Source organism: Pseudorasbora parva, chromosome 4, assembly GCF_024679245.1.
Source record: "Pseudorasbora parva isolate DD20220531a chromosome 4, ASM2467924v1, whole genome shotgun sequence".
NCBI lineage: Eukaryota > Metazoa > Chordata > Actinopteri > Cypriniformes > Gobionidae > Pseudorasbora > Pseudorasbora parva.
Window position 1 is genome coordinate 43,806,910 of NC_090175.1, and position 288,358 is coordinate 44,095,267.

The following is a 288,358-nucleotide window of genomic DNA, read 5'->3' on the forward strand; positions in this document are numbered from 1 at the left end:
CAACCAAATTGTCATAGCGTGGGCACACTCTTTTTCTATTGCCTGTGTATTAAATAAAGTATTTTTTTATCCTTTATGCCCCACTTCTCCATGACCATAGTGTGGGCAATAGCCAAGATGTCTGCCGTATGGATGCTTGGGAAATGTTGCACCCCAAGCTGCCCAATGTTGCAGCCCAAGATTGTCCCAAGCTGGTCATTGGCATCAATAAAATGACAAGTCACAGACAGGTAAGCCTCAATGTTGATAGACGTCCACATGTCAGACGTAAGGCTAACAGCAGAAACATTGTCCAATTTGTCTTTGGCCTTCTCCTTAGCCTCCTCATGCCTGGTGTCAACCATGGACTTTAAAGCCTGAGAATGAAAATGTGAATTGTTACTATTCATTCTGACTTTCTGGCCACTGGTATAAGGAAGATAGTTATGGACTTGCTAATACATTTATTTTGGATCATTTTCAACCAAAAAAAAATTATGGACTGCATATTTAAATGTAACTGTAATGCCATATTTCAGTTAAATAATATTGTATTGCCATGCATTATGTCTGTTAAAATACTAGGCTATCTCTGTTCAGAAATTAGTGCACTTGGTGAAATTTATTAATAGCCTAGTTTGTTTAGATTTTTACTTCTGGCGAAATATATTTAGGCTTCAGAATTCATAAAAGTTGTGTTTATTGTAACAAATAACAATGTCACCTCAACCAGTATTTTGATGTGTATTTTTGTAGGCCAATTCGAAAGTTAGCCTACAAAAATACGTCATCACGGCAGTGCATTCTCCGACCGATGGGTGTCTCACTTTACTCCAGCCGCGTCTGTAGTGCGGTCCTCTCGGCCACCGTATACACGCAGATCTGTTTCAAAACTCTTTGCTGGCAAACGTTTTGATTCAACTGCCTTTAACCTTCTGTGATCATGGCAGAGTACTCACACGTCAAGTCCACCAAGCTAGTGCTAAAAGGGTTAAACGATAAGAAGTAAGTCGTTCGTTCTTTGTTGCGTTCATAAAAATATCGATTGATTCTGAATGTTCTATACCGTCTTTTCTCTAATTGATGCAACTTATAGCTTTGGTGTGTAATTATCCTGTAAATATCACAATTATTTCCGCTGATATAAATGACCTGCGACTTCCGTATTGTGCAGAAAGAAGAAAAAGAAGGACAAGAACAGAAAAAGAGAAGATGAAGAAAGCAAGCTGGATGTTGTTGGTATGTACTGTCACTTAAGGATAGATACAACTTGACTAGTGCAGCTTATATCTTTTTATAAATGCTGTATGATCTGCATTTATCTTTGTATGATGCGTCATTAGGCGGATGGTGGTCAGTGAAGAGTTTCGGTGAGATCACCGGCACAGTGGCCATAGAGATGCACAGCAACTCCTACATTCATGCACTGGACACTGGACTCTTCACTGTAGGAGCTCCACATAAAGGTGCTGATTCTATTTGGCCTCATTCTACTCCTGAAAAGTTGCAATTGCAAGGCAGCTCAGTTTTTCTTAGGTTACAAAGAAATGTCCACAGTCAAAAAAAAAAAAAAAAAAAAAGCCTGTATCTGTAGTAGAACTTTTATAGCATCAGGAGCAGTTTTGTTGCATGTGTATTTGTATTTCTTGTTCTACAAAAAGTACCTACATCACTTCAATTAAATTAATTGCTGTTTACTGGCAAGACTATTTTGCAAGCATATTTTGTGCAAAGAACTTTGACTAGTATAAGTGAAACTCAAGGAATATATTAAAATAATACAAAACATATCATGACCCCTTAAAGGTAGGGTAGGCAGTGTTTTTCATACACTTTTTGCTATACTGGTTGAAAATGTACATAATCTTTTGGAAGTCTCAAGACCTATTTACACTATTTACCTATTTACACTCCAATTGGAGTGGACGAACATTATTTTGGTCCTGAGACGAGATGTTAGATGTACTTCCTGCCTGTCAACATATGTATTTCCATACATCTGCGTTCAGTGAATTTTTAATAACTGAGTGTCTATTCACATTAAGTGCAAATAGCGTGCCTTTTTTGCAAGTGTTATTCGCACTAGCTCTGCCTAACAATGCCTGGCTGTGCCAGACAACATTTTTTTTAAAAAAACGGCCATAATTCAACGTCCTAATTGGCGCAATCAGTAAAGCATATGCATGGCAAATGGATCACTGTTTTGTCACGGTCAGCGCAGCTTCGAATCCACCTTTTGCAAAGCTTGCTCTTCTCTTTTCTCATCACAAATTACATCGGAAAGGCATTTATTTTCAATAGAAAAATAAGAATATTTTCTAAATGTGAAAATAGTGCCAAAAAAAATCTTTAATAATAATAAAAGCATTTATTGGTTAGGTATAGGTGTGAGGAGGGCTTTTATTGTCGCTTTAAGGTGGCATTCCATTTAATAATTTAAATAAAAATAATAATTTACACTGTTATTATTGCATCCTGTTAATGTACAACAATACTGAGGTAAAAACAGTGTGTATCTGTCAAAATAAATGATAAATTACATGTAACTACTATTTATATGGCAAAGAACAGCTACTTTTATATGGTGGAAATAGAATATATCACTATAGCAGTGTAAATATCATCTATCGCTAAGAAAATGTTATTTTCACTGCTTGTAAATAGAATCGAGTTGCTATTAACACTTGGTTTAAATAGCTTCTATAAGTATTTGCACTTAAAGTAAATAGCAACTAAATTCTTATAAATTGAATTTAAATAAATCTGAAACTGCTGCTATCTTACAGCTTATGATGCACAAGTGCATTATTGTAGTGGTGAGACATAAAATGTTAGTTTACATGAACTAGTTGACTGGGGTATGTACCATGGTATGTAGTAGGGCAAGACCGAGAGTCTGGGACATTTTACGTTGTGGTTTTCGTTATGCTTATATGCCGCAGTCATCTGCTGTCGCTCCTTTGTTGTTCCTCGCTTTGTTGTTTAAGAATATTTTATGATTAAAGCTACGATTACATTTGTTTAACGTCCGCCTCCTTCATCCCTGAATTTGTACTTTGTTAGTTATGTTTGAGCACTTAAATTTACATTATTTTATTTTAATTAAATAGCCACATATACTGAATTAATACTCATACAGTTTGCTTTATTTGAAGTTTGTTAATTGTAACGCAGTGCTGTTTTACTTGGTCAAAACAATCACAATAAAATAGTTTGAGTCTGTTGAAATTTCTAAACATTATATGTTATACTCACTCAATGGCTGGTATGAGACTTAGAGTATTAATTAATTAATTTTTAATGTTACTAAAAATAAAAAGCTGTTTCTGATTATGCTATGTTAGCTACTTAACAAAATAGCATTGTCTCTGAGGCAGAGTACAAACATGGTACTCACGGTAAATTAAGAAAACAGTAGATTCAAAAAATAAGACTAACCGTATTGAACTATATAACAATGATCCGTTTCCTGTAGTTGAATGTATCTAAAGAGTTGCTCACTTGTCTAATAAAATGCAAAACATATATAAGCGTCTTTATTGTTTCAATGGTTTCTTTGGAAATCGAGGGTAACGTGGACATGACATCATTGACCGATGACATTACACTGGTTAAAAAGCGGATTTCTCTTGATTTAAACATAGTTGGAAACATTTGGGATAAATGTAAGTAAGTACACAAAGTCAACAAAATGTATAACATAGTTAACATATTATGCCTTTAAGGCTGTTTTAAAATAGACTTTGTGAGATATATTTGCAGTATTTTCAAGCAGCGAGCAATTCTTTCTGTGCAATTATACGGCACTGTATTTTTTTGCCATGCGGCTTTTATATTGCCTTTTAAATTGAAAAGGTCCCTCTAATAGCGCGGAACAAATAAGTCTCAAAAGGAGAGATGGCTAGGTGCTGCTGTTTCTCTGTTGCTCTCAGTACGAAGGGATTTAAAAACCTGAATAATGTTAGGGATCGTCAGTTGCTATTACCGAAGCCATTCATGCAAAGCACAGACCAATTTCATAGTTCAGTCACCAGAAGGAGTTGTTTACGATTGTTTTCTTTCCAGCTTCATTTTCTGCTTTTTGCTGACCATTGGCTGTAAGGATCAGTCTTTACATCAGTCTGGAAACACCATTGAATCTGTGCACGCTCCCTAAAATCAATTTAATTTAGTGGTTGAGACCTGAAATTAGGAAATGAATGACCGTTCCTGTTATTGACACCCACTTCATGACCAATGCATCTGTATGATTACCACACCTCTCCAGAAAAGACATGTGGTAGATGCGCAAACAAACACACTCACACATAAACTCTATCATATAACTTTGTGAGCATATCACTGGAACACTCTTGCAGGATTCAATAGCTTAGATAATTCATGAGTTCACCATATCCACACAGGGTATCCGCGGGGTCTTGAAAAGTCTTAAAAGGTGATAAATCAATTTTGGGAAAATTAAGACCCTTATAAAGTATTAAAAAGTCTTATCACGGCTTTATAAAGTCTTAAATTTTGAAAGTATTTTGTTCAAGCTTTGTCAAAAGAGTTTGACTCCATAAAGTATTTATGAATATATTTCTTTTCATCCCCATAAATATTAAAAAACAACGGGGCGCTCAGTCTGAGATCGGCTCGGAGCGCGCGCGCCACGGATGGAAATTAGCACTGCCACCAGCCAAATGCGGCTGATTTAGAGTTGTGGCGGGTAAACCCGCTTCACCTACCGAGCTGTTTCACCTCTTTGTAAACTTTGTTCAATGCATGCGAGTGCTGCCGTATGTGCGCATATAACCAGTCGTTTTCTCCGTCATCACTCGCGTGAAGACGCGCTGTGAGACTCGCGCGCGCTGAGAGAAGATCTGACGCTGTGCATCATCCGAGAGCGCGCGCGAGTCTCACAGCGCGCAAATATTGAGTTTTCTTTCAAATCTTGCGCTTAAACGGACAAACTCACACAAGAAGTATGTCAACATGTCCATCTTGATGAGTATCCTAGCAGACATAGTCTGAATATGCCTTAAGTGAACTGTATAGTATGCACAGTCGAGAAAGACGAGCATATCCCTGCCTCAGGTCTTAAAGGCGCAGTAGCCTTTACTGCTGCCTGAGTGATGTCCTTATATTTAGTTTGACATTAAACAATGCTCTTGATTGAATAGCTTTTGTAAGTTTAATAAGGATTAATCTTTCATTTAAACAGTTAAATATGCAGTTATTTTACATTTGATTACTTTATTAAATTTCTGTACCTTTCTGCAGGCCAGTAGGCCTGTACATTATTATTTAATGTACACATGAGTGAGGTCGAGTTAAACATTTTAGTTTGAATTTTATTTTTCGGTTTTCGGCTTTTGTTTGTTCTTTTTTTGTTTCGGCCAATAATTTTAATTTCGGTGCTTCCCAATCCCTACTGACAATGCTCAGTATGTTGTCAACACGCTTCAAAGATGCCAGAACGAATAGTTTCATTCTTGGGACTAAAAACCATAAAACTGGAAGCCATAAAAGACCACAAATCTTTGTTAAAATGTCAGTATTTCATTGAGACTTGAGATTAAATAAACTGCCCAAGTATTGTAGAGCTTGTAGTATTAATTTGTTAAAAACAAAAAAGTGGCTGGTAAAAACATTGAGTTGATACATTTCGAAAAAAGTTAATTTCCATCCCTGGCGAGCGCTGTCTACGGGTGACGTCATGTATTTTGCGAAATGCGCAGTTAGGTGATGTGTCGCCCTCCATACGTTGTAAAACAGATATGCAATATAAACAATACAAAATTGGCCTACGATAGAGATTTTAAGTTTACATTCGACTACAACTGTTTATTAAAGGTTTGTTGCCGATTAGAACTTGAAGTGCGATGAGGTCTTAAAATATTTTGAGAAGGTCTTTAAAAAGTCTTAAAAAGGTATTGAAATTAACTTCAGGATTCCTGCATATACCCTGCCACAGCAGGTTGAATAGAATATCAGCTTTTGGGTTTACTCTTTTTTCAGACATTCATGGTTGGAGAAAAACTTACTATTAAAATACTACAAGACTCAATAAAATAAAGTATTTTCAAGTAGTAGATAGGCATTTTTTGTTCTTTGTATTTTATATTTTTATATCAAATATTTTGAGTTTCGTTATTCTAAATTATTAGCCATGAAAAATGTATTTCCATGAATATTCAGTTATAATTAAGACATTTAGGGTCAGTAATATTATTAAAGGAAATTAGTTTTATTCAGCAAGGATCCATTACATTGATCAACATTAAAGACATTTATAATGTTTCAAAAGGAACACTAGTTCTAACTTTCTATTCATAAAGAATCCTGGGGAAAAAAAGTTTTCACACAAATATTAAGCAGCACAACTGTGTTCAAAATTTTCACTATTGATAATAAGTGTTTCTTGTGCAGCAAATCCACACACACACACTTTATTGCCAAAAGTTTTGGGACGTCTGTCTTTACATGCATTTTAATGGCATCCCATTTTTAATCTGTAAGGTCTAATATGGAGTTGGCCCACCCTTTACAATAGTACATGAGTTTATGGGAATTTTTGACCATTCTTTTAGAAGCGCATTTGTGAGGTTGGACGAGAAGGCCTGGCTCGCAGTCTCTGCTCTAATTCATCCCAAAGGTGTTCTATCGATTTGAGGTCAGGACTCTGTGTAGGCCAGTCAAGTTCCTCCACACCAAACTCGCACATCCATGTCTTTATGGACCTTGCTTTGCGGACTGGTGTGCAGTCATGTTTGAACAGGAAAGGGCCGAGCCCAAACCCTAAAAAACAACCACACACCATAATCCCACCCATTGCACTTGCTGGTAATGTAAGGCTTGGATGCAACTTCTCGTCCTTGGAAACCCATTCCATGAAGCTCTCCGCACTGTTCTTGAACTAATCTGAACGCCACATGAAGTTTGGATGTCTGTAGCTATTGACTCTGCCGAATGTTGCACTTTGTTTTTCTGCGCACTTTAACACCTAACACTTTGTGGCTGAATTGCTGTTTTTCCCAATTGCTTTGTTATAATACCACTAACAGTTGACCGTGGAATATTTAGTAGTGACATTTTACAAATGGACTTATTGCACAGGTGGCACTGGCAACCTATCACGGTGCCAAGCTGGAATTAAATTTTTAAAATATATATGTCTTATGTTTACAGAGGATGAAGGTCCAGATCCTCCTGAACAGTTCACTGCCATCAGACTCTCAGAATCCAGGTAAAAATACTGCAATTACTAACCGTACCTTTAAAAGGACCTTGAGGACAAAAGTGTCCTAAATCATTTTTTAATTTATTTTTAAAAATACTTCCCTTAATCTGAGTGGTACAAGACTTGGCTACTGTTTCTAAGTTTGCCACCTGAACACAAAAAAAATACATTGACCTTATTTTACAATGTTAAGTGGTTGGGGAAAAAAATCCTTAATTTGGCCTTCGTGGACAAAAATTCCACCCATAGGAATCAATGGGAATTTAATAATTTCAGAGCTTTTTTTATTTGTCCAAAAAAAAATTAAAATCCAACACAATGATGATCATTCATACACATAAATAAAGGGGTGAGTCCGTACAACATTCTGAATGTGGCAAACACTCACGCGCACACACACACACACACACTTATTGCATGGTCAGATTTGTCTAAGCATGTTTTGGCATTTTTGTAAAGTCTAAATCAACAAAGATGTTTTTGTTTTTCATATATACAATTTTAACTTTTTTATGTAAAACTTAAGAGGTTAAATTTGTTAAAACATAGGTTTATAGAGTTCAGTCTTTTTGCAGCTATGTATCCATTGGGTACTTTTACTGACATATAGTGGCTACTGATATTTTTTATTTATTTCAATTTTGTACCAACATAGGTCCACCAGATGTCACCAAAGGTATCACATTTTTTAGGTTTTGGCTCTCTGACAATTATTATTGAAGCTAAATCAATATTAAATATAAATAAAGTATATATATATATATATATATATATATATATATAAAATTATGGTACTTTTAATGGTAAATACATTAAATAAATAAATAAAAAACTGCATAAATTGATAGTTTTTATATTATTAAACATATTGATTTTTTTTTTTAAAAAGCCAAAAGTGTCCACGAAGGACCAAATGTTATATGAAGGTCTTTTGAGCGCTAAGCATGTTTTGGCATGTTTCTATAGTCTAAAAAAACAAAGATGTTTTTTTAATTTTTATTTACAATTTTAACTTGTGATAAAATGTAAAACTTGAGAGGTTAAATTCGTTAAAACATTGGTTTATAGAGTTAAGCCTTAATGCTTGTTGAAGCCATTGGGTACTATTATTGTCATCTAGTGGCTACTGAAAATTATTAATTTTATACCCACATAAGTCACCAGATGTCACCAAAGTCATCACATTTTCAGGTTTTGGCTCTATGAACATACTGGAATTGTTTGATTTACTAAAATGAAAGGTGGGGTAAGTGCTATCTGGTAACCGTTGTTGATATTTCAAATCACCAAAACAAACACGCCCCTACCCCCAAAAAGGGTCTCGCCCCTATTTTAATAGCTCCGCTCAACACATACGTATCTCAGGGGCATCAACGGCTATGGCAGAATCTGTGTGTATCTAATCCAGGTCGAATATTCAATGAAAAAGTCATCCCTTCTATCACAAAAACACAAACCGTTCTTGTGAACAACTCGATAGTACACAAGCACACAGTCCAGCTAACGACATATTACAATTATGACAAGATTAGAGTCATAGCGATCACAAAATCACACACTGTTCTCATGAACAACTCTATAGCACGAGCCGACAGTCCAACTAACTACATATTACAATTATGACAAGATTAGAGATAGCGATCAAACTGTTCTCATGAACAACTCTATAGAACACAAGCACGACAGTCCAGCTAATGACATATTACAATTATGACTGGATAAGGGTTATATAGATCATGAAAAGAGTAAGCAAACATATATTAGGAGTATAGTATCTTACTTGTCGGAGACATTGTGTGAGCTGATGCTTGAAGCACACAGTGAGGAGATTTAGATGCTCCATACGGTGTGGAAATGAACGGGTCTTTATCATCGCTGAAGTGAGCCACAATACGATCGCAAATGGACTAACAAGTAAACATGACACACGAGCATATTCAAGCAGCATATATTAGGCTAGTTCTCGGCTAATGTCCGTCATGTGTGACTCGTGTTTTTAATAATGACGTGCACAGAGCGAGAGCGAGCGTTCTTCTCACCATCAATAGTAGACACGCCCCTTACCTGCTGATTGGCTACAAGTTTGTTATTCCACTCGGCCCGTGTCCTTTTTCTAAAACGGTTTTGAAAAAACACTTACCCCACCTTTAAATTACTAATAAATATATAAAAAATAAATAATATAAAATAGATTTATTTTACATAAAAATATGGTACTTTTAAAGGTAAATAAATTAAAACATTCAACAAAAATAAAAACTGCATAAATGGATAGTTTTTATATTATTGAAGATATTGATAAAACATTTATTTAAAAAAAAGTTCTGAGGTCACACCTAAGGACAAAAGTGTCCTCTAAAGACCAAGTAAGTAAAGTATTTTTGAATTGATCATGTGACTAACTTTTATCTGTTTTGCTGGTTTCTAGGATAGCACTGAAGTCAGGGTATGGAAAGTATTTAGGTATAAGCTCAGACGGTGTTGTGATTGGACGATCAGATGCCATCGGCTCGAGAGAACAGTGGGAACCAGTGTTTCAGGATGTGTGTAAATCTGGCAGTCAAATAAATTCACCATTTGCAATGAAAAATGTTAGTTACAATTGGCTTTTTTTCTTTCTTTTTTTCTTATTGTTTTAATTAGGGTAAATTGGCATTGCTTGCTGCAAACAGTTCTTTCATCTCATACAGTGAGAGTGGAGACATAGTGGCCAAAAACAAGACAGCTGGGGACGAGGAGATGATCAAGGTGAATCTCTCCTGAACTCAGTCAACATCAAGATGAATTGTTTTAGGGATTTTTGTTGTTGTCTGAAGGACAAAATGATTCACAGACAATGTATTTTATCTCAGCACACGCCTATTGCTATTAAATTACACTACACTTTTTCCTAGAATAAAGATTAGCATTATTTTACATGCTTATCTGTCCTCCGCAGATCCGTTCATCCACAGAAAGAGAGGTGAAGAGAAAAGATGATATTGCAGAGGAAGACCGGGGTAATGTCAAGAACTGTGAGGTCAACTATGTGTGAGTGCTTGCATTTATTATTAGGCCTGTCATGATTATTTATTAATTGTCTAATAGTGCTTATTCTATCTGATCACAATCATTTGAGGTAACTGCTGTAATTGTGCAGATTAAATGTAATTTTCCATTGAATATAAGCAAACACTGTTGTAAACTAAAGTACATAGTCTTCCTTCATGCAAAATGAAGGTTTGTGGGTTTATTCATACTGCATTGTATTTATTATATTGTAATATACACCAATCAGTTATATCATTATGAAGTGAATTGAATTACACTCTCTGATGATGATCTCTTCATCACAGCACCTGTTAGTGAGTGGGATATATTAGGCAGCAAGTAAACATTTTGTTCTTAAAATTGATGGGTTAAAGGCAGAAAAAATAAGCATACTTTGAGCGACAGGGGCCAAACTATGGCTAGACGACTGGGTCAGAGCATCTCTATAACTGCATCTCTTGTGGGGTGTTCCCGGTCTGCAGTGGTCAGTATCTATCAAAAGTGGACCAAGGAAGGTACAGTGGTTAATCGGCGACATCGCTTGAAGGCTTAATGATGCACGTGAGGAGCGAAGGCTGGCCCATGTGGTGCGATCAAACAGATGAGTCTCTGTAGCTCAAGTTAGTTCACAGTGCATCGCAGTTTATTGCGTATAGGGCTGTAAAGCTGCAGACCATTCAGAGTGCCTATGCTGACCACTGTCCACAACTGAAAGCCACCAACAGTGGGGCATGGACCACGGAGCAATGGAAGAAATTCACCCTGCAACTTAAAGGATCTGCCGCTAACATCTTAGTGCCAGATACCACAGCACACCCTCAGGGGTCTAGTGGAGTCCATGCCTCGATGGGTCAGGGCTGTTTTGACAGCAAAATGGGGGGCCTACAAAATATTAGGTCATAATGTTATGCCTGATTGGTGTATTTGATATATATATTATGTTTATAATTAATATAATTATAACATCACTTACGCTATAAGTGACAAACAAACCAGAATTAAATCATTAATCACAATTATTTGTATGACAGTCAAACGTCAGCACAAAATGTATGACCGTGACAGGCCTGTTTATAACCTTTGTAGAGCCCTTCCAAAATTAAGGATTTATTTTTATATTTATTTTTATGGAGGTTTATTTCTTTGTTGAAAAGAAGAGTTTTATAAAAAGGAAAAAAAGAGTCATTAGCTCATGTGAATGAGTATTTGAATGTTGGAATGGGGATTCATATTGTTGGAAATAAGAAACTATCTCTCTAAGTAATTTTCAATGTGATTCATATTTGTTGAATGTTTAAAGAAAATTCTTGCAGTTGAAATGTAGGAGAACATCACACAAAGTGTTTTTTTTATTTTAGTGGAAATATGTTTATCCAATGAAGTGTTCTGATGGTGACCCCTGAAGTTCAAGGGGGCGGGATGAGGAAGAAAAAATAGAGAGCTCGTGGGGACTCGAGAGCTTGTGGGGAAAATAGAGAGCTCGTGGAAAAAAAAAAAGATAGTAAAAAGTTGAATGAGAATTAGAAAACAAGGTATTGCAAGAGGAAAAAAAACCCTTTCTTTGCATATAGTGTGTTGAAAACGTAGAAGAAGTTTGTTTGTTGACAGAGTTTAACGAATTACAACAGTTAAAGAGCCATTGGCATTGAGTATTCGCAAGATTATGTTCGGGAAGGAAGTTAATGGTACTTTGAAAAGTGGAGCGAACTGGAAAGAGATCTAAAGTGAGTGAGCAACGTGCATCGAAGATTGACTGATTGCAGCGCGAGAGCACAGCTGTTGTGTGTGTGTTGTGTTAAGTGCTGCACATCGGGATTCACTCGCGGATGGAGTTCGTTGGGACATCTTTATCATCATCGCTGGATGGCTCCAGGTTACTGCTGTTCTTTTCTATGTGTTTCCTTATTCTGGACCCGGATCGATTTCCTCGAGTTGTCATTTCTCTGGATTTGTGAGTATTCAATGTGGTGTCAAATTACAAAGAGCTCCAACGTAGCGCGCCAACGATTGAACTAAAATCCCAGCTGGGTTAATGTGATTTTCTGGACTTGATGTGAATTGTGATTTCATTGTTTAGATTTCCATTTGAAAGGATTATTTTCCATTTGAGGAAAAAAAAAACAGAATCAAAAGAGTTCCGGTTTAATAAACAAATTTTTACTGTTCATTAAACATTTTTTTTGTGGTTTCCTGGGGAGGAAAGGAAAAGTGGTAAGGTAATTTTTTTTTTTTACAGATCATAGATTTACGTTGTGAACTGTTGAACACCAGTTTGTAATTACTTCCAATTTAAATTGTTAAAACACTAAACTGACACTTATAGTGGTATCTGAAGATCTGGGTTTTGTGTTTAACTGAAATTAAATAATTTAGAAATGTGCCTCTCCCCAAGTTAGTGTCTTTTGGAAGGTCCCCTAGACATAATAGGCCATATTTACTGGTGAGAGGGCTACACCTTCAATGAGATTCAGAAGCTCTGCTGTTTTTTGAGCATTCAGTACAGTAAATGTTTATGTGAATGTTTGCCTACAGGAAGAAGTTCCAGAGTTTTCAGGATCGGAAGCTGAGGGTGAATGAGGAAGACGGCAGTTCTCTGAAAAAAGCCAGAACAGATGGAAAATTCCATGAGGCGCTGCTGGACAGGTAAGACGACTGATTTGTACTGAATAATAGATGAATGTAGCCTGTTAATTTAGATAATCCTTAGATTGAAGAGAAGGTGGCATGTTGATGCACCCCATTGGAGGATTTATTATAGATGCTGGTATATGAAACATTGTGAGTATGCTAACATTTCTACATTATTAATGTTTTTTGTTTTTGTTTTTGTTTTTAAGGAGAGCAAAGATGAAGGCTGACAGATACTGCAAGTGAAACCAGGAGCATTTTTTGTTTGTTTGTATGTTTGTTTATTTTAATTTGACATTGTCATGAAATCTGCCATTTTTATAATAAACTATTCACTGTTCAAAAGAATATAACCCTCCGCCTCCTTTTGTTTTATTAGACTAAAATTAGTCTTATGAGAGTTTGTAGTAATTTGTCTAATATTGAACTAAATGTAAATCATTTTTCAAATTAAATGGATTGTAAACAAAACATCTGTTGTTTTATGACATTCATACAGTATATTATATAAATAAAATATTCACAGAATGAAGAAAAAAAATTGTAGAACACATGGTAATTCTTAGAATGTTTCCGACTGAAGTCATCAGTGTTTATGTGGTGTGACTTTTGATATGTGACATATGAAAATATTATATTTTAATGAATGTAGGGCTGGTTACACAGATAGGGCTTAGATTAACATTTGAGTAGCTTTTATGCAATTTTTTAAAATATGCAATTTAGTCTGGGACTAGCCTTTTGTGTGAAACCAGGCGATAGCAGTTACATTTGAAATATGATTATATACAGGTCCTTCTCAAAAAATTTGCATATGTAATAAAAGTTCATTATTTTTCATAATGTAATGATAAAAATTAAACTTGCATATATTTTAGATTCATTGCACACCAACTGAAATATTTCAGGTCTTTTATTGTTTTAATACTGATGATTTTGGTATACAGCTCATGAAAACCCAAAATTCCTATCTCAAAAAATTAGCATATCATGTAAAGGTTCTCTAAACGAGCTATTAACCTAATCATCTGAATCAACGAATTAACTAAACACCTGCAAAAGATTCACTCCCAGCCTGGTTCATTACTCAAAACCACAATCATGGGTAAGACTGCCGACCTGACTGCTGTCCAGAAGGCCATCATTGACACCCTCAAGCGAGAGGGTAAGACAGAAAGAAATTTCTGAACGAATAGGCTGTTCCCAGAGTGCTGTATCAAGGCACCTCAGTGGGAAGTCTGTGGGAAGGAAAAAGTGTGGCAAAAAACGCTGCACAACAAGAAGAGGTGACCGGACCCTGAGGAAGATTAGATACAACCCCATACCATGACAGACCCTAGCTTTTGGACTTGTTGCTGGTAACAGTCTGGATGATCCTTTTCTTCTTTGGTCCGAAGCACATGTCGTCTATTCCTCCTAAAAAATACCTGAAATACTGATTCATCTGACCACAGTACACATTTCCACTGTGTGATGGTCCATCCCAGATGCCGCAGAGCCCAGAGAAGTCGACAGCGCTTCTGGACACTTAACATTGGGCTTCCTTTTGGCACAGTACAGTTTTAACTGGCATTTGTGGATGTAACTACATATTGCGGTACTTGACAAAGGTTTACTAAAGTAGTCCCGAGCCCATGTGGAGATATCGCTTCTAGATGAATGACGATTCTTTATGCAGTGGCGCCTGAGGGATCGGAGATCACGGTTGTTCAGCTTAGGCTTGCGGCCTTGTCCTTTACGCACTGAAATTCCTCCAGATTCCTTTAATCTTGTATTTATGTTATGCACTGTTGAATGTGAAATATCCAAATCTCTTCCTATCTTTCTTAGAGGAACATTGTTTTTAAACATTTCAATAATTTTCTCACGTATTGGCAAACTGGCGATCCTCTGCCCATCTTTGCTCATAAAGAATTAGACCTTGCTTGGATGCTGCTTTTGTACCAAATCATAATTTCAATCACCTGTTGACATCACCTGTTTTAAATCACATCATTTAACCCTTTTACCTCATTACTAGCCCTAAATTGCTCCTGTCTCAACTTTTTTTGAAATGTGTTGCAGGTCTAAATGACAGGAAAGGATGCATATTTACAAATGACATGTTGACCAGACAAAACATTAAATATTTTGTGTTCATATTGTCTGCAATGAAATACAAGTCAAAGTAAATTTAGAAATCACTAGGCTACTTTCTTTTTTTATTTGCTTTTTCCAAACTGTCCCAACTTTTTCTGATTTGGGGTTGTACACACACACACACACGTAGTGTTTCCATGTTTTATGGGGACTTTCCATTGGCTTAATGGAGTTCATACTGTACAAACCGTATTTTCTATCCCCCTACACTGCCCCTGCCCCTAAACCTACGCATCACAGGAAACATACTTTCTCAAAAAAAAAACTCCTTCTGTATGATTTATAAGATGTTTTCCTCATGGGGACCTAAAAATGTCAAGGACAAGGATTTCGGATATTGCCATCTTTGTAGGGACATTTTGTCGCCATAACATAGGGATTTCCAGCCCCTCCCCCCCACCCACACAGCTCTGGGAAAAATTAAAAAACCACTTAACATTGAGAAATCCATGTTAAGTGGTCTTTTAATTTTTGTAATTGCTATGTAAAGTAAAATGTAATGTATCTATCTCTCTCTCTCACACACACACACACACACACACACACACACACACACACACACACACACACACACACACACACACACACACACACACACACACACTGTTTGTTGTTGCACTTCCCTCTCCAACCGTTAGATGACGCAGTACATTCGCTTATTTGTTTATGAGTCGATTTTACCTGTTTGTTTCGGGAGAGGTAAAATTATTGTTTCTCATTACAAGCCTAATTCAAAATAAATAAATAATGCAGGACAGACTTGTGCTACGGATTGGTAATGTAAATTAGAGATAACCCCAAAGACAGAAAGTGTTAAGTCATCTTTTATTGTGTAACTCATTGTTATGGTAACTCCCCCGGTGTCTTCTGGGTTTGTCACGAGAATCATCTCATCAGCACTTCCGTGTTCACAGACGCTCAGAAGTCTGAGGAGTGCGCGCGTCTCATCATGATCGTCAAAGTAAACGTCTGCTGTTTTATTCTCTCTTTTGTTTTTATGCGCTTGTATGCGCAATATGTACCACCGGTAAGTCACCATCTAAGGTCATATGACAATACTATCTATCGTTTTGGTTTTTGACATTGGTTTTTACATTTTTAACATTGTAAGTTACAATAATAGCAGGACTGCAGTCGTGTGTTTACACGCCATTGGACTGTTTTATAACTTAAATGACCTAGTTAGTGCTGTTGGAAACCACCGGTTTACAGTAAATGTGTGTTAAAAAAACGACTGGTGTTTGTGTTTCAGTACACAGAAGAATGCAGAAGTGACATGTATCCTCCAAACGGACCAACGTGAGTATGACAAATGAAAAAATATGGATTATACAATCTCCAAACACTTCTGTCAGAGTATAACAATGCTATTCCCAAACTTAAATAATTTCAAGCATACATTTGCATGTAACAAAGTTATTCAACTAAAGGAGAGCAACGAACCGAGTCACACAAGAAACATAATAAAAGTGATTTCTTTCAAAAGTGAAAAATTAATTTGTACAGTAATTTATTCGAAAAGTATATTTTAGATATTTTAGTATTAAATAAGTGAAAACAAGTCAGGTATTTTGTAACACCTTTTATTATGCAAATGTTATGCAATTAATTATGCACTTACTACATATGTAATATATGGTCACATTACTTAATATTATACATAACTTAAAATGTAATATTGCATTTTTTCATATGTAGTTTTTTTTAGTGCAAATACAATTTTTGCAGCTTTAAACAAAACAAAAGCTTACAAAGCACATTCTTTAGTCAGTTTTAAAACACATCTTAAAACTTTTTTTCAGGATTGCTTTTAATTGCTTTTTATTTGTTGTTTATTTACTGTTATTTACTTTTATTTTACTTTTTTCATATATATATATATATATATATATATATATATATATATATATATATATATATATATATATATATATATATATATATATATAATATTGTTTTTTTGTGATGTGAAGCAACTTTTAAAGGCGCTATACAAAATAAATTTATTATTATTATTATTATTTTTACTACTAGAAACTTTTTTTTATAGTACATCTATAAATCAAAGATTTCTTATTATGAATGTTCTCAAATGTAATTTTAAAATGTGTTGTAGGGAGAGAATAAGAAAATCTGTTTTTTAATCTCTGTATTTTATAGATTTAAAGGTGACGTGTCCTGGTATACTGTTGATCTGGACTCACCACCAAGCAAAAGATGGACAGACATTATTACAGACAAAAAGAAGGATGTGAGTTCATACCATCACTCTTTCAGTGATCTATAGTTAAATCTACTTACAGCAACAAAGGAATTGCTTAACCAAATGTTTTGCATGACAGATAAATTCATTTGATTGATAGTGGCCTTGTTAGATTTCAGATGTCCGATCATCTCTTCTGATTTTTTTATTGTGATCTGTGAATAGGCCTGTCACTATCATGAATTTTGTGCATTCGATTAATTATCATACAAATTATTGTGATTAAATAATTGTGTTTTGTCCGTGTCACTTAGAGTCTAAGTCTAATGTGACATTTTTATTGTATATAATATAATACAAAATATATTAAAATTGGCCCATATTATTAACTTTAATGTTGTGAAAATGTATAATATTTATAATATAATACAGTCTGATTAAATCCACAAACCTTCATTTCAAATGAAGATTATTGTGTACTTTATAACAGTGTTTTTTATATTCTTTATTATTTACTCTCCTCCAGATTATGACTCCCTGCTTCTCCCAAAAACAATATCACACATTTAACAACATTTCTATACGTGCTTAAATTGACCTTATTTGGTTAGCTAAATGTGAAATTTATTGCATAATTATTGCAGTTATCTCAAATAATTGCAATCAGGTCAAATAACAAGAGTCAGATGATTATTCAATAAATGTGACAGGCCTAACTGTGAACTAAAAGTGAAGTGAAACCCAAAAGTAAACTAAAAAGAGATGATCTGCTGATCAGGACTGATGTGTTCTTGAGCAACTCTCAGTGACCATTACTCAGATGTTTTCAAGAGCTCATGTGACTTTCTTTTAGATGGCGAGCATGATTCAGGCTATCAGAGATCTAGCAGATGCCTTTGTTCCCAGTGGGAAGCTCATCGACCTAGTAGACAAAGAGTTGGTGAGTTAAAAAAGATTCTCGTAGTCTAGCATATCACTTTGTTTTTATGATGCTAAACCATCATTTACTGAAGTATACAAGACTCTCAAATCTCATATCTGGCTGTCATACTGACCTACATACCTGTCACACATCACCTGCATAATGACATAAGCTGTAATAGCTATAAGGACTGATGTGTTTGTCCACAGCCCTTGATGGTGGACACACTGCCTTACCCGTTCAATGAGGAGATCAGAGGAATAGCATCAGTGTCTGGTGTTCCTTTGGGTATGAAATGCATCCAAACCATTGTGTTTCACGCTGTAAAATAATACATAAACCTCCAACTCACACCATCAACTGTTCTCTGTAACACAGGTGAGGTGGTGCTCTTCAACATATTTTATGAGGTGTTCACCGTATGCACTTCTCTGGTTGCAGAGGACATCAATGGTGAGGATATCATCAGTATACAGTATGCAAGTTACCAGCCATTGTTTTAATCTACTCGCATCAAGTTCAAAATACACTTTTATGGACCTAGCTTACTGGATATTATTCGGCGCGTTGATAAAAATCGCAATGTGAACAGTACAATATCTGTGTACATCCGCTCACATGCGCACTATATTCATAATGGTAATAATGCGATTAATGCGTTTACATGACTGTTTATTGTGATTTTGTGAAAAACACAATAAACAGGAGTAGGCCACCTAGTTTAATGTGACTGTGGTTACACGATTATGAGCTTAATCACATTTGATTGATCGAAGTATTGCATTTACATGAGGTAAAATTACATTTCACAATATTGTCAAAATCCTATTATATTCGCATTATGAGGGTGCATCATGTAAACATAGTCATTGATAAAAATAGAAATTGCTTCTTGAACAGCAAATCAGCATATTGGAATGATTTCTGAAGGATCATGTGACACTGAAGACTGGAGTAATGATGCTAAAAAGTACGCTTTGCGCCTCAGGAATAAATCTGTCCAATCGATTATTCGTGATTAATCGTGTCCAAAATAAAAGTTTGTGTTAATATTATGTGTGTGGGTTCTGTGTATTATTATATATACATAATAATTATACACAGTACACACACATATTGTGTAAACACAAACTTTTATTTTGTACATGATTAATTGATTTGAAAGCACTAATATAAACAGAAAAGACTCCTAAATTGTAATAATATGTCTCAATAATATTGGTTTACATTATTTTTGATCAAATGAATGCACTCTTGGTAAGAATTAAACTTCTTTCAAAAAATGTATCTTACCAATAATATTAATCTTACTGACCCCAAACGTTTAACAGTAATGTATAATATCCAAGTATTTAATATGAAGTTGTGCCATTTGTGAAAGATTATATTGTTTTAACTCTAGGCAATCTCATCCATGCAAGGAACCTGGACTTTGGACTTTTCATGGGGTGAGTTTAGTGTCATTGTTTTGGCTTTTGTTGTTGACATACTTCCTCTATATATATAATTTATATATAATGTCTAAAACATAAAAATTCCAGACTGTTATATGGACTTATCTGTTAACAGATGGGATTTGAAGAACAGGTCATGGATCATTACAGAGAAGCTGAAGCCACTTATTGTCAACATCGACTTCCAACGGAACAAGCAGACGGTCTTTAAATCCACCAATTTTGCAGGATACGTGGGCATGCTGACTGGTATTCATGCGGTAAGGGCGGATGAGTTGATTAGAATTCAAATCCAGGATCCTTTTGTCTCTGGCTGTTTGTAGTTTCACTTCTGCAGTGTAACAGAACTGTGAAAGCATGGATTGTTGGTCAATAATCACATTGCTCCTGTCACTTGTCTCTCTGTCTTTTGTTCTGTTTGTAGCGCTCTTTCACACTCACTATGAATGAACGATTCAGTCTGGATGGAGGATACATTGGTGAGCCTTTGCTCTTTTATTCACCCGCCTGATATTTGCTGAGCAAGATCTGTTGAAGCTTTTTTTTTTCACAGGTTTTTGTTTTCTTCATAAAAGATTACTTATTTCATTTGATCGGATCGTTGGTGTATAGTTGTGTTGTGACCAAGTGTTTGATGTGAATTACAGGGATTCTGGAGTGGATCTTGGGGAAGAGAGACGGCATGTGGATGAGTTTTCTGACTCGTTCTGTGTTGGAGAATGCAACTAGGTTGGCTAAAGATAGTTATTTAAATATATAGATATAAATATACAGTAAAATGGTCATACTTTAGATATGGGTCCAAACCTCACTGACTAAAGTTATCTGACTTTTGCTAAACTCCTAATTGCTGTTTTTTAATAGATAGTAAGGTAGTTAAGTTTAGGTATTGGGTATTAATATGTGCTTTATCATAGTAATATTGATGCTAAAAAAGCAACTAGTTAAGAGTGAGAATTGGACCCTAAAGTGTTACCATATATTTATTTTTTTGAAAGGAGTCTCTTATGCTTACCAAGACTGTGTATTTGATGAGAAATCCAGTAATATTATGAAATGTCTATTTAAATATGTTTTATTCTTGTCATAACAAAGCTGAATTTTAGCATAATTATTCCAGTCTTCAGTGTCACATGATCTTTCTGGAATCATTTTAATATGCAAATTTGATGTTCAAAAAACATCATCATCAATGTTGAAAACAGTTTTTGCTCAATATTTTTGTGAAAACTGTGATACACTACTATTTACACTTTGGGGTAATATATAATAATATATAATATATAAAGTAATATTTAATAAAGAAATAAGTAAATTAATAATTTTATTCAACATTATAATGATACATTCAAATTATTCTTTTTCAAGTTATTGTTCATCAAAGAATACTGAAAAAAATGATTAAAAAAATATTAAGCAGGAAAACCTTTTTCAACAATGATAATAAAATTATTAACAACTGAGCACCTGTAATGATTATATTTGAACTCCAAATCAGCAAATTAAAATGATTTTGGAAGGATCATGTGACACTGAAGACTGGAGTAATGGCTGCTGAAAAATCAGCTTTGCTATCAGGAATGAATTAGATTTTAAAATGTATTGAATAATATTCAATACATGAAAAATATTTATAATAAAAATAAAAATGCAGTCTTAGTGAGCATAAGAGACTTATCTTTACCTGAACTGAAATAAGATGTTGCTTTTTTTGCACAACACTGAAGTAATAATCAAAAGAAAATACAGATAGATATATCTTTGGTTTATGATGATGATTTGGATGTCGTGGTCTTCTTTTTTAGCTATGAAAGTGCCAAGGCTCTGTTGTCTGACACTAAGCTGCTGGCTCCAGCCTACTTCATCCTCGGAGGAAACCAGACGGGTCAAGCCTGCATTATCACCAGATCCAGAACACACAGCATCAATCCGCTGGAGTAAGCATTGAATTTATACTCTACAGGGTAAAGTAGGTGTGTGAGTTTTTTTGGTTAGAAACTGTAATAATAAACTTTGCACTATGCATTTCAGGCTTGATGTGAAGAATGGCAGGTGGTATGTGTTGGAGACCAACTATGACCACTGGAAAGAGCCTCTGTTTTTGGATGACAGGAGAACTCCTGCTATGAAATGCATGAACCAGACCACGCAGAATGTGAGTTTTGCTCTTGTAAACAACTAAATCATGTTTATCCAGGTTGCCAAATAACAGTGATTCATGACCGCATTCTTTCAGCATATCTCCACAAAGACAGTCTATGATGTCCTGTCCACCAAGCCAGTCTTAAATAAAGTAGGTTTATCATCCATTACTGTTAGCATTTTATGTATCAATTTGAAGCACATTTTATGGATTGTTCAGTAACGCTTCCCTTTATGGTGCTGTGCAGTTGACCACATACACTACTTTAATGGAGGTGTCTAAGGGAACATTGGAGTCTTATATCCGTGACTGTCCTAACCCCTGCATGCCGTGGTGATGGACGGCGTCTGGCCAAGCAGCATTACTGGGACAATCTCATGTATGTTAAGGAATAGCATGGCCACGCAAATCAAATTAACAATTAAAAATCAGTCTTAGATTTTAAAAAGGTTTGCAACATCTGCATTTGAAATATCAAACAGCAAGAGCAGCCTACTTACCAGTTGTCTAAAAATGTGTTGCACTGAAAATGTGTCATGCAAATATTACAGTATTTCTGAATTGCTAAAACACTTTTTTTTTAATGTTTCTCTCGCTTTCTCAAAACCTTAACACAAATCACCAAACTTAAGCTGCACTGTCAAAATCTTTGACTTGTCTTAATATATCAAACAATTGCTTCAGAACTGTTATCTTTACCCAAAACCAAACACTGTTTTGAAATAACACACACATCCAGCTAATGTATAAATACTACACAGCAGTCATTACACACTACAGAGATAAATGCAAAACACTGAACTCAGGGCAGAGCAGGGAAAAATGATTTTTATCATCAAGTACTTGCAAACATAAAATGTAGTCACAAACCAAATATGCAACAGATCTATTGTAAGCAATGTCTTGAAATCATTCTGCCTCAGCATCATGCCTCTGGGCATGGTCAGGCCACAGGACCTCATCAACGTCACAGGCAATCCTGTCCCTGGCTAAACAACGGGGAAAGAATCCTTTAGCATGCCGAATCCAACCTTGAATTGCTTCCAGTCCTTGTCACATGCTGCATCCATTGACTGAAGGAGATTTCCCTGTGCATAAGGATTTCTGTCATAGACCTTCCACCTCCAGTCCATGCAAGAAAAAATTCTTCAATGGGATTAAGGATGGGCGAGTATGGTGGGAGGCACATTTATAAAACGTGGGTTATTTTCAAACCACTCATTGACCACTGTGAAAGTTCACATTATCCCAGATTACCACATACATGGGATGCTCTGCCTGCTCATCACCTTTCTGTTCACATCTCAGTAGTGCTTCCTGTAGAGAGCATCCAGAAATGTTAGAAGATGGGCGGTGTTGTAAGGCATGTGGCAGTCTTTCAGTTCTATCAAATAAAACCTCTTTTTAGAATTGTACACAGGCCTAATGCATTGAAATGTCACCAAATATGTACAATACTATTATATAAGTATATCACTGCGAGAATTTTTAATCCAATTTTTAGAGATGTTACAGTAATTTACTGAGACATTCCACAACTGTACATACTGTACTGTAAGTTTGAGGGACCACAAATGATAGACTTACCTGTTCTCTTCTCTGAATGTCCTGACAATGGAGGTCACAGAGAACCTGCTTATATTTGGTTGAACACGCAGTCCTGCTTCCCTCATACTCATTCCATGAGCCAGAACATGGTGTATAATTGTTGCTCTAATTTCATTTGAAATGATGGCTCTTGTTCTTCCTACTCCTCCTCGGTCTCTTCCTCTTCTTCCCTCCTGCCCCCATTGTGAAAATCGCACATGCCATTTGGATTTGACATGGCTTTATATCCTGATTACTGGTTAGGTGCAACACATTACTAATTTGAAACAGGGGTGTTCAATTTTGAGTGCTTGTGTGTTAACGATGACAACAGTGTGTTGCTCGTGTTTCACTTTTGGGGGCCGTGTTGTGCCATTCTGAGTTAAGTGCACCACAATGCTACATGTGCTTTGTGAATGACAATGGGTTTACAGTTTTTGACAAAAAGTGATTCCGATTTGCTTGTTGTGTCTAACCATGTGATAAGTGTTTAAAGTTCTGCAAACTGTGTGATTCAATCAATAAAGTGGTTTGTACACTTGCAACTTTGCAAATTTTGAAAATGTATTTTAGTGTTTTAGCAATTGTGAAATGCTGTAATTGCATGGGTTTTTGTTTTTCAAATGAAATTTGTGGGTGACAGGATAAATCAACACTACTGTTGTCTTGTAACTTTATTTAACCTCATCAGAGCCAGCCATTACATTGTATGAGAGGGGAAATGATCAACCAAAAATGATTTGCACAACTAATGTCAATAAAGCATGGAAATTCAGTATTTGTTGTGGAGAAAACATTGCATTGAGCAACCAAACCAGGTTTGATGCAAATGGGGCTGAGGACAATTACTTCAGGAAATGATAAAAATCAAGGTTTTATTTATTTTAAATCTCAATCTAAACATTGGAGAATCACATGAGGTGAAATGGGATGAGAACCCAAGCAATGGCCAACATGCCTTAAAAAGAGTAAAAATTAAAAGCAAGAGAAAACATTTAAAAGAGTGCAATAAGAGAGGACAGGACAATGTATCAGTGCTAATGTGATTCTGCTCTACCCATTACAAATTTCATAGTGCAGTCAAATACATTTAAATAGGGATTTCTTTTTCCTAATGTGCTTGAAGTTTTATCCTGAATTAGAGGAACATCTATTGTCCTCTATATATTGCATTCGCGAAAAATGCTGAAGGAATCCCAAACAGAAATACAAAAGCCTAACCGTGCCAAACATAGAAACACAAAAATGTATTGCATCCCTTAAACTGTAGCCTTTGAAGGAGCTTTTACAGAGTTCTGGCTTACAGAGAAAATGTACTTACAGACTACAGAACAACTTAAAAGACAAAGACCCTTTCAAAATATCCTCTCCTACATTCTCCATAAAACAGTCAGAATAAAACTACTTACAAGTGTAGAGAGACTTATTTAACATCTCTTGAACTGTTAGATTACACATGCTGACAGGCTAATTCACCAAGACATAGCTTAGCTGTTGATTCCAAAGAATTTTAAGGTATTAAGCTCATTATACAGTAATGTTGAATGAATGATGGTTTGTAGTGTAAGACAAATTCAAAAGATCATTCTCATGCACTCTGGGCTCCAATGGTTTCTGGAAAAGAAAAGAAAAGGAGATTTAAAACAATACGAGTAGAACATTTCTTCACCTTTCACAAGGATCTGCTGATATGCAGATCATAGTTTTGTAATGCAATAAATATTGACATTCAATTACTTAATTACTAATACAAAATCATTCTTAAATGAAAAACATTCAAATGAAAATACTTAAGTTTTGAACAAAAGTTTTCACCCTACTCTAATACTACATTTTGAAAGTCTGTCTAAACAAACAGCCTTCTGTTTAAGTGGTCTTAATTGATAGTTACCAGGCTCTTTGAGCACTTGAGCATTTCCCACCAGTCCAGTAAAATCTTCAGTATTTCCATTCAGAATTTCAGCTGCTAAGTTATTAGTTTGCTGCTCTTCTGAGATCCTCTTACAAAGTTCTTCCTGTACAAATTATAAGCAAATAAAATGTTTTAAAACAGCACACAGTTTAAAGATGCCTTGTACACTTTAGAGACATGAAAAACTACATGACAGGTGAATGAAGTTCAAAAATAAATAGTTGATATTAGAAAATATAAATACACATATACATAACTTGCCACATTTTTTTTGTAAACTTCACTATCCTGTCCATCCCTATTCGAGGAAGACCCCTTAAGCGCTTACCTCACATAGAACAGACATTTGAAGAGGGAGATCCTCCACCTTCACAAAATCTTCCTCATCTGATCTCTGGCTATTGTTTCCAGACCCAGCCTCCTTTATATTAGAAACAAAGGAACTTAATAAAATGTTTTCCTTCATAATCTGGTCATGTAAAAAAAAAAAAAATGAAACAAAAAAACGAGAAATGCTGATCTGATGTTTGCTGTGAGACATACATCCGTGTTGATCATGACTGGGGAGTCTGTGTCAGGGCTGGCTGTATCTGAGCTCTGAGGAGTTTCCTGTTCTGGGGAAACTGTATGGTCCTCTTCTCTTTCATCTCCTGAACCAGTTATTGCCTCCTCTCTGCTCTCTTCTGGAGGATGCGGAACTGTGTCTTTGGACTCAGAATTTATGCTTTTCACTGTTTGAAAATGGGAGACAAAGTGAAAGAAAAAAATAGTAATGAAGTACATTTTAAAATAAACCTCAATAAATGTTAATGATACAATATTACAGTAGAAAGGTGTACATTGGCTGCTTTCGGAGCTTTCTAGGCCTGATTTGGTTTCCTGCGGAGCTTCATTTTGTAAGGCAGAGCACTGGAACAACACAAAAGGGCATTATTAATATCTTTGTCATTTGTCTGAGCAGTTTATTTGCCCCCTTGTGCGCATGCCAACACACCGGTCTGTGTTCACTAGTGTTGTCCATGCTGGCTTGTAGTGACGTTTGCACCTCAACAGGTCCAGCCTCAAACTCCTCCATCTCTTCCATTTCATTTTCATCCTCTCCACTGCCATAGTTGCATAGAGCCTGTGTCTCTGCTTTAGACAGGCCTTGAGAAAAGACCATACACACAAGTCAAACAGATTCTTATCAAAGTCAAACACATTACAGAAAAGTCTCAAACTGTAGGCGATAAGATGGTCAAACTCCAGAAAATACTAACGAGTATTGTTGAATATTCAAATTGGTAAGCATAAAATGAAGTCTAGATGGTGTTTCAGTGTCCAATTAATAGGAAATACATGGTGTAAAAAATAAAAAATAAATCTATCATTCAAAAATGTACTTTTATTTTAGGAAGGAAACATAAAATTGATCAAAAGGAAGCAGTACTTTTTACACAGTTACATAGTTTTCTACAAAATGATTAAGCAACACAGTTTTTTAAATTGATATAAATAAAAACATTTTTATTGAGCACTAAATCAGCATATTAGAATATTTTCTGAATCATGTGACACTGATTGCTGGGGTAATTGTTGTTCAAAATTCTGTTGTCATCACAGGGGAAAAATTCCATTTAAAATATATTAAAATAGAAATAATAGAGTTCATTTTAATTATAATAATATTTCACAACATTGTGTTTTTTTATATTTGATCAAATAAATGCCTTATGAACATAAAAGACTTTTAAAAAGTCTATATATATATATATATATATATATATAGTAGTATTAATAGTAAAGTCGTCTTATTTCATTTTCAATACAATAAAAAACAGAGACACAAAGACGCAGGGTTGCATTTGAATGAAACGAGAGTGCATCTGTTGTGATATGTGGATGTGCGCTGTTAAAATGCATTGCTATTGACAACGGTCATTATAATGGAAGGAAATCCCACAGAGTAGAATCTTGCTTAAAAAAGTGCATAGAGCAGCTTGTTTTATTTGTTGCATGTTGATTTTAAAATATAAAACTTTTTTTTAATGTTTTTAGTGTGCATCAGTCTTTTTGACCACTAATTTTAACAAAACCGTGATAATAATCATGATATGAAATGTTTATACCGTCCCATCCCTAACAGGAACTAAGATTAATAAATGCTGTTGAAGTATTATTCATTCTTAGTTCATGTTAACTAAAGTAGTTAACTAATGAAACCTTATTGTAAAGTGTTACCTTTATTTCAATCAAAAGCTTCTTTGTTCAGTTTTTGGCTGATAAACTCACTTATAGAAAGAGGCAGCCCTTCCCCCTCCTCTTCTTCCACCTCAGATGCTTCACTGCTTTGCGCATCTTTCTCCTTTTCCTCTTCCCTCTCATGAGGCTTCCCTCGTTGCTCGGCCTCATCCTGATCCTGATTAAAAAATATTGCAAGTGTATTTTCAACATTTAAAAGATTCAGGTTTGCAATAAAATAAAATAAAAACATACGCCAAGAGCTGAACAGTGCTGGTTTCATGCAGCAAACTTACAGCACAAGTTGCAAAGGAAATCAATAGAAAGTTGTGTTGTCTTTTTTTACTCAAAGAGAAAAGTGGAGTAAAAAAAATAATAATAATATCAATAATAAATTATATTCAAAAGTTTTATTAATTATAAAACTTACTCTGTCTTCATCAAAATATGACGGTGAGAATGTATTTTCTCTCTCTGGCGTTTTCGTCTCCTAAATAAACAATGCAATGATTATTCTTCTTAAAACTTTGCTATAGACATGCACATTAATCACTCAAGCTTACCTCAGAGTGATGCGAGTGTTTTGGAGATGTGTGTGCAGAGCGTCTCTTGGTCCTGCATTTGTTTTTGGAGGTATTCTGATCTAAATCCTGCATCAGTCTGAAGAAGGCAAGTTCATTAAAAAGGATCTCAGAGATCTCTACCAGCAGGTCCTCACCACAGTCCTGCAGTGTCCGTCCAACAAACTTACTCAGGGAGTCCTGTGCACACACAAAACCAAGAACATCATAAAACTGCTGTGATCCAGGGTTTGTACACATTTTTAGGCTTTTTTTAACAATACAATTATCTCAACTAAATGTTTGTTCTCTACATATTTATGTTTTAACAATGGGGTAATGTTTTAGCAAAATAAGCCACGAACATAATTTGCAAACTGTTTGCATGGCAGCTTTATAGGTGCATGCTTAGAATATGACAGAGCACAGACAGTTTAAGTTAGAATATTTAAATTTACCATATAAAATTTGGTTATTACAATTTTTAAAGATCTTACTGTTTATGTTAATGCTACTATCAACGTAATCTATTCTCAAATGTGCATTTCTAAACAAAACATGTAATATCAATACTGCAGCCTGCACTGAAAACTGCTGAGCTGAAGATAGCAAAATACAAATAAATACATTATAAGCAGCAAAATACAAATACATTATAATTCTTCTAACCTGCAGGATGCCGCCCAGCTGTCTGTGGAAAAAACGAACAAACTCTTTGCTTTCATCATTTTGCTGAATGAGCTTGAGCACCATGCGCCTCACAGATGTGAGCAGCTGGTGTGAACACACCTCCCCAACGTGTTCCTGACCAAAAGACAAATGCGAGACGTGTCTACGAATTGCAGCTTAGTCAATTGATTTATTTGTAAATTTAAAGAGAATAGTAGAGCAAGCTTACCTTTAGGAATGGAATAACTTCTGTCATGATGGCTTTGATCTGTCTGTCAAGCTGTTGAGTGTCAATCTGAGGACAATGTGCATCTGCAGATGAATGTCCTGCACCTAAATACAGACAAGACATATTTATAAATGCATTAAAACACCCAAGTAGAGCTACTAAAAGGCCTAAGCAATTATTATATGCATATTAAATAGCAAGCAGAGCTTTAGCCAGTGCTAATTTCTCAAACACCCAATCCATAAACATTAAAAGGTTAGTTCACCCAAAAATGAAATTGATGTCATTAATGACTCACTCTAATGTTGTTCCACACACGTAAGTCCTCTGTTCATCTTCAGAACACAGTTTAAGATATTTTATATTTAGTCCGAGAGCGTACCAATGTGTATGCACACTATACTGTCCATGTGACATCAGTTAGTTCATTAGAATCTCTTGAAGCATCGAAAATACTTTTTGGTCCAAAAATAACAAAAAATACAACTTTGTTCAACATTGTCTTCTCTTCCGTGTTTGTTTTCAAACCTCAAAGATTCAAACGGTCATGAATCAGCTTATTGATTCATGATTTGGATCGCATGTTAAACTGCTAAAATCACGTGACATTGGCGATCCCTATGTAAATGAAAATGTATTTTCGATGCTTCAAGAGATTCTAATTAACTAACTGATGTCACATATGGACTACTTTGATGATGTTTTTATTCCCTTTCTGGACATGGACAGTATAGTGTGCATACATAAGTTCTCGGAGTAAATATTAAATATCTTAAACTGTGTTCTGAAGCTGAACGGAGGTCTTACGGGTGTGGAACAACATTAGGGTGAGTCATTAATAGGGATGGGTATCTTAAGGTTTTAATGGGTATCTTTAGGTATTACTACTCTTACCGATACTGCTTATCGGTTCGGTACTTTACAGTATTCCTATCGGTACTATCGGTACACACAATTAACAAAAATACACAGCTTATACAGTGCTTTCATTTCAGGAAGAATTCTAGTTACTAATCAAATGCAAAATAACACTGCATAGTTTATCATAAATAAACTAAATGAATGCTTATTAAAGCTAAAGTTATTTATTCAAGAGCTGTGAGTGATTTTCTCATTGCATTTGGTTGTTGAATTCGCAGTAATTTGTTCGCATGTTTATTTACACTGCTGCCTCTAAGACAGATGTGCAGATCTATAGGCGACTGATAATAGGCAGAGGCACTACATTTTCTCCCAACTATATCCATAATAACTACGTCCATTTTAGACACAAACTGTGTTGTGTTTAAGAGACTCTCCAAGCCGGTCATTTTGACATAGATGTTTGTATACATTTGACTGTTTAGATTTAGACGCGAATGTGAAACCGAAAGTGTAATTTGCTCGTCCCGTTGCCGGCTGTTTCAGAGCGCGCGCCGACTTGAGAACAAATCTCTTGTGCACATTTTTGTGCTTTTAATCGCACAATCAGGCTTAAAGTGATAAAAGTAACCGGCCATTTGCTAGTTGTTTGGTTTGGTCAGAAAAAAATAATAAAATGTTTAACTGGCAATACTTTAAAATGTTTGCACAAATAATAAACTTCACAACGTTCCGCAAGGTACAGTAGGGTTACACTCACATCGTCACATGAGCGTAACCCTACTGTACCTCTACATTTGAGTGATGTGAAAGTACAGAGTTGTACAGTATATTGGGAGAAAGGCAGCAGAACTTCAACTGATAGAACATGCACTGCAGCATGATATGACAAAAAATGTGGTATCGCACACCTCTAGCTAGAAACTTGTAGTATTGCATCTGGCCCACATGCCATTAGAAGCACTTGCAAATTAATGTTGGGTCTTTTCTGCAGTCTGAAAGTGATCGCAGGAATACCTTGCGTGAGTGCTGAGGTGGCAGCAGCAGCAGCAGCTCCAGGGCTGTGCTCAGGGTTATCTGTGTTACATTCAGCCCTCAGCTTCATACGCTCATATTCCCTCATCCTGGCCAATGCCTTATCTAAATGAATCACTGTGTTGCCTGGAGGAGCGGAAAGGAAACAGAGGGAGAGGGAGAGGGAGAGGGAGAGGGAGAGGGAGAGGGAGAGGGAGAGGGAGAGGGAGAGGGAGAGGGAGAGGGAGAGGGAGAGGGAGAGGGAGAGGGAGAGGGAGAGGGAGAGGGAGAGGGAGAGGGAGAGGGAGAGGGAGAGGGAGAGGGAGAGGGAGAATGGAAGTATTCAAGGGGAAAACAAGGATTCAGTTCAGCCCCAGCCCAGCGAAGCATGATCATGATAAGCAAGTTTTTAGCATGATTGTGTTTGTATGTCAGCATACAGCTCAGTTGTCTTACCCAGGTCATCGCTAGCAAAGGGTTCAAGGTTGGAAGAGGTGGACAGTAGGCTCTCATTGTCCATCGAGTCTCTATCTGCTACCCTCTTCAATACAGATTTGGATTTAACAGTTACAATCTTCTCAGATGCATCCTGGAAAAATCAAAAAAGAAAAAAATCAGCTTGTATGATGCTTAAAGAGAGAAAATCAGATGGGGAAGTAAATGTCTTACATTGTCGCTGGTAGCAAAGCTTTCACTAGGTGTGAGCTCTGACTGTGAGCCTGTGGCCCACACAGCTGGACCCAAAGAAGACGCCTGCTCATCTGCCACACTCTTCTCTGTCAGGTGCCTTGTTACAATGTCCTGGTGGGCAGAGCCAACAATGAGATTTGATATGCCGAATCAGCTCTATGGATATTACTATTAAAACTGAATCATTCATCCCAAAAGAAAAATTGAACAACTAAGAAAATGGATCTATTGTTTATTTATACCGTAATTAAAGTAATCCTTTGGTATTAAAACCAGGGCCGTGTGTGTGTATACAATAGGGGTGTCCCCGTGTAAGGATTTACATATCCGAATCCGAATTGTCGAATCTTTCTAGTCGACTGATAGTCGAATCATCTCTGTGTTTGTGAATGGGTTGGGAGGGGCACGACACTGGTCAGAAAGAGGGTAAAACTATTTTTATTTTCCTTTACACACTGCACAGTGATTAAACAACTTTTAATAAAGCGGCCAAAATATAAGAAATAAGAAAGACAATGGCTTTCTTTCTTATTCAGGTTTAAATAAAAGGTATGTGGTGGTTAAACATTCGTAAAATGTTTTCTCTTAACATTTTAAAACTGTGATTGAAATACAGAACATCAGACAAAGGTATAAAAGAACATTTTGATAAATAAACCTTAAAAAAAATACCTGCCTAGAGAGGAAAAGAACAGTGCATTTACATGCTTGTTCTTAAGCCAATTATGCCTAAAGGTGGTCGCACACCGGACGCAAAGCTCAGCGCCACGTCTCATGTAACTCACACCGGACACGCACATTATCACAAGCTCAATTTCGAATCGACTTCTGACAGAAGAGCTGTGCGATGGGTGTATCTTAGCATAGGGTGAAATCAACATTGACGATTTGAGGTAAATATAATATAAATGTAATATAAAACCATGAAATGTTGCTCTGTGGCGCGGCAAGGTTTTAAACAAGTTCATGAGTTGCCGCCGCCGGTGTGTACATTCCAGGGATGGAAATTAACTTTTTTGTCCACCGGCCACTTTGGCTGGTGGATTTCAAAATCTACCAGCCACTCAATGTTTTAATCGACAATGTGTGACTGCATGTGAAAAATTAATACTACAAGCGCTACAATACTTAAACAGTTTATTTAATCTCAAGTCTCAATAAAATACTGACATTTTCTCTTTCTCTCTTATACACACACAAACCATGAACTGATTCGTGGTCTTTTATGGCTTCCAGTTTTAGGTTTTTAGTACCAACAATGAAACTACTAGTTTTGGCATCTTCTGAAGCGTGTTGACGACATACCGAGCAGAACATTGTCAGTAGGGATGCACCAAAATAAAAATAATTGGCTGAAACCGAAACACTAAAGGAAACTATGCCAATTATCCATTGCATTTATGGCTATTGCTATGACTGTGTAACTTTACTAAAAATCAAGGCATTGCGATTGCATAAATTAATATTAAAGTTTCAAATAGTAACTCAATGCATCAAATCTTCGAATATTCAGAGTCTCCCCTAGCATACACACACACAAACACACTAGGGCTGAACGATATGGACAAAATTTCATATCTCGATTTTCATGCCAGATATCTCGATATCGATACAATACAATATGAGTACATTTTCGGTGAAAACCAAGCATTTCTCAGAAGAATAAAGATTTAAGCCTACATTTCAAAAAATGTGTCAAAATGTTTTATTGTTTTTAAGCCTTTCGCACATAGGATCACAGGTGTAATCAGTCTAGGCTGGTCCCTGGAGCGTATGATCAAGTGCATCACGATCAACTGCTAAATTCAACGAATTTCCGTCACCATGGAAATGTCTCTGTGTGGGCCTGTCATGTATGTAGAAGTATGCACAGGTTTGACAAGTGTACTGTACCTGTAGTGAGTAGAGTGCCCTCTGCCGCAGGTAGTCAGTATTGAGCAGCTGAAGCTCATGAAAGAGCTCGATGAGGAAGTGAGGGCGAGACTCATTCTGAGAGATCAGTGTTGCCACCTCGGAATAAATAGTCTCTCTCAGGGCCTCAAAAAGAGAGAAATCACTGCTCACATCTAGAGAACAGAAATATACAGAGTCAGAACACAAACTCTTCAAGCATGTCAAGAGTAGATCAAACAACTGCATTCTGCGCAAACAAATTAAACAACAAACAAAAAAAAACTGTGGGAAACATGCTTAACACAAATTTAAGTACAGCATTAGCAAGACCTTGAGTACTGGACTTCACACAATATTAAAAAACACTGTTCTCTTAACATTTAAGAACATGTAAGATATGTTAACTTAAAACCATTCTCAAATCCACACTTTCGGTCTTTAACTCAAAAGCAAAGGTATAAAACATCCATAACAGAGCCACTGGATTTGAATTAGAGATCAACCAATATATTGTTTTCCCGATATTTACGCATTCTCATAATTGGTACCGGTTATGTAATATTGGTTTCACTGATAAATGGCACCATCTTTTGACCATTTTGATGAATTGCATGCAAGTCTGCCATTAAAGGTCCTGTTCTTCGTTATCCCATCTTTTAAACTTTAGTTAGTGTGTAATGTTGCTGTTAGAGCATAAATAATACCTGTAAAATTATAAAGCTCAAAGTTCAATGCCAAGAGAGATATTTTATTTAACCGAAATTCCCTTTCAAACCCAACAGTGAACGGCCGGTTTGGACTACACCCCTGCACTTCCTGCTGTAATGACGTCACTAGAACAGTTTGTTGACTAACCCTCTGCCCACAAGAATACACAAAAAAAGGGGGCGTGGTCTTGTTGCTCTCCCACGTGGAGAAGAGCGCACATTGAGCACATTCATCTCCCCGTTATGGTAAGAGGCGGGACCTTTCCGGGCAAACTGCACTAAGCTGCTATCGAATCACAACACGGGAACCGCTGGCACAATCAGAACTCGTTACGTGTTTCTAAAGGAGGGACTTCATAGAACAAGGAAATCATCAGGCCGTTTTTAGGACAGAGAAAACATCAGTATACAAATAAGTTAAAAAATGTTTTTTTTTTACACGCAAAGCATTACCTCATGTTATATTGCACACTCTAAACACAATCAAAGCTTCAAAAACACATGAAAAACGGAACCTTTAAAGCACTGCATGTGAGGGGGAACGAGTCAACAACAGTGTTCAAAGGTAAAATAATTTGCCTCCCAATTAATAAACTTTCTTTAACATAACAGCCATTAATGCAGAAGTGAGATATGCACAAACAAGATGCGTTACATAAATGCTTGGGTAGTTTAAACTTGCTAAAAAATAAGAGCAAAACAGAACTCTAGACACACTTTTCTAACTGGTTAGGTATAAAACTAGATGTTTTATACATAACTTTCTCAGTTGGTCGCACCAACTCAGAGTTTGGTTCTCAAATTTTCAAATACATACAAGTAAACATGTTTTGTTGTTGAAAAAATATGATCATGTAACATCATGTTACATGCATTATCACGTGTTATAATGTTAGTTTGCACCGCAGTTCAGATCTGTCAGATTTACAACACGTCAATTCATCCACTTCTGAAATACAAGAAAGTAAGTGACCAGTAAAGTGGAAGAAGAATATAGTCAACTTTACAGTTACTAAAGAATGTTTATCTGATGTGAATATATCACGTTGGATTAATGTATTGTTGCCGCTTCCATAGACATCACTGTGTATTTTACAAACAATAAATGTATTGTTTTGCTAGTACTTTAAGCAAAATGTAAGTTTAAATGCATCTCTTGCTAACCACAAGGCAAAGCATGAAAGCATTGTGCACTCGCACAAGGGATGAGGCGGTGAGGAAATTTTCCCACTGGTTAATCGACAAATGACAACACCGTTTATACTGGTATCACCGGTGGTGGGGATTTATAAATCACTAATTCTTAAGCGAAAGTAAAATGCGCATGGCCACTCAGGCATTCAAAGCAGAGTGGAACAGAGCAACACAAAGTTGAGCCGTCATATGAATGAACTGAAAACGGCCCAGTGGACATGCACCGTGACCAAAATGACGTGACTTTCGGTTTAGAATTAGCACCAGTTTGGGGATGGGTTGCTTGAACATTTGGGTGCATTAGTCTATTATTCTTAAATGAAAAACAACAACAAAACAGTACAACGACAAACTCAAATAGCCGTTTTTATATTTCGCTTTGAAAACCAAATATTCCGTGATCATCTTAAAATAAGTGAATTAAATCTGACTCCTGCTGCTGGTCTGTGCGCCGACTCTCATTCAGCTTACGCTTTAAGGGGACACATTTAGTTTTTAATTGTAGGGTCTGTTCTCTAACTGAACTAAATTGTACTACATTTTATTATACATTTATATATTTATTATTATGAAAAATAAATAAACAAATCAAATCAAAACAATGGTGGGGGAGGTGTCGCGCTGGGCAAGTGATGTAACCGGCAATATCAATTATCGCAGAAAGCCTCACACCAATGCGGCCATGTGAAAATTTTACTCCCACATTATTAAAAAAGGATATGCAGCCATTTTGGTCACTGTCTAGAGCCCTGAAGAGACAATCTCGCAGTGATGTAATCTGCCAAGTCATGTGCCAATAAAGAAATAACTTTTTCATTAATTAAACAAAACAGCCATGAATGAGAGCAAATTGTAAATAAGTTATCTATCATTAGTCTCTAAAATTTGCATTCATAATTAATAAATTAATTATATCCACGAGAGATGTCCTAACATAAAGATAAAATACAATGTAATGTAGATGCACAAATAAAAAAGCACTCCATCAGCAGGCATTTCATAATTTAGAGACAGACAAAAACGTTATTAATAATTCTGATTAATGTTACATGCCAGAAGAGATGGACTCTGTAACTGCGCTGATGTATTTGCAGTTGTTTATTTTTCTGACAATGTTTGCGTATTCCAGCATTTTCCATTCTCTTTAGCCTATCAAACAACACAGAAACCATAAACTGTTGTTTAAAATGAATGCTTATATTTAAGCTTATATTTATGGGGAGTTGGTAGAGTCCCCTGTTATTTATGTTCTCCATTTGAAAACATTTACATTTATGCAATTGGCAGACGCTTTTATTCAAAGTGACTTACATTGCATTTTAAGGTACACATTTTACATTTTTGACAGTTCTTTTGTCAAAACATTTGACAACTTGCCTGTTGTTAATATGCTGTTGCTATAAATAAAAAGATACAACAGCAGTAAAAAAAAAGAAGAGTATTATTCAGGCAGTTTAGAATGTTCAATGCTTTTCTAATTTGTTAGAATAATTTTTATATGCTATATTAATTACCTTTTTGATTACCTTACTTAAAATATTTTATTTAAACAAGATACTTTAGTGACAGTGCACTGTATTGTTTTGCACTCTTTCAGACTATTTATTGGTTTTTATGTTTTGTTTTGTATGCATGGAGGGAGTGTAATGGGAAAAATTACAGTATTTAACCCTTAAAGGCATACCTCGGGTTAGCGACCCGAGACATCATTCACTACTACCCTCCTCCTCATTAATTTTTTAAAGGTAGACATCAACCTTCTTAGTATTCCTCAATCAATCCATTTTAAACAATATAACAAGAAAAAATAATAAAATTATAATAAATTTTCCACTAGTTTTTTGTCAAAATTGTATAGGGTCGCTAACGACCCGAGATGTGTAGGATTGTACGTATATTTTTTTTGTAGGATTGTGCACATTTATTCCACAAGGTGGCAATGTCTGATATGCAATGATGAAGTGACGTTTCACTCAATTACCTCAGACAGAAAACGAAACAATAATAATTATAATCTGCAAAACTTGAAATGGCTTAGTGATTTACTGCAGAGAGCAAGTACTAAACAAAATCAAATGTTAGTGTCAATTTCCCTTGATGATGGATGATCAGTGATCAAAATATTGATTTTGAAGACGTTGAAAATGAGTTTGGAGATGATGCTCGAGATCGCGAATATGAGGCAGATGCTGAATATACTGGTAAACAAACTCTGACAAGGACATATGATGATGGTATAAAACATCTGCTCAAACTGAACCCTTCCAAGCTCCGAAAGGTAACAAATGTTTTATCCAAAGGTAATGTTTTATTTTATTCTTCTGTAACTGTTACTCTAACATCAGGAGTTTTATATATTATCGCGACAGGTAGAGGTCTGTCCATGTTAAATATAGATCCGGGTCGCTAACGACCCGAATATGTAAGAATGTTTGGCGAAACAGTCATGCATTTAAGGGTTAAAAAGCTGTTAATAAAACTTTTTTTTTTCAGTTCAGTGCTGTTGTTATAATTGTCAAAAACTCTAATAAATAAATGTTGGTTCTATATATCGGTTATCGGGCACATGAACATGCAAATAATTGGTATCAGCATCAGTTATGAAAATCTATTGGTCGATCTCTAATTTAAATGGTGTTAAACATAGATTATTTCCCTTTCCTCCCCAATTTCCCTATGTTCTGAAATTACATTAGAAGACAACAGAAATAAACTTTATACAGTTCAATGTAACTGTTTCGAAATACATATTTGTGTGAGATTTTGTGCCCTGAAAATGAAAACACCTAGCTTATAATAAGTACTTTTGATGCATGTGAATGTAGTTAAGAAAAAAAGAAGTGAGAGAAAGAAAACATGCAGATTAAAAAAAAAAAGTTAATGAGTAGTTAGCAACTGATTAACTTGTAGTTACCTGGGACTTCAGTGCATGCAATTCTGTTAGAGAGAAAAGGTGTTCTCCAAGCATATGCTGTGAAGAACAAAACCCAAAATGAAATGGGAACAAAAATGGAAATGAAAATTAAATAAGTGACACTATAAAGCAATATAAGGACACAAGGGACATAAGATGTTCAAACAATGATCAAATTAAATAAGAATGGAAAAAGTTTGCTATACTGTTCTGGCAGATGCTTCTCTGATTAAAGAATATAGTGCACACTGTAAAACAAGACTGTTCCCATTGTTCTATGTGTTATGTTTAGTGTTATGATGTTTTATTTATTCAGTCAGTGTATTCATATCTGTAGCTGGATGAACGAAAAGTCATACCAGATGAGAGGTCATTTGGCTTGCTGCTCTTAGTCTTGCTGTCCAGTTTCTCCTGTGTGAGTTTGTCTAGCAGACCCTGGTTGAGATCTTTGTATTTGACCTGAGAGGAGCGCTCTCTCTCCTGATCAAAGTGAGAGTCACTTGAAACACTGTCACTGTCCACAGATGCTGAAAATGAGACCAACACATTTTAACCCCATTTAAACGAATTGGGGGATTAATTCCAAATCTTCTTTTACACACACACACACACACATATATATATATATATATATATATATATATATATATATATATATATATATATATATATATATATATATATATATATATATATATAAAAATTTCAAACCCATAAACAATTAATGATGTCAATAGGACAAACTTTGCTTTTCGATGTGCTTTTAAAGATTGAGTATGTCAACTTTAAATATAGACACACCTATGTTCTTCTGCCCCCTGCCTCTCTTGCGGCGGCTCTTCGTGTTGGGGGTCTTGTCTCTAGAGGCCAGACTGGCCTGTGCCGCAGCCTTGCGTCCTGCTCTGAAGGTCTTGGTGACGGTGGTGGGGTCTGCCCTGTCTGGCAGGCTGCTCATAGACTCCTGGGAGTCAGGAATGTAGGAGCGATCCCGGGAAGTAGAAGGGTGAGGAACAGGAGAGGAGGAAGGGGAGTTCTGCAGTATCTGACACATATGGTCTGAGGTGAGGGTGGGTCTCTGACCAGAGCGATTCAGGGAGGAGTTTAACCAACTTGAGTTATTAGAATCGGCCACAGTATCAGGTTGAGACTGAAACCTATAAGGGGGGAGGGGTGTTTAGGTATATCTTTCTTTTTGTAGAAAGAATATTCTTAAATATTCACCTGACTGTAATTGAAGATTATATCATTTTAATATAAAATACAGGAATACATTTGTACCTTTTCTCTGTGTTGTTGAGTGGAGATCTCTGTAGTGGAGGGGGGAAACTCATGTACTCCGTTTTGACAGATATGTTTGGATCATGCTGTTGATCTGAACTGGCCTGGTTCTGTTGGAAATCTCCTACTGAAGAGGGAAACATGGGGCTAAAATTAAAACCTAAAGGTAGAAAATAAGAGAGAATGAAAGGAAAAAAGTTTAAGTTAATATAAAAAATGTGTTGTTGTTTTTAAATAATTTTGGAATTTACCTATTTTAAAGAATTGCAGATGAATTATGGACTTACCAGTTGGGAAAGGGGAGAAGTTTGGGAGTCCAGGCATATTGAGTGTATTGACAGGTGGGTAATTTAGGAACAGAGAAGGAGATACAGAGTCCCGTGCAACATTTTGATGCTGCTGTTGCCCTGACAATGACTGACTCTGCTGCTGCTGCAACAGATCATTCAGAACCTGTTTCAGCCTGCCATGAAGAAGAAGAAAAAAAACACCACACATTTGAAAAGTTGTGACAAATCAAACCAAAGCTTGTTTCAAATTCAAGCAGTTTAGACCTTAACTACTATTCAAATGTTTTTTTGTTTTTTTTTAAAGAAATGAATACTTGTTCAGCAAGGACACATTTAATTGTTAATAAGTGACAGAAACAACACAATGTTGCAAAATATATCTGTTTTCAACTGATAATAATAAATATTTTTAACAGTTATTTTAAATTCATATTTCACACAAAAAATGTATCAAATAAATGCAGCCTTAGTGACCATAAGAGAGTTATTTCAAAAGCATTAAAACATCAGATTCCAAAATCCTGAAGCGTAGTGCATCAACAGTAAACGGCTCATTCTTCATGCTTAAAATCTGACTTAAATTTTTGTTGATATTTTTCTAAAGAAATCTAAAGGACAGACCGATTGACATTGTTCTGTTGCCAAGCCAGCTGTGTGTAACACTGGTTTAGTTGGTGCATGATGAGAGGGACCTGAGGAGAGGTCACATTATTGGGCACAACACCATAGGGACCTGTGAGCAGAGCTTGCAGCATGTATGAAAGAGTCTAAAGATGAGAGAAGGGGGAAAAAAGTTGTTAGTGAGGAAAAAAGTGAACAAATGAGGGGGAAAAAAAATGTTATACACTTTCTGACCTGTTGGTCCTGTAGTAAAGTTTGGCACATGGCAGTGCTGAAGTTGAGTTGTTTCTGGAGGTGTGTGATCTGTTCCTGCCAGTGTGCTGGTGCAGCACCCTCAGAGAGAGACAGATCAGCCGCCCAGCGGAGGTTCTCCTGTCGCTTAGCTCTACTAGAATTAACGCTCTCAGTCTTCGGCTGCTGACAACGGTGACCCCTTGATCCACGAGGGGAAGGAGCACCATTAACTTCCCTGCAAACTTTCAGACTACACAAAAAGAAAAGACATTAAACAATGTTAATATGGATTTTATGTCGGGTTTAATGTCTATACAAACACAGTGTGTGCATGCGACTGTGTTTACCCATCTCTGTTATTCCTGATGTATTTGCGTTGTTTTTGGGTGGAGCAAGCATGCAGCTCATCTGTGGAACTGGACTCCTCTCCCTCATCATGTTCATCATCATCATCATCTTCCTCAGCCCCCACCTCAGAGGAGTAATGATTATCATCATCATCACCAAGGGGACACTGTGTCGAACCACCCCAGGTGGCCACAGTTCTAACAGAGAAATGACGATTAGTACCTGACAACAAATTCAATCTTCACATCTCATATATAAAACACCTTGTGAAATGAGCCATGAGCGATCAAATAGGTTACCTTTCATCGCGACTGTAGGACTGGGTCTCATGTATGTCGCTCCTGAATGGAGAGTCAGTGAGTGTGCTTCTCCTCTGCTGCTCTGCCATCAGACTCTCCAAATGTTTCCGCCTCTGTCTCAACTCCTCACGCAAGATCTGATGCCTTCGCATCTCTGACCACAGCTAATATAAAAATACACAAAAGACAAAAAAATATTAAACTTTACAACACAAAAATGCTATAATAAAAAGACCTGGAACTTATTGCCCCTGTTCGTAAACACCCTAATCTCAAATCACTGGTTTAGCAAATGTCATTACACCTGTCTTATCAAAGAAATGCTTTAGCAGTGCCAGAGACAAAGCGGTTACTCTTGTCAAGAAAAAAACCTACAATGATTTACTACAGTTTTCTTTCATTAAAAACAGTTTTAAAACTTAAAAACTTAATTAAATAAATCTTAGGTATAATTCAAATGGATTAATTTGACAGTTTCATTATACACTTTTTGAAGTATATAAGTTCGAAAGGAGGGACAGAAATCTTTCAAGTTTAATTAAAGAGAAATAAAAGTATCATGGGTTTGGAATGACAGGGTGAATAAATTATGACAATTTAAATATTTGAGAGATTCATCCCATTAAAAACCTAGCTTATATATAAAGGAAGCAAAAGTGCTATTTGCATTCCACACTAACCTCATTGTCTGTGACAGTGACTGGAGGAGGTTCAGTGGTGGGTTTGAGGCCGCTAGTGTTGGCTTTAGCTGAGGAAGAAGAGTGTAATGGTGCAGGAGCAGGAGTAGATGCTGCTGCAGGAATCTTCCTCCTCATCTGACCGCTGGCATTACTGCTCACAGACGACTGACAGGACATGTCATAATTTTAGAACTTTTAATCATAAAAATCAGTTTGCAGTTTTGCAGCTGCTTTGTGTGAGTTCAAAATAAAAACAACCTATTGTACATCATAAGTGTACATATGTGAAGTACCTGAAGGTCAGGGCAGGCCCACTGTATGTCTTGTATCCTGCCCTGAATCTCCATCAGTCTCTGTCTTTCTTCATGGAGCTGCTTTAGTTCCTGCTGCTGCTGCTTGAGTTTCTCCTCATATAATTTCTCTCTGAAAAACAAACATTATACAAGTTGTTTCACACAGGTAACTTTGCAAAATCTTGCTTTGTTTAATATGCTGCACCATGTTCTCACACAACACAATATGAAATTAAAATACAAGCGCACATCCCATTTCCATACGAGCAGAGCCGGCCCAGCCACTAAGCGACCCTTGCAATTGCAAAGGGCCCCGTGGCCTGCAGAGGGCCCCCTAGAGAACGCACGCACCTCGCCTCATCTGTTTGGGGAGGTGTTTATTATACTCGAAGCGCAGACTGGGTGCAGGCGTGATGAGACGTCATGCTCGGCCAGATTCGCCTCGAGCTTCTTCGGTTGCGGAGCCGCGCGCAAAGTTACAAAATTTGACGTGCACACCGCCAAGCGAAATTGGGTCTCGCGCACTCCTCGTTGAAGCAATTTTTGCCGCGCTCGTGCGGACGCGTCAAGTATAAACAAGGCTTAAAGCTACACTGAAGTTGGCCGTTTGATAAATGCAAGTTAATTCTTCAGTTCAATATTTGTGTCTAAAAAAGGCACATAAGTTCCTGTAGAGATAGCAATACACATTCTCCTCTTTTTGCCAAATAAATGAAAGCATGTCATCAATGTCTTTCTCTTGCTGTATCAAAATCTCACCTAGCTTTCCTCAGAGATGGTCAAGTTCAGTTTGTGCATGATTACATGATATAACAATTGTGTTAATACTGTATCCTGAATTGTGGATAAGTAAGCTATATATCATATTATGCTGAAGTAAATTTCTGGAGTGTTAACAAGTAAAAGCAAAAACAACAACAACAACCGTACAGAACTTAAAAACCGTGACCCTAAAGCCGTGATACGAACCGAACCGTGGCTTTTGTGAACCGTGCCACCCCTAATGTGTACCTAAAGCAGTTTTCATCAATTTTATTTATTGCTTTTTTTATTTATTCAAGTGTATTTTTGTTAACAGACTGAGAGTCCATTGCTTTTCTTGTTTTTTGGTTGTTTTGTTAATTTATTGTGGATATTTAAAATGTTTTCCATATCAGAGTCTTTAGAGATAAAAGTTTATTGATCTTTAAAAAAGGTGTACCTGCATTATTATGCCATTATCATTATTTTAGATGAAAATGGGTTTAGAACGAAAAATCTTATCATTTATCGCAATAATTTCTTGACCAATTTATTGTCCAGCAAAATTTGTTATCGTGTGCTGTTTTTGCCTTTTAAACTCTGGTGTCAATTAAAAATGTTTCTTTGATGGTCAGTGAAAATCACTTTATCAGTCTTTTTATTCAGCAAGTTCATCCGTGTGTGTTCATTGCACTGCACTGCCATTCAGCTCAGTGGTATCATAATATTCCTGTTAGACATCAAACATGGAACTCAACTCAAGAACTCAAGGTCTTTTATTGACGTTCTGTACATGCTACCACATAAGAACGAAATACGTACTCAGGACCAGCAGCGTAAAAAAAAGATAATTATCATACAGTAGGCTACATAGAATAATTAAAACATAATTTAATAGACTACAAAATTTTAAAGTAACATAGTAGATATATGAACAGTATAGTTATAAGGTAGTCATTGCTTTTCTTTAGGCCTTACTTAAAACGGTCAAGGGCCTCCAACCAAATTTTGCTTAGGGCCCCCAAAGGTCTAGGGCCGGCTCTGCATACGAGGGACACAAACACTAACCTGGTTTTATCAGAGAGGGTGATATCTCTCTGGGCTTTAGGAGTTGTTGCTCGGGTGTTGTTGGGTTGTTGTTGCTTCAAACCCTCATCCTCATTAGCTGTAGTACCATCTGTATCATCACTCTACAGTAACATTAACAGACCCAGAAAAAATGTCTTCAACATGTTGACAAAAAAAGCACAATAAAGAAAAGGCAGGCAGAAGAATGAGTTCCAAAAAAGAGCTCACTTATACAAGCTCCACTTAAACTATATTAGCATTATGAATGACAGGAATCTTGCATCACCCTCATGGCGCCAGACCCTCACCTGCACCATGGCCACCAGTTCTTGGAGTTGTTTGAGTTTCTGTTTGGCTGTTTGAAGACGATGAACTTTCTGAGCATAATCTGCATCACCACCGAGACTGCTTTTACGACTGGACCCTGAACAGTCACTGTCTCTGCCGCCTCCTCTTGCTCCGTCATCATCATCATCCTCCTCCAGTGCCTCATCATCATCCTCATCTTTAACTCCGACATAAGGCCTTTCCCAGTTGAACTGGCATTCTAAATTGATTACAATGCAAATAAAAAAAAATATATAATATAGAACAGCAATATTCTGGATAAATTGATATTATTACTAGAACAGACTGAAAACTAAACAACAATTTATTAGAGGTTCTGACAAAATGTTAATTGCTGCATTATATTTAAAATACTTGTGTGAATCAGCGTGAATCACTCATTAAGATTTACAAACACTTAACAGAAATCGAAAGAGTATAAGGTCTGACCTATGACTGATTGGACGTTGAGATGGAGGTTAGCTGCTGAGCGGTTATTGATTTCACATTCTGTGTTCAGACGGCCATCTCTATTATTGGAGGCACTGTGAGCCTTTGTTAAACTGTTCATGTCCATCCAGTTACTTGGAGTCTGTGGTTGGGCTGGATTTCTACAAAAACAAACAAAATATAAATAAATATATTTCTAATTTGCCCTCAATTAACAGCTGAAAAGCAGCCAGTTCTCTTCAAGTCCCTTCAATATGACAATTCTCACAGAAGCATCCTGTGCAGCCTCTAAGTCACACAGATCACAGATGTTGTGAATAATTTCTACCCAGATTCACAAGCTCTCAAGTTGATATTCTTTATTTAATATAGTTAAATAATAATAATAATAATATAATATATATATATATATATATATATATATATATATATATATATATATATATATATATATATATATATATATAAATATCTTTTTCCTGAATGAAAACCACCTCCCACCTAATGATGTAAACTGTACAGATAATCCTGTCAGTTGATATTTTCATTCTATAAGTCATTCTATATCTTTCAACATACCTTCTGAAGTTCATTTATGCTTATTTAGTGCTATAACTAGTAGTAAAGAAAGAAAAATATAGGTTCATGTGCCCTTGATTCATCCTATCGCTTGAACTGATACAGTGATCAGCCACACCACATTAATGTTGGGCACACACTTAATGACTAGCTGAAACATTCTAAGACTGAACTCAACAGACATAAAGACTGTTTCCATAAAGACATATTCTAGTATTTCACAATCAATGATTGTCTTGAATCATGACAACCTAATGATCAAGTCAGTCCAGTACACAACACACTTGAAGATTGGTCATGACGGGACATTCTGCCGAACTCAACCGTGCAAGATCTTGTACCAAAAAAAAAGTATGGATTACAAATAGCTGCCACTACTTATTAATTAATTATTAATTAAGTGCAATTTGTGCAGAAAAATCTAAGGAAAAACCCTGACAACAACACTAATGGTTTTATTTATAAAACGCTAAACATAACATCCTGTAATAATTTCCACTGTTTTCTTATCAAATTTGTTTGAAATATATATAAACTTGAAATAAAACCTAAATGTAATCGAATGTGAATGGAATTGGAATGGTGAAGATAGACATTCTTATGGTGACCGATTGCAAGAATGATAAATGCATGTTGATGCCACAGCAACGTGTCTTGAATAAATTATATTTTTTAATAAAGCAGGCTCTAGGCTCTAGACTCACTCTCCCAACTGCTTGCTCTGGTGCAACAAACCTTCTCATCTATTCGCACCAACTTACAATTTGGTCACACCCTTTTTTATATTAATCATAATGACCTTGCATGTTGATTAATCGTTCTCTTTCTCTCAATCGTTCATAATGCGCACTGTTACAAATCCCTGTGCGGCTGTGCACATTATACTTTCACTTTAAAATTAGAGGCAATTTGGAAGTGAATTGCTTTAAAATGTGTGTTCAGTATTCTAAATGAAAAACAAAAACAGAACAGTAGGCCTAGCCAATGGCCAATGACAAGTTTGCTTAAAGGGAGGGTGAAACACTCAGTTTCAGTCAATCTCATGTCAATCTTGAGTACCTATATAGTAGTATTGCATCCTTCATATCTCCGAAAAGTCTTTAGATTTATTATATTTATAAAAGAAATATGGGCTGTACCGAGTCTTTCCGGAAAAAAACGAGCGCCTGGAGGCGTATCGTGTGGGCGGAGCTAAAGAATGACGATCGCGAACAAAGCGGTGACGTCCTCAAGCGTGGAGAAACCCTTGCTATCGATCTCAGCTAATAGATATGATTCGGAGGCTGAAATAGAAACAGCAGGACGTCCGTCTCTTTGGTATGTACTGTATTTAGTTGCCTGTCAACATTTGTCTTTACTCTCAGTTTATGAGGACATGATTCGGTTTATGGACTATTGTATGCGACCAAACCTTAGTAGCAAGAAAAACGGTTTTGCACGTCAGACTAGTGTAACGTTATAACGTTACATAGAACAGCAATGAAGTCCGTTAGCGCATTTGAATGACGAAGCACGCGATCGTGTCGTTTACTGATGTTTACATACGCGACGATAAGCAACAGCACAGACATTTGAAACAGTTTTACTTACAAATGCAGCGCTGCCTTTCTGGAATGCTGTGCTGAAGCGTTGAAGTCGCTTAATGTCAAAGTGGAGGAATGAAGTGGAGCGCGGCGCGGACTATAACCGACATTAGTGTTCACGGACGACTGGATCTGCAGCTGAGAGCAGTGTTTACGGCAGTGCATTTCCTCTCTCGCCTCTAGTTACGCGCGCGCGCACCCTACCGGGAGAAGAGCCCGTACGGCCCATACAAGGACTTTCCGTTCTATTAACGTCAAGTAGACCCATACTCGAAAAAAACTCTCCGAAACTTGTGAGAAACCGGAAGGAGTATTTTTAACACAGAAATACTCCATCAAACGTCCAACATTAGTTTTAAAAACTTTGTCTATGTTTAGGATGGGAATCCAAGTCTTTAACAGTGTAAAAAGCTCAGTATGCATGAAACAGCATTTCACCCCCCCCTTTAAAGGGGTGCTTTTAGCTTTGAAACCTTCTGCAGTCATATTGTCAGCTTCTAACTCTTGTGATAAATTAAATCTGATTCCTGCTGCTGGTCTGTGCTCAGTTCAGTTTTTAATTGCAACGTCTATTCTCTAACTGAACTAAATTATTTTTATTAGGCTACTATTAAAAAAAAATCTATATTAATATTCAGATGCACAACTCACTTTTGCTCCACAATTCTCTGTGTATTTGGTGCAAAAGTGAGAGCTCGCAGAACTTGTCATTTGAAGGAAGAAAAACTGCGTGTGAGACTCGTATCAGCAGATTGGAGCAGTTGTAGTGATTGGACTTGTGATTGTGTTAGAAAAATATCCAAGAAAAGTAATGCATTTGTGACCAAATATTCTACAAGTGTTCAACTCTCATTGCATGGATTCACATGTTAATTCGCGGATGCGAAAAATTTGTCCGTGACTTCACATTTTTGATACGGGTGTGTGACTATTTGCACTACAGCAACTGTAGCAAAACTATGAGCGTATGAGTTTCTTCATGTGTGATTCATAGAATACATTTATACTGGTGTCTTGCCTATCAAACTTTTATTACTGCACACACAATTTTTATATTGAACCCTGGACATCAATTAAATCAAGAAAGATTTGAGATTCACAACACAAAAATAAACGACATTAGGAATTAAATTACTATAATCTGTACCTGATGTTGGTGACCGGTTCATGGTTCTCCTGTTCTGAATCAAACATGGCCTCAAAAAGTGAACCATTCTCGGTTCCCTCATCGTCATCCTTTACATTCTCATTTACAGTATCCACCACCATATCCGATGTCTGTTCATAATACTGAACAAGCTCTCTTAGTTCATTCAAACGCTTGTGTACCTCCTTTAGTTTCCTGCATTGAGTGACAAACCAGACATTAAATACAGTGAACCACTGAAAATTTAAAAAAGTAATAACATCACATTGGTACAAGCTTCAATGTGAGATTAAATGAAACAAATAGAGAGAGACCTGAGTTTGTCAGCAGGGTGGCTGTTATCAACTATCTGTGTGAAAGAGGAGGGGGGGTCCTGCCTCACTGGACGTGGGCCATTTCCCTCTCTGCCCAATACTGAGGGACGTTCTGACATGCCCATGCGTGCACCACGTTGACTGACACTCTGACCTGAAGAAACACAAAATAATTATTTAATCAATGACAGTAAATTTCTGAACAAATGCATCAGAAGCATCTAATGCAATACCAACTATTTTGCATAAATGTACAATTGAGATCTTCTAAATCTTTTGTGAGGGGAGGGCTTACAGGAACTGTTGTTGAGGGTCTGGTCTCTAAGGGAGTGGAGTTCCTGGAGAATCTTGTCCATGGTCTGCTTCTTGTCCTGTAGCTCCTGTAGTTTGGTAAGTTTAGCACTTGTGGAGGTTGATGCAGTAGTTAGTGGGGCAGAGGAGGGCAACTGACCACGGGTGTTATGGGTAGTGCGTGATCGACACACCTCTCTTGAAAGAGAGAGACATTCTGCCTGACGTCGATTGTCAGGGACAGTCTGAGACTGAAAGAGAGAAGTAGAAATTCAGTAGTTGGATTTTCTTTTATTCATGAACACTGACAATTTTTTATTTATTTTTAAAGGGGTCATATAATGCCATTTTATACAAGTTAATATGATTCTTTAGTGTCTAAATGAAAACGTTGTAATATACTTTAATTAAAAATTATCATTCAAAACACTCATTTTACCTGGTCAAAAACAGCTCGGTTTTCACCAAGCCATTTCGGTGCATATGGCTTTAAATTATAAATTACCCGCCCCCCTGTTCTTTGGGACGGCACAGAGTCGTTGACAACAGAGGCTTAAGAATGGTGAAGTGAGTTTCTTCTGAGGAGATCTGTGCAACTGTGTCAATCTGAACCGAAGTCAGACCGGGACAGCTCCAAGAAGACGACAGCTCCAACGAAATTCGACATTTAAGGCTAAATATGACGTTTCTAAATGGTTGGTTAATGTAATGTCACTTTGATCTGTTTTTATGTACTGGCAGGGTAATGTTAGCGTGAATGCTATGTGTTTACTGATGTATATGTTAGTTCATTGACAGATTGATGTTACACCTAATGGCAATAAAAACTTTTTTTCTGGTAATGTCGGTTTGTCAGTGATGCGTAACGTTGTCTATGCATTGTAATAACTGTTACAACACTTTTTTTTGACACCGTTATAAACCATCTACATAATTAAGCTTGTTACCACATCAATTTTAAAACCAGCGTACACAGTTTGTAATAACACAATAACCATAATGTGTTGTTCATTATAAACATGGGATTATTATATTGAGAATGTCATACATAGAAAGCATGCCGTAATTTAACTTACGCTGTAAACTTTAGCTGCAGTTCATCGTGAAGCGTTACAAACTACACTCACTTTTTCTGGAAGAGCTAGTACAGACCTTTATTCAGGAGCAGCTTCTTAGCAAAACCTGCTTCATACTAACCCTTGGTTATAAAGCAGTCTGGTGAGAAATGCAGACATAAAAGCATTGACGAAAACAAATCTCAGCCACTGCATCTTCGGATTTAGGAACATCAGAATGACTACTGTGTTCATTATTACACCCAAGAACAGAACACTACAATCGCTTAGACGCCATTCTGCTCCAGCATATCCACAATGGCGGATATGACGACGAGAGCTTGAGCTCACTCAGGGCGGGTCTGAGATGAAACGCTGCTGTCAATCAACAGTCGTGGGAGGAGCATCCGACTGTGTGACGTCACAAGGTCAAACGGCTCGATTTGAGACAGGTGAAAACATACGGAAAAAAAAACACTTGATGGATTTTTATCATTATAGGATGGTTGTGTACAGACACTGCCAACACACATTTCCATACAATCAACGTGTAAAACTGCATGTACCATTATATGACCCCTTTAAACATCACAGACATTTTCAAATACTACATGTCATGCAATTATAGTTTTTGTATATGACAATAGAACTTTTGTCTGTACAAAGAAGGAACCAACCTACATGCGCATCATTCAACAATAGTTATCACTTCTAGGTGAAAAAAACCTGTGTACCTGAGAATCATGCAACTGGTTATGGAAGCGCTGGATTAGATCATTGAGTTCATCATTGAGCTCTGAGGTTATGCTCCTGCCAGACACACTTCCAGTGGTCTCTGTAACAACTGTAATACATATATGGTCAATAAAAACGGAAATGATTCTAACTTGCAGAAACATGAAGTAAACACGTTACCCTCACCAGTGTCGTCCATCACTGCTATGGCTTGTTCAGCACTTTGCTGCATGGCCAGTAGTGCAGCCTGCCGGCCTTGCAGTGCGCGGAGTTGCTCCTGCTGGTCCAGCATTTTTTTTAATAGGTCATGCTGCTTCCGCATGTTCTCTAGCTCTTCTTTCTGCTCTTCACACACCCCACGGCCCTGAGAAGGAGAGACCAAGCTTTCAAGATAAATGACTAGCAACAACCTGTGGAACTATGCAATCGCTACTTGTTGCAGGTTGCATAGAGACATGTCAGCTAAGGTCCAGGCTCAATAAAGGATTACTGCTGGCAAAGGGCCAATGTGAAAGAGTTTGACACAACTGTCACTTTCCCTATCTTACATTAGAGCTCAGTGATTGTCAAACCACTTTTGGTCACACCCACTGTTCTATATAAATTACTGATTTGCTCATCATGACATCATAAAAAGTGAAGCCACTGTGCCACCATATTGTTATTTTCTAGCATTTCCTCACATTCTATTGAAATAATAGGAAATCATCTGATTTTATTGAGAAAAATTACCTAACGGGTCAGTGTTTTTATATCTATTAGTAGTCCTATTCATTTTTACAACACAATCATCCTTAACATTTAAATGGTTATTTGTTTAAAATTGGAAATTTCCCCTGCTTATTAAATTACAGTAGCGAATACCAGATCAACTGACAGACCAGACCAACTCAGCATTTCAGGCATATTACAAATGTCACAAAAGATTCTTCTGAAATCTGAATACAGATTTATGCTTTTAAAAAGTGTGGATACAACCTGATTCGCCATGTACAAGCAATAGGGCTGTAACGATATGCGATATGAAATCGAAATCGCAATACGCAGGTCCACGAACCTGTATCGCGATGTGAGGAGGCAGAATCGCGACACACCTCTTCCAACTCCCAGAATTATCCTTCCTGTCCAGGTCCAACTTTTAAGTCAGCAGTATGGCAACATTTCAGCTACCCAGTGGAGAACAAGGATGGCAATCGTGTAGTTGACAAGACCCACACAATTTGCCGTAAGTGTTTCAAGAAACTTCCCCAACCGGCTGGCAACGTGGTGTGAGCGTGGCGTTTCTGTTGCATGTCATCCGCGGGGCGGCTGCGTGGCGTTTTCTCTTTCTTTGCACACCAAAAGCGTGTCTGACGCGCCGCTTCTGTTGGTATTGATGTACAGGAGGCCCTATACTTTATGTTAAATATATATTGCCTATTGGTACCGCAAAGAAAACATCGGCAGTAGCCTATTGACCATACAGATATATGGTATTGACGGCAAAATAGGCTACAGAATACTGTACAGAATAAAACTGTTTTGTCCCCCCCATATCGAGGTTTGTATCGTACCGTGGGTCAAAAATCGTGATACAAACCGAATCGTGGGTTTGGTGTATCGTTACAGCCCTAACAAGCAATGTAAGTGCTGTGTTATATAACGTTTTATTCATACAGTAACTGTAAATGACTTAACAGTGTTTTCGTGAACAGCATGCATTTCAAAGCAGTTGAAATATAATGACTTAAAGGTGGGGTAAGTGTTTTTTCAAAACCGCTTTAGAAAAAGGACTTGGGCCGAGTGGAATAAACTTGTAGCCAATCAGCAGGTAAGGGGCGTGTCTATGGTGAAAAGAGAGGCTCAGTGAAAAGAGAGGTGAAAAGAGAGGCTCAGCACGTCATTATTCAAAACACACAAGTCACACAGGACAGACATTAGCCAAGAAAGAACTAATATGCTGGCTTTTGCTTGAATATGCTTGCGTGTCATGTTTGCTTGTTTGTCCATTTGCAATTGTATTATGGCTCACTTCAGCGATGATAAAGACCCGTTCATTTCCACACCGTATGGAGCATCTAAATCCCCGCACCGTTTCAAGGTTTCAAGCGTCAGTTCACAAAATTTGTCAGACAGGTAAAATACTATTCTCCTAATATATGTTTGTTTCCTCTTTTCATCTATATAACCCATCCGCTCATAATTGTAATATGCTTTTAGCTGGACTCAGGTTATCTGCAGGTTTCACCAAGTCATATTTAAGACTTTTTAAGACCTTTTTAAGACCATTCATTATGAATAAAATTTAAGACCTATATCAAGCAATAGAAAAAACATGCATAGGAAATGCAGAATCACTCAATTACTTAAACTTATATTATTTAATTTATTTAAATAGAACAAAGTACATTTATATATATATATATATATATATATATATATATATATATATATATATATATATATATATATATATATATATATATATATATATATATATATATATATATATATATATATATATATATATTAGGGCTGGACGATATGGCCAAAATTCATATCACGATATTTTTCTTAATTTCGGTCGATACGATATAATTCCGATATCGATATGAATTATATAAAAGCTTTAGAAAAAACTACTAAGAACTGCCACACAGGATGTCTGTACCTTCAAACTTCTGAAAAATGTATTTGCCAAGTCTATGAATAGTCCTCCTATAAAACTATATAATTTTTTAGAAATTAAACCAGAACAAATAAATTAATGTTCACCTTTTATTTGTATTTAGCCTTTATATGAAAAAGAAATGTGAAATCAACAGCAAATATACATAAGACTCTCACTTTATTAATATTAATATCTTTAAGTTTAAACTATAATATAGGCTGATTATATTATTCTTAATATAGATTAAACAAAAGTGCTTTTAGAACTCTTAGACTCAGAATATTCAGCGGATGGATCTGCTTCAGATGGTGGATCTGCTTCACAGCGTACAGTGCTCCTATGCCGCAGACGCAGTTTATTGAGCATTTTCTTTTAAGTTTTAAATTTCAGTGAAGAACAATTCATAGCGCTCTATTTTCCATTTATGCAAAACTATAGCATATATTTAATGCTGCAGTTATTTAATTAAAAATGCAGTAAACAACATAATACAGTGAAATATTATTCTGATCTACATCATCTGTTCACTACGTGAATATATAGTAAAGTGTCATTTATTTCTGTGATCAAAGCTGAATTTATCATCATTACTCCAGTCTTCAGTGTCACTCATCATTCTCATATTAGGATTTGATGCTCAACAAACATTTATGATTATTATCAGTGTTGAAAACAGTTTTGTTGCTCATGATGCTCCTTCATTGCTTTCATATATTGTCGCAATCGTCTGACTGTCGTCGTCACCTTTCAGCTCATAACGATTGTTTTCCTTCAGCTGCAGCTCCAGCGCGACAGTAAGTTTCTACGAATCCGCTTTTGGATTTCTGTGAGAGCGCCCTCCTCATATTTAGATAAGAATAAAATGACAGGTCATGCATAGATTATTTTTTGTCTCTGAAATTAAATCTTGATGTATTCACGTTGGTTTCTATGTATAGGCTACACTTGCCCGTGACCTCAAGAAGCACGCAATCAACCGAGGTTAGAGAAAGCGGTCTATAGCGTCCCTGTTAACTTGCCCGCTCTCGCTCCAGGTAATGCCGTTTCGAATCCCGCTCGGAGCGGGTCGACTAGGACCGGTGAGACCCAGTAAATGTGCGGGGGATGAAAATACACTTTATTAAAAGTGCGGGGGACACGCCGAACCACTTCCACCCCACTGAATTAACGTTAGTCTTTCTTCTCTTATCAACTATTTCTTTCTCCTTACTTGTGGAAGTTCGTTCAGTCACATTTGTGTTGCGGCCGGTCAGGGAAACTTTGTAGCTAAAACTTGCCGCGTTGGATCTATCAGCCTACTACTGCTGAGCACTGTGGTGTACGTAATCGCGCAAGTAGCCAATCATGTTCTGCTCTCTCTGACGGCTGCGCCCTGAACATCAGTCCGTGAGGAATGCTGTAATGTATATATCGAAATATCGGAAATGTGTTTAAAAATCATATCACCGTTATTGAAAAAAATTATATCGCGATATATATTGATATTGAATTATTGTCCAGCCCTAATATATATATATATATATATATATATATATATATATATACAGTCCCTGACAAAAGTCTTGTCGCTTGTGTACAAATTGACCTAAAGTGCCGCTGAAATATATTTCTAATCAAGATTTTTTTTTACAAGAAATGGCTCATTTTAATCCCACCAGCTTTTGTGATAATGTTTCAGTGAAAAACTAAACTTTCAAAAAGTATTCTAATATTCACAGCTTGGTAAAGCTCATTGAGTCAATTTTTGCAAAGACATAAGTGTTGTCACCTTGTCATATGAGCTTCACTTGTGACTAATAATGGATCAATTAGGTCTTAAGTGTGTATAAAAAGAACCCCAGTACGCTAGACCTTCACATCAACTGCAAATAGACCTCTGCAAACATGCCTAAGATTCACCCTGAGACTAAAGTTTTGATTATCAAGAGGCTGAAGACCAGAGCCACTGCTGATGTGGCAGACACCTTCAATGTGTCTCAGCGTCAAGTACAGAGGATAAAAAAAAGATTTGAAGAGACTGGAGACGTTTTTGACAAGCTCAGGTCAGGCAGACCCCGCAAGACAACTGCTCGAGAGGACCGTTTGTTGGCTCGAAAATCCAAGGCCAGCCCATTTTCCACTGCAGCAGAGCTCCACGAGACCTGGTCACCTGAAGTCCCTGTGTCAACCAGAACAGTTTGTTGGATTGTTGAACAGTCAGTCAGATTGTTGAATGGCCTCCATGGTCGAATCAGATAAAAGAGGCCAAATTCTGCAGCAAATTCTGCAGGACGGTGCTCCATCGCATACTTCCATCTCCACATCAAAGTTCCTCAAGGCGAAGAAGATCAAGATGCTCCATGATTGGCCAGCTCAGTCACCAGACATGAACATCATTGAGCATATGTGGGGTAGGATGAAAGAGGATGCATGGAAGACAAAACCAAAGAATATTGATGAACTCTGGGAGGCATGCAAGACTGCTTTCTTAGCTATTCCTGATGACTTCATCAATAAATTGTATTAATCCTTGCCAAACCGCATGGATGCAGTCCTTCAAGCTCATGGAAGTCATACAAGATATTAAATTTGGATCTCACAGCACCACAACTTAATTTGCTGACATATTTTTGTATTTGCAGTAAATTTGTTCAATTTCTGTATAAGCGAAAAAACTTTTGTCTTGCCAAAATTTGACCTTTCTGTCTTGATTAAATGATAAAATATTTTTTCTATGAAAATTATTTATTTCAGTGCATTAAACATCATTTGGGAGGGTTTTAGCTTTTCATATGAGCTATTTCAAACACCAATGAATTAATTAAAAGTCAGGTTAATATCAGGTATTTCTAGAAAATAGATAAGCGACAAGATTTTTGTCAGGGACTGTATATATAAAAAATGTTTGACCAAAATTAGTTTTTATTTTGTGGTGGTCACTTCCATAAATTTGCAAACATTTTTATTTATTTTTTATAATTAGGATGCAACATTAACCATATTATTATGTTAGATGCACAATAGTCACACATGGCAATAAAACTGACAAAATGCATGAATCTTGTTTGGTATTACAAAAACAAAAAAGGCTGGTTCAGTGGTGTGCTATCTATCTTTAATAACACGATCGCTTGGGGTGGGAAATATGACCAACATCTTAAAAGTAAACCACAGCAATAATTGCTTAATATAAGTAAAAAGTATTCAAGTAATTATGTAATCAAGTAATCGGTCAGTAATAAAATATATACTTATAAACAAATGACAATAGGACAAATAAATACAACAAAGATGCATATCTACAAAGAGGAACACAGTTTTTAGAAATAGGGGTTATTTAACTTCTTTAGACATTTAGATATGTGGGCAAATCCATTTGTCTCAGTGCATGCATTGTTTTAGTTTGGCAGGGTAGCTAGCTTAGCTTAAAATGCATTTCCCCACATATCTAAATGTAGCAAAGTGGCCCTATGTCTAAAAAAGTGTTCCTTTAAGTTCCTAAGCTATATTAGTATATATTTTATATATTAGCATATGTTTAGTATATATTATAGTATATATTAGTATATTATAGTTTATATAGTATATTTTAGTATATGTTTATAAGTATATATTTTATTACTGACCGATTACTTGATTGCGTAATTACTTGAAAACTTTTTGCGCTAGCAACGCAACGGTCATGGGTTCGATTCCCAGGGAGAGCAAGATGTAAAAATGTGTACCTTGAATGCAATGTAAGTCGCTTTGGATAAAAGCATTTGCCAAATGCATAAATGTATAAATGTAAATGTAAATATTAGTTTGATAGAACTTACTGATGCGCAGATCCAGAACTTACTGACACGTCCCAAACTTTTTAACTCAAATCAGGATATAGACATATGCATAATGTGTATATTTGATCATTCAAGAGTAACGTTAGGCTAATGAGCCTAGAAATAACACATTCAATACACTCGCGCAAGCTGCAAAGACAGCAAACACACGGAGCCTGACATCGGAGTTTGGAGTTTACGTCACCGTTAATAAATCTATTTAGTGCAATCGGGTATATTATACGGTCATTAAGCAAGATGGTGAGAAAGATTCGCGTTCACGATCGCGGAACTGCAACAACCGTCAGACTCAGCTGAAGAATAAAATCCGTTTTATGCGTCTGTGGGGTACAATCAGAAAGAGGCTCATGCCAATAACACGAAAGCTGATTGGCTGCAATATAAGTGGCATGCTTGTCTAATTTGAAGTTGTAATAGAGAGAACAATAGTTGGTCTAGCGAAAGAAAGAACTACAAACACCACGGAACTAACACACACACACACACACGTGCGTGCGTGCTGAGGGAGGCGAGAGCATTTCAATGAGGTAGCGTTACATGGACGTAGGAAAATTAAGACCTGTTTAACATTATTTAAGACTTTTTAAGGCCTTATATTTTGATTTTGAAATTTTACACTTTTTAAGACTCTGCGGGGACCCTGTGGACTATCGAGCTTGTATACTTATCAAGTTGTTCATGGGAACGGTTTGTGTTTTGTGATTGCTATAATAACTATAATCTTGTCATAATTGTAATATGTTCGTTAGTTGGACTGTTGGCTCGTGAACCATCTAGTTGTTCATGAGAGTGGTTTGTGTTTTTGTGATAGAAGGGATGACTTTGTCATTGAATATTCGACCTGGATTAGATACAGAGATTCTGCCGTAGTCGTTGCCTGGGTTACGTATGTGTGGGGCGGAGCTATCAAAATAGCACCGAGACCCTTTTTGGGGGTATGGGCATGTTTGTTTTGGTGATTTGAAATATCCACAACGGTTATCAGATAGCACTTACCCCACCTTTAAGGGATGCAAGTTATTTTACCTTTGAACACCACTGTTGACTCATCTCCCCTCAGATGTATGTATGCAATTATCAAAACGTCCACAAGATGGCGCCATTTATCGGGAAATCCGATATTACAGAACCGTTACTGGATTATTAGCAAGGAAGCCAGCCGAACTTAGCCCCACCCACAAAAATTTTAGGTCGGGCAATTCGGTCTGGCCTTGCTCCATAGAGGAGTAATTATCCCCGAACAGAAACTGTTCGGACCAATGAAATCATCAAGGGCGGGCTTTAGACGATGACGGACAGATGATAAACAGTAACGTAATCATGCACGTCATCAAAGGGGCTTGGATTATATTTGTTTGAATACTAAATGGAGAGCTTGTTTGTATCTGCATTCACCACCACAATTTCTCTCAGAAATGATGATCATGTTGGGTAAGTACTCTGTGTATCATTAAATTATTTTACAACACTGGCAAAGATCGTGTATTCCAGCCTGATTTCAGCGCGCGTGCAGACAGGGTTGCCAAGTCTTTACAACAAAACGTGGCAACTACTAGTGGGGTTCTCCGGTGAAAAAATGGCGTTTGGGGGGTAAAATGTGTGTTATTTTGGCAAGGTTGCGTGCTAAGATTCGCACTCCAGGGTCTATATATCACATAATAGTCACTTCAACCCGCAGACATAGAAAAGAACCCGTGGAAAAAACGCAGACTTGGCATCATAGTGCAGTTGAGCTCTGTTGACATTTGACAAGTAACGTTATGCGTCCCTTCGTTGCTCTGATTGGTTGTAGGTCTGTCCAATTGATGTCTTTCCTAGTTCGGTTGAAACACGCCTCATAATCACAGCCCAATGGAGCAGTTTCAGACTCATATTCTGATTAGAATTGAGTATGACCATGTCAGGCTACTGGATTATGGGAAAATGCTTAAATATCGGGAATCCGATATATCGGTCGATCACTATTCAAAGCGCTTACAAAAGGTAACATTTACTAACATATGATGATACATCAAATTTGAGATGACTTCTGATTTTTTATGCACAAGGATCATCGTTTTGCAACAAAAACGGGCCATCCAGTTATAGCGAATTTAGTTTCAAGCTTTTAAATTGAAAGATTTGCTTAAATAAAACATTTTATTTTATTAACTTGTGCCAAGAGAACCATCTGAACTACTGGCCTGACCATGTTAGCATGAAATATCCCTACTGTTGAGCCTGTAATGCACAATCACATCACACCATTTAAAGACAAATGTAGCTGTACATTTCGGTACAGACTCAGCGGTACAGACTTAGCTGTTCTCTAAAAGCCCTAAAATCCAAAATAGTTGGTCTCAGACAATTTAAGCTCCCTTTTCGTTGCTTTATCCTCAGGTTAACTCCATAGGTAGACTTATGTTCCTGAACACATTATTAGATTTTCCACTACCTTCTGATGACAAGCCAGTAGCCAATAAGCATTTAAGAATGGAATCAACTAACAGAAGAATAAAAAGTAAGGAGAAGGGCATCAACTAGAAGACAGAACCTGTTGAGTTGCATATGCTTCAAAAACCATTAAGCAGTTTCATGGAAATGAGTCAGCATCAAATGTCTTCCTGCTAGCTGCTATATCTCAACAAAATATATCCCCATCACTTATCTTGGTCATATGTACATTCAAGTCATGCTGTTACATAAATGTTACAATTAGCCATTAATTCAAACAACAACACAATCAATTCCAGCAAAAAGTTAATTCAATAAGACACTACACCAACTTGCTTAACATTCAAAGAAAAACGGGTAAACTAGAAGAACAGGTAAAACAAGCTAAATAAATAAAACACAGCTCATGTCTGTTCAGAGGAAGCAGTAATTCTAGCTACCTTTGCTTACAAAACATAAGCTCTAAATTCCACCTTGCATGCCCAGTACCATCCTTATCAATGTTCAGTTCAGGCATCAAGAGGAGAGAAAGGGTCTTTGTGAGTACTCACAGTGGCACTGGAGGCTTCAGAACGCGGCTCCAAGTTCAGAGACGTGCTCTCGGCTACCGAGCCTGAACCCACTGCAGAGTCCACCGTGGCACCTTCATCATCATCATCATCCTCATTTTCCCTCGCCTGTAGAGCGTAGGGAGGAGGGGCAGGGCTCAGAACAGACCCAATTTAGAAGTTGCAGACACTTGCTAATACTGCTACATTTGAGTATTTATACACAGATGTAACCTGAATCGGACAAAGGCAACTGCTCAATAGAAAGGATTAAGAAATAAGGCTTTTTTCATTGTGCTTTACACTAACATTAACATATGCAGCTACTGCAAGCGAGGTCACACTGAAGAGCAAAAACAAGCTGAGGGAAAGACAGACATCATGTTGCCCTAGATTTGGGCTCTACATTAAACAAGCCTGTGCCACTAAGAACAAAGCCTAAAGGCCCCGTATACTAGAAGCTAAATCAAAGAACAAACTGATTTGACATCAAACAAAGTTTGTTTGGAGTTTGTTTTGGTAGTTTGAAACAGCTTGCTAAAGCAAACTTTATGGAAAAGTTTGCTATGGCTGGTAAACACTACCACCATTAGTACACTACCATTGGCCCATGGAGATTACGTAATAGGTAGGTGTGCAGTTAGGGTCCACCTTTCTCATGGAAATCTTTTCCAGTTAATTTTGCTGACGTCAGATGTCCACAAGTGAAAATATGAACACAATGAAGAGCTGCTTTATAGTAGAAAATGAAGTTCTGCTTCTGATAAAAATTACACTGACATAAGTTTTCATGTTTAACAGTAAAGCTGTTTGATTTTAAGCTATCTATTGCATAAAGTGCTATACAATTTAACATGACTTAACTGCCGGATTGCAGATTTCCTGCAAACATATTTATGTTGCAATGATCAGTTACATTTCTTATGCTTTCTTTAAAAAATTCTTTGCTGTTTTTTCCATTTTATTGTGGTTATTTTGTTACTGAAAGCATAGCATGCAGCACATTTACACATTCATCTAAACCCTGCTCTTAGCAGTGTGGGTGGCATCAGATGTTCGCACTTAGTGTATTGTAATCACACATTTCAAACTTAGATTTACCACTAAGCAACAAAAGAAAAATAACTTTTTTGTGCGTATATCAGGGCCTTAACACTGCATATCTTTGGTATGATTCAGGTAATTGGCAGACTGCAGACCAGTTTTGTGCTGTTCACAGGCTGGCCAACCAGTTATAGAGCAAACAAACAAAAAATACATTTGCTTAAAAAAAACACAAAAAAACAAACAAACAAAAATCATCAACAACCGGTATCAGCAAAAAAAAAAAGAATTGTTTTAAAACAAATACTTTAAAAAAAAAAAACAGAATCTGCAATGAAAATTGATAATTGATGCATCAGTAATTTCCACCCAGCTTGAACATACTTGATATTTAAAAGAGTTATTAGAGTGCATTGCAAGCCTCAGGAAAAGAATTCAATGCAGTAATCGTGCTCACACAACAGAAGCACACGCACAGAAATACGCCTCTCATACAGCACGCAGCCTTAAATTCAGATCTGATGCTGTCTATATTGATAATGTTAATCAAACAACAAAGGAAAAAGAGAAAAATCTGCCAATGCAACATGTTTTAAATGTTGTTTGTCTCTTTTATAGCAGTGAACTGCAGTGAAACAAAGATGGTTTGAAAACACTTTTTTTCCTCACATCACAAACTACCTTGTAACCAATAATGTCAACAGTACTGGCAGGCTTTAGCATATCATTAACTATTCACTATTATTTTTCTGTTTATATAAAAAATTGGGTAGATTTAGCAATACAGCAGGGGAATTATGTATATGATGTATATTACAATGTTATGATGAAATATATGCATTTCTCTACTGATGTTCTATGGCTGTGTTTGCACTGCCATTTTTTTTTTTTTTTACTCTCATCTGACATCTTGGCATCAAAGCTACATCTAAAAAAACAAGCACAATATGGCTGCAGTCACATCATCCAGGTGAATGCTGAACATTGGTGGTGGTTGAGGAGATTCCCCTTCCACGTAAAGCGCTTTGAGTGCAGAGAAAATGTAGCAAGTTCTTATTATTATTATATTTCCCACCTTTAGCTCATGCTCTCAAATACAAGTCAAATAAGTGTGATTTATTATGACAAGTTAACGTTCATCGTCCAAGTTTAATGGCAATTTATGTAAATAATAATTGTTTTACTTGGCTTTATTCTCTAAAATTACTTACCAATGTTGCAAAGATGTAGGCTCAGCAGTATCATAGACTGGTAGTTGCTCACCATAGGCCTGTGCAGTGGCACTGGCATGTATTTTTTTAAGGGAAGGAAACGCTCAAAAACCAGGACAGACACATGCTGGTGAAGTGAAAGATTTCAATATTTTTTTTAAATTATTAAATAAAATAATGAATTATAAACTCCATGGGTCATCTCCCATTAAATACATTTCCCATGGCTTTAGGTGTTTGTCATGGTAAAGACTCTGTAGTAGTATTGATATATTTAAGTCATCATTTTGGTATTGTGACATTAATAATGTATATAAAGGCACAAGGCAAATTTTTTGCAACAGTGCTCTGTACTACTTTGAATTGCCCTGTACTCTTCCTCACAACAATCCAACATCCTTTCTCCTCTTATAAGATATCAAAGGACAGAAAACAATATTCAACTATGCATCCTTCTGCTTTTATTAGTCATTTGTCATAGTTAAGTCACTTCAGATAAAAGCATATACTAAATGAATAATGCAGCTTTAAAACATTAAAATGCCCAATTGTCAGAATGCCCAGGAAATGCAAACACTCAACTCAACTATGCAAATCTGCAATGTTCCCTATACTTTATGGGCTTAATCCTGATTTTGCTAATTTGCTGTTGCAGTGCTCTGGTGGCCTTAGTTATGCGCACATACATATGAAGCCGTTTCACTCATGGTTAATAGTTCATACTTGTTGAGCTTCAATAACCATTTTAAGTGATGTCTTTACATTTCTTTTGGAATACCACAAATTAAATGCCTCTATACCTGACAAATTACTCAAATAGGGTTGTTAAGAAATCACACCATTAAACAAAATCACAAGAGTTAACTTTGACAGCCCTATTTTGGATATTTAAGCAGTGGATGCAATTCCTTTAACAATATTTTAGTTTAGCAAATAATATACTTTTGATTCACTGTAAGGCCGCCCAAATCGTCCCAATGGAGGCTAACGATCGGCGGGTGAAGTTCGCTGCGCGTTCTTCTTTTCAGCGGGGAAAAGGGGATTATTCCAATTCCTCGTTATCTGACTCCATTTAATTATAATTTAGAATTTAGGTTAGAATGCCAATTGGTTATTTGGTCATTCATTTTTAATAGTTTAAGTACACATTTAATTATTCCGTTTAACCCTTTGTTGAAATTTTACCCAACCTGAATAATTCCAGAGCAAGTCAGAATCAATCAAAAGTATAACAATTTATTTAACAGTCAGGTAAATGTATAAAGCCAATTACATAGTCAATTCAAAGGTAATCCATATATAACATCAAATACTCTGAAGTAAAGAATGAAATGTATACCTGACTTCTGAAAACTACATAATGCTGGTTATCTTGAGACATCCAGCATTACGGGCTGACCGGTTTAAAGTGTCAAGCCTTGAGCTCTTTGCAACATTTCCTTAAATACCCAGAACCAGATACATACCCATCACAATAGGAATTTGCATTGATCAAGTTCTATAGACTTGATTAGAAGAGAGGTCAAATGGCTGAAAGCCACACCCACCATACACCAAGGAAAGATATCTTTAAACCCTTAAAACATTGATTATCTTTTGGTTAACTTCTGTGGAGTTGAGATATTTGTACCAGTCGCACTGAGACATTTCAAATGATATCAAACACATATAATACTGCATTGTGAGGATTGACATTGTAACAAAGAGATTTCTGGTGCATTTCAGGTGATCTCAAGTTTGTGGGAGCAGTAGTTTGGGGGAAGTTTCATGTGAAAGGAAAGGCATGTAAATTAGAGTCATTCATAGATGATTCACTCAGTGTGATGTCGTCTCGGACAGAGACTCTAACTCTATGAATAAGCTCAGATGCTAATTTCCTTTATTTTCTCAGAGAGTCCTTGTTCTTCATTCAGACATTTCGGCATATACTAGTTTTTTCAGTCTTACATTCACAAATAAAGTTTATACTTTAAAAAGCAATATTTTTTAATTGGCCAATTTTTCTTGCATTGAAATAAATTTGTCTCTTATTAAAGTGAATAAAACAATTACTACTTCCTAAAAACTGGAGAGGGAAATACTGACCAGCATCTTCTGAAGAAAACGTAGATAAGACTTCTCCTGTTCTTTCAAGTGGGTGATGAGGAGGGAAAGACGCTCCACGTTTGCAGGCACATCGTTCTTTTCCACCAGGTCGTCTCTCATGGATGTGGCCTTTCCAATGTATTCACGAATTTGAACCAGTTTACTGACCACCTTAATGGAGAGACAAGGTGTGTGAATGAACAGAGGTGCAAGCAAATATGCTGATACAAAATAAAATGAACAAATAGAAAGTAAGTAGACTGAGAAATAGACAGAAAAGACAAAAGGAAATGCACACAGAGACAGAGAAGAGCAGAGAAAGAGACCAAGGAAGAGCTCTCACACGGACAGTGGCATATTTTTAAACTGGCCTAAATTCTGAGCGCTCACTGACACATCTGTGTTCCAGTTTTTGCTCAGCAACAACAGAGGGGAATGTTCTAATGAACACAGGGAAGTTGTGCCATCTACTATTATTACTTTAAAATAGAAGATCATTCTAAAACCTTTTACAAAAAGTCTCCTTGTTATTCTGAATAGGTGGTATTATGAAGGTTACCATTAATGATACCTGGAGCTAGATGCTTTCAGACTAATGAAGAAAAGACATGTAGAGGTTAAATCAAAAAGTGTTAGTCTAGAATGTTAATGGAACGTCAAAAAAGCCGAAATAAAATTATTCTGAATAGAAAGAAATTATGAAACCACGGACAAATGCAAATGCACACAATATGTTCAGACTGCAGGCAATTCATATTTATTTTAAAATAAGATCTTTTCAGGCAGACAGATCAAATAAGAAATAAGATTTGTTTCCAGACAGAAAAAAACTGTCAGCATGGGTTGCTTTGATAAAGTAAAACTAATGTGAATTGGTTTCCAAAAAAATGAAGAAAAAAGGTATCTTTGGACATAGCATTTGAAAACATTATGTATACGTCTACCACTTCCATTACCAGTTTTGTCGTCGCATTAAGAGTGATAAAAACATAATAAATAAAAAACATTTGACATTTGATTTGAGCAGCCAGAGCATCTAGGCTGAAATGCATCTGTAAAATTCAGTTTGAAATCGCATTTAAAAAGACCTCATGTTACATATGTAGTTGAACTAGGGCTGTCCTCGAATAAGGATTTAGACATTCGAATCAGAATTGTCGAATCTCTCTATGGTCGACCAATAGTCGAATCATCTATGTATATGTGAATGGGTTGGGAGGGGCACGACACTTTTCAGCGGGAGGGTAAAACTATTTTTATTTTCCTTTACACACTGCACATAGCAACAACTTTTAATAAAGTGACCAAAACTGCCTGCCAACTGACAGACGAACAGACAATGGCTTTCTTATTTAGGTTTAAATAGCCTAATGTGGTGGATAAACATTAATAAACCGTTTTCTCATAACAAGTTAAAGCCGCGATCGAAATACAGAACATCACACAAATATATAAAAGAACATATTGATAAATAAACCTAAAAAAAAAAAAAAACCTGCCTAGAGAGGAAAAGAACACTTGAGTGCTTTTACATGCACGTTCTTAAGCCGATTGTGCCTAAAGGGGGTGAAGGACGCGAAGCTCAGCCTCGCACCTCTGGATCTCACAACGCCACCTGACGCGCACATTATATACATGTAAGCTCAATTTTGAATTGACTGCACGAAAGCGCTCTGTGGTGCGGCAAGATTTTAAACAACTTCCTGAGTGGCCACGGACCGTGTACACTCATTGAACGTGTTATAATTTTAAAGGCGCGGTGCGAAGCTCAGCGCCCTTAAAGGGGTCGCACACCGATGCTCAGCTCAGCGCCGCGACACGTCCTTAAAATATTGAGCACCCCCATATTGCCAAAATAGTATGATCCTCGTTTCATAACACCCGCGAAGATTCGACCGTGAGATTGGTGGTCGAATCAGGCTCCGCATATCGATGCATCGAATCTTCGACTATTCGGGGTCACCACCCAAGTTGAACTGGTTATTTCTGTCTTAATGCTTTGTCTGCCCTCTAGTGGGTGGAAATGTTATTTTTGTTGTGTTACGGACAGATTCCTTACACCTGTGGATCGGATGAGGCCATCCTTAAAAATAATCTTGTTTGCCGTAACCCGACCGACCCTGTCAATTTAGGACCGATTTTTCATTTTTTTTTTTATTTTAGTCCGACCGACTTGCCGGTTGTTAAGACCGACCAATTTCTTTTTTTACTCTTCAAACAACTAATACAAAAGTAATAAAATAATATGAATTATATTTTAGTAAGTATTATAAATATATGAATTACCTAGGCCTACATACAAACAAAGGCTACGTTCTTTCTTTTATAGAAAAACCTGTGACGTCATCTATGTTTACACTATGGTTAACGGATGTTACACTATGGCCTGTGCGTTTGTTTCGGCTCATACTCTCATTCACTGTAAGGTTAGACTATTAAAGCCCTGTCGGAGATTTCCCCGCATTGTGTGACAGGAGTCAGGACCATGGACACGTTACACACACCAGGCAAGTGCACTGCAGAGGGGAGGGCTTTGTGGGTTTGAGCCCCTGCCCTTTTTGAAAATTATTCAAAAGTGCCCCTCTCAACATTCATCATTAATATATTGTGGCCAATAAAACAGAATTTGAATTATAATTAATATAACAACGTGTACAAAACAGTAACAAATGGCAGAAAAAACGTTTATCTTGTATCTGTCAGTCTGAAATAAAATGTCGTTGTCATAACGCTTTGCTATGGGAAGTGTGTGTTTTGCTCCACTACGCGCAGCGCGTGATGCGCGTGGTGGGAGCGGCGGCACTGGTTGTTAATTTGAAAAAAAATGCTTTATGTATGGTTCTGTCGATGGATACACGTGCTGGCTCCTCAGAGACAGGCTACACTACAACAGCGATAAAAAAAGAAAAACGTGGGCAAACGGTCTCTCTTTGTAAACTGTGTTCAATGCATGCCGTATGACCAGTCATTCACCCGGGTATATTCGCCAGAAGACGCGAATGAGAACTCTCTGCAGTGTGAGAAGCTGTCGCTGCGCACGTCCAAAAGAGCGCACGTCTCACAACGCGCAAATATTGAGTTCTCTTTCAAGTCTTGCGCTTGAACGGACAAACTCCAGGGATGGAAATTAACTTTTTTGTCCACCGGCCACTGTGGCTGGTGGATTTCAAAATCTACCAGCCACTCAATGTTTTTACCAGCCACTTTCTTGTTTTTAACCGACAATGTGTAACTGCACGTGAAAATTAATACTACAAGCTCTACAATACTTAAGTTGTTCATTTAATCTCAAATCTCAATGAAATACTGACATTTTTTCACTCTTATACGCACACAAACCATGAACTGATATACATTTCATTAAATGAGTAGGGCTCTATGTTCTCTCTTTTTTTTTTTTTTACCTGGATGTGGCATTTGGATGATTCGTGGTCTTTTATGGCTTCCAGTTTTAGGTTTTTAGTACCAACAATGAAACTACTAGTTTTGGCATCTCCTGAAGCGTGTTGACGACATACGGAGCAGAACACTGTCAGTAGGGATGCACCGAAATAAAAATTATTGGCTGAAACCGAAGCACTAAAATAAATTATGCCAATTATCCGTTGCATTTATGGCTAATGCTATGACTGAGTAACTTTACTAAAAATCAAGGCATTGCAATTGCATTAATTAATATTAAAGTTTCAAATAATAAATCAATTACAAATTATGCAAATATTTATTTAGCACATTGCAACATCAAACAGTATAAAATAAAATTCAAAGTAAAATGTTTAACTTGACCTCACTCATGTGTACATTAAATAATAATGTACAGGTCTACAAGCCTACAGAAATGTAATAAAGTAATCAAATGTAAAATAACTGCATATTTAACTTTTTAAATTAAAGATTATTCCTTATTAAACTTACAAAAGCTATTCAATCAAGAGCAGTGAGTGATGTCCTTATCGTTTGTTTGACATTAAACATAGCAGTAAAAGCTACTGCCCCTTTAAGACCTAATAGAGGGATATGAGTCATCTTTCACGACTGTATAAAGTTCACTTAAGGCATATTCAGACTATGTCTGCTAGAATTCTCATCAAGATGAACATGTTGGCATACTTTTTGTGTGAGTTTGTCCGTTTAAGCACAAGACTTGAAAGAGAACTCAATATTTGCGCGCTGTGAGACGGGTGCGCGCTTCCGGATAACAGTGACAGATCTTCTCTCAGCGCGTGCGAGTTATTATTCGGGTCTTCTGGCACTACATCCGGGTAATGACGGCGAAAACGACTGGTCATATTCGGACATGCGGCCGCACTCGCATGCACTGAACACAGTTTATAAAGAGGGGAAACAGTATGCTATTTTTATTTACCCGCCACGGTGGCCGGTAGGTGAAGCGAGTTTACCCGCCACAACTCAAAATCACCCGCATTTGGCTGGTGGCGGGTGCTAATTTCCATCCCTGACAAACTCTCACAAAAAGTATGTCAACATGTCGATCTTGATGAGTATCCAAGCAGACATAGTCTGTATATGCCTTAAGTGAACTGAATACAGTCGAGAAAGACGACACATATCCCTGTATTAGGTCTTAAAGGGGCAGTAGCCTTTACTGCTGTCTGTTTAATGTCAAACAAAAGATAGACATCACTCACTGTTCTTGATTGAATAGCTTTTGTAAGCTTAATAAGGATACATTTTTGATTTAAACAGCTAAATGTGCAGTTATTTTACATTTGATTAATTTATTCAATTTCTCTACCTAAAAACTAATGTTAGACCTACCTGAAAAATCTGAAAAGCATTGTTTATTTTATTAGTATCTTTGCTCAATAGTATTTATTTGTGCTGCTGCTTGCATTTAAGTTTTTTGTTCTTATTTTCTTTATTTTTATTTGACAGTAGGCCTAGTTCTTTCTTTCTCTGAGCATGGCAAATACCAAACCGTACTGAAACCGTGAACCTAAAACCGTGATACAAACCGAACCGTGAGCAATCTGTACTATTACACCCCTAACGTAAAATATGTATGGGGGTGCCATGACTGAAAAAAGGTTGGGAAACACTGATTTAGTGAACGGCTGTGGTTCAAAGGCAGGAAAAACAATCCAAACAATTACAATTTTTAAACCTTTTTGATCATTAACGTTAATCAAAGCTATTATTCTAAATGTAGGCTTTCAAAAAGGAGGAAAGAGGGGCAGTGTCTCTTCAAAAAAACTGAGAGACAATACATAATATTACAAAAATAAAATAACATCTGAAAAAAATGGTCTGCCATTGTCTGTGATGTTTGTTTACTATAATATTTACCAGTAAAGAGTAGGTTATAGGTACTTAATTAATTGAATTCATAAAAACAACTTTTTGCTTTTTAATATTCAAATACAATAGTCTATATCACCAGATGCGTTGGTCTAGCAACAAGTGCAAGCCACTTCAGAGACACAGATAGTTGCTTGTTCTGAGTTAACACAATCGAGTGTAAAAATACGAAACATATCACAGGAAAAAAACCTAAAATGGCAAGACAGCGGGAAAAGAGCTAAAATACGTGAGAAACACGGAAAAAAAGGGAGGATTGATAGCTGAGTCAATGACAGCTAGCTGGTGATTGGAACCTTTTCTTAATGAATGCACCTAAAATTTATGCAAAAAACATGTTTTTGACAAATATTTCAATTTGTTTGTGGTCTATATAGCCTGCAATTAGCCTATGTGCCTGAAGGCACGGCTTGAAGACCCAGTCAGAGACGTCACAATATGCTAATTTGTTTAAATTCATACCTACGTAATCACCATCACCAAAAATGTACTTTTTTTTTTTAAATTAAAACGTATGTATACCTACCTACCGACCTATTTTGTTTTTTTTTTTTTACTGTTACTGCAAACTAAAATATTTTTAAGGATGGCCTGAGCCTGCATATATATGAAACCTTTCTGCTATGTCTAGGAGACTGGTACGGCGGCCTGGTTGCCCTCTGTTTCTCCCTGGTTATGGTTCTGATTCTGTGCCTTCGGAGTCCCCCACTTTGTGTTAAGATTACGTGTTTGAAAAAAAAAAAACTATTGCAAGCCTTTTGTGTTGTCCCTCTTTTATGTTGCGGTGGTGGCCGTAACACCTCAATACATGAAAAATCCAAATACATGTTTTTTTCTGTCCAGACTTTCAAAATCCCATTTGTATAAAAAAAAAATTCTGGCAGTTTGAATATGGCCCAAAAGACATTATAAAAACATTAAACGCATCTTAATTACCTGACTGCTGTCAATAGTAAGCTCCGCTCTCCCATCTTCCAATTCAAACTGCAGGGTGCTGTCCAGACTAAAAGGTTCTTTAACCACAGCTGGAACTGGTGCAAACAGCTCTTTTCCAGGACTCTGTTTCTTGGATTCCTTCCCCCCAGGTGTGGAAGAGGTGGATGCACTGGGCTCTCTGCTTTTGTTAGTGTTGAGGTGAATTGGCAGGAAGTTGAAAGGTTTCTTGGCCTCATTAGACAGTGGTCTCTGATTGTTGGCTGCAGTGACACGGCCTTGAGAATCACTGCCAATACTTCTCTGTTAGGATGAAAAGTAATATTTGGTTTTAATATAAGCAGGGCTTGCTTGACATTAAGCATGGTCATATGCTTTTCCTTCGGACAAGTAAATGGTTCATTCACTTGTCCAAGTAAAAAATTTGCCTGTCCGGAAAAAGTTTGCTATTTTTTTAATTGTGTGTGTGTGTGTGTGTGTGTGTGTGTGTGTGTGTGTGTGTGTGTGTGTGTGTGTGTGTTGTAACTATAATTTATTCTGAAGCAATATTCTCACCAGTGTTCAATCAGCTTTTACATATTTAAATCTGCATATTTGTGAATTTAAAAATTAAATTACATTTTTTATTGAATCATTTCAAATTTGTGATATTTTTACCTTTTATAAAGGGCATTTCCCCTTCTAATCTTAAATATAGGCTATGCTTCAGGTTTCATTTTATATTGTTAAATTTGATCAATGCATTCAATTAAATTAAACTATAAGACTATAAGGGCTGTTAACAATAACATTAAATAATTTACACTGAAAAATTACAACAGTATTAAATAATGTTTTGAGATTTGTAGTTTTGAATAGACACATTAGAAATGTTGGAAAAATGAGTTAATTCAAACGATTAATTTAAACACTGAATCATTCAGTAACACACTTGTTGCTGTGAGACGCGTTACGGTTCTGCTGTGAGTGAACGATTTTCGCTGCTGAAATGGAACAAAAGCACTCAATATTGCATCTAAAATGTAAGTGACTTTAAGTGAATGCTAATGTATAAGTGAATGTTAATTAATTGTTTATGAAACTGTCATATAAAAGCAGTGTCATTTTTAGTCGTGATGCTATTCAGGAAACAGCTTAAATGCTCTAATGTTGTTATTTCTCCTCGAGAGGCTGCACGAGAGTCAACAGCGCGACCTTGTTATCATCAGTTCATTATACATTATCCACCAGTATCGATCGCCACTTACACTGAATTAATGCACAATCATTCTTGCATTTTGGTGATTCGACGGTTAATTTTTTGTTTTAATCAGGCTCTTGTCCATCTGGCAAGTAAAATTATTTTTCACTTGTCCCTTCAAAAAATCCACTTGTCCCAGACACGCGTTAATGTCAAGTCCTGATAAGGATGTCCCTGAAATTTACATTTCCTTTTAAAGTCAGCCTGGATTTAATAATGACCTATGTGTTTAAAGTCCCAATGAACCAGAAGTAAAGAGTGAGAAAGAATATATAAAATAACTTTTCAGATTTTGATTAAAGATTACTATGGCTGATTTTTTAATTTTGATTTCATAAGGACTTTAAGGGCTTGCTTCTGAGGATTTGCTTAAGAAATAATTATAAATCCATGCGCTTCCGGTTTTGAAACAGTAGCAAGCTTAGAACCTCAGCCAAATTTTGTCAGTGAAGTTTGTCATAAATCTAATCCTGGTTATAAAGACTCACTCACCTCATCCAGATCTGTAAAGTTTATGACCTGCCGGAGTCTATCAAGCTCAGCCTGGTCGGGCACAGACATCTGAGTGCTGTACTTCACATGAGGGAAGGAATGGGGTGTACGTGCCCTCCTTCGCCCTGCTCCAGGAGTGGACTCTGGAGAAATGTCATTGGTTAGCCGGCTCTCTGACATAGCTGAGAACTTCTTCCTGTTCTTCTCAGAGGAGCGGTTGGCCTTCTTCTGCTGAACTCCCCAATCCTGAGAGAATCGTGAATAGACATTTAAAAACCATAAATGAGAGCACATTTTAATGAATAAACAAAGCATAAGCTGTTTTGGTTAAATGCCTGAAATAAGGTCTGTGCTTAACACAATCTCAAGATATAAAAATAATGCCTTTTTCTACAACACAAAATAATGAATACTCCACAGGGCTCTACACTAACATTTTTCATGAGGACCACTTTTGCTCCTAATGAAAAAAAATTAGGAGCACAGTCAAAAATTCAGGAGCACATTCTGATCAATAACATACATTCCAATTAGGGATGCACCGATCCGATACTCAGGATCAGTATCGGCTCCGATCCGCCATTATTTGCCGGATAGGGTATTGGACGGACAGGACCCATCCAAATTCGATACTGTGCGCATAATATTCTGTGTTATTGTTAAAGGGTTACTTCAGCGATTAGCATATGGCTTTGTATCAGTAGAAACCCTGGAGTATATTCAAATGATTGTGCCCCCCCCCCCCCCTTTTTGCAAATTTTTTTGCAAATTCCGTTTTTTCCGTTTTAATTTTTGCAGATTCCTTTTTTTCCATTAAAATGTTTGGCAATTCAGTTTTTTTACCCTTTACTGTTATTTTGGTGAAAAAAGAGTGTGCTTTTAATGTTAATATAATAGAACATAAAACAAAAAATAGGAATGACCTTACATTTTTTGAGGTAACAAACATCACATTTACTTTTTAGGACAAATATGATGCAACATAACACTGCACTTCAAGTACTTCAAATATTAATGGTTATTAGCTTTAAACTTTCTGGTAAAATACATTATAGTAGTTTATATAAGTTAAAATGAAAGTGCTCCATTAGCTTTTTCTTTCAAGTAAAAAAATAAAGAAAGAACTTCAAAAAAAATTCATAAGAATCATCTTATACATACAGTACTATTAAGTAAAACATTTAAAGCTGAAAATTAACATGAAAAAATAACAAATTTCACCATGAAATCATGTAGTGAATTGTTCTGTGTGTTTAACAATCACCATTATGATCCAGAGCTGTGAAAAATAAAAATACACGAAAACACAACACTGCCAGAAGTCCCCCAACTTCAAAGGCCCCTTTAAATGATTAAAACTAGATGCTTATCTTAACTTTAAGGTTACTTTTATCATGTAAACTACCCATATACAGCATGTTAAATGCATATGTTTGGAACAGAGGGGAATACGGTCGCATTTGCAGCAGATATGTATTGCTGCCTAATGTGCCCATTATAAATCAAAGCGCGAGATGACAGGGGTCGAGCAGAACACCGGAAAATCTGACAGAATTGACAATAGCGGTGTCTCATTTCAGAAGGCTGTGTCCTCCGGAGGTCGCATTCAAAGGGTGCATACGTCATAAGGCCGTCTCATTTTAAAAAAGTGAGTAGGACACTCCAAATGCGACCTTCGAATGCGTCCTTCTTTCACAGGAATTCGGAGTGTGCATGAGGTGTATCCTTCACGGCTGGAGATAACCCATAATTCTTTGCGTCTCCGTTAACAACCGTCATTTTTTTTATGTTATATGAAAAAACAGCGCCACTGCCAGATATACATGCGAGCGTAGGTGTGGTGTTTAAAATTAGTAGTTCAAGCTTTTTATTTTTGTTTTTTTTAAGCTCTATTACCTCAAACAGATAGTTTTGGTAAACAGGATTACAACTGTTTAGTGCATTTTAAACATTAAGAACAGTACATTGCTGTCAAGACAAGAAACATTTCAGTCATTTTCAAGTTATAAATAATTTTCATTCATATAACGGCTGTAGGAGCGCAACAAGGCTGAACGTGTTGGCATAGCAACGTGATACTTCCTGCCTGTGTGTCCTACACAAGCCTGCAGTCTCCCTCTCATTTACTGAAGCTTTCGCGCCTCGATCGCCCCCCGGTGACCGGTCCCAGTATAGCCGCCCCTCTGTGTTTTCTAATGGACGTGATGCAAACTAAATAATAAAATTACACTTCAAAAATGTTTCCCCAAAGTTAGTTTATGTCACTGAAGGCAGTTATCATCACGATGATTTCATTTCAGGTGTTCGTTTTAAAAATAAGTTTACTTTGAGTTAGTTATTTGATGCTATAAAAACGGGGGGTGTGACGTCATGATTGACAGCTGAGACTGACGTCTTCTCTGAGTGAAGTTGTCACTGAGGCACTAACGGACTTTTTTCGAAATTTTTGGGAGCAGATTAGAGCTTTAGCTTTAATTTCTACATTTCCATAACTGTTTATTTCACACCAACATAATTAATTGTTCTGCATCTGCGAGAGTGTGGGCGGGCTTTTGATATCGCGACTGTACTTCCTGCTCTACTTCCTGCGCTATACTGCGCAACTCCGGTCCCGAAATCGCTACTGCGCAGACTCGGTCCCAAGATGTCCGCGCCGTGCAAGGCCTCCTGAAAGCTTCAAATATGGCAAGCGGAAACGGATGATGTCGAGTCGTCCATATTTTTTTACGGTCTATGGTCCTACAAAGGACGTCTCGTTTAATTCTGATTGAGAACACTCCTTATACTGCATCCTACACAGGACGTGTCCTCCGGAGGACGCAGCCTTCGAAATTTAACGAAATGAGACACAGCTAATATTTGTCTGTCTGTGCAATACACGAGCCGCGGTTAAGCTCTACGCAAGCTCTAAGCTCTCCCACTCTCCATACGCAAAGCTTCTGCGCCGCCTGCGCGTCCAGTGTGAAACCGCCGTTAGTGTCGAGTTTCTTAACTTTTTCGCTGCCGAAAGCAGAGCCGTGGAGACCAACTTCGCCATACTTTCATAGTTTTGAAGGGCGAGCTGAAATGACGGGAGGGGTTGTGTCGCGAAGATTTGCTTCCCCCGGTCTGCACTTTCCTCAGACATAAGCTGTGTCTCATTTCAGAAGGCTGCGTCCTCCGGAGGTCGCATTTGAAGGGTGCATACGTCATAAGGCCGTCTCATTTCAAAAAAGTGAGTAGGACACTCCAAATGCGACCTTCGAATGCGTCCTTCTTTCACAGGAATTCAGAGTGTGCATGGCGTGTAGCCTTCGTGGCTGAAGATAACCCACAATTCTTTGCGTCGCCGTTAACAACCGTCAAAAATATTTTTTTATATTATATGAAAAAACCAAGCGGCAACCTCCCGCTATCTCTCTTGAAGCCAATACGGAAGTAATGTAAACTGCAATTCCTCAACTGGCCACTAGGGACAGGCTCCAGAAGGGAGCAGAATCTCATTGAGCCCCATGTTAAAATTCTCAACTTTAAAGCAGAAAAAAACATGTTTACAGCCTGGTACAAATTGTGGTTTTGGCTTATAAGGCTAATTTTGATCTTCATGACAACTCTGAGGGGGGTGAATTTTTTTAAAAACTCATTCGTTTACGTTATATAAAGCCTTAAGGTTCTGTATAATTAAAGGCGTGGTTACAAGTGGATAGCCATTTATCTCTAATTATTGCGTCACCTCAGCTCCGCGCACATCCCGCCTTTTTGCCCATTTTCTGTTAACCGGGAGTGACACGCGTTGACTCGCTCACAAGATGGCAACGCCCAGCTCGACCATACTTTAAGCTTCAGAACGGCTTATCGGAATCTTATGGGTGACATCACGGACACTACCACCATATTTTTTTACAGTCTATGGAAAAAACGGCAACACTGCCAGATATACATGCGAGCGTAGGTGTGGTGTTTAAAATCTAAGTTCAAGCTTGTTTTTATTTTTAAGCTTTATTACCTCAAACAGATGATTGTGGTTAACAGAATTACAACGCTTTAGTGCTTTTTAAACGTTTAGAACAGTACATTGCTGTCAAGACAAGAAACATTTCATAGTCATTTTCAAGTTATAAATAATTTTCATTCATATCAACTGGCGTGAGCGCAACGAGGCTGAACTTGTTGGCATAGCAACGTGATACTTCCTGCCTGTGTGTCCTACAAAGGACGTCTCGTTTAATTCTGATTGAGGACACTCCGTATACTGCATCCTACACAGGACGTGTCCTCCGGAGGACGCAGCCTTCGTAATTTAACGAAATGAGACACAGCTATAGGGTTCTCCTCCCACACGACACAGAATTTGTAAAATTCCGGGGAAATCTGCGTTAACACCTGATTCCGCGTTTATATGCAGATTCCGCGTTAATATGCCAATTCCGCGATTCCGTGACCGCGGAAATTATAGGGCACTAGATATGGAGATCTCACTCACAGCTCAGCTCGCAGCTGCAGGCATTCATGGAAACTGAACTATGCTGAGAGCAAAGTGTTATAAAATTTTAAATTAATTTCTATGAAAGTTAAGCTTCCAAAGACATGAACTGAAAACACACCAGACTGAACATGCGTTGTGAATGTATTAGGGATGTACCGGTATTGAATTTTCACATCACGGTTATAGTGACCTAAATTATCGCGGTTATCATTATTATCACGGTTTTGTTCAAATTAGATAAAGTGTTCAAAAAGAACCAATGCACACACTGAAAACATGTCAACAAGTTTTATATTTGAAAATCAACAAACAACAAATAAATCAAGCAGTTCTATGCGCTTTTTAAAAGCAACATTGTATTCTGTGGGATTTCCTTCCTTATATTGGCCGCCATCAGTAGCACCACATGCATAAATAATAATTTGGTGTAAATAGAATCTCTAACATTATCTCTATAAATATGTTCAAGCAATATTCTCATCAGTGTCCTATCAGCTATGACACATTTAGATCTAGCATATTTTGAGCCCAAACAGTATCCCAGGAAAATAAATCACATCCATATTTTAATATGATTTGACAGTTTATTTTATTAAATATCAAAAATCAAAAAGGTGTGCATTATAGCCGACACCTATGAACACTTTAGTCAGTTTTATACAAACGCGCATAACCAATGTATGTAACTTAGAGACGGCCCCTAAATTATCTCGAACTTCAAGCCAACTTTATGCCAGTCATATCAGATGCGCTATGGTTCTGCAGTGTTTGTTTTAAACTATTTTCGCTGCTGAAATAGAACAAAAACATTCAACCATATGCTGAATGAATCTCCTGCACGCTCATCTCTGCTTCGAGTGCAGATTTCAGTGAGAGCGTGCTATGAACAAAACTCTGCTAATCTGAACGCATCTGATTATTAGACATTGCATTCATAAACTCAAAAGAAACACATGTGATAGGTTATAATGCGCAACGCGATTATAATAGATGGCTTTGGAGAAGCCTATAATAAGTAGGTGACTATAACAGTGCAAAAGTGACTAGTGTGAGTGACTGCATTACACGCCACAGCCGAAATACACAAACAAACAGGGGTTGTTATGTCAAGCCCTGATTATTATTCCTTAAATTCATAGTAGTGTCTGAACGTGTTCGTTCGTCTTTGGCTCAAGCTTCACATTATTATTTCCCAGACGTACGTTGGTATTGAGGTCAAAGTCCACTTGCCTTGCGTGTTTCCCCTATTACCGCGACTTTCTTCTGGCATGTTCTGCTGCAGACAGGGTGACCAGAGCCTCTTTGATTCATTTTCCCCTTTAGGACTTTTGTAAAAGCCAAAATATGGCCACACCTCAGATTTTTTACTTTTAGAAGGCTGGAAAATCTCCCGGTACTGTCACTGCCTTCTGTCATTTCTCCTCATTCAGAAAACAGCGTTGCGTCACGTGCTGCGCGCGCCTGCACCAGACTGGACAGGATTTACGGCGAGTTTTCAAAATCGTGATAATCACTGACGGTTTTAATGATAATTAAATTTTAAACGATATTACTAACCGTCAGTAAATTTTATCGTGGTTTCTCGTGGAACCGATAATCATTAAATCCCTAGAATGTATGCCGCAAGTGCGATCAAGGTTAGGGATGCACCGATCCGATATTTGGGATCGGTATCGGCTCCGATCTGCCATTATTTGCCAGATCGGGTATCGGACAGACAGGACCGATCCAAATTCGATACTGTGCGCATAATATTCTGTGTTATTGTTAAGCCCCAGCGCCCCACAAAAGGCACAATAACCTTATAAAGCATCAACGATTCGTGCACTATATTATAAGTGTTCTGAAGCCATTCCATCGTTTAATGCGAGTACAGATTAGTTCACGTCAATGCTTCCCTCCACTGCGGCTGTCAGTCACTCTCCATTCAGCTTTAAACTGTTGCGTTTGGTTACGACACTCAACACGATGAAACTTTCCAAGATTATTTATTGTTTCTGTTATTATGCTTGATCTGTAGATAACGCTCTAACGTTATGGTTTCTCAAAAAATGGCTATCTGCTGGCGTTTATTGCTGTAAACCGTGTTACTTTCTACCGGGTGTCAGTTAGATCACAACACTGGACTAGTTATTATATTGTTTTTCACACACAGTAACTGAAATGTTAAACTGTTAAAATAAACGGCTTATAAGAATACTGCATAGATATACTACGCGTCTATACACAAATCCGCCGCGAACTTTATGGGCGCCGCCATCTTGCCTGCCGCCATTACTGCGTGCCTGCGAAGTGCGTGGCGGTGTGACACTTGCCGGTGTCCTCTAATGACATTTCAATGAAAGCGGATCCTCCACATTAAATAAAATGTCTGGTGAAAGGGAACATTGGGTAGATGATGTCAGGCATTGGCCAAAACTTACAGAAAGGTAATTTATTGACAACAGGATGTATTAATGTATAAATGCGTCTGCCAAATATAATGTAATTAAGACTGAACTGCAAGACTGCAATCAAACTGAACACTGTCATTGTGAGCTGTGTTGCTAATATTAGGGCCCTGCTTTCCGTTATCACGGAATTGTTTTACACAAACACGTTTTAAGAACATGAAATAACGAACAGTTATAACTGAGGACTTATGCTGCACTTAGAGCAGCGCGCGGCAGTAATGCACGACGCGCTGTAAATGATAACAGAAAATAAATAAAACATACGTGCCTGTTACAAAGGGACTTTAAGTCACAATTACACAAATGTAACTTCGTAGTTTTCTCTATTGTTACTGACATATTATGGTACGAGTCCATTGCCTGAAAACCTCACGACACTGTGATTCATACGCAGCGGCTGATCTGTGATGTAGGATGCAGTATCTGGCCAATCCATCCCGAACTCATGCCCTGTAGTTTAGGTTCTGACGCTTATCGCATGCCAGATGATTAATAAAATAATCTTATACCTGTAGGAAGATGTATATTGCTACAACTGGTCGTGGCTATTTATTGCAGCTTGTGAACATATGCATGAGCACATCGGTAGGTCACGCAAGTTTACGTGCTGATTTAATAAGGCCATATTTTTTGTAACTGATCATTTCATATATGTCTAACGTTAATTGTGACTAGGTCCGTTTGTAATGGACACGTATGCTTTAATTATTCTCTGTCTTTAAGTGGTTTTCTTTACGTTCATCACAGCGCGCCGTGCATTACTGCCGCGCGCTGCTATTTATTTATATATTAATCAATTAATTGTATTATTATTGAAAGTATCAAGATTTACAAACAAATATCTCTGCATAAAATCAACTTCTTCGAATTCGAAATAGGATACAGAAAAGATATAGCCTGAGGGAGCAGCTCTTAATATCCTGAATACAAACAGGGGGAAAAATAATAATAGTATGCATTCGTAACAAAAATAAAATTAATTTATAAGGGAAAAAAAGGTAGGCTATTATAACATGACATGAGGGGAGAATCAGTCATTGTTAAGCTATTAACCTCATTTGAGAAGTGTTTTCGTGTACGCACTGCTCTAAGTCCTTAGCAGCAAGGCACGCAGTAATGGCGGCGATGCTTTACTTCCGTGTTTCGCCGGATTTGTGTATATCTTGCTTTAAACTTCTCGATGCGGACGGAGCGCGGCGCGCTGTGAGCGTCTATGACTGTGGCTGTGAGCATGTGACTCCGTGTTGCTTCAAGCACATCATCCTGCGCACGGGATGCGCATAAGCGATTTGTGCCGCTCTGTATTATGCTACTGTTGCGCTATGAAAGCCTTATTAATAGCCTTTCTTGTTCTGCTCTATCTATATGTTGCTGCCTCATTAAAAATATGCACTATACATTTAAAATAAATGCAATTTCTTAGTATATAGGCCCTATTTCTATAAATATATTTACTTGTTTTTCATGAATATATTTTGTGTAACATATTTTACCAGATTTACAGCTACAGTTATTCACTTTTGTGGTTTCCTTTATTTTTTCCCAACTATGTTGGCGTAATATGTAATGTTTAGATTTTATACAATTATTGTGCACTCGTGATTTTATAACTTTTGCTGCTGTATTATTCACTAATCTAATTTATTCAATTCTACACACTAAGGCTTAGAAATTCTACATAGACAAAACTGCATTGGTATCGGATCGGTTTAGTATCAGTATCGACCGATACTCAACATTTTTAATATCGGATCGGTTCTGGAAAAATGGTATCGGTGCATCCCTAATCACGGTTACCTCAACTCTCATCACAAGAGCTCATTCAGCTCATTTATGACATTAAATTTAATCTGACTCCTGCAGTGTTGTGCTGTGAGACTCACGCAGCAACTCGATCGTTATATTGAACAGACACGTTCAGTATTTAATTGTAGTGTCTGTTCTCAAACTCAGTTACAGTAATTCAGCAGCGGTGGCTTTGAGAATGGCCTCACAGGGCAGCAAAGCATTCTGGGAATTGTAGTCTTTCATCCCCATGAGACAAAAATACATTTTCTGTCTTTTCTCAGTCTAGAAGGCACCAAATTCAAAAAATATTTCACATTTGTACTACATTAAGAAGTTTATCCGATACCAATGCAGTTTTGTCTATGTAGAATTTCTAAGCCTTAGTGTGTAGAATTGAATAAATTAGATTAGTGAATAATACAGCAGCAAAAGTTATAAAATCACGAGTGCACAATAATTGTATAAAATCTCTGTTGCCAAGCAACAGATTCATCTTTTCAGCGCTGAAGTACCCCTTTAAACCCCAGTGCCCCACAAAAGGCACAAAAACATTATAAAGCATCATCAATGATTCGTGCACTATATTATAAGTGTTCTGATGCCATTCCATAATTTAATGTGAGTACAGATTAATATTTAAGTCATTAAATTCCAATTCACGTCAATGCATGCTTCCCTCTGCTGCTGCTCAGTCACTCTCCATTCAGCTTTCAAACTGTGTGTCGCGTTCGATTACGACACTCAACACGATGAAACCCTCTCCAAGATTATTTATTGTTTCTATTCATGTGACTGTGTCTATAGTATTATACACAAATTTTACACAACATTAAAATATTATTTTCAAATAAACTTTTATATTTATTATTATTTTAAATTATTATTGCCCCTGGTTCAGTAATGAAGTCTTGTAATAAAGTAGCAGTGGCTGGGACAGATTTTAAGTATCACCTCAAGATGCGATCTAATCCTGTTTACATGAAATAAGCCTGCTCCCGAGCAGGTTTAAGCTGACGGACCTGTTGCTATGAAAGCAAGTCCAGGATGAGCTTTGAACAATCCGAGATCAAGCCAAATCGTCAACAATCAAATCCAGCTAACTGAGTAAGCGATGTACGAAGAACAGGCCCCTGGTGTCTATAAAAGCTTTTCTTTGACTAACAAGGACATTTTCAGCTCTGAAACTTACAGGATAATCTTACATTACCGTTACCTTTTTTTATATCAAAAGCTCAAGGGAAAGTTGATTTCTCAATTCATCACCCCTTTAACTTATATAGTGGAAAAGGTGACGTTTGCTAGAAGGATCGAGTGAACGATCTGTAAGCAAAGTATCTACGGTTGTATTTTGTAATACAACATAATATTAACCTGTCATTAGACACACTATTTAGTTTTGTATGGTACTTACTGTTTCCTATTGTTACTGTAAGCATCTTGCGTTATTCTAGATAATGCTGTCTCTCTAAGAAACTTTCAATTTAATCAGAAATTATTTAAACAGTCAATAAGTGTATAAACCAAATTAAACAATCCCCCATCGTAAGTACACACTGATGGCCTAAGACACGAAACGAGCGGTTTGTGTGAGAAAACGAACAGTATTTATAACGTTTTTACCTCTTGTACACCACTACGTCCGACTGATCCGAGGGCACGCGTGCGTGTTTCCTGTGGTGTACAAGAGGTAAAAACGATATTGTTCGTTTTCTCACACAAACCGCTCGTTTCGTGTCTTAAGCCATCAGTGTGTACTTACAATGGGGGATTGTTTAATTTGGATTTCTCTGTGTATGCTCTTTGAGGTGGTGACCATAGACCTGCATTATGTGAGGCACAGACAAGAACGGTTTGACCTAAAACGATCAAAATTGAAACTACTGGGAAAAAAAATACTCCTACATCTCGGATGCCCATGAGGTAAGCTAAAAGATATCAAAATTTAATTTCAAAGTGAACTATCCCTTTAAAGTCAAGCTATGCTGACAGACCCTGCTGTAGTTTGTTTATCGCCTAACTTTAGTTTTCTACTTCTGCTGATTATACAAGGGTTGAGGCTCTAGGAACAAGGGATCTGTTATGTTGGAGTATCAGCACAATTGATTCATACCATATTGTTGAGTCTGTCATCTAAGCTTCCATTGGAGATGGTCCAGTTGTGCAGCTCTTGCTCATCTGTGCCGTCTTCAAATGGAGTGCCGCCCGTCGCCATGATGAACAATCAGAACCTGCAGAAAACAACCATGAACACTGACTTAACCTAAAGAAATGCATAACCCTAATCCACCTTCTCAGAAATCTCTTGTAACGTTTCTCTGTGCAGCCACACAGGTTCTTGATGTGACAGTTTCATTTGAGGGACGGAGGTTTGTTTGACCAACTGCCAAGCAACATTTAACACACCACACAGACCATAACAACATTAACCAAAATAAACTTTACATAATGACAGACCTTCATCACAGGCAGCGCATAAATTCTTACAATACCCTTAAAAAGTTCTGTGGTAGTAACGTTAATGGCAAAACAACGGTATTCTGATATACAGCACGTCGATAGTTAATGACTAAGTTAATATTTCGTTACTGTAATCTAAATGTAACTTACTTTGAAAGCTGAAGTCTGTGAGCTTTATTCCTCGAGAAATGGGAACTGAGGTCTGGTATTGTCTTATCATCTGCTGTCGTCTGTGAAAATCGTGTCCGTTAAAACGGATAAACGTAACGTTAAACCTGGTCAAGTTTCCCGGCCAACTGTCAACACTCGCTTTTCTCCTACATCATGTGCAGGTGAAACTGTGCTGAATACCTGACGAGTAGTTTATTAGAAATTATATTATAGATATTATAACCTGACGGTTACATTGTTATAAAAGCAGATGTAAAATCCTCGAGCGTAACAGTGACTTTATGGAGCGCACGGAGGTTTTTTTGGTCTGTCACCTAGGTAACCTATGGCACGAGCCATGCAACTCCAGATACCCGCGAAAACTCCCGGCTAAAAGAAATTTCAGTCACAACAACACAGTCAAATGGCTCACGTCTGATTAACGGTTATAATGAGTGTGAGTGACATTTAGTAGCTAAATATCACTCTGCCACTATTTGTTATACTGTTTGTGTACGGGCTTGCCTTAGTGGCGTTAAACTTGTCCACCTGACACAAAGGCATCTGACCGGTGCATCACTCTCTATTAATACAAACCACTTCGTCCACCTTCAAGCGCTCGAGATCAATGTGTCCCATTTAGAAGGTTGTGAATTTTAATAAAATGACAGCAACACTTTCACATTTGAGTAATAATATCTAGTATTTGCTGAAATAACTTTGAATTTCTTTAGTGGGGGAGCTAGCAAGCTAACAGAAGTTGAGAGTGAGAGAAACAACTGCACGAGCACAGCTTAGCAGGGTGTTTTAATGAATACTTAGGAAACGTACCTTGAACGTTGTGGCGACCTATTACTGGGAAATGAAAATAATTCCCATATGAAGTTAATTAAAATCCCAGATAAAGTGTCAATGCGTAGTGTGTCTTCCACAAGGAGCAACCGCCTGTCCAGTAGCGGCCATTTTTACCCCATATCCAAACAAACAGGCGGAAGGATACCGTTCTCATTTTCATTAAAACATAATTTATTGCGAATTCCTATTTGTTCGCTATATATTTAGACATTAAAAGTTGTATATTTGTATTTCAAGATAATATTATCAAAAGGTCTTGCTAACTAACAAACTAAGGTCACGAAAAAATGGTACTATTTTTCCTCGGAAGCATCTGAAACAGTTGCAGAAGTTGTGCGCGGTGTCTTAAAAGTACAGATGCAGAGAAATGTGACTGATGGAATGGTGGTGATGAATGAAACATTGTAGAATGTTTGGCACAGGCAATATTAATAAAATAATAATAATTGAAAAGCTGGTGGGGGATTCTGGTTTCACAGATAAATTTAAGATATTAGATCAACTGAAATAAATTATATTGTGTAATGCAACACGCACATAGGCCCTACTCAAATTACTCTGGAAATAATACTGTTTCAAGGGAAAAACCTGTATAAAAAAAACCCTAATGACAATGAAAAAGTTCACATCCTACCTTTTTTATATTGATTTTTAAGACATATGAGTTCTTTCTCCTCATGTCATGTAAATTCATGGCGCCTGGGACATTATTATGCGTGATTACCTTGGTTTTAAAAGCACTTTTTGTTACACACATGCATATATATTAGAGATTATATAAGATACACTAAATTAAAACTGAATTCATGAAAGAGGCAAAACAGTAGCCTACATAAAGTGCATCCAGAAAATATTCATCTTTATGTAGGCTAAATTTCCAAGAACCGCAAATATTTGAGAACAAATGTGGGTAACCAAACATTTTCTGGCCTCCATTGACTTCCATAGCAGAAAAAAATAAAAGTCACTGGACTAGCAACTGTTTGGTAACCCACATTCTTCAAAATAATTTATTTTCAACAGAAGAAAGAAACTCATTCGGGTTTAAAACAACATGAGAGAGTAAATGATGACAGAATTTTCAATTTTTGGGGAACTATCCCTTTAATGTAAATAAAACAGCAAAACACAAAGAGAAAGTTATTAACTGCTCTTGACTGAGAACTACTTAGCTTAAATAAGAATCAATACAGTGAAGCAGTGTTTTATTTTTATAATTGTTAATTTCTCTTGAATGCTGTCAAATAAATACACGTACTGTAGCTGAAAAAATAATGAACTGTTTATTTCATTTGTATATTATGCTGTATATGTAGCTTAATGTGTATGGTACTTGCAAAATAAAACCAACCTGAAAAAAAAAAAAAAGTTAAAAATTGTGATTCGTGATTTTCCTGGAAAAAAATCAGGGTATTTTGCCATATCGCCCACCTCTCAAATTTTAGTGGCACAGCTGCATGGACATGCAAGTCAGTTCTCATTATCATAATGCAGTTTTTTGTTGTTTTTTCAGCTGAACGCTTTTGAGCTAGACAAGATATTAACAAGATATTATTGAAGAAATTAGGTAAATGAAAATTGGCAATTGGAGGTTTGATAAAGTGAGTTGGGATATTTCCATGGTGGAATGAACAATGTGCAAGTGCTAGGAAAAGGAAAGCATTTAGGACAGTTAGGTAACATAGATAAAATACACAAAATAACAAAATTTAGAAAAAATCAAGATATACAATAGAATATAAACAAGCACACGCTGATGTAAGCAGGGCATAAGGAAGTGAAATAAGGAAGAATAAGCTAGTAGAGGAGATATGGGGCATGAATAAGAAAATTAAAGTGATTAAAAAGAAAAAGTGGTAGCAAGTTTTACGTAGGGAGAAACAGCTGTGGTGGATGGAGAAAAAGATAAAACAAAATTTAAGGGATTTATTAAAGTAAATATAAGCTCAGAAAATTTGACTGAGCAGAGTGATAACTTTGCAAATTAGAAGACAACAATTAATGGCATTTTATTGGCCAAATGTAAGAGTGAGAATCACCCTACAAAAAGGTACCGAGTCCTAGTTGGGAATATGAGAAGAAAGAGTGTAACAGTTTTGTATGGAGTGACCTCCGAAACAAGATTGTATAGAGGCACCGATCTGGGGAAGGGTACAGAAAAATTTCTGCAGCATTGAAGGTCCTAATAAGCACAGTGCCTCCATCATCCGCAAATGGAAGAAGTTGGGAACCACCAGAACTCTTCCTAGAGCTGGCCACCTGGCTAAACTGAGCATTTGGGGGAGAAGGGCCATAGTCAAGGAGGTTACCAAGAACCTGATGGTAACTCTGACAGAGCTCCAGCATGAGAAATCTCCAAAAGAACAACCATCTCTGAAGCACTCCACCAGGTCTGTATTGTAGAGTGGCGAGATAGAAGGCTCATGACAGCCCAGCTGGAGTTGGCCAAAAGGCACCCGAAGGACTCTCAGACCATGGGAAACAAAATTCTCTGATAAAACAAAGATTTTAGGTCTGAATGGCAAGCGTGATGTCTGGAGGAAACGTCTCAGGTTACGTATGTAACCATGGTTCCCTGAGAGGGAACGAGACGCTGCGTCGAAACGCTAGGGGAACGCCTCTGCGTGATGCGTCATGAAGCACTCGTGAAATCAGTCCAATAGCGGGAAGATACGTCATAGGCGGGTGACGTCATCGACCCGGAAGCTATAAAGCACACCCGGACCAAACAGTCATTAGCTTCTGAAAAAGCCAAACAAATCGATCACAGGCATGCCGGGAGTATGGCATAGCGACGCAGCGTCTCGTTCCCTCTCAGGGAACCATGGTTACATACGTAACCTGAGACGTTCCCTATCTCGAGGGAACATTCAAACTGCATCGAAACGCTAGGGGAACTCAAAACCCACGCCGCCAGAGTCCCAAATGTCTGTATGTGTGAATTTAACCCAGAAACATGGGGTAGAGGCCACATCTAGATTATAGAACCTCACAAATGTATGTGGAGAGGACCACCCAGCTGCATCACATACCTCTGACAATGAAACTCCCGAAATAAGAGCCATAGAGGCAGCCATACTCCTGGTGGAGTGGGCGTGGACCATCATTGGTGAAGGCTGTCGGGCCGACTCGTAAGCGAGCGAAATAGCCTTGACTATCCACTTGCTAAGCGTCTGCTTTGAAGCCGGTTTTCCCTTACTCGGGGACCCAAAACACACAAACAACTGTTCTGACTTTCGCCACAGGGCAGTGGACATATGCATCTAGGGCCCTGACCGGACACAGCAGATTTAGCTTCTCTTGGACTTGGTTTGTGTAAGGAGGCGGACAGAAAGCCTGCACTATTACTGGTCCCGGCACATTAGTTGGGACCTTGGGAACATATCCTTCCCTCGGGAAGAGAAATGCTTTTACCATTCCTGGTGCAAACTCAAGGCAAGAGGGTGCCACTGACAGAGCCTGTTGGTCTCCTACTCTTTTCAGCGATGAAATTGCTAGAAGGAATACCGTCTACCGTGTGAGGAACTTTTCTGACACTTCCTCTAATGGCTCGAAAGGGGCCAACATAAGGCCTTCTAAAACTATGGCCAGGTCCCAGGTAGGCACCGTTGAGCGTGCCGCAGGTCTGAGCCTCAAAGTACCACGAAGGAAACGCGTGACCCAGGGGTGTTTCCCTAATGATGCATTATCTAATGGAATATGATAAGCAGATATCGCCGACACATACACTTTCAGTGTCGGGGGGATTCAGGGGATAACCCTGCAGAGAATTTTTCTTGTCGGAACTCAAGTACTGAACCGACCGGGCAGTTAACAGCCATACTCGGCCCGGCCAGAGCGGGGCTATCAATAAAAGCTGAGCCCCGTCCTGGCGGACTCTCTCCAGCACTCCTGGGAGAAACGCCAGAGGGGGAAAAGCGTACAGACGCAGCCTCGGCCACGTCTGTACCATGTGTGAGGGAGAAAAATGCTGGACAGTGTGTTGTCTCTCGAGACGCAAACAGATCCACCTGGGCTCGCCCAAAGCGGATCCACAGCTCCTCTACCACCTCGGGGTGGAGTCTCCATTCTCCCGACACCACTCCCTGCCTCGAGAGGGAGTCTGCCGCTACATTCAGGACCCCCGGGATGTACATCGCCCTGAGCGAGAGCATCTTGCCTTGGGCCCATGTTAGCATGTGATGCGTCAGCTTCCACACCCGACGCGATCTCAACCCCCCCTGGTGATTTATATACGAGACCACCGAAGTGTTGTCTGACCAAAGTAACACATGGCGGCCCCGCAGGTCTGAGAGGAAGTGTTTGATTTTATGTGATTGAAACACAGCCATCAGCTCCAGCTGGTTTATGTGCTAGGAGAGCTGACGGCCGCTCCACAGACCTTGGGCCGAGCGGCCACTCAAGACCGCTCCCCAGCCAGTTAGGGAGGCATCCGTCATTAGCGCTACGCGACGACAAGGAGCCCCCAGAACTGGACCTTGGGACAGGAACCAAGGATCTTTCCACTTCACTAAGGCACTTATGCAGCGCCGCGTGGCCTTGATCAAGCGAAAAGGGTTTCCCCTCGGGGAGAACCCCTTGGTCCTGAGCCACCACTGTAAGGGTCTCATGTACAGCAGGCCAAAAGGTATCACGTTGGACGCATGTTGCACAATGTACATGGATGTAGAAACTCACAACTGCCTGATAATAAATACAAAATATAGATAAGTAGTAGCCTATTATGGTTACACCTATGGTCTATTATGATCTTTCGGATCTCCTCTCCACCTATCGCTGGTGTGTGGTGAGCGCACTGACGCCATTGTACTGTGGCTGCCATCCCATTATCCAAGTGGATGCTGCACATTGGTGGTGGTGGTTGAGGAGAGACCCCTGTTATAAGTGTAAAGCGCTTTGGGTGTACAGTAGTGCATATGAAAACGCTATATAAATGCCTCATTCATTCATTCATTCATTCCTCAGTGTAATTGAGCAAGATGGTTTGTACCCAGAGCCCAAAATTTGGTGCTACGCCGCCGAGTGGTTCCAAAAAAGTTAAATATTTAAACAATTCTGAGACAAACGATTACCATGTGCATTATACATGACTTGCATAACCATATTTGATACAGTCACATCAAAAGACAATTTTGAGATTTGGCTAAAAAAAAAAAAAAAATCCAAAGACAAAAGTTTTAAATCACCAGGTCCATGTAAGACAAAGAAATGTTTAATAATTTACTGCATTTTAAATGATGACGATACTAATTATATTCATTTTTACCTGTGACAGTGAAAATGCCATGTCACGTCAACAACCCATGTGCTCTAACATGCACACCACACACAAGACTTTTAAAATAATTCCTGGCCTCTCAGGCTCCTTAACACACACACACACACACACACACACACACACACACACACACACACACACACACACACACACACACACACACACACACACACACACACACACACACACACACACACACACACACACACACACACACACACACACACACACACACACACACACACACACACACAATTGGAAACAAATGTGGACATATTACATAAATGTAAAAATAGCTCATTATACTATAAATTCAAAGAAAAAAAGTGCGTATAATCCTATTTTGTAGTAGTACATTTACAGAACACAACAATCTTCATTTCCTTTTATGTCCACTAGAGGTCACTTTCTTTCATGAAATGACATGATTTGTCATTCTACATAGTTACATTGTGAATTATTTTATCTTTAACCACAAGGTGGCAGAGTAGGAATATATATTGACATTTTGTCCTATAACTCTCAGGATTTGTGCAGATTTGACCTTTGTATGACTTAAAACTTTTGATCAGCTGATGAACAGCCTGTTTGAGTTTAAATGCAATTTTCAATAAATTGTCTAATCTCTATTTTGTATCTCTTGCTGCTGTTTCTTCTTTTGGCATTTTGAAGCAACTTGCACACGGTTATGATCCACTAGTGCGAAATGTGTAAAACTAGCAATGTATTCCCTGGTCTTAATATTTTGTTCACGAGTGTATGTATATATACAATTTCATGTTATTTATTTCTATTTATTGTATGTTAAATTTGTGAACTACTTTTTCTTTTTTGTAGTATCTTGTTTAAAAATATACTTTATTGCTCTACCTCGAGTTTCTTACCCTGTTTTTGTTGTTGTTGTGTATATATATATATATATATATATATATATATATATATATATATATATATATATATATATTTCCCCTGTATTCTTTGTTCCAATAATAATAATAAAAAGGGATTGGTTAAAGGGATAATTTACCCCAAAAAATTAATTCTGTCAGTAGTTGCTCACGCTCATGTCACGCATATGACATTCTTTGTGAAATAAAAATATATACAATGGAAGTCAATAAAAACCAAAACTGGTTATCAACATTCTTTCAAGTTAATGTTCAGCAGAAGGGAAAAAAAGGAAAGTAAATGATGACAGCTAGCTTGTGCGAAAGTGTGAGCTAAAACTGAGTGAAAGGTTTTTCAAAATATAGTTTAAAATCAATCTGTCATATTTTAACTTCCTGGTATTTTCTCTGTGGCTCTCTAATCCATGTCTTTAGTACACATTTAAATAAATTCAATAAGTAATTAAGCGTCATTTGCTGTACAATAAACAATACACAATATAAGGATAAACATTTAGAAATTTAATGCATTAATTAAAAAAATTATAATAAAATAAAGCAAAAAAGGGCACTGCGGTTGAAACAGGGGCACATTCACACCTAAAGCGTTCTGGATGTGGGGGCCACTGGACACAGTTTGGGAGAGAAGTAAATACATTCCACAATATTAGGAACAGAGATCTGGATCTATATGCAATCCAGTCTAAGGTGAGGTTGAGATTTAAGCTTCTTTCTTGAAAAGTCATTTTTCCTCTTTCTGATCAAAACCTGTATACATGCTCTAAAAAAATAATCAAACCAAGCAACTTTGCGTCCTGTTTTCCATACTTTTGCAAATATCATATAGTGTTCTTGTGAGCATACAAAGAAAGGGACAGCTTTACATTTTTCACTTACTATGTACAAAACATTTTTAATAATATATAAAAAAAAAATAATTGGAAAAAAAGAGCACAAGTAGAACAGAAAATGACAGTCTGAGGAAGAGGTACTCTATGTACAAGCCCTGAGGTATGTTCCCTCCTCAGAGAATGTTTTGTGCATGTATGTGAAAGAGATAGCAATAAGTGAGGGAGAGTCAGACGGACAGAAAAGAACAAAACAAGCATTTAACAGAACAAGGCAATTCCTTGATCAAGAAGTGCAACTGTGCATCATTGTCTTTAACCGGAAAAGGGAACATTTATAAACCTTACAAGTCTTTGCAAACTGTACAAGTCCTATTATAGGAATAATATGGCCAAAAGGTCCATAGGTGCCTCTGAGTGAGGGTGGTCTGAGTTCAGAGGTTATCTGGGTGATATCGGGGTTGTAGAGAAGGAGGCGGAGTTTCGGGGCGAGGGGAAGGGAGAGGAGGGTGACAGGCGTCGAGGGCTGCAGAGGTCTCCGTTGTGTAGTTTCCACAGTAACTCCTCGTTCTCCATAGATAGCCGTTTGTTGACCTTTGACTCTTTCTGTAGGGTCTGTTGAAGCATGGCTTGCTCTGACGAGAGCTGCCTACAGCCAAACAAAAAAAACGGAATATTAGAAATTGTCTGCTTTTAGAAAATAATACACCAATAATATTACAAATTATAGAGGAGAAGATGACAAACGAAACGCTTACTTTGAAAGTGCAGCATGTTTGTCCATCCTGGCCTTGTAGTCCTCGTTCTCCTGCTGGACTTTCTTTAAACACTCTTCCAGTTTCAAATTATCGTCAATCTGCGAGCAGTTATAAAAACATTAACATATTTCATCATCGAACAGACACAATACCAATGGTAAACCCACAATTAAATGAAATTAATCTAGTTGCATTGAGTTTTATGCTTCCTTGATTATATATATATATATATATATATATATATATATATATATATATATATATATATATATATATATATATATATATATGTATATACACACATACATACATTGATCTATAATAATGATTATCAGAATATTTACTATTAGTCCAATACACCACTTTTTGGACCAAATGACAAAAAAAATAAAAAATAAAAAAATAAAATATTATTAAAAAAAAAAAAAAAAATGGTGTGTGTGTTCCACAGAAAAATGGTCAGGTTTAAAAAGTCCAAAAGATACATTTTTGGATAAACTATGTTTTAAGGTGATCAATCCGTAAATAACAATGTATGTATGCACATGTATGTAGTAGAGAGAGAGGTGCTGAACAGACACAGGCACACATCTCTCATCTCTCTCTCAATAATGAATTCAAATAGATGCTATAATTCATTCAAATAAAAGTAATCTTATGTACAAATGTATCTCTGTCTGATTCAAAGCGAGCAGAATGCTAGATCTAATGAGCCGTAACTGACGAAAATCACCGTCAATTTTACCCCTCAGGGTAAATATTGCGCTGCAAACATCAATAACAGCTTTAAGTTGTCAATGCTGGCAAATTACCATATACATACACACACACACACACACATACATACATATATATATATAATATATATACATACACACACACACACACATCTGTACACACTCTTACCAGTTTGTCCATCTGCATGAGTTTCTTGTCTTGCTGGTGTATCTTGTTGGTCTTTATTTCCAGCACAGCTCTGAGACTCTCCAGCTCTTGTTCCAAATACAGTGTGTGGGCGTCCTTCTGCACACAGAGATACAGGTGCTCAGTTTGTGTTCCATGCCATTACATGGTCAAGCCAGTTTATCCCACTAGCCCCTTTGAAACTACAGTCGGGGATGTTGTTGTTGTTATTTTAACAAGAACCACACAAATGTAAGCATAAATTAATGTAAATATTAGATGAAAAACGTAACCTTAAAAACTTAAACAAAAATTAAAAATGTTGCCTTGGCATCTAAGTGAAATAAAATTACTAATAATATAACAAAAGAACATCCAATTAATTACTAAAATTAAGACTAAGACAAGTAGTTTTTAGGCTGGGGCTTGTTGTAGGAAGTATACACACCATATCACCAACTGTAAACCAAGCCTGTGCTTTTACTGTGACTAATGTGTATCATTTACAAATTTTACCTGACTTTTGTCTGCCAGAGCTCTCCTTCGCTCCTCCTCCTCTCTCAGTCTTTCTTTCAAAGCCTCGTTTTCTGCTGTCAAAGTCTGAATTTTCTCCTGTAGTGGACAGAACAGTGATTGAATAAACATTCACCAAAAAGCCAGGATATATACACAATATTTTCCATTTGAAATTTGTGTAAATAACGTGTCAATAATACTATATACTTAGAACTTTTATAGTATGTTATTTTAACTTATTATTCATATTCGTAAGTTATATGGTAAGATGGTGATGCATACATTGAGCATAGCCTCAGATTCCTTCACTGTTTTATCAAGTTCTTGCATGTCCTGTTCATGCGTCTTCCTGAGCTCTGGAAAAAAAGAAAAAAATTGGATTGATCTTCCTCGCTTGACAGAATAGATTACATCAAATTCAAAATATAGTACATTAAATGAAAGGATAAACAATAGGCCTTTTCATAAGTTTAGTGAAATTACCCGCAAGTGAAGTCTCATGTTCATGTTTCAGTGTTGCTATTTGCTCAGTGTGTGCCACTTCCTGTTGGTTCCTCAGAGCTTCTTGTTTGTTCCTCACATCATCCACCTGTCAGTGGAAACCATGCTCATCATCATCTTACAATAAAAACATTAAACGTGTACTTTTTTTTGCTTGTGTTGTCCCGGCTGGAACTGCAGAGCGGATGCAGCATCATGTAAAATCGAACATGTTCAATTATTGATACCATTTATTCACAGCCATCCATGATTCATTTATAAAGAGTTCACGCATTCAAAAAAACCAAACACCTGCACTCGTGAATGTGCAATATGTGATTTGAATAGTTAAATATGATTACACAACACTTGTGATTTCTTTGTGACGTAAGCTGAGGTAAGCTCAGGTGAGATCCTACCTGCTGCTGCATGAGCAGCCTGCATTTATCCGCCTCCCTCTGATAGGCCTCGTGGGTCTTGTCCCATTCTGCAGAGTAGAAGTCCTTCAATCTCTCCTCCAGCTGCTGTAGTTCTGTCTGATGCTGCTGCTGTAGTTTCTGAAACAATGCCTCCAAAGTCACACGCACCTCCTCCTTTTCTTTCTCCAACTGTTCACAGCATGAGACAGAGTTACCTGGGGAATGAGTGAAGGAGAGGAGCATGTTAGAAAGATAATGAGTCTTGATTAACAGAACTCGAAAGACTTCATAAACATGGCCTTGGTTTTATTGCTTGGGGGCTTGGTCTGGGTCTCCAGTTTATTTCCTACATACTATGTTTAATTGGAATGTATCCTGTTTTTTCTCTTTCAGTTCACTACAATACTTTTTGAACAGGTCTCAGCTAAAATCTTGGCCTTGGGGAGTTTAGTATTGGTCTAGGTCAAGCCAGGGACAAACTAAGCCAACAGTCAGACAATATCAAGCCGTTTTTGAGCGTCAGCCGGTATAGTATTTTCAGTGTATAGAATCGGCGTCTGGCTGTAGATGAGAAAAAGAACTAGATTGGCTATTCAGTTTAGTAGATGAGCCAGTGCACAAGAACAAGAGCAAAAGTGATGAAAGCAAGCAAATAAGTCATGATGGCAGACAGAAGGCTGTTATAATTTTACATCCTCTTACCCCTGAGTATTCTACTGCACAAATATTTTCATAATAACATGAGCGGAGTGGAATAAAGAACGTGATCAGCGTGATTGATATTCAAAACTGTAAGCAAGCGCTGCTTTGTTTATGGTTTGTATACCTTCAGTCTTAGTTTCGCTTTCCCTTTTTGAATGATGAATGAATATAGTAGCAGAATATGTCTGCTTACATAGGCAGTTATCTCCTTTATACGCAGATGCAGAACACATGTGCTAGTTGACATTCAGCTGTAGTTCTCTCGTGTGTTCAAGCACAGTTTTTTCCCCTGACAAAGGCGGCGCGAGGCAACAACACAGCTTTCATCAGTGCTAGTTCTGTGGCATTGGTCTGGTGTGTCCCTACCTTTAAAGGTTCTGGTCTTGACAATAAATATGGAAACAGATTCTAGAAACCATCAGTACATTCTAGATTCTATTCTATATCTAGATTGTACTGGCTATTGTACTGCAAAATTAAGTTGAACTGAATCTAGAATGTTCTGATGGTTCCATTCTTTAAAGAGACCCCAGAATAGAAATCCAGAATAGACTCCTGTAAGAAATATGAATTCTATTCTAGATTTTACTGAGAAAAACTACATTTTAAATGTAAAAAATCTCAAATTTAATCGAGTCTAGAAAGATTTGTAACCAAACCACTAATACATTTACACCAAAAATGACATTTAGAAGGTCTGTATAGCTGATTCAGCTATTTAAATGGATCAAAAAGAGACAGTAAGGAATACATTTTATATATATATATATATATATATATATATATATATATATATATATATATATATATATATATATATATATAATAGTTTATTTTAAATTTTAATAATATTTATAATATTAATATTACTGTTTTACTGATCAAATAAATGCAGACTTGGTGAGCAGACTTTTTCTTTTTTCCCCCCGAAGTTTTCAATTTTAAAAGTCTTAATGTCACCAATACCAAACTTTTAAATGATAGCGTAGGCCTACCTAATTCCCTACATATTGAGTAAAGTCCAGATTGAAATTTAGAATCTACTGGGATAAGAATGATATTCTAAAAGATTGAACCAAAAGTAAATTTAAAAGGTCTGCGGACAGTGCGGCGACATTTAAGTCTAGCGTGCATGTGTTAGCATATGATTTTGAAGCCTCATGATAAAGCCTCAAATATTTCTTTGAATTCTGTGAGGTAAAGGGCTGTGAACTTTAGGAGCAGAGTGTCATTTGGCCAACTGCACCTTCAGACTTGCATCCAGAAGCAAGTGTGAGTGAAACATTCCTCATACACCACACACATCCTTCACACTTGTCCTGAAGCCAAAGGCCATGACAGTGCATAAGGCCAGACTAATTAAACATTACAAGCAGCACATCCTTAACATTCTACGGCATTAGAAATGTGTGTGTCCGGGCTTGCCAAGAATGTGTATGTATTTGAGTTCAAGGTACAAATGCATCGAGGAGTCATATTTTGTTGCTAACAAATACAAATAAATACACAGATTCCAAACACAGTGAAAAGCTGCCAGATGTCTACAGGGTGTAATAAAAGTGAAGTGTAATTGCCACGTGGTTGATCATATCGGTTTCATAATTCCCAAACACTGAGCTGTACAGTTTCATCAATCCTACACTCATCAGAAGGGCATATAACAGGATAAAACATGAAACAGCCTCACTCCGGAATGTAGGAACATCATCGAACAACAAATATGTCTAATCACTCGAGGGCAGTAAAGCCTCATACACATGTTAAATGGTGTTGATGATAATATTTACCATAGATTACAAGAATTTAACATTTTCTAAAGAAAAGCTGAGTGATGCTTGCTGCCACAATGCCAGGGGCCAGGGCTTAGCCAAAAAGAGCCCAATATCAAGACTACATTCTGCAATCTCAAGTAGGTGTGATCCCGAAACTAGACACTCACTCAGCCCTGTTTTATCAGGATTGTGCCCTTGAGCAAGGCAGTTATCCCAAAGTTTCTCACAGAGACTTTCCCTACAATTAGTGCTCTCCAAGTCACTTTGAATAAAAGCACCTGCTAAATGACAGTTATCTAACCAAGATGAAAGCTTGCGTTCTGTGAGCTTTGAGAATGGACACAGAAACAAAGCCTCTGTGTATTTGAGTGGACGTGTGTTGCTTACCCAGTTGCTCTTGCAGGTTGTTGAGTTGGATGGAAAGTTCTTCCCTCTGTTTGATCGCCACCTCACGCTGCAACAAATGACAAAAACAAAAACGGAAAACAGTCATTCAAAATCAAGAAAATTGAAAAAAAGCATAGCTGACAATAAAGTGTATGACAAAGATTTTTGACTTAAAAATATAGAATAAAATAAACATAAAATACAACGGAATAAAAAAATTAATGTATAATATACATTTGAAAGGATATTCCATGTAGTTTAATAAATGAAGAAAAAAATGCTTAATTTTTTTTTAAAAATATGAATAATTATAAAAAATAGTCATAGAAATATAAAATAAGTTTTGTGTAATTCAATCTGTATAATGTTTTTAGAAGTACATCTTATTCCAATATTTCTTAAAACTTGTTTATGTGGCAGATCTGACCTAACAAACCAAATCTAAGGAACAGCTTTTGTTTTTTGTGTGTGTATATATATATATATATATATATATGTATATATATATATATATATATATATATATATATATATATATATATATATATATATATATATATATATATATATATATATATATATATATATATATATATATATATAAACAATGAGGGTGTTAATTTAACTAAAGCTTAAATAAAATAAAATATTACAAGAAAAACCAGTAAGTAGAAGTAATAAAATGTGTTTGAGCTGGAGTACTAAAATGAAAAAAATCAATGAAAAAAATAAATAATAAAAATAAATAAATAAAGATAAATACATACAAAAAGCACAACACAATTACTAAACCTTACACTTAAATTTTAATTTAAAAAAAAATTCACTGATAAACACTATAATAATATAGTAAAAATAATTAGTATTAATAGTAATATACATAATTAGTATATAAATAATATTAGAATAACACTGATGTCCCACCAAATACCCTAATTTTTGCCAATTCTTTTTGATTATAATTAACTAATGCTGTGCTTATAGCAAATTCACTTAAATGAGCCAATTGTTTGTCAAATACAAATTAACATTTAAAATTACAAACTAACGCTAACTTAATTTTTTAATCCATTGATTGTTTAAAGTCAGTCTATTATTTGTCTGTTTTTGTCTAAACTTGCATTATCTTGACTATTATAATTCCTTTATTTATTTGGAAATAACATTAAATACAACCACTAGGAATCCTTCACAGACCACCAGTCGTCCAAAAATTGAGATCAACTGCAGCTGCAGGTCACTCACTGAAATGTGCTACAATTCATCCCCATAGATGCTTTAAAGAGCCAACACTTTTTTTTAATTAATTTTACACACAGAATAAACACTCACCCTTAGACTATGTTTAAACATGCTTCAATCCCCAAGCCTTTGCAATGATATCATGCATTAGATGTGGCTCTCAGCTAGACACTGTCAGTATTTGCAGAATGGGCTGTTGTTGTTGGATGAGAACCATCTCAATCAGTTTCTTATCAGCATGCATGATCAAGGGTCAGTGTGAGGCCGATTTAAATGTTTCAGGAAAGACGCATGTGTGTGTGTCTTTGCTCTAGCGATGGTTAATGTAACAGTAACCTCTACGTAGCCGAAGATCACACGTCCTGGGAGAGATTACTATGTTTGTTCTGTGATAAAGACTGTCAAAGACTGCTCAACATGTGACAGGCAAACTTAACAGAACATCCTGACACACAAATCTCACGTCCATACTGCAGTCAAACTTCATGTTATGGTTACTTTGGCTATATTCGCAATACACTCGGGTTCATGGCTTAAGATAAGAGGACAGAAGTTTACATCTCTGTATGGAGAAAACACACAAAGAACACTTTCTACAGACTCTTAACACCTCAGGGAAATGCAAACACATGATTGTGTACTATACAGTTTTGAAAGCTAATATAATTTGATAACAAACTCCAAAACTAACTCCAAACCTAATCACAGATGTGCAACACATGATACACAACTCAGAATGTCATGCCATCACGAATCATCAATCACCTAACAATGCTTCTGCTGTTAAGGATCAAAAAAGCCCACACACGTTACTGAGAAACAGAGTAGCAACTACTAAATCTACCAATACCAATAGTTGCAAAATAACCACTCAAAATGGAGAGGTAGACTACACCTTTTCATTCTTCTTGGAGCCAGGAAGTTTCTTTAAGCCAGGTTTGCTCCCGGAGGAGCCCATCTTCTCCTCCTTCCCTCTCCTCTCCCCGAAAACCCAACAATCTTCAACTACTTTCCTCCTTCTCTACGCTAAAAACTGGTCTGTCAGCATCAGTCTCCAGGCACGCTGCATTAGAAACCCTTCCCTCCCTTCCACTGACCTGCCCCCGTATTCCTCCTAAGAGAGAGGGAGCGGAAACTCAGATCAGAAAAAATGGAAAGATGAATGTATGAAGAGCGAGTAGGTGGAAAGTCAGTTGTGTGGTTATAAAGAAAACCATTTTTAAAGAAGTTTTTTATGGGCAAGCAATTTGATTGGTCCTTAGTGATAAACTGAGAGCAAAAGTAATAGATGAATCACATTTTGCGAGACTACATGGAAAGAAGTAAGTCCAAAAAGGTGATATCAGAGTTACATAACATGACTGTTCTATAAATGAGATTGCGCTTGGTGCATTGGAGTTTATATAACATTATGGTCAACATGGGAACCGTTACATGGCAGAAGGCTACAGGTCTGCAAAGCTGTTCAGTTCAAGTATAATATATATGAAGGATCAGTAATAAGTAATAACTTGCAAAACCAGATTTTAATCAAATCCAAATGCAATAGTTGATGGCAGTTCAAACACATGAAAATAACCTATTAGCATGTGCTTGATTGCTTTTTTATGTTTTTTAGTATTATTTTATAAAAATATATATTTTTTTAAAGTTTTACATTTCAGTGGATATTTCAGTGTCATTTTCCACTTTTTATATTTTCCACTAACTATATTCTGTTAAATACGGTATAATGTAAAAGGGGTGGGCGTGTACAGAGAAACATTGCTCTACTGTTATCAGCCAAACAGCTGTGAGGTGTGAAAATATACCACGCCCCTTCCCTAAGTCCCGCCCCCCTGGGACTCAGTAGCAGCTGGTGCATTCCTCACAGCAACATCTCACCTCCTCTGTGCTCACTATCAATCACTGTGGGTGACACAAGTGCTAAAACTGTCAAATTTCCCTAAAGTCTCTTTTTTTATGAGTAGAAAGAAAGTGAAAGATTTGTGTGTTTCCTAGACAGTGTGTGAGTGTATGTGGGGTTTCTTGGAGTTGAAGTGCAAAATCTGTGAAGTATCCTTGATGTTTTTTTTTTTTTCTTGTTTGGATAAGAAGAACTTGCTAATACTGAGAGATAAGGAGATAAGATAACACATTTCCATTATATATAGAGTGCTGCAGAATGAGATGAAAAAAAAGGTCTGACTTAAGAAATAAAGAAAGAATTTGTGAGTTTCTTGGTGTAATTGTACGCCTGGGGTCAAGATTACTAGACTGGGTGTGGGGTGCACATTGAGTAACCTATTAACATAGTTACACTAACATTAGCACACATAAGCCTACATAAGTCCCCTACTTTAAACCTAGCTAAAAGTGTTTACCTATAGATGGTTCAGAAAGATTAGAGTAAGTTTAAAGTCAACACAAAATCAAAATCGACCCTATTCACTTTTTTTAATACATGTTTCTGGCCTTGTGCATGATTTTTTTGTGCACATTATTTCAAAGAAAAAAAAAATTGTTGTCATAATCTTTCAACAAAATAATTATACGTTGCTCCACCTCAAAACTTTTTTGGCTGCCATCAGCAGGCCTTATTTCTCCAGCCATTATCTGCACCGGCCCTTTTGTGAAAAGTTTGCACTTTTCATGATCCAATCAGTTGTAGATTGATAAAATTGGATAAAAAATTATTGTTGAATATTAGATCCTTTTGAGTGGATGTTATATGCTTGCTCACTTTGATCTCTCCGGACTAAAAATCTGCTAGCCATGCAGGAAATACAGTAAAAGGGTCAGATCCTCAAACATCAGAGAGTGCGGTATTGATTCAATAGAGCATTGCACTGTATGTCTAGATGACTTTATTGCCAGCAGTTCTGCCTCAGGGCCCCTGAGGGCGGGATTACGCTCATTCCTACTCTGTCAAAAAAATAAAAAAAATAAATGCAAAACAGTGGGGTGTTACTACATGCCAATCAAACCAACAGTAGACTTCAATTTCACACTTTTCTTCTAAGTTTACTACAGTTAAGTTTCAGACTGATCAAAGCTGATTCTACAATTGGATATATTCAAGACTAACTGTAGCTTTCCCCATTTAAATTTCCTTTAAAAAAAAAAGGTCACAAACATCTGAGAAACTCACAACTAAGATGTTAAAAAATACGTTAAAAGGGCTTTCAATGAATCATTAGCAGTGTGGCAAAGATGTGTCAATGCGGGTGATTCATTATTACGTTTTACTGGTTTGGCAAGCTAAATACCCGAGGCTTAACATTTAAAAAAAAGACTGAATTAAACGGTTAGTTGTATTTTCAGTTTTAATTATAATTTTTGAGACACCCATAGAGAATGATTCTGATCTTTTCAACTCTAGTCCTATTCTGCTATTGTTTTGTAGAGTGTTTACCTCATGGCTATATGATGCATTCAGACCAACGAGAACCCTTAAATACTTAGTAACACCTAGTGATTGACAACCTCTTTTGATCTGCAAATATTTGCAAACCGAAAGAAAGCAAATGGAGATTTAGCACCGTGACAGTTTTGTATCCAGGATACAGCCAATCACAAAATAAAGGGCTTTTACAGACACTCCCAGATATTTAATCATGCCAGGCCCTATACTTAGAGTTTGATGGCTGACATTTAGTCAAAGAGACCCGAATAAGACTTCAGCTTCAGCTTGTGTGGCGTCTATTGTGCTGGTTGAAGTCGCTATCACAGCTACACAGACACATTCCGTTTACAGAATAATGGCTGAGGGTAAGGTATCATTTAAAGGAGGAAGATCAATGCACAAGTGCGACATCTAGCTGAAGAGGCCCATGTGTGGGTCTGATGGCGATGAGCATGAACGAATAGAGGAACCTGTGTTTTCGGTGGGTTGCAAACAGATCACATGATAGGCTCAGGTCCAACTTGGTTTATTGACTAACCCAAATCATCCATGACATCTAGAGTGAATTTGAGAGAACATCCCCCAACATCCCCTCTCAGTTCCAACACACCTGGAAATGCTGGTAATGGTACCACCATATAAAACGTTTCCTACTTCTGTTTTCTAGACAAAACAAACATACACTATAGTTCTTCTATAGACATTCACTATAGACAAGTTCTTATAACATTTGATAATCCATAATTACTTTTCAGATGTTTATGATTGCAGTTGACCCAATTACAGTTTGAAAGGATGAAATAAAAGATATCTGCAATTAAAATCAGACTAATAGAAAAGATGAATAAGATAATTTGAATAATCATCATATAATGATGTTTCACATTCACCATGGTTCAAAAGTTTGGGGTCAGTAAGATATTTAATTTTTTTTCCTGAAATAAAGTAATCGTTTATTCAGCAATGGTGCATTGAATTGATCAAAAGTGAAAGTAAAGATATTTATACTGTAACAAAATAATTTATATATCACATAAAGATGTATTTTCAGATATATTTACTGATGATTAAATAAAATATATTTTATTTGAATATGCCAAATCTCATTCTTAAACACAACTAGTCACAATTTACAGTACTACTAAAGATGATTTTAAAAGTCTAAAGAAGACTTAAGTTAAATTACCTAAAATTAATGCTTTATCACACAATGCTTTAGTCCCATATAAAACCCCATTTTATGCAGCTCTCTGCTCATAAACCATCTACAAGTCAACAGGCCACTAATGTGCAATAATCACTTCAATGAAGTAAAATAGAAAATGAATGGGGAGAATACCTGCATAGAGGAATATATAGACAGAAAGAAAGAGAGAAAATATTATTCAGTAAAGCTCTCCAACCTCGCTGAAGACTTGCTGCACGACCAAGGCGAGAGCCTCCAGGCGCCGATTGCCGTTGACGATGAGTTTACGGAGGTGCAGGATGCATTGACTCTTCTTCTCATTTTGAAAACGAAGATCTCTCTCTTCCTCTTCCTCCGTCGGTCCTCCTTGACTTGCTGGACTGTGCTGCTGTGTCCGTCCAGCTGTTGGCCCAGCAGCTTTTGGCCCTTTGGAGCTCTTGTCCACTGTAAAAGAGCACATGTTCAGTGCGGTCATTACATTCAGCATGATTTCACAGTCCAGAATCACATATACTCCTCGATTCAAGGCACAAAATAATCAAGAAAAAGAAAACGCATACACATCCACACACACTAGAAGAACATTAAGATACTTAAACGATATCATAAGAAATAAATCAACAAAAGCTCAGCAACAAAAGCTTTAAGCAACAAACTCAGTCACACAAACATCATACGCCCTCTCTTGAGTTGATCCTGAAAAAAATAAGCCCTAGTGCATGCTGGGACTGAATCTTAATGATAATGCACTAAGGTCCAGAGAGCACATTAAGAGTGCATTAGATAGAAATATCTATCTCTCTCTCTCTCTCAATTTCTCTCTCTCTCAATTTCTCTCTCTCTCTCTCTCTCTCTCTCTCTCTCTCTCTCTCTCTCTCTCTCTCTCTCTCTCTCTCTCTCTCTCAGTATGTGTGCTTGTGTTGAGAGTGCATTTTAGTCCCATCTTCTACAGGCTAACTGAAGTCAAAGTAAGGTTTCCCATCCCATAATCTTTGAAGAATACTGATTCACAGATTTCTCTGTGCACAAAACAATCAATATACCATCTACACCAATCATTAAAAGTTTATAATAATATTCAAATTGCATACTGATAAATAATACAATCAGAATTTACAATGAATACCTCTAAAATGTAGAAAAAAGTATTTATTTATCCTGTTTGCTGGGACTGCTGGTTAAAATATGCATATTAGTCACATAGAAATCCATATATCAAACTGCTCTACAGAGCGCTAGTCACTCTCTTCTTTCCGATGATGACATCTTTGAATGGGGGTATTATTGTTGCATTATTCCAAACAAATATATTGTTATCCACAAATAAACGTAAAGCGATTCACAAAAAATAAATAATTTCACAAATCAATAGAATGAGATCCACAAATATATGCAGGAGTTTCACAAAAATGAATAAGATTCACAAATATATACAAAGATATGGGGGACTATAATACCCCCATATCTCACTGTAGCTTCTCTATGTGCTTCAATAGGGATGGGTGAGTGATGGGTGCTAGGCTTCACCACTAGATGTCGCTAAAATGTGCACAGTGCACATTTAACATGAGGATTAAGCAGATGAGGGCTGGATATGTGTGTCCATAATTGTGGTATTTTTCTCTCAAACTCCCAAGACTACTGTAGGTATGACATTTAACAAGAACTGTAATTTGGATGTTCCTTGTTTAAATGTAATCTATATTTACACAGCAACCATAAAATATTCCACACACAAATCTGCCAAGTAACCACAAGAAACACATAGAAGCAGTGAATGCTACAATTGAATATTACTCTGATTTCCATGTAGACTGATTTGACAGCCGGTCTTAAAGGAACAGTTCACTCAAAGATGAAAATTGTATCTTAAGTTACACTCTATTTTGATGGTCTACTTACTACTAACTATAGGTAACTTTGCACCTACATTAGTAGAGTATTAGTAAACTGTAGTAGAGTGTTACTGTTAGGTTAGGGTTCGAGTTAGTTGACATGTAGTTGAAAAGTTAGTAGAATGTCTAAAGTAAACCTTCAGGAAAAAAGTGTTACCTCTTCTTTCTCACACAAATCTGTTGCATGGCTTTAGAACACTTGTATAGCTCAATAATAAATATAGCTGAATATAGTGTAAGAGCTTTACTCTTATGATGTTTTATGGAACATCCCCATACCCCAAAAAGTACTAGCAGAAAGTAGCAGCATCAACATTCTGCTAAACTTCTCTTTTTGTGTTTCATGAAATGAATACAAAATTAAAAAGCCAAATATGTTTGGAATGACAACTGGTTTGAGTAAATAAAGACATAATTCTCATCTTTAAAGGTGGGGTAAGTGTTATTTCAAAACTGTTTTCCAAAAAGGACTCAGGCCGAGTCCAATAACAAACTTGCAGCCAATCAGCAGGTAAGGGGCGTGTCTACTATTGATGGCGAGAAGAGAGGCTCAGTGCACGTCATTATTTAATACACACAAAACACATGGCGGACATTGGCCGAGAACTAATATATGCTGGCTTTTGCTTGAAACCCGTTCATTTCCACACCATATGGAGCATCTAAATCTCCTCACCGAGTCCAACAAGTAAGATACTATACTCCTAATATATGTTTGTTTCCTCTTTTCATGATCTATATAATCCTTATTCAGTCATATTTGTAATATGTAGTTAGTTGGACTCGATAAGAGTGACTTTTTCATTGAATATTCGACCTGGATAAGTAAAACAGAGATTCTGCTGTAGTCGTTGCCTGGGTTACGTATGTGTGGGGCGGAACTATCAAAATAGGGGCAAGACCCCTTAGAGGGCGTGTTTGTTTTGGTGATTTAAAATATCAACAACAGTTACCAGAAAGCACTTACTCCACCTTTAAGTGGACTATCCATTTAAACTACCTTCCATGAATCACAGACTCTCGGATGCCCCCTGTTGGCAGATACTCAAAACTGAGGGTTTAGTTGACCCTCAGATTCTGATCACATAGCTTCTTGTATGTGCATTTTGTCACACAACAAATCATCAACAATTGATATATCATTCTTTTTGTGAAAGGAAGGTGTCAATATAGTAATATATCAACTGCCTGTAGTAATTACACAGACACAATTCAGTAGTTGCTAAACTAAAACTAAATAATTAAAACACTCAGTAGGCAGTTTGTGTATTAAATAAATACAAATTCTATTCTTTTTATCATTAAAATGCTTCCTATCTTTCTTTTTAATACACAGTACAACACATTTCTTTCTAAATCTGACAGTCCAAACCCAAATGTGATGTATAATGCAGAGATCACTGTTACATTATTTAAATGCATGGCTTGAAATAGTGAAATTGCTGCAGTCCTTTTCTGGCTCAGTGTGATGTGAGGGGATATGTACTTTCAGGTAACTGTAATGTCCTTAAACAACTGTAAACCAGTGGCATCATGTTAAAAAGTGCCCTTGCCTGTGGTCACATGACCACATCTGCACAATCTGAATCCCCAAAGAACTGTGTCATCAGCTCTGATCGCATCACTGCTGACCTCAGATACTCTGCTACCACAGGCATCATTGTGGTACAGAGATACATTTTGTCCTCAAAACAACTAAAAAATCTGTACAGTGACAGTATTGAGGTATCAGATGGTAATATAAACATACTGTATGATTGTCACATTTGTCATGGTATCTAGTTTTCTCGGAAGAATCCACAATAGCCTTTTTTTATGTTTTTGTGTGATTCCCTCACACAAACACAGCAGTGCGCATAAACTTCAGTGTACAATCAAATCTTGACTAGATCACAAAGAAACTCAAAAAATAGCATCATTACTCCGTGTGAAATTGGGGCTAGTGCACGTACAATCAGAGTCTCTCTTTGTAAGTGTGTGTGAACAGGATAAGTCCATGAGTACCGTGTAATCAGTGTGCAGTCTAGGCCTCATAATAAGCGTTTATGATGGTCTACTGTGATAGGAGACACGCTGTGATTGCTGTCCCCCAAACACTCCACTGGAGACAGACCGTAACTAGCTACCACACACATACACACAGAGTAGGACTTTACCACAGGCGTCCAAACACATGCTCCGTCAAGCGTGTCCACACCCAGGTCGGATATGTTCATGGTTATGCTAACAGACAGAGTGGTGTTCCTTTGATGTTGTTGTTTCTAACAATCCTCTTTTCATTACACTGCAAGATTATTCAACACACACACACACACACACACACACACACACACACACACACACACACACACACACGCACACACACACACACACACACACACACACACACACACACACACACACACACACACACACACACACACACACACACACAACCAGCAAACCACAAGGCCTCCACAGAAAAAAAAGGCTTCCACTCTTCCACATAATTACTGGAAGGCAGATGAGGAAATTATGCACCCGTTCTCAAGGAAAGCCTGAATAAACGTTTCAGCATTTTGCTTAATGGAAAGAATTATCTTGCTTATACAGAAACAGTGCCACACATTCAAGAGGAGACACATTCAAACACATTACAGCACATCTTCTCCAAAACAAATTGACAGCCATATCTAGAGAATAGATATACAGCTATTTTTTAATGTTAAAGTTTTAAAGCAAGGCAGCATTTATTTCATTAAAAATATTTAAATATTCTATATATATTTTTAATATGTCATTTATTATTGTTTTCAGCTGCCATTTCTTCAGTCTTTAGTCTCAAATGATCCTTCAAAAATCGCTGCCCAAGAAACGTATTAACAATGTTGAAAACAATTGTGTTGCTTAATATGTGGAAATTGTAATGCATTTTTCAAGATTCTTTGATGAACAGACATTTCTTAATAACAGCATTGAAAAGAACAGATTTGTTTGTATAAAAAAAATATATATACCGTATATAAAAATGGTAGATGGAAACAGTGAATTCATTGTGTTGGTTTATTCAGTCATATTAAATAATGATTTTACAACAAAAACAAAAAACAAACAAAAACAAAACTTTTAATGTATCCTTATGGCAACATTTTACCATACTATGCTTGCCTAGCACTAAACAACTGATTGAGGAGATTTTGACCACCAATTTCCAGTCTAAAAGACTAGAAGTTGACTAAATCAGATCTGTTGTGACAGTTTGGTGAGATTACCTATCTGAGCATGGCTGGAAAGACAGACAGAACGTGGCCAGTCTGCTGGACAGAGAGAGCGACATCCAGGGCCTGTGGTAGAATGACATACCACCATAATCACAACCTCGTTCAAAATGAGTTTGATTATTTATACATTATTAAAGATTAGAGTTGGGGTAAGCAAGGGGTATGGCTCACTGGAAAGTCAAAGGGAATATTTGAAGAGGATAAGTGTGATTACACACACACGCAAACATGCATTCATTTAGATTTTCTGTGGATCTTTGGATATTAAGGGCCTGGGATTTCCTATTTTCCCGCCAAAACCCCCCAACATGAGAACAGTGTCATGAATTGCTAAAGTCTTGTGAGTGGGTGTTTGCTAGGGTGCTGCTAGGTGGTTGCTTATTGCCACATGAAATCAGAAGCACCGACCTCCAAATCTCTATATTCTAGTCCTTATATATAACTACCTGTAAAATCGAAGGGATATTTTTTTCAGATGCAGGCAAAAATTATAAGCCATTTAATTCACAGAGGCAGTTCCTTCACGCACACACAAGAATGCTACTGAGATATGTACTGTACATAATGAGAAAGTCGGTCCAGGGAAATAATCTGGATTGGAATTACAAGAATGAGGCCATTGGTAGTGTTTAGATTAAATCACATGATAAGGGATGAAAACTACAAGTTCAAAGCATGCCATCAAATCCAGATGAATAAATAGATTAAAAAGAGGCTGTAATGAATGTCCGAGTTTGGTGGCCCAATTTGAGTGCACTGTGTTCTCATGCATTTGGCATGCACAAACACACACACATACACACAACATTACATCCCTAAAATCTGGGTTTGTAAAGCATTTGGTTTGATTAGAGAGGCTGTGTTCTCAGATAAAGATTAGTTTGAAGCAATATCACGTGCACTGTGTACAGAAGCGTTCGGCATGTACAAACTGTTCTCTCTCCTGATGCTCTCACACACTCACTCAGAGCAGTTCAGGCCACATACATCAGGTCTGTTAATAACAGCACTGCATGATCCAGCATGCTAGTTTCTATGGAGACAACCATGAGGAGATGCTGCACTCTGAGTGTATATGTTCAAACATATTCTGGAATTTTCCACTGTCCTCCACCGGGGTGAAGCCTGTCGACTGCTATATATATATATATATATAGACACACACACACACACGCACGCGCACACGCACGCACGCACGCACGCACGCATGCACGCACACACGCACACACACACACAGTGTATATAGTTCTTTCATTAGGTTTTGTTATAAAATTTGTCATGAGATTTAAGCACATCTTTTGAAAATTATATAAGAGCACTGGAGATTATGTATTGTTAGAATTATATAGCTTTAGTTTCCAAAACCTTTTTCAGAGAGATGATTAAGAAAAATAAAAATATTTTTTATTAGGTCAGTACTTTTAAATGAACTGTTCACCCAAAAATGAAAAAGACACCCAAACAAGACTTCCATTTAACTGTCTGGTTACCAACATTCTTTAACATATCTTCTCTTGTGTTCAACAGAAGAAGAAAAAAATTAATACAGGTTTGGTATATGTACACAATGATTTTTTTTTTTTTTTTGGGTGACCTATCCCTTTAAGTGTTGAGATAATCAAAAAGACAGATATCAGCAAGGAAACTGAACTACATTTTGAGAAATTCATACAATATTAACCTTTATGACTGAAATTATCCAACATGTTCAGAGAGAGAGAGAGAGAGAGAGAGAGAGAGAGAGAGAGAGAGAGAGAGAGAGAGAGAGAGAGAGAGAGAGAGAGAGAGAGAGAGAGAGAGAGAGCATCCTTACATGAACCCTAACCTAAATTTCATTTGACACAGAAAGAAGGAGGGCGGTGGAAAATTTTGGTTAGGACGAGGTGAAATTCAGTTATAATACCTTAAATCTGTATCTGAAAACACAGAAACAAACATAGCAATCAGCTCAGCCCTTACTGTCTTGATACACACACTATTGCATTAATCTGTGATTTATATACCCCCAGCCCAAAAATCAATACTGTTCTCTTCACTTATATAAACGCTTCAATATATGATGTTTACGTATGAATATCAGAATGCAGTCATAGCACAGCAAGCAGTTTCTATTTATGGCACTGCACATGATGCACTCTGGCACAGACATCACTCCACTAAAGATCACGCGACTGGGCCTTTCACTAAATTACACACACAAACACACACGCTTCTTTGTAAGCATCTTCTGTAAAAAGAAACAATGGTGAAGGCTGCCACACGCTCCTCAAAGCACGGATGGAACAACGGTAACTATGGAGAGACGGGTGTTAAAAGGAGAAATATGGGAGGGGGGAAGGGGCGTATGGTGAGTGAGAGATGATGGGAAAGATTGAGAGATGGAGGAAGGGAGAGGAGTCGTTCTCCAACCTGCATGGAAGACCACCGTGGTCTTTTTGCATCCTGGCAGTAGCTGGAGATTGCGGAATAGTCCTTTAGCCGTGAGCTTCACGTGGAAGTTTGATAGCGAAAGTCTCGGAGACCATAACATGACCTTCGACGTCCAACTGGAGGAGAGTAAATCCTCCACAAAAATATAGGGGGAAAAAATCAAGAAATTTCTCGGCTGAATCAAATGAAAAAAAGAAAAGAAGAAAATAAATAATAAAAACGAAATGTTCACTAAAGAAAAAAAAAAAAAGGATTTGTCACATTCCAGTGCAAAAGTGTTCTTAAGGTGAGGAGGGAAGTCAAATGAACAATTTAAGTGAAAAAGAAGGAAAAATATAATTTTGCTATTTTAAAAAATCACAAAATTTCCCAAAAAAATCAAGAATATTAAAGAATGACACCTACAGAAACAGAAGGTGACGATGAAGATTGGATTGGGAATGACGCGCAGCTCTTGTGGGAACGGCCGCTCTGTTCAGCGGTATCCTCTTGGATGCTGAACCAGCCAGAGTCTCATATATTCTGCCTCTCTCTCTCTCTTCCGCGCAAACGTGCACACGCTAATCCTTTATGTGTGTTCCACATGCACACACACACACACAAACACACACACACACACACAAAGCCAAGCTCTCTGTATTTCAACTCACACACGCTCATGCACTCAGAAGGGGGGATGGAGGGAGAGAGGCAATGTAAGAGGGAAGGGAGGGAGGGAGTGAGCACAGAGCGAGGAGTAGGCGGTTTATGAATAATGTCGTTCTCTCACTCCTCTCTCTTGGCTACGGTATGGGTATGATGATAGAAGATGATACAGTTGAAGATTATAGATTGCGATTTACAATTACACAGCAAAAAAAAAACTTCATCAGTATTTATTTCATCAGTATTTATATTCATTTTTATTGATTTATAAAACATCTAAACATCATGTATTTGAGAAGCAAAATTATATTGTATTATATATATATAATCTAAATTAAATCTTGATGTCTTATTTAAAAAAAAGAAGAAGTGTTTTCTTGTTTTAAAGGGATACTCCACCGCTTTTTCATATTAAACTATGTTATTCCCTTAACTAAGACGAGTTGATACAGACCTCTCTCGTCTCAGTGCATTCACTTAATTGCTCTGACGCACGGTGACGATCTGATAGCATTTAGCTTAGCCCACTAAGCCCAGTTCATTCACAATGGTACCAAACAGAGATCAAGTTAGAAGCCACCAAACATCTCCACATTTCCCCTATTTAAATACAGTTACACGAATAGCTGAACAACCAAGTATGGTGACATAAAATAAAACGTGGTGCTTTTCTAAGCAGGTTAAAAAAGGAGAACTATAATGTATAGGGGAATAGCACTTGGGGCGGGGTAGATGTGAGGAAGGATTTTCAGTTACTTTTTACTGCGCCGAGTTTTACTTTTTACCTATGCTATGATACCATGCTATGTAGAGATAGATGTCAATCACCAAGTGACTCAAATTCTTGTTTCAATGGCAACACTATCAATGCCAAAATGAATCTGCATCAGTCAGGTGGTACAAGTCAGTGCTCTTTACGTTGTTTATGTTCATTATTATTATAATGTTATGTGCTTTGAGATGTGAGGTAGTTTAATGCTGTATCATGTCTTTTGAAGGAGGCGTGGCTTTGGAGAGTGTTTTGAAAGGCTAGCTCACTATTGCTAGCCTGTCCAAAAATCACCTAACCTACCTTTAAATGTTTTAAATGTTACAAAATTTGATCAGTTTTATGATTAAAACAGAGGTAAGAATTTAAGTATACTTATCAAGATATATTCAGATTGTTTTAAGGATAATCTAAATGACTTTAACAGAATTTCACAATGAAAGTCCTATGTTGGTAACTTTCATTTTATGGGCATAAAAAAATAAAAAATAAATTAAAAAAAAATAAATAAATAAATAAATAAATAAATAAATAAAAATAATAATAATAATAATAATAATAATAATAATATTGTTTTGGTGAACTATTTCTTTAATTCATTGTATTAAATTTATTTATCGCTCAAAGCCTACATCCCTAGAATTATTTCTAGGCATATTTCATTTCTCATATTTCATAGCCATAGTCCTTATTAGCCCCTAATCTTGCCTCGTGCCATCTTTCTTTTAATGCCTCTTCTCTCACTCTTTCCTCCCTTTTTTTGGTGCCTTCTCTTAGACATCTTTTTAACGTTTATGGATCTTCCAAGCAGCAGGCTTCCTGAATGGATGCCTTTGTTGGATAAAGAAAAAAACAGAGAGAAGGAGAGTGAGAGAGAAACAAGCGGCTCAGAATACTGATGAGTGACACTGCTGAATAGAGAGACGTCAGGCAGCACATGAACGGCTGTGTTCTGACACTATTGTGCTTCCGTATTCATCACTAAAGTCCAACAGCTGCACGGCCAGAGCAACGTGAATTAGGAACAGTCAAGGGGTGGAGGTGATGCTTGTGGGTAAAATTCTGTTAAAGTCAAGATGTTTGTAAGTAACAAGACGTAAAGGCCAGAAATACAAAGACATGTGCATTGGTTGGGTAAACTTGTTTTGAATGTGACTGGAATTTTGGCCTCAGGATGTCTATGGCATTTATGTTCTACACTGCACAGTATATATCACACATGATTACAAAGAGGAAAAATCAATATGAGAATTAAACCCACAATTAAACTTAATTACAAAATACTAAAAGCACCACATACACACTACAAAGTTGACAATTCCTGAAATTCAACGGTGTTTGTTCCGGAATTATGTTTCCTATTCATTTCTCCCGTAGGGATTTCAAAATTTCATTTCACATTTCAAAAATGTGTTATAAGCCATGGACCACGCCAACCAACATAGAGATAAATCATAACATTACAAAATTTGATTGGAAGCAAAACTTTTTTTTAATCTGACAAAATACAAAGTCTGTGTACATAATGGGTTTAAATAACTTCAATCAAAGTAAATCTATTGTTCAATCTATTGAATCTGGCACCTGCAAAAGTTTCACTGGATGTGCACACAATTTTTCCTTTTTACATTGGAAAGAATGTAGTTTTTTCTCTACAAATTCTGATATTAAAAATTATTATTTTAAAACTAAGTTGAAATAATGCAGGCTGAAAGCTTCAACAGAAGCGAATGCTAATCAATTAATAACCTCGTAGCTCGCAGTAAGGCTATTATTGTTAAAAATCATTTTCCCTATGGAAATTGAAAAGTAGTTTTTATTCTGGAACCCGACTATTCAGTTTAAGCTACAGTTTAACTACTATTGACCCTAGTAGTATTAGTGAACAGACATGTGATGTCCACATTTGTAAACTGCCATCAACAGAAACAATGTTAAATGTGCATTAAACTGAGAAAAGAAAAGAGAATGAAACCACAGAATAGTGAAGTTAGCAAACCTTGCTAACCAACAGACCCTATCGGTCAGGATCAGACAGGACAGAGCGTTCCCATAGACTTCAACGGCCGAAAGAGAGGTCATTTAGTAGCACTCACTTCCTGATGGCTGAGGAAACTGTGCAGGCTCAGACTGAGCTTGATGACGTAGATGTGACGCACGCAGCCTGTCTGACCGCTGTAGGTCTTCTAGTAGTTGTGGAAAGTAAAATCTGAAATCACGTTGTTTAAATGTTTTGTCCTGTTGCTTTTGGCTCACTATGGGCTTCTCCCCATCCTTCTCCCTTGACTTTATCAGACTTTATGTCTCCACTCCCCCCGACTGTCTCATAGACAGTTAAAGATTGCTTCTGAGCATCTCCTCCTGTCTATACGGTAATTTCTCAACTGTGCGACAGAGTCGTGTTGGTTATGACGCAATCATTAGCCTATTTTTACAAAAACAGCTTCTACGGGGCGATAGTGTAAGATACAAGGTAATGGAGTCTTTTATGCCTTGTCGTGTTTCTTTAGAAATAAACAATGGACAAAAGGAGTCTTTAAACACCTCAGAGGTAAAGTTATTCACTGTCAAAGTGACTCAAAAATGAATGGGAGTCAATGGGATGCTAACAGCAGGTGATGGCTTGGTTAGCAATGGCTGCCCCTATGGGTGGAACGCTTTCTAAGTGCTAGATTACCCCCTTGGCCAGGATGCCTAAACATACAACATTTAAATAGTGCCACAGTTACACTATGCCACTTTTCCACCATTGGCCTGAATGATTTTAAGAACAGTAAAGAATGGTTCCAGTTATATATCCACATATATAACATATTTTAAATCTGCATATTTGTGATATTTTTACTTTTATAAAGGGAATTTTCCCCCTAATCTTATTAAATATATAGGCTATGCTTCAGGTTTCATAATATTTTCTTAAATTTGATCTATGCATTCAATTAAAATAAGACATTATTACTATATCAAATTCAATTTTACAATGAAAAATAACAACTGCATTAAATAATGTTATGGGATTTATATATTTGTATTTTTGAATAAACAAAAGAAATGTTGAAACGTATATGAAACTAAACCACTAACTAAACTAGGTGGCTGCATGTGAGTCTTAATGAGTGAGTCAACCAATTCAAACGATTCATTCAAACGACTGATTCATTCAAGAATGAGGCAGTCGTTTACGAATAGGTAATTGAATCTTTGATTCAACCGATTCATTCAAACACTGAATCATTTAGTAACACACACTGTTGCTGTGAGACGCGTTATGGTTCTGCTGTTTGGAACTTTGTTGCTTGGAATCTTTGTTTGGAACTATTTTTGCTGCTGAAATAGAACAAAAACACTAAATATTGCATCTAAAATGTAAGTGACTAAATTTGAATGAATTGTTTATGTAACTATCATATGAAATCAGTCATTTTCAATCATGATGGTATTCAGGAAAACACCACATTTGGTTTTATGTTGTTTTAACTGTATGACATGTTATAAATATAAAAACTTTACATTTTTAAGTTAATGTAAACTTACACTAAATAAATGCAGAATCATTCTTGCATTTTGGTGATTTGTTAGTTATTTTTTTGTTATTGGCATTTTAATAAGGCCCTTGTCCGTAGGGCAAGTAAATTATCTTTCACTTGTCTCTTCAAGAAAGCCACTTGTCCTGGACTAGCAGACAAGCGTTAATGTTGAGCCCTGCTGTTGCCTGTCTAATAGTAAAATGAAATAAAGAGAAAAGTTTTATGGGTAGGTCTAAAATCACATTCTGCCCAATGTAGAATATAAGGTTTAAAGGAATATAAATGCAAAAAAGGTTTAAAGCCACATTCCATTCTAACATTACAAAATAAAAATGAAAAAAATTCTGCTCCCTCTTGCAGCAACATCACTTCTCTGACATGTTTACTGGCATGAAGGCAGGACAACCTGTCAGCAAACCACAACCATCCTATCAATTCCTGATGGTCCCACTCAGATATACATCACAACAGGAAAAAAAGACTATGGCAACTTCCATTTCATGCTAACTTTAAGCGAAAAAGAAGAAAAACATAGGAAATAGCATTTTTGCTATTTCCAACACCTTTGCAATACAGCAAGATTACGCATGACTGCAGGTTTTTGATTATAACTGAACGAATGGCAAGTAGAAAAGTGCAATGACTGAATAAACACATAAGTGCAGACTGATCCTATTATTCTATAGACAACACAGCAATGGTAAAATGTAAATAAATACACACAAACACTATCAAATTCTCTCCTTACCTGCTACTGACGGTAAACGAGTAAGTCGTGCAGACCCACTGCGCTGGAAAGCATTCTGGTTAGTTTTTGCTGTCACATGGCTGGTCACAGCTGGGGCTTTCAGCCCTATTGAAACAGTGCAGAAGAAATCAAACTTCATGTTAACAGACTGTGCAGTGGCAGGTTTCAGTGATAGTCAGATGTCCTGTGGAGGCTTTATGTGCATGCGTCTTTTAACGGCAGTGGGAGGGACAAGGTGGGACAGGGCAGGGCACAAAGAATCCTGCTAAAACCTTCACAACCATCTTTACACTCAAAGCAATTACCAAGGCAATCAATATCAACTTTAAACGCTCACATAATGCTAAAATGCGATCTTTAGCTGCACTGCTATAATAAAATGTTTAAGGAATATGTCTATCTTGTTTTGTGGTGTCAAAAGTTTGGGGAAATATTCTTGGAATTTAAAATAACTATGTTACGTAAATGTTTAAAATTTTAAAATGTCATTTATTCCTGTGATGGTAAAGCTGAATTTTCAGCATTATTATTAAAGTCTTCAGTGTCACATGATCCTTCAGATCCTGCACTGCATAATATTTTTGTGGAAACTGTGATCCCCCCCCCCCTTTAATTTTGAGTAATTTTTCCCCAAAACAAGACAATAATTTTTACTTGTTTAGTAATTGTTTCTTAATGTAAGGATTTTAAGATATTTAGAAATAAGAAATAAGAAATGCATTTTTTGCAGTGAATTGATTTTATATTATTAATAACATTTTTCAGTATAGCCAAGATATATTTTCTGAAATATCTCTCAATATATTTTGCTTGAAGGGCAAATGTATGAGCTGTTTTAAGGATATTTTTGTGCATGATTGATGTGACATATTTTCACCTTCCATATTAAAAGATATAATCTAATCTCTTTCTATCACAACAAAAGAAAGGAATTAAGGAATTAAAATCTTTTTAAAAACCTATTAAGAGGGGTATATGGTAGTAATCAGATTGTGATTTTCAACTAAAGTAACATCAAAGAAGTGCTAATTGCAGTGTCATTAGTTTCAGGCAATCAGCTTTCCCACTGATGAATCATTATAAAAGATCTGACGACGAGAGAGTGAGTTTCCCTTTGAGGCAGTTTTGATAGGTAAATAATAAATGATGAGAGACAGATGAATGTGGACTGAAATATATGAAAATAAATGTGGGTGTTAGAGAGAGTAAGTGAGATTATAAGATTAAAACTTCATGTTTCTCTCACCTGCCACTGGTTTAGACGGTGTGGAGCTCGCTCTGCTGCGGTGACCTGATACAGGTTTCATAACTAGAGATTTTCCTTGAATCGGGGATGTGGGTGATTGCTTAACAGACTTCTCCTCACTCTTTATCCCGTCAAAAGGAACTGATAAAAAAATCATCACATCACATTATTATAAAATAATATTGTGTACAATGCAAGAAAACCCTATCTTTTTAGTTTTCAGGGAAAATATCTTGTCTTGTTTTATGCACTTTGTTCAGTTTTTTTATTTCACTTAAAGCCAAAATATGTAATTTTTCAGAGCTAGAGGTCGCTTGAAAAAAATGCATTTGAAAAAAATGCATAGCTAGATAATGCCTGGATGTCACAGTTTTTATTATTCTGCAGACGACCGCTTTCGCTTTTTCATTCATACATAACGCAGCGCTGTTTTATCATTATTAGATACACTAGCTGAGTGTGTTGAAAGTTATGTTATAATGTTACTCTGTGCGTTCACTATGCAGCTACTAAGAGACACTGGTTGCACACTGCAATAAGCTAGACTGATATTAGGCATGGTAAAACTCACAGTAAATCAAGAAACCGAGATTTAAACATTAAGACTAAACGTGTTGAGCTATATAACAATGATTTATTCAAACAGTTGCTCATCTGTCCAATAAAACACATTATATATTAAAACATCTTTGGTGTTTTCATGGTTTTTACAAAATAAATCTTGAAATCGAGGGTAACGGGGGTGTGATGTCATCGATAGGCAATGCTATTAAAATTGTTAAAATGGCTTATTTCTCTGGATTTAAACATTCTTTTAATCATTTGGGATAATGCAAGTACACAAGTCAACAAAATGTATAACATTGCTCTAGTGGTTTTTGGTTATCTTACCTTTAAATTAAGTGATATTTTTTGTTTTGTTTTTAAGTTTGTTTAAATGTCTATATATCTGACAATATGCCTTATCTTTTAATCTTATAAAATCTCAAATACCAGAACAAAGCTAAGCAATTAATCATATCACAACAACATGATTACTTTATCAGTTAATCATTCAAATAAAAGGCTTTTGTGTCAATTTTAATGAGCAATTTTGTATTTACCTTGACAATCTTCTTTAGTCATTAGCCAAACACATTCACACCCATTCCTAATGAAACTAGAGTTCATTGTTCCAATTTTCCATGACAACCCAGCGGCAATCTTGATTATTCTTGAATTTAAGTTCCGAGTGTGGGACAGCAGGAGAGTGTGGGAATAAACTAATCATGATTCTGAGAGGGTGTTGTGTGGAGGATGTTGTGATTAATGTCTACAGCGCACAGCCTTGGAATGGCAGAGATTGTATTGTATATGACTGTTGCTCACAGTCACTGAGCTTTGAGCAGAACTCACAAACTCTGAGCAGATGTGACCTTTGACCTGAGGAAAGGAATGAGGGCAGTCTGAGCGCTGAAGATTTCATTAAAGCTCAGAGAGAAAGGGCCATGTATCGCAAATGTTAATACCATGCTACTTTAATGCCATAGTATGTTAATACCATGGTAATATATAACAGTGCTCTCTTCCACCGTCAATACCCACAACTGAGGTGCCTTTGAGCAAGGTGCCTAACCCTCAGTCGCTCCCCGGGGTAAGCAGCCAAATGGCTGCCCACTGCTACGGGTTTGTGTGTCCACGGTTTGCAGTGTGTGTGTGCAATAACTTGGATGGGTTAAATGCAGAGGACAAATTCAGAATATGGGCCGTCACGTCACTTTAATTTTTACTTATGGTAATGACTGATTACCATATACAGTACATGTTTAATTTGCATATCATATACATGTTTAATTTGCATATTTCTTTTATACTAGAAACCAAGACAAAATAATGATCAAAGAAAGGATTATATGCAGCGTGAGTAAGAGGAAAGCATATATTTTAGAGGTTAGAGAGGTTTTCAAGTATACTTGAAAACTGTCAAGATGCAGATGGTAACTTAAAGGGTTAGTTCACCCAAAAATGAAATGTATGGCATTAATGACTCACCCTAATGTCGTCCACAACCGTCAGACCTCCGTTCATCTTCAGAACACAGTTTAAGATATTTTATATTTAGTCTGAGAGCATATATGGAATTGTATACACACTTTCCTGTTCCATGTCCAGAAAGGGAATTTAAACATCATCAAAGTAGTCCATATGAGACATCAGTTAGTTAATTAGAATCTCTTGAAGCATCGAAAATACATTTTGGTCCAAAAATAACAAAAACGACGACTTTATTCAGCATTGTCTTCCCTTTCCTGTTGTTTTCAATACTCAAATTAAGATTCAAATGTTGTGAATCAGCGTATTGATTCATGATTCGGATCGTGTGTCAAACTGCTAAACTGCTGAAATCACGTGACATTGGCGATCCGAATCATGAATCAATACGCTGATTCACAACGTTTGAATCTTAATTTGAGGATTGAAAACAAACAGGGAACTGAAGACAATGCTGAATAAAGTCATAGTTTTTGTGATTTTTGGACCAAAATGTATTTCGATGCGTCAAGAGATTCCAATGAACTAACTGATGTCTCATATGGACTACTTTGATGATGTTTTTATTACCTTTCTGGACATGGACAGTATAGTGTGCATACACTTCCATATATGCTCTCGGACTAAATATAAAATATCTTAAACTGTGTTCTGAAGATGAACGGAGGTCTTACGGTTGTGGACGACATTAGGGTGAGTCACAAATGCCATACATTTCTTTTTTTGGGTGAACTAACCCTTTAAGACTCTATACACACACACACACCTTTGTTTACAGCAATACCGTTGTTTTCGCTGATGGTACTTCCCAGTGATGAGGAGCTGGGGCTTGTGGGAAGGCCTTTGACAGGCAGTTTGGAAGAGGCAGCTCTCTGAGGACTCTTACAAAAAGAGCTGGAAACAGAAGTTGGGCTGCAGGGTACTGCGGACTTGTCTGTGGTGCGCATCCTTGGAATACCTAAACACAAAAGAACAAAAGGGTTATCATTAAATTCTACTTGCTATCGTACCAAAGCTTATTCCAGCTAGACTCAATATGTTTTCGAAGCAGTTCTATTTGGCCAGTTGCACTCCCAGAGTGTTTAATTATTTAATAAAGACTGCCTCTATACATAGAATATCAATTTGAATTCAGCCAGGCTGATCTTGAGCACCTCCATACACATAATAATTCTTCCTTAAAAAAAAGTTGTTTTAGGAAATGTTCATGTTCAGGCATACAAACTGACATGAGTATAGATGACCCTCACTGATTTTTGCGTGTGAACACTTTTATTTATCACCTTTCCTCTATAGGTTGTAAAAGATTTAAGGATCAAGAAGCTCAGCATACAAGGTGGTGTGCAGTAATCTAGCATGTTACAATATGATGTTTCGCACATAAAAAAACAACTCATTTTGTTTTCCATTTTTATGTAACGGCTAAAGCTGTATTAACAAGTACTTAATAATATGCACAGCCATCCTAAGGTTTGGGTTCAGTACATTCTTTTTTTTACTGTTTTTAAAATGAGTATAATATGCTCAGTAAGGATACATTTACAGTAAATGTTACACATTGTGAAATATTACAATTATTTTTTAAACTAAATTATTTTATTATATTTGAAAATGTAATTTAATTTATGTGATGGCAAAGCTGAATTTATCACAGTTGAAAACAGTTTTGCTGCTTATTATTTTTGTAGTAACAGTGAAAAAAAAAAGATGAACATTAATTATTTGAAACAGAAATCTTTTCTATCATTATAAGGAACAGATTTACTAACAGATTACGCCAGCGCAAACACTCGTTTGGTGTTAAAAAACTACTGCCAGGATTTACTAAAGATATGCAGTGATAGCGCTGAAAAGGCGTGGGCACGGTTATTTTCGAGGCTGAACTTACTGCATATGTATTTGTAGGAGCATATGCATTTGTAGGAGTTCACTAAGGTTTGTGCTTATCAATTTACTGGTGTTTGCTAGGCTGGGTAAAGCCAGCTCGATAGAGCCCTGCACGGGCCTCAAATCTAGGCCCTAGCCCGGCCCTGGCCCGAGACGCTGAGGCCCTAGCCCGGCCCGTGTCCGACAGCTTATCAAAATTCTCGGCCCGAGTCTGACTGGAGCCCGTTTTTTTTTTTTTTTTTTTTTTTTACATTGTTGCAGCCATTAAAATAGTTCTGTTTTGTTTTTAATGTCAAAGTAGTTATTTTTCGTTTCGTTCCTTTATTAAGTTAATTTAGAAAAATGTTTAGAGCATTTTTTTGTTTGTTAAATTAAAGTTTTAATTTTTTTAAGTGACGACCAAAAGCGGCCAGCGGCCGACAGTGAGTTAACCGCATATTTAATTAATTTAGTCTCTCAAATCAACTCTTGACTTGTCTTGCCTATAATAAAATCCATAAAACACTTCAAGCATCACAATGTTAGTTAATTTCGCCAACTATTACCACCAGTAGCCTAAAAGGCATTTTTGACGAACTGAGGCAGGCTGATTCTGCTCGCGGCTCTCGCGGAGCTAAACAAATAAAATAAAAAAAGCACATGCAGGTTGTCTTATAGCCTACCTTACACCTACGCAAATGAATATAAATCCCATCTTCAATTCCCGGGGTATATGCTCATACAGCAACGGAAGCAAAAGATTAAGATGCATTTTATTCAGCAGCTTATTTCAAATTCAAAGACCACATAAGAGAGCGCGACGCACTGGTAAGATAATGATCTCATTCATCTCATTCATTTTTATTGAAGATGATGGTGTTTTTGACTATCTTAGACTTATTTTAAGTTTCATTTACGGCCATTTGCGTTGGCTTGCATTAGTCATTTGCGGCGATGCGTGTTGCAGCACCATCATATCTATCTGACTACAACATATAGCCCATAACACATTGTGACACATAATGACATTTTCATGTTTGAAAGTCTGTAGGTTAACATAAATGCAGATAGGCCTAATTGTAATAATAAAAAACAACATAGCCTAATTATCGATTTTGAAATATTAAACCAGTCAATACAGAACGAATTATTCTTTTGCCGTCAAAACCATGGATATGGTATGGGCCGGCTACTGCCGAAGTTGTCTTTGCTGTATCAATAGGCAATATATTTACATTTAACATGAAGTATAGGGCTTCCCTGTACATTAATAGCACCAGACGCCCCGCGGATGACACGCAACAGAAACGCCACGCTCACACCGCGTGCAGTGTGTCTCCGCGCTGAAGAAACGCAAGCTGCTGCTGCTGGCGCGGACTCTGAACCTATGCTCTGAACACTGTGCGAGCCATCTTGACAGTCGCGTTAGCTATTATGGTCTCGTGTTGTTTCCACCAGCGCAGAACTCATTGTTTATTTTAATTGATAAAATAAATATAAAACGAAGGAGAAGCCTATAAAAAGGCCCGAAGCCCGGCCCGCGTTTTAGGTATGACGTGAAAATTGGCCCGAAGCCCGGCCCGAGGGGCGTAAAAAAGTCGGGGCCCGTCGGGCTCGGGCATAAATGCAGGGCTTTACAGCTCGATCCAATAATATCTGTCTGCAGAGCCGCAGTTTCACTACAGCAGTTTTACCCGCGCATGCGCTGTTTCACTACAGCGGTTTCATGGCCATGTTCACTGCACGCTGATACATTTGATTTTTAAATCTTAATTCTGTCCTAAAACTATCTATTGATTATTGTTGCTCCAGCTGTTATTTTTTTTTGCATCTGCTGTTGCCTAGAGGCCTTCAGGCTCCTTTATATAAAACAATATAAAACAATGCTGTCATGAACACTTAAATATTTCTATTACGATTTTTTTTTCTTCTTCTTTTTTTTCAAAAACGAACAGCCTGGTATAATAAACACAATGTATTTTCAATGCCTGGTATAAAAAAAAACTAACTCTGAATAGACATTTCAAAGGTTTCTATAATTATTAAATTATTAGTCTAAAGTCAAGATAACATTCCTCAAGTTACATAAATTCTGCCTGGGGTAAATGCATAAACTTGAACACAAACAAAGCATACTTTTAAACAGGCTGAAAGTGTGAGCAAATTATTTTTTATATATATTTTTTTTATATATACAGATAAAGGTCAAAGAAAAAGCTGTTCAAATGTGCATATGATGATTTCCCCAGTGTAAAGTAATACATTTTCCATTAAATGTAATATTACTCTTTTAATTCATTGGTGAATGTTTAAGCAGATCATTTTTATAGTTCCACAACTGGGCAGTTGTGTTTGTTTCTTTTTCTTTGTTAAATGTGCAGTAGTGTGAAATCTTTGTGTTTCCTGTATCCTGTTTCTTTTTCTACACTACAGATCAGTTCCTTGTGAGAACACTTGTTTGACTCCAGTAGGTAGAAGCTGTTTGTGTTTTTGTGAATTAAAAAGAGAGAGCGAGAGAGAGACACAACACCTCACACAAGCACATTCTGTACTGTACATAATGTAAGGTCTTCTGGGGGCACTGCTATGGAGACCAACCAACACAAATACTTATGTCGGCTGGTGTATTTACATGGAGGTTTGAATCTGTTGGCCTGGTACAGTGAGATTCTTCACGTTCTGATCCAGAAACCACTCTCTGAACACCCTGCTTTTTCCTAAGTGTTATGTGACACTGAAATCAAAAGGAGTGAGATCAATAAATGGGATAAACGCCACCTGTTGGAGAACACATGGTATTACACTTTGCTTGTTCACCTCCAGACAAAGTCTGACTTTTGGTTTTTAATCTGAAAGTGGGTTTATTATCAACTACTAAAACAAGATAAGGAAAGCAACCAAACACATAAGAAAAAATCATTGTGGGCGAAACGGATAGGATATTTACAGGGCATTTCACAGGAAATTTGTCTCATTAGTAAATTTAAAGACATTTATTTATTAAGATGAAATAGCATAAACAGTAATTTGTGAAATATCATTTAAAATATCTGTTTTCTATTTGAATATATTTTAAAATGGCAGTTTCAGCACTATTACTCCAGTCTTCAGTGTCACATGATCCTTCAGAAATAATTCTAATATGCATATTTTGGCAGCCTGACAAGCCTTCATTGCTCTGAAAAATGGGCGGGATAAACGGGCGGGACCCACATCAAGATGTTTGGTCTGGAAACTCACTATTGACAGGGCTCAATCCGAGGGGCGGGATAAACGGTTGTCTTCCAACTCTCTCTGCACGCGATAGGATAGCGCTACACCAACCAGAGCAATGAAGGTGAAGCAGAGCTAGCTGACAGATTAAACTTTCGCCGTATCCGGTCGCCAAAGCTCCGAACACATCTTCCCTTCTTAAGAATGACTTCAGTGCCGTTATTTGTTCTTTTCTCAGAGAAAAGCTTAACAACAAGTTTTCCAGAGTCGCAGTCAAAGCTGATTGGAAAGACCGCCGTTAGCCAGTTTCTGTGTTTATCTACGTCATCATGTTAAGCCCCGCCCACCGACTCTATACACGATGTGATTGGCCCGACCAGACTTTGGTTTCACAGCTCAGACGTGTATTGAGAGTTGCTAGACGACACTCGTGGCAGATTAGATTTGAAAACAGTTGTGCAGCTTTTGTGTGGAAACTGTAATACACTTTTATTTTTATTTTATTCTATGATAGACAGTTCAAAAGAACAGTATTTATGTGAAATAGAAATCTTCTGTAACATTAAAATGTATTTACTTTCACTTCTAATAAATGTAATACTGAATAAAAGTATTATTTCTTAAAAATAAAAAATAAAACTGACCCCAAAGTTTTGAAAGGTAGTGTAGGCCTATTATAAATGTATGATAACGGTTGAGCATAATTTTTTTTTGAGTGAGGGTGGGGGTGCAGAGGGAAAATTCTTGTGGTGTTCCGCTCAGCACTTGGTGCCCTACGTGCAGTGCGGGATGCATGTGGTGGGAGCGACGGCACTGTATACAGTCAAACCAAAAATGATTCAGATAACAGATATAATTGTTTACTAGTGGGAGCAGGACACTATAGTTCATTTATGTAAGTGAGGATAGCAAAATGAAGTAAACTATAATATATTATAACCAAATATTCTTCGTACAGGGGATTACCAGTAAAATTGATGAAAATTTGGCACCAAAATTATTCAGACACTTTGACCTGACCATGTTTTGGTGAAGTGTTTTTTCTTTAATTGCTAATGCAACCTTTTACACCACATACTGAACAAAATGAAGCATTACTTGGTAATTGGTTGATCTAAACTGTCTAATTGTGTACTTAAATTTAACAGCTGACAAATGATTAGTTGATTGTAATGCATTAGATACTTTTCTATCAAAGTTATCTGACATTATCAAGATGAATTTGTTCAGACACAGTTCAGAATTTCTTCAAACACGCATTTTCTAAACTATATAGCAAATAAACTGTGATAATGTGAGAAATGTTGACAGTGTCTAAATACATTTAATTTGACTATATTCCATGAAATGAATTATTTATTTTCCAACGTTCTCTGCATTATGAACTAAAAAGAGCTTTAAACAAATGCCACTGTTTCCTGAGACTGACCCCACAGTAACAGATATCATTCAACACAAAACTTTCCCCTGATTGTCAGCTTCTAAACTGTGGAGCAAAAGTCACAGTGTGGGCCAGTGGTCTCTGTGAGGAAACAAGACGACGATTGTCTAGGAGAAATGTGACCTTCTCTTCTTGATTCAATTCTACTTTTTACTGACACTGAAACATGACACATACAAACATAAAGAATATGGCCCCAGAAACCACTTGCACCCAAACATATCCTTGCATCCACATGTATAGAAAGAAAGAGGAAACGCATGCAAGAAGAGACAGAGAAAGGAAAGCATATGTCACAGAGGAAGATTAAGTTACGGGACAGCCCCAAACTTTTCAAAAGTGTAGACATGTACACACGTACACATACAGAGCACAATGAGACATGTCTTTTTCTGACCAGACCAGGAAAACTGCCTTAGGCTACACACACAGATGGACAGACATAGACACGATGGGATGGGAGGAGGGAAAGAGAGGGAATGACAAAAAGCGAGAGAGATGAATGGACAATATGAGATAGGAAACAGAAGTTAAGTGCAGTGTTAAACTCAAAGTGTGTGTTATGGCTTTAAATGCTGAACATGTGGCCACAGAAAGAAAGGAGAGTTACGTAACACTACGCAGAGTTTGGACACTGAAGTGTTGAATTCTGCAGGCTTATTAACACCAGCTGCAGCTTCGCGCTCACTCAATAACCCAGACACATGTTAGATTCACTAGCAGGATATTTTATAGGCCTAATGGTTTTTAAATGGAGGTGATTCTATTTGCTAAACGCCAACCCTAATTCTCGCACAAACCTGTTGATATCAGAGGCAAAAAACATATTTAGGATCCTTCAAAATAATGAGGACCACTATAAAAGTTCTGTTTGTCCCAAGAGTTAAATCTTACAAAACCTCCCATTTGAGGGCATCTGAGGACATCCTTGAAACTGATTCATAAATAATGTAAATAATGCAAAAAGTTTACTTTTTGGTTTGGTAATTATTTCTATATTTTATTCCCTTATATTATCATTTATTTTGTCAAACTGTTAGTAATTGAAGATTGGATGGAGAAGTTGATTATTTGACAAAATCAATTATAAAAATAATACAAGAAAAAAAATATATTATTTCAAGTAGTTTCAAGTTCAGCACTTAAATCACTTTTGATCATCTTTGCATCCTTGCTTTGTAAAAAATATTAATTTATTTTAAAATATCTTACCTGATCCCCAGGAAAAGTACAAATAAAAAACATAAATTAATCAGCTTTATAATTAAGTAATTTCCTATATATATATATATATATATATATATATATATATATATATATATATATATATATATATATATATAAACTATGTATGCACATTGAGAAAACACAACCCTGCCGTGTAAAATGTAATTGCAGAAAGGCAGTAAACTTCAGATTTTTCACTTTTCAAGTTACCTAATCTGTGACAGTGATGCTCACCACTTTAATATCAGTATAAGCCTACAGGAAACTGAACAAAACATATCTAGAGGCTCTTCCACTGTATCGTTAGCACTCTGTCTACTTCCTTAAACAATGCCTTTGAGATTTTGTTCTGTGCATGTGGTGCACTAAACAAGCAAAACTCACCAGCCGGCTGAACCGCTCGGCCTCCCGGTGGACCCAGACTACCTGTGGGTCGGGTTTCTCTGCTAGAGGGCTTCGGTCTGGGTTCTGGGGGTCCAGAGGTGGATGTACTGTTAGTCCCTAGAGATGGTCCCAGCTTGGAAGACACAGTCTGGAGAAAGAGTCGTTGGTTAGTGACGGCATCCCAAGCGAGAGATCCCAACTCTGGGCGCCGTAGGGTAACCATAGTGTTGGCCATTCCACAGAACAAACAGAAAATGTGCAGCGGTACAGAGAGAGAGAAGCGAGAGCGGTGAAGGAGAGGGAGGAGGAGCGGAAAGGAGGGAGGGGAAATAAGACTCGCCAGCACCAAAAAGCAGAAGAAGAAAAAAAAGAAAAAAGCAAAGGGAAAAACGTTTCTATTGTGTTATTCCCTCAGGGCTTCTGATGCCAGGACCAGCCCAGATCTTTTCCTTTTCTCCCCCTCGTTTTTAAACACTCAACACACACATGGAGTGAGTTTGTGGAAAGATTCTGTTGTCTGAATCAGTGTTCACGAGTCCTCTAAAGAATATTTCCCTTCACGTTCTGTTCTTTTCCTTCCAAGACAGTTGTTTTACTGGCAAAAACATCTCAGTCATGTTCTCTAACCAAGTTGAAAAAGGCAGGAAAGAGAGGGGGGGGGGAGAGAGAGAGAGAGAGAGAGAGAGAGAGAGAGAGAGAGAGAGAGAGAGGAGAGAGAGAGAGAGAGAGAGAGAGAGAGAGAGAGAGAGAGAGAGAGAGAGAGAGAGAGAGAGAGAGAGAGAGAGAGAGAGAGAGAGAGAGAGAGAGACTGGCTCTTGGGTGTTTCTTAACAGTTATAAAACAAAAACATGTAAAGCATTTGCCTCTTGGACAGCAAACAGATATAGAAAAACTTTAATCACAGTATTTACATTTTTAAAAACTTTTAGGTCTATATTTACTCTCAACATTTTGTTGGACCCAAGCTAATAACACATTTAAGCCTGAATAACAGCATAGCACAATCATGTGTTGACACGTATAGAGCCGGACTTGTTGAAGCGGTTCTCCTCATAAGGAGAAGATTGACATGGAAACAGACAGCTGCTATTAATATGTTGGTTTAAATATTTCAGTTTAAGTAGAGCAAGATTTGGATGCATGTCTATAAATGACGCAAACAACTTGAAAGGTCCTTTTTGGATCACATTTAACATATGTTGCGAATCAATAATACTTTCTAAACATTAATAACTGCTTCTATTGGCGATTAAAATAAACATTTTTAAACTGGCTGAGGTCTGATTCTTTCTGTGCATCTCAGTAGTTTATTTAACTAATCAAAAGACGCTTCATTAGAGATGTAAGGTCATTATTTATATATTTTATTTATTATATTATTTTGGTCAAATTGTTGGTAATTGAAGATGGGATGGATAAATCGATTATTTGACAAAATATATTATAAAAATAATACAAGAAAATAATAAAGAATATACACTACAGTTTAACAAACTACGAAAAGGTCTTTTTTAAAAGGTCTTTTTTCTCACTAATACAGTAAAACAGTATTGTGAAATGTTTTTATTTAAAGTAACTGTTTCTTATATTAATATATTTCAAAATATACAGAAAGGGTCAGATTTAGGCCTTAGCAATAATCAATAATAATGTTTCATATTTTATTATTTGAAATAATACTTTTCATAATAATACTAAACATACATTTTAAAGTAATAAATTATTTCCTATGAATAAAATGTAGATAAACAATAATAATAATACAACTAGTTCGCAAAAGTAGGTTTTTGGAAAAAGCCAAAATAGCCGGATATTTTACCAGGTCACGAGCCAATCCGAGGCATGCGTCTAGTCTGGCACTTGAGGCTAGGCCAACGGTCTAGGAGTTATAAGCAGTTCGAGCAATTGATCGTTATAGCGCCACCTATAGGCCAATCTGGTTTATAATTTGATAACCTCTGCTCGTTTTTTGTACTACCTATTGGCCAAGTTTCAAGTCTCTAGCCCTTACGGTTTGGTCTGCATGATGCGTTTTACGGGAGAATAAAAACCACTACAAGTATAATAGGTTTTCAAGCACTTCGTTCTTGAACCCCTAGTAAACTAGAATAAATGTTTTACTAAGTGTTGATAAATGATAAAAAAACACTAATAAAATAAAACTAATTGAAATAAACCTTACTAACTTTCTAAGTTTAAAAACTAAATGTACTACATAAAATACTAATAAAGTTGTAATAATTAAAATTAAAGTCGTTTTTAATTAAATTAAAATATGTTTATAGTTTTATTTTCTGAAACAGGGTTTAAACAGTATAATAAAATGTAAATAAATAAACCTTGATGAAAGTAATTAATAATAAAAAGTTACTGTAATACTAATACACATTACTAATGTAACTGTTATTCTGTTAATAAAATGTTAAAAAATGTTTAATAACAGTAAAATGTAAATAGATATACCTTAATAAAAGTTATCAAAATGTAAAACCTTTTTTACATGCAAAAAAAAAAAAAAAAAAAAAATTGTGCTAAATATAATGCAAATTTCTCCAGAGAAGAGAAATATGTCCTTCTTACACAGTGATATATATATATATATATATATATATATATATATATATATATATATATATATATATATATATATATATATATATTGTCATAACAATCAATAATTAAACAGCAGGAAAGAAGTTGAAAAAGAGGACAAATTAATACTAACCTTGCTGTTACCCTTAGAGGTTTCTCCCCCTTCTTTTTTCTCAAGTTGAGGTTCTCCTTCATCTTTAAAATCAGTTAAAAGAGGACATTCTGACTTCATTTCTGTTTCTTCTCCTTGTATTGGCAAGGATAAAGTGTTTACATCTTTCTCCTGACCGGTATTAAAAGCAACCTCTGCACATGTCTTTGTTTCTTTCCCTCTTGTATGGGTTGATGATGATCTACTTCTTTTTCTAACAGCATTGTCTTCCACCTTCCTACTAGCAGGAACTTTCACACTTCCTGAAGCTGACTGCTTAACATTCGTGTTTGTTTTTGCAGGATTGGCTGATCTTGGCACAGAGGCAGCCCTGGAGATGATCTTGGCCTTCACATTCCTCAGGTCTGGCCTGGGGAACCTCTTCACCTCAGGTTTTGTAGCTTTGGCCAGAGCAGCCCTTGTATGAGGCTTGGCAAGAAAATGTCCAGCCAGATCGTTGGTCTTTTTTGCTGTAGACTTTGGCTGGTTGTCCTCTTTTGAGATGGATAAGCGAGAAGAAGTTATGTTTCTGCTACTTGTTATGGGTATAGAGACCTTGCATTCAGGAGACACCACTGTCTCGTTCATTATGTCATTTCTTTGAATGGCTGATGACAACTCGACAGAGACTTCCCCATTTTCGTGGAAAACTTCCCTCTGTGGTTCATTAACCGTAGCCATGTTAGGCACTTCTGCTGGTTGGCCTTCAAAAATGTCTGGTAAAACACTGTTTGGCATTATCACTTCAGAGCTGGTGAAGACTTGCATAGCAGAGGCATCAACTTGGCTTTTCATCATTAATTCTACAGAGGCTAAAGAAATAAAAGAGTCATCTTCCTCTTCTTCTTTAGTATCATCATCATCATCATCATCTTCACCACTACTGCTTTCTGAAGAGCACAAGGATGCAGCATCACCATCAGTTTGACCAACCTTTAGTGCTACCACCAGAGTAACATTATGGTTGTCATTGTCACTCCAGCAGTCTTCATTAGCATCCAGATAGACAGACACAGAGTTGTCGTTGTCTTCACTGTAGTCTGGTCTGCAGTCTGGGCTCTGTATGCCTGAATCATCACTGCTGGCTGTTGCTTTTCCCATCTCCACGTCTGGCATGTCCACATCCAGAGGACTATCTGTTCTGGCACTACTCAGGCTGCTCAAGCTACGCATGGAGTCCGGTGATGTCTCACCTCTGTCGTACTGGAGCGAGGTTTTCCATGATGACAGTGAGGACTCAGAAGTAAAAGCATTGTTACTCTGGTCGCTACTGTGTAATGGGAGACACATCCCATGCTGAAATACCTGAGAAGGTCTCTTGGGGAGTGCAGGAGGTGGAAGTTCAGACGTGTTGGCTGGTGGTTCCATGAGACATGTGGATTGAGACACTATAATGCAGTCAAATCCCCCATAGCTAGATACAATTCAGCACTGATGGACGGGAAATACTCAACTTTGTAGAAGATGGGATCAAGGTGTTTCTCATCATAGAAAGTCTATTCCTTTGATCATTCAGATGGCATCCATGGTTTTGCCGATACCCTTTTATTGACTCTGAAAAACAAGAAAAGACAACACAATTTTTTTTTCAGTCAATTGCATTTCATCTCCTGATCTGTACTGTTAGATTTTTAAAGATTATAAAGCATGAGATAAACACATGGAAATCCAGGTCATATAAGAAGTTTTTTTTTGGTAAAACATTACCTTAAATTTGATCAAAACTTGATGAGATATAATATTTTATAATATAAAGAAAATGCCGTCTTGTAGGGAATGTATAAAAGAGCACTACTGCTCCCTACTGGCAATTTCACTTGCACTGCCCCCTACTGCTAACTAATCTTCTAGGAAGAGTCAAAGGAGAGAAAGTAGCACAAACATCTACATACTCTTCAATATTCTTTCTGCAAGAAATAAATGTTCAGCTTATACAATTATGAGCTGCTATTATACCTGTTGATGTATACATTTAGCTTTTATATCTAACTAATAATATAATATAATATACTATATAAATCTTTATCTCACTCTGACTCATGAACACTGTCAGGCTGCTTGAATAAGGGAACAGCTTTTTCAGCGCTGCCGGCATGAACATTTCTCATTAAATTAGCCACTCTTTGCATAGTTTAGACACACACATGATAGTGCACCTGCACAATCAAGTCTGCGTTATCAGAGTCACACTTTTCAATTAAATGTGGGTGATAATGTAGGTCAGATTGAAGCTAATAAAAGGAGGAGGCTTTTATTTTGAGGCTTTTATATTCAGGGCATTCTCTCTATCACACACAAGGCAATGGTGACAGTTACTTCTACAATGGTGTCCTTGTGTTTCCAGACAAATGCTGAATGGTCCTGACCAAGAGTCTGATTGTTCAGCTCACAAAAACCTTTCACTGAATACACCAGTGATCTTTTAACACAAAGAAAAGGCTGATATATACTCGGGTTGAGAGGATGAGTGGGTGGCAAAATGCATCTATGCCCTTTCTGAAAGCTGGTGTATGACCTTATAAGAGTCATGACACTGCAAAAATGTAAGCATTAACTGTGAAGTATTGAGTGGGACTGAGGGTATTAATTGTATTCAAGTAGTGGTAGGTATAGTTTCTGAAAATGTCACTAATGATAATTAATAGCATTGTCTAATTGACATGGCAATAAATACGTTGTAGGTAAAATATTCCTCTGTTGACCCTCCAGATATATGCTTATGTGACAGATGTGGCTATTTTTTGATGAGAGAGAGCTGCTGACAACACAAGTTCATATCACTCCGGAGAACAAGATAAGCAAACTTAATAATGCAGAACAGAGACAAAATCGGATCATCTCCTCCTTTAAAACTAATGAGATGTTTCAAAAACCATTGTTATTATATAACATATTACTTTGTTTATTTGAACTGCAAAATCATATCAGGGGGTTTCTCCTCAACCACCACCAGTGTGCAGCATTCACTTGGATGATGTGACGGCAGCCCCAGTACACCACACACGCTGGTTTTGAGAAAGGAACCCACAACCTCCGGGTTACCAGTCTTGACTCTCTAAAGCCCAATTTATACTTCTGCGTCGAGTATACGCCGTAGCTACGTCATAGGCTGTGTGTTGCACATGTAGCCTACAACGTACCCTAACGTGCACCTCTCCAAAAATGTAACAACGCGTCAATTCTACGTGGACCACAAACGCTGTGATTGGTCTGCCAAAACCCCTCCATGAGGGTTACACATGCTCCCTCTGCATGTGTAACTGCACGTCAACACGGACAAGGACACATGTGTATAAATGAAAATCGACACGTAGGAGGCTACGACTCTCCAAGAAGAAAGAGCCTCCCCTTTGGGGAATTGAAACCTGTGACAGGTGGAGATATTGTTCATTATAATAAAAAGGACTGACAATAACCACAGACAGTCAGGGCCTTGGTTTAATGTTCTTGATTGATACAGTATAGTGCCCCCATAACTATACTAGGGCATTAGGTCCCACACAGGCAACAGAGTGAGCACCCCCTGTTGGCTTGACTAAAACCTCTTTCAGCAGGGATCTAGTTTGTCCCAGGAGATATGACTAGGCTCCCTGCTTAGCTTCAATGGGCAACTAGTGGACAACTACAGGGAGTTATGGGTGTTACAACAAATTAATGAATTTAAAACTAGTATGGAGATTGCTATATAGGACATAAATGCCCTGTGAAAGTACTTTTCTTTCCTGTGTTGACTTATTTTTAATCAAGGGACTTAAAGGAATAGTTGACCCAAAAATGAAAATTATTCCATAATGTACCCACCCTCAAGCCATCCTATAGGTGGTGTATATGACATTCTTCTTTCAGACAAATACAATGTCCTGGCTCTTACAAGCTTTATAACGGCAGTTCAAGATTTGAGGACCAAAAAAGAGCCTTATTTTATAAAAAACTTTTTTTTATGAACTATCTCTTTAAAATAGGATGATTTGCTACTTGCTATTGTTAGTAAGTAGCACACTGGAAAGTGTATCTTCTTTATTTAACCTTATTGAGCTTGGATATAGATGGCATCAAAGCTAAATAGAACAAAAATAATGGACCAGCTATTAAAACCTTTAATGCTGATTGCTCAACTATTGTCTTGCACAATAATATTGATGGAACTAAGAATCCCAGCAGAAACAAAACAAAATACTAATGGATTAGCAGTTGAATAATACAAAAAAATTATAATAACACACACACACACACACACACACACACACACACACACACACACACACACACACACACACACACACACACACACACACACACACACACACACACACACACACACACACACGTCTGGTTCACTATTTTTGTGGGGACTCTCCATAGACAAAATGTTTTTTAAACCTGAACAAACCGTGTTTTCTATCCCCCTACACTGCCCCTAAACCTACCCATCACAGGAAACATTCTGGATTTTTACTTTCTCAAAAAAAATCATCCTGTGTGATTTATAAGCCTTTTGAAAAGTGGGGACCGCTGGCTGGTCCCCACAACGTAGGTGATCTTAGGTTTTACTATCCTCCTTATGGGGACATTTGGTCCCTACAATGTAATATAAACAAGGACACACATACAAACACACACACACAAACACACATTTTTTTTAAAATCAAATTTAAAAGTACTGCTTTTGTACAACCAACAACAGCCCTGTATATCACTGTACATTCAGTGATTATGATATTATGTAACAATCTTGCTTCCTATGTGCTCAGCTGAGATAACAGTGGGATACTGAACATGACGTACATGACCCTGGCCTGCATAGCGAGAGTGTGTAACATGGGTTGTTCAAGGCCACTATAATCTTCTGAGATTGAAAACTACACTTGCTTTACATCTCTGTGTACCCAGATTATAGCGATGAGACAGATAGCCAGAGAGAGAAAGTGTGAGAGAGAGACATACTGCGGCACAGCAACAATTCTTGCTGTGTTAGGGTCAGTCCTCTTACCCCAGGGCGTGATGAGTATATAAGAGAGGGACAACGATTGGATTGGGTTAACAAATGTGAGGTTACAAGACATGTCAGTCACATTTCTCAAAAACACTCTCCGTCATGGTCTCACACACACCTGACAGATTTACATAGTGTTCTAGACATTTAAGTGCACCTACACACAATGCATTAGTTAATGAGAAAAGCGAGCCCTGTTGTGCTGCACTGCATGCCTGTCAACTGAAATAACTTAGAGCGGACATCACACTGGGACAGAAAGATCACAAATCTCAAGGCTAGAGATACACAGCTAAAATGCTTAAATGTTATTACTATAAATAAAAGACAAGTTTAATATAATTAATTTGACTAAATTAACAAACGTAAATCATTTTACATAAAAAATTGCAATATTGTGAAACATTATTAAAGGTCCCGTTCTTTGCGTGTTCTCGAAGCTTTGATTATGTTTACAGTGTGCAATATAACATGAGTTTATGTTTCGTGTGTAAAAAAACAGTATTTTCACACAATTTACTTATCTGTACAGCGCTGTTTTCTCTGTCCTAAAAACGGCCTGATGATTTCCTTGTTCTATGAAGTCCCTCCTTCAGAAAACGTAACGAGTTCTGATTGGGCCAGCGCTTCCCGTGTTGTGATTGGACAGCAGCTTAGCACGCTTTGCCCGGAAAGGTCCTGCCTCTTACCATAACGGGGAGATGCAAGCGCTGAATGCGCGCTCTTCTCCACATGGGGAGAGCAACAGGACCACGCCCCCTATTTTGCGTGTTCTTGTGGGCGGAGGGTTAGTCAACAAACGCTTCTAGTGACGTCATTACAGAAGGAAGTGCAGGGGTGTAGTCCAAACCGGCCGTTCGCTGTAGGCTTTGAAAGGGAACTTCTGTTAAATAAAATATCTCGCTCGGCATTGAACTTTGAGCTTTATAATTTTACAGGTATTATTTATGCTCTAACAGCAACATTTCACACTAACTAAAGTTTGAAAGATGGAATCGCGAAGAACGGGACCTTTAAGTATACCTTCATGCATCCATAATTAAAGTAGGTAATAAATTGCCATTTTTAACTAAAAGATTCCACCCTGCCTCTTATGTTACTTGATATTTATTTTGAAGAAATAATTCCATCAATTGTGCAATTTGGGACAGAGTGCAAACATGTGGCTGAGGTTACATGGTGAAAGTTTGCTTTAAAAAAAAAAATATCTGTCAGGAATGTTGGGATATATTTAGGTTTAGTCTTAAAACAATTAGCTCTACAATGTGCGTATTTAACATTCTGTCCAAATAATCATCCTCAAGCTATATTCTTCCTCTTTTCAAGCACTTATGAAAGTTATCCTCTGACAAAACCGTCACATACCTATCTGTGAGATAAACGTGAGGGTTCAGTTTGAACAGATATTTTTTTATATCATTTGTAGGGCCGGGACTCGATTAAAAAAATTAATCTAATTAATTAGAGGCTTTGTAATTAATTAATCGAAATTAATCGCATTTTAATCGCATATAAATATTTTACCTGAGAACAATGAGAAGTAATTTTTCACATGTATTTTTAGTATACCATTGAATAATGACTGAATACATAAGCTTAATCAACAAAATATTGTTTATTTATTTCAGTCCAGCAGACCAGTGCAATGTTTGCCATTAAGTGTAGCAAAAGCATATTTGTGATATTTGAGGCTCGATGTGCTGCGGTGATATGCAAATTCCTTGTTGTATAGCAGGGGTGTCCAATCCTGCTCCTGGAGGGCCACTGTTCTGCTGAGTTTAGCTCTAACCCCAATTAAACACACCTGTACCAGCTCATTAAGGTCTTATTAGGCATACTAGAAACTTTAGCAGTGTATTGAGGCAAGCTGGAGCTAAACTCTGCAGGAGGTCAGTGGCCCTCCAGGACCGACTTTGGATACCCCTGTTGTATAGCTTGCACACAACCATGCTCTTGTCGACGCTTCCATCATTTCGTTTTTTAAAACTAAATTTCCCATCCACGGGGCTAAGCAAAACGGTCTCATCAGCTTCTTCGTTCATGTTCACTATGGTTTGTTGTTTTCATGGTTGTTGTCGTGACTCATGAGCGCTAGTTGGTGTTCCAGTATAATCGGTCCGTCAAAACTCATTCATTGAAAAACGTTCCGCGGGGCAAAAATAAGTGCGATTAATTTTTTTTTTTTTTTGCGTAATTAATTAACGCGTTAAAGTCCCGTAGTTAATTAATCTTAATTAACGCGTTAAAGTCCCGGCCCTAATCATTTGATTTAATTAGATTTTTATACATATATTTACTTATACATTTTATTAACTAAATAACTCAAAAGTCAGTTGTCAGATGATAATTTAAAAAAAAAATCTATGAAATATGGAATTCAATTGGACTGAGCATATTTAGACATGTAAAAGTGAATTTTGCCACTTTCTCCCTACAATAATTGGGCATAAACTGAGCTAAAAACATACAAATACCAGGCTCAAAAATCGGAAGTGGCATGTGCTTTTAAATGGAAATGGTGCTTCTATGGCATCGTCACACCAGTGAATGACTGACATCAACCCAGTTTTTTTTACTAGTCTATCCACTGGCCCTCTGGGCAAAAAGAACAGTGAAGCGAAGGGTGGCTAATGCTTCCATCCCTGACAGAATGATCCAGAGAATGAATGTAATGTTCTAGGACTGAACTGAGTGGATTTCTAGAACACTTCTCAGTGCCTTGGGCTCCAGCAACAACAGAAAATGGCCTATGATCTTATATAATCAATACTGAGCTGTTTTTCGGTATCGGAAAACCCAGGATTTAAGTTTCAGTATGACCTTCCATAGAGTCACGATATTTCTTTGTCAATGGGACACACAATACATTTGTTTTTCCCATAACTAAAATGACAACATACTCCACTCCACGACTATAACCTTACAGAATATCTGATCATATTTCTGCAAAGCATCTTAAGCATCAGGTCACATTTAGCACCTGCATAATTCCCCAGGATAATATTTATAATTTGGGAAACAATGCCAATCTGTAACACGGTTTTTACTCAGGTGTTTAATTAGGTGAGTATTCCCTAACAAGGAATTATGCTGATGACCTAGAACAAAAAACATTTCAGCAAGTGAGGACGAAAAGCTGCTCTCTTAAACCACCAACGCATGAATTGACAAAGCTATTTTTGGCCACTTTTAGCATTGTCAGGCTGCTTTTAAAAAACGAGACCAACAAAAGCATACAAAATGTTTTTTATGTGTATTTGCAACCTCCATGTTACCACTATTGTCCTTCTTTGACTTGCCTGTGCAGACAGCCCACAGCTTTATAGATGATGATTTAAACAACACAAATTATCATGGTGGACAGTTACACCTCCATATAAATGTCATTAGATGATGGGCAAGATTATGCAACTGTGTCTCAGTTTTCATGCTAGTTTCTCTCTCTTTCTCATTCTAATAGCATTCTCCTCTAGTATCCCTGTGAACAATCACTCTTGCATGCAAAACCCTACAAAATGTTAGATATTTAATTCAGAAAAATTAGCATGTTAATTTGTAAACTTAATCAAACTATACTGGTAATTCCTAAATGGTTTATTCCCCTTCCGGTCTTCCATTTAAGTCCTAAAAATAGGCTCAGGGAAAGAGGTCTCTCTCTCTCTCTCTCTCTCTCTCTCTCAAACATGCAGACACCTGTCTAAGTGCCCTGGTCAGGTAAACGTAGACGTAGCCTAAGGACTAAAGCTGTTCTATTAAAAACTGTTCCACTGAAAACAGCACAAACTCAGAAACTGAAGGACTTTGACACAGTGCGATAACTTTACGTATGCATTCTGATAACAGTCTGGTTGCATTGCACAAGCAGAGCAATACTGATAAAGGTATCTTAACAGTGATTTTGTACAGATAAACAAATATATATATATATATATATATATATATATATATATATATATATACATACTGACCTTTATAAGTATTGCTCTGCTTGCTCTGATATATATTTTTTGTGACTTCTTTTTGTGTCTATCTCTCTCCATACTGTGTAATTATACTGCATAGTTGAGCATTAGCAGGCTGTTAGCTTGGCTGCTGCTACAGCGGTTGAAAAGGTGTTTATTCCCCATAGTAGCTCTTGGTGCCAAAACTGATCTTATAGGCTTATTCTAATTGCCTGAGTGTCAAGCCCAGATTTGCACAACTGTACACAGGACATAAACTGACTAGAATAAATGCTAAACACATAAAAAAAAACAGATCTACTAGTGCTTGAATTCGTATGCAATCATTAATGAACTAAAAGTCAGAGGACACTGGGCCAGGTGATAGTCTTCCCCCCCCCCCCCCCCCCCCCCAAAAAAAAAACAAAAAAAAAAACAGAATGTGTCATATTGTTTTCAACTTATTAGTAGTTTATTTACACATTTCTATATATGTTGGGTTATACCACAACATAAAATACTAAAACTAATGCAATATATTCTGAAACAAGTATGTACATGTTTATTTGCATATAATTAATCAGATATGCAGTGTGCGGTAGTTTGTGAGCTCAGCTGTAATTATGCTGCTTAGAAAAAAAAAAACATGTAACCACATATAATGCTTATGGCTACGATGATGACATATTAATAGATTTTAATTTCATATTTCAGCACTTTCAATACATGAGAACAGCCATGGAAAAAAGTGATTCAGATTCATTTTGATTCAGACAGGCCTGTATGTTATTTGTTGAACACCTGCTGTACATTGCTTTAAAATTATGTCAGCTTTATTATACTGTAGTAATTCTTACCATGCCTAATCATTTTTATTCTACTTTTGTGTGTGTGAAGCTACAAATGAACTTTTTTGACTGAACTCAGCTCAATCTAATGTTTTACCATTAGGTTCTTATCACATTCAATATACTTTCATTCACTTTAGCACAGAGAGCAAATGAGAACTCTATGCAAAATCAAAATGTGATAATGCAGAATCATTTTTTTAAATTAAACCGAACTGCATATACTTGTGCTTAGAGGTTATTATTTTAAGGCCTATTATAACTTCAATCTTGTTTTCACTGTAAAACAGTTTCACCTAATATTTATAAATAGGTAAAGGATCTCTCTTGGTTCTCAAACACTTCTGTCAAAACCCAACAGTTGCCATAGAGATAAGTTGTCTACTTTGTCATTTGCAGAGTCTCCTTTACCAAAATACCCACAAGCCTCAACAAATAACTCTTTTTTACTGTCTCCAAACATTATTTTTTACAGTGATCCAGTAAAAGAGCTGTCAACATTTATAGGTTCAAAAATTATTAGTGGTTCTGAATATCATTGGCTAGATAGAATAAGGTATACGGGTACTTACTAAAGTAAATAATCTTATAACACACGCACACAGTGTCACGTCGCTCTAAAGCAGTGATGATGACTGGTGCATTTGACTTTGGTGCTGGTACGTGTAATATTGTGGCAAGGAAACATGCGTAAACAGATCAATCGATCACCCTGGTTATGTCAAAGAGCCCTGGAAAGCATCCAAAAAGAGGATGTGCTCTAATAACTACATCATTCATATGTAACACACTGATTCGGATTCCAAGAACACACTTATCAATACCAGCATCACATGCACAAACAAATCAACATTGCATTGCATAACTATAGTGTAGCACCATACAAATGCATAGATCGGCGAACAGATCGCAATATGAACAAACTCAGTGCTCCAAGAATGTATAAGGCTCTACATTCCAATCTAATATAAGTTATTAGACTGGGATGATTGCTATTTAAAAAGCTCCAGCTCTGACATCCCTCTCATGTATACAGCTGAAGAAAAGTTAGAGGCTCTCTCATGCAACTACGCAATTAACGATTTACATACGACGCAGAAAACATACCTGCTTTTCAAGTGTTTTGAATCAATCCTAGAGTGTATTTCATCTTATCCAAACACACATTTTCCACAGGTAAACCCGTCCCGGACAGAATGTCCTATTTCATGTGATCCTGCCAGCAAAAGCACTGCAAGAGAGCAGTTTCAGTCTGAACGGCAACTCAGAGAGAGAGACCCCTCCCCTCTGTCTTTAGCTGCAGCCAAATCGTGCCGCAGTAACCAACCAGAATTGTCTGTGTGTGTGTGTGTGTGTGTGTGTGTGTGTGTGTGTGTGTGTGTGTGTCAGAGAGCCAGTGACTTTTCCAAGGCAGCCCTGGAATGCATTTTTCTACCCTTACCCAGAACCCTCCATGCCAGCATACGCAGCAGCAGGGACAATCCCTCCTGCTCTGTGACATATGCATGAACATCACATATAAAATCACTAAAACTCCAAGATTTTCATTAAACACTCTGTTGAAGAGTGCTGGGGTTTTCGTGGCAAACAATGAGTCATAAAGCTTGAAGTTCACCGCTGAATGTCTGTGTGTGTGTGTGTGTGTGTGTTAGGGAGTGTATGGGTGGGCAGATTACCTCCTCCTGGCTACAACTTCTGTAGAAATAAGGGGGCCTCCAGAATGCAGGGTTGCTAAGCAGCCAAGAGTCTGTCTGTGCAGTTTTAGACCTGGTGGATAAGAGAGAGAGAGATGGTGATTATATGACAAATAAAAGACAATGTAAAATGTGCCAGTTTCACTAAAGTGTGTCTTAACTCAAAATGGGAGATTAAAAAAAACACACAAATCGGCTCAGATTAACAGTGTTAATCCAGCCAAATGCATGTATATTGAGTTCACAAGTCCTCTGGAGAGTGTGATACACTTTGGGCCCTATGTTAACGCGTGTGGAACTGCCGTGTCCGAATCCACTTTTTCTAGATTAACGAAGGAAACAACTACCGGCGTGCCAGGCACATGGTCCAAAACAAGGGTGGTACGCAGTCTCTTAATGAGTCGTGGGTGTTTCGGCATAACGTGCAATAAACCAATCAGAGTCTCATCTCCCATTCCCTTTAAAAGCCAGTTGCGCTCAAGCCATAGCGGATTAGCTATTTACATGCCAGAATTTGCAAGCACGTCCATGGGCGACTTGGGCATGAGAGCATTTGCAATTTAAACGCTTGACGTGAAAATAATAACTGTTTTGGTCTGAAATTAGCTCTTGCTTTGCGTGCCTGCAGTCGCATTGTGCCGGGTGTGTGATAAGGCCCCTAATGACCACAATCATATTGTTACCGTATCATTTTTTGTACCAAACCATTCAAAAGTTTGGGGTCAGTAAGATTTTTATTTATTTAAAGAAATTAATACTTTTTAGCAGCAATAATTCATTAAATTGATCAAAAGCGACTTCTTTTTCAAATAAATGATGTTCTTTTGAAATTTCTATTCATCAAAGAATCCTAAATATCATGGTTTCCACAAAAAATAGTATGCAGCACAACTGTTTTTAACATTGATAATAATAAGAAATGTATCTTGAGCTCCAAATCAGCATATTGGAATGCTTTCTGAATGATTTCTGTGACACTGAAAGCTGGAGTAATGACTGTAATATTACTATATCACTGTTTTTTACTGTATTTAAAATGAACACAACCTTGGTGAGACTTGGCAACTCCAAACATTTGAACATTGTACTGTAATTGTCAAGACAATTATGGTTTAACCAAATTTGTCAACATAATGAAAGTTTTGCTTATCCTCATAGCTAATGATCCTTAGTTTTCTGGCATTTATGAAGAAATGACAAAAAAGTGTACAGAAGTCATTTTAAGGCAAGTTAGTTTACTTGGACACCCTATTTGTAATACTACCGTCTACTTGCAAAATCAATCTTATTTGCCAAAACAATAGTATTATAGTTTTTGCTTCAGAAGACTAAAGTTGCATCCCAAATGATGCACTATGCACTATGTAGAATCTGAATCTGATAGCCCCACCTCCCCCACTTAGTAAATAAAGCTGCAACAGTTGAGTTCATGAAGTAGCATTCCACACTTTGATTTTTTTCCGGTTAAGTGCATCATCCAGGTATTTAAAGTGCATTTTTTCTTTCTGGAATTTTCTGTGTGAACACACTACTTACACTATTTGTACTACAAAACACATATTACATAATGCATAAGTACCGGTAGTCAAATTAGGACGCACTTTAAATCACGCAAAAATACACAAAGAACAATAACTACGGTATAACTATATTAGTGTCCACACCAGCAAACTATATCGTTCTGTTTATTCTAAGCACATACTTGTCTGTCACTTAAATGCTCAAGCTCATTAGAGCAGGATGGATTCTGATTTTATCAGCTGGATAAAATCGTTCTGAAAGCGTTTTCAGCGATATTGTTCCTTTGTACCTTTATCATTAACGCTGTGTTGTGAACTCTGCTATTCTTTAATATTGAACGATTTTTTTAACTATATAGAACTTTTTTGTTATCTTTATAGTTATCGCGTGAACGGGCATTTACAGTCAAGAGATATTAAACATTGAGGAGAGTACAAGAAACTAAACTATTGCTTATGCAATGACGTGTTTAACTGTTTGCAATGCCATATGGTTGCTGGGGTACTCTGGGTGGTTGCTTATTGGCCCAAGTTAAAGTAGCACCAACAAGTATGATATTCTGGCTTAATAATGGTGAAAGACAGCTGACTTATCACTGAACTGTGGTCAAGTGGTCAATAATAGACTTCGGTATCTTCAGTCTCACAGCTGGTTTTCCAGATAAACTCTGTGAATTCATGCCAAGCTTATCATATTAGACGCCAGGAAAACACTGCTGACATGCACTGAGACAAAACACACACACAAACAAACCAAAAAAGTGTGATAAAAAAGTGATGTTCTGTCCACTTCACAACACAGCCAACTAGATCCAATTTGTTAAAGTACAATCTTGCTCAAATGAACCAACGTCATTCAGCAAGAAGAAACTTTGAATGCATAACACATTATGTGTAGAAAACAAATAACTTCAATAATGCACACAAACCCCAGCCAGTGACCATAAGTAACCACAGCTGTAACCACTGACATTTAGAACGTTATCAGAGTGCTGTGTAACTGTGTTGAACTGTTCTGAAATAGACGGTTAGAATGACATCTTTCTGTTTGCCTCCAATTTCTCCCACACAATTTTCAGAGATCAGTTAGTGTGTCTTTGACGCCCGGTTTTACAGACAAGGCTTAAGTCCCAGACTAAAACGCATGTTTAAGCTTTTTTAACTGAAAGCAGCTTGAACTGGCAAATCTTAAAATATATCAGTGTCATTAATTTATCTCAAGATGCACACCAGTCATGTTTTTTTCCTAAGGCACGTTTAAAAAGCTATACTTAAACTAAGGCTAAATTCTGGCTTAATTTAGCCCTGTCTGAGTGAGTTGAGTGTGTGTAGAAAAATACTAAAATGATAGAAAATAAGGAGTACATAAAGTTGCTGAAATAAAAAGAAAAGTTGTACTATCAAGCAGTCAGAACGAAATCGGCCAATCACTGTTAACCACCCAAGCACACATACAAGTGCTGTATAGGACTGTAAATGTGTTGACTTATTCTCTATTTTTTGAAAATAAGTTTAAAATCATAATTCTTAACCAAATATTTCAATTATCAACACACATAAAACTAAATGGAAAATTATATTTAAGTGGTTTTGTGTAACCAAACAGAATGAATGTTTGAGAATCTGGTATCAATTAATTAGCTTACTGTACATAATAAGGAAAAAAATAGTTTGTCTTAGCACTATTTTAAATGGTTCATGGGTCAAATTAAATGTGCTCGCATTCATTAATATTCACTTGTGTGTGCATATAATCATTATTCATTAAAAATATTAGCATACTAAGTCCTAAAATGATGCATAAGTTATTAACATTTTACAATTTCACATTTAAAGAAATCTAGTGTTTGATCGTATCTAATTATTTATTCAATTGGAGAACTGTTTTTGAGCAACAAGTGGTCATTAATTGACAATAATTATTGCACAAATAGTAATTTAGTAGCCTACCAAAAGATCTTCAAAATGCTCTCAATAAACATTACTGAACTAAAATATAGAACACTTATTTAATTGAAAAATAGTTACAGTGTATGGTCACATTTGACCATCAATGAGTATGAGTGTGACCAATAAGTAAGGAATACCTGAGGGTTAAATACAAGAATCAAATTAATGTTAACAATGTTGCATCTCTATCACTCTCCATAATAAAACGATCCTGTGAATATGGCTGACTTAATAATCAATGCACAAGCTGTACTGTTTAACTAAACTTACTGCAAACATCTGTATAATGAAACTGTTGTGTATCCGCTTAAGCCATTCAAATGCATTGACACCAGGCTAGAAGTATTGAGCCCTCATGAGCCACGTCACTGCGCGCCGCCGGGAGAAGAGAGCATGTTGCAACTAGATTTTCAACGCCTCTGGCTTTAACATTAGCCAAAACGCTATTTATTGTTTGAATTTCCCATTAAAACGTAATAATAATAACAAAAAAAGCTATAGGCCGAGCTTTGTTTAATATAAAAAGCAGGTTTGGCAATTTGCTGTGAGATTAAGTTGGGCAGCGTCAGCGTGAGAGCGTGACACCGAGCCTGAAACCGTGTCACGCCAAATGCGTGAGAGTTGGCAAACTAGGGCTGTTTCGAATGCCATTTTTTGAGCTTCGAAGCTTAGGTGGCAATCAATATTGAATATTCGAAGCTTCGGTGGGTGGGGCTAAATATATAATAATAGTGTCGGTTTGCATTTGTATCATCTTTCACGACTTCGCGTTTCACTCTTCGGCATCAAAAATGTGTTGCGGCAGACCCAGTGGAGTGCAGTGTTGCATTAGGTGCAATATGATCAGGTGGCACACATTCTTTAAATATTAATAAACATTTAATAATCTTTTAAATAGAACTGTTTCCGGTACGCATTACACGGGCAGGTTTATGCTCCGAAAACGGACAGTGCACAAGTGATACAAAACACAAAGTCTGTTGAGAGCAAGAACTTTAATAAGGTATTAATAACGAACCTTTCTTTAAAACAAATGAATCCCAAAACAGAAATTAAATTAGTAACACACAGTGATTTCAATGAACTGTAATAAATAAAGAACATGGTAGCATGCTTATAAACAGTTGAATAAGAATAAATGAATTGTTTTTAAAATGACACAAAATGTAATATCTATTACAATTAGTTTTATTCTATATAAGGGATTTATTTTGTCTTATTCTGACTTTTTGTTAATTTAAATCTTTAAAATGCGCGATGCTTTTATTGAAAGCATGTTGTGGTGTTTTTTTTAAATTTATTATTATTATTTCAAGCATGAGTGAGAATGAGTCCGCGACGGAAGTCACGTGTTGAAAAAAAAAACAAACGAATATTCGAATCTCAAAACTGAAAATCGAATGCCACCTCACAGAACGAATATTCGAATATTCGATTATTCTAGTACAGCCCTATGGCAAACTTGCTTTTTTCCCCTCTGTTCAGTGTTCTGTATTAACATATAAGGTCTTTGTGTAGTGTCTTTGTGTAGTGTCAATATGCTTTATGTAATTTAAAATCTATTATCATTGTTCATTCGGTGCCACGCATCATTCTTGGGAATTAAAACTACACTGAAAAAGACAAGTAGCCTAAATTGTACTTAATTTTTCTCAATTTTTTAATGCATATTTTTCAATAAATTTCACATATGGAATTACTTACCACTTACCAAATTTAAGTAAAATTAACAAAGAAAATAAGTAATTTTAACATGGCCAGTAAAAGGTTGAGAAATTTCTTGTTGAAGTTTCCTTTGAAAAACTATTTACTGAAATGATATAACACTGAATTAAACCACTTTTAAAGTGTATATTTTTAGAAAGATCTAAGTAAATAATTCAATACATATTGTGTAGACACCATTTTAATGATCTAAGCTCATGTTCTAAAGCGGTAAAAATGCACTTAAAGTGTGCCCAAATCCACGTTTGACGAGAAAATGGTCGACTTGCCCAGTGGATGTTCTAAAAGGGTTGTCCCTATTCCATTAATGAGTATTGGGTGTGTTTTGGGAGTAAGATACAATAAACAAATTAGATTCTCATTTCCCATCCCAGCTGCGTGCTCGCACCATGGCGGATGCAATCCGAATGGAAAGACTGAACCTTTCTCTATTTTCTCCATCTCCTTTCATTTTCCGTATTTAAAAATGTTTTTGAGCTGCTGCGCATCCCTTTGTGTGAATAAGCAAAGTGTACGTGTGTTGTGGACCCGCCCATAATAACACAAAAAATACATACGCTTTTAGATTTTAGACCAGGGCTGAATCCAAAATTACCCCCTATACCAGGGGTCCCCAATCTCGGTCCTGGAGGGCCACTGTCCTGCAGAGTTTAGCTCCAACCCCAGTCAAACACCTTTATAAGCATTGATTAGCTTTTCCAGGTGTGTTTGATTGGGTTGGGGAAACTCTCCATTTCAGATTCAGCCCTGGTTTCAGTTAGTCAATGGCAGTGTATTTCAGTTACCTCAAAATAGCAAAGAACCAACAATGCGCCTGAACACACCTCAGACCAGCACGCCCATGGATGCAAATGCATCCATTTTAACAATGTGGCGCAGGACGCGGAAATGATAACCGTGTCAAGCTGGAAATAGCAACAACAACAAAAAACACTTGCATGATCGTGCCTGACGTTGCATTATGTTGCATTGCTTGGTAAAAGTTAAAAAACAACAACATTCTAAACACAGACTACGTTTTTCAGTATGAATATGTCATTTTGGGTAGAAAATGAACTCCAAATGTGACAAAATGGCAAGTTATTAAACCTAACAACAAAAGCAATGATAAGACAGTGTAAATAGAGCGGGAAAACTGCAAAAATCATCCTTATTGTTGATATTTATGCTTTAATTTCTTTTTCATTTGTTTTTTCTGTAGTATTTATTTCACCAAATAATAATTTTAATCAGTCTACACACACCCCTGAAACATATATGGCCCATACTCCTTTAGGTCCAATCTCTAACATTCTTTAAAGGTATTTGGTTACTGCATTCAGCAAAGAAATAGCAGCATCCATCTTCACTTAAACTGAAAGGAAACACAGACGCTGTCCTGACCACCCATGCACACGTTCCAGCAGTCTGCAAATCATGTTTCCCAGGCTCCTTGTATTAAACTAAGAACCTATATAGAAACATCCAGTGCTCTTAGAGGCCCGTGGACATTCAACCTGACCACAGACTTTAGCGGATAGAGTTACTAATAATATTTACTCAACAAAAACAAGCCATTAATAAAGTTGTTGGCCTGTTCACTTATTTAGTGAAGCAGTATAGGGTGAATTCAGGTATATTGGGTCACTTTAAGACATCTGCACAATTAAATAAGAATGTTTAATTTCCAAAAGTTAAAATAACATGTAAACTTCATTTGGGTCATAAATTAGGTCATTATTCTAGCCTCTACTGCAATTTTGTTTAACAAAATATTTTAGGTTATTTTGCAGATTGCTGTTTATTTTATTAGACACTGTAAATGTAAAAATCATGACATACTATAGAGAATAATGGGGGTTTTCCCCATTTTTTCTCTCACAACCATTCTCATCCTGGCCAAATCAGGTTATATGATGCCAGATGTTAAATATGGACAAAGGTAAAATTATCATTTATTATATTTACTTTTTTTTGTTGAATCTCAAATAATTAGTGTGACACCTCAACTTTATCTGGCCCATTTCACACTACATACAAAAAATAAGTCTCATTCTGTGAATATATTTGAAGGCCAAACCTCCTAATAAACAATACTGAGTAGTAGTACTTGGACTTAATGATGGTGAAAAGATCAGATAATACTGGCTGTTGTCAGACTTCTTTTGCATTCAAAAATCTCCCCGGATTATTACAATTAATGGCAAAAGGAATATTTGGAACTGTAAAGTGATATTTCCTACTGGGACACTGCAGCAAATGATAGAAATAACTGGCTTAAAAACATTTTCTTTCATGAAAATACTAATGTGCCTATAGACCTTTGTACAGAACTGCAGCAAAAACCCATTAGATTTGTCAAAGTGACAGTTTAGACATTTACAAAATATTTCAATTTTAAATAAATGCTGTTTTTTAACATTCTATTTATCAAAAACAAAAAGATACTGCCACAGCAAGCTGTGGCATAACGTTAGAGCAGTTCTAATGGCTGGAAAATCAACTAGAGTATTTTTTAAATACTGCCAACAGACAAAGTCTTTGTTACAGATCATAGACTGTAAACTAAGCTTTTTTAGTCTTAATTTACAGAGTCAACCAAGTAAACCACCATTACGCGTATTTCTCCCGAAACCACTGCTTATGTCGACCAGCCCGCCACAGCGTGAAAATGCATATTTCTCAAATTAAACAACACTTTGTTGTGTCATAGATTAAGAGCAGTATCTATAAATTGTATATTTATTTAACAACGATAGTCAAAACGATTTATTTGTATTATTCTTACTTTATTTTTGCTCTCGTCTTACCCCCTCACAGTCTTCACAATTTAGTAGACACGCTGCTGCCTGACAGGCAGGGCTCATGCATATTAATCGCGTTGTATCCATTGACCTCTGCGATTTGCTGAAATCGAACAAACGACATACCGCTTGCGTGTTTGTCCCGCCCACTTTGCTATAAATTGAGAACTGGTAATACCACAAAATATACTGTAAAACATTTGTAACCTAATTTACATGTCAAAGAAATGTACTGTAAACCTCTTTATGAATTTATATTCATATAAGAAATAAGCAATTAGTATAAGTATATAACAGTGGTGGTAAATGGTATAGCAGCTGACGCAGCTGACCCTATTTTTATAATTTTTTTACGGTCTATGCTACTGATACATAGTCCATTAATTGACAAGCTTCTGAAAAAAGTAGTTAAAAAATGTAGTTGTCACTATCTCGTTGTATCTCAAGTAGATTATTGCTATTTAAAAAATAAAATAATAATATTTTTTTTTTTTGAAAATACACAACTAAAATAAGCATTTATAATAAGCAATCATAATCAACAAATAAGCAACACCTATACCAGACTCTAAATGAGTATACAGAGTATATATAAATTGCATATTTAGGATATTTTACATATTTAGGATATTTTGCAGATCGCTGCATATTTTAATAGATAGACTATACACAAATTCATGATATACTACAGCTATTCTTTTTATTATTATTAATTTATTAAATTATTATTATTATCATTATTTTTTTATTTTATATATATATATATATATATATATATATATATATATATTTTTTTTTTTTTTTTTTCATTTTTTTTTTTTCAAAAACCATTATATCAACCTTGGTTAATTATAAAATGAGCATGTCAGGTTAGACAGAACACATATTTTCCCCAATCCTGGCCAAATTAGGTGCCAAAAAGGAAAATGTGATATTATTTACTCTTTTTATTGAATCTTTGATCCCATATGACAGCCAGAGTTAACTTAATCTCGCCCAGAATCAATAATAATCAACAAGCAACACATGGATATAGCTACAAACCAGACTCTAAAGGTCAGTTAAATAAACCTCGCATATACGTCCCAGTTTTCGAAGCAGTTTTCGTTAGGTTTTCAGGAAATATGACTCAGAGTTAAACTGGAGCGCAGATCATAAAAACAGTGACGTTTTAAACTCAACCAAAAGAATGGGTTACAGCTTTTGATTATAAACGATCAGCACCTCGTGTGGTGCGCATAAGATGTTGTGTGACATATTCTCAAAATCCTGTACTTAAAATATATAACAAATTATTCTATTTTTTCTTAATAATAGTTACAGTTGCAAATGGGAAAACCATTATGAGCTTTCAAAAGTACGGACCACGGCCTGATCATCACGGCTGTAATTTATCGCCCCCTTCTGGACAAATGTTGCATCCGCAGAAACAATAGAATACCCCGAAGAGTATTTGACATTTATCGTAATCAAGTAAAATAAGATTTATTTATTTATTTATTTATTTATTTATTTATTTATTTATTTATTTATTTATTTATTTATTTATCTATCTATGAAAAGAGTGATACATTAAATCAGCTATATAATGTTGGAAATGCATCATATGATACATTTAAGTTAGATTGTGCAACATGGCGCATGATATTACAAAATTTACAAATGCAACAGCTCAAAATATTGTGTTTGAAATCACATGATAAAAGACAAGACTGTGTGTGACTCAGCTATTTTATGTGACTGCAAATCAACTAAACCTGCTCAAATCAATGCTAGAAAAGCTAATATAAACATCAATCAATACAACTATTTAAAATCTATATTTTTTTATTCGGAACCTTAGTGCCGCTTAAAATGCAACTATAACCTACATTCTTGCCCCTATCTTTATTATTTCCACAGGCGTGTTAGTTTTCATTTCAAGAGATAGACAAGATGCTAGCTGCGCTTTTGGGAAATAATCCATGGTAATGCGAAATACAAATCCTACTATAGCGAGGGATTTAGATCATAAAATATTAATTCTGTATGACATTGCTTGGTTACCTAGCGTCCATTAACGTAGTTTATTTAAAGTTCACAAACCACACCACCCTACTCGAAGCGAGAATTGTTTATTCGCCATCCGACTAGAGCCCACCCACCTATCTGCATTTCAACCAATCAGTGAGGATTTTTGGACTGACGTCATATGAAGTAGGTAATATTCAGAGGCACCGTCGCCATAGTAGGATTCGTACTAGTGCGCGTGTGCGCTCTGTGTTGTCCACCGTGTACCAGGCTGAGCGCACAGCGGATCTCCTCACTTTGACCAGAACCATGGCTTGAATTACATTGCCAGCGGGCCATCCCATTGTCTAATTAGATTCATTTAACCAGCATGCGCCGCCTGGCTCTGTTCTTCTGACGTGACAAAGAGCCGCTGCCCCGGTCGTTTGGGATTAATTTTCTGCGCATCATTTGGACGGGCGTCTCTAGAATGGAGCACATCAGAACACCAAAGGTAGCGTTAACGTTACTGCTGATGTCCTTTATGTCCCGGACCCGGTATTTAATGATATCTCACAATGCAGCATTCATCCTCTCGTTTTCTTTCATTTTTAATAGCATATGCTTTGGGAGAAAAAAACGTAAAATTATTTTCCAAATCAATCTTTTGTAAAATGTATGGTTTGACAGAATGCCTAATGATAGGCCAAAATGCAGCCCCCATTTTCCTTTATCTATTCGAGTGCATTGTAACAAGATATTAATAATGGTTCTGCCTGAGCATCACTGATGCACCATGAAAGTTAGCAGATGCCATTTAATTTTACTCATTGGTATGATATTTTACTATTTTAATTCAATCAAGGGTAAATGAAACCAGGTTAGGACAAGTGCATTGATGATCTAACAGCTAGCTCTGCCTCATGTCCTCGTTAAATGAAGGTTTTAGAATATTTCAAGTGGGAGAAATGATTAATGTTGTAATTATTGCAAAAACAGTTAGCATGACCTTCTGAGACGTTATATTTTTTGGTAGGGTAGGATGTTCTTTTCCAATTGACAATATATAATGTACATCACAATTTTTGTAGCATTTATTGAAATTATTACATGTTGTTTTCCAGGTGGAAAATGTACGCATGTTTGATAAACTGACCACTAGGAAGTCTATGGTGGGAACATTATACCTCTCCTCTACTCACACTATATTCGTAGAGAACTCGGAGGCCCGCAAAGAGACCTGGGTAGGAATCGAAACCCTTCCATGTAGACATCATGCTTCCTCATGAAAATGACTCCAATTGTTTAAACCACAATGACACAAGTCATCCACTATGTTAACTGGTCCTCTATAAATTGCTGTAATCAACTGCAACTGTTGTCACCTTATTTTGCTTTTTATCTGTTACATATGTTTATTTCTAGACAAGAAGGTCATAAAAAATATACATATGATTCCAGACTCCTGCTGGCACTAAAGACCTTTCCTGTTCCGCTAGGTTCTGCACAGTTTGATGAGTAATGTGGAGAGACTCCCGACAAATCCATCAGGAAGTCCTCTCATTATCCGCTGTAAGAACTTCCATGTTTACAGACTGCTGATCCCACAGGAGAAGGACTGTGTAGATGTGCTGGCTTCCCTCACCCGTCTTTCACGCCCAGGTGACGTAAAATGCATACTATAAGTACCCCCAAAAATGCAATGCTAAACATTGTGCAAAAGAGTCAAATATTTACTTGCCGTTAAACGTTACAGAACAGGTTATGCTATAGGTTATGTTATTCATGTTTTAGGGTTTAGTTCACTATTAAAATTGGTGAGTTTCTAGATTTTTTTTGTTTAGGATTAGAAAGTATGTTTTGTGGATCAAGTAAAATGTATGCTGTAGAAAATATGGTGACAATGTTTTTGGTATTATAGGTTTGGAAATTGGTGATTTAGTATATTTTAAAACTTATAACTGTAAATTTTATTACATTATGATAAAATATAAAAATTTACTTAAAGAACAATGTGGTTTGATAATCACCATGATAATATAGGTGGTAAAATAGAAAGTCACATGACATGACATGGCCTGTGCTCAGATGACAGACAAAACACCATCAGGTAAATATGCTAAAATAAATAAGGCAGTGGCTATTTGCACTGTGCAATAGATGTTATTTACACTAAGTGAAAACAGTGATGTATTCTATTTGCACTGTGACAAAAGCAGCATTTTCTTAGCGATGCTGTTTGCACTGTGAAAATAGTGATATTCTATTTACAAATGTCAAAGTAGCAGTTCTTTATGTGTAAATGGTAATTAGAAGCTATTTATACTTTTAGAAGATACATACTATTTGCACCTCAGCATAAGAATACAATAATAACATGGTGTAAATTATTATATTCAGTAAAATTATTAAATGGATGCAGACTTGAACCCGGGTCAATCGTGTCAAAACCAAGTTTATGAGCCTTACGCTTTACTGACTACACCACTGAAGTCGTTAAAATGTGTTTTTATTTTATTTTTTGTTGGGCAGGGCATTGTTGGGCAGAGCAGTGTTGCCGGGCTGTTTTTCATGTCCGCGGGTTGAAGTGACACCATTTCTGTAATAATTAGCGGCGGAAATGCTCAATTTAGCAGGGAACCCTCCCAAAAAAACATATATCTTACCCCCGGAATGCATTTTTTTGACCAGGGAACCTCTAAAAACGTGATTGGGCTTGTTTTAGGCTAGTTTTGAGATGCAATTGGGCGGGTTTTGTTGTGAAAACCTGGCAACCCTGGGGCAGAGCTAGTGCAAATAACACTTGTCAATAAGGTGCACTATGTGCACCTGGTGTGTATAGATACTCCAAATAAGTAATACAAAATGTAACATGAAACTCCCTGATCTTCATTACTGATGACAAAAAAAAATGTTTTTTTTGTTGTTATCCTTTTGTTTTTTAATGTAAATTATTTTTACTTCAAAAAACCAAAAGTATGCCAGTTTATTTGCATTTAAAGTTACATATAATGTGATTTTAAGCCATTTACAGTGTTTCACTGTATATGGTACAGTGATTTACAGGTAACCAATAATCATGTTTTTACTGTAGCATTTTTACAGTATTTTTCTTTTACAAACATTTTATTAGAAATTGTTTAAACTAGTGTCTTGTCAGCTGTGAGCCTCCATTGGAAGTCATGTAACAAATTTACTCACATGATTTGGCGAAGCATGGTTAATGATCCGTACATTTGCATTTTCTTCTGTGAAAAGTGAACAAGTGAGCTTTTTTTTGCTTGGATAATTCTAGATCTTATCAGTTGCTTCACAGTGCATTATGAAATACACCGTCTGTGAAATTTGAGCAACGTCAGAGCACAGTTCTATACAGCATTGTGAGTTACGCCCATGGGAACCATACACTCATTAACTTTTACTTGCGTCTCTCTTTTTTGCAGAGCGCTATGGAGAGCTGTTCTGCCTCTCTTTTAACCCCAACCTGGATAAAGAGTTAAGGGAAAAGGCCTGGGCCTTCATCGACCTGAAGGCTGAATTCATACGAATGGGAATACCCAGTAACCTCTGGCATGTCACAGCAGCCAATCATGAGCACAGAGTCAGTATGAGCTAATCAGCAGGGTCAATAAACATGATTTCCTTTCCCACAACATTTCTGAGATCAGTGTTTGAGTTTTATGCCTTAAAGGGGGTGAAACACTCAGTTTCAGTCAATCTCATGTCAATCTTGAGTACCTATAGAGTAGTATTGCATCCTTCATATCTCTGAAAAGTCTTTAGTTTTATTATATTTGTAAAAGAAATAAGGGCTGTACCGAGTCTTTCTGGAAAAAAACGAGCGCCTGGAGGCGTATCGAGTGGGCGGAGCTAAAGAATGACGAATGCGCAAAGCTGTGACGTCCTCAAGCGTGGAGAAACCCTTGCTATCGATCTCAGCTAATAGATATGATCCAGAATCATTCGGAGGCTGAAATAGAAACAGCAACAGCAGGACGTCCGTCTCTGTGGTATGTACTGTATTTAGTGGCCTGTCAACATTTGTCTTTACTCGCAGTTTATGAGGAAATGATTCGGTTTATGGACTATTGTATGCGACCAAACCTTAGTAGCAAGCAAAACGGTTTTGCACGTCAGACTTGTGTAACGTTATACAGAGAACAACAATGAAGTCCGTTAGCGCATTTGAATGACGAAGCACGCGATCGTGTCGTTTACTGATGTTTACATACGCGACGATAAGCAACAGTACAGACATTTGAAGCAGTTTTACTCACCGGCTGCTTCCAAAGCAGGACCGAACCTTTATCGCTGGGACCGCTCCGTCAAAAACACACTTCTTGGAGTGTGGAGATCCACTTTGCGATGCGACTGAAGCATTGCCTTCCCGGAATGCTGTGCTGAAGCGTTGAAGTCGCTTAATGTCAAAGTGGAGGAATGAAGTGGAGCGCGGCGCGGACTATAACCGGCATTAGTGTTCACGGACGACTGGATCTGCAGCTGAGAGAGTGTTTACGGCCGTGCATTTCCTCTCTCGCCTCTAGTTACGCGCGCACGCACCCTACTGGGAGAAGAGCCCGTACGGCCCATACAAGGACCTTCCGGTCTATTAACGTCAAGTCGACCCATACTCGAAAAAAAACTCTCAGAAACTTGTAAGAAACCGGAAGGAGTATTTTTGACACAGAAATACTCCATCAAACGTCCAACATTAGTTTTTGAAACTTTGTCTATGTTTAGGATGGGAATCCAAGTCTTTAACAGTGTAAAAAGCTCAGTATGCATGAAACAGCATTTCACCCCCCCCCCCCCCCCCCCTTTAAATTAATTTTGTTTGTGATGTATGTGAAAACTGAACAAGGGTAGAAGTCTATGTAATTAAAGGTATAGTTCGCCCAGAAAAAATAATTTTTGATTGTAGTTTTCTTCTGCTTGCTTGCTTCTGTGGAAAATAGAAAAAAAGCTATCCTGAATCTCGTAATCAAGCTAATGATGTTGACAGTGACACATCTGATTGTTTGGGTTTTTTTGTTCAATAGGATTATGGGTAGTGTAGCTCTTCATTGGGGGTTCAGAGCTGACGGTCTCAGAGGGAGAGCAAATTATAACAATCTGATATAAAATCAAAGCACAGAACCTTGCATAAGCACAGTAGTTTCTTAAACAGGGCCACTGTTTTGTAAAACAATAGTTGTAATTTGAATATTTTGATTGGCAGTTGTGTGACACTTATCCGTCAGAGCTGTATGTGCCAAAGTCAGCCTCTCCTGCTGTCATTGTGGGCAGTGCCAAGTTCCGGAGTCGAGGACGTCTTCCTGTTCTCTCCTACTACCACAGAGACACCAGTGTAAGTGCAAAAATAATAATGATAAAACTTTTTACGCTAAGCTTAATTTGTTATGTTGTCTTCACCTCCCGTCTTGTAAAGTTCTCACACCATTGCTTTTCTAGGCGTCAATCTGTCGGAGCAGTCAGCCTCTTTCTGGTTTCAGTGCACGCTCCTCAGATGATGAGCAGATGCTGCAGGCCATTATGAAGTCAAACCCTGTCAGCGAGTACATGTATGTGGTGGACACAAGGCCAAAGGTGAACACACACACACTCACACATGTAGTGTTTCCATGTTTTATGGGTACTTTCCATAGGCGTAATGGATTTTATACTGTACAAACCGTATTTTCCCTACACTGCCCGTCCCTAAACCTACCCAATCATAGGAAACATTCTGCATTTTTACTTTCTCAAAAAAACTCCTTCTGTGTGATTTATAAGATCCTCATGTATGGATCTTGTACCTATGTACCTAAAAATGTCCCTACAAGGACAAGGATTTCAGATATTGCAATCTTTGTGGGGACCAGATAACATTTTGTCCAGATAACATAGGGATTACACACACACACACACACACACACACACACACACACACACACACACACACACACACACACACACACACACACACACACACACACACACACACACACACACACACACACACAAACAAACAAACAAACAAACAAACAAACAAACAAAAGAAAAACAGGTTGGACAAGCTGTTGAGATTTAGATGGAGTAGTTTGATAGTTTTCTTATCTATCGGTCTATTCTTCTGTTTGTTTATACTCTACCATTCAAAAGTTTGGGGTGTTTAAAAAAAAAAAAAATTTTAAAAATAAGTATTTTATGCTTTCAAATACTGCATTTATTTAATCAGTTAAAACGGTAACATTTAATTTTGAAATATTACAATTTAAAACAACTGTTTTGTATTTGGATATATTTTAAACTGTAATTTATTCCTGTGATAGAAAAGCTGAAATTTCAGCATCGTTACTCTAGTTTTCAGTGTCACATGATCCTTCAGAAATGATTTTTATATGCTGATTGGGCCATCAAGTTACATTACTTTCTGTATTTTCATAGCCTGACAAGCCAGACCCACATCAAGATGTTTGGTCTGGAAACTCACCATTGACAGGGCTCAATCCGAGGGGCAGGATAAACGGTTGTCTTGCAAACTCGCTCTGTACGCAATAGGATAGCGCTACAACCAACCAGAGCAACGAAGAGCAACATTCACCGTATCCGGTCGGCTAAACTCCGAACACATCTTCCCTTCTTAAGAATTATTTCAGTGCCGTTCTTTTCTCAAAGAAAAGCTTAACAATAAGTCTTCCAGAGTTGCGGCCAAAGCCGATTCGAAAGATCGCTGTTCGCCATCTTCTTTGTGTACAAGTAGCACGCAACTCTGCCGTCATTATGTTAAGCCCACCCACTGACTCTATATATGTTGTGATTGGCCCGACCAAAATTTTTTTCCAGCTCACAATCCAGTGGAGAGTTGCTCGACTACCCTGGCTGCAAATTAGAATTAATGCCGCTAGGGTGCGTCTAGATTTTTTTTTTAGGCTAGTTGTTTCTTTGAAATATGGTAGAGGTAGAGGATGCTATTATGCATCTTCTAAAAAAGTAATTAATATCCAATAAAGAAGCAGAAACAAGTGATAGCAGATGCATATGTAAAATAGTGCATAACATTCAAACAGCATATAAACCAAAGCTGCCTAATCTTATTGAATGAAATCTCAACCCAGGACAAGCTATAGGACTGTGACGCTTTAGGGGTGTTGATGGACTCGATCAGAATTAAATAAAACGGTGGCTCTTTTCTTTATTCCGATATTGCATGTTCAGATAATCATATTATTCTACTAAACATTCTGGGGGCCATAAAAATGTTGGCGGTGACTGGATTTTTAAAAACAAATGCTGGCAGGGAAAGAGTTAATGACCCCAGTCTTTTGAAAAGTAGTGTATATTGATACTTGTATGAAAATGAAGTTTTTGTTTTTTTGCATAGTGACATTTTTATGACATTTAAGCACCATCCCCCCAATTCTCAGTGTAATGTACTATATCATAATGTAACATGCCATAATTATACCATTATAATTCCAAAATGTACCATAGTGCAAATAACCATAAGTACTAGCAGTATTGTGTTTTTGAAAAACACTATTTGTAACTACTTTCAGCTGAATGCCATGGCTAATCGTGCTGCAGGGAAGGGCTACGAGAATGAAGACCACTACACTAACATAAAACTGCAGTTCATTGGCATAGAAAACATCCATGTCATGAGGAACAGCCAACAGAAGCTTATAGATGGTAGACAGATTAATCATTATTACTCTTATACTAGCAGATACCTGTCTGGTGGTCGATTGCTATCTATATGTAAATTCACCTTTTCTGTCTCTTTGTTGCAGTTGGTGATCTCGTGGCTCCTACCATGAGTGATTTCCTGTGGGGTCTGGAGAACTCTGGGTGGCTAAAACACATCAAAGCTATTCTAGATGCTGGAGTCTTCATTGCAAAGGCAATACTATTTAGAAAATGTTAACGATGATTTATGTCTGGCGTTATTGAAAGCAGAAAACCTAATCAGAAAACCTAAGTACGCATATGATTGACATAATCATGTGTATTATTCTGTGTGTGTATATACAGGCAGTGGCGGAGGATGGAGTAAGTGTTCTTGTGCACTGTTCAGATGGGTGGGACAGAACAGCTCAGGCCTGTTCGGTGGCTAGTGTACTACTAGATTCATACTACAGAACTATCAAGGGACTGATGGTAATAACAACTTGACTTTTTTTTGTTGCTAGTCTAACATAATCTATAAACTATATTAGTAAAATATTTTTTTGTCATTATTTAAACAAGTCCTCTTCTTTATAGGTTCTGATTGAAAAGGACTGGGTGTCATTTGGACACAAGTTTTCCCACAGGTTTGTTTTTCATTTGAACTGACGTTGGACACGTGACACGCTGGCAAAAGGGGTCAGAATGTGCACAGGATAATTTTGAACTACAGGCAAAACAAGTGAAAAATAGAGGTTTTCACAAAAATGTGTTAAAGATCCCGTTCTTTGCGTGTTTTCGAAGCTTTGATTATGTTAAAAGTGTGCAATATAACACAGTATTTTTCACACAATTTACTTATCTGTACACCGCTGTTTCCTCTGTCCTAAAAACGGCCTGATGATTTCCTTGTTCTAAGAAGTCCCTCCTTCAGAAACACGTAACGAGTTCTGATTGGGCCAGCGCTTCCCGTGTTGTGATTGGACAGCAGCTTAGCGCAGTTTGCCCGGAAAGGTCCCGCCTCTTACCATAACGGGGAGATGCAAGCGCTGAATGCGCACTCTTCTCCACGTGGGAGAGCAACAAGACCACGCCCCCTATTTTGTGTGTTCTTGTGGGCAGAGGGTTAGTCAACAAACGGTTCTAGTGACGTCATTACAGCAGGAAGTGCAGGGGTGTAGTCCAAACCGGCTGTTCGCTGTAGGCTTTGAAAGGGAACTTCTGTTAAATAAAATATCTCTCTTGGCATTGAACTTTGAGCTTTATAATTTTACAGGTATTATGCATGCTCTAACAGCAACATTACACACTAACTAAAGTTTGAAAGATGGAATCGCGAAGAATGGGAGCTTTAAGACCTCGTCTAGCAATCCCAATTCTCCAAATAGCAATTAAACATTTAAACATCTTTATTTGTATGTTTTCGGAGAAGAGTACCTTTCCTTTGTCCGTGAAAACACAATCTTACTCACGCTGACTGACAGATCCAACGTGTGCACACAATACGACTGTGGTGTGACAGGCAGCGGGGCGAGGGACTGCGAGAGCGGGCCAGTGATTAATGTTGACGAGTGCCAGCTGCATGGCACACCGGTCTCGTCTCGCGGCCATGTGACGGGAGCATAAAAGGAGGAGCAAGGACAGCGGAAGACGAGAGAGGACCAGGCCTGGAATTTATGTTGAGTTTTGTTTTACGTGTGATTGTGTTAGTGGGCAGTCGTCCGTGAGGGGCTGCCCACGTTTTATTTTGTGTGTTTGCGGGCAGTCGTCCGTGAGGGGCTGCCCGCGGTTTTACTTTCGTTTTGTTTATTTATTTTGAATAAAAGTTGTTGAACGTTCGCTGGTTCCCGCCTCCTTCCTTCCCATCTACGAACTTTATTACACTGGTGCCAAAACCCAGGAGGAAGGAGGCGGGAACCGGCGAACGTTCAACAACTTCTATTCAAAATAAATAAACAAAACGAAAGTAAAACCACGGGCAGCCCCTCACGGACGACTGCCCGCAAACACACAAAATAAAACGTGGGCAGCCCCTCACGGACGACTGCCCACAAACACATAATAACACGTAAAACAAAACTCAACATAAATCCAGGCCTGGTCCTCTCTCGTCTTCCGCAGCCCTTGCTCCTCCTTTTATGCTCCCGTCACATGGCCGCGAGACGAGACCGGTGTGCCACGCAGCTGGCACTCGTGAACATTAATCACCGGCCCGCTCTCGTGGTCCCTCGCCCCGCTGCCTGTCACACCACAAAGACAAACACGCATACACTGAATTACAGTACTTCAAAAGTGTCTTGGCTAGTATTCACACATTCATTATCTGTTATGTCTTACATGTAAGATGTCCCGTGATGTTTGGTTAACTTTTGGGGGGGGAAATCTGATGTTACATTATTATAAACATTATATACAGTAGGTCATAATATACAGGCTGTCCGTTTCATTAATGTAAATTAAACACTTGTGGTATCATGGGGGGAAAAAACTAGGTGATTTTGTTTTGGAACCTTTAGAAAATTGACTATGCTGACTCTATCGACTTCAAACAGGTGTAGTCTTTTTTTAACACCATTTTGAAGTAAACGTAAATCAAGAAAATAACAGTAAATAATTTTTGAAATTTTGCTCATTCTGATTCATTTTGCCAGCATGAGTCACATATGTTGGACTTGGAGTTTTTTATTTTTTACTCATTGAATGGCATGATTGAATTGAAGAACAACTTTCTGTAAATCTCCTCTACTGTGTTTGTTGTGCATGAATAACATATGAAACCAGAAAGGCCTCGTTACTCAATCCACAACTGTATACTGCATGACTCATGGTTTAGTCACAGTATCTGTAACTGTATCTGTTTCTAAGCTTAGGTGAGCCTCTATGATCTAAGCATGAAATGCTACAGGGTCAGTTTACCAAAAAATGAAAATTTTCTTATAACACAAAATATTTTTTTGAAGAATGTTCCCATATTATAGCTAAAGCTTATATTTCCATAGGCTAGAAAAGATAATTTGAAGTGGTCTATACAACTCTCCAACATATTACATAGTCTTCTGAAGTCATACGACAATTTTTTATGTTTATGTTTTTTGGTTTTGTTTTTTGATGAAAAGACGCACATATTTCTATTTGGCCACACTACTGGTCATTTCTTGTTTTGTAATATGACAACGATTTGAAATCTGCAAAAGATCGAATACAATCTGTGAAAAGGAAAGTTTGGAAAACAAGGGTAAATGATGTAATTTTTGAAGGCAGAAGTATATTGTTAGGCCGTGTGTCCACCAAAGTGTTTGTTTCTTTCACGTGGCTGGCTGGCATATCCAATTGTTTTCAATGGGAACGCCGCATTTTTAGAACGCCATGAACGAAGAGGTGCTGAGTGTCTGTTTCACACTCAAGCACTGTTTTTTTTACTGGTTGTTGAGAGTGGAAGAACGTTCAACATTGAGTAAAACGTGGCACCCGTCACTTTTCACCCAGCCATCCAATTAGAGTAGAGGAGGGGCGGGACAAATGCAACACAGACCAACTGCCACATTTTGTTTGTACAATGTAAACAGATGACAAGAAGCATAATAACGGAACAAAATAATTTAAAACAAGAGCCAGAGCAAATACGTTGCATTTATATCAGCATTTTTTTCATATAGAATCAATACAGAAACAAACTCTGTGAAATGAGATACTAGTAATACTTGCGCGGTTATTCTGCATCATAACAAGCGAAAAGTGTAGACTGGAAAAAAACGCTGCGCTGCCAAAATGTTCTCAAGCACTCACAGCAAGGCATTTTCAGCGTTTTCAAAGCTGCCTAAAAACGCTTTGGTGGACACACAACCTTAGTTCTACTATACATTTCATCTTCATTTATTAATAAAATAGGTTAAACTTTTGATATTCTACTAACTATAAGTAACTTTGCAACTACACGTCAACTAGCTCTCATTAGTGTATTAGTATAAGTTGACATGTATTTGTTAAGTTACTTGTATTGAGTAGAATGTCTGTTGGGACCATTAAAATAGTGTTGGCAGAGACAGTGTACAAATACTTTAATGACCGGTAGTTGACATGTAATTGCAAAGTTACTTATCATTAGTAGAATGTCTGAAGTGGACTGTCGTAATAAAGTGTGCCATAAAATGTTCTTCATTCAGGTACGCTCATCTTGACGGTGACCCTAAGGAGGTTTCCCCAGTTATGGATCAGTTTCTGGAGTGTGTGTGGCAGCTGATGCAGCAGTTCCCCTGTGCGTTTGAGTTCAATGAGCGATTCCTCATACAGCTACACACCCACATCTACTCCTGCCAGTATGGGAACTTCATCGGCAATTGCCAGAAAGAAAGGAGAGACTTAAAGTAAGAAAACCAACCACATTTTGCCACTTTCATGGATGCTTATTGGGAAAAGAGCAGAGAACAGGACCAGCAAAATTTGCCAAAATTGTACTTGCACCAGCTGCATGAGCGCTTGCGGCTCAACGTGTCAGAGCGTGTGGTCTAACAGCTAGGTCACAGCTTTGACAGAAATGTATTACTTTTAGGACTATGGTGGTTATAGATGTACTAGTATAGATTCCCACAGTCTGATTACTTGGAAATTGCCCGAAAATGGCATGATCCAAACAGATGATATTGCTACGTAACTTTTGTGAGTCCAGGGGGACAGGTTTTTATGAACGGGTGCCAGCTTCTAAAGGCCCAGACACCACAAACCAAGATCAAAGAACTAGTAGTGACTGTGGATCAAAGAACTAGATTGTGGTGTCAACTCATGTTGCTTGCGTCTGGACCAAAAACCATCCATAATCACATACTTCCCCACTATTTACAGTAGTAGGCGAAAAACAGTATGTGAGAAAAGTATTTCCAAATTCACAGTATAAAAGAGTAGGCAAAAAATACCCTGATGACCACCTTCTTCCGGCAAGATTCTGAAGTGTGCATACTGCATACGATGGACACTTTACTAGAGGCCACGGGAGAGGATTTATGACTGGCAGGGAAGCAACGTAACTAATGCTGGTAGGTCACATCATAAAGACAACATGGCAAATGTACTGCATCCAGATTATAATCATAATGCACACATTCATACTATATATAGACATTTTGTTTATTTTTTTATTTAGCGGTTGTGTAGTAATTACTTATACAAAATAAGTACCTACTCAAGAGAGTTTTCGATTTTGGATGCAGCCCTTGTGTTTGAACTTTGCAAATACTATAGCCAATGGCCAAAGACTGTATGTGCTGCATCTGTGTGAGAGGAAATGAATCTATACCAGCAGGTGGCAGTGGTCTGTATTTTTTATTCAAAATGGGATACCGGAAGCTAGGACTGTGGCTATACACTAACCGTAAACAAATTCTGCACCCGAAATCGTGTATTGCCTACATTTGGTTTGAAACGTACTTTGCGACTGTTAAAATGGAGGTTCTGTATAGTGTGAAAATGGGTAGTATGAATGAAATTCGAATATACTACATCTGTTATGTTGTCACTGCTATTATGTGACCACCAGTGTCGCTTTATTGATATTCTTAACTCCTCCACTGTGATCTTATAGGATGGTACAATGTTCATCAGATGTACACTTTACAAACTGGAAGTTGTACCCAGCTGAAAAAATCCACCTTAAACCAGAATATGTTGGTCCAGGCTGGTTTATGCTGGTTGGAGCTGGTAGAGTGCTGGTCTACTGGTGAACTACATAGGTTATGGTTACCTGTCCCTAAACAAAACTGAGCTGGTGTAGCTGAATAATTGTTACAAAGCGGAGACCACTAGCCTGACAAGCCAGACCCACATCAAGATGTTTGGTCTGGACTCAATCCGAGGGGCGGGATAAACGGTTGTCTTTCAAACTCCCTCTGCACGCGATAGGATAGCGCTACCCCAACCAGAACAACGAAGGTGAAACCGAGCTTGTTGATAGATTATTGATAGAACTCAGAACACATCTTCCCTTTTTAAGAATGACTTCAGTGCCGTTCTTTTCTCAGAGAAAAGCTTAACTCCAAGTCTTCCAGAACCGCCGCCGTTCGCCAGTTTCTGTGTTTACTAGAAGCACGCAAACGCAACTCGGCCGTCGTCATTATGGCCCCGCCCGCCGACTCTATACACGATGTGATTGGCCCGTCCAGAGTGAGAGGAATACAGCTCAGAAGGGTATTGAGAGTTCCTAGACGACACTTGCGGGCAGATTAAATTTGCTGCCGCTAGGGTGCGTCTAGATTTCCTGGCTAGGAGACCACCGGTTCACTAAGCTGAAAAGAGTGAGCACAAATGGGCACCGCCAATTAAACATGCTCAATCTGCCGAAAAGCTACCAATGGGGGTCTGGCTAGTGCCAACGGTGTCGAACACACCAAAAACTATGCCAGATGTTTCTGTGGTGTGGAGGCTGTGAAATAAGTAAAATAACTATGGTTCATCTCTTTATATGATGTTTAGATTCTCTTCCTGTCTAAGGGACCATAACAAGCTGCAAAGCAGACTAAACAAACATGCCTGTACTTCAAAAAAGGAGTTCAACAATATCCAAAACACTTAACTGTGTTGTGCCCAACTACAGCCATCAAACTGAGGTTGAGATTAGAATTTTTTTTTTTATGGTTGTGGTAAGCCCTTGATATAGAATCGATTTTCAAACAAAAGGTATTCTAACTGTAGGATCTGCTTGGTTTCATTACCTATGTGCTATTTTACTCAATTTCCCTCTTTGTGCACTATACAGGTTACAAGAGCGAACACACTCTTTGTGGCCCCACCTGTGGGAGAACAGGGCCGAATACACAAACCCTCTGTACAGGACAGACCACAGCCAGACACAGGGTGTTCTGAAACCTCTCACCACTGCCTATTGTTTCAAGTAAGTCAACTTGATTTGAAGGGCCCTGATGCCTTTAAACAGCCATGTAACCTTCTTTTATGTCCCCTTTAATTATACAAAAGTCATGCTTTCTTTTGAGATGACAAAGCTTCCATACTGTAAGAATGAGAAATGAAACCATACTGGACACACAATAGCTTGCAGTGACATTTTTCCCCCCCGCCAATGTAGCAATAGAAAAAGGTGCTGGATTTCTTTAAATAAGAATTAAAGGGGGAAAATAAACTTGTTAATTGTCTGCTTTATGTTAAGGCACTTTAGTGGACTTTGGGTGCCTTAGAAGTGCTACATAATGTTCTATGTACAAAGCAGCACTGTAACTTTTCAATCCACTAGAGGGCACCTGTTCAAAACAAAGGTGTAGTTTAATGATGCTAAGTTTGAGACATGTGGTCATCAACTCGCAGCCAGTGGAAATTTAGCCTGACAAGCCAGACCCACATCAAGATGTTTGGTCTGGAAACTCACCATAGACAGGGCTCAATCCGTGGGGCGGGATAAACGGATGTCTTTCAAACTCCCTCTGCACGCGATAGGATAGCGCTACACCAACCAGAGCAACGAAGGTGAAACAGAGCTTGTTGATAGATTAAACATTCGCTAATCTCAGAACACATCTTACCTTTTTAAGAATGACTTCAGTGCCGTTCTTTGTTCTTTTCTCAGAGAAAAGCTTAACTCCAAGTCTTCCAGAATCGCAGTCAAAGCTGATTCGAAAGACCGCCGCCGTTCGCCAGTTTCTGTGTTTACTAGAAGCACACAAACGCAACTCGGCCGTCGTCATTATGGCCCCGCCCGCCGACTCTATATACAACGTGATTGGCATGTCTAGATTGAGAGGAATACAGCTCAGAAGGGTATTGAGAGTTCCTAGACGACACTTGCGGGCAGATTAAATTTGCTGCTGCTAGGGTGCGTCTAGATTTCTAGGCTAGTGGAAATTAGGATTTGGGCAGAAATCATGTTCATGGATGCGGTTATTAACGTTACTGTAGTGTGAAGCAGAGCAGGGCTGAGTGTTGTGGAGCTGAGCAAGGCCGCTGGAGCGATTTGTTGCGCAACACAGCTTTTATTATGACGGGACACAGTCGCCGGCGCTATTTCCGCTTCTCCTTTTCCGCATACCAAGTATGAGGTAACACAGCTCTGTTCATCATATCAGATATATTTAAGTGTGTTTAAAATGACGTTACTCTGTGGATTCACTCAGCGGCTGCTGTGACACTTGTTTACACTGCTAAGGTAAAGTGCTTTGCAAAATAAAACCAAAAACCAAGGGTAACACAGATAAGACGCAATTGACAGTCGACTCCCTCAGACATCCCGGCTCCTTGGTTAAAATAGCAGTTTTCTCACAATTTAAAAATAGTTTGAAACATTTGGGGTATTGTAAGAAGTTCTCAACTGAACAAAATATTAGGGGAACAAAATTTATTCAGGGACTATATCTTATGTAGATGCTGTAATCTGATGGAAATTAGCGATTGTAAAGTAGTGGTAGGTGAGCGTGTAGCTAGACAGCATAGGATGGTGGTGTGTAAGATTACTCTGGTGGTGAGGAAGATGAAGAGAGTAAAGGCAGAGCAGAAGACAAAGTGGTGGAAGTTGGAAAAGGAAGAGTGCTGTGTGGTTTTCAGGGAGGAGTTGATACAAGCTTTATGTGATCAAGAAGAGCTTCCAGATGACTGGAATACTACAGCCAAAGTGATCAGGGAGATGGGCAGTAAGGTGCTAGGTGTGTCATCTGGAAGGAGGAAAGAAGACGAGGAGACTTCTTGGTGGTGAAATGAGGAAGTCCAGGAGAGTATCCAGAGGAAGAGGTTAGCTAGGAAGAAGTGGGACAGTGAGAGGACGGAGGAAAGTAGACAGGAATATAGGGTGATGCAGAGTGAGGTTAATATAGGGGTGGCAAAGGCCAAAGAGAACACGTATGAGGACATTGCATACAGTTTCCATGTATGCAATGTTAGATAGTAAGGAAGGTGAGAGGGATGTGTATCGGTTGGCGAGGCAGAGGGATAGAGATGGAAAGGATGTGCAGCAGGTAAGAGTGTTTAAAGATAGAGGTGGAAATGTTTTGACAGGTGACAGGAGGGTGAGGGAAAGATGGAAGGAGTACTTTGAGGAACTGATGAATGAGGAAAATGACAGGGAGAGAAGAGTTGTAGAGGCAAATATTGTTGACCAGGAAGTAGAAAGTATTAGCAAGGGTGAAGTTAGGAGAGCTTTGAAGAGGATGAAGACAGGAAAGGCAGTTGGTCCAGATTTCATACCAGTGGAGGTATGGAAGTGGATAAATGGCAGTAGAGTTTTTAACTAGGTTGTTCAACAAGGTTTTAGAGAGTGAGAGGATGCCTGAGGAATGGAGAAGTGTTTTGGTGCCGATTTTTAAGAACAAGGGAGATGTGCAGAGCTGATGAGCCATACAATGAAGTTGTAGGAAAGAGTGGAAGCAAGGCTAAGGGGAGAAGTGTACATTTGTGAGCAGCAGCTAATGGAGAAGTACAGAGAGGGTCAGAAAGAGCTGCATTGTGTCTTTGTAGATTTAGAGAAAGCATATGACAGTGTGCCAAGAGAGGAGCTGTGGTATTGTATGAGGAGGTCTGGAGTGGCGGAGAAGTATGTTCGAGTGGTACAGGATATGTATGAGAGCAGTAGGACAGTGGTAAGTTGTGCCGTAGGTGAGACAGTGGACGTCACGGTGAAGGTGGGACTGCATCAAAGATCGGCTCTGAGCCCCTTGTTTGTGGTGGTGATGGACAGATGAGACAGGTGATGCTGACAGATGAGGTCAGACAGGAATCTCCATGGACTATGATGTTTGCAGATGACATTGTAATCTGTAGTGAGGGCATGGAGCAGGTGGAGGAAAGTCTAGAGAGGTAGAGGTTTGCTCTGGAGAGAAGCGGAATGAAGGTTGGTCGCAGCAAGACAGAATACATGTGTGTGAATGAGAGAGAACCAAGTGGAACAGTGAGGTTACAGGGAGAAGAGGTAAAGAACGTGCAGGATTTTAAGTACTTAGGGTCAACAGTCGAGAGCAATGGGGAGTGTGGAAAAGAGGCGAAGAAGCGTGGGCAGGCAGGTTGGAATGGGTGGAGAAAAGTGTCAGGTCTGTTGTGTCATAAAAGTGTACCAGCAAGAACGAAAGGAAAGTTGTACAGGACAGTAGTGAGACCAGCGATGTCTTATGGTTTGGACATAGTTGCACTGAGGAAAAGACAGGAGGAAGAGCTAGAGGTAGCAGAGCTGAAGATGTTGAGGTTCTCTTTGGGAGTGATGAGGATGGATAGGATCAGGAATGAGTACATCAGAGGGACAGCACATGTGAAAATTTGGAGAAAAAGTTAGAGAGGCCAGATTGAGATGGTTTGGACATGTTTAGAGGAGGGAGAGTGAATATATTGGTAAAAGGAGGCTGAGGTTAGAGCTGCCAGGCAGGAGGTCAAGAGGAAGACCAGAGAGGAGGTTTATGGATGTAGTGAAGGAGGACATGAAGGTAGTCGGCCTGAGAGAAGAGGATACAGAGGATTAGGTGGACTAGATGGAGGCAGATGATTCGCTGTGGCGACCCCTGAAGGGAACGGCCGAAAGAAAGAATCTAATTTATTCAGGGAAGACCAATATTAATTTACATTTGATGCAAATGTTTTAAGATATCTTACTGCAAAAATACTTTTATATAGGTTTTGGAAGGGGATGTATGGCCGTGCAGAGAAAAGTGTGGCTTCACAGTCTCCAGCCGATTGCCTGAACGCAGTAAGGGAGGAGTCGCAGCAATTGGAGGAGGAGCTTAGCACCCACCAGGAGGTACCACGGGAGGCGGACGCTGGACAAGGCATACACATGCATGCATAAATCTCACATATGTATTATAAGTATTTGAAAACGAATCACCTAGTAGCCATCACCCTCTCTGGGATTGGGATTCATTCTGATATTACACATTACAGTATGCTAGTGCTCCATTTCAAACGGTCCATTAGAATTGAATGTTCCTTTTATCTGCTGCACTGATGTAAAACTGACAGACTTTGACCTCTTCAAACTCCCTCACTTAAACAGAGGCTTGCCGAGCTGAAGGAGAAGACGGGTTCGGGGGATCGGAAGAAGACCAAGAAGTTGTCTGAAAGGGCCCACCGGCCAATCCCAAGCGAGTGTGAACTCGGCAGCCCACTGGACTATTTCACCACCCCGGGAAGCGAGAAACACACTCCTTCCTTCACACTGCCACTAGAGCTAGCAGCCCAACCCAAGAGCGGTGACCCGGATGACCTTTCAACCTGCAGTGATTTTGAATCGGGCGTGGCTGACCTCAGTAGCCACTCCTCCAGTGCTGGAGACGACGCTAAGGACCCCGATTAGGACGAGGTGCTCAAAACAAACGCCTGAACTAAAACGACTGGTGACAATGAGGGATATAAGCACAGTAACCAGTACCAACCTGGGAGCTATGTGGTATTTTTAATGTTATTTTATTTAGTTTTAATACTTTTTTTTAAATCTGTGTGAATTTATATTTAAGAATGTGCACAATATCCGAGTGTCTGGCAATAAGACCATATTCCATTATAGTTAAGTTATTTCCTGTTTAGTATTTTAAATTTTGGTTTGACTGTGTATATTTTGTTTGATTCAAGTCATTTTTAGTCTTGACATTTTCCAGACATTTTAGCATATTACCCTACTACTCATACTAATACACAGAACATATATCAGATACCCAGAATACATACTACTGTGAATTTGCCAAAATACACACCGCTTAAAATACTGTCTCCCACAAAGCAAAGCATAAACATTTTTTTTTATCAGATCGTTCTTGATTACCAATATTTTTTTGAGAAATGTTGCAACTGTTTTTAATTTCACCATATGCTAGATGACCATAGAGTAGAATACTGTTGTTTGAAATGTACAGCATTTTATAATGCTTTCTAATTTCACATACTATATACAGCAGATGGTATAGAGTATGCTAATATTGCATTCCAAACATAGCCCATATCTTCATGGAAATTGTAATGTATAGCTATCAAGACCATCAAATTCCCACCTGCGCGTTTCATTTGTATTCATAGGAACTCTTAAATAGAAATTGTGAGACTGTGCTGTATATGTGAAAACAAGACCTGTCACCCACTTTTACATTTAATTCCCATTTCAGTAACTGTAGGCACACTCTGACAAATAGACAATCAATCCCTCACACATCCATGTGATTAATGTGTCAGCTGTATGAGTAGGTTTTGTCTGGAACATATGAATATAGGGCAAATGCTCTCAATAAAGTGTTTGCCAAACAGCATATCTGGAGCCAATTTTTACTGAGATTGCTAGCGCTAAATTGTGTATTACATGAATTAGTCATTCTTTGACGAACGTTATATTGAAATAAGCAATTAACAGCATTAAATCTTTTCCCACCAGCACGTGGACTATAAAGAGTTGCTAGTCACAGACATCTTTTTTGATCGTTTTCACAAAAATGTCATTGCCCCAAGATAATTGGTTGCATGAATATCTGAACATGCAATATATCAAAAGAAACAACAGCCTCTGCTTTAAAAAACAAAACAAATATTATTCTAGCTCTGCATTCTTTTGTATCAAAAGTTTTGTAAGAGCAACGTTGTGAACAAAAAGCTTAATAATAAACCTTAAAATAGCTTTAATGTAACTTTACACTTTTGCGCGGTTCTATGAATATGCAAATTAGTCCTGCCTTCACTCACTCACAACAGTGCAGAGACCATAGACTGTAGAAAAAGAGACCCACTGGTTGATGATCACAATATGTCACTATAGATTGGAGATTTCAAATCGCGTTTTTGATTCACTGGAGTTTAAAGGAGAAAATGCTTAGCATTGGAGTTGACATGACTTTGCACATGGTTTATCTTAAAGGTGTCATACTGTTGTCTGAGGTCAACTTATGACATTTGTGTGTTTCTTTACATTACAAAACATCCTAATGAATAAGTAATTGGCTATTTTCTACACTGGTTTTTAGACTCACCGTTTTTATGGGCGTTCCGCAATGAAGAATTAAGTAAATGCCCACTGCTATAATTGGATAAGCTTTGGCTATTATTAATGAGCTTCGGCTCTCCCGGAATTGTTTTGAAAGCGTGTGGGAAACCCATATGGAAAAGTCTTGCTAAAAACATATGTGATTCTTATATGTTCCAACAGAAAACTATAAGGATCATATATGCTGCAAAAACCACATATATGATTGAAAATACATCAATATTGTACAATTTGTATATGTCCTACACTGTAAAAAAAAATATATGCTGGATTGTGTTAAATACAACCCCTGCAAATCAGTGAGATTTTACTTTATTAAATTAATTAGCAAGTAAAACGAATAAAAAGGGGTAACCCTAATGCAAAAAAAAAAAAAAAAATATATATATATATATATATATATATATACACACACACATACAGTTAACAATAACACAAGTCAAGCACACTGGCATGTTCCTACATATTTAGCAAAGAGCTGTAACTGCTGAAAAGTGCACCGACATTATTGTTAATAAAAGTAACAGTTTTACAGGTTTTTAAATTGAGCAAAAACACATCAAATAACAATTAATTTTAACATTTAACCTCCTTTAAATCAGAAGTAAAGCATGATGGGAAGTAGAAATTTGTTGTAACTCATTCTGTAAAAGTGTTTATGTGTGTACATGCATTCACATTAATATGGCAAATTCAATATACAGTAAGGCTACACAATAAAGGATACAACTTAATGGATATTACATGTAATATTATTTATATCTTAATTAGGCCTACTAAATATTTTATGTGTTAAAATATAGCCATATTTTATAAATATAGTCAATATGCATACATTGCAGTAGCTATATTAAAAAAAGGCTTTAGTTTCCTTTATTCCTTTATATTTCCTTTAATATAGGCTATTTTGCATATAATTGCAGTATATTCCCATATATTTGTTTCGTAATGTTCTACCCATACAAACTATTTGTTAACAGCAATATCAGCAATATTTAAAAAATAATAATTAAACACTCACTCTAAGCGTTAGGCTTAGACGATGAAGATTTCTGTAACAAAAATAGCCTTAGTTCTGTCATTGCAAACTGCGCATCCGTCAACGCGCCGCGGCCAGGAGGAAATCAATCGCGGGTTCATTGTCTCCGTGATATGATTGCCTCCCAGCGGGACCGCGAAGTGTCGAGCTCCAGGTAAGATTTGTGTTTGTCATGTCGTTCTCAATGCAAATGTTAACTTGTTTAATGGCAAGATTTGCTAAAAGATTTGTAAATTGTTCGTTTCTGTTATCATGTCGGTGCCACAGCCGTAGTGTTAGGTAACGTACAGGTAACGTTAAGCCTAATTATGCTGGTCGCACGTGCAAAAATATTCGTATTTAATGTGCAAAAACAAGTGAAAAATGCTTTTATTTGTATTAAAGTTATTAAACTATATGATTGGTCTCATCATTTGTTAGTCCCTTTGAATAAAAACGTCTGCTAAATGATCAAATGTAAAAAACAACTATTCTAGTTGTTTAACTATGTAATTTGATAACTAAGTTAAACCCCAAAGCTCATGGTTTGCATAGATAACGTTATACAACGATTGTGTGTGACAGTGAAAGCTGTGTGACACTGACAAAAAGCAAAAGTTAGAATAAATGTAATGTGATTTGTTTACCGGTATGTTCCTTTTGTCATCATTAATATTTTGTGCCAATTCACTTTAAAAGAGTTAATGTTTTAGTGACCTTGAGTTTGCAAATTGCTCTAATGTAGTTAAAATATAGCTAAAATATAAACTTCTATCATTTGCATTCATGTAACTGCAACATATATGAATCTAAATGATGTACAATATTACAATTTTGTAATAGAAAGTAAGTAACTGTATAAGAATATATTGTTATACTGGAAAAAACAATCTCATGAAACGTGTTTCTAATATTCATGTATGTAAATGGGGTGGTCAAGAAGATTTTCTTTTTCTTCCACAGAAAGATCTTCATGAAAACATTTGAAGACCACGCAAGAAGAACAGGTTCAGCCATAGACTGTTTCATCCCATGAGGACTGGTTCAGTTCTGAACGGGAAGTGTTGAAGAAGTTTATGTAATGTGAGTTGTAAGACTTGAACTAATGTTAACAAATGAGACTTTATTGTAATGTATTAACTAACATGAACTAACAATGAGCAATACATTATTACAGTATTTATTAAACTTTGTCAATTTTTAACGTTTAGTTCACCCAAAAATGTATGTTGTTAAAATGACCCTCATGTCGTTCCAAACCCATAAGACGTTCATTTATTTTCAGATTACGTGATTACGTCATCCTTGGCACCTCGCAGAGCTGAGCAAGTTGAACAATTAAGGTTGAAATGTATATTCATTTTTTTAAATGACTGATCGTTTGACTAGATAAGACCCTATTCCTCATCTGGGATCATGCAGAGGCTATGAAGCCCTTTGAAACGGCGTTGGTTTGGACCTTCAACATTTTGGTTGCAATTGAAAAGCATTATATGATGAACAATCCTGGAATGTTTTCTTCAAGAAACTTAATTTCTTTTCCACTGAAGAAATAAAGACATGAACATCTTGGATGAGATGGGGGTGAGTAAATTATCAGTCAATTTTTATTTTGGGGTGAACTAATCCGTTCATTATCTTTGATTGATGGCCATGACACTGTGTTCAGTGTATTTTGTTGTTGTTTTTTGGGTTTTGTTTTTTTCCTGAGCAAAGTTCAGTTTGCTATCAAGTTGGAATTGTAAATTACTCATGTGGAGTATAATTTGAGTGTTTCATTTTGTGTTGAAATAAAAGTGTTTCCATCACAAATTTGTGTATGTCATTGATTGAAATCATATATGGTTAGTATATGCAGAGATGTTGTAATATTGACTGAAATCATGTATGATTATTATATGTAGTTTAAATGTATATTATATAAACTTGAAGAGCTAACACACCATTTCCCTATTAAAAAAATATGAAATCTGTATAAAAAGCATATAAACAAATGACACAAAATATAAATAAATCCTATATGACTTTAATATGACTAGCATCTGATTCAGTATAAGAACTTTATATGATTTGTATATGAATATCATGTATATTCTACTAATACCATATACCATTGCATACAGTTTACATGTAAAACTCATATAAGATTTTTGCAGGATTCATACATGACCCAAAAGTTTTCTGTGTGCTTTTTAGTATGAAATGGGCCATAAACGGTCTGATTTTGTGTATGACATATATGGGACTTACATTAAACATATAAGATAATTCTGACTGATTTAAGTAAGGAACATATATGGTCGCTATATATGAACCATATAGGTTTTTTTCATATGGGAACGGCAACCGGAATGATTCGCCTACAGGGCTCAAAATGTCTTTATCAAACAAACAAAATTATTTATTTTTCACCCACTTGCAATTAATTGGAATGTTATTTTTTTATTACTTGGCCCGTCCGATCGGTGGATATAACGACAAACTGTGTACCACACACACAAACCTCACTGCAGAGTCAGACAAATTAGCATGTTCAAAACTTTGCGATTGTATCTTTCCTTCAAATATTAAGTCAAGAGAATCAACATACATCAAGAAAGGAATGTTATTTCACCATTTAAGAGAGCTTGTCAGCAGGTCAGTGATACGTTTTGGTAGCCCGTCTTGAAAACAGCCTCGGGACGTTGGGCTTTGCAAGCCCTGGCCCAGGCCTACACATGTTCGAGTCGGTGGGCGGGGCTACTAGCCTGACAAGCCAGACCCACATCAAGATGTTTGGTCTGGAAACTCGCCATTGACAGGGCTCAATCCGAGGGGTGGGATAAACGGTTGTCTTTCAAACTCCCTCTGCACGATGTGCACGCAATTGGATTTCGCTACAACCAACCAGAGCAAAGAAGGACAAAGACAGATTAAACTTTCGACGTATCTGGTCAGCAAAACTCAGAACACATCTTCCCTTCTTAAGACTTCAGTTATTTTCTCAGAGAAAAGCATAACTCCAAGTCGTGGTCCAAGCAGCCAGTTTCTGTTTTTACTAGAAGCACGCGCACAAGCAACTCGGCCGTCATTATATTAAGCCCCGCCCACCGACTCTATACATGATGTGATTGGCGTGACCAGAGTTTGGCGTTTACAGCTCAGAAGTGAATTGATAGTTGCTAGATGACACTCGCGGCAAATTAGATTTGCTGCCGCTAGGGTGCGGCTCCGGGTCTACAGAATCAGGCATTCTTCTTAGGTTAAGGTTTCTTTCACCACACTCTGAGGTCACAGGGAGGCACATTCTGAGATCTCTCATTTGCTGAGCCAGCTGTCAATAAAAGCTTTTCTTTTACTAACAAGGAATTTTTCGGCTCTGAAACTTACAGGATATTCTTATATTACCATTAACTTTAGACATATAAACAGCATTAAAAGCTTGATTTTCACAACAAGGGGGTTTTAAACAATTCCACACCATCTCTTGTTGGACAAACAGTCAAACACAGCTCTGCAGTTCTTTGAAAGAGCCATAAAGTGTTTGCACTCTTTGTGGAAAACTTAATGGCTTACTTGAAAGGTGCCACATTTCACCTTTATGCTGGAACATGGCTTTTAGGGATACACCGATTATAAAATTCTAGCTGTTAATGATAAAATAAATGTTGCATCTTGTAGAAGCTAATCGATAAATGCTAAACTGTAAGCCAGTAATATTTTGTCTATATAATAAAACCTTTAACGCTCAAATCGTTACTTTAAAATTCTACAACTAAATAATTACAACAATGTAGAGTGAGTTTTTAGAATTGATTATTACATTCAACAATGTTACATTTTCCAGTGTTCATAAAGATGTTTTAAGTGACAATCTCAATTTAAAGGTAGGGCAAATAAGCACAATTCAATTTCCAATATCAACCAATACCTATGAATTTAATGATTCTCTCACAACAGAGATATTGTGCATATACCTCCAGCGTATGATTTCATTCATGTTACTGAAGATGTAAACCACACTTAAGCCATAACAGAGATTATTCTAAATGTTTTATTAACCTATCAAATTAAATAAACATATAATACAATGTCTAATTATAATAAAGGCTTTTTATCAACATTATTAAATACAGTATGTGTTTGTCGTACGTTTACGGCAGCATTAACATTGTTCAAAATCATTTTCAAGTGCGTACAAGGCCCTACCCCATTTGTCACATCATCAACCGAACTAATAAGCTTAGAACTCAGGCTGTTTCTGAACACTATTAAAGACAGATTGCTCTCCTCTCCTCAGCCTTTGGGTCACAGCCAGACTGGGCACAGCCAGACGTACTCGCATCTGGTCTACTCAACCAGTGTGAGCGTAACACTTTTGGAATCATGTGCAAAAATAATTTTGATTTCATTAAAGAATGATGCAGAAATCTCTTTCGTCATATATATCTAGGTTTGCCCAATCAAGGTTGTAGACCACAAGATGTGCTGCTCGTCTCAAGACCACAGGACTGCTGGTAGATTGATCCCAAACCTGCGATAAAGATATAATGTAATGTTTTTTTAAATCAACATAAGAGTTGAAAACAATTTTTTTTTTTTTTTACCACAAGTGAATCAATCAGTAAACGTACCTTCCTCCAAGGAAAGAGCACTGGGATTTTCAATCTAATGTGTGGTGGGAAACTGTCCATGTGTGTTCATGCATTGCTGGAGCTTTTCCTCTTTCGCCCTTCTGGAGTGGCAAAGCTGAAACAGAAGGTTAGACCATTATGATGTTAACTTTTAAGGCAAGGCAAGTTTATTTGTATATCACATTTCATACTTGTATAGCACTTTCATAAGTGCTTCACATAGAAATTAATTCAAATAGTGATAACCTATGCATGAGAAATGAGAATACCATGTGTAATAATAATAATAAAAAAATTAAACAGTTAAAAATAAAATAATCAAATACGCAATAGTGGTCTGAAATAAAACTTAAAAATCCTTCAGTTTACAGTCTACATAGATGTACCATCTTAATTAGAACACCTCTCATCCATTTCAATCACTATTCCCTGAATTTTAATCAAGAACCTTATTGTTAAACCCATTTTCACTCATCATACCTTTCCACAGATTTCCATATACTCAAACCTTTTTGTCAAACTTGCTATTTCCATCAAAAACCAGGTTTCACTCATCATATTTAACTCAAATGAACATATAAAATAATAATAACCAAAGATAAGAACAACAAACAAGGTAAACTAAAACAGTTATACAAATTTATAAAAATATGATGCATAGATAAGCTAAGGTGCAATCAGTAGGACGTATAGTGGCACAGTGCTCATTCAGTAAATGCTCAGGTAAACAGATGTGTTTTGAGTCTGGATTTGAATGTGGCTACTGTTGGAGCATATCTGATCTGTTCAGGAAGCTGGTTCCAACTATAACAGGCATAATAGCTAAAAGCAGACTCTCCTTGCTTTGAGTGAACTCTTGGTATTTCTAACTGATTTGATCCTGCTGATCTGAGTGATCTGTTGGGTTTGTATTTAATCAGCATATCTGCAATGTATTGAGGTCCTAGGTCATTGAGTGATTTTTAAACAAGTAATAGTACTTTAAAATCAATCCTAGATGTAACTGGAAGCCAGTGTAAAGACCTGAGGACTGGTGTGATATGGTCATATTTTCTGGTTCTCCTCACAATCCTGGCAGCAGCGTTCTGTATGAGCTGCAGCTGTCTAATGGTCTTTTTAGGAAGGCCGGTGAAAAAGCCATTACAATAGTCCACCCTACTGGTGATGAAATCATAGACGAGTTTCTCTAAGTCTTGCCTGGAAACAAAACATCTAATTCTTGCAATATTTTTCAGATGATATTATGCCGATTTAGTTATTGCTTTGACGTGACTACAGAAACTCAGGTATGACTCCTGAAAAAACTTTTAGGAAGTTTTCATATCAGACCTTATGATAAGATGCAATAAAATCGCTTGACAAGTGTTCCTGCGTTGATTTCCTATTGTAACAGGAAGTTAGAGCAGAAAAAAAATCTTGTGAAATGTATAAAGTTATACTTTTGTAACTTTCACATGTCTTTAATGTAGTGTGGTGCTGGTGCAGTTTCCCTATAGATTTCTACTGGAGGTGCATATAACAATTATTTGTCGTTTCATAGTGAATATTTGCTTTAATACCGTTCTCTTTTCCATGAAGTTGCCTAGGAAGTCGTCAATCTCTGTCTTTCCTTCCAGAAAGTTTTCCGCTGTCTCCTCAGACTCCTCTTCAGCCTGATGGGCCGCTACCTTTAATCTGGCCTGCAGCGCACTCAGACTGCAGCTCTGGCAGAGGAATATGAAAATTAACATTTTAATTAAAAAACAATTACATTTCAGTGTCACATGATCCTTCAGAAATCGTTGTAATATGCTGAAATATTATTATATTCAGTGGGGAATACAGTTGTATTTCTAAATATTTTTGTGGAAACTGTGATAGACTACTATTCAGAAAGAAAGCACACATTACATTGATCAATAGTGAAAGTAAAGACATTAATAATGTTACAAAATATTTTTATTTAAAAAAAAATGATGTTCTTTTTAACTATCCATTAAATGATCCTGACAAAAAAATGATCAAGGTTCAACACTGCGCACACCTTGACAATAGAATCGACATTGGTTAGTACATTTTTTAGTTTACTTGCCAGACATATATATATATATATATATATATATATATATATATATATATATATATATATATATATATATATATATATATATATATATATATATATGTGTGTGTGTGTGTGTGTGTGTGTGTGTGTGTACATATGTACACTGTATTTATGTGTGACCAAATCGGCATATCTTTGTATTATGATTAAGTACTATTTAATGATTCAAGTGTATTATTTAGACTGGTAAGGATGATTTGGACTTAGGACTGGTTGTGGTGACTGTTGATCATTAAGTGTTTCTGTTAAAACAGTAGGTAATAGATATAATAGTTAGGTTGTAGCGAAATCCAGATAATAATAAAAATAATAATTCTACTACTAAAAACAATATACAACACACTAAGGACTGATGAGCTGCAGGGTTTATGAATATTAATCACGTTGTCAGCGTTTGCTTGAACTGATTTGCTAAAATCAAAAAAATAGATAAGCACCAGCCAATGAGATCGCCGTTTTTGCATTAGTTCCGCCCACTACTGGAGAAACCGGCTTGTTCTTAAAAGCTGAATAATTCCAAATGATTATTAAACTCTAAAGCGATCCGTGAGTGTTCAACGAGTGAAAATCTATGCTAAACTTATACTTAGCCTCTAACACATTGGTGAGTAAAATCTTAGAATAATCATAAAAATGCACATTAAACTTACATTTTAAAACATATTAGTTTAAATTGTAATAGATGCATTTAAATGCATTTAAAAACATTACTGTTTTTAATGTATGTATGAATAAATAAATACAGACTTGGTAAGCAAAAGACACTTCTTTCACTTGTGTGTGTGTGTGTGTGTGTGTGTGTGTGTGTGTGTGTGTGTGGACTAGATAAAATATGATATATACTGTGTGTGTGTATGTGTATGTGTATATATATATATATATATATATATATATATATATATATATATATATATATATATATATATATATATATATATATGCCAGACTAATATATATAAACATACAAAACATAAATGCAAAACATACAATATGGAGGCAGAAAAACCCCAAACATAACACATTTATGCAAATCTTGAGGTTTGATATTTTGAATATTAGACCACGTGAATAATGGAATGTTATATTTGTCCTTTCCTTGTCCAATGATCAAAATGATAAATACAAAATGTTCTATCTTGCATGTGTGTTTTACCTCACTGAGCTCATGTTGTCTTTGCATTTTGGTTTCAAATACCGACTTCATCTGGGTTAACTGTTCATACTACAAAAGAAAGAAAAACACCAGATAACCGTTAGTACTCAGACAAGGAATGTCGGTGACAAGATCATAATTACATTTTTCTCTTTTAATACTTTTTTTTTTTTTTTTACAGATAACAATCAACACAGTTATCAACACTGACAATGAACTAAAAGAAGTTGAGCTGAAAAATGTTATCACAGACTTTTAGACCCAAGTATTTGTTAAAATACGTACTTTACACATCATTTCTTGTCTCTTGCCCTCCAGTTGTGGCTCAAGTTGTAGGTTCTTCTCTGAAAGTAAAATATATATTATTTGCAAAACTGATCCAAATCATTGTTTTGATCTGCATTGACATGCTTGACAGGAGGGAGTTTATAGTTTTAAAGACTGGTTTGGTGATTCAAGTTATCAGTGAAAAATCCCACGGATCTCACTTCAGTCTAAAATTGATCTAGAGGTAACTAGCTCAAACCATTATAGTGCCCTCAGGAAACTCACTGGCCATCTCTACAATGTTGTTGACCAGATCCTCTTTGTCAGAGGTTACTTGTTTGAGCTGAGGCAGACACATGAAGAACTCCAACAGCACGTCATCTTGATCGCTCATGTCCTTCAGTTGAGAAACACTAGGAGATTACAAACACACAGACCCGCCAGAAAGATGACACAATGTGAGTAACGTCAAGGTCACGTTCGTATGTATTTTTAAGAAAAGAAAAAGCAATTGGTATGTTTTAGAACAGTAAACTACCTAAAAACAAATCTAATTCATCTTCAGAACAAACAAATGCAAGACAAAACAAAAGCCCTGAAGTATTGTACCTCAACTCAGATAGTTCTGGAAATGTATCTGGGATGTCAGGCATCTTGTATATGTGTCCATTTAGTCCTGACTACAAGGGAAGAACATCAACAGTGAGAATTGACAGGTTATTGTGGCTTGAACTATGTGTGTTCCTGTTTCACACCACATAGAAAGTGGTGAGTAATGTGCTCCATTATAGAATGTTGCTACATAAAAGCTTATATTGAAAAAGACTACTTTGGTTAATAAGATATAGTGTATTTTCAGTTAAGAGTTATGGAAGCCCATTTTGTCTTAATTTTCTATCTCATTACATTGACATAGTATGTCAAAAATTAGACTTATTTTTTTTAATTTTTTTTTTTACATTTTGTCATGACTTCTCATCTTCTTTTTTTTTTACATCGTAACAATGCTTTAGTATGTCATAATTTCAGAATTTTATCTCAGAATTTTGACATCATGTCAATTTTGATTTAAAGTCTTTTGCAACATTTTGCTACACAGAACTACACTGCTTGTACAAATGGTGTGAATAATGTAATAATGTAACCTGTTAATATGGGGAAGATTAAAGCCAAAAATATAACTTGCTAAGTCATAATTGAGATAAAAGTCAAAATAATTAAACACTATGAGATAATATAAAAGTTATAATAGTTCAGATAAAAAGTCATAATTCTAACTTTTACATATTCCAACATATTTCTGACTGTCTTTTATCTCAGACTTATGACTTAAAGGGTTAGTTCACCCAAAAATGAAATTGATGTCATTAATGACTCACCCTTATGTTGTTCCACACACTTGTAAGACCCCCCCCCCCCCCCCCCCGTTCATCTTCAGTACACAGTTTAAGATATTTTATATTTAGTCCCAGAACATATACAGTCTATGCACACTTTACTGTCCATGTCCAGAAAGGGGATAAAACATCATCAAAGTAGTCCATATGAGACATCAGTTAGTTAATTAGAATCTCTTGAAGCTTTGAAAAAACATTTTGGTCCAAAAATAACAAAAACTACGACTTTATTTGAGGATTGAACACAAACACGGAAGAGAAAACAATGCTGAATAAAGATTAAAACGGTTCATCAATCAGTGAATCGATCAATGATCGGATCGCCAATGTCACGTGATTTCAGCAGTTTGGATCGAGTGTCAAACTCCTGGAATCACGTGACATTGGCGATCCGAATCATTGATCGATTCACTGATTCATGAACTGTTTGAATCTTCATTTGAGGAACACGGAAGAGAAGACCATGTTGAATAAAGACGTAGCTTTTGTTATTTTTGGACCAAAATGTATTTTCGATGCTTCAAGAGATTCTAATCAACCAACTGATGTCTCATATGGACTACTTTGATGATGTTTAAATTCCCTTTCTGGACATGGACAGTAAAGTGAGCATAAGCTGCATATGCTCTGGGACTAAAATATAAAATATCTTAAATTGTGGAGTTAAACAGAGGTCTTACTGCACTACTGACTTCAGACCAGTTTTTTTTGGGGTCATTGGCATAGTCTATTTCAGTTGCCTCAAAATAGCAACGTGCCAACAATGCGCCTAAACACACCTCGTTTTCAGACCAGAATGCCCATGGGCGAACAAATGGGCACGAATGAACATAAATGATTACTACATCAGGCTGAAAATAGCAAAAACTTTTGTCTGCCGTCGCATTGCACCAGGAACAGATAGGGCCCTAAATATCTTAAAATATGTCAGTGCCATTGTTTTGTCTTAAGATGGACACCAGTGATATTTTTTTTTCCTAAGGCCTGTTTATAAATGCTACATAAATGCCCTAATTGATCTTGGCTTAATCTAAGCCTTTCTGTGAAACCAGGCCTAAATGTCATGGTGGAAATTGGCTTCCATAATGTGTGGCATAAATAGTTTCAGAAACTGCTACACAGCCCTGTGCTGCTTATTCAAACAGTGTGAATGCCATAACCTTTCAATATTGTGTGTGGTGTGAAACAGACCTAATGATTTCTGTACAAATTGACCATGGCCTTGTTTTTATATGTGTAGCAGGTGGCACAGATAATGGTGGAAATTTAAAGTAAACATAATGACGCATGCAAACCCATCACCTCTAGTTTCTATGTTGTTTGTTCACGATATCCCAAATCGTAATATTGAAGTATGAACATCAGAAAAGATTTATTTCTATCAAAACAATTCAAGCCACAATTGTAGGTGGTTTGAAATGTATTTGTGTAAAAATACAGTAAATGTCATTAGTAAACCAATTGGCTGGTTATGGACTGAATGCTCATTAGGTACCTGTGAGTCAGCAGTTGGTACAGGAAGAGGAAGGTCTGTGATGAGTCCATAAGCTGGTGCTGCTGGTCGGGGATGGGCTTGTTGAGGCTCCATCCCAGCATGTGGCACAGGGGCAGGGCCAATAGGCCGCTGACCATCCTGTGGTTGGAAGGCAGGAACAAAATGGAAGCTCTGAGTTGGGTAAGGAGGCATCCCAGATGGTTTGTACATACTGAGCCACAAGACAAAGATGACAACAAAAGTACAAATTAGAGATCTTCCTTATTAGACATGATTTAACTTCTAGTAAAATGGTAAAAAAAAAAAAAAAAAAAAAAAACACTCACTAAGGAAAGTTGGGATCTGACATCAAGGCAGGAGGACTTTTCCAGAACTCATCTAGCAAACTCTGAATAACTTTCCCTAAATCTGAATGCATTCCAAACTAGTGAAAAGGGAGAGAAAAAAACACAGAAAGAGTAAAATAGTGAGAACTATTTCAACTGTTACATAATACATACACAAAATGGCATTTGACTTTAGAGTTTATCCAAACGGTATTGATTGGATTGTGAAAAATGGCATAAAATTAATGTGTATTAATAAAGTAAACATAAGCTATATAAGTAATAATTTCATGTTTACTTAAAATAAATCAGAGTAGAAAGCCAGAACATTTACATGCTTTGCAGAAGGACTGATTTCACATAAGTCATATAAAATGACAAATGACTTACATTAGTTATGAGTGGGCTGGTAACCATTGTTCCATTATTACCGTCTACTAAATGATGACCCACAGGTGGAAACACACTGACCACTGGTTTCTCCTGAGGGAACTGTGGTGGGAGTAAACTGTGGATGACAATTTATTTTAAACCACACTCAAAATCCATGTGTAAAATAATAATAAAAACTAAATACATTTTTATACTTACATATTGACAGTAATAGTTGAATTGTTGATAGTAAAAGGAAGTCTGTACTCTACATCCTTCTGAATTTCTGCAAGACTATAAAGACATCAGCATTAAGTCCAACAAATAAGTAGCAATTTAGTTTTTTGTTTTGTAATTTTTTTTAAGTCATGAGTTGCAATGGTGTTTCTTCCTTATTGTTACATATATTCGAGCGAAACGGCTTATTAAACAAGAAAAAAAAATGTAGGCTGTGACTTGATTTTGTTGAATTTATTGGTTTGCTAAGCTGTGATCTCATGTGAGTGATGGGTAAACAAGTCATCAGAGGAAATGTCATTGCAAAAGGGAAGGCAAGATATTTTGATCAAAGATCACTTTTTTTTTTCTTTTTTCTTTTTCTTCATTTCTTGCATGGGTAAATCATCAATTAAATGCTGCAATATTCGATAAAATAGGGTGAACAAATGTCCTGTTTTCAAGTCCTGTCCTGGCCCTAATATAACAATTGCCTACCCATTACTGATGGGGCATACATAAATGTATTGAAATTAATACGGAAACTTTGAATAAACTTTTGAGCATCATTTGAGTATCTCATTGCCGGGCCGAGTGTCTTGGTTTTTGGTAATCAAAATATGGTCCACTACCATGAAATAAAAATTGTTCATTTTGACTTCATGTTATTGACTTTAATACTGCACATACAAATGCCCCCCAAAATTATAATAAATAAATATTAATTTTAGCAATCGCAGCCAATCATGTTATTTTGGGCCGGACTATCTTTTTTGCAAACCAATGAAGGAGTACGGGAAACATATTTGGATACTATAATTATGTTTTAATATAACTATGTATGAGTGTGTGTGTGTGTATATATATATATATATATATATATATATATATATATATATATATATATATATATATATATATATACACACACACACACACACACACACACACACACACACACACACACACATACACAGTACTGTCTAAAAGTCTCAGGCACGTTAGTATTTTCCAGTTATTTAAAAGCCAGTTATTTATATATTTTGTAATAGTGTGTCAGTAGGTAATATAAATTTACATTTTCAAACATTTATTTTGCTATTAATTGTAATAATCCATTCCAGTGAGATTTCTGTATGCAGATGGGATTTGACAACAGCTGTTTGATCCACACGGAGATCTGATCTCACCAGCATTGAGTCCGTCTGTGATTACATGAAGAAACTGAAAAAACCGAGACTAAATCCACAAGACCTGCGACAACATCTCCAAGGCGCTTGCAGAAACCCTCCTGCAAAGCTACAGTACTGTGACCAGTTTTAGACACTTGTGTAAAAATGCTGTAAAGGGAGAATGCTTTCAAATGTAATAAATAGATTTTGTTTATCAATTAACAATTAGGACTCCGTAGATCTTAGGATGCCTAAGACTTTTGCACAGTACTGTACATCGTTATATAACAGCTTGGCATCTAATTCACTTTCATTATTAACACGATTGACTGCTTTATATTGGAGGTATATTCTGCAAAACTATATATATATATATATATATATATATATATATATATATATATATATATATATATATATATATATATATATATATATATATCGATAGTTAGGATGAATGTTGATAGCCATTTCGTAATGGGTCAGATCTTGTGCTCTTGCTTCGTCAGAACTATATCTTGTTAAGGAAAAATACGAGTTGTACTATGCCACTAATTTAAAACCTGTCTTGTTGAGTAAGAAGGGATCTGGAGTAAACTATGAAGAGCTAATACTTTAATCTGAAACATGCACGGCACGTCCAATCGCGCGCGCGCACACACATACACACAAAACACAACAACATACATCGGGTGTTCTGGATGGTTCATGTCATTGATCAGACCAGCGAGCACGTGTTATCAAGACTGAAATCATTAGATGTATAGTGCATATTGTATGTCTCTAATCCTAGTTAACTCCCTATTGTTATCTTAATATATAAACGCTGTCTAGGTATTTAGCTCTCTGGTCTTGGGACACAGCCATTCGTGACACTTACCTGGAGTGAGCAGCTTTGAGAGACTCGATTTGTCTCTGTCTTTGTTTCTGTAAACTGTTCAGAGGAGGGATCGATCCAGAGCCCTTGGATAGTGGGAAAATCCAGTTCATTCTCGACTGCCAAAACGCAAACTAACGCTTAAATCTCTCGGCGTTGTCAGTTTGACGAGGCCTGACGAAATGAAACAGAAATTCAAGAAATACCCAACGCCACCATTAGCATTAGCTACAACCCTATCTAGTGTTTACTAATATTAGCGACCTAACACCCGTTTAAATGAGTGAATACGGAACCTAAAGAAAACGCTGAAAAGCAGCTAAAATATCTGTTGAGTTTTAATAACAGTAATGAGTGATTAAGAAGTACACGGGCTTGCGAGAAAACAACCCGTGTGAGCGTGACGTCAGCTGTTTAGCGCTGCTCGCGTCATCACTCATAGCAGGGAGGAGTTTAAAGAGACAGGGCTCTAAAAAACGTGTTTCTGATCTGTTTTTTATTTTTATTTTTTTACATAATAAAACATCAGAATAACATCTATATTGAATTGGTTCTACACCACACAGGACCACAGCAGTAGAACGACATACTCCAAATAGTGTGGAAACCATTCTCACAAGTTACCATTCTACATCGAGCGCTTTTGAGAAAAATAACTAATAACTGGATTGCAACACTGTGTGCAATTATACGCGACATTAATCAGCAAGTGCGTAAGTTGCAAGTCTTAGAAGCAGTAATGATCTTGACGTTGTTTTAGATGTCACTTTTTTCATCGCTTTGAGACTCAACTGTTACCGTCAGTGAGACCCCTGGTGCCAGAATAGACTCGAGCTGGGTTTGGTGAGTACAGGTTAAGACTATACTTTCAGGGATCATTTCTATAGTTTTTAACTTGGAAGTGCATTTCTAAAGTGACGAGTCTCCCCAGCCACGATGAAGAGCTTTGATACTCCTTTCTGAGCGTGAATCGGGTGTAGAGTAATGATTCATTTCATACGCTCTACATCATTGATGAACGTTCCTTACTATTTCAAATAGTCCGGAGGAAAGGAGTATGAGCTGAGTGGTTCTATATTATAAATGTGTTAAAATTAGATCCTAATATAACAACAAAACAATTTGTTAGAACGCCTCCGGGATGGTTCACTTAGTTTAAGATTATGATTGACTAATACAAAATTAAGGGTAAATTGTTTTACGTAAGCTTATGTATATGTAGTATAAAAATGTGACAATGTCCTGCGACAGTTTTCTGATGCAGTGGTACGTCAGTGTCTGATTACCTCGCTTCATTTCATTCTCACTCTTATACAGTGCATTGCCATGCAATTTATAGGAATTAGAGAATCAGTAAACAAGTGAGCGAATTCGGACACAGCAACAGAGTCGACCCCAACCCAGGGGCTATTCAAAGTCGAGGAGTTGACTATTTTGGAGTCGACTCCCTAAATGATAAGACTGAATGCTTCGAGATTAGTTCGACCCAAAATGATAATTACCCCATGCCATCAAAAAATTCTAACCGGCATGCACTGCTTTAAGTCTGCCGCCAATCAGTCTGCGCATCACTGGGTGAAGTCGAACAAGCCTCACCTGTCAAACTCAAACTGCTGAAATCACGTGACATTGGCGTTCCGAATCATTGATCGATTCATTGATTCATGGCCGTTTGAATCTTTTTTTTGAGGAACACGGAAGAGAAGACAATGCTGAATAAAGTCGTAGTTTTTGTTATTTTTGGAACAATATTTTCGATGCTTCAAGAGATTCTAATTAACTAACTGATGTCACATATGGACTACTTTGATTATGATTTTATCCCCTTTCTGGACATGGACAGGAAAGTGTGCATAGACTGCATATGCTCTGGGAATACAATATTAAATATCTTAAACTGTGTTCTGAAGATGAACGAAGGTCTTACTGGTGTGAATGACATTAGGGTGAGTCGTTTATGACATCAGTTTCATTTTTGGGTGAACTAACCCTTTATAAGTAAAATGTTCTTTTAATTAATTGCAATCCTGCCTCTCTCTTCATTTCTTCACTACTGGTCCTGGGTCATTAGCTGTTAACCCCTAACACAGTTCAAAAAGCTTACTCTACAGCCGATATTATTGTTAAACCAGTTACGCTTTTGTTTTTTTGCTTTGGTCATCTGACCCACTTATTTAGACTTATTTAATTATTAGATTATGCACATTTTTAGAAACCAATCAGCTTTTTTAAAGTAAATACAGTTGTTGACCTAAGACGTCTTCTTCATCACCTGCTGTCAAATTTATATAATATAAAAAAATGGTTATTGAATGAATCATTGAACAAATCATTTTGGTGAAGAAAATGAAAATGAACAACTGTATTGAAACAATAATTTCCACCACTATTTAGCTACAACTCTAACAATATTTTAATTCATTCAATCCATATATATGACTAAATACATTTTCATCTACTATTAACCCGTTTAATCCCAATTTTTCTCCTGCAATGTGAGTACATGCAATTTACTCCTTAGACCTCCCTAACACACAAACATTATGCCTTCTTTGATTTTATGTTGGTTAAGTTAGTGAAATATTAGGTTTTATACTCGGTCACAATAGTGACCGGTGGGAAACAGCATAGACAGAATTCATACAAATTCTTCCATTTGACCTATTTACACGTTTGAAACTTAAAATAACAATAACATATCCAACATATAAGAATGAGATATGATTAGAATTTACTTCAAAACTATTTCTATTGTTCATGATACACAATAAAATAAAATAAATGGGGTATTAAAAATGCAACCCATTGAAATAAATACAAAAATCTAGGTAACACGTTCATCTTCACTGAATAACGTGTCCGGCCAAAGAGAGGGGAAGAGGTGACCAACAAACCTTGAAAAGATCTAGGCACATACATGTAGTTATTACTCCGAAATATTAGGAAGAGCAACTTTAAACATTGAAGCACCAATTGGTAAATCCAAAATTGGGAAGTTTATAAGGTATATCTTATAAGGTATGTCTCATAGATATAGATAGACAGATAGACAGACAGACAGACAGACAGACAGACAGACAGACAGACAGAAGTATAGACTGATAGACAGACAGAAGTATAAATAGATAGACAGACAGAAGTATAGCTAGTTTGACAGACAGACAGACAGACAGACAGAAGTATAGATAGACAGACAGAGAAAAGTATAGACAGACAGACAGAAGTTTAGATAGATGGATAGATAGATAGACAGAAGTATAGACAGACAGACAGACGTATAGATAGACAGACAGACATATATTTAGACAAACACACAGACCGAAGTATAGTTAGACAGACAGAAGTATAGACAGACAAACAGACAGACAAACGTATAGATAGACAGACATAGAGAAGTATAGACAGACAGACAGAAGTTTGGATAGATAGATAGATAGATAGATAGATAGATAGATAGATAGATAGATAGATAGATAGATAGATAGATAGATAGATAGATAGATAGATAGATAGATAGATAGATAGATAGATAGATAGATAGATAGAAGTTTGGATAGATAGATAGACAGAAGTATAGACAGACAGACAGACAGACGTATGGATGGATGGATGGTTTTCAGTTCAGTCTGTGAGAGAGTTCATATGAATAACACAGAATGACATAGAGGGGACATATTCTGTGTTATACTACCGGTCACAATTGTGACCATCTTCATTTATCTGCTTCCTGACAACAGAATAAATTATGTATTAATATAATTTCAATATGTATGTATAGATAACCCTTTCATGATGATGTGTGCAAAAAATTAATGAGCAATTCAAAACTTAACTTTGATTATTTCATTACATTTTCCTGTCATTTCTCTGATTTCACATTGTCATTGTGTTAAGATAGCGGTACCAGGTGTAGTGGTCACACAACCAAACTACACAGCAATGTCAGACCTGCTCAGGACTCATAAACAAATCTTAAAAGTGTATTATAAATGCAAAGTTACTTTTTAATTTCTTACTTATTAATGCAAGGAATATTAATTATGACATAAGTGATAATATTCATTTTCTAGTAACCACTCAGCCCATACTCCTTTCCTCCGGACTATTTGAAATAGTACGGAACGTTCATCAATGATGCAGAGCGTATGAAATGAATCTTTACTCTACACCCGATTCACGCTCAGAATGAAGTATCAAAGCTCTTCATCGTGGCTGGGGAGACTCGTCACTTTAGAAATGCTCTTCCAAGTTAAAAACTATAGAAATGATCCCTGAAAGTATAGTCTTAACCTGTACTCACCAAACCCAGCTCGAGTCTATTCTGGCACCAGGGGTCTCACTGACGGTAACAGTTGGGTCTCGTAGAAAAAAATTACATCTGAATTTTGAAACAATGGAATTTTAGCTATAAAGCTGTTACAGTATATGCAGATCGACTGATAGCAAAGGAATATTAAGTAAATTATTTGATAAAATTAGGATAAACAAAAAAGAAAATCATGATCAAAAGCAGCAATGCATGGTAGATTCGGCCAAATTTCAGATGTCTAAACCACAGGTGTGATAATGTATGGACAAACGTATGGATGGATGAATGACATCCATCCGCATGTACATGTACTGATTTGAATAGCAATTCGAATTTGAATCTTCTTTTAAACAATTTTAAACATAACCACTCTGATCATACCCCTTTCCTCCATACCGCATAAATACAGTAAGGAACGTTCATCAATGATGTAGAGCGTATGAAATGAATCATTACTCTACACCCGATTCACGCTCAGAAAGAAGTATCAAAGCTCTTCATCGTGGCTGGGGAGACTCGTCACTTTAGAAATGCACTTCCAAGTTAAAAACTATAGAAATGATCCCTGAAAGTATAGTCTTAACCTATACTCACCAAACCCAGCTCGAGTCTATTCTGGCACCAGGGGTCTCACTGACGGTGTTCATCAGCTGTGACTCGCATAGTACTTGACACATCGATTAGGAAAGGAACATTTAAAATATTGGTATTTTCATTACCACTAACGCTTCAAATAATTGTAACTAATACAATTATCGAGGAATATAGCTGTAAAACTTGTAGACATAATTAATTTGTTAAAATTATACATATTTCAACATACAACGTGTGCTCACCATCATCACCGATGAGAAAAACAACAATCACGTGTCACATTCGAGTGTAATTGGTAAAATTTTTCTTATTGTCCCGGTTGCATATATAATTTAAATAAAAGCAAACAATTGTTTTGTTTTATTGTAGAAACAAGACAAATTAACTTGAATTAGTGTCGCTTATAAAGTTACCCACAATGCACTTCAAACTCTAGAAACTACGCATGACAAAGCAACCAATCAAGAGAGAGCGTATGTATTCATCAATAAAAAACGGATAGAACAACGCATTTAAAAAAATGTAGACTGCCGATCACAACGTAATACAGACCTACATAAAAAAACACCAATTATAAATATAAAAATATTTTATTTAGTTTTTTTAAGGGTTCGTCGTGAGCTGGTACAGCACTAACAAATGTCCGGAGAGAAATCGCCTACTCTGTATAAAGGTTCCGGCAAGAATGAAATGTGTTCACTCAGATCAGATTTGTATTCATCAGGTTCTTTTTTTAATGTCATATATTATACATGTTATAATCCGGAAAACTACTTGCTGTATTCTTAAGACAGTCTTTAAGATAAATATAATAACCAAATACAGTTAGAAGCACATTTCAAATAAATAACAAAAAATGACAAAAGTCATGAACGTTCATGCAATTGTTATTTTATGTTTGTATGTTTTGTATCTTATTTTGTGTCTAATTCTTGTCACTGCTAATAAATGTATAGTAATTTAAATATAATGCTAATACTATTAATACATATTATATAACAAATAAAAAAGACCTATGTACAGATTTTATGAGAATTACATAGGCATATAGGTCATGCTAAATCATTGGAGACAATCTTGAACAGTGTTTGAATCATATGGAAAGCACTTTATTTAATTGTATAACATTTTTATGGAATTCCAGGCCTACTTTTCAAGTGTTTGAATTACAGTCTTAAAATGCATGCTTGGACTGTGCCGTTAATTGCCTCAGATGGCAAGATAACCGAATACAATCTTTGTACAGTCATACCTCTTCAAAAAAATAAAATAAAAAATTGTATGAGAAAAAATAATAGTTTTTATATTAAGGCAATGCACATTATTGCTACATGAACTACATAATCTCTTTTAACCCCAAATAACAAAATATTATCCTTTTCACACAATATGATTATGTACATTTAAACAATCCTGACAGATAACAATGATAAATAAATATGACTAATAGTTGTGTTTTTAATGTGCATAATAAAATGCAAGGTACAATGCAATATAATATAGTACAAATATAATTAATAAAAGGCCATGATGAGTAGCTCATCCTGCTTTAAACATTGCCATTTAAAATACATGAAAAAAATCTCTTTACCCTGTCTCGATACATATGAGCGAACTTCTACCAGCTGAAATTCAGTTACAAGGCCATTCTGCAGGTTACTTGCAAACAAGATTAATAGCAGATTACAGAACAATGTTTGATCATGCAGATGTGCAGATACTAGAACATGCAGTGCAGAGCGAAGATTGCAGGGACACTATCCCAATCCAAGTTTCCCAAGGTTTCAAGATCAGAAAGGGATGAGGTAGATCTCATGATGGAATCTCAAGCAATTTGCCTTCTCTCTCAAACATTTCCAGAGCAGTTCCTCTGGTTTACGCTTGTTCACCTGGTGCAAAGGGAAACAGAAATAATCTTATTAAAAACAAAATCATCAGATTAAATGTTTTTAATATTTTTCAGTATAACATCAGTATTTTTCAGTATAATAAGATATATATATATATATCTTATTTATTATAAGATATCTATATTTATTATTATTATTTTTTTTATATACAGTTCTTTAAAAAAATAAACTAATAATATTTGATAATATTGATGTTTTTACTGTACTGTGATCAAACAAATGTGTCTTAGTGAGCACAAGAGCCTTCTTTTAAAATCTTAAAATAAACTATATACAGTTAAACCTACATTTATTCAGACACCTTCAACATTTTCTCACATTATCAGTTTATTCACTATAGCTTAGAAAATGGTAATAAAATATGACAAGAACTCAGAACTCAGTCAGATAACTTTGATAGAGAGGTATCTAATTGATTACAGTCAACCAATCATTTGTCAGCTGTTACATTTAAGTACACAATTAGATAATTAGACCTAAACAATTTAGGTCAACCAAGAAATGCTTAATTTTGTTCAGTCTATGTAAAAGGTTGCATTAGCATTTAAAGAAAAAACACTTAAGCAAACCATTGTCAGGTCAAAGTGTCTGAATAATTTCTGAATATTTTTAAATAAATTGTACTGGTAGTTCACTCTATGAAGAATTTTATGTCACAGTTTACTTTATTTTGCTATCCTCATCCTCGCTGTCCCTCCAAATCTTTGAATTCAGTTGTTCCAGTCACTTCCATGGCCACAAAATGTTTCATAAACATTTATGAAAGAATGGGTCGCTCTCAGCATCTCAGTGAATTCAAGCGTTGTACCGTGATGGGTTGCCATCTGTGCAATAAGTCCATTCATGAAATTTCCTCACTACTAAATATTCCACGGTCAACTGTTAGTGGTATTTTTACCAAGTAGAAGCAATTGGGAACAACAGAAACTCAGCCACCAAGTAGTAGGCCACGCAAAATCACAGAGTGGGGTCAGCGCATGCTGAGGCGCACAGTGTGCAAAAGTCGTCAACTTTCTGCAGAGTCAATAGCTACAGACCTCCAAAGGTCATGTGGCCTTCAGATTAGCTCAAGAACTGTGCATCGAGAATTTCATGGAATAGGTTTCCATGGCTGAGTAGCTGCATCCAAGTCATATAAAGCATATCACCACTGGACTCTAGAGCAGTAGAGACGTGTTCTCTGGAGTGAAAAATCAAGTTTTTCTGTCTGGCAATCCATTGGACTTTGGAGTGTAAAGTTTGGTGGAGGGGGGCTTATGGTGTGGGTTGTTTTTCAGGGGTTGGGCTTGGCCCCTTAGTTTCAGTGACATGAATGCTTAATGATTGAGCATATGATATGATTGGGGATGGCCACCTCCCTGTTCCAAAATGACTGTGAACCAGTGCACAAAGCAAGGTCAATAAAGACATGAATGAGCAAGTTTTGGTGTGGAGGAACTTGACTGGCCTGCACAGAGTCCTAACCTTAACCTGATAAAACACCTTTGGGATGAATTAGAGCAGAGACTGTGAGCCAGGCCTTCTCGTCCAACAGCAGTGCCTGACCTAACAACTGAGCTTCTAGAAGAATGGTCAAAAATGACCATAAACACACTCCAAAATAGTGGATAGCTTTCCCAGAAAAGTTGAAGCTGTTATAGCTGCAAACTATGACAGTGTGGAGCCAACTCCATATTAAACCACATGGATTAAGAATGTGATGTCATTGAAGTTTATCTGAATGTAAAGGCAGGCATCCAAAAAGTTTTGTCAATATAGTTTGTGTGTGTGTCTCTGTGTGTGTTGTGTGTGTGTGTTTGGTTACTTATCTGCCTGCCAGTTCCTTCTTCAGACATGACCTAAATGAAGTGAAACGCTCTAAAGTCTTATAGCCCTACAGGTAGAAAAAAACAAAATGAGAGAATTATTAATTAGTTCAGTAGTTCATAAATACAGCTATTTTTTAATTTTTATTAACTATATATAACAATAACTAGATTACAAGAAAAACAACTTTTACAAAAAAACACAAATTGATAAAACATTTTTTTTTTTAAATCATGCTGCAGAAACAAATTTGTTGCTAGCATTGTTCAATACCAAAATAACATGCTGTGCTTATTTGACATCGGATTTAGGAACAAAACCTTACAGGGAGATATAGGTTTCATTGTACACGTATAGCTACTGAACACTAGATGGCACTATAGTTACAGTGATACTGTCCACCCACACCTCTCTGAATAACACTCAAAACATCAGAATGTATGTAACTGATGTAATTAACTCAATAAGGTAAAGAATGATGTACCTCTCGTTCCCTTACACCTCTTTCTTACCCTGCCTCCACGGTGCAGACGGTCCTTCATTATACCAATGAACTCTTTGTAACTGAGCTGATCATCATGATCCACATCAAATATCTTGAAAATGGTGTTAACCAGGTGACGGGTCAGCTTGAGGCCTGTTGCGACATACACCGCCCGAGCAAACTCATCTGGAAGACGGAGAGTGACACACATTCAAATAGCACATTTACTCTACAAAACAAACAGGTAAAAGATTTGCAATTGAATCCCAAATGCATTCACCTTGTCCAATGGAACGACAAGCGAAGTTGTACATCTGCATGGCGATGGCAAAGTCTTCAAGGTTATTGAGAAACTGAAAGAAAGACCTGAACTCCTCGAAGGTGATGCCCTGATCGTGAAAAGAAAGAAATGAGCAAAAAGACACAGATATCTTTTATTCTGAGACCTCCAATCTAACTGACAGAGCTGCCATCAACTGACGTCACATTCCATTCCATTTCAAAGAGGATCTGTAAGAGTCATGACATCACGCAGAATACACAAGCGGAGTTGTCATTTCATACTCAAGCGAATCTGTGCTGAACAGACAAATGCAATAATGGACAGAAAGAAATCAACATGTTGATATATGCAAAAGAAATCAGATGCTGTGCCACTCATGCTTGTTTGCTGATGCATGTTCAGCTCTTTGTGCTCTGCCACACTGCATACAATGATACATGCAACGATTAAAGGCATGAGTCATTTTACAGCACATTGACATAAAATTGTCAGCCTGTCTGAATGTGGAGAGGCGAAAACAAACAGCATGACATCATAGACTGGAATCAAAGAGATAACTTACAATTTAACAAAAGAACACCAAGAATATCTCAAATACACCGCTTAAAAGTTTGGGGTTGGTAAGATTTTAAAATGTTTTTGTTTTAAAAGTCTCATGCTTAAGGACTACATTTATTTGATCAAGAATACAGGAAAAATTTAAAATATTGTGAAATATTATATTTATTTTAATACTGAAAATGTCATTTATTCCTGTGATGGCAAAGCTGAAATTTCAGCATCATTACTCCAGTCTTTAGTGTCACTTGATCCTTCAAAAATCATTCTAGTATGCTGTTTTGGTGCTCAGGAAAACATTTATTATCAAACAGCTTAATATTTTAATTAGAAATGTTTGTAGCAATGTAAATGTCTGTAGGCAATTCTGATCAATTAAATGGGTCCTTAATAAAAAAAAAGTATTAATTTCTTTCATAAAAAATCTGCCCTAACCCCAAACTTTTGAACAATAGTGTACACTTAGAACTTAAAAGGATCTGTGTAATCATTTATTCTCCCTCATGTCCTTCCACCTCTGCATTACTTTCTTCTGTTCAACACATTTTGAAGAACTTTGGACCAAATCCAAAATATCATCTTTGTGTTCTTCAGAAGAAAGAAAATCATACAAGTATGACATTTAATATGCATATAATTGTAATTTTTTTTTAAAAATTAAATCAGTATTCTGCAGAATATTGTCCTTCTGTTAAACCAAAATCTATTTATAAATCTTTCACCTGAGGGTGTCAGAGATATTAACACAGACATGTTTTTTCGGGGTTGTAGAAAAAGATAAAGGGTAATGAGGTAGAAAATGCCCTAAACAAACAAAGGGAAGGGTTGTCACAATTATGGTAATCCACATAAACCTCTCTGGTGAGTATTTAACATAGTTAGTTACACATTAGGTTTAACTGAGGGTTAGATTTGAGGTCAGGATTTATGTGATGTTTAAAGCTGAATTTTGTTTGATTGTGTTGAGGACTTGGTACTCATGGTGGAAAACCATAAAATGCCATGATTTTAGGGTCTATTCCGTGGGAATTCGAGAGGGGGTGAAGTCATTCTAGCCAAATGTACAAACTGCTTAAAGGGGCCCCAAAACCTGATACCCTCAACACAAACAGATCCCTCAGATGGGGCTGGGAAAGAGCTAAAAGAAAGCAGTCAGGCATAGAGAAACCCACATCAGGTGACCCTCTATTGAGGGGCAGCATGACAATCTGATTTCAAACACAAACTTTGCCCCAAGCACATACGCACACAAGACCCACACAAATACAGTGGGCGAAAAAGTATTTGGACACTTCACTTAAAAAGTAATGGGATTTCTTTATATACATTACAGACTGGCAGATAGAGTAGGTAGGTAGACAGGTATGTAGATAGGAAGGGTAGATTGCTAGACAGGTAGGTAGGAGGACAGATAGGCGAACAGGTAGGTACAGTGGAGCAAAAAATTATTTAGTCAGCCACCAATTGTGCAAGTTCTCCCATTTAAAAAGATAAGAGAGGCCTGTAATTTTCATCATAGGTACACTTAAACTATGAGATACAGAATGAGAAAACAAATCTAGAAAATCATATTGTCTGATTTTTAAATAATGTCTTTTCAAATTATGGTGGAAATTAAGTATTTGTTCACCTACAAAAAAGCAAGATTTGTGACTATCACAGACCTGTACCCTGTTCTTTAAGAGGCTCCTCTTTTCTCCATTTGTTACCTGTATTAATGGCACCTGTTTGAACTCGTTATCAGTATAAAAGACACCTGTCCACAACCTCAAACAGTCAGGCTCCAAACTCCACTATGGCCAAGACCAAAGAGTTGTCAAAGGACACTAGAAACAAAATAGTAGACCTGCACCAGGCTGGGAAGACTAAATCTGCAATAGGTAAGCAGCTTGGTGTGAAGAAATCAACTGTGGGAGCAATTTTAGAAAATGGAAGACATACAAGACCACTGATAATCTCCCTCGATCTGGGGTTTCATGCAAGATCTCATTCTGTGGGGTCAAAATGATCACAAGAACGGTGAGCAAAAATCCCAGAACCACATGGGGGGACCTAGTAAATGACCTGCAGAGAGCCGGGACCAAAGTAACAAAGGCTACCATCAGTAACACACTACGCTGCCAGGGACTCAAATCATGCAGTGCCAGATGTGTCCCCCTGCTTAAGTCAGTACATGTCTGGGCCCATAGAGAGCATTTTGATGATCTTGAAGAGGATTGAAAGAATGTCATATGGTCAGAAGAAACCAAAATAGAACTTTTTGGTAAGCACTCAACTTGTCGTGTTTGGAGGAGAAAGAATGTTGCACCATAGAGAGTTGCACCATACCTACTGTGAAGCATGGGGGTGGAAACATCATGCTTTGGGGCTGTTTTTCTGCAAAGGGACCAGGACGACTGATCGGTGTAAAGGAAATAACGAATGGGGCCGTGTATCATAAGATTTTGAGTAAAAACCTCCTTCCATCTGCACGGGCATTGAAGATGAAACGTGGCTGGGTCTTTCAGCATGACAATGATCCCGGGCAATGAAGGAGTGGCTTTGTAAGAAGCATTTCAAGGTCCTGGAATGGCCTAGCAAGTCTCCATATCTCAATCCCATAGAAAATCTTTGGAGGGAGCTGAAAATCGATGTTGCTCAACGACAGCCCCAAAACATCACTGTTCTAGAGGAGATCTGCATTGAAGAATGGGCCAACATAAAAGCAACAGTGCGTAAAATCCTTGTGGCGACTGACCTCTGTCATTGCCAATAAAGGGTATATAACAAAGTATTGAGATTAACTTGTACTGACCAAATACTTATTTTCCACTATAATTTGCAAATAAATTCCTTTAAATAAGACAATGTGATTTTCTTCTCAATGGGATTTTTTTCTCATTCTGTCTCATAGTTGAAGTGTACCTATGATGGAAATTACAGGCCTCTCTCATCTTTTTAAGTGGGAGAACTTGCCCAATTGGTGGCTGACTAAATGCTTTTTTGCCCCTCTGTATACTGGTAGGTAAGTAGACAGAAAGGTAAGTAGGGCAGGTAGGTAAACAGGTAGACAGGTAAACACATAGATATGTAAGGTATAGGCAAACAGTTAAGAAGAAGTGGTAGGGTAATAATAATAATTTGTTAATTATATAGCGCTTTTCTGGGTGCTCAAAGAGCATTACATTTGGAAGGGGGATCTCCTCAACCACCACCAATGTGCAGAATCCCCCCGGATGATGCGATGGGAGCCAAATTGTGCCAGAACACCAACCACACACCAGCTTATTGGTGGAGAGGAGACAGAGTGATGAAGTCAAGGTAGGTAGTTAGATGTATGTAGGCAGACAGATAGGTAGGGCAGATAGGTAGACGGGTAGGTTGGTAGACATATGTAGGCAGACAGATAGACCGGTAGATAGGTAGGTGGGGCTGGTATGTAGACATGTAGGTAGGAAGACAGGTAGGTAGACAAGTAGACATGTAGGTAGGTAGGATGGGGGAAGATAAGTAGGTATAGGTAGACAAGTAGACATGTAGGTAGGTAGACAGGTAGGTAGGATATGTAGGTAGATAGGTAGGCAGGACAGATACATTTGATAGGTAAGTAGATAGTCAAGTAGACATAGGTAGGTAGGCAGACAGACAGACAGGGTAGATATAGACAGACATGTATGTTGACAGACAGACAGGTAGGTAGGATAGGTAGACAGAAACATATTACAGTAGTTTCACACATTTTGTATGGATGAAGTGACCAAATAATTTTTGGGGGCCACTGTATATCTTAATATAAACTTGGAAGGTCTCTTAAAACAAGATCATTTTAGCTAGTTGAAAGTAAATGGGAATTTACTTTCTTGAACATGTACCACAAGATCAAAGAGAGGGAAAACAACTGAAACACAAAATGAAGGGCATAACAAATCAAAACACGATCTGACTGCGGGGCGACGGATCACTCTGGCAGGGACAAACCTTTGGTTTCTTCCAGTGCGTGATAAAAAGGGATAACAGAGAGAATACAGGAAGTTTGTGTACACTGTAATAGAGCTAGAACTCGCTCTGCAACTTGTCTGCATGAAACAAGACCTTCTTTGGCTCCATCATCATTATTATTTCAGTGTTAGTAAAGATGTTAATTTATTGTATCAGCAATCATGCCATTATACAGTATTACAATTCAAATTGCATACAGCAATTCAAAAATCTGATTATGTTTATTAGGTTTTGCATGCTTTTTCAAATGTCTTTGGCCTTGTTCAGACATGTAGCAAAAATCCATTTTGTTGGTGTATCCATCTTAGATACATTTAGAAATTTGTAATCTGCAAACAACAATAAATAAATACAAATTTTACCAACCTGATTCAAACCACATTCAAAGATTGTTGGACAATTAATGTCTCATGGCATTTCTCTCAGTTGTCACACTGGATCATGTGTCACATTTTCACCCTTTCTTTCTCTTATAAAACTATTGGAGTTTTGATTTATAGCAAATATGAGACTACAGGTTCAGTTAAACCCTAGTGCTTATATTATGTGTTACTTATTATTACTTACAAACCCAATTCCAAAAAAGTTGGGACAAATTGTGAATAAAAAAGGAATGCCATAATTAAAAAATCTCCTAAACTTATATTTTATTCACAATAGAATATACAGTACAGTAGATATATCAAATGTTGAAAGTGAGGCATTTTGAAATGGCATGCCAAAATTGGCTCATTTTGGATTTCATGAGAGCTACACATTTAAAAAAAGTTGGGACATGTAGCAATAAGAGGCTTGAAAAGTTATATGTACATATAAGGAACAGCTGGAGAACCAATTTGCAACTTAATAGGTCAATTGGCAACATGATTGGGTATAAAAAGAGCCTCTCAGAGTGGCAGTGTCTCTAAGAAGTCAAGATGGGCAGAGGATCACCATTTCCCCCAAATCTGCGGCAAAGAGTTTGAAGTTATCATCATCTACAGTGCATAATATCCCCAAAGATTCAGAGAATCTGGAATAATCTCTGTGCGTAAGGGTCAAGGCCGGAAAACCATACTTTATGAGAATCTACTGCATCACATACAGGAATGCTACTGTAATGAAAAACACAACATTGGTTCAGGAATACTTCCAGACAATATTGTTGGTAAACACAATCCACCGTGCCATTCACCGTTGCTGGCTAAATCTCCATAGGTCAAAAAAGAAGCCATATCTAAACATGATCCAGAAGCACAGGCGTTTTCTCTGGGCCAAGGCTCATTTAAAATGGACTGTGGCAAAGTGGAAAACTGTTCTGTGGTCAGACAAATCAAAATTTGAAGTTCTTTTTCAAAAACTGGGTCGCCATGTCATCCAGACTAAAGAGGACAAAAACAACCCAAGTTGTTATCAGCTCTCAGTTCAGAAGCCTGCATCTCTGATGGTATGGAGTTGCATGAGTGCATGTGGCTTGGGAAGCTTAAACATCTAGAAAGGCACCATCAATGCTGAAAGGTATATCCACGTTCTAGAACAACATATGCTCCCATCCAGACGTTGTCTCTTTCAGGGAAGACCTTGCATTTTCCAACATGACAATGCCAGACCATATACTGCATCAATTACAACTTCAGGGCTGCGTAGAAGAAGGATCAAGGTACTGAAATGGGCAGCCTGGAGTCCAGATCTTTCACCCATAGAAAACATTTGGCGCATCATTAAGAGGAAGATGTGACAACGAAGAACTAAGACAGTTGAGCAACTAGAAGCTTGTATTAGAAAAAAATGGGACAACATTCCTATTCCTAAACTTGAGCAGCTTGTCTCCTCAGTCCCCAGACGTTTGCAGACTGTTATAAAAAGTAGAGGGGATGCCACACAGTGGTAAACATGGCCTTGTCCCAACTTTTTTGAGATGTGTTGATCCCATGAAATTTAAAATCAACTTATTTTTACCGTAAAATGATACATTTTGGTTTAAATGTTTGACATGTCATCTAAGTTGTATTCTGAATAAAATATTAAAATGTGAAACTTCCACATCATTGTATTATGTTTTTAGTCACAATTTATACATGGTCCCACCTTTTTTGGAATCAGGTTTGTACATTACTGTAGCAAATACATCATTACTACAGTAATCCCTAATCAGAATAGATATACTGGACATTGATGACATTATCTGAACAAATGGATCAGATTTCATCACTTAAAAATGACAGTCGTTCCTAAAGACTGGATTAATGTGGAGTTTGAACAAAGCCTTTTTTTCTTCCAAGGACTAATATAGTGCACAGTAGTACACCAGCTAAACAATAGGCACAATAGCACCATGCAATAAAAAGACACATAATATAACATTTGCATCAAGATATTAAAACAACCGAGCCTGGAATGTCCAGTTCCACTTTACCACAAAGTGTGTGTTTGACAATTGCTTATTTAAAAAAACAGTAATATTACGAAAGATGGATGCCTGCAGCATAAAAAAGGTTAAGTTGCACAAGTTGTGGGGAGGTGAGAATAGCGGGAATATAAAACTAAACGGCAGTTTACATGCAAGTGTCACACTCAGGGGTGAATGACCACTCGTGTGTGTATCTTGGGGCTGGATACCAGAATGTTTGAGTGGACAAAAATGTATTTGTTGCAGTATTTTTAAGATGATAAAATAATTTCCTTGTGGGCACAGAATGGAATTTGAGATTGATATTTCGACCAGTAACCTTCTTGTACATGTAAAGGTGCTGGGAGGAGGGGTAACAGGGGTCAGTTAAAGGGGTGAAAGTGTGAGCATGGGGGAGGTCGGTGTTACAGATGTCCTACACCTTTTCAGATGAAGTTAACGGCTAGGTGACGTTACTCATTACCTTCTCGTCTGGTATGCACTGCCGCACATTCTCCAGATAGCTGCGGATATCTTCTACATTAGTGTAGCGCAACAAGATTCGTGCAAAATCCTCCTCACTGATGGTGGTCATGCCTTTGGAATAGGTCAGGAACTCAATCTCCAACATCTCAGTTTGCAGGTTATCCATAAATCTGAAAGAACAATGAAATGTGTAATTTATGTGCCATTAGCACAAAAAAATGGTGTATTGTGAATGGTGTTTGCCCAAGCAAAACCATTAAACCAGTTAAACCATTTTTTTGGGCCTGTTTACATTCAATTTAGACACAACTGGTATCCGATATAATAATAATAATAATAATAATAATAATAATAGTTGATTTTATTTATAACGCACTTTTCATTCTGAAGAATCTCAAAGTGCAACAACGGAAAAGGGAAAGATTACAAAAATGAATGAAAAGTAAAAATATAGATTAATACAAAAAATCAACACATAAAAGCCTTTCTGAACAGAAAAGTCTTCAGTTCTGCTTTAAACTGCTCCAGGCTCTGTACTGCTCTCAGCTCACTCGAAAGGCGGTTCCAAAGCCGCAGTGTAGCCGAGCATATCTGTGTTTACATTCATTAATATGCACATGGTAGTATAGAATAGCCGTGCTATTAAAATTATCAATATAATTCATGTCAGGTGGCCATGAAATGGGTTATTTGCCAGCATGGACAAAATAACAGCTATCATGGATGTTTTGCAGCGCAAAATCTGGCCGAACGGATACAGTACAATTTACTTTATAGAGTTTCTACCTCAATAACAAAGCTGTGAGCGAGTGCATACAGGCACATCTGCTTCATAATACAACATTAAAAAGCTATCTTTGTGGCCAAACGTCACCCTCGCCTTGTGGAATTCAAAGAGGAATAGGATATTCCTGTTGAGAAGTAGATCAGATGTCCAGATATCGGATACGTATCTGATTTAAAACTACATTTGTAAATGGCTCAGATCAAATGCAAAACAATCGGATCTTGTGTGGATTTTTGTGTTTGTACTTGTGCAACAAATCAAAAAATTGTGCCATGTGTAAATGCTGCCAAAGTGATGGAAAAATAGCTGTGTCACTTGTACTGACTGTTTATGACAAACTACATGTTGTTCAAAAGTTTTGGGTCAGTAAATTGGCAAAACAAAACAAAAAATTGAGGCAATCGTTTACGTCACATTGTAACCATTGTAAAAGCAGAACTTTTTTTGTTTTGTTCTCATACATTTTAATTGCTCTTAAATTCAAATATTTGAGTAAACTAATTAATTAAAATTCCAATTAGCAACTTAAATATTTTTAGTAGTGGAAACCTGATAGTAACCATCTCTTCTATACTAGCATAACAAAACATTAAACACCACTAAAGCTCCAACTTTATATTAATCTTGCACAAAAATAAAACATTATATAATGCTTAATTTTAGCATTTATTTTCCATTTTGAGTGTCATGGCAAAGCATTCTGGGAAATATAAATCCCAGCCCGGTTTCAGTTAAATTTAAGTTGATCTAAATTTAAAGGTGCCCTAGAATGAGTTGAAACAATATGTTAAATTGTTCTCTGATATCTACATAGAGGGTATGTGGCTTAGTTAATTGTCAAGAATTGTCCAGATACAGTTTTACAGGTCAATTTACAACCCTATAAATTGTCCCTAGGATGTAATCCTCTGTTTTTGCCTTATTTGGAAGAGTCATGAATATTAATGTTGAGCTCTGCTCTGATTGGCTTATGCAGTTCAGTTGTATGAAGCGGCTTGTGAGTCCTGACCGTCCTGAAAGAACACTGAACATAGACAATGCGGTCTCTCTAAGAAACCTTCAATTTAATCAGAAATTGTTTAAACAGTCAATAAGTGGATAAAATCCCTATTACTGCTTGCAGGAATACAGTTGTAATTGCCACTTTCTTCAGTTTAAGACGCTGAGCGAAGCTTGCTTGAAATGGGCCGAACAAACAAACGATCTTGAATTAGTTTGTTGCGGTATCCGATTATAAACATCAACCATGACTGTTGACATTTTTTATCAGTGGGAAGGGTCGAAAAGTCCTCACGTCTCCTGCACAGCCTGAAATTTGTGTCCAGAGCTGCCGTTTTTGGTATCCTCGAGTGTCGCTTGTTTACCTGCAGTCCGATTATTCGGCTCCGTCAGTTCCGCCTGACCATGAACATGTTTGGCAAATGTTGGGGGCGTGCATATAAATGATCCCCAGTGATTGCGTCACGGTTGGCATTATGTTGAGAATCACTAATATTTTACTATGGCAAGGTTAATTCAATTTTTCATTCTAGGGCACCTTTAAAGAAACAAGTTTATAAAATACAAAACAATGAAATAATTCAGATTACTCAAATCTGTCTGTTTTGTGAACTCAAAAGAAAAAGAAAGTTCTAAGTACTCATAAAAGTTATTTTGATTGAACTTTGTTTAATTTGTAGCACAACTGTTTTCAACGTAAAATAAATGTTTCATGAGCACCAAATCACCATATTGGAATACTTTATGAAGAATCATATGACACTGAAGATAGGATTCATGATGCTAAAAATTCAGCTTTACCATCATAAATGTATTTATTATTAAGAATTTTTTTTTTTTTTTTTAATTAGTTTTTGAACAAATAAATGCAGCCCTGGTGAGCATGAGATTTCTTTAAAAACAATAAAACATCTTACAAATCCCAAACTTTTGTACACTTTATTCATTTTATCACATCACACCCTGTTAGGACAAGCTGTTAACTAACTTCTTATATATCTTTCCATGTCTAGTGAAGAAATAAGAGCCATGTTTCAGAGCCGTCATACCTGTAGAAGTCGTCAAACGTCAGCTCCGCCTTCCCCTTCTTGCCAAAGAAGTGCACGAGCAGAGTGGTGTCAATCATCATGTTCTCATCGGCACGCTGCCATTGGTGAAGAGTGGTGGTAAAGAGAGCAAAACAAGAAAGAAGAAAACGATGACAAGGATCCAGCTGTTTTTGCAATAAGAAAGAAGTCTGTCATAGGCTTGCCGAGCCATTCAAAGTACCAGCCATCCAGTGCCTGAAAGTGTGCATCCAATTAAATATTATCTCCCCTAGCCCACAGAAGACATGTTCTGAGTAGACGTGCAAATCTTTATACCATTAGTAGGTGAGCATGGCATAAAGAATGTATATTACACACAAACAAAGAGCAATGATTCACAGAAATGCACACAAACATGCCAGTTGTGTACATAAAGAGACCATGTATACACCTGGTATATTCAATTACCACTGAATGGTGTTTAAAAGAGCAATTCACAAAACCTTTTGGAGTCCATTTGTTTATAGTGATCGGAAATTAATACCAGGTGTAAATGGGGTCGAGCCAGTATATAGGACAAAGACACACAAAAGCATTCACATCGCATGCACTTCTGCAGCAAACTTTCACACAGAGTATCTGCGGGAGTATCACACGTGTGAGCACAGGGTATTCTCACAAAAATGCGTATAAATAGTATGAGTGTGCAATGTCGTGGAATGTATACGCCAAAACTCATTTTGCATTTTGCGAAAAACAGAGTATCATATGCACGCCAAAATGAGTTTTGGCGTATACATTCCACGACATTGCACACTCGTACTATTTATACGCATTTATGTGTGATCGGGTTGGTGAGCAGGTTCCACCTTTCCTTCTCTGGACAGTATCTTCTGTTTGTTTAAACAATTTAAGTGACCTTACAAGTGTCAAGATTGCTTTTTCAGTGGAGCTCAGGAAAAGGCGTTAATTTGGCAGTAAAAAAATAAAAAAATAAAATAAAAATAAAAAGTGGCATGGTATCCAAATCAACTGGAAGAAGGTGGCTAAAAGGTGCAAGGCCAGATTAGGTTATATTTTTTCACTACACATGCTTCACCCTCATCTGCAAAAGGAGCCTATCATGCTGAAACTACATAAAACCAGGCATAAACTCCAAACAGCACTTTGTCCCTGGTCATGGGCCTCTGTGCAATGAAACAAGCCAGAATGCAAGTCCATGCCACTGCTGTACCTCTAGCTTAAAATCCTATCCATGAAGATACAATCAGAGGAAAGTTATAAAGAGAGAAAGAATTATTCTGTTTCTCTAGCCAGATTGTCTCAGATACATATCGCACATACTTGTTGTTTGAATCAACACACTGTTAAAGAAAACAACAAGAAAACAATTAAAGAAGTAAAACTTGTAAACCTGTTCTGGTATGCTTAGTATTAACCCAGGGTGGAAATGTTACTGTTTGATCCAAACAGCATGGAAACCGGCTTCAAAACAGATATAAATTCTCAATTGTGATAAATAAAGCATATTTATTTATTTATTAAAGACTTCATATAAGAGACTGTTCCAACTACATTCACAAAGGCTGTTTCAAAAAAATATATTGGCTGTAAAGAGGGTGTCTTCTAAAAATACCCTGTTTTAGCTCAATTCAATGGCATACATCCACATACACTGGAGCATCAAAGATAATAATAAAAAAGAATTGTTGCAGATTGCAAATATACTTTTACATTTAATTTAATACCAAAACTATTTGGAAAAAAAGCAGTCCACCTATTTAAAACTCATCATTTTTTTTATCTAATATTTGTATGTGCTGCATTTTTGTGTATATTTGTATATTGTAACAGAGGAGCCAGAGACAGAGGAGCATTATATATCCATGACCAACATGGGGCAAACCCATAGTGACAATATACAGAGATAGATTGTATGTTAAATATTTAAATGTCCGCAAATGTTAGATTTCCAGAAACTGTGGAAACTTTAAATCTGTAAAAATGGTTTCTGGGAATTGGAATGGATCACTTCCAAAGACTGAAATGTTGCACTTCATTTTATTTTATTTTTTTATAAATAAACTTTCTGGAGCTTTAAAGATTAATTCACTTGAAAATGACCACATGATTTACTCCCTCAAGCACAACCCGTTCTCACTCCCAAGGCGTCAAAATCTGAAGCATGGTCAAGTGCCTTCCGCATCACAATGAAGACGCTAAAGGTACCCCTAGGCGTCATTTTTCGACATGCAGGGTGCTTCATTAATTTAATAAGAAACCTTTGTCATCATACACAGATGCATTGGGCATGTGAACATCATGATAAAATTATATTGGGTTATGATTTTGCCATTATGACATGTTGGAGTGTGATTCCCAATGTAATCAGCCAGCATAATTTAGACACGTTTGAACATCCCATCCTAAACCTACCCATTTGTGTATTATATGATATAAAATACAGGATATAACAGACAAATACGACTGAAGGCACAATTTATTCAAAAAGTACAAAAGTGTTCCAAGGCCAAACGACTGATTTGTGTGAAGAAAATCCCCCAAAGCGATCAGCGTCTCCATCAGCTGAAGATCATGCGCACATTAAAATGTAAAATATTGCGCTTTACGTCAGATTTCATAGTGAAATTGCATAGGCCCTCTTATGTCTCGTGGCCAATTGTGTCATTAGGTCAGCTTTGATTGCAAAATGTCATTGGCTCTCGTGTGCCTCGTGATTTATTGCGTCATGCTAAAGAGTCGGTGTATCATTGGAATCAGATAAGAGTAAAGTGTTCATGGAGCAGCGGGATCATCATTTCAACGATTAAAACTTTAAGATCAACTCTGTTATTTACATAAAGATATCATATGACTTCAGAAGACTCAGAATGCAACACGAGTTAATAGTGTTTTTGGTCAGTTTTTGCAATAAATACCTGTGCTTTTAATTGCCCGTTATGTGTTTTATATTGTTTAGAAGTGGGCAGATTTAGGGTAGATGTGGGGTTAATTGCTCCAAAATATAAAAGTAGCCTATAAATATTCATAAAATCATGTCTGCTTTTACAAATGCAAATAATTAAATGCATCATGATCTGACCATGATCGTACCTGTGCATCTATATAGTGACACCTATAGGGGTACCTTTAATTCTTTCCCCGCCAGAATTTAAAAAAAAAAGATGTTAGACAGCGACAGGGTTTTTGACAATTTTCGCAAAAAATTAATAGCCCATAGAATATTTTGTTTAATGAATATCTGAACATGCAATATATCAACATAAAGAGCTGACCCTCTTCTTTAAAAAAAAAAAAACATGCATTCCTTTTTTATCAAAACTTGATTATGGGTAGGTTTCATTAAAAAAAAAAGCAACATCTTGAACTAAGAGGCTGAGAAAATCACGTTTTTGTGAAAGACTACATCCAGATCAGATTCGGAGCGATGATCAAACACAGATGGAGTAGATTGAGTCCATCAATGCTTGCACAGTCCTGTATGGAATGTCAAAGCTGCCAATATTAAAAATAAATAAATACATAAAGGAGGGCGGGTTTACCTCAGACATAGCAATCGAGCCCAGAGTAGGCGAGAACGAAGCGCTGAGGCCACAGTGACACCTTATGGTGTGGCCGAAATACAATAAGTATAGCCTACTGATGTTGATACTGTCTGTGATGAAGGACTTGGGTAGGTATATGACCAAAATCTTATATCACGGGTTAAGTGATATCCCCCTAACTGTAGCCTACTGTGTTGTAAAATGTCCTGGGCTAACAAACATGAACAGCGTGAACAGATCTGATAACAGGGACTCTGAAATGGAATCGCTTGATTTTTCTCACGGAAAGGAAGCAGCGCACATATAGGCTACAGTGAAGTCCACGCAAGCATATTGATCAATGCATTTAAAACGAGACCATGTTTTTCTATTAACAGTGGTAGTCTTTAGCTTTCATAAACTCATGTCCAGGGGCAACCTTATTAAAAGTATTAATAAGTATTAAGTAATAAGAATAAGTATTAATCCAAAAATATGACATGATGGAATCAATGAAGTGATATGTTTAATACGTTTAATATGAAACTAAAACACACAGTAGGTAGCAGCTAGTCACTGTCGTAATAAATGAGTTCAATGCATTCATTTGATTCCTTAAAATACACAAGGAATTTTTGGCCTGAAAGCATTTTCTCACAAATAATGGAAAATTCCATGTTTGGCGGGCAAAGAGTTAATGTCTTAATTGTGACGCAGAAGGCCCTTGATCATGCTTTAGATTTTGACATATTGGGAATGAGAATGGGTTGTCAAGCAACGTGTATATGACTTTCTTCTTTCTAATGAACACAATCAAAGTTATATTAAAGGTGTCATGAACTGTTTTTTTGGGGTTTTTTTTATACTGTTGTCTCAGGTCAACTAATGATGTTCGTGTGGTTTATTTTCTACACTGGTTTTGAGGCTCTCTCTGAAAACACTGGGTTTTGATGGGCGTGGCGCACTGGAGACTTGGAAGTAAACGCCCATGGCTAGGATTGGATAAGATTTGCATATTTAATGAGCTTAAGGTCCCCTGTCAGTTCAATGAGGGAGAGTAGAGATTGAGAGAGAAGTGGCAACCAGAATGATTTTCTCGATCACAGGGCTCGTAAACGTCTTTATCAAACAAACACAATGTTTTATTTCTCATCGACCCGCGATTGATTAGACTACTATTTTTATATTACACATAGCCTGCAAGATCAGACACTATAAGCGACACCCTTCAGATGTCAACTCGAGAGAGAGAATAGCAGAACGGAATATAATGAGATTCATCGGCCTTCCGGCCCGCTGAGCCCTGGCCCATTACGTGTCTGTGTCTAGCGTGCTAAATGTATATTTCTGTTAGACACGTACACATAAGCAAAACAATCTATAACAATGCAATACTATTACATATAAAAACACGTTTTACTCACATAAGTGTGTTGCACCATTCCTGTCGGATCCAAATCCAGCATCGACCTGTGACTTGTTTACAAATGGTTCCCAGTGAAATGAAGTGAACATGTCTTCCCAAGGTCAGCTGGAACTTCATTAAAAATAAAGTTCAACCACTCATTTCTAATATTAGGATCAGAAGGAAGCTTATGGAGCGACTATGTTCTTCCACAACCAGGAATAGTGCAATATATTGCTATCTTCCTCGGCATGTTTAATGTTGTTGACCAGCTAGCACGTCGAGTTGAACAGCTCCATGAGTCGGCGGGCGGGGCTACTGAATTAGACGCGCGGTAGAGGCGGTGTTTCGTCGCGCATTGATGTCAGTATGAAGCACAGAACTGTTTGCTGAGCCCGGTGTCTATAAAAGCTTTTTTCTTTGACTAATAAGGAAGTTTTCAGCTCTGAAACTTAGAGGATATTCTTATATTACCATGACATTTTATATATCAAAAGCTCAAGGGAAAGTTGATTTCTCAATTCATCACCCCTTTAAAGCCCCACTTGGCTACTTTTGCTGTCGGGGTCCCCCTACAGTTTGGAAAAAATAATGTCCTCAACTACTGTCGTAAGCTCAGTCATCCTACAACAGGGGATGCCATCGCGCGTGCATTTGTTGACATGACAACCCTGATAGCCCTGAACTAGTGATGCGCGGTTCGTCTCATAACCCGCGGACCCCGTATGTCTATTTAATGGTCGCGGGTGCGCGGCGTGTTGTAAAAATATATACAGTGGTGCGGTGCGGGCCAAATAACTTCATAAAAGCGTCCCGCGGGTCGGTGCAGCACTAACAGTTCCCCTGAACAGTTCTTCTGGCGGCGCGTGTGAAATGTCTTCATCCCAGGTAACGTTACAGTCAGTGGCATATGTTTCAGCATGTCATATGAATATAATTTCATAGGTTTTATTTTTTTCAAACGCCAAATAATCACGATGCTCACGTTTACAAGCCAGCGTCATTATAGTAGTCTATTGGTTACCGTTTTACAGAATCTATATGATACTTCAGTTCAATGTTTGAGTGGTAGCTCACCGTAACAAGCATGACAGCATCGGTCGGGCACGCCTCCTTCAGCTCACGCCGACGAGCAAACCCTGGTCACATTTTGATCCTCGTCCTGCCTTTAATCCCATCATTTTTTCATTTCCTCTTATTGCTTTCCTCCAACAAAACCTTTTCTTTCTTATTTGTCTCTGCTGCTTCGGACATGACTATATTATCCGACGAACAAAGTTGGGCTCGCACGTCCGAATGTAAGGAAGTGTGGGTGTTGGTGGAAGTGACGTATAGGCCGTAAAGCAGTCGAATTTTGTAGTTCTTTTCTTTTTCTCGGGTTACTACCCGAAACCCGAAGTTTAAAAGTACGATTAAAAACGATACAGACCCCATCAGGCTATGGCAGACGTGTCATTCAACCTATTGTAAGTCGATTTATCATCACAAGAGTCTTAAAAAATATATTATGAAGGTTGAAAAGTTACCTAGTGCTGCTTTAATAAATATTGTGATATTCCACGCTTTTTAAATGGCATGTGAGCAGGGCCCACGAGTTTGAAGCTAAAAAAAAAGAGCATCCATCCAAACGTACGAAGTCATCTACACATTGGTTATCTTGACAGTGAATACATCATGGGGTAATTTTCATTTCAATGTGAACTAATCCTTTAAGTTCAATGTTTGGACATCCATTCTTTTTGTTTATTTATTCAAATGCAAAAAAATAGCATGTTTTCTTGGTATCCCTGTTCATGTGTTTTTGTATTCACCACCATTATTTTGCCCAAATGTCACAAATCTGCTCATAAAAAAGTAATGCGCTTAAAACTGATGGATTGGTAATTGATTCTCGTTTCTTTATCTAGAACATAGCTGTTTTCCTCATTTCACAATTTCGTCATCAATCTGCTGGAAGTGTGACATCACAACACTGTGGTTACAGGAAACCATTAATGTGAGGTCATCATTACATGTAACACCACAGCAAGGCCCACGGTGTGACTTAGACAAGGCCTGAGGCCTTTTACTCTTTGATCTAAAAACAGCGATAAAAACAGTGATTACTGCTGTCGACTTCTAAGATGAGTAACCCCAATCACACTTCTACACATGCTAGCATGCCCCCAGTTGTCAGCTCAGACAAACAGACCTGTCTAACTGCTGTGTCATCTGAGGAAGCCAGGCTGAAATTACCCTTTCATTGTGAATAACAGACTAAGTAAATACAGGGCATCTGCACAAAGCTCTCCACAATCATTAAACTACTGCTTCCTACAGACGCCCTCTATTAGCCATCAGAACACAAACACACCATCAGGATGAGCAGACATATTCTGAATCGGTGTACAAACAATGTACATCCTCGCAGCTGTGAGCATTCGCAATATAATTTTGGATTAGTCGCAGTCAATTCTACACAAATATTGCACATACAAAATAGCAGAACAATATAAGCTAGGGGAAGAAAGAAACTAACAATTGATTAAAATAAACAAATTGATCTTGTTTAAAGAATGTGCATTTTTTCGTGGAAAACAGGACAAAGATACTGATTTTGATATGATTTTCTTTTTGTTGGAGTGCAGCATCAGAAACAGATTTACTAAAAGATCAACAGCTGATAAAATACATAAAAAGAGGGATGGAACTAATAAAAATAAACAAAAGGACAATTGCACAGGTCGTTAAATGGCAATGACCAATGTTATATAGGGTTAAGGTGGATATAGGGTTGGGATGCTGAAACAGAAAGGAGGAATGAGAGTTACGATGTACCTTTTCAAGTGAGAGCACTGTGTTAGGGGATGGCTAGGGACGAATAAAAACATGGGATGAGACAGGAGGACAGAGGGCTATGGCTGTACCTCTGCCAGGTCAGAAAACAGGGCTTGGCTTGCGCCACGTCTCAGCATGTCCCAGTAGCTCCTGGGCACAAACTCCTGACTCTCTTTTTTTAGCACCTGCAGAAGGGTTAGCATGAGATGAAAAGCTGTTATCATGTTAGCTTATATAGACAGGGTTTAATAGAGGATGTGTCGGGTGGTCTCTCAGTCCTTTCTCAGCCGTTAAGGACATAATGCAAATCTAACAACTAATCAAATATACTGCATGAAAGATAAATATGGAGATTGGGTGGGGGAGGGGGTGGGTTGATGTTAGCCAAATGCTAATTGTATGATGTTATATAATGTGAGTGATCAATAATCTGGGAGATTAACTAAGGTTAAATAGCAGATATAGTGCACCAGAATACCAGGTACAGAATCTTCTGTGAAAATCAGAAGTGCTATCATGTCATTGATTGTGATTGGTTGAGTCAATATTTTTAACTGCACAACTATGGAATAGTTTCAGATTAGTTTAGAGATGCATATCACTTCATGATTTTTTTGAAATGTAAAAATAACAGTGGCTCAGCCTTGCAATGACAAACTGGATATTTTAACCATGTTATAAGCAAAATAATTGATTTTGAACAGTTGAAAAATGACTGCACAACATGGCAGTGTGTCCTCAGTTATTCTGTACAAAGTTATTGAATACAGTGGCTGAGAGACTATAAGTGACACATCAGGTTAAGGAAAACAGGAAATATATTCAGTCCTATGGAGCCACTTTAATGGACAATGCTGTTCTTTCACTCTTTCACCCTTTTTCTGTATTCAGTATGTGATTCACAGGCTTTATCCAAACATTACACAACCAGAAAAAAGGACCACCAGCTCTGGAAGACTTTCATGGTAACTCTTGTATATATGTTTGTATTTGTACTTTAGTTGACCATGTGTTTGATCATGAAAGTGGATGTGTATCTGTTTGTATGGGGACAAATTTGTCCACTAAAGTTGGGGACATTCAGGGATGTATGTATAAGAAAATATTTAAAATAATTGTTAAAACTTTACAATAAGGTCTCATTTGTTAACATTAGTTAATGTATTAACTAACATGAACTCACAGTAAGCAATACCTTTGTTACAGTATTCATTAATCTTTGTTAATATTATTTTAAAAATATCAAGCTATTAATTGTTTGTTCATGTATAAGTTTATTAATGTTAACAAATGCAACATTTTAGTTTAATAATGTATTAGTAAATGTTGAAATTAACATGAACTAAGATTAATACATGCTGTAGAAATTAATGTTCATTCTTAGTCCATATTAACTGAAGTAGTTTAACTAATGGTAACTAATGAAACCTTTTGTGTAAACTGTTACCAAATCTTTACCAAACCACTTTTTTTTTTTTTAATTTTTGTTTAAATAATATTTTTGTGTGTGTTAGTCTATAGTAATTATAATAAAGAGTATATAAATAAACATTTCTGACATGTTCCCATTTATCAGTGTCATCAAATTGGTCTATAAATCAAATATCTCCAATATTTCAGGGGGAAAAAATAGGAACAAATTAGACATTTTTATATGATTTTTTAATTATACTGTAATAGTATTGAGCTACACTTTTTTGCAAAGTCTCGTATGCTAACTAATGCTGCATTTATTGAATAAAAAATACAGGTAAAACAGTTACATTTGTGAAATAGTATTACAATTAAAATAACTGCTATTTCAATATATTTTTAAGTATAATTTATTCCTGTGATGGAAAAGCTACATTTTCAGCATCATTATTACTCCAGTCTTCAGTGTTGCATGATCCTTTAGAAATTGTAATATGCTGAATTGGTGGTTATGTAATATTTCTTCTTATTGGTCTCACGTTATACTTATTTTTTATGTAAATATGTATAAAGACCCCTGATATAAAATGACCTTATTATTATGTTGAAAGCAAAACATTTGTGTTTCTTAATATCTATGAGAAAACGTTTTTTTTTTTTTTTTTTTTTTTTTGTATTATGAATAGAAATATTTTTAGAACAGGCTTTATTTGAATTAAAAATCTTTTTTAACATCGTAAATGTTTTTACTGTCACTTTTGATCAGTTTAATGTGTCCTTGTTAAATAAAAAATGTAAAATAAATAAAAATGTATTTATTATTAATTAATTAATTAATGAAAGAGTTGAAAAGAAAATGTTTTATGTCTGTTTCTGTCAATTTAATTTCAATGCTGTCTAGGAGAAACAATCTCAACATCTCATTGTGAGCATGCAATCTTTCTTTTCCTTCGTGTATCAGTGAGAGAGAGAGGTAATGTAAGTGATTTAATGTAAGTGAATGTGAAAGACTCCAGAGCTGGCTCAATAAAAAACACATTTTACACCAACAACCCCACCCACTCTTACCCAGACCTGTTCTTTATAGCCCACTGATGAAGTTTGTAACTGACACGTTGTGGTTAAAGAAAGAAAAAAATCAATAAGAATGAAATTAGACTGATTGTGGCAAAACACCCACATGCTCTCTGACCTCTGAGGTCCACTCCACCTCTCTCCACATTTTCATTCAGTCAATGGCAGATCTCTCTCATTCTCCCATCATTCCTTCCATGATTTCAAGATTCACACAGAGGTTATAGTTCATAGGTCAGAGGGCCGGGGGTGATACATACGCTGTTTACGGGGGCAACCTGATATCCATAGAGCTGCATACTCTACACAGAGAGGAGAGGAGAGGAGAGGAGAGGTCACAGCATGCGGAAGAGGAGAGGAAGGAGAGAACCACATAAGAAGAGATGGACAAAGACAGGTTAAACATGCAGAGTAGAAAGTGGTTTAACTACAGGTCAGCTGACACACTTTCGCAAGCTTCCAAGAGGGGATGATACGACACGTTCCCTCTCAGACAGCCCTTGATAAACCGGACATGTGAATGAGATAAGAAAGGGTTATGCAACCAATACAGGCAAAAAAGATATAGTCCACAGGACGTTTACAGAGGATGGCCAATTGTACTCTGATGTTTTAAGGCATATATGGGATTTTGAGCATCCCATATATAACAAGACTTCTACATTTTCTGAAGAAAATGTGAGCAGTGCTTGCAAAACCCACCATCATGATGCTACACCCTTCAAAATAAAGGTGCCAAGTAGAACCAAAAATGAGTTTTCACAGTGATGCCATAGAAGAACTATTCTTGGTTCTCCAAAGAACCCTTTTGTGAAAGGTTCTTTAAAAAAAAAAAAACATTTTTTATAACCATTTTATAGTGTAAAGAAACTTTTTGTACTACAAATAACCTTTTGTGCAATGGAAAGGTTCTTTGGATTTTAAAGGTTCTTCATAGAACCATACACCCTGCCAAAGAACCATTTGAGAACCTTTATTTTTAAGAGCGTAGGTTGTCGTTGCTGGTTGTCATGGCGCTGTTTTGCATTGTTGCTAAGTTCTGAATACTAGGGTGTTGCTAAGCATTGGCTTTATGGCCCAAGTCAAGAGCCCAAAATATGGTTCGGGTCCCTGGTTCAACGCACACCAATATGATCTTTAACCTAATTTGTCATTTGGAAGTTAAAACTGTATAAACAGAGATGCACGATATATGCACAGTACCATATCCGTTAGGGATGTCCCAAGCGTTTTTTTAAAGGTGTCATGAACTGACTTTTTTTTTTTTATATACTGTTTTCTGAGGTCAACTAATGATGTTAGTGTGGTTTTTACATTCAACAACATCATAACCGATAAGTAATAGGCTATTTTCTACACTGGTTTCGAGGCTCTCTCTGAAAACGCTGGGTTTTGGTGGGCGTACCGCACTGGAGACTTGGAAGTAAACGCCCACAGATAGGATTGGATAAGATTTGCATATTCAATGAGCTTAAGCTCCCCTGTCAGTTCACATGAGGAGAGGAGAGAGTGAGGGAGAAGCGGCATCCGGAATGATTATCTCGATCACAGGGCTCGTAAACCTGTTTATCAAAGAAACACAATGCTTTCTTTCTCATCGACCCGCGATTGATTGGACTATTATTTTTATATTACACATAGCCCACAAGATTGGTCGAAAAAGCACGAACCGCGCACACACACACACACACACACACACACACACACACACACACACACACACACACACACACACACACACACACACACACACACACACACACACACACACACACACACACACACACACACACACACAGGTGCGCCCTTCAAATGTCAAGTCGAGATATTATTCATCAGCCTGCCGGGCTTTGCGAGCCCTGGCCCATACGAGTCCAGCGTGCTAAAGATATATTTCTGCTAGACACGTACACATAAGCAAAACAATCTATAACAATGTAATACTATTACATATAAAAACACGTTTTACTCACATAAGTGTGTTGCCCATTCCTGTTGGATCCAAATCCCGCATCGACCTGTGACTTGTTTACAAACGTTTCCGCAGTGAACTGAAGTGAACATGTCTTCCCCACGTCAGCTGGAACTTCATTAAAAATAAAGTTCAACCACACATTCTTTTCGCAGATGTGTCAACCACACATTCTCGTAGTTATTACAGTTTTTCTCAATTGCTAAAACACTATTTCTGAAACCTTGCTCCATTTTCTGAAACCATTAAACACAAAACCTCCTCTTCAAGCACTATTCACAAAACATCTGACTTCTCTTGCAAAATGAAACTTTCGCCTCAAAACAGTTTTACCTGTGTTCAAAATCAAACACTGCTCTCAAATCATAAACTAAGTGATCAAAATTATAAACACTATCAAGCAATCAGTAAACAATACAGCAAAAAATAGAAAACACATTGTTCAAAACAGTTCTCAGGCAGAAGTACATTTTTAATCTGAAAACAAATTTCATATTTTTCTGTCATTGTCTTGTGATCATAGTAGCTCAAAATTGATCAGAAATTATTACTACTCTGCTTTGCTTTGCAATTTTTTGTTCTTCCTCTTGCTTGTAGCCCTATTTTTACCAACTCATTCTAATGAAATGCATATACATCACAAATTGTATTTATTGTGCGATTTATACGGCACAATTAGTTTTTATGTGCATATGATTTGCATTGTCACCCCATTGGGTAGGTTGAGTTGTTTGGAGTACGTGCACATAACACAATATAAAGGACATATCATATGCACACGAAAACTGCATAACATATGCTCATAAAAACTCATTTTGGCATATAAATCGCACGATAAATACAATTTGTGCTATAGATATGCATTTTCATTAGATTAGGCTGATTTTTACAGTACTATACTCTGCATCTCACAAACTCGTTCTTTGTTGATATGAACCTGCAACCAGTCAAAATCTATTGAGCAGTCAGTACTGTAAACAAATGGAAAGCAACATGTTCAGGGCAATATGATTTGTTAATTGTACAGTATACAGCCTTCAATGCACTGTACTTATATTGGTTGTGTCTCATCATTTGAAACAGGTTAAATCAGTTTTGAGTGGTTGTGTTCATTAAATGACATTGTGTTCTCTATTTGTATTTGATTGTTGCCACTTGTGTTAACCCGTATGAATGGCATGTGCATTAGAGAGCAGTATGTGTCTTGACAATGAGAATGTGTTTAGAGATTTGCTGAAAAGTCTAAGTGAGATCTGCAAATTGTGTTTTATGATGTGAAATGGTTTAAGGTATTGACAACAGACTGCACAATTAGCTAAAAGAGTTCAGGCAACTGAGAAATTTGTTCAGCCGATGGGTTTTAGTGTTTTAGCAATTGAGAAAAACTGTAATGATGCAATAAAGGAGTGCACACACTTTTGAGGGATTTTTTTAAGGAATCCCTCAAAAGTCTGCTGTCAGACTATCTGAGATGCAATGTCCATAACACGTTGCTGTGGGTTATAAGTGTCGCAGGCATCATGTATATACAAATGTGTGTTTATATATTTTCTCATAACATGTTAAAGCCGCGATCGAAATACAGAACATCACACAAATATATAAAAGAACATTTTGATAAATAAACCTAAAAAAAATACCTACCTAGAGAGGAAAAGAACACTTTGAGTGCGTTTACATGCACGTTCTGAAGCCGATTGTGCCTAAAGCGGGTGTTCTACGCGAAGCTCAGCCCCGCGCCTCAGGATCTCACTGCGCCACCTGACGCGCACATTATATACACGCAAGCTCAATTTTGAATTGACTGACAGATGAGCTGCACGAAAGCGCTCTGTAGTGCAGCAGGATTTTAAACAACTTCCTGAGTGGCCGCGGACAGGCGCTGAATGCTGCCGCCGGTGTGTCTACACTCATTGAACGTGTTCTAATTTTAAAGGCGCGGTGGGAAGCTCAGCGCCCTTAAAGGGGTCGCACACCGATGCTCAGCTCAGCGCTGACAGATCTTTAAAATATTGAGCACCCCCGTATTGCCAAAATGGTATGATCCTCGTTTCATAACACCCGCGAAGATTCGACCGTGAGATCGGTGGTCGAATCAGGCTATATATGAATCCATAGCATTCAATGATATGGATTGGAGGCACAAAATACCTGATCGGGACATCCCTAATATCAGTTACTGGCCGATATTACATGCATCAAACTTTTTTGTTTGTTTTTGAAAGAAGTATCTTCTTAACCAAAAAACTAAAACCAGTTAACCAAAACTGCATTTATTTGATCAAAAATGCAGTAAAACCAGTAATAACTGTGAACCATTAATGTGAAATTAATTAATTAATGTCCATCAGAAACCCTTTTATGCCGATTGGGTGCTAACTAATATATAAAAATGTTATGATGCCTAAGTTCCCTTATAAAATGCATTTGCTATTGGCTTTTCGCTATCAGCCTAAATTTTTATATCGGTGCATCCCTAGATATATCACACCTTCTCTTTGACAACCTGAACAATTTGAGCTATCAAATGTTTATGCTTTATATGCTTGGGGTTAACTTGGGGTTAGGGGTTTGCTCGTATTACTAACCCCAAGTACGAGCAAATTAAATACTTACTTAAACACCACTTGTTACGTTAGAGTACCAGTATTTCACACCAAGTGCTTTTAAAGAGCGCAGAATTCAGGGTGTGAATGGATGTCACTCCTCCATTTACATCTTATGCAGAACACATAATTTAGTAATGACGCATTGAAAGATTTTTACACAAAATATATGATCCTTTACACAATAGCAATACCTCTGATTACGTTTTAACAACCTGGCAACATTTTTTTCCCTTTATTTTCATGTTATAATAAAAGCACAATGCTTGTGAGCTCAAAGTTGTTGCTAAACAGCAATTCTACTTATAGTGGGGTTTTTTTTTCTTCTTCTTATAACGTCAAAACTGAACCTGACATTTGAAACAAATTACAACACAATTATATGACAAGTACATTTTTCACATTAATGTTCTCTTCTTAGAAACTAATAAGTGCCTGTAGAAAATGACAGGACATGCACACTAATCAAAATAAATCAAATTTCTTAATATCCTCATTAATAAAACATCTGTTACATCAAGATTCTGAAAAACATTACTTCCCAATGTTAGGTTTGATTTATATGGCATTAATCATTGGCTCCATTTTGCAGCATTTAAAATGACATTAGAAAATATTCTGCCCCATGCCATGTTTGCTCTGATACTGTTTGCCAATGCAAAAAAACATAAGCTTTATCATGCCGTGGCAAAATATCTATTTCCCTTTATAACAGAAGAATAACAAAAGAGGCATCAATTTAAATAGGAATCATCAGGAGCAAAAGACAATGTGGTAAACAGAAAAACACAGAGACTGTATTCCAAGTATTTGAACTCCTGTTTATCTATTGAAATCCTCTTGTTTGTATGGCTCTGCAGAACCAGCTTATGGAAGATACTAGGAATCCCTAAAACTGAACAAGTGTTTGATTTTGGATCAATTTCTTCTACAATAATATGCATCACTCATCAGTTTTAAAGAAGAGATCAGACAAAACTGACCATTAATGATTTGCTACAACAAACTTAGCTTTATAAAGCCATATAACTATCTCTAAAAATCCCTTTGCGAGAAAAGAGAAAGAAAATATTCAACATATTTAAAGTTGTTTCTGCCATGGATTAATAAACAAAAATAAATACTTTTTATCTCAGTATATTCTTTTTTCTTTAGAATTGTGCAATATAAAAGTCACAATTAACAAAGGTAATTGCAACTTTTTCTAACAATTGTGATGTGTATATATATAAATATATATACATATACATATATATATATGACGGAACAAATATATCTTATAAACAAGCTTCCACACCAATGAGTATGACCTCAGTAACTATTAGCATCTATAAATATGCTGTTTATTAAGGAAGTATGTTTCCAGCACAGAATATTTTTTTTTAGATAATGGCAACTGTTTACATCACTATTTACATCATAACTCAGATGTTTTTTCCTCACAATTTTGAGTTTACATCTCACATTTCTGACTTTGTCAGAATTTTTGATTTTTTTCTTTCTTAGAATTGTGAGATATAAACTTTCAATTCTAAGTAATAAAGTCAAATTCTGAGGTATTGCAATTGAGAGTTATAAAGTTAAAATTGCGAGATATTAACTCGCAATTTTGAAAAAAAGTTCAAATTGCGCAAAATTGCAATATAAACTTGCAATTCTGAGAAGTTTATATCTCAAAATTCTGACATTATTCCTCAAAATTAAGATTCTATATTTCCATTTTACCTGGCAATTCTTACTTTATAACTTACAACTTTGAGTTTATATGACACAATTCTGAGAAAAAAGGCAGAATTGTGAGATAATGTAATGCAAAATTGTCTCAATTGTTTATAAATAGATGACAAATGTATGTGGAACTACATTAAATAGTTTTTGATTAGTATGATTTCGTTATGTTTCTAAATTAAACGTGCAAATGTGTAAAACTATAATTTTATAAAGGATTGCAACTTTAAAATTAAAATTATAATAAACAAAAATCCTGATATCAACTCACCAGTTGGGCAGATTTCTCGGCATCTCCTTTTCTTCCTTTCTTCTCATTTTTCTTTCGGAAGATTTCTTGCAACTATTTAAAGAAATAGAGAAGGAATAAATCAAACAAATAAAGTTGAATGATTAAAAAACCAAGACGATTGTTTAAAAACAAACTTCTAAGGCCAGAATCTATACTCCATCCACTCACCACGAGAAATTCACGTTTATCCACCATCTGGTTACCGTCAGCGTCAAACATGTTAAAGGCAATCTTAAAGCCTGCATGAGGCTCTGAAGAACAGATGTGAATAGAATGTTAAATTATTACAATATGCTCTACCATGCATATAAAAAAACAATACTATAAATGTATTTGCTCATTTAATGCTACAAAATTTGCAGTGAATCTGGTAAACCATTATTAAATATTCAAACACTAGGTGGCTAAATCAGAGATCAGATCAGAGGTGAGGCCCACATTTGTAAGAACCTGTTATCACCCCAAGAACTTCCAATACACTTTTGCTTTCACCACTTTTCCTTTCATCACTCTCTTAAGGTGTTTTTCAACCCATCAAGAGCCACATGTCTCCACTTTGTTATGTTGCCCAAGCAACAGCAGAAGAGAGAACACATGTTAGGCAGTTCATTTCTGTTTATACTGTGTGTTACAGCTACTTTAAGACGCTAGCTTAGTCACACAACTCTGTACGAATGGACAATCAGAAATTAGATCTCCATTATTTCTCCTAAACAGTACAAGGAGAACAAATAAAGAGTTTTGTCGAACTCTCCTGTTTCTCAGATTTTTATTTTGATTAAAAGACCCAAGTATTCTCAAACAAGAATGTTGTATCTCAATAAAGTAATAAACTGTGTTCAGATGTGCCAAGATACTTAAGTCTGAGATATTCATTTCAGCGCAAATATTTCCATATAATGCTCCCATCACAAAACGATCTGGTCAATGCTATCCACATTCATTCATAACTGTACAGTTATACATTTACTGCTATACAATTACTGTAATGCAACATTTGTCATTTAATTCTATATAGATGACAAATGTATATGGAACTTTATATCTGCATAAGCGAAAATGTATACTTTTGAATGCTGTATATGATCATTATTTAACAACTTGTAGCCTAATCAATATTTTGTTTTCACAAGGATTGTATAATATTTTATATTATAATATGCTATTCATACCATTTGTAATAATATTTTGCTAATATTGTACCTATTTTGTCTAAATCCCCAAATTTATTATGTATTACAATTTTCTCTCTTCCAAACGTTCAAACTTGAAAAACCACTACAATTGGGGCCCTGATTATGAACAAATTCATTTGGGAATTAAAATAAGTTTCGCTAGTCACACAAAATTTGACAACTGGTGACAAAACTGTAACAATGAAATTCAATTTGTATTTGAACGGACACTTTTTATTAGTATAGGAAATAAATGCTGTCTGTGGTCCAGCCAAATATTGTATTGTAATATTGTATATTTATATATTGTGTTCTCTGGCACAAAGTCTGAAATGTTGACAAATCTGCAGTGAGTGAGTAAGATGTGGCTTTTTAGGTGAGGGCGAGAGTCTGGGTGGGCCTTGTCTGTGTCTGAGCCACACTAGACATAAAACATCCATGGACCAGAACGATCAGTGATTCATGTTTAAAATAGGATACATACATAGTGTGCTGATTTCAAAAGAGAGGGGGCACAGAAAAATAAAGCATGGGATAAGAATGAAAGGTTAAGGGAGGGAGCCAGAGGGAGAAAAAATGGAGAGATAGAGGTCATACTCACTTGTCAGAATGCAGAGCAGAAAGAGATACTCTGTGTAAGCGATGATGCCTGAAAAAGGATATCAAAGGGTCACATCCATTCTGCTAATGTACAGTAACACACTAACAACCTTCAAATGGCCACGTCTTCCCTTTTTATAATCTCTCCTTTTCTAACTCTTTGTCTAAAGTGAAAACTCAGGAGGCGGCTCATCTGAAGCTTGGATTAAAATGTTTACTGATTCTCAAAGCTAGGGGCCTCCAGAGATAGATGGAGTCACATACCCTTTTCCCTTCTTCTCCTGCTCCAAAAAAGAGGACAAGTAATCCCCCCTTTCATGATGATAACATCTAAAAAGGTGCCTCTCGGCTAAAGTGTCCGTCTACGTTTAGGCAACATTTGCCCCGCATTTGGCCCACACACTGAAGCTGAAGACTTTGACACAGTGAGTGACCGCCATGGAGACAGAGGCTGCGTTCAAAGGCTTCTGTTTGGATAAGGGTGTTCTAGAGGCATCCGTCAGGACAAGGAGATGTGCCCCATTTAGACAGGGAACTGTCCCTGCTTTTGTTAGACTCGTGAGAAAAGTGGCAGAGCAGAGTACGAAGAACCGAGAGAGTGAGAGTCGAAAAAGAAAAGCGAAAAAGAGACAAAGCGAGGTGAGCTGATGGAGAGATGGAAGTCTAGTAAAGGCACTGGGGGAGGGCAGAGAGAAGGGATAGGTTTCCCTACACCTCCACTGAAAGTGTTCTTCTCCACAGCTTCTGTGTGAAGGGGGACATGGAGACAGTAGCAGGCATACAGATAGTTCAGGGTGAGTGGACTGAGTGTTACGGGACACTGCCTGTGCGCCTTCGGGAGGAAAACCTGACACGGAAAATTCAACCCAACACCCGCAGTCTCACACACTCACTCAAGCAATTCAGAGGCATTCAAAGTCCACTGAGCAAGACAACTTGAGCCAAAAGAGACAAGATTCAAGTATATTTACTTATTTTCCTTAGAAGGAACTAATTCTAGCTTATTCCCTGATAAGTGTTCCCTCTGCCAGAGCTGAAATCTGGAATAGATGTTTTATGAAATAAATAAAATAATACAGGGTTTACAGCGGTACAAAAAAAGATGAACATATTTATATTTTTAAGTCAACTATTTATTTTAAAATCCACTGTGAATTCTGTGGCTCAGGTTAAATTGTTGTTAGACCTCAAGAGTCTGGGTCAAAGGTTATCATTGGGGATCTAAAACAAATGAATTGATGTCTAAAAGCCGCTTTAAACTAGTAAAACAAGGCTTTTAGCTCCAGACATTTTGTTAATGTTTATATGCTGCTTACATATGCAGTAAATCTTTGTTTTGAGCAGGGCTCTCCTTAAATGAAGAGGCGCTGTTTTGCATTCCATTCATTCTTATTCAATACAGTCCAAATTTTAAGGACGGATTGTCTCCTAGTGAGGTGTATTGACTTTAAATGCCAAATCTGATGTGTTTGTGTGAGATGATTCCTACTTTCAAGGGCTTGCATACCGATCGTTCTCAAGAAAGGTCTGGTTGCTGATCTGGATGCAAGTCAACAGTAATGGAAAATATTTGCAGAATTTTTGTAATAAAAAAACATGCACAAAAGTGGCATTTATACAGTCTGTATTAGTGGTTCCTCAACCAGATTTTACATGGACCCAACTTAGTTAAAATAAAATAAAAACACAAAAAAAATATTAACCAAATATGAATGGTTAATATTAACCATTAACTGCGCAGGTTCAACAGTAAGATGAGGATGAGGACCTGTCCATGTTGGCACATGTCTAATTTGGCTGGCTTCTACCTAGTTACAGCATTTTGTAAACATATTGTTTAATTTGGACAAGCGACCTTTGACACGAAAAACAAAAGGTATGGGATGTGTTTTCTCATTTCTTAAAAGGAAGATTTTATATTTCAACTTATTTGCCATCAGTGGCAGAGCCAGGAATTTTTTTTCATAGGGGTGGCACAGAAATCTTCCTTATTTAAACATAAAAATGAGTTTGACTGTACTGGGCTGTTTTAGTGTCTACAACACAACTGAATACAGTTCATTTGTGCATAATTGGAATTAATAGTAGTGAATTAGATCATGGAATACTGAGTGAATCTGACCATTTTTGTATTATTCTACACCTCCAGGCATATTAACAAAGGGGCTCACCTAAAGCTCACTTGTTCAGTCAGCTTGGTTCTGGTTCTCAAAACCCCCAATAGCTTGCTTGTTCTCCATTGTTTCCTCTTCAAATGACACTTGCAGATTACTATACTGTAGTTCAAAGATTATTCAACCTTAATTGAATTTGATAAATAAAATTCTGAGTTAGACTGTGATGTCTGTTTCAAAAACTTGCAAGTGGATGTTTAACTTTCTAGTTGTCAAAATAAATTAATAGTAATATATCATACCTAAATTAAAGTACAAAGGGAAAAAATGTGTTCTCTTTTGAATCCCCATGTACAAAAATGTGAATAAGGGCGGAAGACAACACATAAATGCCAAATTATAAAATTAGTTATTTTATGCATTTAAATTTGTTTGTACTTTACAAATGAACACAAATGTAGCACCTATATTCTAGTACAAATTTATTTGTACTTATTTGATTATTACATATCAGCTTGCCTGCCTTATATTGTGATTTTTTGACTTGAGCCTGGTGCTAAGACGAAGTTGGAGTGCGCGTCTGAAAAAAGACATACTTAAGATAGTCCTGCAACTTTTGAACTTCCCATGCCTCCTTCAAGTTCTTCACTATGACGTCTGCTGTGCTCGCTTTCTCTTAGAAACTACTCCTTGGAGACCAGAGCACATTCACGGATCTCGTTAGCACAGCTTCCTCAATTAACATCTACATGTTATCATTACCACAGCTTGAGATCAGATGCCATATCAAGCTGAAGCTTCTGGCACTCGAGCATCTTCTGATGGCTCTACATCAGTGAAACTAAGATAAATCTACCACCGCCAATTTAAGGTGATGATTTCAAAAACTGCAATTACTACTAGGATGAACAGAATTCAGAGGGTCTATTTTTAGAGTCCTGCTGGAGTGTAAGAGGGTGGAGTGGTTTTGTGTGTGTGTGTGTGCGTGTGTGTGTGTATAATTATCACCACTGGGAATTAGCTGGTGGTGTGAGCAAGTGCTGTTACGTACGCCGCGAGCAAATACTTTAATTGTGGCTGTACTGCTGAAGAACTGCTCGCTCATGCAGTTATTTTAACAATATTTATTTATGTATTAATGGCATTTCTGCAGTCTGTTTTTAGGTTTTCACCTTTGTTTTGGTCAGCAAGTGTGTATTTTGCCTAGCGAATGTATGTTGCATTGGTCCCAGTGAGAGAATGAGAGGGAGGAAATGGAAACAGTAAGAGAGAGGGAGCTGAGCTATTTTTAGGAGTGCTCACAGGAAGTGAAAGCCTCAGGCCTAGGCTTAACTGGTGCTTGACTGGTACCCAATGAGAAAGCACAAGAAAGAAAGAGAAAGAGAGACAGGAATGGCGAGGACAATTCAGCATCATTCAGTAAAACTCTGAAAGACTGGATTTGATTTTATATGATTCTGTACACCAGCCTCAAAACTGAAAAACAGTCTTGTTAACCCTATTTCTGTTACCTCGTGCCCTTACCAAAAAAAATAAAAATAAAAAATACTGTGATGGTCCCATGGTACACTGATGGTATTCATATACCATGGTCTTTACATATCATTGTCAAAAACAAACAAGCTTTTAAGAAATACTACTGTTAAAAGTTTTGGGATCAGGAAGACATTTTTTTAAAGGTATTAATACTTATATTTAGCAAGGATGTCTTACATTAATCAAAAGTAACAGTAATGACTGTGACAGTTACACAATATTTTTATTTGAACTAATTACAAAAACATCCTGAAGAAATTGTGGTTTCCACAAAAATATATTAAGCAACACAACTGTTTAAAACATTGAAAATAATAAGAAAGTGTTATTATCCATGACAGGGATAAATTACATTTTTACAAATTATTAAAATAGAACACAGTTATTTTAGATTAAAAATGCAGTCGGTAAGACTGCATTCTTAAAAACAAACAAAAAAACAAAAAAAACGTATTGACCCCAAACTTCAGAGACTGAATGGTGATTGATAAATTATTTCCATATTTGTTTTTGCATGCACAAACACACAGCCCAATAAAGTGTTTTAGTTCTAATAATGACCTGAAATTCAAAACTCACCTCGTTCACGAAGGTTCCGGAACAGCTTGGAGGTTCCTTTCCAAACTGGTGGAGTGTCACACAAGATCTTCTCCAGCTCCTATAAAACATGACAAAACATACTGTGTGTGGGGGAAAAAATCATTCTCTGTACTGTACATTATGCATGCATAAATACAGTATGAAATGCATAATAAAATAATGTTTATAAATAATAAATAATTTAACTGAGCTATCATCTATATAGCTTGCGCTAGCAATAATTTTAAAACAGACCTGTTTGTTGAGGGACCTCCAAGGTTTTTTGTCTAAGGATAAAGGACGACCAGAGACAGAGAGCAACAAAAAGAAACAGAAAGAGGGTGGCTGGTGAGATAAGATCAGGATAGGGGTTTCATGCCATTTAACAATCAGACAAAACAACAAGATGGTTTTCAGAGTAGCATTTTTTTATACTCAGCAAAATCCTGCAATAGATGTTTATTTTTATTTTTATATTCCCACTAAAATATCTCTGTTTTTGTTTTGTTTTTTTAATTAGAGAGAGAGGCGGTTTACAGTCAGTGTACAGGAAGAGAGCTGAGTTACAGTCCTGTTCTCTCTCATAGCAACCAGGCAAGCCACCCCATGGAGCTCTGCTGAGAGGCTCAAGGTCAGTTTGTCCCACAGGCTTTGCTTCATGTGTCGAGAGAATACAGCATACTGACATAATACAGCTACTATCCTGGATGTACCTTCATTTATGTATTAAAAACTAGGAGCACAAATGTAACACACCTGTTATTTATGCTCAACTAGAGCTGCATGATTTGGGATAAACTGATTTTTTTTATTACTGCAATAATGAATGAATGATTCAATAACAATTGCATTTTCAACAGTCACTTGTCGCCACCTATTGGTGTAATGATGTCATTAGCCCTATTCGGATGGTAATTGTTTCTCATCGGGTCGTAAGGTGTTTTCATTATTAGCCCTATTTGGATGGAAATTGTTTATTATGTGGACGTATAAATAAATTAGTATGTCACCTCAGTGATAAAACTCGTGCATTAAGATGCCGATTTTTATTCAGGGTGGAGGTGCGACTTTTGTGATCCCGCGCACCTGGGAACTCACTGATCACGTGGTCAGTCAAATGATTGCTCTTAAAATGTAATATGCTTGGAATAATAAGAATATTTAAAAATTATTTAAATTTCCTGTTTAAAGGAAGATGTAATTTTTAAAATGTGGAAATGAGCGGAAATAAGTTAGTACAATGCTGCAAATGTAACGTATATAACGTTAATTACTGCTGTATTAACATATTTGTGCATTTTTTTATATATATATTTTTTTTATAATATATTTTTGCATATATTTTTGCATTTTTTGCATTTTTTTCTCTTTTTCTTATGAGCGGTCATGAAAGTTTATTCTTGTAAATACTTTCCAGTATTTCAGTAATAAAAGCGTAGGCTAGCTCTTTAAAATGCATCCAAATTACAGCGAAGCGCAAAGATACGGTGCTCCGCAGTGGTCAAAAAGGATATAAACAGTTAATTTTGAAGCGATCTCTTCTTGAAAACTCAGACATGTGGATTCGGACAGCAATTCAATTACCACATGACATTGGTGTTTGTCAAAAAACAGTAGGTAATTTAGCCGGGGATTTTTACGTGGGTGGTGGGAGCAAAATCTGACGTTCTGGATTCGGACGGCTATAAAATCCAAGACTAGCCTCTTACTTTTGAGAAACAGTAACTTTATGTACGGGGGCACTTTCAGAATTAAAACTTTGCAGGGTGTTTTCATTCACTTACAATTTTACACACGACACGAAAGGTAATTTTCAAAAATCCATAATAGAAGCACTTTAATATTTTAATAATAATAAAAAATAATAATACACATTAATAATGTTATTTGGTATGTTATATTACTTTGGTTATTACAAAAGTTAATGACAAAAAAACTAAAACAAATGAACACATGCTACTGTAACATAAATAATGATACTGTGTGGTTGAAAAGGCTGTTTGAGAAGCGGTTTCATACCCAAACATGACAACTGCTCTCTCTGGGTCAGAGGCAGCACCAACACAGATTAGAATGTTCCGCTGTGATCGTACTTGTCCAATGGTTTAACAGATAAAGCGAATCGTTGTCATTAAGGAATAAAATCACATGGCTGTTTGAATCAAGATTGCAATCTTTTAACGATTAATCCTACTCTACGCTCAACATTTGTCATAACATGGAGAGAGCACAAACAATAACGTTTTTGCAGGTGGAGCATTAATATACCATGCTACTTTTATACAAGATTAATGCCCGGTGTGTCTACTGGAACATTATGACATTTATTGTATTTATTCTATCAAGACATGCACTTCAAAGACAAAACAACACAGAGATAGAATCGAGCTACGTAAGCACTTCTGTTAGTCTTTTCAATAGCTTTGATCTGACCCATTAAGACCCATTAACTTGCATTACTAATATTTATTCATTGACAAATTTAAAGATTACGACACAAAACAAAACATTTAATTCACACTTAATTAACTCCTAATTAAACAGTTTTAGGTGCACTATAAAGTACTGCGGAAAAAGTATTAAAAAAATTATAAAATAATTTCACTTGAAATAACAAATGTGTTTTTTTGAAACTCATTTAAATTAAATAAAACAGGGACACCTAGACATCTCTCTCTTCCTTGTGTGTAAATCACTTTGGATAAAAGTGTGCCTGCTAAATGAATAAATGTACAAACAAAATTATGCACATTATCACTGACCTGAGTTAAGTCTACTTGGAACTAGTTAAATTAAATTGTATGAGAAAAACACATTGGGTGATTCCAAAAACCAATTAAGTACTAACAATTCTTGGTCTATACTTCACTTGAGCCAAATAAATAGTGTTGCTCCGTTTCACAGACAAAGATTCAGTCTAGTCCCAAAAAAGCATGTTTGAGCTTTCAAAACTATAAGCAACTTGCACAGACATATCTTAGAATGTATTTTTTTTCTAGGGCACATTTAAAAAAGTTTACTTAAATGTCCAAATTTAACTAAGGCCTAATACTGGCATTATCTAAGCTCTGGCTGTGAAACGAGGTCTATATGTTTCATTTTTAATCCAAACCTTTTGTATGCTATAATGTAAGGCAAATTAAAGCATTTTTAGAGCTTGAGCTTTGCAGTCTGCTGCTGTTCCTACAGTATTGAGCTCTGAGTTTAGATGGAGCACATGTGTTACTCACTGCGGGGCTCACTCATGGTGACTGACTCGATGAAATTGTGAGGAGTCATGTACAGCTGTCCCTCATACTCCACTGAGCTGAAGAGACGGAAACGATGCTCATGAGACGACATGTACACGTCACCTTCATCAAAATCAAACATTGGAGCCTGCAAAAGAATTAATGACAAGCAATACACACATTTGTTAACATCTATTTCTTTTCAAAGCCAATGTTTTTATAATCTCTGTAAAATATTCAATCTAAAACTAATGTGTTTTTAGTGTTAAATGGCTAATGAAGTTGTCTTTTGTTTGGTATAGGGAAAAACAGATTGATACCATCTTTTTAATCTGACATCAAAAGGTCACCATGAAGGGTGTCATAGGGAATTGTTCCGCCTTTTATGTCATAAAACTCTTTAACATTTTTCACAATACACACTTGATTGTTGCCATGTGTCATGTGTTGATAAAAGAATGAAATTATACTAAATCTAATAATCTATAAAAGACACAGATATTAAAATGATAAAATATATAGATTTAGATTGTATAACTACAAATAAAATGTAAAATACTAAATCATGTTAATGTTTAGTTTTGTTCATGGACTTTCAATTTGTTTTCATCTGTCCCGTTTCTTTGATCAGTTTCCCGCTACTCATCCATCCCCATAGTTACTGTCATTATTATTATTACTGTCAGTAGCCTAGTCATAATAATAAGCATATTTCCAGTAGTCTACGTGCCTCAGACTTGCGTCTTCAACTCCATTAGCCTCGCCTCGGTAATCCTCGGCAAACTTCAACAGATTTTTAAACTGCCTCAATGGGTTCTTTTTCAGTCACACGTGCTACTTCGGCTTTTGCGTCTTGTGTCATCAACACGGAACTAAAGTTCGATTCAGTACGATTGTGAACCGGCTCGACCGTTTACTTGCTGAGAACCGGCTCAAAAGAATGATTCACATCACACAACATCACTAGTAGAGAGAGAGAGAGAGAGAGAGAGAGAGAGAGAGAGAGAGAGAGAGAGAGAGAGAGAGAGAGAGAGAGAGAGAGAGAGAGAGAGAGAGAGAGAGAGAGAGAGAGAGAGAGAGAGAGAGAGAGAGAGAGAGAGAGAGAGAGAGAGAGAGAGAGAGAGAATAATCCTTTATTCATCAAGAATTAATTAAATTGAATGAACTTTCGCTGTGTGCATTCAAATCATCCTTCGTTCACATTACTTAAAAAATCTCATGCAACTACATGAACTTAAATTTACTGAGTTGATTCTACTACAAATTAGTATTGACAGCTTTACAGTGATTGTTCTGTCAACTTCCCAATGCTGAGTGAAACGAACGAACCCGGCAGGGGATCTGCAGTTCCCAGCATGCTTTGCAAGCGACTGCATTAGGAGAAAGTCAATTTAGGGATTTAAAATGCATCCAAAGGTGTTACTTTACTTGTTTTTCAGAGAGATGTTGTTTTTATGTTAGTGTTTAATTCAGTTATGTTTAAATATGGACATTTAAATATGGACATTTAGAGGTGTTCCTGTAATTTTGTGGGTGACATTATGCAGAAGAGTGGTGCCTTTGTTTAGGCTGTGGGCACTTATATTCACATATTTATTGGATTGTTGTTGTTATTGTTCTTGTTGTAATTTAATAGTTTTCCACTTACACTTGTAGAACAAATAGTTAAATTAATAAGGTAAATTAATCTTGTAAACTTTTATACATTTAACATAACATTATTAAGTAAACTACACATATAAATATTATGTAACAGTGATAAATTCAAATGGTTTGTTTACTCAAATACATTTGTCATCTTTACTTGAATATATTTTGTTCATATAACTAAATTGTTTTTTTGTAAAAAATACTCAAAAATATAATTGTGTGAAACCACTTGACACTGCTTTTTAAGTAAATTCAACAAGTATTTTTGAGTGGTGTATATATATACTGTATGTGTGTGTGTGTGTGTGTGTGTGTGTGTGTGTGTGTGTGTGTGTGTGTGTGTGTGTGTGTGTGTGTGTGTGTGTGTTACAAAAGCTTTCTATTTAATACATGATTTAATAAATGCAAATAAATGCTGTTTGTTACTTTTTATTCCTTAAAGAATCCTAAAAAAGTATCACAATTTGAACAAAAATATTATGCAGCAAAACTGTTTTCAGATTTGATCATAATAATATTACCTGAGCACCAACCCATCATATCAGAATGATTTCTGGATAAGATTTCACACAAAAAAGGACACGTGCACACACACACAAACACACACACACTCAAAGTCAAAAAAAAGTTGTGGTAACATTAACACAAAGGGATGAAAGAACACAAACTGCAACGTTTCCAGCCCAATCAAGAAAACATTTAGTTACTAAGTTACTAAAACATCTGGCAGTCCATGGAAACCAAATCTGACCGTCTGCCAAGGGTACAAAAATCCCAAAAATATGTTTATATACGCGTGCCAAAGAATTCTGTGCTTAGATATGACAGCTCTACTCTGATAGGGTACTGTTTGACAGGCCTCTATGATACAGCACAGAGAGGTGCATACTTAGCTATTTTAACCAACCGTAAAGCTCGGATATGTGATCCGAAACAGTCACTCGTGTGCGCAGCATTTCAGCACCATGACTGGGGAAAGCGCCCTTCTTTTCCTGCTGCAGCATCACACAAATGCGCATTGTCATAGTCTCGAAACATTTTGACTGTTTGTGTGTGTAAAACAATTCACAAAACTCTACAGCATGAAAGCAGAATCACTGTCCCACAAGCAGCAGCATAGACGTGACACTGAAAAAAACCTTGCCAGGAAAAAAACACTAATAGGAACCAGTGTTACGTGGCACTGAGAACAGTGGGAACAGTCATACCTTCTCCTTTGCGGATACAGCGGGTAGTGAAGGCAGCAGAGCCCGACAGCCCATTCCGTTTTTCGGGGCTTTTCTCCCTCTGAATGCGCACATATCTGCATAATAATAGTACAACACCGCTCCTCCGGCCGCAACACCCACAGCAACTGCAATTCCTGTGCGTATACATCGTTTATCCTTCACCGGAGAACGAAAGACAGCATTCAGTGGAGCTGACAAACTCCTAAATAAGCCCCCTAGTCTGCGCACAGCGGCCATTATTGTTGGTATGACAGAATTTGTGCAAGATTCTCGAATTCTCATTCATTCATCGCGAGATCATGTGCTGCTCCCTCACCGGGATCACAAGAGCAGCAAGTCAAATATGCCATCTGTGCTCTGATCATAAACTTCTATAATGTAATATAAACTTAGGATAATAAAAAATGGATCTCCTACTATAAAATTTCCAACGCGTATGAAATACTAATTATGTGTATAAATGTAATTAAAAGGTCGAGGTGTTCTTTTTACATATGAAACGTTTCAAATAAAGTTAGGAAGTGGTCGCCTTAGCGTGATGGGGTAGCCATGGCAACTGCCGTCTGCCGAGCTAATCGTTTGGTACGTCAACAAAACATAAGTACGCAATTTTTTTTAGATTTACATATAGCAAATAAACATATAAATTAATACAAAATAAATAAATGAATAAATAAATAAATAAATAAATAAATGCGAGTTTAGCGAAAATAAGGCGGCAAAAGACCGCGCGAGACGTTTTTTTTATTATTATTTTTGCGCGAGACGAACTGCACAATACGTCAAAAATTAATTTAAGAAGTCTACTAAATAATTCACACACTTACTATACCAAGTAAACATCAAGAAAATATATTTTGAGACATTTATGCAACCTTTTCATATTCTTAATTGATCTATTCACACATTTCTACTTGTTTATGCTAATCAAACTGTGATACGCACTGTACAGTCCTTGAAGTGAAATGTGCGCACATCTGCTTAGCACATCTTTAGTAGGCCTACGCTTCAAAGCTAGGTCTGCCATCGGGACCCGCCGCCCGGCCGCAACAGAGTGATGATGAACGCGACAAGTTTTGAATTGCTGAGGCGGATGCGAAGGGGAAGATATATTGATATGTGCGCGAGAAGCGGAAGAAATAAAAAATCATTCGTGGGGCCGCGGAAATTATCTAATAATAACAACACGCAGAAATCTGTCACTGGAGATCTGAACCGCCGTGTATGTGGAAATTGGGAGGGGGAAAACACACCGGAACGAGGAATCCGGGAATGAAAAATTCACGTAGGCCTACTAAACCCCAGGCTCTTCCTACGGGCTTTTGCGGACGGGAACGGGACAAAACGTGAAAGTTTCGGGCGGGAGCGGGATCAAATATTTTTTGGTGAGAGCAGCTTTAATCCATCCCACGCAGAACTCCAACTCAAGGTCTGATCATAAATGCAGCTTTGTCAAACTCATATCACGTGTTTTTGGTTCACCCAGCAAACTGTCATATGTCACCACGAAATCTGGCACATAACTGACATCTCTATTGCAAGCGATCGATCCACGGTGCCTATGGATTGATCCTGCTCTAGCTGACCACATTGATTTTGGTTTAAGGTATTTTTGGAGATCATAAATACTAATGAGCTAAGGGGAACGACGTGGGAGAACGTGTCCCTTGAGCGAACCGTTGATAAATCACCTACTGTGGAAGTGATCTATTTTCCTGAGAGATAGGTTAGCAAAAAAAAAAAAAAAAAAGGGGTTTGGCACTTAAATGTTTCAATGATTATACTCTTTAGTGCATATATATATATATATATATATATATATATATATATATATATATATATATATATATATATATATATATATATATATATATATATAACAAACCATGACTTAAAACAGTGATAGGCCTACATATAAACAAACACAAGCTAATAAATTTAAATTGGTGAGTTTCGGGAAGAATAGGCTACATAAGCGCTGTTGATTGCGCACGCATCTTGTTTTAAATTAACATGGCAACACCAGATCAATACCTAACTAATCTTTCATGTAATATCTTCTTTGAGGCATGTTCTTAGCTGTTGGGCTGGAAAATTTCTATATCAATCACTCATAGTATCAACGATTTGCCATCAAACAGTTCGTTTCCTTTGTGTTAATGACCCTTCTTTTGTGCGTAATGAATCTTTGATCTTTGATATCTTTGATACTTCATCTCAACTCATGTTATGGTACTGTTCAAAGGCACATTGACATCAGTCAGAGTTGACAGTGATGGCGTTCGCACAGATGTGCAGGTTGTTTTGACTTTTCCTTTATTCTTTTAAAGGCAGTTACATGCACACTTTATCGGTCATATACATTTACACCTGGCTATCGATTAAGCGAAAGTTTAAGCCTAAGCATGATGGCAGAAACCAAGTCGCAAATCAAGAACAAGAGACTTTTTGGCATCCACTACTATTAACGCACACACATATTCTTCACACACCTTGAAGTCTTGCCTCTCTCTCCCTCTCCCTCTCCCTCTCTCTCTCGAGCACCGCCCCCTTTCTTTTGCTTTTTCCTCCTTGGCTTCCACCTGCTTCACTAGAGATTCGCCAGAGCGCGTCAGTGCGCGTAAACCCCGGGGAACGGAACGGATCGGTACACAGTGCGCATCCTTCTTCGCCATCCAACTGCACTTTTCTTTTCCTCGTTGCAAAGATTTGCGTACTGATCTCCACAATGTTGCTTTCTGCACTTTTATCATAATCCATCAATGGATTAAACGCGTGGATGCAGATGAAACCGATCATCAAAGAAGACAGAAGAAGAGGATCAAACGATCAAGGAGTTATGTTTCAAACAATCATCTATAAAGGGAACCATTAGCATATGTCAAGAGGGCATTTACATAAGGGGCATATTTAGGCTGGTGTTTCAGAACAGAGCCAGTCACATCCAGAGAGCACAAGAGGAGAGACGCCGCATAAGCTTGTGTGCTGGAGTGCGTAAGAGAGAGTATTGGATACACAGGGGATCGGAGTGAAGGGGAGTAGCCTGGAAGGTCGAGAGAGCATGTGCTAAACCGAGAGGGAGAGAGAGAGAGAGAGCAAGAGAGAGAATCGGATGTAAACACGCATTGACTGTCAAAGCCGCAAGCAGTGACTGCGCAAAACACTAGGGAAAGAGAAACCACAGGGGCTCTCCTCACGGCAACTTTTCTTCGACTGTCGGTGATGGGTGCAGTCGGTGAGCTGGCGGGCAGCTTCTCTCACGGCTTGGAGAGCTTTGCGCACGGGTCTCATTTCGTCCTCACGCCCCCCGGGGATTCCGGTGCTCTGATGAACGAGCACATCGTCTCCGCCGAGCGCCTGTCACGCAGCACTTCACCGGACCTGACGCATCTGAAAGGGATCCTCCGCCGGCGGCAGCTCTACTGCAGGACCGGCTACCACCTCGAGATATTACCGGGCGGTTTGGTGCAAGGCACGAGAAAAGACCACAGCAGATTTGGTAAGTACTATTTATTGTTTTTTTTCATTATTATAGTCAATGCTACAAATTTTGCATGTCACTGTAATAAATTACTCATCATGCAACACTGTATTTTTAGACTGTGCATATTAATGGCTTAGGACTGATTATTTTATTTTAATAGTTTAAAATGCATTTGCTATAAAAAAAAAGAAAGAAAAATGCTTCATGATTATTGCTGACTGTTGGTCAATATCTACTTATGTAACTGCACTCCACTGTAATGTAAAATGTGATGATATTATTATTTTCATGGTCATACTTATTTTGAATAATGTTCATTATAATATAGCAAAACACAGTGATTAAGCGTGAAAGACGTCATGAATTAAGTATAGGGCAGGTTGATGCCACTATTGCAGGTGCTTGTCCTGCTGTCTCAACTGAGAACTAACAGCTGTGCTTTTCTCGCAGGTATATTGGAATTCATTAGCCTCGCTGTGGGGATGGTGAGCATCCGTGGTGTGGATAGCGGATTGTATCTGGGAATGAACAGAGATGGCAAACTGTATGGATCTGTAAGTATAGCATAAGCATATTGTGCTTCTGTTACTGCCTACTGCACATTATTGAGTAATGCAACAATTAATTTCATTCATAGCCTGCCCGTGCTAAATTGAGAGTGTGATTTATGGAGCAATTTCAAATAGCCTTTGGACACCGTTTATCCTTCTGTTTGGACTTATTATGCAGCGTGGTTAACCCTTGCATTCCCCTCTTTCTCTCTTAGGAAAAGCTGACAGCGGAGTGTGTGTTCAGGGAGCAGTTTGAGGAGAACTGGTACAACACTTACTCCTCTAACCTGTACCGACACGGCGAACGAGGATCCCATTATTACGTAGCTCTCAACAAAGACGGAACGTCTCGAGAGGGAGCCCGCTCTCGGAGGCACCAGCGCTTCACGCATTTCTTGCCGCGGCCTGTGGATCCAGAGCGCGTCCCTGAGCTTTACAAGGAGGTACTAGGTCACAGTTGAAACCACTGAACCTCAAACTAAAACCCCAGAAAAGCACCTGCATGCTCTTTGCCCCCAGACAGACCTGTCTCAGGAGAAAGCAGTGCAGATTGGGGGGAGGGCTCTTCTCTGCGGCTAAGGTTTGGAGCAACAGCAGGAGCCCTTGACTGCAGTGGCTGGAACCAAATGTCTGGACTCTGGATAGTTCCCCGAAGAACAGAACACTGTTGTGGTTCCATTCACCTGGTTTATGTAGGGATTTTGGATTAAAAGAGAGCATATTACCACTGGTGGACCTCTTGCCAGAGAATAATGGACATCTACTACTACTGAAAATTCGAAAAGGCTTCTGAAGGAATTCTGCAAAATGCTTTTGAGATTTCATACTCTTTCAAACACTGGCATGGACAAGCAGGAGACATAAACTCCTCCAAACATTTCTCTTTAGGTCTTTTAATTTATGTTTTTTAAAGATATTTATTTTATATATTTATTTATTTTGAAAGTATATTTTTACAAGAATATATGTAAGATGTAACAGGACGTCATGAGAGCTTTATTTTCTACCACTATAGAGACATGACTTCTAGAGATAGAACTACTGAAGAAAGTATTTTCTTATGAGTTGTTAATTTTCGGTTGTAGGCGGTCCACCTTGGTGTCCCCCGTTTTTTGTTTCTCTCTCATGTCATTAAACCAGATCCTTAAGAGCCTGAGAATGTTCCAGAATTCACTGGGGAATTAAACAGTTCAAATGATTGCATTTGTTGTGTCTGTCTTTTCAGTAGAAACATAAGGTCACCTGTCAGAGGTGAATGGTTATTGAATTTCTATTTGGAGAAAGGGAAAAAAGGTCGACTTTTAGAGGAAACGTAAGCAGGGACAGCAGGTGTCTGATTTTTATCGATCCTGTTGCGGTGAAATGAAATCAAATGAGCTTTTAATTGCCTAAAAGCCTATATGGTTATGCTAAACAGTACACATGCAAGTCACAAAAACAAAATTCATTTCATGCTTCAGGATATTTCCATCTCACTAAACTCCCTGCCACCCACAGTTAAAAAAGGCAGCACAATGCTAACATTAAAACACAATGACCTAAAAACAATTTCCCCTCCCCTTCTCTTCCTACGGCAACCTTCTCAAGTGACACCTTGGGCTGCAACTCTGGTCTGCGGGAAGTCCTGCACAAAGTGGCCTTTTCTTTTGCTAAGTGACTTTTGAAAGCCATGCACTAGGATTCAAAAGATGTTGTAGAATGCCCGGATTGTGGGATTTACATTTGCTGAGCCAGTGCAGGTGGAAGTTTTTTTTTAGGAAACATGAGGTCATTTTTTTTTAAGACAGACAGTGCACGTGTGGTCTGAAACATCACAATTAGTGACTGGCAAGTGCTTTGTGTTTTTCTCATCTCTTATTTCTTTCTGTTTGATGCTTTTCACTTCCTTTCCCCCGTTACGTTTGTGATTCATGTGCTTTGATGACACTCGATGAGCTGGCTGCCTGTCAATCTGGCTGTCTGTGAGAGTGAGGTGACTGTATGTGTGCTTAAGGAAGGAAATTAAGCTTTTTCAATGCTATATCATGACCAATTCCTATGTATTTTATGAGGTAGCTAATTCTTACAAATTTGTATGACCTCATTCATACAAATTTGTATGTTTTGTCTAAACCCAAGTGATGGGTACACTCTTAAAAATAAAGGTTCTTAAATGGTTCTTTGGCGGTTCTATGAAGAGCCTTTAATATCCAAAGAACCTTTCCATTGCACAAAAAGGTTATTTGTACAAAAAGGTTCTTTAGACTATAAAAGGGTTAGAAGGGTTCTTTAAAGAACCTCTCACAAAACGGTTCTTAGGAGAACCAAAAATGGTTCTTCTATGGCATCACTGTAAAAACCCATTTTTGGTTCTTCCTGGCTCCTTTATTTTTAATGGTGTAGTTTTAGGGGCAGGGTTTGATATAGGTCATTTATACAAATTCATATGAATTTGGCAACTCCTCAAATATGTATGATTTAGCCAAATGAATTTGTACGAATGAGGTCGTACGAATTAGCGACCTCATAATATATGTACGAATTGCTGTGAGATTGGGTTGGCTTTTTAAGTAATATAAGGGGAGAGGTGGCTCTGGGGCAAACGTGTGTTTCCAAAATAACACTGATATGCGGCTTCTTGCTCAAACTGAGAAAATAGGGGAGATAGGGACTATTGTAAATGCAACAAATCTTCATATCTAAGTGTCAAATGCATTAGTGTCACTTCCAGGGTCACTGAGAACACTTAAATGATCCGTAATGGCCATTTTAATGCAAAATAGAACTAATTTTATTTAACAGCATTGGAAAAAACACATTACGATTAAAACAATGGGCCCAATATGATTTAAAAAAATATATATTTTTACTACTTTTACTAAACAAGAGCACATTACATTGATAAAAACTGTCTGTTAAGGCATTTATAATGTTACAAAAGATTTACCAAAAAAATAACCACGGTTTCCAGCAGCACAGCTGTTTTCAACATCGATAATAATGAGGAAATGTTTGTTGAGCAACAAATCAGCAAATTAGAATGATTTCTGAGGGATCATGTGATACTTAAGACTGGAGTAATGATGCTGAAAATCCAGCTTTGCCATCACAGGAATAAATTACATTTTGTAAAATGTTAAAAGAGAAAACAGTTATTTTAAATTGTAATGATATGTTACAACATTATAGTTTTTACTCTATATATAATCAAATAAATGAAGCCTGGGTGAGGACAAGAGACTTATTTCACTAACCCTGAACGCTTGAATGTCAGCGCACAAAAAAATGCACAAAAAACAGACTAAGTGCAACAATGTTAACTCTCACAAGTGTGGTAAATGTAACCTATAATCTTTCTGGGTCTATTATAAGTACAATATAAAGTGGTGTTTCAATCGATCCTCTCTGCTCAGACAAGATATTTTATCTTTGTATAGCAGATGAAAGCGTATGTGTTTCTTATAAAAGACTCATTCTGTTATTTAACATTGACACAATCTCAAATCAAATTGTAAATCAAATGTGTAATTTCTTACAGAAGAAATAAACTATCCCTTTAAGGTAACAATTAAAGGTTACCATGTTTTACAGTGTAGCGCAACAAAATTTTTTAAATGTTAAGTAGCAGCAGACAGATAGAGAAATAAAAGGAGAGATTTTGCCCTGTGTAAAAGTTCACAGCAGAACTTTACAGCTTACATAACTGACATTATGTAGGGTAGGAGTGTCTGAACTGTGCGTCTTTTCCCTTTTTAGGGGGGTTGGGGGGTGGGATGATACGTCTATTTGTGTGCGCAGGCATATCAGCAAGCTCTGTAAGTTGTGTGATCTCCAAATCTCTGTGATGATGAGCCAGGGGTTCTCCTAACTGAGAGTCAGTCGGCCTGCACACACCACAGCCTACACACACACACACACAGACAAAGGGGTTTTCCCCCAAGCAGAAACACTGCTACAGCTAAGGATGTGGTGAGGCTGATGTGGCCAGATCGACAGATCTACTTTTCATTATTTTTCACTTCAGAGAGAGAGAGAGAGAGAGAGAGACGAGAGAGAGAGAGAGAGAGAGAGAGAGAGAGAGAGAGAGAGGAGAGAGAGAGAGAGAGAGAGTAGTCACACATCTCTGTGTGTATGTGTGTGTGCACACCTTTGTACCTTTGACTTGCCGCATGAACACCTGTGCAGTTTTTACCTGAGCCACAAAGACATGCAGGTGAAAGATCACTCACTTCAACACCTGTCTTAGAACAACACATGTGTTGTAACTGTCCAAACACACATACACACTCAAACAGATATACTATATGTACAAACGCCACTGATAATGAGAATGAAAAGTGTCAGATTTTGGCTGCTTGAGGGAATTGTTGCTCTGCTAGGTCATTTTTCCACTATAAATGAGACTGATAATTATTATTATTAAAAAAAAAATTGAAGTGCAAAAACACATTTTTTTGGTCTGCTTAACTGCTTACAGTATATCGTATGTCGTCACTTGCAATGTATACATTTGATGTTTGAAATTCAGACAACATTATAAGTAGAATTCAATTTTATAAGCAGAAAAAAATAAGCAAAGTTTGGGGTTTAATGTATATTGTGTTAAATATAAAATAAAATATTGAAGGCTTCTCAAATTACTTAAAGTAAAATAAATAAATAAAGTAAAAAATATAAATAAATAAGTGGCAAAAAAATACACATATTTTGGATAAACTCAAAATATGTTTACTTCTGGTACTGTTAAAAATATAATGAGAAAATAAAGGCATCTCAAATGACTAAAAGAACAACCGAGCAATATAATGAACAAACAAACAAACCAATGATAGACAGAATTAATGGATAGAATGATATAAAACTGGTTCATTTATAGATACTGTAGATATGTTTGCTTCCAGCATCTATATTGTGAGCAACTTCTGAGCTATGATATTGTCTTCTGAGGCAGTAGATTACAGAGAGAAAGTGGAAAATGTTTTAACTAATTAGTGTGTTCCTCTTTCTGCCACCATGTTTGTAGATGTTTGAGGTTGAAAAGCTCATTATAAGTGTAGGTATCTTCAACGTTAACATAATCACTGTTTGTGCCTTTATAAGATGGTATTAGCTGAACCACTAATTCACCACTAATTCATCTAGCGCACACACACACACACACACACACACACACACACACACACACACACACACACACACACACACACACACACAGACACACAGACACACACACACACACACACACACACACACACACACACACACACACACACACACACACACACACACACACACACACACACAGACACACACACACACACACACACACACACACACACACACACACACACACACACACACACACACACACACACACACACACACACACACACACACACACACACACACACACACACATTTGTTTTTGTGACATATGAGGACATCCCATAGGCGTAATGGTTTTTACAGCCATATGTTTATACCCTTACACTGCCCCTGCCCTTAAACCCACCCGTCACAGGAAACATTCTGCATTTTTACTTTCTCAAAAAAACTCATCTTGTATCATTTATAAGTATTTTGAAAAGTGGGGCCATGGCCAGTGTCCTCATATTACACCCTCTCCTTGTAATACCTATGTCATACCCATGTTATTATACACATTTGTGTCCTCATATGCCACAAAAACATGCCCCCCCCCCCCCCACACACACACACACACATACACGTTGTGTTTGCATGTTTTATGGGGACTTTCCATAGGCATAATTCTTTTTATACTGTATAAACTGTGTATTATATCCCCCTACACTGCCTCTACTCCACAATCTACCCATCACAGGAAACATTCTGCATTTTTACATTTTCAAAAAAACACCACTTAGTATAATTTATAAGATGTTTTCCTCATGGGAACCAAAAAATATCCCCAAAAGGACAAGGATTTTGGATATTGCCATCTTCGGGAGATTTTGTCCCCATAACGTTGCAGGGTTTACTTGAACCAAACACAGACACACCACACATAAAAGCAAAGACTTCAGAGATCAACAAGATGAACATTAAAACATTATGTTCTTTATCTTATTAAATATATTGTTTTAATTTGTCTTGTAGATTTCTTACTAAAGCATGGCTTACCTATTGGCCAGTGAAATGCATGGAATTTAAGATGTGCTGAAGACAACAAAATCACGGTATTAATATAGTGCACACATCCCAAAAAATTAGACATGCCTACCCCCTAAAAAACAAACATTGCAATATACCATGACCTTTGCTGTTGCTATTTAAATGATTACACCCCTTCTTAAATGTACCGTGTGTGAATTTTAGCGGCATCTAGTGGTGAGGTTGTGAATTGCAATCAACTTCCATGTTAAAATTCCCAACTTTACAGCAGAAAAAAAAACATGTTTACAGCCTGGTACAAATAGTGGTTTTGGTCTGTATGGCTAATTTTGCCCTTAATGACAACTATGAGAGGGGTGAATTTTTTTATAACTCATTTGTTTGCAAGCCTTAAATCTCTGCATAATTAAGGGCGTGGTTACTTTGAGTTACAGGTGGATAGCCCTTTATCCGCCGTCTATAGTCATTGTGTCACCTAAGCTCCACCCACATCCCGCCTCTTTGCCCATTTTCTGTTATCAGGGAGTGACACGCTTGACGTGCTGCTAAGATGGCAACGGCCAGTTCATCTCTACTTTATGCTTCAGAACGGCTTATCGGAATCCTATGGGTGACGTCACGGACACTACGTCCATATTTTTTTTACAGTCTATGATTCTGAGGTAATAAAAAACATAACGGTTCATTATGTAAGGTCTTTATATACCATTGAAAACATACTTATGTATATCATATTGCATTTCTTTCAATAGATCCTCATAAATACTAGCCTACACACTGCACCTTTAATACACATGCAGACAAATGTATCTAATATGCTTTAATTCAGCTATATTAATAATTAGTAATTATCCACACAAAAAAACTCAAGAAAGAATGAAGATAAAATATCCAATTTATCCAAATAGAGAAAGTTAGCTGTGTCAGTGCCAGTTTTCACATGATGGATGGGGAAGACTAAGTCTTTGCTCCCCATCCTGAACTTCTCTTTAAGCTTTGGGAGGAGAGAGAGACAGATTGAGTGCTGCCTCGGGGTTCCGTTTGATTGACAGCGTGCTCCCAAAAGACGATCCTCTAATTTGCATGTCTTATTGAGAACATGTCGTGTGTCAATGCAGCAGATTTGGCCTACAGTTTACTCTTACATTCTTAATGGGATAAAACGGTTCAGCTGAGGAGGAGAAAAAGGAAGTGCCAAGAAGAGTGTAAAGTGTACCCTTCTACTGCTGTCTACATGTTTGTTTAAAGGGATAATTCATTCAAAAATGAAACCAAAATCACTTATTCACCTTGATTTAGTTTTAAATCAACAGACTTTGTTTCTGTCATGGAAAAAATAAAATATGGCATAAAAAATATGGCATAGCAATGCATTGCACCAATTTAGACAATGAAAAATATCATACACATCAAAGGCAAATATGTTAAGAGGGGAAGAGTTTGTTCCTCACAAAAAGTTATTGTATGGTTTCAAAAGACTTGGAATATAGTGCATAACTACTTATGCAGTGTGGATAGTGTTTCAAACAAAAACTACATTGTCTGAAATGTTTATCACTGTACAAATAAATATTTTGGATTAAATTTATCTAAGGCAAAAATATTAAACTATCATTATCATTAATATAAAATTTAGCCGTTATGCCATTGTTCGAATTAAACTGCAAATTAAGAAGGGGTGTATCACTAAAATTGATGTGTGCAAAAAAAATCAGCAAAATTATATTAAATGATTTTCATTAAATATAAAGCTGAATATTAGATGAAAAACTTAAACCATAAATATAAAAAACATTGCCTTGGCAACTAACTGAAGCAAAATAAGTTTAAGTAGCATACTAAAAGATTACCTAAAAAAAGCAAATAAAATCTTAATGGAAATATTTAAAAATGCTAACAAATAAAATGGCAAAAGCAACAAAATGGCACATAACAAAAAATACTTAAAATTGAACAACAAATACAAAATTATAAATGAGTAAAATATAAAAATGTATACATATAAAATAAATATATAAATTAAAAACAAAAAAATAGTTTAATCATTATCTCATCAGCACCAGACACCACTGGAAAAAAGATCTTGCTAAACTTCTTCTTATGTGTTTCATGGAGGAACTAAAGTCATTTAATTAAGGAAAGACTTGCGGACAAGCACATGAGGACAGAATTTTTATTTTGGGAGCACTAACCAATATAAACAACAACTGTTTTTATATTCTGTTGTGTCACCCTGTTCAACCCTTTCCTCTAAATCACTGTAAACCTGAAATATTGAAGCTCTAACAAAGCAGAATAAACAGTCTCATAAGAAGTGTCCTGAGGCACCTGTCTCAGCTTCTGAAACATACACACACATGCAGTGTGAAAGTAATTAGTTAGAGTGGAGGGGGACTGAAGAATATTGAACTCATCTCTCTCTCTCTCTCTCTCTCTCTCTCTCTCTCTCTCTCTCTCTCTCTCTCTCTCTCTCTCTCTCTCTCTCTCTCTCTCTCTGTGACACACACACACACACACACACACACACACACACACACACACACACACACACACACACACACACACACACACACACACACACACACACACACACACACACACACACACACTGAGTGATGACTTGTAAGGATATATTGATTGCAGACAGTACACTTTCACTGCTGCACTTAGATCTCAGAGCTGCTGCAGTGTGCCTCTATGTGGATGTATGTATGACTGCATACCCTTGGGGTTCAATCAAGTAAGTCTATGCATATTATATACGCATCTAAACATATGACCATGTATGAACACTCACCTAAAGGATTATTAGGAACACCATACTAATACTATGTTTTACCCCCTTTCGCCTTCAAATTTTCGCCAAAACTCATTTTGCTGTGTCTATGGCACGCTGTTTTTCGCGTGCATATGATACGCATTTTATGGCGTATTATACATACGAACCCCCCACCCCACCACCCTAAACCGACCCAAGCGCGTGTCATATATACGCCCCACTACCCTAAACCTACCCAAGCGCGTGCCATATATACGCCATAAAGTGCGTATTATATGCACGCGAAAAACAGCGTATCATATGCACGGCAAAATGAGTTTTGGCGTATACATTCCACGACATTGCACACTCTTACTATTTATACGCATTTATGTGTGATCGGGTTGTAATTCTACAAGGTGCTGAAAGCATTCTTTAGAAATGTTGGCCCATATTGATAGGATAGCATCTTGCAGTTGATGGAGATTTGTGTTCCACTGCATCCCAAAGATGCTCTATTTGGTTGAGATCTGGTGACTGTGGGGGCTTTTTTAGTACACTGAACCAAATTCTGACTCTACCATCTGAATGGCTCAACAGAAATTAAGACTCATCAGACCAGGGAACATTTTTCCAGTCTTCAACTGTCCAATTTTGGTGAGCTCATGCAAATTGTAGCCTCTTTTTCTTCTTTATAGTGGAGATTATTGGTACCCGGTGGGGTATTCAGCTGTTGTAGCCCATCCGCCTCAAGTTTGTGCGTGTTGCGGCTTCACAGACCGGCCCATCTGGCACCAACAACCATGCAACGCTCAAAATTGCTTAAATCACCTTTCTTTCGCATTCTGACATTCAGTTTGGAGTTCAGGAGATTGTCTTGACCAGGACCACACCCCTAAATGCATTGAAGCAACTGCCATGTGACTAGTTGATTAGATAATTACATTAATGACATGAGAAATGTAACAGGTGTTTCTAATAATCCTTTAGGTAAGTGCTTCTGAGTTTTGTACCATCTATCATCTTTGTACCATGTATCATCTATACATCCTTCAAGGGTCCAATTCAGACCAGAACACAGTTCAACTAAAACACGCAGAGAATCAGAAAAATCACAAATAGGGTTGTTTTAACATCTCATTGGTTTCTTCTGGACCCAAATGAGAAGACGCAAATGGAGACGGACAGATGGATGGATGAATAAATGGATAGGTCAATTTTACCCAGCAAGTCTGCAATAACTCAAACTTTCAAATTCAATTATTTCTGATTTCTTTCTTTCTCCTCTTTTTTTTACCCTGTCTTCATCATTCAACGCATGTGACGAATGTGACCGCCAAAAACACACTTCTTTGGTAAAATTGTTGAATTCGTGAAGTCCTGGACAGCAGTGACCATGGAGAACCACACAACTGAAGTGTGATGTTGTGACGCTTCCTGTCATTTGTGCGTATAAATTGGTTTAAATGCAGTGCTGCCTTTCCGGAATGCTATGCGGGAAAATCGCGGTGCGACAGAAGTGTTGCACGGACAAGTGAATCTGCACCTTGAGAGTGGTGTGTATGGGCGTGCATTTGCTCTCTGGGCGCTTGCGCACACACCCTTCCGGGAGAAGAGCCTGTACGGCCCATACAAGGACATTCCGCCCTTTTGACATCAGGCGAACCCATAAACGAAAAAAACTCTCAGAAACTTGTGAGAAATCCGGAAGGAGTATTTTTGACACAGAAATACTCCATCAAACGTCCAACTTAGTTTTTGAAACTTTGTTCATGTTTCGGATGGGAATCCAAGTCTTTAACAGTGTAAAAAGCTCAGTATGCATGAAACAGCATTTCACCCCCCCCCCTTTAAGATTAAACATTGGTCTGGGGAGTATATGTATTTTGTACTGCACAAGAGTAAACAAGCATTATTCAAATGACTCTGTATGCAATTGTCATATGGAAAACAGAAGCAGTAGAAATGAATGTACAGGTTTCCAGACTGAGTTGAAGGGGGAAATCAAATCACCAACAGATCAGGCTAGGTTTACTCAGTCTACCTTCGTTCATCTTCAGAACACAAATTAAGATATTTTTGATGAAATCCGAAAGATTTCTGTACCATCCATACGCAACAATGCCATTGTAACATTCAAGGCCCAGAAAGGTAGTAAATGACATTATTCAACAATTTCTTCTCTTCCATGCCAGTCTTCAATGCTGTTCACGTATAAACACAGAGAACTCTGAACTGAATCGAAAATACATTTTGGTCCAAAAATCACAAAAACTATGACTTTATTCAGCATTGTCTTCTCTTACCTGTTTGTTTTTCCCAGTTTGGCAATACGCTGATTCATAACGTTTGAATCTTTATTTGAGGATTGAAAACATAAAAAAAGAAGACCGTGCTGAATAAAGTCATAGTTTTTGTTATTTTTGGACAAAATGTATTTTCAATGGACAAAGAACATGGACAGTATAGTGTGCATTGCATAAGTATAGTGTGCATTGCTCTCGGATCAAATATAAAATATCTTAAACTGTGTTCCGAAGATGAACGGAGGTCTTACGGGGGTGGAACGACATTAGAGTGAGTCATTAATGACAATTTAAATTGAACTTTAAATTGACAATTTTAAATAGTACTTTAAAAAAATGCATAAATGTAAATAGTTTTCCATTGGCATTGAACGTTTTGCGCTGTGTTATTGCACCTGGTGCGCTTCACATTTTTAAAAGCCTGCTGCGCCTTGTGTTTTTGTACACTGTTTTGTGCTCTGAACACTGTAAATTCATGCTGATGGCTTTGGCAAAATGTTACTCAAACCAGTCAATTAATGTTTAGTTTTTTGAGTAACAAATGCATTAGCATGCAAATAGTTCAGATTACAATTTAAAAAATAAAATAAGTTCAACAAGTTATTGGACATTAAGTAACGTTAATAAAAAAGTCTAAGTAAGAATTACTATTGGCTTTTACAGTGAAGTCAAATAAAAAATAAAAAAATAATTTAGAGCAGGAAAGTGACTGTCATCATTCACGGTTTTCCCCATTGTCCAATCGAATGATAGGAGAGGCAGGCCTTCCATTGTAACTGGGCCTTCCACACAACTGAACTAACACCGTGTCAACACCGGATGCGACCATTGACGGGTCGCGCTGCAACAGCTAGAAACAGTCTAAACTGGACTCAATAAGACCTTTAGTCGCCTCACATAGCTCATGTCCGGTATAGACACGGTTACCCTTTAAGATGCCGTGTTAAATTGAAAGTTATTTATTTTAATTATTTATTAATTAAGGCTTTGGTAGACTCCTCCAGAACCTTATGTAAATGTTTGATAATACAGCTCTGGAAAAAATTAAGAGACCACTGCGAAATTATCAGTTTCTCTGGTTTTACTATTTATAGGTATGTGTTTGGGTAAAATTAACATTTTTGTTTTATTCTATAAACTACTGACAACTTTTTTTTACCAAATTTCAAATAAAAGTATTGTAATTTAGAGCATTTATTTACCAAAAGCAACAACTGGTCAAAATAACGAAAAGATGCGGTGTTGTCAGACCTCGGAAAATGGAAAAAAATAAGTTCATAATCATTTCAGAAATCAATATTTGGTGAAATAACCCTGATTTTCATGTGTCTTGGCATGCTCTCCAACAGTCTTTCACATTGATGTTGTGCAACTTTATGCCACTCCTGGTGCAAAAATTCAGGCAGCTCTGATTTGTTTGATGGCTTGTGACCATCCATGTTCTTGATCACATTCCAGAGGTTTTCAGGTGGAAAAAAAAAAAGTCTGGGGGGTTCAAGTCTGGAGATTGGGCTCCTCCATCCACACCTTGATTGACCTGTCTGTGTGGCATGGAGCATTGTCCTGTTGGAAAAAACAGTCAGAGTCAGGGAACATTGTCAGAGCAGAAGGAAGCAAGTTTTCTTCCAGGACAACCTTGTATGTGTTTTGAATAATGCGTCCTTCACAAAGACAAATCTGCCCGATTCCAGCCTTGCTGAAGCACCCCCAGATCATCACTGATCCTCCACCAAATTTCACAGTGTGTGCGAGACACTGTGGCTTGTAGGCCTCTCCAGACCTCTGTCTACCCATTAGATGACCAGGTGTTGGACAAAGCTGAAAATTGGACTCATCAGAGAAGGTGACCATACTCCAGTCCTCTACAGTCCAATCCTTTTGGTCTCTTGCAAAACCTGAGCCTGGCTCTTCTTTGTGGTTCTCAATAATGAAGGGCTTTTTCCTAGCTTCGCACGACTTCAGCCCTGCCCTAGGAGCCTGTTTCGAACCGTCCTCGCCGTGCACTTCAGCCCAGCTGCCTTTTGCCATTCTTTTTGTAGGTCACTTGATGTCATCCTACGGTTGTTGAGTGACATTCGAATGAGTTGGCAGTCATTCGGTCAGTGGAGAGTAATTTTCGCCCTCTGCCGGTCCGTAGCTTTGTTGTCCCCAACGTCTGCTGCTTGAACTTGTTCTAATGAACTGCCGTCTTTGAAATTTGGTTGGAAGCAACCCAACGCTCACTGTATCCCTCTGCCAGTAAAGCCAGAATTTAAACCTTGTTTTCCTTGCTCAAAACTTTCCTTTTCAACTTTTTTGGCATGGTCAAAAGTAATTTTTTTATACCAATTACTTTTGAGGTACTACTAGCACGGTTTTTGCCATCCAGCTGGTCCTACTCCAAGAGGATAGTGATGACTACAGAAGTGTTTTTTTTATACTTTTCCATATTAAATAAGATTTGGTTCAGGTGATCACCTAATCCGCACCTCATTCAGTAGAGTGAGGTGTGTCTGTGTTGGAATTCAATAGACATTGGAATGGAATAGCTTCCATACTTGTGGAAGATGCTAATTTAAGAAAAAAATTGCAGTGGTCTCTTATTTTATGTTTTGACACATTACAGTTCAAAAATTTAGATTATTGAGAAAGTAGAATCTTATTTTCACCAAGGCTGCATTTATTTGATAAAAAAATACGGTTAAAACAAAAATTGTAATATTTTTTTTTTCTATTTTTAATATTTTAAAAGGTAAATGTATTCTTGTGATGGTGAGGCTGAATTTTCAGCAGCCATTACTCCAGACTTCAGTGTCATGTGTTTTGCACTGGTCCTTCAAAAATCACTCTAATATGTGTTGATTTGGTGCTCAAAAAACATTTCTTACTTGTGCTGCTTAATTTATTTAGTGAGGTCAAATGTTCATACAGCTTAAAAATAACACTAAAAACATATGGAGACACCTATACTGCTGTGCTGAATCTAGCTGATTTTGAAGAACACGTCCTGTGTGGACAGCCCTAAACTCAGCACTGAAAGCTCAAGCAGACAGTGTCGAGATCAATCAGACAATCAGAGAGTGTGTGAGCGAGTGAGAGGAGGGGAAGGGGTGGATGGCGAGTCTCAGCAAGCCTGTAGAAAGAGAACTGACACGGGTAGCTCTGCCTGTCCATGGCTTTCTTTCTCACTTTATAAGACACAACAATAATTGTGGTGCACATCTGGTCCTGGTAATTACAGAACCTTTAATATCTAACATTACTGGGAATAGGCCATAGGGCAAAATCTGGATAAAATATACCTTTGAATGGACACTGGACAGCCTATATGAATAACAGTGATGGCTGACATAAAAAAACACATTCTCAGAAGGAATAATTGAAAAAGGACTGCTCTATCTCTATATACTTTCCTCCTCTCCTGCCATGGTGTGTCATCACTTCTTTAAAAAGGTGTGTGTGTATGTGTGTGTGTGTGTGTGTGTGTCAGCGAGTGCAAAGGGAAACAACATGTACCGTAAGGGGCTGCTGTAACCTGTCGGAGAGCAAACATTATCTGGTTCAGAGTTTTATGCGTTTTGTGTGCGCACTTCAAAAGCGCCTGGTGGTGCGGCGTGCAGCCACTTCTACACAGTCAAACACGCACTCACACACACTCAAAGAAGCCGCAGCGAGAAGAGGAAATTCCCTGGTTGGGAAAACCAAGGATCACTCACAATTAGATCTTGTGATAAGCAACAAAGATATCACGGATTGTGCGCATGCGTGTGTGTGCGAGTGCACACTTGTGTTTCTGCATGTCACATATCTCGAACCCATGAGCGATGATGAGTATGATAGAAAAAGGGTGCAAACGTATCCTGAATTACAAATCCTTTGTATGGGTTTGTTCTGACATACACCCACATTAGCTCATCAGTGTGTTTCCTGCACAAACACACACAAACCTGAGCGAGCTCCACACTTTCCATTCTCTTGCCCTGACAGCTATGCAGTGGCCATCCCTATTTGATGTTGTCATCTCATTCCAAAGGCATTGCAAAGAGCCAGGTGGAGAAAATGTCTCTCGTAGGCCCTGTCTCTCTCTTTGCACGTGGCACTTTGTTTTTTTTTTAACATACAGGATTCTTCCACAGTCCATAGTTCTACCAAGCATGCACATAAAAGATTACACACTGCAGAAGAGAATTAACTTTTGTGATTATGATGTATGAACACAGTTTCAGGTAAATATAGAGTCAAACAGTCTGAGACTACTGAAAATGATTCATTTATATGTTTTTGTATGCAATTAAAATGAGCAAATGTAAAATACAAATACATATTTAGATACATAATATATACATAATATTAATAGTACACAGTGCTGCATTACTTACAAATTTTAGTCCATTACTGAATACAACTTGCATGTGAAAATTGTTAGAAACAGTTCACTACATTACATATTTATAATTAGACTTGATTACTTTTTTTTTTTAACCTTATATTAATTATATAGTGATATCTTCAACAAAATTAATTGAAATGAACTAAGTCAGGGTTTCCCAAAATGAGTTTGAAAGTTGTTGAAAAGATCATTATTGTAAGGCTGATTATACGTATTTTAAAACAAAATCTAATCATGGAATTTTGGAATCTGATCATACAGTCCATCACATTTAATCAGTTACTACCCAGCATAAGGCATAACAAAAATCATAACAATGCATAACAAGAAGCATTCCAGAATTGAGCATCTTGTGTTTCAACAGAAGCAAGAAAATTTGACCATCTATACAAAGGATTCTACGTACATGGAAATTTACTCAGAACATTTCAAACTATAAATTGGTCACAAATCTGTTTATTTAGAACCACAGATTTCCAATGCACACTCAGACTTTTGGACCCCGCCGTTCATCCCTAAACTCAAACTAGAGTGAGAAAAAGTGTGCTGGCATGTGTGAGTACCTGTGTATGTGTGTGTGTGTGTGTGTGTGTGTGTGTGTGTGTGTGTGTGTGTGTGTGTGTGTGTGTGTGTGTGTGAGCGAGCAAGGGCAGACTGGATAAACATTATATTTGCTCTGACAAGTACAGGTCTTTTCATACTGAGCCCTGCTGTGTGAAGAAAAAAAACATGTCTATCTGAGAGGAAACAAACAGCTGAGCACGACTACTCCACCTCCACCCTACACAACCTTTAGCCTCAGAGAAGAGCGAGTTTGTCTGTGTGCATGTGTGAGTGAGTGCGAGAGAAAGAGAGAGAGAGAGCTTGTGTGAACCCTGTGAAACTGCATCAGATCAAACAAGACAAAGCAATGTGTTTTTCCTCCTCTCACTCTGCATTGTTCACACACAGGGGATGCAGAACACCAATCGACTGCTCTGTCGTACTTAATGACATTCTTCATGACATTTTTCATTGAGGTACAAACTTCAGCAATCTTAATTAGATTTACATGAGAGTTATTTTTGACCAAGTTAATATGTCCTTACTGAATATATATATATATATATATATATATATATATATATATATATATATATATATATATATATATATATATATATATATAATGATAAAAAATAAACGTTCATATATTTTCGGGGTATTCTCACAAAAATGCGTATAAATAGTACGAGTGTGGAATGTCGTGGAATGTATACGCCAAAACTCATTTTGGCGTGTCTATGGCACGCTGTTTTTTGCGTGCATATGACACGCATTTTATGGTGTATTATACATACGAACCCCCCACCCCACCACCCTAAACCTACCCAAGCGCGTGTCATATATACGCCATAAAGTGCGTATCATATGCACGCCAAAATGAGTTTTGGCGTATACATTTCCACGACATTGCACACTCGTACTATTTATACGCATTTATGTGTGATCGGGTTGATATTTTAGATTCATTGCACACCAACTGAAATATTTCCGGTCTTTTATTGTTTTAATACTGATGATTTTGGCATACAGCTAATGAAAACCCAAAAATCTTTTCATATCATGAAAAGGTTCTCTAAACGAGCTATTAACCTAATCATCTGAATCAACGAATTAACTCTAAACACCTGCAAAAGATTCCTGAGGCTTTAAAAAACTCCCAGCCGGGTTCATTACTCAAAACCGAAATCATGGGTAAGACTGCTGACCCGACCCTGTCCAGAAGGCCATCATTGACACCCTAAAGCGAGAGGGTAAGACACAGAAAGAAATTTCTGAACGAATAGGCTGTTCCCAGAGTGCTGTATCAAGGCACCTCAGTGGGAAGTCTGTGGGAAGGAAAAAGTGTGGCAAAAAACGCTGCACAACGAGAAGAGGTGACCGGACCCTGAGGAAGATTGTGGAGAAGGACCGATTCCAGACCTTGGGGGACCTGCGGAAGCAGTGGACTGAGTCTGGAGTAGAAACATCCAGAGCCACCATGCACAGGCGTGTGCAGGAAATGGGCAACAGGTGCCGCATTCCCCAGGTCAAGCCACTTTGGGCGACAGAGAAGCAGCACTGGACTGTTGCTCAGTGGTCCAAAGTACTTTTTTCGGATGAAAGCAAATTTTGCATGTCATTCGGAAATCAAGGTGCCAGAGTCTGGAGGAAGACTGGGAGAAGGAAATGCCAAAATGCTTGAAGTCCAGTGTCAAGTACCCACAGTCAGTGATGGTCTGGGGTGCTATGTCAGCTGCTGGTGTTGGTCCACTGTGTTTTATCAAGGTTAGGGTCAATGCAGCTAGCTATCAGGAGATTTTGGAGCACTTCATGCTTCCATCTGCTGAAAAGCTTTATGGTGATGAAGATTTAGTTTTTCAGCACGACCTGGCACCTGCTCACAGTGCCAAAACCACTGGTAAATGGCTTACTGACCATGGTATTACTGTGCTCTATTGGCCTGCCAACTCTCCTGACCTGAACTGAAATATGCAAATTTTTTAAAATAAGAATTTTGGGTTTTCATGAGCTGTATGCCAAAATCATCAGTATTAAAACAATAAAAGACCTGAAATATTTCAGTTGGTGTGTAATGAATCTAAAATATATGAATGTTTAATTTGTATCATTATATTATGGAAAATAATGAACTTTATCACAATATGCTAATTATTTTTAGAAGGACCTGTATGACGTACAAGTAAGTCAGTACGTTTTTTTTTTTTTTTTTTTTTTTTTGCTTCAATTGAAATCGAGGAATTAACTGTTGTGACGTCATTTCAAAGAAAATCAGGCAAAAGCGAAGTTTGTTTTCTTTTTCATTTTGGGAGTTAGAAACCGTTTGTCAACTTTCCGGAAAAGTTCAATCCGACTGGTAAACACTTTGCAATGAGCCTTTCATGTTCAATCCTATAAAGTTGCTTGCTTTTAAACAATCTTTTGTATAAAGTGCTAAAAAAATTGATGTGACTTGACTTCACTTGACTGGTGTGCCAAATTGCAGAGGTTGTGCAATCATATTCACATCGCTATGATCAGATACTTTCTTACCTACTGTTTTCTCACTGTCATTTTTTTGTTTTGTTTTTATTGACAAGAAAGTGTGCAGCATATATTTACATATTCATCTAACCTTTGCTCAGCAGTGTGGGCAGTGTTGGGATATTCGCTAACAGTATACCAAAATTCTTTTCACCACTAAGTGAAGAACAAAAAGAGATTGCAGTGAGTATATCAAGGCATTAAAACCAGAAACAAGAGACTTCAGGAAGCTGTCCAGTAAGGCCCTGTTTACTCCTGGTATTAAGATGCTCTTTGGTCGATTTGATTACAAGTGGACGTTGTTAAATACAGGTGTAAAAGTGGCCTAAAACGTTTTGAGCTTGTCCACTTTCGACCACTTCCAGAGGCAGACAAAAACGCATTAGATTGGATTGCTTTTGTAGAGTAAACACTCATGTGGGCAAATGTGTTCGAACAGTTGCAAGAAGAAAAACATACCAAGCTCATTCTCTCACCATTCCTGATTTCTAACATGCACGCACCGCATTAGGTGTGGTCCTGCGGCTGTCAGAACTGAAATGATCTTGCTGCTCTCCATGTTTTTTCAGTCATCTCCGGACATGTTAATATGAAAATTGCACAAGCTTATTTTGTCAATTAGATCTAAAGATCTGAAAAAGCCCATACATTTAAAGCAACACTGGGTAACTTTTGCTCTCGGGGTCCCCCTACAGTTGGGAAAAAATAATGTCCTCAACTACTGTTGTAAGCTGTCATCCTACAACAGGGGATGCCATATCGTGCATGCATTTGTTGACATGAAAACCCTGATAGCCCTGAACTAGTGATGTGCGGGTCGTCTCATAACCCGCGGACCCCGTATGTCTATTTAATGGTCGCGGGTGCGGGGCGGGTTGTAAAAATATATACAGTGGTGCGGGGCGGGCCAAATAATTTCATAAAAGCGGGACCCGCGGGTTGGTGCAGCACTAACAGTTCCCCTGAACACTGCAAGAGGAGTTCACAGGCAGGTGTTCTTTTGGCGTCGCGTGTGAAATGTCTTCATCCAAGGTACAGTCAGTGGCATGTTTCAGCATGTCATATGAATATAATTTCATGGGTTTTCTTTTTTTCAAACGCCAAATAATCGCGATGCTCACGTTTACAAGCCAGCGTCATTATAGTAGTCTATTGGTTACCGTTTTACAGAATATATATGATACTTCAATTCAATGTTTGAGTGGTAGGTAATCACCATAACAAGCATGACAGCATCGGTCGGGCACGCCTCCTTCAGCTCACGCCAACGAGCAAACGCTGGTCCAATGTTGATCCTCGCCCTGCCTTTAATCCAATCACTTTTTCCTTTCCTCTTATTGCTTTCCTCCAACAAAACCTTTTCTTTCTTATTTGTCTGTGCTACTTCGGACATGACTATATTATCCAACGAACAAAGTTGGGCTTGCACGTCCGAATTTAAGGAAGTGTGGGTGTTGGTGGAAGTGACGTATATGCCGTAAAGCAGTCGAATTTTGTAGTTCTTTTTGTTCTCGGGTTACTACCCGAAACTCGAAGTTTAAAAGTACGATTAAAAAAGATACAGACCCCATCAAGCTATGGCAGACGTGTTATTCAACCTATTGTAATTCGATGTATCATCACAAGAGTCTTGAAAATATATTATGAAGGTTGAAAAGTTACCTGGTGCTGCTTTAACCACCCAAAGACCCTCTCCTTAAAATCAGGATAGAAGTGGTTTAAAGTGGACAAAAGAGACAGGCGTAAAAGAGACAGTTAAAACATCAGGCGTAAACGGGAATGTGTCTCCTTCTCCTACTTGTGATTCTACCAACCAAAACACATCATACTAGGTGTAAAAAGGGCCTACTACTTTTTTAAACTACTTTTAAATAAACTCAATTTATCAGGATTTAGTTCTAAAATGTGCCAGAATACACTTAATGCCACAATCCAAGTACTTGTTGTGGCAAGTTATGCCTTGGACATTAGAGGTCTTCTATTGTCAAGTCAACTATTGGTTTGAAGATAATCTACTCAACTGTCAGCATTTATATAGCCACAAGAAAAACAAAACTGTACAATACTGTAGTAAATATGTCACAAAAATCTTAAGGTCATTTGGACCAAAAAATTGCCTCACAAGGACAAATATTTTGGATATTGCCATCTATAGGGTAAGCCATATGAACACACACAGACACAGACACACACATTGGTTTGACACACACACACACATTGACACACACAACTGTAGAGCTGCAACCCAAAACATCCTCTGTTAGTGCTAAATTACATCCTTTTTAATGAGTTTGATGTCATTATCTGTATCCAATGTTATGAATCTCAGTATGCCAATGCCAGTCAGCGAGAGACTTTTTTATATCATACTACACACACAAACCCCACACGCGCAGTGGTGTGGTCTGACCTCCTTCACACTCATATGCTCAGACTGTGTGCTTCCAGATCCCAATCGCATTCGGTAGCAGCTCTCCCATGCAGCTTAGAGATTACAAAGCGATTCTGGACCACTATGTGACAGCATGGGTTTGGACCGCGCAAGCAGACAAACAGACAGAAGGACAGAGCTGCGAATACACACATACAAACACACAAAGAAGGCCTTTGTTTGTGCAGGAGTCGCTGGTCTCAGATATCAAAGATGCGGCCGCCGAGACAGACAAGCAGTGAAGAGGTGACAGGATGCGGGTGAGAGAGATACAGAACTCTAGGGAGACAAAGACCAAAAGATGGGGTTAAGAAAAGAAAGATCAAAATAACTGAGAAAAAAGGACAGCGATATTGAGAGACCGCAGAGATACACAGACAGTTTTTGAAGTGAAGTACGCAGAGGTCTCAGCTTTTGAAGGCACACCCACAGTCAGTTCACTGACCATCTGATGCATAATGCACACAAAAACGGCGAACACTGTCTGAAATCACCAGTTCTAATCCGTTTGGCTGGATTTGCACAACTTTGTAGGAGTGAGCATATTTTGTATCAGTCTCCTGTAAAGTTTAAGGTATAGTTTACCAAAAAAAATAAAAATAAAATTGTTTTATTTCATTTACTCATCATCATGACATTTCAAAGCCATAAGACTTTAGTTTATCTTTGCAACAAAAATAAAGATACACTTTTCCCGCTTGAAATAGTTAACCCTGGGTCATTAACCATAAACCCCAACTGAACTGAACTGAATTCATAAACTGAATCCTGGGTTATCTTGATTCACATTTAAAACTGCTCATAATTTACCCACGATTAACTATTAATCCTGGGTGTTTGTACGCTGCTGTTTCACACTGTACATTCCTAAACTTTGGGTTAATGTCCTTATTTGCATATTTGCGGTGTCACTGTCACTTATTGGACGCACGCGAGGGCTCTGGTGGTGCATCCTCATATTGCCGAATTTGCAGACTATTAAATTGATCCTAAACATCTATATATATCTTCTTCACTCCAAATGTTGTGCTTTCTGTCACGGTTTGATATTTTTGTCCTTAAATGCTGATGCAATAAAAAGGCTGATTACATGAAAATTCTTATATATAGGTCATTTAAAGTTAATCTTTAAAGGTGCCATGAACTGGCTTTTATTTTTTTATACTGTTGTCTGAGGTCAACTAATGATGTTCGTGTGATTTATTTTCTACACTGGTTTTGAGGCTCTCTCCAAAAGGCTGTTCCCTATATCGAGGGAACTCAACACTGCGTCGTCGAGTGACGACACTCTGGGAACGCCCCCAGCGTGACGGCTCTGAAGTATGAATGAAATCAGCCACCAATCCGATTGGTGCAATGTCGTGACGTAACCGGCGACGGCGTACGCGGAAGCTATAAGAAGGCGCCGCCCCAAACAACAGACAGTCTTTGCTCTTCAGCGAGGCGCTCTGTGTGAATATTGTTTGTCTATTTACTGTTGTCTGTCTGATTATCAGTCCCTCTCTGAGAAAGCATGGCAAGCGAGCAGTTTAGAAGGTGTGTTCATCCGTGCCCGCGCTTCATTACGGGCTCGGACACACACCAGCTGTGTGTGCAGTGTCTCGGAGCGCAGCACGCTCAGGCGGCGCTTGAGGGTGCCGCCTGCAGCGAGTGTGAGAGGCTGCCGCTCCGGGTGCTGCGCTCACGGCTGGCCGTCTTCACCGAAGGCGGTCAGGCTCGCGAGCCCCGTGGGTCTGGTCCCGCGTCTGTTGAGGCAGCGCGGCGGCGTAGATCCTGGGGCTCACAACTGGATCTCGCGACGGGAGGCGGGCATGCTGAGGCATCTTCCCAATCCTCGTCCGATGATTCAGACGCTCTTCCGCCTCGTGAGGAAGCCCGCGCTGCGGCTTCTTCCCACGAGGTCGATAACCCAGTGCTGATGCTGTCTGATTCCGAGGGATCAGATCAGTTCAGCCTGGAGGCGGGCGGAGTGCAGGTGAATTCACCTCTTCACTCTCCCGCTCAAGAAGAGCTGGTGGACGTGCTGACACGTGCTGTGGCCAAACTCAGTATCGACTGGCCACAGGAAGAGGTGGAAGTCCAGCCTGTGAGCAGGTTGGATGGACGCTTCTTCAAAAAGCGTGCTCAGCCGCCACGCAGGGGCTTGCCGTTTTTCCCGGATTTGCACAATGAGTTGTGCAAATCATGGGGAAAACCATACTCATCGCGCCTATCGACACCCCCAGTTCTTGACTTCGGGTGTGTCGTGGGTGCGGCTGAGGCTGGTTATGGGATGCTGCCTCGCGTCGAGGAGGCACTAGCGAGCTATCTGTCTCCCGAGGCAGCAGCGTCCCTGAAAGCCCCTGTCCTGCCCACCAAGCCATGCAGGGACACGTCGTCCCTGGTGGGCAGGGCTTATCGAGCGGCCGGTAGAGCTGGTAGTTGCCTGCACACCATGGCGGTACTGCAGGCATACCAAGCTGAGCTCCTCAAAGAGCTCGATGAGGGAGAGGGTCCGTCTCCGGACGATATTACAGAGCTGCGGAAAGCTACCGACTTGTCTCTCCGCGTCACCAAAGAGACGGCCCGTGCTATCGGCCGCTCTATGGCTGGCATGGTGTGCGTGGAGAGGCACCTTTGGTTAAACCTGTCGGGGATGAAGGAGAAGGAGAAATCCTTCCTTCTGGATTCCCCGATAGCTCCTGTGGGTCTCTTCGGCGACGCAGTCAATAGCGTTGTCGAGAGATTCCAGGAGGTGAGGAAACAGTCGGCGGCTTTCCGGCAGTATCTCCCTCGCCGCCAGGGGCCTCCTGTAGCCAGCAGGGAGGTCTCTGGTGGCCAGTCCCGGCCCTCCACCAGCGCCCACAGACAGGCGCAAAAGGAGAGCGTCGCTTCCCGCGCCCCTCCCGAGGGAGCCTGGCAAAGGAGGCGACGTTCTCGCCAGAAGTCTTCTAAGCCGAAGGGCGACTTGAGGGAAGTCCTTCAGGCAGGGCTGGACTGGGGCTAAAATTCGGCTCTGGCATACCCAGCACATCCGGCCCATGAGTTCCCCGTGAAAGTTTTTGCTGGGGTTGGGGCCTTAAATTGGCGTATATAAATAAAACTAGGACAAGGACAAATAATGATAGATATTATCGAATTTGCTGCAAATGCAGATAAACGTAATATTGCTTTTTTTGTCACACAGAAATGCCCTTGACAGTAAAGCACTGATGATTTTGAGTTAGGATGCAGTAAATTTACTTCTTTTAAATGCTGTCCTCATTTACTCACTCTCGTGTCATTTCAAACCTGTATGACTTCTGTGAAACACAAAATAAGATGTTTTGAAGAATGTTGGCAACCAAGCCATTTTGGTTAGGCTACCATTGAATATTGTATGAACAAAAAAACAGACTCAAATTATTTTATTTTATGCTTCACAGAAATAAATTTATTTAGGTTTGGAATGACATAACATGTCATTCCAGGAGTAAACGATCACATTTTTGGGTTGAACATCATATTTTTCAAGAGTTAACACATCATTTAAGTAAGACACTGATATCTATCTTTCATGAGGATATTACATTTAATTAAATCTATTAAAAAAAGTTAATAAAACTTTTAAAGAGGAAAAAAAAAGCTTTGTCCTTGGGATCCAGACTTGAAGTTGTTTTATAGAGTATAGTTAAACTGTAGGCCAGTTTCATTTAAATGTAAGATCATGGTAGTCACAGGGTAAAAAACATATAATGAGGAGCAAGGTTTTTACAGTCTATGGCTATATGGTTTCCCAAACTATATAAAACATATATAATAAACTATTATATTTGTAAGTAAAAAAAAATGTAAAAACACCTGTACAAAATACGAAAACAGCCTCTATAAAAGTGATTTAAATTCTGCAATATTAATTTATGTAATATAGCAACATTTTTTATAAATGTTTCTTCCAAAACATCATATTTCTTCGCTGTTAGTAGCTGCAGAGTAGCCTAAGTTGTGGTTGTGGTAAAGTGAAACGTTTGTGTATTGCCGTTTTCCACTTTACCTCGTTATGAAAAGGCTCGCGGCTGTTTTCAGCTGATTCACCACAGAACTGTAATGTTTCCATATCATACGATTGTACAAAACAAAATAAGTCAAAGTGCCGTTCACAGAGCAGCATTTAAACGCAGCGTACGTTCGTCAGCGGCTGCGCTGTGCGGATATTCGCCTCTTGCACTTCCATGCGCTCAAATAATACATAAATAAGTAGAAAAAAGCGCCTAATATGGAGGGGAGGTCTCTCTTGCTTCGGCTTGTCAATTCAGAAGACAAACCAATGGGCCGCTGTCGCTGCATGCTGTCAGTGGTACAAAAAAAAAAAAAAAAAAAAAAAACTTTTTTTTTTTTTTTTTTTTTTTAACAATACACCGGCCCCAAAGTGCGTCGGCCCACCGGGCAAATGCCCGGTATGCCAGATTACCAGTCCAGCCCTGCCTTCAGGCGAAGAAGGCTTCTGGCAAGCGGTCCTAGCTGCGGCGGGATCGCTCAGAGCTGGCCCTCCCGGGGGCGGACGACCGAGGTCGTTCCGAGCCCGCAGCTCTGGGGAAATCGATGTTGTGTTCCCGCCGTTAACAACGCTTCGGGCCTCATCGTTTTCCCGCGTACGTGCGCTGTCCCAGCCGCCTCGAAATCGACCTGCGGCGGGGCAGCGAATGCGTGCGCACACCGAAAATCCTCCCCGACTAAGCTCTGCCGGGTGGCCGCTTCAGGGGGTCGGGCAGGGGGTTCGGTGGGTACCAGAGACCAGCCTCGAGAGGCTGGTTCCCCTAGTAGAATATATCGGCGCATGGATGTGCCTCCCGAATATTTCTGCTTGGGTCCTGAGTACAGTGGGAAGGGGGTACAGATTGCAGTTCAGAGTTCCACCACCGAAGTTCAGCGGGGTGGTCTGGACTGTGGTCCCCCCGGCCCAGAGGCAGGTTATGGAACAAGAAGTACAGTCTCTGCTGGTCAAGGGGGCGATAGAAAAGATCCCTCCGCCAGACAGGGAGTCGGGCTTTTACAGCCGTTATTTCATTGTTCCCAAAAAGGGTGGAGGCTTACGTCCAATATTAGATCTGAGGTACTTGAATCGGTCTCTGAGGAGATTCAGGTTCAAGATGCTCACAATTCAAATGATCGTGAATCTGATCCAGTTCGAGGACTGGTTCGTCACGATCAGTGTTGGGAGTAACGCATTACAAAAGTAATACATTACAGTAACTTATTACTTTTTGATGTAACGCAGTAGTGTAAGGCATTACTAATGAATTTTCAGTAATATTTTACTCGGTACATTTTCAGTAACGCTTGCGTTACCCCCGCCCCCCCCCCCCCCCCCAAAAAAAAAGAAAGAAAAGAAAAAGGAAAAGGAAAAAAATAGCGAATGAAAAATGCAAGTTATTACCTGTTCGTGGTCAGTCAAGCCGTTGTATAGCGATTTACTTTATTCATCTCCCTTTTGCTGGTGTACATTTGTATAGCCTATTGTGACATAGTCCAGTGCGTGTTTAGGGCGGATTTAACAGAAGTGCCACAGGCATGATTTCAGCCTCTGTGCTCGCGCTGGCCAGTTGAAAAGTGGCTAAAGATGGTTTAAAGGCTCTGTCGTTTAAAAGAATAGCACAACGGCGAGCGCCGAAGAACGGACGAGAGACGCACGCGCTGCTGAGCCAAACTGAGCCAAACTAACACTTGGGTGAAGATGACAGAATAAGACAGAATTTTTATAGTAATAAAGTAATTTAGTTCAGTTAGAGAAGAGGCCGTTCAAATAAAAACTGGTGTCTGCTATGAGCATGATCCGCAGCAGGAGTCAGATCTTGAGCTGACAGATGATCGCGGAAGATTTGGTTTCAATGTGAAATGTAAAAGCGCCTAATAAAGGGAGTTTGTCATTGTGTTGTGTTTTTCATTAAGAATAATAGGATAGAATTATAGAAAAATAGAATCATTTTAAACCGAAACTAAAATCTGCTTGGCCGCAGAGAGCACGCATTTACTAACGAGCTGTCATTCACGGTGTGCGCGCCGCGCACTGGCGCGTTTTCAGTTCATATGGAAGCTTAACTTTCATAAGAATTCATTGAAAGCACTCGCCTTGCATGCGCTCCCGTTAATAATGCGCATGTTCCTGTTATTACCGGTGTTGTCACATCACACTTTGATTAACCGGTGGGAAAATGTCCCCACCGTCACATCTCTATGTACATTCGCGAGATGGATGCGCATTGCTTAGAGTTTATCACAGATAAGGAGAAGAACGTTAGGCTAATAGTCAAATGTAAATGCGGTCAAATGCAACCTTTGTCTAAAACCGAAATTCTATCGATGTCGCTAGAAAAGAATAAATGCGCATACACACAGTTCTGTTGTGTCTATGAACAGAAGCTATTCCCAGATATTGCAAGATAATCACTTTACCTCTACACAGAATTGGATCGTTTGTGATTCTGTCTGTCATGATTTCTTGCATTGTCTTGAGCCAATTCTCTATTGTTAGCCTGATAACCCAGTCATTATGGTTCATCATATCGCTTTCTACTGGATGTAAAATGCTCTCTGCCTACATTTTAGAATGTTAAGAGCTACTTCAGTAGTTATTTTGGTGAAAGTAACTCAAAAGTAATACAGGAGTAATGTAACGCATTACAATTCTGAGACAGTAATATTGTAATGTAAAGAATTACTTTTAAATAGCAGTAATAAGTAATCTATAATATATTACAGTTTGGAAGTAACTTGCACAACACTGGTCACGATAGATCTAAAGGACGCATACTTTCATGTCTCCATCCTTCCTGCCCACAGGAAGTTCCTGAGGTTCGCTTTCGGGGGCGAAGCGTACCAATATCGGGTGCTTCCTTTCGGTCTAGCTCTTTCCCCTCGCACCTTCACGAAGTGCATGGATGCAGCTCTGGCCCCTATGAGGCTGCAGGGCATCCGTGTGCTGAATTACATCGACGACTGGCTCATTATGGCAAAGTCGCGCGAGATGGCGATTCGGCATCGAGATGTCGTTTTAGCCCATCTCAGGTGCTTGGGGCTGAGACTGAACACGGCCAAGAGCGTGTTGATACCCGCCCAGAGGACTACGTTCCTCGGGGTGGTATGGGACTCAACCTCGATGCGAGCGAGCATGTCTCCCGCACGGGTGGGTTCTATACTGGCGGAGGTCTCAAGGGTGAAGCTAGGCCACAGCCGCACTGTGAAGCAGTTTCAGAGACTGCTGGGACTCATGGCAGCAGCATCCAACGTAATTCCCTTGGGTCTGCTATACATGAGGCCCCTCCAGTGGTGGCTAGGAACCAAGGGGTTTTCCTCGAGGGGAAAACCTTTCCGTATGATCAGGGTAACGCGCAGATGCCTTCGTTCCCTCGTTATATGGAAGGATCCGAGGTTCCTGTCCCAGGGGCCTGTGTTAGGAGCGTTATGTTGCAGGAAGATCCTTTCAACAGACGCCTCCCTCACGGGCTGGGGCGCGGTCATGGAAGGCCGGTTCATGAGGGGTTCGTGGGGACCCCAACATTCCTCCTGGCACATAAATTGCTTGGAAATGTTGGCGGTTTACAAAGCTTTGAGGAGCTTTCTCCCAGACCTTCACGGCCACCATGTCCTGATACGATCCGACAATACGTCGGTGGTATCGTATCTCAATCACCAGGGGGGTCTGAGGTCACGCCCACTATGCAAATTGGCGCTTCAGATCCTCCTGTGGTCCCAGGGGAAACTGTCGTCTCTCAGAGCGATGTATGTCCCAGGGGACCAGAACCAGGGAGCGGATGTCCTGTCGAGGCAGGGGCTGAGGCCCGGGGAATGGCGGCTCCATCCAGAGGTGGTGGAGGCCATGTGCGAGAGGTTCGGCCCAGTGGAAGTGGATCTGTTTGCTTCCGTAGAAACGACCCACTGCCCACTGTGGTTCAGCCTCAGGCCTCCGGCCCCGTTAGGGCTGGATGCCATGACACAGACGTGGCCGAGGCAGCGTCTGTACGCATTTCCCCCGATCATTCTGCTCCCGGGAGTTCTAGAGCGAGTCCGCCGGGAGGGCATCAGCCTCCTATTAGTGGCACCCCGGTGGCCGTCCCGAGCTTGGTTCTCCGACATTGTGGCACTTCTAGACGGGACCCCGTGGCAGGTCCCTCTGAGGAGGGATTTGCTGTCTCAGGCAGGGGGTGTGATTTTCCACCCCAGGCCAGAGTTGTGGAACCTCTGGGTCTGGCCTCTGAGGGGGCACAGTACCTAGAGGAGGGTCTGCCACAAGAGGTCGTTGAGACCATTCTCAGCTCTAGGGCTCCCTCTACGAGGAAACTGTATAGCCTAAAGTGGAATATCTTTACTAGCTGGTGTAGAGAAAAGGGGGTGAACCCAGTTGACTGCGCAATCGCTTCAGTACTGGAGTTCCTCCAAGACCGTTTCTCCGCTGGTTTGACCCCATCCACTCTGAAGGTGTATGTGGCAGCCATAGGGGCTTTCCACTCGCCTTTGGAAGGGGGCCCTTTGGGTAGACACCACTTGGTTGTGCGTTTTCTCCGTGGGGCTAGGAGATTGAGGCCTGCGGCTCATCCCAGAGTCCCGGCTTGGGACCTGGCGGTGGTTCTGGAGGGGTGGGCTGAGGCCCCCTTCGAACCATTGGAGTCGGCTGAGGCGAGAAATCTGACCCTGAAGGTAGCATTTCTCCTCGCCATCACTTCTCTGAGGAGAGTGGGGGACCTCCAGGCGTTGGCGGTCACGCCTACTTGCTTGGAGTTTGCCCCGGGCGGGGTGAAGGCTATCTTGCATCCCAGACCGGGCTACGTGCCCAAGGTCCCTTCTTCAGGGATGGGGTCGGTATTTCTTCAGGCTTTTCATCCTCCGCCTCACGCGACGGCAGAGGAAGCTAGGCTGCACCTGCTCTGCCCGGTTAGGGCATTGAGGATCTATCTAGACAGGTCAGCTCAATGGAGGAAATCGGACCAGCTTCTGGTGTGCTTTGGCCCCCCTAAGAAAGGGTTGCCTGCGGCGAGACAGACTATTAGTAACTGGATCGTGCAGGCGATAGCCACGGCTTATCGGGTGCGCAATATGCCTTCACCCATGGCCGTGAGGGCTCACTCTACGAGGGGCTTGGCCTCCTCGGTGGCCCTCCTTTCGGGAGCCTCACTTATTGAGATTTGTGAGGCGGCGGGTTGGGCTAATCCACACACCTTTATAAGATTTTATAAGCTGGACCTCCCGGCTACGCCGGGTGCTAGAGTGCTTGCGTCCTGAGTGTGCCTGGGATCCAGCTTCACACCAGGATGGGCGTGTCTCGGTGTGGCATAGTGGGTATTGACGTTCCCAGAGTGTCGTCACTCGACGACGCAGTGTTGAGTTCCCTCGATATAGGGAACGTCTCGGGTTACTATTGTAACCCTTGTTCCCTGAGAGGGAACGAGACACTGCGTCTCGTCGCCACACCTACACGTAGAGCGCTCGCTTCATCGCAAAGGCTGTCTGTTGTTTGGGGCGGCGCCTTCTTATAGCTTCCGCGTACGCCGTCGCCGGTTACGTCACGACATTGCACCAATCGGATTGGTGGCTGATTTCATTCATACTTCAGAGCCGTCACGCTGGGGGCGTTCCCAGAGTGTCGTCACTCGACGACGCAGTGTCTCGTTCCCTCTCAGGGAACAAGGGTTACAATAGTAACCCGAGACGGTTTTTGATGGGCGTGACACACTGGAGACTTAGAAGTAAACGCCCACGGCTGGGATTGGATAAGATTTGCATATTTAATGAGCTTCAGCTCCCCTGTCGGTTCACATGAGGAGAGGAGAGAATGAGGGAGAAGCAGCAACCAGAATGATTCTCTCGATCACAGGGCTCGTAAACGTCTTTATCAAACACAATGACATTCCTGTCGGATCCAAATCCAGCATCGACCGGAGATTTGTCTTAAGCGCTGCTACATGCACATACATACACAGACAGCGCTCACAAGCCCTGAAGCAAAGTTCGTTTGCATCTTTACAAAGTTTGTCAATTGAATAAATCTAAAGGCTTACTAGTTTGAATCCAAGTGATTTACTTTATTTCAAATTCAAGTGATTTTCAAGAACAAGAATATGGAAAACAGTGCTTCAGTGCTTGCGAGCAAGAGTTGTCTCTGACAATGCAAGAGACATGAAGATCCCTTTCACTTATGTCTTCATAAAATTTTGTCAATTGTACAATTTTAAGATTTGCCTGAAGCAAATTTTTAACTAAAGCAATTTAAGACCATCAGATGCGTGTCATTTTATTGAACTAAAGCGCTATAAGGCATTGTGACACACATCACGTAAAGTTTGCACACACAGAGAGGAGCGCAGAAACTCGTTGCCAACGCGGTCCTGTGAGTCATCGATAAAGTAGCGTTTACATTTTTCTACAATTGAAGTAACTACAACTTACAGTTTCACAATTAGACTAATAGAGAGACGGCGTGACTAACTGACACGCAATCGCTCTCATTAATGCATTCAAAGAAATGTAATGGTTCTCTGGTAATTTACATATGATGAACAAACAAAAATCTGTAAAGCCCCTTTCACACTGCGATTCCGGCAAATACACGGATAATGCGACCCGGCATTTGTTCCCGGGTCGCTAGATTTGGCCTATTCACACAGCCAGCGAAATACCGTAATATGTGCGCTTTCACACACAACGCTTAACGGTCCCGGGTCGAGTTGACACGTGACATCCTGATGTGACGTGTAATGGCGAGCCATCTCAGCTTCAGCGCGGATAGTAAGGAGCTCCGTGGTCTCGACTTGTGTCCAGTTTGTACACATTTCTGCTTGTTTAATTTAAGTTTATTTTGCATACGAACACTCTCTGCGTTTAAAACACTGACGAGCTCTTCTGGCACTGCAGGGTTGTATTATTGAAAAAACAAGCTCTAGGAGTCGCACGATAACTACGTACACATTGCGGCATTAGTTTCGGCTTTTGTTCACACAGCGCTCGTCCCGGGTCGAATACCGCAATATTACTAGGTCCACGACCCTGGTCGAATTCGGTAATCAATTCCGGGACGTGGTTGCTTTCACACAGAAGGCGACCCGGCAATGTTCCGGGAATATTGCGGGTCCGACGTGCAGTGTGAAAGGGGCTTAAGAAATGTTATGACCCATAGACAATACCTGCTGAAAGTGAGCTGTTTCTATAAATTATTTTAAAATCACAAAGAAATACACTTTTTTATAAATAAAAAAATCCCACCTTTAATAGTTGAGCATATTTAAAGTACCAAAATATTCAGTGAACTATGAGGGCAAAAAAATGTATCATATGTGAAGTAGAATGTTCAATTAATCGAGATTTTGATTGTAGGTCATATCGTCCAGTTTTAATTTTTAACATCTGTGCATGCCTCTTTTGTGCCAGTCTAATTGTGTTACCTATTTCAGACAACCCTGCCCCTAAAAAGCACATAAAAACAAAACCAATGGGGACCGCAGGTCAGACTAAGTGAACTGCTCATGAAGATCAAGCATTCAAACAACAGAGCAAATAACATTGTTTCGTCTCACAGGAGCAATGATGTCATCTTTCTGTGTGTTATTGAGTCGAACGCATAACATTCCTCAGTGTGGTCTCGGCATGTTGCGAGAATCTCATACACATGTACGCGCACTTGGGCACACAGACACAAAGCAATCACACCGTAAACAGATACAAGAATACACAGCTTGCCAAACCACCATGCCAGTGCACACATTCAGAGGAAAAGAGAAAGAGAGAGAGAGAGATAGAAAGGATTTTAGGGAGGGAGAAGGAGGTACATTAGTGTCTAAGGGAAATTCCTGGTGCCCTGGAGAGCTGCAGATCTTAAAACAAACCGTAATGACACACACAGTGCTTTTAAAGATCTCAATTTAAACACACACATAAATCAAAGCCAGGGGATGAGCAGAACAAGGGAATATGTATATCTTGTACTACATACAGAGCCGCTCTAATGGAAAGATACAAAAGCACACGGCCCACTGATGGACATTTGTAGATGCTTCTGGAGGGTGGGGACGAGTTTGTGTAGGTAACAAGAAATTCATCGGTTGAAAACACACACACACACACACACACACACACACACACACACACACACACACACACACGCACACACGCACACACGCACACACACACACACACACACACACACACACACACACACACACACACACACACACACACACACACACACTTCCAATTTGAAATCGTTAATATTTAATTTCTTTGGACAAGGCATCTATCAATAACAGTCACCCAAGGGCATACACGCCAATCTGACGGACTCTTGAGAGACGTACTGTGTGCTACATCCCTATGAGCAGAACCTGTTCAGCCCAATAACTATATGCTGAGTGAGCAAGACTCAGACAATGTCAAATGTCCTCCTAACATTAGTGTACAAGTCACTCACAAAAGGGAAAGATTGTTAAAGCATCTGTCTTACTGACAGTCTATGCCCAATGGGGCTCCTCCAGGAGTAGGCATATGGGCGATATGCCGAAAGCGATCAGTCTTGGTTACCCATATGGATTTATTCGCTTTGAAGTATTGGGATAGCAAAGTTCGATGGGGCTGTGATGCGTTGTGAATTTTGACCTTGCAATGACATCAACAGATTTTGAGGTCAAAAGGAGGTGTAAAATAAAAGTGCGCTAGATTGATTTTACTGTAAGAATGAACAACCTAATTCTTAAAAGACTGAAAAAGACAGAGCTGTAAGATTAAAGCTGTGGTTACATTGGACACAAAAAAACATTTCATCTCAATACCATGAAGTTTGTTCAATATAATTTTTTTAACATGACAATGCTAAATAGGTAAATAACAGCCTGTCATTCTAATCATATTGGCATATTATTGGTAACAATTGGTAACACTTTAGTATGGGGAACACATACTCACTTTTAACTACGATATTTCCTCAATAAACTCCTAATTCATTGCTTATTAATAGTTAGTAAGGTAGTTTTTAGGGTTTAAGTTTAGGTATTGGGTACACTTTAACAAAAAAAAAGTCACATCCTGAGATTTTTAAGTGCAATCAAAAGTTATTTCAACTTAGATTATGTTAAACTGACTTTAAAAAGGAGCTACATCTTGTATAACTTATAGAAAAAAAGTGTAACATTTTTAAACTTAGTTTGATGAACATTATATTTTTACAGTGTAGGTAGATGTAGAATAAGGTATTATTATGTGCTTTAATAACCAATTAATCATATAACCAATATCCTATATGCATGTGCAATCGTATGAAAATAATTTGCCATATTGGTGAATTTTGGCACAAATGTGTCATAAATACAACAAAAAGTTTTCTCCTATAATAAGCATATGTAGTAATTTTTCCTACTAAGTGTTGCGTTTTTTTTTTTTTTTACCAACACAACTCAAAACAAGAAGAACAGACCTGTGACCCAATTTTAAGAACCAGTGAATGAAAGCCAATAAAGGTCATGAGAGGGAATTTAGTAAAGATTCTGTTATTTGTTGAAGTAAGGAATTTCAAAAGCGAGCAAAAGCGAGATCTAAGAAAGTCGAGGTTGCATACCCTTAAAAAACTCATTTCTCAAGTTGTTGTGATGTGAAATTCAAAGTCAAGAAAAAAGAATGCTTTAACTCAATCCTAAGAATAAACATCGGCCTACCTTTTACATCAACCAACTATTCAGCAACTAACTATTTTGGCTATAATGCATCACTATTAACTCTTTTACCACCATTGTTTTATTTTTAAGTTGACAGCCATTTTTAAGCTGAATATGTAAATGGTAAATGTAATCAGCTATCAATATAGCAATGAATGATACCTCAAATTGTGCAGTTTGTTGAGGAGAAGTGTGCTATTACTTTTCTAAGTGATCAGATGTGCAATTTCTTGGCTTATGATAAAGCTGTGAAAAATACGTTTGATTTATATTTGAAGGAAGTAATCACTATCATGGTATTTGTTTTCCTCTTTACCCTTCCATCCCAACTTCACTTTCTGTTAGACTTAGAACTCTTGAGGGGATGGTTGAAAAAGAAGTAGAGGCAACAAGGGATCCCTCGTTGTTGTGGATGATAAGGGGCGGCTGAATGCTGATAGCTCCGGTGGTTCACAAATCAGAGGGACGGGAGACAATGACGGGTTTATCGACCCAACAAAAGGCCTCTTCACCGAGGTTACGAAGGCTGGGAACCACTGGCAGATGGGAGCCGGGGGGCCCAGGTAAGGCCAGGTATCATGTCGGCTCAGAGAAGAGCTTTTTAAAGCTACATTAGCATGCATTGCTAGTGCCGAATTAGAGGGGGAGATAAGAGAGTTTTGGGAAGTGCATGGTAACATGATAAGACCCTAATGCTTGGAAGGTATGGAGAGATTTCAGCAGCAGATACAGTTGATAGAATGGGAATAAGAGACTAAAAGCGCAATTATGTGCACAAAAAACATGCGTGCATACATAAAGCAACATGAATGGACACACAGACTACACACACACACTGACCTGAACATATCCCACTCATGGATGAGAGTCACAATGTATCTCCAAACAGCTTAAATTAGACCAAGGGTTTTAAGATTTGTGTCAGGGGACCTGCGGGACAAACCCCCCCCCCCCAAATAAATAAACACTCGCATTCAGTTTTAAAAATTCATTGTGCATTTACTACCGTTCAAAAGTTTGAAGTCATTTTCAGCAGCCGTTACTCCAGTCTTCAATCTTTTAAAGAAGTGTTTTCTCACCAGTGAGACTTAATTTTTAGAATTGATTTGGATTGAATTTTAACATTGAAATTTACTATGTACAGTCATTTTTAAAATTTGACTTGAATACATTTTTTTAAATCTTGTATTCTAACCACTTAGTTTGTGTGTCCATGTACAAGGTCCAGAATGACATCGTCAAGGATATACTTTAAATTTTAAATGACTGTGGAGGAGCTCCGACCTCATATGTGGTACCATTTGAAAGCTTAGAGTCTCTACTTTCTGGAGATATGCATTTCTTTGGCATTTGTTTTACACAATATAATGTATTTACACTAAATTACTCTGGTAAAAAAAAAATAGCCGTTTATTTTTAATTTTTTATATAAATTAATTTTTGAAAGTATGTAACTCAGCAACACATTCTCACACCCAACTCGTCACATATGGACGCTTGACCCGGACCCCTTGTCGTCACTTTTCAACGAACTGGGCGTACCTTTATCGTCAATTTTCGACGCGCCGGGTGCTCCATTCATTTCAATGAGAAACCTTTGGCGTCATACACAGACGCACTGGGAATGGGAATATTATCGTCATGGTGAAATTTATTTTTTGATTTATTTATTGAAATTATTTATTGGTTTACAATTTTGCCATTATGACATGTTGGTGTGTGCTTCTCAATTAAATCAGCAAGCATAATTTCATTTACATTTATTTTATTTAAGCTATTTAGACACATTTTAACATGATTTCATTTATTTTATTTACGCTTTTAAGACACATTTTAACATGATTTAATTTACATTTATTTTATTTGTGCTATTTAGACACATTTTAACATGTAACCCAACCCCACCCCACTGGCTGTTTTACGTCACCAACCCCACCCCGCTCAACTCGGCTGTCATTATGTTAAGCCCCGCCCACCGACTCTATACATGATGTGATTGGCCCAACAAGAATTTGGCGTTTACAGCTCAGAAGTGTATTGAGAGTTGCTAGAAGACACTTGCAGCAGATTAGATTTGCTGCCGCTAGGGTGCATCTAGATTTCTAGGCTAGTATACAACATGACACAGACAAACTTCTTTTTTCCACTATTTTCTGGAATTTATTGGAAACAGCCCAAACTGTCTGCATGAACCTAGAGCACACAGGGCCTGAGTTACACACTTTCAAAAATGAATATATATATATAAAAAGCTCCTACTTTTTTGGGGGTTATTACAGCTTAGACAACATATACTTACATGTTTATCACTTTTAGCAGTGTTTTATGCAACTTCAAAGGGTTTCCTGTAAAATGACACCAACATTTTGAACCTTGACCACTGTATGTGTGTATGGGAAGCTTTTCAATTTGGGTAGGCCATGGCGGAAATCCCAAAAAATGGTCCCGGAGTTTAAGAAGCTAAAATTAACAATTTGGTATTATCTCAAAGATACCAAATTATCTCACCTGATTGCAAACTTATTTTGCGCCAATTTTAATTTAGTCCTGAAACCCCAGTTGAAAAAAGCGTCTGTGCTAATTAATCCTTTACACTGAAGCGTGACTCACAAATTCAGGAACACAGCGAAACGCATGCATACACACGCAAAACCTGCACATAACGTCAAAACAGCTATTAGTGCTTTGGAGAGGTCTGGAAGTTTCTCTGGTGAGTGTGTGGATGTGTGTGTGGATGAGGGTGTGCACAGGGGCGGGTGATAGCCGCACTTCAAAGACAGCCAGGATCACATCAACAGCTGGGCTGAGTGTGTTCTCAGAGAGCCTCGACTGCCCACCCACCTGGCTATAGCCGTCATCACACACGCACACCCATATCACAGACATACAGATGTACAGGGACACAGACGCTCACTTACACACATTCTGACTCAGAATAGAAATGGAAGTTGTGGATTGTCATTACCGAAGAGGTTTGCTTTTAGCCACAGGCTAGTGATTTTCGCTCACTCGCTCTTACACACTTGCATGCTGGTAATCTCCCTCTCCCGCAGGCCAACATGATTAGGCTCTTTGATGGGAGATACAAACAGATGAAATCTCTGTCAGAGGATCACACACACTTAACACACACACACACACACACACACACACACACACACACACACACACACACACACACACACACACACACACACACACACACACACACACACACACACACACACACACACACACACACACACAGCTGATCTTATACAATCAGTGCTGTGGGTTCAAGTGGGAATAGTAGATTGTGGTAAAGCAAGGAATTACGTACTCTATACCTGGAGTATGTGCTTTTTGTGGCCTAATCACCTGAGCTTTAGAATAAAAAAGCTGTAAAAACTCTATTCTTTTTTGTCCAAATAGATTTTTAACAATAACATATGAACTTTTAAAGACAGCCTTTTTGTGAACAAGGTTGTTAGAGTTTTTTTTTCAACTGCTTATACACAAAATCATTACTTGTCACACAATTACTGAAACCTGACACTCAAACACCAGAACCATACACCAAATCTGCGAAACCAAATGCTAATTCTTTGTTTTCAGTTTCATAAAACACTTTTTGCAAAACACAACACACAATTCTCAGTAACACACAACAACCTAAGATGAAGTATCTTGATTTCCTTTTCCAAACACAACCGATCAAAATGCTACACTAATTCATCAGTGCCTTACACTAACTTCTCACATGTGCAAACACTCATTGCTTTACTTAACACCAAACAATCATGGCTTTAGAATAGGTCAAAGGTCAACTTTTGGTTTACATATGTTTATGATTGTTGCATGCTACTGTATTCAACAGAAACGTCTGGCCTAATACATATGTTCAGTTTTTTACATTGCATTGGATTACAGTGTACTTGTTTACCCCTCTCATTAGATGAATTTCGCTATAGAAAATTGTATTGAATAAAGATATAAGCCTATAGAAAACTAAAGAGCTTTAGATTTAGAACAACAGTGTTTACACAGTAGCCTATATCCAAAAATGTACTATAATGAAAGTGTTTGACATAAGATGCATATGCTTCATTCTGACATATGTTTATGGCATTTTGAATGCAGTGTTACATTTTGAAGGAGAAGTGCTTGGCATTTTGCATTTTGTGTGTAGAGGTTTAAAAAAAGGAGACATAGTTTTGAAAATGTGTGCAGTTGGGAAAAAAAACTGTAACCGAGCGTAGTTGCTTGTTAGCTGTCACCATGCATTATTTTTTTTTTTTTAAATATAATTGTGTTTAACAGAGGAATTTGTTGTGTGAATGTTGGATTGTGAAATATTAATACAATTAAAAAAAATTGTTTACTGTTTATAAAATTGAATTTATTCCTGTGATGCAAAGTTAAAATTTCAGCCTCATTAATCCAGTCTTCAGTGTCACATCATGATCCTTCAGAAATCATTCTGATATGGTGATAAGGACCCATTTTTTACTAGTATCAATGTTGTGCAGCATTACAGCATTTTTGTGGAAACGCCAGTCTTTTTTTTCTTTTTTTCAGGATTCTTCGATGAATATAAAGTTAAAAGGAACAGCCTTTATTTGAAATAGAAATCTTTTGTAACATTATGAATGGTCCTTACTGTTACTTTTGATCAATTCAGTGCATCCTTGCTGAATAAAAGTATTAAAAGTCTTACTGACCGCAAACTTTTGAATGGTACTGTAAAATATGAATGAAATGCAACTCAGTTTTATACAATAATTAATAGAGTGGTTAGCTCCGTCTCTCTATCAAGCAATTGGTCGTTGGCCTGATAAAGGTTATGCTACCAACCAGCAAACAATACTTAATTTATATTAACATACTATTTATTAAAACCAAGTCACTTCAAGCCTCCTGGGACAAGAACGCCCCTGGGGTAAACCCACTGGGTGAGTGCACTAACAGTGTGTGTGTGTGTGTGTGTGTGTGTGTGTGTGTGTGTGTGTGTGTGTGTGTGTGTGTGTGTGTGTGTGTGTGTGTGTGTGTGTGCGCAGGTCATGGCTGGCATGGAGTGTATTAGTGAAACCTTTTGAGCGGCAGTAGCTCTGTGTCTCTATTGATCAGGCTGGATCAATGCCAGTGATTTCCAATGAGGCGTACTGTGAGCGTTCGTAAGTGTGTGCGTGAGTGTGTGTACATGTGAGACTCTTCAGGGACAAATCTGAAGAAAGACATCTGCTGATCCACTGCAGTATTTCACAGTGTGAAACCAGCCTAATACACTTGCACTTACTTGCATTCACATACACATTATTTCTGTTACTCCAGTTGCTGCAACTCTTGCTCCTGATGTCACATACATTTTCTGCTCTATAAGGTGTATATTCCTCCACTCCACTGAATTTTTTCGAGTTCTCGGTTCAGCTGCAGATGCCAGTGCTGATTGGCTGATGACACCACAAGAAAAAAGTACCTGAAAGGTAGGGATATACCATATTTGTATAAACATTTTATTATATTAAAAATACTAAAACACAACACAGCACAGCAGAGCACAGCACAACACAAAACAACACAATTTTTAAAATATTACATTACAATATAATTTCATATTTTGCTTGCAAAAGAATTGCCTACTATGCATGGCAGAGTTATTTTAATATTTCTATACCATTATAGCTTTTTAAAATATTTTTTAATTTAACTTTTTTTAATTTTCAGTTTTGATTTTAATTTTATTTCCATGATTTGCCATTCTTCATTTGATTTTAAACATTTCTATTTAGTATGTGAATATAATTTTTATCTAGTCATTTTAGTACTTCAGTTCTTATATCAGTTGGTTCCAAGGGCAATTTAAAAAAATATATATTTTTCAGTAACACTTTACAATAAGGTTTTGTTAATTGGGAAGTAAAAAAGTATTTTCTTTAAATGTGTGAGATTTCTTAATCATTAACTGCATAGTTAAATAACTAAGAATATCAAAGTGCAGTAAATTGTAAATCTATTTGCATTACGAACCAGTGTGTTTATAATAATACATTATAATAATATGATGATAGTTTGTGAAACACCGGAGGCTGTGACTGCTCTTGTGTTCACCCTGCAGCTTAAGGAAATAGTCCAAAAATTATAATAATAATATGAATTATATGTATAGATTTTAAAGTTTAGTTTAACTAATTACAAGCCACTAAAGTCTGCATGACAATCTTTTTTTTTTTTTTTTTTTGATATTGTGAATATCTGACTGAAATGGCTTCTTGAACAAGAAAAAAACTTGATTTTGTCCACCGGGAATCGATTGGATCATTGAGGTTCGCTATTGCTGTGATGTCATGTGAGTGACAGGTTGTCCCGTCCTCGTTGCAGTAAACTCATCATCAGAGAAGAGATGTTGTTGCAAGACGAAAGAGGAAGGTGTTCCAATAAAAAATTAAGAAGGCAAATGAATAGGAAAAAAAGTTCATCGGATGTACACCGATGAATAATTTCCAAAAATATGGTGGTGACTTTAACCCAGCCATTCCTTTCCTCTTCAACAGACCTTGACTCCTCATTTGCCTCATGTGAACACGTACCTCCACAAACCCTTGCAGACATTTCCTGTTCCTCCCCACCATATTGTACAGTAAGGTCTGATTTACTGGGTGGGCCAGGAGACTCCCGCCCTTGATATGTCCCTCAGGAGCATTTATTGTCCTAGCCTGAGCACTGGGCACTGAGCACTGCAGTGAGGCCCTTCATTGAGCCAGAGAACACTGACAGAATGTTTGCTAGCTCACACGAAAAGCTCTGACCTCCAATGGGTGGCATATGGCTGTCAGAGGAGGTGCCCGTATATTGGATTTGTTTTATGGTCTTGAGGTCAAGCGATAGAAATCAATCAGGCAGGGATAGACAGAATGAGGAGCATGACATCATTAGATAACAGTTATGATGATTAGGGACATTGGATAAAGGACTGAGGGAGAGAGAGGAAGAATAAGAGAGAAAAAGACCATACAAGCCTTACACAAATGATACTTAAAAAAAAGTAAAAAATATTTACTCACCACAATCCATTCTTTGTTCTGTGGAACAAAAAATATATTTAAAATATTGTTAAAAAAAGTCACAAAATCACAAAATGCCTGTTCAATCAAAATTAATCTTACATTTTTCCATTTGAAAGAATGTTCTGGTTTAATTTCTTAATGAACTAATATGCCATAAAGATATTTCTTCTTTAGAATCCACAATTGACAGCACAATTCTGACAGGACACTAAAGAGACGAAAATATAATAATATTTTGTCTAAATAAATTAAACATAAAAGATAGAAACTAAAATGAATGATGTTAAATTCCACAAGTAAATCACAACATAATTTAGTGTATGAAAAATATATATTTGCTACACAGATTTCATTGAACTTTGTAAAATGTTATTAAATTACTAGTGTTTTATGTTGTTAGAGTCTGACTAAGTGAGCATTAGATACAGCAAAGGTAATCTAAATGTAAAAATATTGAAATTGAGCATAATTACATATTCTATACCTGCTAATAAATTAACTAATACCAAATCACCCTTTCTTTTTCTTCTTTGGTCCCTTGCATTGGTCATCATTAGTCCATATCCTCTTGAAATTATCAATTTATACAGATCAGCGCTAAAAATATTAATACATGTAGGTACATAGCTTATTATTCATCAAACATAGGCTCTATATATATATATATATATATATATATATATATATATATATATATATATATATATATATATATATATATATATATATTATCTTACTATCTTCAATTAATTGTAATAAAAGTAAATAAAAGTATTTGACACAAACTTTCAATTTGTCCATATGGCTCAGAAAACAAAATTACGACAAAAAGAGGTGAGAAAAAGACAAAGCTCACACTCACAGACAAAAATATAGATGTACAACACCCTGAAAAGTAAGATAACGATGGCCACATTGTCTGTCAGAGATGAATCTTTCTGTCTGTATTGCCCTTGCCTGTCTTACTCCATTATGAAGATTAATGCCTTTACCTTTTCCAGCTCTGAACAGTTTGGTCTTTCATACCGAGAAAAAAAAGACACCTTTCTTTGGGTGTTTGTGTGTGTTCGTGTTAGAGAGTGTTTGTATATTGCAAGTAAGTTGAGAACAGGTCAGTCACCTTTTTAAAACAGGCCATTGTTCTGCCCTTCCTGTCAATTACTGAACAGTAAATGAGGGGGGAAAGACCTACCTAACAACCCATGTCCTCCTCCTCTCTCATTCCTCCCATTTCACACTCCAACCACTCCTTTCTGTGACCCTGCTGCCTCATTACATCTCAGTAATACGGTTTCCTGCCCAGCAATTTGATATGTTGCCATAGCCATGCACTCTGTGACAAGTTTGGAGATAATCTGAGATGTTGAACTGATTTGTTCCTGTTGGAGGAGACATATTTGCACTGTTAGCATATTTGTTTCGCAAGAAAATAAAGAAGTTAATACAAATTATTATTTATAATAACAGTGTCAGCAATGTTTGGAAAAGTATGTAAGAAGGATTCCCAATAGTGACGCTAAATTTTTAGCATCACATCGAATCATTTGTTATCATCCAAACCAGCAGGTGGCAGCATAGGCCTATCCATCCTAAATAGTAAGTTTAAGTGTAATATAACTAGCTACATCATTTTCTGTCCCCTACTTCTAAACCTACACATCACAGAAACCTCTTTGCATTTTTACATTTAAAAAAAAAAATCGAAAAAAGAAGCATAATTTAGTATGTTTATTATTCCATTTCCCTCTGGGGACCACTGGTTGTTCCCTCAGGTTTTACTGGGTAGCTACATTTTACATACATATACACAGAATTATGACTTTATTTTTGGATAAATAATGTCTGCATATGACGGGCATTTTTTAAAGTCTTGGATTCAAACAAGCTAGCCTACTGAATATTTCAGGAACACAGGTACATTTTGACCATTGACAGGCTACTGATGGGGTCATTGTCACACTACAGTGTATATAAGGCAAATTATTTGAACAGGAATTAAATTTGATTAAATAGATTATTATAGGCTAGGTAAAATAATATCGATAAAATAGCAAATACAAAAATGATGTAACGTTATTTATAAGGACTTTGTTGCCATCTAGTGGTGGTATAGTAGGCTAGCCTACTTGTTATTATGAATGAGACGCCAAGGGTGAAAAAATAAATCTGCTGCCTATGAGTGGCTTGTAAAGGAAGAAACATTAAATTTTAGGCACTGCCACTGGATCTTAAAGAAGCGTATTGCATTCACTTGAGGGAAACAAAAATCTACTCTGAATTAACGAATTAATTATCTCAGAATTATGAGATTATTTTTCATGAATAACAAGTTTTTGCTGTTTTTCTGAATTAATTACTTAATTATCTGAGAATTTTGAGATCATTTTTTCTTGAAAAAAAAAAAAGTTTTATGTTTTTTTTTTAGTTAATGGGATCCCTCAAAATCCTGCTAGAACTATATTTTAGCTGGATTGCATGGAAGTAAACATGTCCCGCCTTTCAAGTTCAATCTGGTTTTATTTTACTTTGGGTTTGAGAAATTGGGAATTAATTGGGAGAGATGGGGAACTGGATAAAGTTTAGACAAAAATATTTACGGAGCTGCCATACACAAGCCGCAATGCGATGCAAGTGTATTTTGCTAGTTCCGGCCCAGCACAGTAATACTGCTTTAAAGTAATATAAATGGTAGGCCTATCGTTTTTAGTGCGTCAACTATGCGCAGATACCTCAAGACAACAGAAAAGAACATTCTGATCTGCTTGACATTGCTGTTGCACTCCATGGGCATCCAGTATTTTCAACAATTGTTCACCAGCCTGAATGCATTTCAGATGCATCATTTTATATCCGTGAAGCATAGGCTACCATATCGGTTCAATATGGAGAAACACAGTCTTGAGGTGTCTGCACAAATTTGCACACTAAAAACAATACCATTTATATTTATTAAAAACAGCAGTATTTCCCAATGTCTCAAACCCAAAGTAGCCTAAAATAAAACCGGCTTAAACTTGAAAGGCGGAACATGTTTACTTCCATGCAATCCAGAGCTCCTGGCAGGATTTGGAGGGATCTCATTTTTTTTCATTTTTATGAAAAATTATCTCATAATTCTGAGATAATTAACTCAATAATTTAGAAAAACAGAGCAAATACATTTTATTTCAAGAACAAGTTATCTCATAATTCTGAGATGATTAAGTCATTCATTTAGAAAAACAGATCAAAAACTTTTAATTCATGAAAAATTCTCTCTCAGAAAAGTTAATTCAGAAAAGTAGATTTTTTTCTCTCAAGTGAATGAAATACGCTTCCGTAGGATCTGCCTTTTCTGGAGGATATGTGCTGTGCAGATATCAGGCTTGAAGCCTGAAACAACTAAACCGTAATTATGTCATTGCATCAACAGAGGGCAGCAATGCACCTCAAAAAACAAAAACTACCCACATGTTGGATTTCCATTTTTATTTATGGGAACATTCTATAAATGTAATGGTTTTTATAGTATACAAAATGTAAATTCCATGATCCCCACTGTGACATAGGTCCCTATTAGACAGTGGCATTCAGGTTGAAGTCCCCACCTGGATAGAAAACCACAAACACGCATGCTCACGGAATACAGACTTTCTACATTTGACCCATGTTGAGCTGCTGATGGGGCCATTTCACACTGTAGTGCATATAAAGTATCCCAAGTTCCCTTAACACTAATTAAATGAAGTTAAATAGATTATTATTGGCTAAAGATAAAATAATTAAAAGAAAGTAAAAAAAAGAAAAGAAAAAAGAACGAAACAAGAAAAACGTTAAACCATGATTTGTTCTAAAAATGCTGCAATTAATAAACTTCACAAAATTACAATGTCCACAATAAACAACAGATGCAATCCTCACAATCACCCAAATTGAAAAAAGAAAAAGAAAAAAGAAAAGAGAAAGATTCTGTAAAACTGCGTTTGCATGCAGTTTCACATCAGTGAGGCAGATCTCAGAAGACAATACAGCAATTCAGTGCTTCTTCACCTCGTGTCAATGACTTCTATACGGCATGGGCATTCACATTTCCATCTGAAGTTTGGGGTAGGGGGCACTTTCAACCCCAATACAATATTAATGCACATTCTATATGTGTGCCGCCTGCCAACACCCACATAATGCATCAGTGTAACTCAGTGTTAGCCGACTCAGCACTTTTATGCGGCAGCCTCATCACCTGATGTGATGAAGGTTGTCTTGCACCCTTAAGGGGTCACATCGTCTGCCAGGGTCACAGGGCTTTTTTAATACCTCACTACATGCACCTGGCTTTCCTGTAATGAAAGGTGTTGCTGTCAGGCTAAACAATTTTCCTTCGAGCGAGATCCCGCATGTGGATAAGCCTTTGTGATATTAAAATTGGAACTTTCTTGGATATAAATAGGATTTGACAAATTATAGCTCAGAAGGGAAATTTTTCTAATATAAAAATAACTAAACATCTAAAGGCAAAAAACAAATGCATAGGGGATACTGTGAAGATAACATGATTAAATTTCCAATTCATGTAAAACTATTATGAATAATAACTATAATAATAGTCATACAGTTCAAAAATAGTAGCCTGACAAGCCAGACCCACATCAAGATGTTTGGTCTGGAAACTCACCATTGACAGGGCTCAATCCGAGGGGCGGGATAAACGGTTGTCTTTCAAACTCCCTCTGCACGCGATAGGATAGCGCTACACCAACCAGAGCAACAAAGGTGAAGCAGAGTTAGTAGTAGATAAAACTTTCGCCGTATCCCGTCGGCAAAACTTAGAACACATCTTCCCTTCTTAAGAATGACTTCAGTGCCGTTCTTTGCTCTTTTCTCAGATAAAAGCTTAACTCCAAGTCTTCCAGAGTCGCGGTCAAAGCTGATTCGAAAGGCCTGCCGTTCGCCAGCTTCTGTGTTTACTAGTAGCACTCAAACACAACTCGGCTGCCATTATGTTAAGCCCCGCCCACCGACTCTATACACGATGTGATTGGCCCGACAAGAGTTTGGCGTTTACAGCTCAGAAGTGTATTGAGAGTTGCTAGACGAGACTTGCAGCAGATTAGATTTGCTGCCGCTAGGATGCGTCTAGATTTCTAGGCTACAAAAATAGTTAATTGTTAACTAAATTAGTTAGTAGTTAGCTTGTTCGAGAGCCATCGGCGCAGCACAGACCGATCGGTGTATGACATCAATGTACTGCGAGAGATATTTAAAAGCATAAGCAATAGTTTGCTCTACAATCATACTCGCGGTACTTTGATGTCATATGCTGATCAGTCTACGCGGCAATGGATCTCGAACAAGCCTATTTTTTCTTCAGTACTCCGTCTGGGATTGCAATATGTTCTCTGGTTTTCAGAGGGAGAGGAGTGGCTGAGAACGATGACGTTGCTGTCTGCACTAGTTTGAGATGGCATACGTCACGCTCAGATGTTAGCGATTGGTTATATGGCAGATCCAGAGGGGCTATAGGCAGATCCAATAGTTAAACTTCAACAGAGTTCCCATCTTCAAGGAAGTTAATGCTTTTCAATGGAGAGTGGCCAGACTCTCTGTACAAATGAAATGTATGAGAGTATGGTAGGACAAGGCTACTACAGGACAAACTGCCCTTATCTATAGCCATTTGGAATTAGAGGCAACCACTACATTTTAATCAAACAAAGATGCAACATATATGTAACATGAGCAGTTGTATTTCATGTAAATTATATTGTATAATTTCAAAATTTAAAGCCAAGACAGAATGGTCTGACTTTAGCTTTGTGTGTATACTACAAGAAATTTTCCTGCAACAAAAAAGGCCAAACAACCTGAATGAAAATGCAAATTCACTCTTTGACAGTAGGTGGCGCTTATGGAGCAGCTGCAGTATAGCGTTTGTTGGTTACTGCGCTGCTTATAAACACTGCTTTAATAGGCATTTATATGGAGGTAAGAGGAAAAGAGAATGCTAATGAAAAACTTTTCTGAAAACACTTCCCTCCAGAGATAAATTCATATGAACCCTCGCCCCCAAATTCAGTATTTATATTTTTCTTGCAATATTTAGAGCATTACGAACAGTGAGGTTTCTGTGCCTGATACAGTATTTCCTGTGCTCTGCACTCCTCTTTATACCCGTTTTCAGCCTGCCCCATCTCTGACCTGTGTTAATGTCCTGTTTACAGACTTCATAATATGTCCACACAAAAGACATTTTGGGAAACGATTGCTATGCAGTGTGTGTGCAAGTCTGGAAAAAACAAATATTGGCCAAAGTAAACCGTTTGATGGCCAGTCGACCGGTGCATCACTTTTAGCTAGCATGAACGTGTTAGGGTTGTTTAAATCAAGGAGAGA

At 37.5% G+C, this 288,358-nt stretch overlaps 8 protein-coding genes and 3 non-coding genes across 28 annotated transcripts; 5 read left to right on the top strand and 6 right to left on the bottom strand.

The window, feature by feature from the left end:
* Positions 1–883: 883 nt before the first annotated feature.
* frg1 (FSHD region gene 1) lies at positions 884–13,212 on the top strand. The gene is made up of 9 exons (XM_067441896.1): positions 884–984; positions 1,154–1,218; positions 1,323–1,445; positions 7,150–7,207; positions 9,630–9,744; positions 9,845–9,949; positions 10,140–10,231; positions 12,764–12,874; positions 13,069–13,212. The coding sequence occupies exons 1-9, from the start codon at positions 923–925 to the stop codon at positions 13,103–13,105; spliced, it is 768 nt and encodes a 255-aa protein (XP_067297997.1). The 5' UTR covers positions 884–922; the 3' UTR covers positions 13,106–13,212.
* Positions 13,213–15,722: 2,510 nt separating this feature from the next.
* Positions 15,723–24,083, top strand: asah1b (N-acylsphingosine amidohydrolase (acid ceramidase) 1b). The gene is made up of 14 exons (XM_067441910.1): positions 15,723–16,025; positions 16,251–16,297; positions 17,159–17,249; positions 18,055–18,141; positions 18,333–18,411; positions 18,502–18,576; positions 19,526–19,571; positions 19,693–19,837; positions 20,002–20,056; positions 20,225–20,306; positions 21,383–21,514; positions 21,609–21,732; positions 21,814–21,870; positions 21,968–24,083. The coding sequence occupies exons 1-14, from the start codon at positions 15,948–15,950 to the stop codon at positions 22,055–22,057; spliced, it is 1,188 nt and encodes a 395-aa protein (XP_067298011.1). The 5' UTR covers positions 15,723–15,947; the 3' UTR covers positions 22,058–24,083.
* An 85-nt stretch (positions 24,084–24,168) lies between these two features.
* On the bottom strand, positions 24,169–84,554 carry pcm1 (pericentriolar material 1). Of its 7 annotated transcripts, none has more exons than XM_067441900.1 (40): positions 84,421–84,554; positions 83,093–83,210; positions 72,277–72,522; positions 70,548–70,847; positions 64,293–64,463; positions 59,956–60,081; positions 50,690–50,867; positions 50,503–50,612; positions 48,718–48,964; positions 48,423–48,576; positions 48,109–48,303; positions 44,800–44,960; positions 44,331–44,569; positions 44,023–44,144; positions 42,214–42,343; positions 41,921–42,085; positions 41,241–41,404; positions 40,941–41,138; positions 40,594–40,843; positions 40,360–40,505; positions 39,736–39,911; positions 39,449–39,575; positions 38,972–39,324; positions 38,530–38,697; positions 38,171–38,227; positions 33,356–33,528; positions 31,442–31,573; positions 31,229–31,361; positions 30,776–30,919; positions 28,898–29,001; positions 28,669–28,803; positions 28,003–28,200; positions 27,870–27,929; positions 27,491–27,617; positions 26,214–26,365; positions 26,059–26,128; positions 25,763–25,950; positions 25,548–25,640; positions 25,199–25,322; positions 24,169–24,921 (listed from the first exon to the last, which is right to left on the bottom strand). In XM_067441900.1, the coding sequence occupies exons 2-40, from the start codon at positions 83,192–83,194 to the stop codon at positions 24,896–24,898; spliced, it is 6,144 nt and encodes a 2,047-aa protein (XP_067298001.1). In that variant the 5' UTR covers positions 83,195–83,210; positions 84,421–84,554; the 3' UTR covers positions 24,169–24,895. The 7 variants fall into 7 exon arrangements, with proteins under 7 accessions (XP_067298001.1, XP_067297998.1, XP_067298000.1 ...); XM_067441897.1 differs by having other exon boundaries at positions 39,449–39,608; XM_067441899.1 differs by lacking the exon at positions 84,421–84,554 and adding an exon at positions 83,590–83,749 and having other exon boundaries at positions 39,449–39,608.
* Positions 84,555–91,110: 6,556 nt separating this feature from the next.
* mtus1b (microtubule associated tumor suppressor 1b) lies at positions 91,111–150,113 on the bottom strand. Of its 3 annotated transcripts, XM_067441912.1 has the most exons (16): positions 150,071–150,113; positions 142,091–142,181; positions 130,615–132,186; positions 127,890–128,037; positions 120,525–120,716; positions 117,728–117,868; positions 116,482–116,586; positions 103,425–103,651; positions 97,395–97,461; positions 94,534–94,748; positions 94,118–94,223; positions 93,917–93,990; positions 93,635–93,730; positions 93,122–93,238; positions 92,216–92,313; positions 91,111–92,106 (listed from the first exon to the last, which is right to left on the bottom strand). In XM_067441912.1, exons 3-16 carry the CDS (start codon positions 131,998–132,000, stop codon positions 91,899–91,901), a joined length of 3,180 nt encoding a protein of 1,059 aa, XP_067298013.1. In that variant the 5' UTR covers positions 132,001–132,186; positions 142,091–142,181; positions 150,071–150,113; the 3' UTR covers positions 91,111–91,898. The 3 variants fall into 3 exon arrangements, with proteins under 3 accessions (XP_067298013.1, XP_067298014.1, XP_067298012.1); XM_067441913.1 differs by lacking the exons at positions 142,091–142,181; positions 150,071–150,113 and adding an exon at positions 141,522–141,664 and having other exon boundaries at positions 120,543–120,716; XM_067441911.1 differs by lacking the exons at positions 142,091–142,181; positions 150,071–150,113 and adding an exon at positions 141,522–141,664.
* A 2,206-nt stretch (positions 150,114–152,319) lies between these two features.
* On the top strand, positions 152,320–171,931 carry mtmr7b (myotubularin related protein 7b). 2 transcript variants are annotated; one of them, XM_067441915.1, is made up of 14 exons: positions 152,320–152,589; positions 153,200–153,319; positions 153,575–153,737; positions 155,519–155,676; positions 157,294–157,422; positions 157,527–157,661; positions 159,614–159,746; positions 159,848–159,957; positions 160,089–160,214; positions 160,320–160,369; positions 163,886–164,086; positions 166,468–166,602; positions 170,310–170,461; positions 170,689–170,894. In XM_067441915.1, the coding sequence occupies exons 1-14, from the start codon at positions 152,566–152,568 to the stop codon at positions 170,751–170,753; spliced, it is 1,701 nt and encodes a 566-aa protein (XP_067298016.1). In that variant the 5' UTR covers positions 152,320–152,565; the 3' UTR covers positions 170,754–170,894. The 2 variants fall into 2 exon arrangements, with proteins under 2 accessions (XP_067298016.1, XP_067298015.1); XM_067441914.1 differs by having other exon boundaries at positions 152,321–152,589; positions 170,310–170,433; positions 170,689–171,931.
* A 5,756-nt stretch (positions 171,932–177,687) lies between these two features.
* vps37a (VPS37A subunit of ESCRT-I) lies at positions 177,688–188,103 on the bottom strand. Its single transcript, XM_067441916.1, has 12 exons — positions 187,670–188,103; positions 185,621–185,695; positions 185,420–185,537; positions 185,030–185,127; positions 184,704–184,914; positions 182,421–182,491; positions 182,097–182,224; positions 181,830–181,888; positions 181,545–181,613; positions 179,847–179,990; positions 178,288–178,402; positions 177,688–178,187 (listed from the first exon to the last, which is right to left on the bottom strand). Exons 1-11 carry the CDS (start codon positions 187,777–187,779, stop codon positions 178,322–178,324), a joined length of 1,164 nt encoding a protein of 387 aa, XP_067298017.1. The 5' UTR covers positions 187,780–188,103; the 3' UTR covers positions 177,688–178,187; positions 178,288–178,321.
* A 419-nt stretch (positions 188,104–188,522) lies between these two features.
* On the top strand, positions 188,523–188,737 carry LOC137074221 (small nucleolar RNA U3). Its single transcript, XR_010904945.1, has one exon. It is a non-coding gene; the product is annotated as a small nucleolar RNA U3 (small nucleolar RNA).
* A 3,001-nt stretch (positions 188,738–191,738) lies between these two features.
* On the bottom strand, positions 191,739–191,953 carry LOC137074223 (small nucleolar RNA U3). The gene has a single exon (XR_010904947.1). It is a non-coding gene; the product is annotated as a small nucleolar RNA U3 (small nucleolar RNA).
* A 387-nt stretch (positions 191,954–192,340) lies between these two features.
* Positions 192,341–192,556, bottom strand: LOC137074222 (small nucleolar RNA U3). Its single transcript, XR_010904946.1, has one exon. It is a non-coding gene; the product is annotated as a small nucleolar RNA U3 (small nucleolar RNA).
* Positions 192,557–193,440: 884 nt separating this feature from the next.
* Positions 193,441–236,506, bottom strand: micu3a (mitochondrial calcium uptake family, member 3a). Of its 9 annotated transcripts, none has more exons than XR_010904782.1 (16): positions 236,201–236,505; positions 233,343–233,490; positions 230,368–230,399; positions 230,113–230,191; positions 225,885–225,932; positions 224,277–224,359; positions 224,088–224,159; positions 217,771–217,812; positions 215,113–215,208; positions 208,491–208,505; positions 207,278–207,372; positions 204,441–204,612; positions 197,050–197,158; positions 196,770–196,955; positions 196,288–196,352; positions 193,441–194,461 (listed from the first exon to the last, which is right to left on the bottom strand). XR_010904782.1 is itself a non-coding variant. In XM_067441918.1 (16 exons), the coding sequence occupies exons 1-16, from the start codon at positions 236,456–236,458 to the stop codon at positions 194,455–194,457; spliced, it is 1,479 nt and encodes a 492-aa protein (XP_067298019.1). In that variant the 5' UTR covers positions 236,459–236,502; the 3' UTR covers positions 193,441–194,454. The 9 variants fall into 9 exon arrangements, 8 of the variants coding, with proteins under 8 accessions (XP_067298019.1, XP_067298023.1, XP_067298020.1 ...); XM_067441918.1 differs by having other exon boundaries at positions 196,798–196,955; positions 236,201–236,502; XM_067441922.1 differs by lacking the exon at positions 217,771–217,812 and having other exon boundaries at positions 196,798–196,955; positions 236,201–236,502.
* Positions 236,507–238,569: 2,063 nt separating this feature from the next.
* fgf20a (fibroblast growth factor 20a) lies at positions 238,570–241,437 on the top strand. The gene is made up of 3 exons (XM_067442786.1): positions 238,570–239,720; positions 240,156–240,259; positions 240,472–241,437. The coding sequence occupies exons 1-3, from the start codon at positions 239,444–239,446 to the stop codon at positions 240,715–240,717; spliced, it is 627 nt and encodes a 208-aa protein (XP_067298887.1). The 5' UTR covers positions 238,570–239,443; the 3' UTR covers positions 240,718–241,437.
* The last annotated feature ends 46,921 nt before the right edge of the window (positions 241,438–288,358 follow it).

Bases quoted from the DNA above. Each gene is read 5' to 3' on its own strand.
- frg1 (XM_067441896.1), top strand. From the start codon at position 923: ATGGCAGAGTACTCACACGTCAAGTCCACCAAGCTAGTGCTAAAAGGG. The intron at 7,208-9,629 runs GTAAAAATACTG...GCTGGTTTCTAG, and splicing joins ATCAGACTCTCAGAATCCAG to GATAGCACTGAAGTCAGGGT. The intron at 12,875-13,068 runs GTAAGACGACTG...TTTGTTTTTAAG, and splicing joins CATGAGGCGCTGCTGGACAG to GAGAGCAAAGATGAAGGCTG.
- asah1b (XM_067441910.1), top strand. From the start codon at position 15,948: ATGATCGTCAAAGTAAACGTCTGCTGTTTTATTCTCTCTTTTGTTTTT. The intron at 18,577-19,525 runs GTGAGGATATCA...TTTTAACTCTAG, and splicing joins GGTTGCAGAGGACATCAATG to GCAATCTCATCCATGCAAGG. The intron at 19,838-20,001 runs GTAAGGGCGGAT...TTCTGTTTGTAG, and splicing joins TGCTGACTGGTATTCATGCG to CGCTCTTTCACACTCACTAT.
- pcm1 (XM_067441897.1), bottom strand. From the start codon at position 83,194: ATGGCGACGGGCGGCACTCCATTTGAAGACGGCACAGATGAGCAAGAG. The intron at 60,082-64,292 runs GTCAGTATTTCC...TACGCTCTACAG, and splicing joins GTTTTCTTCAGAAGATGCTG to GCGAGGGAAAATGAGGATGA. The intron at 48,965-50,502 runs GTACACAGGTTT...TCTCTCTTTCAG, and splicing joins ACCAGTTGCATGATTCTCAG to TCTCAGACTGTCCCTGACAA.
- mtus1b (XM_067441912.1), bottom strand. From the start codon at position 132,000: ATGGAACCACCAGCCAACACGTCTGAACTTCCACCTCCTGCACTCCCC. The intron at 103,652-116,481 runs GTAAGGAGAGAA...GCTCTTTTACAG, and splicing joins TCGTTTACCGTCAGTAGCAG to TGGACAAGAGCTCCAAAGGG. The intron at 93,239-93,634 runs GTAAAATTTGTA...CTCTGTGTGCAG, and splicing joins CTCTGGCAGACAAAAGTCAG to AAGGACGCCCACACACTGTA.
- mtmr7b (XM_067441914.1), top strand. From the start codon at position 152,566: ATGGAGCACATCAGAACACCAAAG. The intron at 157,662-159,613 runs GTGAACACACAC...AACTACTTTCAG, and splicing joins TGGTGGACACAAGGCCAAAG to CTGAATGCCATGGCTAATCG. The intron at 166,603-170,309 runs GTAAGTCAACTT...ACTTTTATATAG, and splicing joins ACCACTGCCTATTGTTTCAA to GTTTTGGAAGGGGATGTATG.
- vps37a (XM_067441916.1), bottom strand. From the start codon at position 187,779: ATGAACTGGATTTTCCCACTATCCAAGGGCTCTGGATCGATCCCTCCT. The intron at 184,915-185,029 runs GTGAGTGTTTTT...CTTGTGGCTCAG, and splicing joins TCAGATCCCAACTTTCCTTA to TATGTACAAACCATCTGGGA. The intron at 182,225-182,420 runs GTACAATACTTC...GTAATCTCCTAG, and splicing joins CCAGAACTATCTGAGTTGAG to TGTTTCTCAACTGAAGGACA.
- micu3a (XM_067441921.1), bottom strand. From the start codon at position 236,503: ATGAGAATTCGAGAATCTTGCACAAATTCTGTCATACCAACAATAATG. The intron at 233,491-236,200 runs GTATGACTGTTC...ATTCTTTTGCAG, and splicing joins CTGTATCCGCAAAGGAGAAG to GCTCCAATGTTTGATTTTGA. The intron at 224,360-225,884 runs GTGAGTATGACC...TCTGTTCTTCAG, and splicing joins TCTGCTCTGCATTCTGACAA to AGCCTCATGCAGGCTTTAAG.
- fgf20a (XM_067442786.1), top strand. From the start codon at position 239,444: ATGGGTGCAGTCGGTGAGCTGGCGGGCAGCTTCTCTCACGGCTTGGAG. The intron at 239,721-240,155 runs GTAAGTACTATT...CTTTTCTCGCAG, and splicing joins AAAAGACCACAGCAGATTTG to GTATATTGGAATTCATTAGC. The intron at 240,260-240,471 runs GTAAGTATAGCA...TTTCTCTCTTAG, and splicing joins ATGGCAAACTGTATGGATCT to GAAAAGCTGACAGCGGAGTG.